The 267,879-nt window shown below is 39.8% G+C and overlaps 1 protein-coding gene across 5 annotated transcripts; it reads left to right on the forward strand.

The window, feature by feature from the left end:
* Positions 1-12,966: 12,966 nt before the first annotated feature.
* On the forward strand, positions 12,967-197,951 carry LOC128666052 (tumor necrosis factor receptor superfamily member 26-like). 5 transcript variants are annotated; one of them, XM_053720425.1, is made up of 13 exons: positions 12,967-13,075; positions 64,298-64,559; positions 69,164-69,308; positions 76,608-76,739; positions 130,219-130,330; positions 136,853-136,953; positions 137,040-137,072; positions 150,966-151,058; positions 153,412-153,446; positions 157,570-157,686; positions 179,795-179,935; positions 184,489-184,534; positions 192,890-197,951. In XM_053720425.1, exons 3-13 carry the CDS (start codon positions 69,215-69,217, stop codon positions 193,153-193,155), a joined length of 1,170 nt encoding a protein of 389 aa, XP_053576400.1. In that variant the 5' UTR covers positions 12,967-13,075; positions 64,298-64,559; positions 69,164-69,214; the 3' UTR covers positions 193,156-197,951. The 5 variants fall into 5 exon arrangements, with proteins under 5 accessions (XP_053576400.1, XP_053576403.1, XP_053576404.1 ...); XM_053720428.1 differs by having other exon boundaries at positions 136,859-136,953; XM_053720427.1 differs by lacking the exon at positions 12,967-13,075 and adding an exon at positions 13,136-13,634.
* Positions 197,952-267,879: the final 69,928 nt, after the last annotated feature.

Below are 267,879 nucleotides of genomic sequence, written 5' to 3' on the forward strand. Positions count from 1 at the left end.
AGTCTTCTGCATAAAATGAGTTTTACTTTTTTTTTTTTTAAATAAAATTGTGATCTGTTTAAAACTAAATGCTACAAACATATTGTAATGGAAACAAGCTTAAGATTTATGTAGCATACTGAAAGGGTCAGTGTACTCTACTTTTTCTCCCAATATTTCATTTTACCTTTTGGGGTGTATAAAAGTGCTTACATGATGCTAATTTAACTTTATTTTGTTTTTTGAAAATATGATGACTTCATAGAAATATATGAAAATGAGGTTATTTATTTTGCTGCAACATAAAGTGGAGTGTAGGACAGTGAGATATTTGTATCTGAAATAGCTGGTTTTCTTCATTGAAAACCCCATCCATAATTATCATATTATTTCAATACCTAAACGTTGTCCTTTGTGCATGGAGAAATAGATATGAGCAGGTCTGTTCTTTCTGCAGTCTCAGTCAATTTAAATGGGTATGTCCTGGAGGACTATTAAGCTTCAATTAGCAAAACTAGATATTACAAATACAAAAATAAATCTAAAGGTGCAGTGTCCCATACAATACCCTACAGCTCTAATAATAAGCCAATAGACATGGGCAGATACAAACAAGTCATTTCAGATTTATTGTTCATCATGAAAAAAAAAATGTTTTATCTGTGATAAGTTTCTGGGGTTATTTGGCTCTGCTGCAGCTTGACACCTTATTTTTGTTAATGGAAATAAGTTATCTTCTTATTTCATATGGAAAGCATCTTTAGGGCAGCAGAGGATCAGCTAGACAGCAGCTTAAAGTTAAAGTAGCAGCTCGTGCCACTGCTACAGGCCTGCAGAAGCACAAACATTTTATATATATATATATATATATATATATATATATATATACAGGTGGCCCTCGGTTTACAACGGTTCAATTTGCACCGTTTCAGAATAACAACCTTTTTCCCAGTCATGTGACTGCTATTGAAAAGCATTGAGAAGCAGTGCATTGATTAAAATAGCCAGTAGGTGGAGCTGTCCGCTTGTGTTGCAGCAAAGCCAAGCAAGCTGAAATTAATCAGTTTAACCAGACCTGAGCTATCGAGCAGATTTCAAAGGAACAAGATCTTCCTGTCTATAAATCAGTCCAGATTGGAAACATAGAAAGAATTGTTTGCAGAAAAATGCAAGTGAAGTCTGTGTTGTGTGATTATTTTATTAGGTTTATAATGCTGTTTAGCAAATGTTTTTGTTCATTTAACTTAGTTTAATTATATATTCTGTGTTGTGTGATTATTTTATTAGGTTTATAATGCTGTTTAGCATTTAAAGTCTTCATTTCAAAGCTTTAAAAATAATGTATTAGGTGTTACTTATGACAATTTTGAGAGGGGCCTGGAACCTAACTCCCTCCCTTCCCATTGACTTATATTATAAACTGGGTTTCAATTTACAACGGTTTCGATTTACAACCATTCCTTCTGGAACCTAACCCTGGCGTAAACTGAGGGCTACCTGTATATGTATTTACAGTGTTCTGTTACTGTTATAGAACATGTATATGTATTTACAGTGTTCTGTTACAGTTATAGAACATGAATATGTATTTACAGTGTTCTGTTACTGTTATAGAGCATGTATATGTATTTACAGTGTTCTGTTACTGTTATAGAACATGTATATGTATTTAGTGTTCTGTTACTGTTATAGAACATGTATATGTATTTACAGTGTTCTGTTACTGTTATAGAACATGTATATGTATTTACAGTGTTCTGTTACTGTTATAGAACATGTATATGTATTTAGTGTTCTGTTACTGTTATAGAACATGTATAGGTATTTATAGTGTTCTGATACTGTTATAGAACATCTATATGTATTTACAGTGTTCTGTTACTGTTATAGAACGTGTATATGTATTTACAGTGTTCTGTTACTGTTATAGAACATGTATATGTATTTACAGTGTTCTGTTACTGTTATAGAACATGTATATGTATTTAGTGTTCTGTTACTGTTATAGAACATAAAAAAGAGGAAAAAATTAACTGATTCTCACACTAATATTAAACGAAATAAGCTTTAATCCATGTTGATTAAAAATAGGAGACAAAAAGCACAGGACAAACAGAACGCAGCCAAGCAGAAACGTCTGACCGGTTTCGGTCACACAGGACCGTAATCATAGACATAATTGTACACACATGTTGCTACCCCTAATAAGGGTTAAAAAACACACTGATTGGTTAATAACAAATGCTGCGTAATAAACACCTACAAAACATATAGATGTAATGCTTGTGATAAGATAAGAACCTATAGACAATATATAAAGACCTGAAATTTGTCAAAAACAGATATTAGATAACAAAGATAACATAAAAACAGTTATATAACAGTTGGGTATGTCAAGGAAAGGGAATAGACACAAAGGATTATGATCACATTGATATCATGGACACAGTCAAATAGCAGCAAAAAATGAAATAGATTTTACATTAAATAGTCAGTATATCCTAAATAAGAAACTACAAAAATAAATCATAAAGTACCTTATTCTATATTGCCTCTAACAGCAATGATGAGTAAAGTCAAAAAATGTGAATAAACTACATATGGTAATAGAAGTTACAAGGTAACCTGCAATTTCTAGAGGTATATAATTAGGTCTAAAAAAAAACCACACCAATTCATGGAAAAAATTCCAAATAATACTATTATACACTGTAATATTACACTTCACATCAAATACCATATAACTCATAATGCTGAAAATGGTACCAATATAAAGAACAAGTGTATAGTCACTAACTTATCTGTGCCTACAGTACACAGTAGTGTGGATATAAAGACTATTGATAATTCAGCTTAAATCTTAAACTCGGATGGTGACTGACTTATCTGTGCCAAAAGTTTAGAATGTCATGTTCAGAATTGAAACCCACTGGCACCAAGCAATTTAACTTAAATATCCAGTAGGTTTCCTGTCTGCACAAAGATGTTAGTCTGTCACCTCCCCTGGGTGATTTAGGAATTTGCTCTATCGCTTGCCACTTGAGAGTTGTCACATCACCATGGTGCATATCCAAAAAATGCCTGGAAAGAGCCGAGCACGGCTTCTCACCAGAGATATAGGATAAATGCTCCCTGATCCTAGTGCCAACATCCCTAGTGGTTCTACCTACATAGGATTTCAAACAGCATGTACACTGTATGAGATAAACTATGTAAGTACTCTTACAATTGATACATCCCTTTGTATTAAATGTCTCACCAGACTGGCTTGATACAAATGATCTGCCCACACTGATGTGATCACAGGAGGTGCAAGTGCGTCTGCCACATCTATACGTACCCTCATGCGTTAACCATGAATTGTTGACAATTGGCTCTTTGAGCAAACTTGGAGACAGTATGTTTCCCAAAGTGGCAGCTCGTCTCGCTACAAACATACAGCCATCTTCAACCTTGCCCCTCAATTTTTTGTCACCCATCAGTATCGGAAGATTTTTTGCAATAATATTACAAACATCTCCGTACTGATTTGAAAACTGTGTGACAAATTTAGGTTTGGTGTCAGTAGATAGATGCTTCCTATTTTTTGGAGGACCTCTGAGCAAAGATGCCCTGTCCATTTTGTTTACCTCGGACTGGGCTTTATACACAACATCTCGCGGATAGCCTCTTTGTCTGAGTCTCTTGCTCAAGTCCTTACTCTCCTTCTGGAAATCACATTGCTGGGTACAATTGCGTCGCACCCTCATAAATTGGCCCTTGGCTATACCGTCAAAGACATGCTTCGGGTGACTACTTTTAGCGTGTAGCATGGTGTTACCAGCAATGGGTTTCCTATAGAGAGAAGAAACAACCTTATTCGCATCTGGAATACCCTTGAGGGTAATATCCAAAAAGCAGATATCCGTTCTATTCCACTCAAAGGTGAACTGGATACCTACTTCATTGGTATTTAAATATTCCACATATCTCATGGCAGAAACATAGTCACCCGACCAGATCAAAAGCAGGTCGTCAATATAACGTACATACTTAATAACCTGATCAGAGGGATTCATACCACTACCTCCATAGATGTAGGACCTCTCCCACCACCCCATAAAGAGGTTGGCGTAAGAGGGGGCAAATTTAGCCCCCATAGCGGTCCCACACCTCTGGAGGTAGTAACGACCCTGAAACATGAAAAAATTGTGTTCAAGCAAAAATTTGACTGACCCCACAATAAACTCCTTTGTTCTATCAGAAAGATCTGTATATAGATCTAGATAGAATTCAATAGCCTTTAAGCCATATGTATGAGGGATGGATGAGTACAGGGAAACAACGTCAATCGTCAACCAACTATATTCCTTTCTCCAGGCTACATCCTCCATCACACACATGGCCTGAGTGGTATCCCTGATATAGCTTGGCAGCCTTTTCACCATGGGTTGAAGAAAATGATCTACCCACTTAGAAAGTGGCTCAAGTAGGGAGCCAATACCGGCCACAATTGGCCTACCTTTCACATTTACTATACTCTTATGCACCTTGGGTAAGTGGTGGAAGATGGGAACAACTGGATTAGTAACCATCATAGTGTCTGCAGTTGTATGATCAATAATCCCATCTTCCACCGCTTCATCCACCCAATGTCGTAGTTCATTTGAGTATTTCAAAGTTGGATTACCTGGTAATTCAAAGTATGTGTCACTGTCATTTAGCTGGCGGAGGGCCTCTGTCACATAATAGTCTTTGTCCATGACAACCACATTGCCACCCTTGTCGGATTGCTTGATCACAATCTGATCATTGTTTTTTAAATCAGTTAAAGCTGATTTCTCCTTTAAGGAAAGATTGTGGGGTCCCCCTGTGGCCGTCATGGACAATTTGGTGAGATCCTCCACTACTCTCTTGTGAAACACCTCAAGTGCTTTGCCCCTCACTTGCATGGGATAGAAGGTAGATGGTGACCTGAATTTGGGAACACTGGTTACAGAACCGATTGCTCCCATATCACTCTCATTGGACAAACTTTCGAGGGACATGAGTGTACAAGTATCAATAAAATCCAAATTGCCTGTTTCTTCAGTATCTGGCAAAATAGTTCCCATGTCCAGAGCTTCAGCGTTGTGCTCTGAACCTGAAAAATATTTATGAACTGTAAGGTCCCTAATCAATTTGTTAACATCAACAATTGTTTGAAAAAGATCAAACTTCTTGGCTGGCACAAAACCAAGACCATAATTGAGAACCTTACGTTCAAAGCCAGTCAGACAATATTTGGAGATATTTATAACAGCATCTAAACATACTTGTTTTGTTTCCTGGTTCTGGTGGTTCTCACAGGATATCTCTGTTGATCCTGATCTCGTATTTGGGGGTTTGAGTTTCTCACAATTTGTTTCCCCCTTCCCCCCCCTTCCGGTGGGTCCTGAGCCCCCTGAAAAACCTGTGGTTTAGAGAGCTGTAACTGATTAAGCCCTGATTTCGATTTTGATTTTGCTCCTTGCTGAACAGAGCTCTTTAATATACCTTTTGAGGGAACATTAGTGGAAACTGAGGCACATGCTATTTCTATTTGATTTTCAATTTCAGATGTCTGATCCTCACTAGAACCCCCCTCATAGCTTGAGGCAAATCTGTCCTCTTCAGAGGTATCACCCCCTGAATCTAGAAATGACACTCTCTTAGCACCATCCTGTCCTTTTTCCAACTCTGTTGATTTACTCTGTTTATTATACCTCTGACCCTTTCTTTTATTCCTATTCCTATTCCTTCTCTTATAAGGGATGGTATTCTCAGTGGTGCAATCAAGATCACCCACATTTGACCACTGTCTATTTCTTTGGCGTCGCCGCCAAATATAGACAGTACCCGATGTATAGTCTTTCTGGTCTCTCAAGAACTTGGTATGTTTAGTTTGAATCACCAATTTCTTGGATTCCTCTAGTGTCTGTTTGTAAATGGTTTCAAATCTTAAATAAACCTCATATTCCTTGAATCTTTCCATATCAGAATACACCTTATCTAACTTAGATTTTACCTCTAACAACAACACATCCTTATATTCTATAAGCAGTGAAATCAAAGTTAGAGAACAATTAGTAAGTGCAAGATTCCAACGATCAATAAAATCCTGATCTTTCACATCATAAGTTGGAAACTTGTTGATTCTAAGCCCTCTGGGCACCATTTTCAAATGTAGATATTTATTGAGAATCCATTTGTCCCATTTAAGCTTCTGTTCTTTGAGCTTTAGATATTCATAATCTTGAAAAAGGTCCCCCAATTTGATGTTTGGGGAGTCAAATTTAAAAACGTCATCCAGGTCTAAAGAGTCTAAATTGTCCTCATCAATATCAGCAAATAGTGTAATAGCCTGTTCTCCTTGGTCATCCATAGCTACCACCCACAGATTGTAGGGAGCTACTTATTATAATCCGATATAAGTGAAATTATAATGAAAAGTATATAATGTATACAGATAGCGTCTCTAGTTATTGCACTATACCCTTTTGCAAAAAGCCATAATTGAATATACTGCTGCAATCAGCCAAGACACCTCATTATCAGGGAAATGTATTATAAGGTAAGAAGATGAACAAATGGTGTCCATAAATGATATTGCTTTGTAAACTCAACCACTTCTCTGTGAAAAATAGCATAACATGGCCTAGGTAGGTGAGACTTACTCCAATACATGCATACTGCTCCCAGGTAAACCACACTGAGACCTGATCACCCTCCGTATATATCACAGACCGGGGAACTGGATTGTACTCAGCGGGTCATCCGGTATAAGCCACTTCCAGACCAACCGGGGTAAGGCCACAGTAAAAAGCACACTTCGTTAGTAACTTCACTCACCCCTAGTGCCGTTTCGCTATTTGCGCTGCTCCTAATAATCTCGTGGAGACGAGTTTATTCCAATGCCACTTTCATCCGAAAAACGCTTCCGGCAAAGTTGTGGTCACTCCAAACTCCAAGGCCCCCATGCAGACAAACAGGGACCACGTGGTACAGCTGCTCCAATTAGATTCAGTGGAAAGAGTTGTCAATCACTCGTAGGCAGAAAAAAAACAGCATTTACTTGGGCTATAGTGAAATACTATGTATACAAAAAAGGAGTGAAAGAATCAGGAAGCGGGTCCCTGTACCCACTACGAATATAGGCATAAAAAAGAGGAAAAAATTAACTGATTCTCACACTAATATTAAACGAAATAAGCTTTAATCCATGTTGATTAACAATAGGAGACAAAAAGCACAGGACAAACAGAACGCAGCCAAGCAGAAACGTCTGACCGGTTTCGGTCACACAGGACCGTAATCATAGACATAATTGTACACACATGTTGCTACCCCTAATAAGGGTTAAAAAACACACTGATTGGTTAATAACAAATGCTGCGTAATAAACACCTACAAAACATATAGATGTAATGCTTGTGATAAGATAAGAACCTATAGACAATATATAAAGACCTGAAATTTGTCAAAAACAGATATTAGATAACAAAGATAACATAAAAACAGTTATATAACAGTTGGGTATGTCAAGGAAAGGGAATAGACACAAAGGATTATGATCACATTGATATCATGGACACAGTCAAATAGCAGCAAAAAATGAAATAGATTTAACATTAAATAGTCAGTATATCCTAAATAAGAAACTACAAAAATAAATCATAAAGTACCTTATTCTATATTGCCTCTAACAGCAATGATGAGTAAAGTCAAAAAATGTGAATAAACTACATATGGTAATAGAAGTTACAAGGTAACCTGCAATTTCTAGAGGTATATAATTAGGTCTAAAAAAAAACCACACCAATTCATGGAAAAAATTCCAAATAATACTATTATACACTGTAATATTACACTTCACATCAAATACCATATAACTCATAATGCTGAAAATGGTACCAATATAAAGAACAAGTGTATAGTCACTAATCTATTTCATTTTTTGCTGCTATTTGACTGTGTCCATGATATCAATGTGATCATAATCCTTTGTGTCTATTCCCTTTCCTTGACATACCCAACTGTTATATAACTGTTTTTATGTTATCTTTGTTATCTAATATCTGTTTTTGACAAATTTCAGGTCTTTATATATTGTCTATAGGTTCTTATCTTATCACAAGCATTACATCTATATGTTTTGTAGGTGTTTATTACGCAGCATTTGTTATTAACCAATCAGTGTGTTTTTTAACCCTTATTAGGGGTAGCAACATGTGTGTACAATTATGTCTATGATTACGGTCCTGTGTGACCGAAACCGGTCAGACGTTTCTGCTTGGCTGCGTTCTGTTTGTCCTGTGCTTTTTGTCTCCTATTTTTAATCAACATGGATTAAAGCTTATTTCGTTTAATATTAGTGTGAGAATCAGTTAATTTTTTCCTCTTTTTTATGCCTATATTCGTAGTGGGTACAGGGACCCGCTTCCTGATTCTTTCACTCCTTTTTTGTATACATAGTATTGCACTATAGCCCAAGTAAATGCTGTTTTTTTTCTGCCTACGAGTGATTGACAACTCTTTCCACTGAATCTAATTGGAGCAGCTGTACCACGTGGTCCCTGTTTGTCTGCATGGGGGCCTTGGAGTTTGGAGTGACCACAACTTTGCCGGAAGCGTTTTTCGGATGAAAGTGGCATTGGAATAAACTCGTCTCCACGAGATTATTAGGAGCAGCGCAAATAGCGAAACGGCACTAGGGGTGAGTGAAGTTACTAACGAAGTGTGCTTTTTACTGTGGCCTTACCCCGGTTGGTCTGGAAGTGGCTTATACCGGATGACCCGCTGAGTACAATCCAGTTCCCCGGTCTGTGATATATACGGAGGGTGATCAGGTCTCAGTGTGGTTTACCTGGGAGCAGTATGCATGTATTGGAGTAAGTCTCACCTACCTAGGCCATGTTATGCTATTTTTCACAGAGAAGTGGTTGAGTTTACAAAGCAATATCATTTATGGACACTGTTATAGAACATGTATAGGTATTTATAGTGTTCTGATACTGTTATAGAACATCTATATGTATTTACAGTGTTCTGTTACTGTTATAGAACATGTATATGTATTTACAGTGTTCTGTTACTGTTATAGAACATGTATATGTATTTACAGTGTTCTGTTACTGTTATAGAACATGTATATGTATTTACAGTGTTCTGTTACTGTTATAGAACATCTATATGTATTTACAGTGTTCTGTTACTGTTATAGAACATGTATATGTATTTAGGTTTCTGTTAATGTTATAGAACATGTATATGTATTTAGTGTTCTGTTACTGTTATAGAACATGTATATGTATTTAGAGTGTTCTGTTACTGTTATAGAACATGTATATGTATTTACAGTGTTCTGTTACAGTTATAGAACATGTATATGTATTTACAGTGTTCTGTTACTGTTATAGAACATGTATATGTATTTACAGTGTTCTGTTACTGTTATAGAACATGTATATGTATTTACAGTGTTCTGTTACTGTTCTAGAGCATGTATATGTATTTACAGTGTTCTGATACTGTTATAGAACATGTATATGTATTTAGTGTTCTGTTACTGTTATAGAGCATGTATATGTATTTACAGTGTTCTGTTACTGTTATAGAACATGTATATGTATTTACAGTGTTCTGTTACTGTTATAGAACATGTATATGTATTTAGTGTTCTGTTACTGTTATAGAACATGTATATGTATTTACAGTGTTCTGTTACTGTTATAGAACATGTATATGTATTTACAGTGTTGTGTTCTGTTACTGTTATAGAACATGTATATGTATTTACAGTGTTCTGTTACTGTTATACAACATGAATATGTATTTAGTGTTCTGTTACTGTTATAGAGCATGTATATGTATTACAGTGTTCTGATACTGTTATAGAACATGTATATACATTTAGTGTTCTGTTACTGTTATAGAACATGTATATGTATTTTCAGTGTAATGTTACTGTTATAGAACATGTATATGTATTTACAGTGTTCTGTTACTGTTATAGAACATGTATATGTATTTACAGTGTTCTGTTACTGTTATAGAACATGTATATGTATTTACAGTGTTCTGTTACAGTTATAGAACATGTATATGTATTTACAGTGTTCTGTTACTGTTATAGAACATGTATATGTATTTACAGTGTTCTGTTACTGTTATAGAACATGTATATGTATTTACAGTGTTCTGTTACAGTTATAGAACATGTACAGGTGGCCCTCGGTTTACAACGGTTCAATTTGCACCGTTTCAGAATAACAACCTTTTTTCCCAGTCATGTGACTGCTATTGAAAAGCATTGAGAAGCAGTGCATTGATTAAAATAGCCAGTAGGTGGAGCTGTCCGCTTGTGTTGCAGCAAAGCCAAGCAAGCTGAAATTAATCAGTTTAACCAGACCTGAGCTATCGAGCAGATTTCAAAGGAACAAGATCTTCCTGTCTATAAATCAGTCCAGATTGGAAACATAGAAAGAATTGTTTGCAAAAAAATGCAAGTGAAGTCTGTGTTGTGTGATTATTTTATTAGGTTTATAATGTTGTTTAGCAAATGTTTTTGTTCATTTAACTTAGTTTAATTATATATTCTGTGTTGTGTGATTATTTTATTAGGTTTATAATGCTGTTTAGCATTTAAAGTCTTCATTTCAAAGCTTTAAAAATAATGTATTAGGTGTTACTTATGACAATTTTGAGAGGGGCCTGGAACCTAACTCCCTCCCTTCCCATTGACTTATATTATAAACTGGGTTTCAATTTACAACGGTTTCGATTTACAACCATTCCTTCTGGAACCTAACCCCGGCGTAAACTGAGGGCTACCTGTATATGTATTTACAGTGTTCTGTTACTGTTATAGAACATGTATATGTATTTACAGTGTTCTGTTACTGTTATAGAGCATGTATATGTATTTACAGTGTTCTGTTACTGTTATAGAACATGTATATGTATTTACAGTGTTCTGTTACTGTTATAGAACATGTATATGTATTTACAGTGTTCTGTTACAGTTATAGAACATGAATATGTATTTACAGTGTTCTGTTACTGTTATAGAGCATGTATATGTATTTACAGTGTTCTGTTACTGTTATAGAACATGTATATGTATTTACAGTGTTCTGTTACTGTTATAGAACATGTATATGTATTTACAGTGTTCTGTTACTGTTATAGAACATGTATATGTATTTACAGTGTTCTGTTACAGTTATAGAACATGTATATGTATTTACAGTGTTCTGTTACTGTTATAGAACATGTATATGTATTTACAGTGTTCTGTTACTGTTATAGAACATGTATATGTATTTACAGTGTTCTGTTACTGTTATAGAGCATGCATATGTATTTACAGTGTTCTGATACTGTTATAGAACATGTATATGTATTTAGTGTTCTGTTACTGTTATAGAGCATGTATATGTATTTACAGTGTTCTGTTACTGTTATAGAACATGTATATGTATTTACAGTGTTCTGTTACTGTTATAGAACATGTATATGTATTTAGTGTTCTGTTACTGTTATAGAACATGTATATGTATTTACAGTGTTCTGTTACTGTTATAGAACATGTATATGTATTTACAGTGTTGTGTTCTGTTACTGTTATAGAACATGTATATGTATTTACAGTGTTCTGTTACTGTTATACAACATGAATATGTATTTACAGTGTTCTGATACTGTTATAGAACATGTATATGTATTTAGTGTTCTGTTACTGTTATAGAACATGTATATGTATTTAAAGTGTAATGTTACTGTTATAGAACATGTATATGTATTTACAGTGTTCTGATACTGTTATAGAACATGTATATGTATTTAGTGTTCTGTTACTGTTATAGAGCATGTATATGTATTTACAGTGTTCTGTTACTGTTATAGAACATGTATATGTATTTACAGTGTTCTGTTACTGTTATAGAACATGTATATGTATTTACAGTGTTCTGTTACTGTTATAGAACATGTATATGTATTTAGTGTTCTGTTACTGTTATAGAACATGTATATGTATTTAGTGTTCTGTTACTGTTATAGAACATGTATATGTATTTAGTGTTCTGTTACTGTTATAGAACATGTATATGTATTTACAGTGTTCTGTTACTGTTATAGAACATGTATATGTATTTACAATGTTCTGTTACTGTTATAGAACATGTATATGTATTTAGTATTCTGTTACTGTTATAGAACATGTATAGGTATTTATAGTGTTCTGATACTGTTATAGAACATCTAAATGTATTTACAGTGTTCTGTTACTGTTATAGAACATGTATATGTATTTACAGTGTTCTGTTACTGTTATAGAACATGTATATGTATTTACAGTGTTCTGTTACTGTTATAGAACATGTATATGTATTTACAGTGTTCTGTTACTGTTCTAGAGCATGTATATGTATTTACAGTGTTCTGATACTGTTATAGAACATGTATATGTATTTAGTGTTCTGTTACTGTTATAGAGCATGTATATGTATTTACAGTGTTCTGTTACTGTTATAGAACATCTATATGTATTTACAGTGTTCTGTTACTGTTATAGAACATGTATATGTATTTAGGTTTCTGTTAATGTTATAGAACATGTATATGAAGTGGTTGAGTTTACAAAGCAATATCATTTATGGACACTGTTATAGAACATGTATAGGTATTTATAGTGTTCTGTTACTGTTATAGAACATGTATATGTATTTACAGTGTTCTGTTACTGTTATAGAACATGTGTATGTATTTAAAGTGTTCTGTTACTGTTATAGAACATGTATATGTATTTACAGTGTTCTGTTACTGTTATAGAACATGTATATGTATTTACAGTGTTCTGATACTGTTGAACATTTGGATAACAGCATTTTATTGAACTGAGTTACTAAGTAGTAACTGTGCAGTTCCACCTTAAGCTCCACAGTAGGAAAGGTCACAACAGGAATGGGCGAGGTTTTAACTATATGAGCTGAAGAGAACGCAAGTGGATTAGAAAAGGAATCTAACCCTACATAGATATATTTATCACAAAATGCGTTGGATTATGGGACTCACACTTCCATCGCTGCTCCTGGAGGTAGGTCACACCAATAGATCCCGGGATGCCTTTATCTATAAGTGCTAATACCTAATTTTTCTGGGTAATCAAGATTTCTATTTGGGGAAAAAAGTTATTTTAAGCTGGAAAAAGTACTCTGAGACAGTATTTTTTATATGTTTGATATTTCTATAAAAGCATAGACAACTGAGCCTTCCTTGGAATAGTTCTATTTTAAATAATTTGCCATTCTCACTGTTTGTATCCAGACAGAACTGGCCACTCCCTCCCCTTGCAATGTACCTGTCTCATTGATGTAGCTCAGTCAAAACTTTTATTTCAGGATTCAGATTGAGCATGCGGTTTTACACAACTTTGTTATTTACTTCTATTATCATTTTTTCCTTATGCTCTTATCTTTTGTTGAAAGGCAGGGACGTATGCTTAGAAGCCGACTCATTTTTGGAGCACTATATGGCAGCAGTTTTGCAAGAATGTTATCCATTTGCACTATTTCCTGCATTGTAGTGCTCTAGATGCCTAAATAGGTATCTCAAACACAGAATATCATGGGAACAAAGGACATTTGAAAATAGAGGTAAACTGAAAACTTTCTTAAAAGGGTTTGCTCTGTCTGAATCCCAAAATACTTTTATGGGGCATTTCATATCCTCTTAATTACTTAGAAAAATATTTCATAGAGCGCACCAATTTTCTATGATGACCTCAGATAAATTAACTACATAGATGTCCACTATAATTTATAAATTGTGTTTTCATTTATATTAGAGTCGTGGTGGAAGATATTATTGTAAATATATTATTCTGTTTTGTGAATACAATAGGAACTTTAAAAACTGTATCTGAATATACTTTATTAGTCAGCACCGCTTTGGGGTAAATATTGTAAAATGTTATCGATTCTGTCTCTTAACACTTTACAAACTAATAAAAAGTAACCAAATCTTATTGTGTAAATAGAATTCTATTGCTTTTGAGAGTCATTAGACCGACTATTTGTACTATTTGTAGATATATTCTGTTTTGAACTTTCTGGATATTCTTATGTTACAGAATGTGACAATTATAGAAATGAAACGGTACATTATCACCTACAGTATATGTTAGTTAGCAAATAAACTGATTGTAAAGTTCACTGATCATTTGTGCCATTTACAGAGTGGATGATATTGAACTATAGCTTGTAATTTAAATTGCTTAGATTTATTTTCTAGTACCATTTGGTTTTCATGATTGCTCTTGTTGTGTTTGGATTTTCTTAGGAAACTTTTCATGCCTATATGTATTGCATTTGTATGATTGGGTGCATTTTTTCCTTTTCTTTGTTGATCAGTAGCAATAATTTTTTTAGTGGCTTGTGACCAGATAGGGATATACATTATTAAACGTACATTAAATAGTAAACCAATGCCAGATACAATTATGTATTCAAAGCAGAGATTATCTTCAGAATAATATTAAGAAGTATTTTAGTTGTTTAAATATTGGATACCTGTAAATGTTTAGTCTTTACAAAGTACTCTGAGTCAGCAAGTACATTTCCTTAAACTGGTTATATCCTCTGCCGAGGTTTGTTTGAGTCTATTGTAAGTGACTTGTTAAAGTAACAATCTAATAGCGTAATAATCCTTTATTGAGGCATTGCATCACTTTTAGTTATATTTAAAGTGAAGGTTAAGTTACCTGTTTTACAAACTCAAATTCAATTCTATTTGCCAAATAAATATGAGTCTCATTCATCATTTTCTTCAATTTTAATATAAACAAAATCAACCAGTTTTTTTTTTTTATTATTTAATCACGTTCTCAAAAGTACCAATTGAAAATCTGGCCGTTAGGCGGCCGTCAATCTACGTCACCCGCCTCATATTTTAAATGTGCATGCGTTGCTGTCTTATCCTCCATTTAGGTATCTAAGATCGCTCACATTTCGCTATGTTGCATGCAAACTGAGCATTGGTGATTTAGATTGACGAGTATCGCATGCGCAGGAGTTGTTCACATCGGCGTTCCGCGCATGCGCAGTAGTTTGTATCTTTGTGCACGCACTTGGGAGATGCGTATAAAGCGAGTGGGATCGCTCTATACGTAACATCAGAGATAACCGGAAGTAGAGGTGGGGAGGAGTATGGACAGAAACGGTAGGGAGAATAATATATATTATAAATATTAAAATTCATAAATGAGATAAAAATAAACTTAGCGACCATCTTAATGTGCAATTAATGAATGCATTTAGCTATTCAAAGCATGAAAACTTTACCTTCACTTTTGCACCTCTATGTTGAAGCCATTTTTATACTTTTTAGCTCATTGATTATTTTTTTAAAGAGTGTGTTTTAGTAAACTGCAGAACATATATTGCTGTTTGTTATTTTCAGTAAATCGTGCACCTTAAAAACTAACCTGTTGAGAGAGAGGAGAGAGAAATACCAGATAGATAGATAGATAGATAGATAGATAGATAATAGATATATAGATGATAGATAGATAGAATACCTGTATCCGGGCAAAACAACACAGTTCTCGAGAGTATCAACAATCACAGACCTGACTGCAGAAAACAGCAGTTTTTATTTCATAAACAAATGAACGCCACACTCTGCTTTAAAGGGACAGTCTTGTCCAAAAAAAACTTTCATGATTCAGATAGGGCATGTAATTTTAAACAATTTTCCAATTTACTTTTATCACCAATTTTTCTTTGTTCTCTTGGTATTCTTAGTTGAAAGCTTAACCTAGGAGGTTCATATGCTAATTTCTTAGACCTTGAAGGCCGCCTCTTAAGAATGCATTTTAACAGGTTTTTCACCACCAGAGGGTGTTAGTTCAAGTTTTTCATATAGATAACAATGTGCTCATGCACGTGAAGTTACCTGGGAGCCATCACTGATTGGCTAAACTGCAAGTCTGTCAAAAGAACTGAAATAAAGGGGCAGTTTGCAGAGGCTTAGATACAAGATAATCACAGAGGTAAAAAATATATAAATATAACTGTGTTGGTTATGCAAAACTGGGGAATGGGTAAAAGAGGGATTATCTTTTTAAACAATAACAATTCTGGTGTAGACTGTTCCTTTAAATTACATTCACAGGTGATTTCAAAATAAACTTTACTACAAAAAGAAATCCTCTCTCTTTTCGAGCACTAAACTAAACATAATGAATGATACTAAATGAATTATACAAAACTAAATAAAAAAAGTTTTCATGAACCATTTTCTCAGCTAACGTTTCACTGCTCTCCTGTCCTCAGCAGGTTAAACAAAACATTCTCTGCCTAGGGTTCAGTAGCCTGGGATTTAAGCTGACGCTGATTAATTAATTAGGGAGAGGAGAATGGGAATATGAAGGATTCTGGGTCTTAAATAGACATAAAAACAAAATGTATGCTTACCTGATAAATTTCTTTCTCTTGCGATGTATCGAGTCCACGGATTCATCAAATACTTGTGGGATATTCTCCTTCCCAACAGGAAGTGGCAAAGAGAGCACCCACAGCAGAGCTGTCTATATAGCTCCTCCCCTAACTCCACCCCCCAGTCATTCGACCGAAGGCTAGGAAGAAAAAGGAGAAACTATAGGGTGCAGAGGTGACTGAAGTTTTATAATAAAAAATACTACCTGTCTTAAATAGACAGGGCAGGCTGTGGACTCGATACATCGCAAGAGAAAGAAATTTATCAGGTAAGCATAAATTTTGTTTTCTCTTGCAAGATGTATCGAGTCCACGGATTCATCCAATACTTGTGGGATACCAATACCAAAGCTTTAGGACACGGATGAAGGGAGGGAAAAGACAGGTACCTAAACGGAAGGCACCACTGCTTGTAGAACCTTTCTCCCAAAAATAGCCTCCGAAGAAGCAAAAGTATCAAATTTGTAAAATTTGGAAAAAGTATGAAGCGAAGACCAAGTCGCCGCCTTACAAATCTGTTCAACACTTTTAAAAGCCCATGTGGAATCCACTGCTCTAGTAGAGTGAGCTGTAATCCTTTCAGGAGGCTGCTGGCCAGCAGTCTCATAAGCCAAACGGATGATGCTTTTCAGGGAGAGGTTGCCGTAGCCTTTTGACTTCTCCGCTGTCCAGAATAGACAACAAACAATGAAGATGTTTGATGGAAATCTTTAGTTGCTTGTAAGTAGAACTTTAAAGCACGAACCACATCTAGGTTGTGCAACAGACGTTCCTTCTTGGAAGGAGGATTAGGACACAGAGAAGGAACAACAATTTCCTGATTGATATTCCTATTAGAAACAACCTTAGGAAGAAATCCAGGTTTGGTATGCAAAACCACCTTATCCGCATGGAAAACAAGATAAGGTGAGTCACACTGTAAAGCAGATAACTCAGAAACTCTTCGAGCCGAAGAGATAGCTACTAAAAACAGAACTTTCCAAGATAAGAGCTTAATATCTATGGAATGCATAGGTTCAAACGGAACCCCTTAAAGAACTTTAAGAACCAAATTTAAACTCCAGGGGCGCGATCCGATATACGGCGTAGTTTGCGGCGCAAGCGAGGGAACCCGCGTCGCCTGCAGTTTCAGCTCGCAACTCGAGGTATCCAATATGCGGCGCCGTCAGTTGCTAAAGTGGCGTAAGTCTGACAAAGTAGCGATGTCCAGAAATCTGCGTAAGTACAGATTTTTGGAGTCGCCAGTGACTTGCGCCACGTTAGAAACTGCCGGCGCCTACAAAACCTGACTAAAGTATGAAATCACCCGCACTGTCTAACACGCCTCCTAAACATAGCCCGACACGTCTAACCCTCTATCCGCTATCCCCCCTCACTAGCCTAACAATAAAAAAAGATATTAACCCCTAAACCGCCGCTCCCGTACCCCGCCGCAACCTAATAAAGTTATTAATCCCTAAACCGCCGCTCCCGTACCCCGCCGCCAGCTATATTAAATCTATAACCCCCTAAAGTGAGCCCCTAACACCGCCGCCATCTACCTTACCTACCCCCTAAAGTGAGCCCCTACCCCGCCGCCATCTATTTTAAAATTATTAACCCCTAATTTAATCCCCCTACCACGCCGCCATCTATATTAAATTATTTAACCCCTAAAATACTAAACTATCCCTACCACTAAACCTAAGTCTAACCCTACAAATAGCCCTGAAAAGGGCTTTTTGCGTGGCATTACCCCAAAGTAAACTGCTCTTTTGCCAGCCCTTAAAATGGCTTTTTGCGGGGCATGCCCCAAAGAAAACTGCTCTTTTACCAGCCCTTAAAAGGGCTTTTAGCGGGGCTTTGTCACAAAGTAAACAGCTCTTTTGCATCGAATCTAAATCCCCCTACACCGCCGCCAGCTATAATAAATGTATTAACCCCTAATCTAATCCCCCTATACCGCCGCCAGCTATATTAATATTATTAACCCCTAATCTAATCCCCCTAAAGTAATAAACTCTATTACCAGCCCTTAAAAGGGCCTTTTGCAGCGCTTTGCCCAAAAGTAAAAAGCTCTTTTGCCCTATAACCTGCCCTCCCTACACCGCCGCCACCTATATTAATAGTATTAACCCCTAATGTAAGCCCCTTACACCGCCGCCATCTCTATTAAAATTATTAACCCCTAATTTAATCTACCTACCCCGCCGCCAGCTATATTATCACATTATATATATTAACTATATTAACCCTAATTATATTAGGGTTAATATAGTTAATATAGTTACTATAGTATTTATATTAACTATATTAAATCTATCTAACCCTAACTAAATTCTTATTAAATAAATCTAATTCATATTATAAACTAAAATATTCCTATTTAAATCTAAATACTTACCTATAAAATAAACCCTAAGATAGCTACAATATAATTAATAATTACATTGTAGCTATGTTAGGGTTTATATTTATTTTACAGGTAAATTGTTAATTATTTTAACTAGGTATAATAGCTATTAAATAGTTATTAACTATTTAATAGCTACCTAGTTAAAATAATTACCCAATTACCTGTAAAATAAATCCTAACCTAAGTTACAAATACACCTACACTATCAATAAATTAACTAAACTACAAATATCTATCTAAAAATACAATTTTAAACTAAACTAAATTACAAAAAAAAAAAAACACTAAATTACAAAAAATAAAAAAGATTACAGCAATTTTAAGCTAATTACACCCATTCTAAGCCCCCGAATAAAATAATAAAGCCCCCCAAAATAAAAAAAATTCCCTGCCCTATTCTAAATTAAAAAAAGTTCAAAGCTCTTTACCTTACCAGCCCTTAAAAGGGCCTTTTGCGGGGCATGCCCCAAAGAATTCAGCTCTTTTGCATTTAAATAAATAAATATGATTGGTTCAGCCAATCGGATTGAACTTGAATCTGATTGGCTGATTGAATCAGCCAATCAGATTTTTCTACCTTAATTCCGATTGGCTGATAGAATCCTATCAGCCAATCGGAATTCGACGGACGCCATCTTGGATGACGTCATTTAAAGGTACCTCATTCGTCGTTCAGTCGTCGGCCGGGATGGATGCTCCGCGTTGGCGGAGCGAAGAAAGAAGATTGAAGATGCCGCTTGATGGAAGATGCTGCCGGATGGAAGAAGACTTTGCTGCCGCTTGGAGAAAGACATCGCCGGGATGAAGAATTCTTCTTTGCCGCTTGGAGAAAGACATCGCCGGGATGAAGAATTCTTCTTTGCCGCTTGGAGAAAGACATCGCCGGGATGAAGAATTCTTCTTTGCCGCTTGGATAGACATCGCCCGGATCGGATGAGGAGTTCGGCCCGGCGTGGTGAAGACAAGGTATGGAGATCTTCAGGGGGGTAGTGTTAGGTTTTTTTAAGGGGGGTTTGGGTGGGTTTAGAATAGGGGTATGTGGGTGGTGGGTTGTAATGTTGGGGGGGGGGTATTGTATATTTATTTAAATGCAAAAGAGCTGAATTCTTTGGGGCATGCCCCGCAAAAGGCCCTTTTAAGGGCTGGTAAGGTAAAGAGCTTTGAACTTTTTTAAATTTAGAATAGGGCAGGGAATTTTTTTTATTTTGGGGGGCTTTATTATTTTATTAGGGGGCTTAGAATAGGTGTAATTAGCTTAAAATTGCTGTAATCTTTTTTATTTTTTGTAATTTAGTGTTTTTTTTTTTTTGTAATTTAGTTTAGTTTATTTAATTGTATTTTTAGATAGATATTTGTAGTTTATTTAATTTATTGATAGTGTAGGTGTATTTGTAACTTAGGTTAGGATTTATTTTACAGGTAATTGGGTAATTATTTTAACTAGGTAGCTATTAAATAGTTAATAACTATTTAATAGCTATTATACCTAGTTAAAATAATTAACAATTTACCTGTAAAATAAATATAAACCCTAACATAGCTACAATGTAATTATTAATTATATTGTAGCTATCTTAGGGTTTATTTTATAGGTAAGTATTTAGATTTATATAGGAATATTTTAGTTTATAATATGAATTAGATTTATTTAATAAGAATTAAGTTAGGGTTAGATAGAGTTAATATAGTTAATATAAATACTATAGTAACTATATTAACTATATTAACCCTAATATAATTAGGGTTAATATAGTTAATATATATAATGTAATAACTATATTAACTATAATATACTTAGGGTTAATATAGATAATATAGCTGGCGGCGGGGTAGGTAGATTAAATTAGGGGTTAATAATTTTAATAGAGATGGCGGCGGTGTAAGGGGCTTACATTAGGGGTTAATACTATTAATATAGGTGGCGGCGGTGTAGGGAGGGCAGGTTATAGGGCAAAAGAGCTGTTTACTTTGGGGCAAAGCCCCGCAAAAGGCCCTTTTAAGGGCTGGTAATAGAGTTTATTACTTTAGGGGGATTAGATTAGGGGTTAATAATATTAATATAGCTGGCGGCGGTATAGGGGGATTAGATTAGGGGTTAATAATTTTTATATAGGTGGCGGCGGTGTAAGGGGTCAGATTAGGGGATAGATAAGGTAGATGGCAGCGGTGTAAGGGGTTCACATTAGGGGATAGATAAGGTAGATGGCGGCGGTTTTAGGGGTTCACATTAGGCGATAGATAAGGTAGATGGCGGCGGTTTTAGGGGCTCACAGTAGGGGGTTAGTTTATGTAGATGGCGGCGGGGTACGGGAGCGGCGGTTTAGAGGTTAATAACTTTATTAGGGATTGCGGCGGGGGATCACGGTTGACAGGTAGATAGACATTGCGCATGCGTTAGGTGTTAGGTTTTATTTAACAGATCGCGGGTGACAGCTAGATAGACATTGCGCATGCGTTAGGTGTTAGGTTTATTTTCTAGCTAGTTTAGGGAGTTACGGGGCTCCAATAGTCAGAGTAAGGCTTCTTACGGCTGCTTTTTGTTGCGAGGTGAAAATGGAGTAAGATTTCTCCATTTTCGCCGCGTAAGTCCTTACGCTGTATATTGGATACCAAACTGCGCTGGTTTGGTATACCTGCCTATGGCCCAAAAAACTACGGGCGACGGCAGAAATATACGCGCATAACTTCTAAGTTACGCCGTATATAGGATACCAAACCAGCGCAAATATTGGCGTCGCCGGCTTTTGCGGGCGACGATTTTTATCGGATCGACCCCCATGGCGGAGCAACAGGTTTAAACACAGGCTTGATTCTAACTAAAGCCTGACAAAACGCCTGAACATCTGGAACATCCGCCAGACGCTTGTGTAAAAGGATAGACAAAGCAGATATTTGTCCCTTTAAGGAACTAGCTGATAATCCCTTCTCCAATCCTTCTTGGAGAAAAAATAATAGCCTAGGAATCCTGATATTACTCCATGAGCAACCCTTGGAATCACACCAGTAAAGATATTTACGCCATATCTTATAATAGATTTTTCTGGTGACAGGCTTTCGAGCCTGAATCAAGGTATCAATGACCGATTCAGAGAAACCACGCTTTGCTAAAATCAAGCGTTCAATCTCCAAGCAGTCAGACGCAGAGAAAGTAGGTTTGGATGCTTGAATGGACCTTGAATCAGAAGGTTTGCCTCAGCGGCAGAGTCCATGGTGGGACGGATGACATGTCCACCAGGTCTGCATACCAAGTTCTGCGTGGCCACGCAGGTGCTATCAAAATCACTGTAGCTCTCTCCTGCTTGATTCTGGCAATCAGACGAGGAAGGAGAGGGAATAGTGGAAACACATAGGCCAGGTTGAAGGACCAGGGTACTGCTAGAGCATCTATCAGCACTGCCAGGGGATCCCTTGACCTGGACCCGTAACAAGGAAGCTTGGCGTTCTGACGAGACGCCATCAGATCCAATTCTGGTGTGCCCCATAGCCGAATCAGATGGGCAAACACCTCCGGATGGAGCTCCCACTCCCCCATTTTGGAAACCTCTATCATCGCTAGAGAACTCCTTGTTCCCCCTTGATGATTGATATAAGCTACAGTCGTGATGTTGTCCGACTGAAATCTGATGAATTTGGCCGCAGCCAGTTGAGGTCACGCCTGAAGCGCATTGAATATCGCTCTCAGTTCCAGAATGTTTATCGGGAGGAGAGTCTCCTCCTGAGACCATAACCCCTGAGCTTTCAGGGAGTTCCAGACTGCACACCAGCCCAGCAGGCTGGCATCTGTCGTAACTATGACCCACTCTGGTCTGCGGAAACACATTCCCAGAGACAGGTGAACTTGTGATAACCACCAGAGAAGAGAATCTCTGGTCTCCTGATCCAGATCTATCTGAGGAGATAAATCTGCATAATCCCCATTCCACTGTTCGAGCATGCGTAGTTGCAGTGGTCTGAGGTGTAAGCGAGCAAACGGAACTATGTCCATTGCCGCTACCATTAGTCCGATTACCTCCATACACTGAGCCACTGACGGCCGAGGAATGGAATGAAGAGCTCGGCAGGTGTTTACAAGTTTTAATTTCCTGACCTCCGTCAGAAATATTTTCATTTCTACCGAGTCTATCAGAGTTCCTAGGAAGGAAACTCTTGTGAGAGGGAAGAGAGAACTCTTTTTTATGTTCACCTTCCACCCATGAGATCTCAGAAAAGCCAACATGATGTCCGTGTGAGACTTGGCTAGTTGGAAAGTTGACGCTTGAATTAAGATGTCGTCTAGATAAGGCGCCACTGCTATGCCCCGCGGTCTTAAAACCGCTAGAAGGGACCCTAGCACTTTTGTGAAAATTCTTGGAGCCGTGGCCAACCCGAAGGGAAGGGCCACGAACTGGTAATGTCTGTCCAGAAAGGCGAACCTGAGAAATTGGTGATGATCTCTGTGGATAGGGATGTGCAGATACGCATCCTTTAAGTCCACAGTGGTCATATATTGACCCTCCTGGATCAGTGGCCAAATAGTCTTGAGATCCAAGATTGGTCTGAAAGTTCCTTCTTTTTTGGGAACCACAAACAGATTGGAGTAAAACCCTTGCCCCTGTTCCGCTCTTGGAACTGGGTGAATCACTCCCATGGTATCTAGGTCTTCTACACAACGTAAGAACGCCTCTCTTTTTGTCTGGTTTGCAGACAATTGAGAAATGTGAAATCTCCCCCTTGGGGGGGGGGAATCTTTGAAGTCCAGAAGATATCCCTGGGAAACAATTTCTAAAGCCCAGGAATCGTGAACATCTCTTGCCCAAGCCTGAGCGAAGAGAGAGAGTCTGCCCCCTACTAGATCCGGTCCCGGATCGGGGGCTACCCCTTCATGCTGTCTTGGAGGCAGCTGCAGGCTTCTTGGCCTGTTTACCCTTGTTCCAGGCCTGGTTAGGTCTCCAGGCTGACTTGGATTGAGCAAAATTCCCCTCTTGCTTTGCAGCAGGGGAAGCTGAAGCGGGACCACTCTTGACAATTCGAAAGGAACAAAAATTATTTTGTTCGGTCTTGATTTTATTTGCTTTATCCTGAGGGAGGGTATGGCCCTTCCCTCCAGTGATGTCTGAAATAATTTCCTTCAGTTCAGGCCCGAATAGGGTCTTACCTTTGAAAGGGATGGTCAAAAGCTTTGATTTTGATGACACATCAGCTGACCAGGACTTAAGCCATAACGCTCTACGCACTAAAATGGCAAAACCTGAATTTTTTGCCGCTAATTTAGCCAATTGAAAAGCGGCATCTGTAATGAAAGAATTAGCCAGCTTAAGAGCCTTAATTCTATCCAAAATATCATCTAATGGGGTCTCCCCCTGGAGAGCCTCCTCTAGAGCCTCGAACCAAAAAGCAGCTGCAGTAGTTACAGGAACAATGCATGCAATAGGTTAGAGAAGAAAACCTCGATGAACAAACATTTTCTTTAGGAGACCCTCTAATTTTTTATCCATAGGACCTTTGAAAGCACAACTGTCTTCAATAGGTATAGTGGTACGCTTAGCTAGTGTAGAAACAGCTCCCTCTACCTTAGGGATCGTCTGCCATGAGTCCAGCATGGTGTCAGATATGGGAAACATTTTCTTAAAAGTAGGAGGGGGATCGAATGGTATACCTGGTCTATCCCACTCCTTAGAAACAATATCCGCAATCCTCTTAGGGACCGGAAAAACATCAGTGTAAACAGGAACCTCTAAGTATTTGTCCATTTTACACAACTTCTCTGGAACCACAATAGGGTCACAATCATCCAGAGTTGCCAATACCTCCCTGAGCAACAAGCGGAGGTGTTCTAGCTTGAATTTAAAGGCCGTCATATCAGAGTCTGTCTGAGGGAGCGTCTTTCCTGAATCAGAAATCTCTCCCTCAGATAGCAAATCTCGTACCCCTACTTCAGAACATTGTGAGGGTATATCGGATACGGCTACTAAAGCGTCAGAAAGCTCATCATTTGTTCTTAACCCAGAGCTATCACGCTTCCCTTGCAACCCAGGCAGTTTAGATAAAACCTCTGTAAGGGTAGAATTCATAAATGCTGCCATGTCTTGTAAGGTAAATGAATTAGACGCACTAGAAGTACTTGGCGTCGCTTGTGCGGGCGTAACTGGTTGTGACACTTGGGGAGAACTAGATGGCATAATCTCATTTCTTTCTGTCTGAGAATCCTCTAGTGCTACATTTTTAAGTGCTACAATATGCTCTTTAACATTTATAGACATATCAGTACAAGTGGGACACATTCTAAGAGGGGGTTCCACAATGGCTTCTAAACATATTGAACAAGGAGTTTCCTTGATGTCAGACATGTTTAACAGGCTAGTAATGAGACAAGCAAGCTTGGAAAACACTTTATTCAATGTAAAACAACAAGTTAAAAAAAACAGTACTGTGCCTTTAAGAGAAAAAAACATGTACACGTTCTGCAAAACTGCTTAAAAATGCACCAAATCCTTCAAATTTTTTACAGTATATGTATTAAGCCTTAGTAAGGTTGCACCACCAGTAAAAAATGAAATTAACCCCTTAATAACAAAACCGGATTGACAAGAGTAAAAAAAAATGGTATATATACAGTCAGCACCTTGCCACAGCTCTGCTGTGGCGCCTACCTGCCCTTAGGGGTTGAATTTGAGGGAATAAAGCTTCGTTTTGGCCCCAAAACCGCTTCAGCACCCTCCTGTGTTGCAGCTTGCTGTCCAAAATGAATAAAAACTGTGCATCTAAGGCGCAAAATTAGGCCCCACCCACCTCTTACACGATGTCTGTTGGGCCTTAAAGTGACACCTCAAGTGTTAAAAACAGCCATGTGGGATGTAAATCCCAAAAATAAGCCAAATGAACCCTCTCAATAAAACGTCCCAAAACGTTTTTCCCAATTTTTAAAAAAAAACGTTTGCTCTATTATATGTGTCAACCAGCAGAGTAACTTAGCCCTTATGTAAGCTTGAAATACTACCAAAGTGTTTGATTACAGCTTCCCCTTCCCCTCATGGGGATAATGTCAGCCCTTTTCTGGAAATATCACAGTCTTTCTAGAAAAAAATGACTGAACATACCTCAGTGCAGCATAGCCTGCAAAACCGTTCCTCAACTGAAGTTTCCTGTACTCCTCAGCCTCTGTGGGAACAGCAATGGATCTTAGTTACAAATGCTAAGATCATCATCCTCTAGGCAGAAATATTCATCTTTTTTCTGCTTGAGAGTAAATAGTACACACCGGTACCATTAAAAATAACAAACTCTTGCTTGAAGAAAATAAAACTAATATTTTGTCACCACAATCACTTTACCCTTCCTTATTGCTTAGAGCCGGCAAAGAGAATGACTGGGGGTGGAGTTAGGGGAGGAGCTATATAGACAGCTCTGCTGTGGGTGCTCTCTTTGCCACTTCCTGTTGGGAAGGAGAATATCCCACAAGTATTGGATGAATCCGTGGACTCGATACATCTTGCAAGAGAAACCTTTTTTCTTTCTTTCCTGATTTAGACATTTGATCACCAGATGTGTTCAGCTAGCTCCAAGTAGAGCAAAACCGCTCCTTTAACAAAGGATACCAAGAGAATGGAGCAAATTTGACAATAGAACTAAATTGTAAAGTTGTTTAAAATGATATGTTTTATCTGAATCATGCCCTCTAGTACCCTTCCAGACACTCTGTGACCACATATACAGTATTTTAAATATATTTTATGTTCCCTTTGAAAGCATGCAGGGCAAACAGCACGTGGTATTATTTTTTTTTATTTCAGAAATAAATTCTGCAATCAAACACTTCATCATTTTTTTATTTGGCACCAATGCAGCTCCCCTAAATGCCATGACCTGGGAGTCTACACCAATGTTTTCCTACACGTTTGTAATGAAGTATAATTTTTGCAGAAAACAGCAGCAATAATCGCACTGTACAATAAAGAATACATTCTGATTTTGTAGAGGGTGGACATAACTCATTGAGTATCTAAAATAACACAATCTAATCTACTAGACATAAAATATGATTCTGTATAGACCTTTTGTAATACTCACCCACTGCTCCTGCCTGTTGCCCTAAACTGTGTATCTGCTCAGAGAAACAAGCAACCATGAAACGAACAACAAAACAACATGAGGCTGCCTGGTGATAGTAATTATATGCTAATAACATAACACCTACTGGGAAATAGAAAATATACTGTGAGGTCCTATTGTTGTAACCATCCCCTGGCAGCTGAACAAAGCCAGGAACATTCATATTTAAAATCTTCCTTTTTTCGTGATTTCACATCCTATATGTACTTTGGTGGGTTTAGGGCAGTGATGGCTAACCTTGACACCCCTGATGTTTCGGAGTTACATTTCTCATGATGCTCAACTAGATGGCAGAGTGCCTAAGCATCATGGGAAATGTAGTTCAAAAAAAATCTGGGGTGCCAAGGTTAGCCATCACTGGTTTAGGGTGTAATTATGTGTGCTTGTGTAGTGTGTAGTGTGTAAAGTAAAGTATGAAGTGTTAATATGTGAGAGTGTATCATGAGTGTTGTGTGTAGGGTATAAGTGTGACTGTAGGATGTTAGTGTTTGTAGGGTGAAAGTGTGTATATGCACATGTATAGAGTATGTGTAGGATGTTAGTGTTTGTAGGGTGAAAGTGTGTGTGTGCACATGTATAGAGTATGTGTAGGGTGTGCATTTATTTTAAGGTAATAGTGTGTGTGTGTGCATAGGTGTGTTTGTATGGTTTGAGTGTGTATGTGCATGTGTAGGGTGTGTTGGTAGGGGAGAGTGTGTATGTGCATGTGCAGGGTGTGTTTGTAGGGGGTAAGTGTGTATGTGCATGTGCAGGGTGTGTTTGTAGGGGTGAGTGCGTATGTGCATGTGCAGGGTGTGTTTGTAGGGGTGAGTGCGTATGTGCATGTGCATGTGTAGGGTGTGTTTGTAGGGGTGAGTGTGTATGTGCATGTGTAGGGTGTGTTTGTAGGGGTGAGTGTGTATGTGCATGTGCAGGGTGTGTTTTTAGGGGGTGAATGTGTATGTGCATGTGTAGGGTGCAATTGTAGGGGGTGAGTGTGTATGTGCATGTGCAGGGTGCAATTGTAGGGGGTGAGTGCATATGTGCATGTGCAGGGTGTGTTTGTAGGGGTGAGTGTGTATGTGCATGTGCAGGGGGTGTTTGTAGGGGGTGAGTGTGTATGTGAATGGTGTGTTTGTAGGGGCTGAGTGGGTGTGTTTGTAGGGGGTGAGTGTTTATGTGCCTGTGAAGGGTGCAATTGTAGGCGGTGAGTGTGAATGCGCAGGGTGTGTTTGTAGGGGTGAGTGTGTATGTGCATGTTTAGGATGTGTTTATAGGGTGTCAGTTTTTGTATAGTGTTTATGTGCATGAGTAGGGTGTGAGTGTTTGTATGAAAGAAAAAAATTTGGGTTTCACTTCCCTTTAATTTTTTTTAGCTCAGTGATTACTAAAATCGGCTGGGTGGTGCACCTGGGGAGAACACTGGGAATTGTTTTAGCGGTTAGTATTGCAAGTGATCTCCATTATTTGGATAATCACCTGCACCTCAGAGGAAATGGTAACACTGAACTATTGTTATCTTCTCGTTATGGCCATTTGGCAATGATCAGTCGGATATTAAAAGGATACAAAAAGAATGTCCTCAGCACTTAGGAAATAAATGCAAAAATATAGCCTCTGTGTTTTTTGCTTCAAAGTGGTTAAAAACAACTTACATATGCCTACTTAATACTAATGCTCGCTGGCAACCCCCCATACTCCTGCTGGTCAAGATAGACACACCTCTACAAAGCTAACAATAGAAAAACTGTAATCTATTGTAAAATGCCCCTTTTTAAATGAAACAAAGCACAGAGATTATACAAGTCTCACCTGGGCTGTAACAGGTACCTGAGGGTAGGAATGGAAAGACACTGAAAAATATCACCAATGATAGAAACATTCAGATATATGACTTTATAAAGTGGAAGCTTTAAGCATTTTCCACAAAAAAAAAAAGAAATAGTAAAACAACGAGTCACAATCTTAAATTAGAGGGTAGAAGATTCAGGAGAAATGTGAGGAAGCAATTTTTTACAGACAGGGTGGTGGATTCATGGAATAAACTTCCCATAGAGGTGGTAAACATAAAGACCGTAAAATAATTAAACCTGCCTGTGACATGCATAAGGCTATCCTTAGAAAACAGTAACATGTAATATGTGTAGACTTGATGGGACATGCATAAGGCTATCCTAAGAAAATAGTAACATGTAATATGGGTAGACTTGATGGGACATACATAAGGCTATCCTAAGGAAACAGTAACATGTAATATGGGTAGACTTGATGAGACATACATAAGGCAATCCGAAGAAAACAGTAACATGTAATATGTGTAGACTTGATGGGACATACATAAGGCTATCCTAAGAAAACAGTAACATGTAATATGTATAGACTTGATGGGACATATATAAGGCTATCCTAAGGAAACAGTAACATGTAATATGTATAAACTTGATGGGACATACATAAGGCTATCCTAAGGAAACAGTAACATGTAATATGTATAGACTTGATGGGACATACATAGGGCTAGCCTAAGGAAAAAGTAACATGTAATTTGTGTAGACTTGATGGGACATATATAAGGCTATCCTAAGGAAACAGTAACATGTAATATGTATAAACTTGATGGGACATGCATAAGGCTATCCTAAGAAAACAGTAACATGTAATATGTGTAGACTTGATGTGACATACATAAGGCTATCCTAAGAAAATAGTAACATGTAATATGGGTAGACATGATGAGACATGCATAAGGCTATCCTAAGAAAACAGTAACATGTAATATGGGTAGACTTGATGGGACATGCATAAGGCTATCCGAAGAAAACAGTAACATGTAATATGGGTAGACTTGATGGGACATGCATAAGGCTATCCGAAGAAAACAGTAACATGTAATATGTATAGACTTGATGGGACATACATAGGGCTATCCTAAGGAAACAGTAACATGTAATTTGTGTAGACTTGATGGGACATATTTAAGGCTATCCTAAGGAAACAGTAACATGTAATATGTATAAACTTGATGGGACATGCATAAGGCTTTCCTAAGGAAACAATAACATGTAATATGGGTAGACATGATGAGACATGCATAAGGCTATCCTAAGAAAACAGTAACATGTAATATGGGTAGACTTGATGGGACATGCATAAGGCTATCCGAAGAAAACAGTAACATGTAATATGGGTAGACTTGATGGGACATGCATAAGGCTATCCGAAAAAAAAGGAACATGTAATATGGGTAGACTTGATGGGACATGCATAAGGCTATCCGAAGAAAACAGTAACATGTAATATGTGTAGACTTGATGGGACATACATAGGGCTATCCTAAGGAAACAGTAACATGTAATATGGGTAGACTTGACGGGACATACATAGGGCTATCCTAAGGAAACAGTTACATGTAATATTGGTAGACTTGATGGGACATACATAGGGCTATCCTAAGGAAACAGTAACATGTAATATGTGTAGACTTGATGGGACATACATAAGGCTATGCTAAGGAAACAGTAACATGTAATATGGGTAGACTTGATGGGACATACATAAGGCTTTCCTAAGGAAACAGTAACATGTAATATGGGTAGACTTGATGGGACATACATAAGGCTAACCTAAGGAAACAGTAACATGTAATATGTGTAGACTTGATGGGACATACATAGGGCTATCCTAAGGAAACAATAACAGGTAATATGTATAGACTTGATGGGACATACATAAGGCTATCCTAAGAAAACAGTAACATGTAATATGTATAGACTTGATGGGACATACATAAGGCTTTCCTAAGGAAACAGTAACATGTAATATGGGTAGACTTGATGGGACATACATAAGGCTATCCTAAGGAAACAGTAACATGTAATATGTGTAGACTTGATGGGACATACATAAGGCTATCCTAAGGAAACAGTAACATGTAATATGGATAGACATGATGAGACATACATAAGGCTATCCGAAGAAAACAGTAACATGTAATATGTGTAGACTTGATGGGACATGCATAAGGCTATCCTAAGGAAACAGTAACATGTAATATGTGTAGACTTGATGGGACATACATAAGGCTATCCTAATGAAACAGTACCATGTAATATGTGTAGACTTGATGGGACATACATAAGGCTATCTTAAGAAAACAGTAACATGTAATATGTATAGACTTGATGGGACATGCATAAGGCTATCCTAAGAAAACAGTAACATGTAATATGGGTAGACTTGATGGGACATACATAAGGCTATCCTAAGAAAACACTAACATGTAATATGGGTAGACTTGATGGGACATACATAAGGCTTTCCTAAGGAAACAGTAACATGTAATATGGGTAGACTTGATGGGACATACATAAGGCTATCCTAAGGAAACAGTAACATGTAATATGGGTAGACTTGATGGGACATACATAAGGCTATCCTAAGGAAACAGTAATATGTAATATGGGTAGACTTGATGGGACATACATAAGGCTATCCTAAGAAAACAGTAACATGTAATATGTATAGACTTGATGGGACATACATAAGGCTTTCCTAAGGAAACAATAACATGTAATATGGGTAGACTTGATGGGACATGCATAAGGCTATCATAAGAAAACAGTAACATGTAATATGTATAGACTTGATGGGACATACATAAGGCTTTCCTAAAGAAACAGTAACATGTAATATGTATAGACTTGATAGGACATACATAGGGCTATCCTAAGAAAACAGTAACATGTAATATGTATAGACTTGATGGGACATGCATAAGGCTATCCTAAGGAAACAGTAACATGTAATATGTGTAGACTTGATGGGACATACATAAGGCTATCCTAAGGAAACAGTAACATGTAATATGTGTAGACTTGATGGGACATACATAAGGCTATCCTAAGAAAACAGTAACATGTAATATGTATAGACTTGATGGGACATGCATAAGGCTATCCTAAGGAAACAGTAACATGTAATATGGGTAGACTTGATGGGACATACATAAGGCTATCCTAAGGGAACAGTAACATGTAATATGTGTAGGTTTGATGGGACATACATAAGGCTATCCTAAGGAAACAGTAACATGTAATATGGGTAGACTTGATGGGACATACATAAGGCTATCCTAAGAAAACAGTAACATGTAATATGTATAGACTTGATGGGACATACATAAGGCTTTCCTAAGGCAACAGTAACATGTAATATGTATAGACTTGATGGGACATACATAGGTCTATCCTAAGAAAACAGTAACATGTAATATGGGTAGACATGATGGGACATACATAAGGCTTTCCTAAGGAAACAGTAACATGTAATATGTGTAGACTTGATGGGACATACATAGGGCTATCCTAAGGAAACAGTAACATGTAATATGTATAGACTTGATGGGACATACATAGGTCTATCCTAAGAAAACAGTAACATGTAATATGGGTAGACATGATGGGACATACATAAGGCTATCCTAAGGAAACAGTAACATGTAATATGTGTAGACTTGATGGGACATACATAGGGCTATCCTAAGGAAACAGTAACATGTAATATGTATAGACTTGATGGGACATACATAAGGGTATCCTAAGGAAACAGTAACATGTAATATGTATAGACTTGATGGGACATACATAAGGCTATCCTAATGAAACAGTAACATGTAATATGTGTAGACTTGATGGGACATACATAAGGCTATCCTAATGAAACAGTAACATGTAATATGTATAGACTTGATGGGACATACATAAGGTTATCGTAAGGAAACAGTAACATGTAATATGTGTAGACTTGATGGGACATACATAAGGTTATCGTAAGGAAACAGTAACATGTAATATGTGTAGACTTGATGGGACATACATAGGGCTATCCTAAGGAAACAGTAACATGTAATATGTATAGACTTGATGGGACATACATAAGGCTATCCTAAGGAAATAACATGTAACATGTATAGACCTGTTATCTACCTTCAAATTCTGTTTCAATGCAGACATTGAAATAATTAACCAAAATATGCTAGTGATTATCCCCCACCATAATTACCTATAACTAACTGTACTTGTAGATCTAATAAGTTTCCTTCTATTATAGTATCGGTTTCTGTTTCTTTACGCACCTTCTTCAAGAATGAAAGGGAATCTGCAAACTCATTGTTTACCTATTCAGTGAAGGAAACAGTAACATGTAATATGTATAGACTTGATGGGACATACATAAGGCTATCCTAATGAAACAGTAACATGTAATATGTGTAGACTTGATGGGACATGCATAAGGCTATCCGAAGAAAACAGTAACATGTAATATGTGTAGACTTGATGGGACATACATAGGGCTATCCTAAGGAAACAGTAACATGTAATATGGGTAGACTTGACGGGACATACATAGGGCTATCCTAAGGAAACAGTTACATGTAATATTGGTAGACTTGATGGGACATACATAGGGCTATCCTAAGGAAACAGTAACATGTAATATGTGTAGACTTGATGGGACATACATAAGGCTATGCTAAGGAAACAGTAACATGTAATATGGGTAGACTTGATGGGACATACATAAGGCTTTCCTAAGGAAACAGTAACATGTAATATGGGTAGACTTGATGGGACATACATAAGGCTAACCTAAGGAAACAGTAACATGTAATATGTGTAGACTTGATGGGACATACATAGGGCTATCCTAAGGAAACAATAACAGGTAATATGTATAGACTTGATGGGACATACATAAGGCTATCCTAAGAAAACAGTAACATGTAATATGTATAGACTTGATGGGACATACATAAGGCTTTCCTAAGGAAACAGTAACATGTAATATGGGTAGACTTGATGGGACATACATAAGGCTATCCTAAGGAAACAGTAACATGTAATATGTGTAGACTTGATGGGACATACATAAGGCTATCCTAAGGAAACAGTAACATGTAATATGGATAGACATGATGAGACATACATAAGGCTATCCGAAGAAAACAGTAACATGTAATATGTGTAGACTTGATGGGACATGCATAAGGCTATCCTAAGGAAACAGTAACATGTAATATGTGTAGACTTGATGGGACATACATAAGGCTATCCTAATGAAACAGTACCATGTAATATGTGTAGACTTGATGGGACATACATAAGGCTATCTTAAGAAAACAGTAACATGTAATATGTATAGACTTGATGGGACATGCATAAGGCTATCCTAAGAAAACAGTAACATGTAATATGGGTAGACTTGATGGGACATACATAAGGCTATCCTAAGAAAACACTAACATGTAATATGGGTAGACTTGATGGGACATACATAAGGCTTTCCTAAGGAAACAGTAACATGTAATATGGGTAGACTTGATGGGACATACATAAGGCTATCCTAAGGAAACAGTAACATGTAATATGGGTAGACTTGATGGGACATACATAAGGCTATCCTAAGGAAACAGTAATATGTAATATGGGTAGACTTGATGGGACATACATAAGGCTATCCTAAGAAAACAGTAACATGTAATATGTATAGACTTGATGGGACATACATAAGGCTTTCCTAAGGAAACAATAACATGTAATATGGGTAGACTTGATGGGACATGCATAAGGCTATCATAAGAAAACAGTAACATGTAATATGTATAGACTTGATGGGACATACATAAGGCTTTCCTAAAGAAACAGTAACATGTAATATGTATAGACTTGATAGGACATACATAGGGCTATCCTAAGAAAACAGTAACATGTAATATGTATAGACTTGATGGGACATGCATAAGGCTATCCTAAGGAAACAGTAACATGTAATATGTGTAGACTTGATGGGACATACATAAGGCTATCCTAAGGAAACAGTAACATGTAATATGTGTAGACTTGATGGGACATACATAAGGCTATCCTAAGAAAACAGTAACATGTAATATGTATAGACTTGATGGGACATGCATAAGGCTATCCTAAGGAAACAGTAACATGTAATATGGGTAGACTTGATGGGACATACATAAGGCTATCCTAAGGGAACAGTAACATGTAATATGTGTAGGTTTGATGGGACATACATAAGGCTATCCTAAGGAAACAGTAACATGTAATATGGGTAGACTTGATGGGACATACATAAGGCTATCCTAAGAAAACAGTAACATGTAATATGTATAGACTTGATGGGACATACATAGGTCTATCCTAAGAAAACAGTAACATGTAATATGGGTAGACATGATGGGACATACATAAGGCTATCCTAAGGAAACAGTAACATGTAATATGTGTAGACTTGATGGGACATACATAGGGCTATCCTAAGGAAACAGTAACATGTAATATGTATAGACTTGATGGGACATACATAAGGGTATCCTAAGGAAACAGTAACATGTAATATGTATAGACTTGATGGGACATACATAAGGCTATCCTAATGAAACAGTAACATGTAATATGTGTAGACTTGATGGGACATACATAAGGCTATCCTAATGAAACAGTAACATGTAATATGTATAGACTTGATGGGACATACATAAGGTTATCGTAAGGAAACAGTAACATGTAATATGTGTAGACTTGATGGGACATACATAAGGTTATCGTAAGGAAACAGTAACATGTAATATGTGTAGACTTGATGGGACATACATAGGGCTATCCTAAGGAAACAGTAACATGTAATATGTATAGACTTGATGGGACATACATAAGGCTATCCTAAGGAAATAACATGTAACATGTATAGACCTGTTATCTACCTTCAAATTCTGTTTCAATGCAGACATTTAAATAATTAACCAAAATATGCTAGTGATTATCCCCCACCATAATTACCTATAACTAACTGTACTTGTAGATCTAATAAGTTTACTTCTATTATAGTATCGGTTTCTGTTTCTTTACGCACCTTCTTCAAGAATGAAAGGGAATCTGCAAACTCATTGTTTACCTATTCAGTGAAGGACAAAGGGCAGGGAAGAAATATATTGCTTTTTAAAGGGATATGAAACCCACAACATTTCTATTGTGATTCAGCCAGAGCATACAATAAAAAATTTTTTTATTTCTATTATCAAATTTGCTTTGTTCCCATGATATTCTGTGTTGAAGAGATACCTAGGTAGGCAACTGCAGCGCTACATGGCAGGAAATAGTGCTCCAGATGTGTGCACGCTCCTAAACTTTTGTCTCTGCTCTTCAACAAAAGATACCAAGAAAACAAAGATAAATGCTATTAGAAGTACATTGGAAAATTGTTTAAAATTGCATGCTCTATCTGAATCATGAAAGAAGAATTTTGTGTTTCATGTCGCGGGATTATGGTAAACAGACATGGAACCTTTCATGCTTCGGACAGTGATTATAATTTTATCAGATGTTTCATTATTCTTCTAATATCAAATTTACTTTACTCTTCTCTGTATTCTTTGTTGAAAAGCATACCTAGGTAGGCCCAGAAGCAGCAATGCACTAGTGTGAGCTAGTTACTGATTGGTGACTGCACAATATATGCTTCTTGTGATTGGCTCGCCTTTGTTCAGCTGTGTACCCATTATGTGCCTTTAAACATTATTCTGACCCCTCTGCACCAGAATAGATTCCAATACATTGTAGAAATCTAAAAGTTGAAAGAGTAAAGGTTGTCTATAAATTGTAAAGAGAAAAAGTAAGAGGTTTGCAGAAGGAATTGATTGATAGCAGATGTGTATACAGTAAATACACTAAAAGATGGTCGGTTTATACAGTATACCCACTGTACATTAAAGTATTTGCTATAGATAGATAGATAGATAGATAGATAGATAGATAGATACAGATGTAGATACAGATAGATAGAGTTAGATATAGATAGATAGATGATAGATAGATACAGATGTAGATAGATAGATAGATAGATAGATAGATAGATAGATAGATAGGGGGATATTTATCAAAGATCTGGCGGACCTGAACCGACAATGCGGATCAGGTCCGACAGACCTCGCTTAATGCGGAGAGCAATACGCTCTCCGTATTCAGCATTGCACCAGCAGCTCTTGTGAGCTACTGGTGCAACGCCGCCCCCTGCAGATTCACGGCCAATCAGCCGCCAGCAGGGGGTTGTCAATTAACCCGAACATACTCGATCGGGTTGAATTGCAGCGATGTCTGTCCGTCTGCTCAGAGCAGGCAGACAAGTTATTGAGCAGCAGTCATTAGACCGCTGCTTCATAACTGCTGTTTCTGGCGAGCCTGCAGGCTTGCCAAAAACACGGGCCCTCAAGCTCAATCTGGAGCTTGATAAATGGGCCCCATAGAGTTAGATAGATAGATACAGATGAAGATATAGATAGTTAGTTAGATAGATATAGATAGATGGACAGAGATGGATAGATGGACAGGTATATTTGCATGCAGATGTTTTGTAATGCAGTAAATATTTTCTATTACATGTATAAAATATGACATGAATGTCTCTTTTAACATCAATGAATCAACAGTTTGATTGTCAGAGACTGTTGCAGTGAGTTGTGCATTTGATGATGTGTTTCAGCTCTTTCTGTTATTCAGGGCCTGATATTTAAAACCTCTCTGCTCAGGTGAGAGGATCTAAAATGACCCTCAAGCACTGTGAGATCCCTAGTGAAATCTTCAAAAGGCAGATTTTGCTTTACTTCTCCAAGGGGCGTTCCATGTATTTCTGTAAGTGAAAGCGAGACAAGCCCAGAGGAATATAGCAATGCATGATATGAGAGTTTTGTTGCATTTACACTTTGTGCTTTGTATTTCTTATCACTTTATACTTCAGATTAACTTTTATTAGGTTTAAACTTTGTTCTTTCTACTTTGTATTTTATTTTGTATACAGTAGTGTATTTTAGGATTGTGATTTTACTAATTCTGATTATGCTTTCACAGTTTTTGTGTAACTTTAACAAATTAGTCTCATACTTTGTATATTTATGTGTATCTTTTAAAAATTTACATTGCACTTTGAATTTCTTTTAGTTAAATTGTAATTGAAAAACCATCAGTTTCCCAGAGAGTGTGATTATTTTATATGGGCCAGATAATCCAACATTCTCTAGTTTGGAGAGATATTATAGTGCTGATTTCACAGGGGCTGAACTAACTGAATATTCTAAGAAAAGGGTGTAACCAGGAAATCCCAGAGAGATGAGAGATGCTTTCCATAGAAAGTAATGAAGCTCTATGGGATACAAAATGTCACATGGGAGAGAGAAGGTAACTGGAGAATGCATGGGGCTGATATAAAGGCTCAGTTTTCATTAAACTGAAATGCATTTACTACAATTTAACTTGCTTTTGTCTATATTTTAGTATATATTACTTATCTGTTAGTTAAAATAAGTGTATTGTGAATTTTGAGCAAACTTCACCTGCATACTGCTGGTCAGATAAATTAATAAGATCAGCTTGTTTAAACTGCTTACAAAATTTCACAAGACTTGGGAGAGAGCTTCAGACTTACACTGGGAACTCCCCTGTTCAGCCCAGGGAATTGCCCTGTCCCTCCCATTTTCTGAATGCTGTCATTTTTAGTTTGCAATGCAGCAAATACAAGGTGCAATGTAATTTGTAAAAGCTATATAGAAATATAAAGTATGATCCTAAGATGTAAACGTAACACAGAAACTTTCTAAACATAATCAGAATTTATAAAATCACTGATATAGCTAAATTTAAATGTATCAAAATATAAATGAGAAAATGCAAAGCTTAAAGGGACAGGAAACACCAACATTTTCTTTCTTGATTAGGATAGAATATACAATTTTAAACAACTTTCCAATTTACTTCTATTATCAAATTTGCTTCATTATCTTGTTATCCTTTAACATCATTACACTACTGGCAGCTAGTTGAACACATCTAGTTAGCCAATCACAAGAGATAAATGTGTGCAGACACTATTCAGAAACTAGCTCCCACTAGTGTAGTATATATGTGTATTCTTTTTCAAAAATGGATACCAAGAGAACAAAGCACATTTGAAAATAGAAGTTAACTTAAAAGTGTCTTAAAATGACATGCTCTATCAGAAACATGCAAGTTTAATTTTGACTTTCCTATCCCTTTAAATGCAATAATACTAAAAGGACCCAATCTGAAATGTAAAGTAATATAAAATACAAAAGCATGAAGTGTACGTGTAAGTTACAAAACTCTCATATCACACAGTACTGCATTGTACTGGGCTTGTCTCTACTTCACATACAGAAATGAGAGAGATTTTGCAGTGCTGAAGAGTTCTGCCATTTTTCTTTTTAATATTCAGTGAGTTCAGCCCCTGTGAATTCTGAACTAAAATCTCTCTCCAAGCTGGAGAATACTTTGAATATCAGGGCTCAGTGAGTACTTAGAACTTGTATCATTTTTGCCTAGTTCATTATAGGCTTCTCTAATCTGTTTATAAACATTTATGGTACTTGATTTTAACTTGAAATACAGTATTGTGAAAAAATATTTGCTCCCTTCCTAATCTTTTCACACTGAATGATTATAGATCTACTTACAAAAAATAGCACAAGTCAAAGAGAACACAAAACTCAGTTTTTAAATAATAATTTTAATTAATAAAAAAAAATATTCTTGACCAACTGCCCTGTGTGAAAAAAGATTTACCCTCTGAATTTAAATGGACAGTAAAGTCAAAATGAAACTTTTGTGACTCCGAGCATCACATTTTAAACAACCTTCCAATTTACATGTCTTTAGTACTCTATGGCAGCAGTGTATGTAACAATGTATAACACTGAAACAAACATTGTTGCAAAACACTGCAGGCATAGAGTATAAAGATACATGCACACCCCTGAAGCCCTAACTAGATTTGCTCTTCAACAAATGATATCAAAAAAATGAAGCACATTTGATAACAGAAATAAATTGGAATGTTTTTTAGCCCCTTCATGCAGGGGGTTGAAACACTTGCTGGAAAATTGAATTTCTTAAATACCTAAAAGGGAAGACTGCAGGAAGCTATACAAGGTAGAACGATCCATGCCATCCTAGCGGCGTTAAAGCCCAGAGCTGTTAGCACAGCACAGAACGTCCTAACGGCATGAAGAGTTAAAATTACATGCTGTAGCTGAATCATGAAAGTTTATTTTTTTCTCTACTGTCACTTTAATAACTGCTTGCACCTCCTTTATCAGCAACAAATGCAACAAAATCCTTTCTGCTAATTAAGATCCATTTTACGCATTACTATGGGGGAATTTTGGCCTACTGTTATTTGCAAAGTCCCTATAACTCAATATCGGACGGAGTTTAAGCATACATTTTTTTTAAGGTACTTCTCAGTAGGGTTCAAGTAAGGTCTAGGTCACTCCAAATCCTTAATGTTGTTTTGTTTAAACCATTCTGAAGTGGACATGCTCTTGTTTTTGGATCATTGTCCTGCTGCATAACCCAATTATACTTCAGCCTTAGATCATTGACTGCTAACCGGACATTCTCCTTCAAAATGTTCTGGTAGAGAACATAATTCATGGTTCTTTTTAATGATTGCAAGTCCTCCAGGTGCTTGAGGTAGCAAAGCATCATAACACCATTGCACTACCACTACCCCAAGCCATCACACTACCACCACCCACATCATCAAATTACCATCAACGTAAATACTTACACTACCACTGCCCCACACCATTGCACAACCATCACACCACACCAACACACTAGCACCACTACCACTGCTGACACCATTACACTATCACTGCTCACACCATTAAAATACCACAACACCACATCACTGCACAAACACCCCACCAACACCCTAGCACTGCCTAAGACCATTACACTACTACTTCCCCATACCATCACCCTACCACTGCTCACACTATTACACTACCACTGCCCACACCATTACACTACCACTGCCTAACACCATCACATTACCACTGCCCACACCATCACATTACCACTGCCCACACCATCACACTACCACTGCCCACACCATTACACTACCACTGCCTCATACCATTACATTACCACTTCCCACACCATTACACTACCACTGCCTCACACCATTACACTACCACTGCCTCATACCATTACACTACCGTTGCCTCATACCAATACACTTCCACTGCCCCATACCATCACACTAACACTGCCCACACCATTAAAGTACCACAGCCCCACACGATTACACTACCACTGTCCCATACCATCACACTAACACTGCCCACACCATTACACTACCACTGCCTCACACCATTACACTACCCCTGTCCTATACCATCACACTAACACTGCCCACACTATTACACTACCACTGCGTCACACCATTACACTACCCCCACCCTGCATGATTACACTACCACTGACCCACACTGTCACAGTACCACCATCATGTTTTATTGCTAGTTTGATGTTCTTATTGTGAAAAGATGCATTTGCTTTATTCTACACAAAATGGGATTTGTTTCTCATCTGCCAACAGAACAATATAACAAAAGGATTTAGGATCAATGTGCTTTTTTGCATGTTGTTTTTTTTTTTTTTTTGCAAATGTGAGACTACACTAGATTACGAGTTTGGCGTTATGAGTGAAAAAGCATTGTTATGGCCCATAACAATGCTTTTTCCCTAACGCCGCTATTAAAAGTCTTGTCAGAATAGCTGTACCGCACACTTTTTTGGCCGTCACGCAACATCAGTACCGCACTTAAAGAAAAGTCCTTTTTCAATGGGACTTCCATAGCGCCGGTATTACAAGTTTTGCTGTGAGGCCAAAAAGTGAGCGGTACTGCCTAAAATGACAACATCCGTACCGCCACCTAAAGTCAGTAGTTATGAGTTTTACGTTACAAAGCTGTAGCATAAAACTCATAACTAAACTGTCACAAAGGACACTAACACTCATAAACTTCCTATTAACCCCTAAACCGATGCCCTCCAGCATCGCAAACACTAAAATAAAATTATTTACCCCTAATCTGCCGCTCCGGACATCGCCGCCACTGAAAAAATGTATTAACCTCTATTCCGCCGCTTCCCGACATCGTTGCCACTATAATAAACCTATTAACCCCTAAACCCCTGCCCTCCCGCATCGTAAACACTAATCTGGCGTCCGCCCCACACCGCCGCTATAATAAACCTATTAACCCCTGAAACCGCAGCCCTCCCACATCGCAAACACTATTTAAAGATTATTAACCCTTTATCTGCCGTCCAACCACAACGCAGCTATAATAAACCTATTAACCCCTAAACCTAACCCTAACGTAACCCTAACCCCCCCTAACCTAAATATAATTAAAATAAATCTAAATAAAACTTACAATTATTACCTAAATAATTCCTATTTAAAACTAAATACCTGTAAAATAAAACCTAAGCTAGCTACAATATAACTAATAGTTATATTGTAGCTAGCTTAGGTTTTATTTTTATTTTACAGGTAAGTTTGTATTTATTTTAACTAGGTAGACTAGTTAGTAAATAGTTATTAACTATTTACTAACTACCTAGTTAAAATAAATACAAACTTACGCCGCTGCTGGCTGCCACACTTTCCTCAGGCTCCTGACCTCTTCTGGATTTATCTTAATTTTAAACTTCTTACATTCAAAATTCATCATAATTATTTCAAGGACCAATACCGACTCCACATAACGCACAACTAGACTCATAAAAATTGAACGGATGACATTACTAAAGTGAGATACTCAACGGATGGAAATATACTCCCACCGGACCATCTTACTACCAGAAAGAGATACCTTCAGCTAAACACCACAAACAAGGTACACTTAAACTAAAAAAACAAAAAAAAAACCAGACTGAACCCATGCACAAATTGGGTTTTGGATTTCATCATCCATTTAGCAATGCTCAGATTTCATTTCTAAACACAAGAAAAACTAATTGATTAAAGGGACAGTAAACACCAGAATTTTTGTTGTTTAAAAAGATAGATAATCCCTTTATTACCCATTCCCCAGTTTTGCAAAACCAACACAGTTATATTAATACACTTTTTACTTATGTGACTAACTTGTATCTAAGCATCTTCTGACCGCCCCTAATCACATGACTTTTAGTTATTATCTATTGACTTGCATTTTAGCCAATTAGTGAAGTGTCTGCCACTAGCCACGGGCGTGATCACAATGCTATCCATATGGCCTACATGAGCTTGTTCTCCCCTGCTGTGAAAAGTAAATAAAATAGAGGCGGCCTTCAAGGGCTTAGAAATTATCATATGTGCCTTCCTAGATTTGCTTTCAACTAGATTACCAAGAGAACAAAGCAAAATTGTTGATAAAAGTAAATTGGAAAGTTGTTTAAAATTACATGCCCTATTTGAAAAATGAAAGTTTTTTTGGACTTGACTGTCCCTTTAAGTCTATTTTACTAAAATACATTGGTTTTAAAATCCCTGCATGCTTTCTTATCTGTTATCTACAATGCAGCCTGAAGAGCAAAATCTCACACCTCACTCTGGCCTGAATCCTATAGAGCAGGGCAATGTAACCAGCCCCCACTGCTAACATTCCTACAAATACTAGAAGCTATTTTAACCCCTTCACTGCAGAGGGAATGACCACCTATACACCCTCACATCTGCACTCCTTAAGACCCCAAAAAGCGGTCGCAGCACTCAGTCCCTCACTAGTGGCTACCCTAAAATCACTCAGCATTTTCAAAGGGACCAACAGGGGCTGTCATGGAGGAAAATCAAAATTTAAAGTTCTATATCCTGACACTATCACAGCTGCCCCACCACCCTGTCCACCCGCAAGCCCAATTGAAGTGATCCAACCTAAAAGCCACAAAAAACGCACTATCAAATCAAGAAAATCTGTTTGTGTGATCCCTATTAGAAGACACGTTGTCTTCAAAGTACAGAGCAAAAACTCAGAATCCCAAGACTGTCCTATGCAATGCCAGATCAATAATGAACAAAGCAGCTATTATTTCCGACCTTATTGAAACATGCGAATTAGCATGCATCACAGAATCATGGTTAGATGAAAATGCAGGGCCTATTCTAGAGGCAGCCATTCCAGACAATTACACAGTGTCCCAAGACAAGATTGCAAGGGAGGCGGAGTTATGATCTGTGCAAAATCATCCTTAAATCCCAGACCAATATCAGTCCACAAAACCCAATCTTTTGAATGTGTAGCTGCCAGCCTCTCAATAGAGAGAGGATTCAGAATACTGCTAATATACAGACCCCCAGGAGATGGGAAGAGATTTCTTCAGGAACTCCCAGACCTTTTGGCTGGCTTAATCCTTGAACACCCCAGATGGCTTATATTTGGAGACTTCAACACTTGGATTGACAACACCCTATCCCTGCTTGGGCAGGATCTCCTCAGCTTGATGAGTACACTCGGCTTTACACAAATAGTCACCACTCCCACCCACAGAAAAGGTCATACACTTGATCTAGTGTTTCAGTCTGGACTAGAAGTGTCACCAGTAACTGTAAACCCAGTTACCTGGTCAGACCACCACTCCATTCACTTCTCCATTGTATCACAATCAACCAGACACCAGCCTCAGAACCTGGTCAAACACCGCTTATTAAAAGGGGTGACACCACTGGATGTAGCATCACATATGGATCTAAGTGAACTAATGGGCACCTGCGAAGACCCCAGCTCCTTAGTCCGACTCTACAACAAAACCATGAGAGACACCCTAGAAAGCATTGCACCATCTCGCATGCACACTGTCCAAACCCACAACAATGTACCGTGGTTTGATAGGTCCATCAGAGAAATGAAAAGAACAGGACGTAAGCTCGAGAGAAAGTGGCGCAGAACACATGATCCAGAGGATAAAGCCGCTCTTACCAAACATCTAAATAAATATCAATCCAAGATAACTCAGAAAAAATCTTCATTTTTATCACGCAAAATTGCACTCTCCCACAATAGACCCAGGCAACTGTTTCGCACAGTAGAAAGGCTCTGCAAACCAGCATGCATGCTTAGCCCCACCAACTTTTCTCAGGATAAATGTGAAGCATTTGCAAACTTCTTCAGAGACAAGATTTCCTCAATCCAAATCACTATCACAGCAGGCCAAACAGTTACACACCAGAACCACTACAATGGAATGCCAGATTGCCCCAGTTTATGGTCCACTTTTACAAATGTGGATATAAAAGAAGTTAAAAACACCATACAAAAGTTGCACCCTACTACATGTGACTTAGACCCTGCTCCAACTCAGCTCATATCTGGATGCATTGAAACACTTGCCCCAGTCCTCACAAAAATAGTGCAGTGTTCACTAAAAACAGGAGACTTTCCAGATCCTCTAAAAGAAGCTGTGGTAAAACCACTCCTAAAGAAACCTTTATTAGACCAAGACTGCATGACTAATTACAGACCAGTATCCAACCTCCCATTTCTGGGGAAAATAATTGAAAAAGTAGTGGCAACTCAACTGGAAGCCCATCTATCACGCCTAAACATATTCGATCCTTTCCAGTCAGGCTTTAGATGCCGCCACAGCACTGAAACAGCGCTAGTGCGAGTGCTAAATGATCTCCTCATGGCAAGAGACAAAGGTGATTACTCCATTCTAATCCTCCTGGATCTCTCAGCTGCATTTGACACCATTGACCATAGGATTCTAATAGAGTGCTTGCAGTACATCTGTGGTCTAGGAGGCACAGTCCTTAACTGGTTTAAATCTTTCCTCGCTGGTAGATCACAGAGAGTAATATCAGGATCAAGCTCATCAGCACCAACAGAACTGGCCTGCGGAGTTCCACAAGGATCTATCCTGTCTCCCATACTATTCGCAATTTATTTACTACCACTGAGGGACATCATTAACCGACATGGCCTAAGGTATCATTGTTACACTGATGACACACAACTCTACTTCTCCTTTGCTCCAGATACTACAGACCCAGCATGCCGCATAAACAGTTGCTTAACAGACCTCATAGAATGGATGAATGCTAGCTGTCTCAAAGTAAACCCGGACAAAACAGAGTTACTCTTGGTGAGGGGACCCCGGGCATCAAAAATATCCCACGATCACCCAACTGGCCTGGAGCTTGGAGGCTCTAAACTCGTTAGTTCAGCAAAGGTACGAAACCTCGGAGTGCTGATTGACGCTGGACTATCTTTTAAACAACAGATTTCCTCCGTAATAAAATCTGCCTACTTTCATCTGAAAAACATAGCCAGGATACAACACTTAATTCCACCGGATGATATGTCAACATTAATCCATGCATTTGTATCCTCTAGGCTAGATTACTGCAATGCACTTTACTTGGGCCTCCCAAAAAAAGAACTCCATCGCCTTCAGACAGTACAAAACGCAGCAGCCAGACTATTGACCAATCAAACTCGCTCCTGCCACATAACACCTGTTCTCCATTCCCTGCATTGGCTTCCGATTAAATGGCGAACATATTTTAAAATTGTCCTGCTGACCTTCAAAGCCTTAAACAACCAAGGCCCACAGTACCTGAAAGAGCTCCTGACACTCTACATCCCATCCCGTTCACTTAGGTCAGCCAACACATCCCTCCTCTCAGTGCCAAGAATAAGGACAAACTCAGGCTCCAGAGCATTCTGCCACGCTGCCCCTACTTTCTGGAACTCTTTACCGTGCGCAATCAGAGAGGCACCGTCCTTACAGACTTTTAAAAAAAAGCTAAAGACCCACCTCTTCCATCAGGCATTCAGTCCGCTTATCTGACCTTCAGAAACTCCTAACTTTTATGTCTTATGTTGTTATATTTGTAAAGTGCTTTGAGTCTCACAGGGAGAAAAGCGCTATATAAATCGCAAATTATTATTATTATTATTACCTGTAAAATAAAACCTAACCTGCCTTACAATAAAACCTAACCTGCCTTACACTAAAAACTAACATTACAATAAAATAAAATAAATTAAATTAATACAATACATTTATCTAAATTTATATATATTGTAGCTATCTTAGGTTTTATTTTATAGGTAAGTATTTAGTTGGTAAATAGGAATTATTTAGGTAATAATTGTAAGTTTTATTTAGATTTATTTTAATTATATTTAAGTTAGGGGGGTTAGGGTTAAGGTTACGTTAGGGTTAGGTTTAGGGGTTAATAGGTTTATTATAGCGGCGGTGTGGGCGGACAGCAGATTAGGTTAATAATTTTTAAATAGTGTTTGTGATGCGAGAGGGCGGAGGTTTAGGGGTTAATAACTGTAATGTAAGTGGCGGCAATGTTAGGGGCAGCAGATTAGGGGTTAATAGTTTTATTTATGTGGCAGCGATGTTAAGGGCGGCAGATCAGTGGTTAATAGTTTTATGTAGGTGGCGGCGATGTCGGGGGGGCAGATTAGGGGTGTTTAGACGTGGGGTTTATGTTAGGGTGTTAGGTTTAAAGCTAACTTTTTCTTTCCCCATAGATATCAATGGGGCTGCGTTACGGAGCTTTTGTTTCCGCGATGGCAGGTGTTAGGCTTTTTTTTTTGCCCATGCTCCCCATTGATGTCTATGGGGAAATTGTGCATGAACACGTCAAAGCAGAGCTTGTATTTGGGTGAGGTATGGAGCTCAGCGCAACCATATCGCCCGCACAAGCCTGCTTTTTGCAAACCTGAAATAGCAGCGCTATGAAAGGTGAGTGGTGAAAATAACGTACAAGTAATTAGCGAGCAGCCATAACGCAAAACTCGTAATCTGACTGAATGTTTCTATTAGTGTGCAGTGGTTTGCGCCTTGCAATTCTCCCATCAATTTAATTTGCCCTCGGTCCCTTTGTATTTTTGTAGCTTCCTGGATGAGTGGTTGCACCCTCGATGGAGTTTTGGTAGATCAGCCACCCCTTGTAAGATTCACTACTCTTCTAAGTTTTCTTTATTTGGAGAAATCAGCTCTCACTGTGGCTCATTAGAGTCCCAGCCCCTTACAAACAAATCCCAGACTAATATTTCATAACAGCTCGTTTCTCATCACCTCCTAAATATCTTTAAATGTTTAGATTCAACCGGTCTGGCAGTAGTCAAGCCTGGTCATTACTATTCTAATTGAATTCAATGATAAATTACATTTGGTTCATGGGCTGATTTAGTACCTAAGAAGTCAATTACTTTTTCACACAGGACCAGAGGTTTAACACACAGCAGTGTAGGGTCAATATTTGTAAATGGCATGCTCTAATTAATTAGCCTTGGCCTTTTAATTGCTTTGTCCCAAAGTAGCCCTAGGAAATTTTTCATGGTTGACAACTACACATTTTATTTTTCTGTGTGCACTAAAGCTAATGCATGTTTCAAAATAATTAAAAAACGACCTTTTGTTACACACTGACCCTCTTAAATATGTGCATCTGGTGTCATTTGCTGTAACCAATTAGTATCTACATGCATATAGCCTTGTGCACTGTTTTTAAGAAGTGAGCATCCCTGTGTAACCTTGTTGTATTGCAGAGATGCAGTACAGACAATCTGGAGGTGTAAATGCCAGGCCTTGCTTAAAGTGATTGCAAAGTTTTATAATGTACTACAGGGTATATCAAATCATTCATAAAAACAGGGGTACTTTAAGTCATGACATTTTTTAAGCACGCTTCCTTAGTAAAATATTTACCATTTAGAGATGGTAAACATTGCGCTGTTCCTCCGCCCACATCTAATACTTTATTTAGCCGATCAATGACAAATCCGGCTTCATCCAATTGTTGCGTGCTGGGCGCCATATGGGCCACGCAATAACAGAGCTTAGAATCAGGAACTGTCCCTATTTAAGAGGGACAGTTCCTGATTCTAAGCTCTGTTATTGCGTGGCCCATATAGTCGTTGGAAGGTTTGCAAGTTCCTGCTTATTTTTTTAATAAGCTTCTCCCTTCGTTACCTCTTACCCTGTTCTGTGTAGAGAACAAGACACCATGTTGCACACTGATAGCAGCTGGTACCCCCCAAGTATGGGGTTGCTACAGTAAAGAATGGGGGTGCATTTGTCCCCTAGAGCTGCTACTGATTGGGTGGCTGCAGTGTGATTCCCAGAACATAGGTTGTACAACTCTCCTTCACGTTTAACCCTTTGGGATCTATTACACTCACTTATACCGGAGTTTGTGCAGGAGAGATAAATAACAACAGGCACATTAAACTTGTGTTATCAGATGAATAAGTCAAAAGTGCCCAACCCAATATGTTATTGTAACAGTTTGTAGCCATCACTTAGCTGCCAATGGTATCACTTTCACTAAACCTGCCCGTACACATTCCTGTCCCTGCAAATCAAAGAGACAAAATAGAGCAAAAAGAAAACACTCTAATATGTTACAGCATTGTGTAGTAGCAGCCCACTGAGAAATATAGCAGCTTCTGCCACAAGAGCGGTCTCGCCACCAGCGGATAGACCACACTATTTCAGGAGGCCAGCAGGGTGGAGCACGGTGGGGTGCATTTTAAGTGATCAGCCATAAGATTGAAAGTTTCTACAGCTGAGACTCCGGGAGCAAAGAAGATTCACTACCAAACGAGCATCTGAGAAAAAAGAGCTACTGTAAGGAGGATTCCGTGATATGTTATACTTACCTCATTCTGATTGGGGTAAAATAAAGTAAGTGGACACCCAAAAATGGGATTAATGAAGAGGATTCGCATATAAGAATACATCTATACATGTGTATCTGAAAAATATATATAGCTGCTTTTAATATTTACACAGAACTATTGTGGGACTTTGACCTATTATATATTTGTAGACTTCATTTTTAGACTTGGGGGGATATTTATCAAAGCGTCAATTATGTTGCATTCGCCGGCATCAATACACTCGCCTAACATCGCCAAACATTGCGGCCGCGGATCTGAATACGATCTCCATATTTATTAAAAAAGCTGTCAAAAACACACGCACCAAGTACGGGGCGATGAGCATCGGACTGTTGTTAACTAACAGTCATCGATGACGCTGCTATCAGTGTTTTTCCCAACTTAATTTATACCATTTCACTAAACGCCGCAACTATACTAAAATGTTTAACCCCTATCCCGCCACCTCCGCAACCTAAATAAAGTTATTATCCCCTATCCCGCCGCTCCCCGACACCTCCGCCACTAAATAAACTTATTAACCCCTAAACCTCTGGCCTCCCACATCACCACTACTAACTAAACCTATTAACCCCTAAACCTTCAGCCCCCCACATCGCCAAAAACTAAATTAAGCTATTAACCCCTAAACCTAAAAAACCCTTAACTTTAAATTAAAATTACAACATCCCTATCTTAATATAAATTAAAACTTACCTGTAGAATTAAAATAAACTAATTTTAAACTAGTAATTAACCTACCCTAACTATTATACTACAATTAAATTAAACTACCAATTAAATAAACTAAATTACATATTAAAAAAACCTAACCCTACTAAAATTATTTAAACATACAAATAAACCTTATTAAAAGTACTAAATTACAAAAAAAACAAACACTAAGGGGCCTATTTAGCAAAGGTCTGTCAGACCTGATACGACAGTGCGGATCATGTCCGACAGACCTCGCTGAATGCGGATAGCAATACGCTCTCCGTATTCAGCATTGCACCAGCAGCTCTTGTGAACAGCCAATAGTGAAATCCTATTGGCTGTTCTAATCAGCCAATAGGATGAGAGCTACTGAAATTTTATTGGCTGTTCAATGCGGAATTCCTGCGAATTTTCAGTTGATAAATAGGCCCCTTGTTCTAAATTGTATATACACATGCAAAGGCGACCAGCACTTTCTATGTTCTTTTTTGTTATATATGTATATACATACTTTTGAGTCCTTCCCATTGAAACCTTGACATGTTTCATTTCCCTTTTAAAACCTTTTAATTAATTATTTCCAAAATATAAACTTATTTATATTAAATATGTATATATGTGAGTGTAATTTATTTTAACATGTTTAACATATGCTCTGGGAAACTTTTTTTTTTAGCCCTTACACTTAAATAATAACTTTCAACTTATGAGCAGTGTTTAGCGTGGTCGGGATATCCATTGAAAGTATAGTACGTGCTAGAAGGAGTGTTAGATAACCTAAACATTCGCTGGTTATTTCGTTACTAAATAATGATTAGAAACTATCGGCTAGATTACGAGTTTTGCGTTAGAGGCTATGCAGTGCTAGCAAGCAGTTTTCTCTCACCGCTCACTTACATACAGTGCTGGTATTACGAGTTTTTACAAACCCGGCGTTAAAAGGCAAGAAGTGAGCGAAGAGCAAAATTTTGCTCCAAATCTCACTTCAATACCAGCGCTGCTTAAGTCAGCGATGAGCTGGTCGTACGTGCTTGTGCACGATTTCCCCATAGGAATCAATGGGGAGAGCCTGCTGAAAAAAAGTCTAACACCTGCAAAAAAGCAGCGTAAAACTCAGTAACGCAGCCCCATTGATTCCTATGGGGAAATAAAATTTATGTCTACACCTAACACCCTAACATGAACCCAGAGTCTAAACACCCCTAATCTTACACTTATTAGCCCCTAATCTGCCGCCCCCGACATCGCCGACACCTACATTATACTTATTAACCCCTAATCTGCCACTCCGGACACCGCCGTCACCTACATTATACTTATTAACCCCATATCTGCTGCCCCCAACATTGCCAACACCTACATTATATTTATTAACCCCTAATCTGCTGCCCCAATGTCGCCGCCACCTACCTACACTTATTAACCCCTAATCTGCTGCCCCAACGTCGTCGCCACTGTAATAAACATATTAACCCCTAAACCGCCGCACTCCCGCCTCGCAAACATTAGTTAAATATTATTAACCCCTAATCTGCCGTCCCTAACATCGCCGCCACCTACCTACATTTATTAACCCCTAATCTGCAGTCTCCAATGTCGCCACCACTATACCGAATTTATTAACCCCTAAACCTAAGTCTAACCCTAACCCTAACACCCCCTAACTTAAATATAATTTAAATAAATCTAAATAAAATTACTATAATTAACTACATTATTCCTATTTAAAACTAAATACTTACCTATAAAATAAACCCTAAGCTAGCTACAATATAACTAATAGTTACATTGTATCTAGCTTAGGGTTTATTTTTAATTTACAGGCAAGTTTGTATTTATTTTAACTAGGTAGAATAGTTACTAAATAATTATTAACTATTTAATAACTACCTAGCTAAAATAAATACAAAAGTACCTATAAAATAAAACCTAACCTAAGTTACACCTAACACTACACTATAATTAAATAAATTAACTAAATTAAATACAATTACCTAAATTAAATTAGCTACAGTACAAACCCCCCCCAATAAATTACAGAAAATAATAAACAAATTACAAGATATTGAAACTAATTACATCTAATCTAAGAGCCCTATCAAAATAAAAAAAAGCCCCACCAAAATAAAAAAAAAACCCTAGCCTAAACCAAACTACCAATAGCCCTTAAAAGGGCCTTTTGCGTGGCATTGCCCCAATAGGATTGAGCTTGCATTCTATTGGCTGATTGGAACAGCCAATAGAATGCAAGCTCAATCCTATTGGTTGATTGGATCAGCCAATAGGATTGAACTTCAATCCTATTGGCTGATTGCATCAGCCAATAGGATTTTTTCTACCTTAATTCCGATTCTATCAGCCAATCGGAATCTAAGGGACGCCATCTTGGATGACGTCCCTTAAAGGAATTCATCCGTCGGATGAAGAGGATGCTCTGCGTCGGATGTCTTGAAGATGGTTCCGCTCCGCGTTGGATGGATGAAGATAGAAGATGCCGTCTGGATGAAGACTTCTGCCTGTCTGGAGGACCACTTTGCCCAGCTTGGATGAACACTTCTCCCGGCTTCGTTGAGGACTTTGGTCCGGTTGGATGAAGACTTCTGCCGCTTCCTTGAGGATGGATGTCGGATCTTCAGAACAGTAAGTCGATCTTCAGGGGGTTAGTGTTAGGTTTTTTTTAAGGGTGTATTGGGTGGGTTTTATTTTTTAGATTAGGGTTTGGGCCGCAAAAGAGCTAACCGCCCTTTTAAGGGCAATGCCCATTCAAATACCCTTTTCAGGGCAATGGGCAGCTTAGGTTTTTTAGATAGTATTTTATTTGGGGGGTTGGTTGTGTGGGTGGTGGGTTTTACTGTTGGGGGGGTTGTTTGTATTTTTTTTTACAGGTAGAAGAGCTGATTACTTTGGGGCAATGCCCCGCAAAAGGCCCTTTTAAGGGCTATTGGTAGTTTAGTTTAGGCTAGGGTTTTTTTTTTATTTGGGGGGGCTTTTTTATTTTGATAGGGCTATTAGATTAGGTGTAATTAGTTTAAATATCTTGTAATTTGTTTATTATTTTATGTAATTTAGTGGGGGGGGTTTGTACTTTAGCTAATTTATTTTAATTTAGGTAATTGTATTTAATTTAGTTAATTTATTTAATTATAGTGTAGTGTTAGGTGTTATTGTAACTTAGGTAAGGTTTTATTTTACAGGTACTTTTGTATTTATTTTAGCAAGGTAGTTATTAAATAGTTAATAACTATTTAGTAATTATTCTACCTAGTTAAAATAAATACAAACTTGCCTGTAAAATAAAAATAAACCCTAAGCTAGCTACAATGTAATTATTAGTTATATTGTAGCTAGCTTATGGTTTATTTTACAGGTAAGTATTTAGTTTTAAATAGGAATAATGTAGTTAATTATAGTAATTTGTATTTAGATTTATTTAAATTATATTTAAGTTAGGGGGTGTTAGGGTTAGGGTTAGACTTAGGTTTAGGGGTTAATAAATTTAGTATAGTGGCGGTGACGTTGGGGGCGGCAGATTAGGGGTTAATAAATGTAGGTAGGTGGCGGCGATGTTAGGGACAGCAGATTAGGGGTTAATAATATTTAACTAGTGTTTGCAAGGCGGGAGTACAGCGGTTTAGGGGTCAATATGTTTATTATAGTGGCAGCGACGTTGGGGGCGGCAGATTAGGGGTTAATAAGTGTAGGTAGGTGGCGGCGACGTTAGGGATGGCAGATTAGGGGTTAATAAAAATAATGTAGATGTTGGGGGCAGCAGATTAGGGGTTCATAAGTATAATGTAGGTGGCAGCGGTGTCCGGAGCGACAGATTAGGGGTTTAAAAAACATAATTTATGCTTACCTGATAAATTCCTTTCTCCTGTAGTGTGATCAGTCCACGGGTCATCATTACTTCTGGGATATTAACTCCTCCCCAACAGGAAGTGCAAGAGGATTCACCCAGCAGAGCTGCCATATAGCTCCTCCCCTCTACGTCACCTCCAGTCATTCGACCAAGGACCAACGAGAAAGGAGAAGCCAAAGGGTGTAGTGGTGACTGGAGTATAATTTAAAAAATATTTACCTGCCGTAAAAAACAGGGCGGGCCGTGGACTGATCACACTACAGGAGAAAGGAATTTATCAGGTAAGCATAAATTATGTTTTCTCCTGTTAAGTGTGATCAGTCCACGGGTCATCATTACTTCTGGGATACCAATACCAAAGCAAAAGTACACGGATGACGGGAGGGACAGGCAGGATCTTTATACAGAAGGAACCACTGCCTGAAGAACCTTTCTCCCAAAAATAGCCTCCGAAGAAGCAAAAGTGTCAAATTTGTCAAATTTGGAAAAAGTATGAAGCGAAGACCAAGTTGCAGCCTTGCAAATCTGTTCAACAGAGGCCTCATTCTTAAAGGCCCAAGTGGAAGCCACAGCTCTAGTGGAATGAGCTGTAATTCTTTCAGGAGGCTGCTGTCCAGCAGTCTCATAAGCTAAACGTATCATGCTACGAAGCCAAAAAGAGAGAGAGGTAGCAGAAGCTTTTTGACCTCTCCTCTGACCAGAGTAAACGACAAACAGGGAAGACGTTTGTCGAAAATCTTTAGTTGCCTGTAAATAAAATTTTAGGGCACGAACTACATCCAGATTGTGCAGAAGTCGTTCCTTCCTTGAAGAAGGATTTGGACACAAGGATGGAACAACAATCTCTTGATTGATATTCCTGTTAGTGACTACCTTAGGTAAGAACCCAGGTTTAGTACGCAGAACTACCTTATCCGAGTGAAAAATCAAATAAGGAGAATCACAATGTAAGGCTGATAACTCAGAGACTCTTTGAGCCGAGGAAATAGCCATTAAAAATAGAACTTTCCAAGATAACAACTTTATATCAATGGAATGAAGGGGTTCAAACGGAACGCCCTGTAAAACGTTAAGAACAAGGTTTAAACTCCATGGCGGAGCAACAGTTTTAAACACAGGCTTAATCCTGGCCAAAGCCTGACAAAAAGCCTGAACGTCTGGAACTTCTGACAGAATGGACAGAGCTGAGATCTGTCCCTTTAAGGAACTAGCGGATAAACCCTTTTCTAAACCTTCTTGTAGAAAAGACAATATCCTAGGAATCCTAACCTTACTCCAAGAGTAACCTTTGGATTCGCACCAATATAGGTATTTACGCCATATTTTATGGTAAATCTTTCTGGTAACAGGCTTCCTAGCCTGTATTAAGGTATCAATAACTGACTCAGAAAAACCACGTTTTGATTAAATCAAGCGTTCAATTTCCAAGCAGTCAGCTTCAGAGAAGTTAGATTTTGATGTTTGAAAGGACCCTGTATCAGAAGGTCCTGTTTCAGAGGTAGAGACCAAGGTGGACAGGATGACATGTCCACCAGATCTGCATACCAAGTCCTGCGTGGCCATGCAGGCGCTATTAGAATCACTGATGCTCTCTCCTGTTTGATTCTGGCAATCAATCGAGGAAGCATCGGGAAGGGTGGAAACACATAAGCCATCCTGAAGGTCCAAGGTGCTGTCAAGGCATCTATCAGGACCGCTCCCGGATCCCTGGATCTGGACCCGTAACGAGGAAGCTTGGCGTTCTGTCGAGACGCCATGAGATCTATCTCTGGTTTGCCCCAATGTCGAAGTATTTGGGCAAAGACCTCCGGATGAAGTTCCCACTCCCCCGGATGAAAAGTCTGACGACTTAAAAAATCCGCCTCCCAGTTCTCCACTCCCGGGATGTGGATTGCTGACAGGTGGCAAGAGTGAGACTCTGCCCAGCGAATTATCTTTGATACTTCCATCATTGCTAGGGAGCTTCTTGTCCCTCCCTGATGGTTGATGTAGGCTACAGTCGTGATGTTGTCCGACTGAAACCTGATGAACCCCCGAGTTGTCAACTGGGGCCAAGCCAGAAGGGCATTGAGAACTGCTCTCAATTCCAGAATGTTTATCGGTAGGAGACTCTCCTCCTGATTCCATTGTCCCTGAGCCTTCAGAGAATTCCAGACGGCGCCCCAACCTAGTAGGCTGGCGTCTGTTGTTACAATTGTCCAGTCTGGCCTGCTGAATGGCATCCCCCTGGACAGATGTGGCCGAGAAAGCCACCATAGAAGAGAATTTCTGGTCTCTTGATCCAGATTCAGAGAAGGGGACAAGTCTGAGTAATCCCCATTCCACTGACTTAGCATGCACAATTGCAGCGGTCTGAGGTGTAGGCGTGCAAAGGGTACTATGTCCATTGCCGCTACCATTAAGCCGATTACCTCCATGCATTGAGCCACTGACGGGTGTTGAATGGAATGAAGGACACGGCATGCACTTTGAAGTTTTGTTAACCTGTCTTCTGTCAGGTAAATTTTCATTTCTACAGAATCTATAAGAGTCCCCAGGAAGGGAACTCTCGTGAGTGGAAAGAGAGAACTCTTCCTTTCGTTCACCTTCCATCCATGCGACCTTAGAAATGCCAGTACTAACTCTGTATGAGACTTGGCAGTTTGAAAGCTTGAAGCTTGTATCAGAATGTCGTCTAGGTACGGAGCTACCAAAATTCCTCGCGGTCTTAGTACCGCCAGAAGAGCACCCAGAACCTTTGTGAAGATTCTTGGAGCCGTAGCCAATCCGAATGGAAGAGCTACAAACTGGTAATGCCTGTCTAGAAAGGCAAACCTTAGATACCGGTAATGATCTTTGTGGATCGGTATGTGAAGGTAAGCATCTTTTAAATCCACTGTGGTCATGTACTGACCCTTTTGGATCATGGGTAAAATTGTCCGAATAGTCTCCATTTTGAACGATGGAACTCTTAGGAATTTGTTTAGGATCTTTAAATCCAGGATTGGCCTGAAAGTTCCCTCTTTTTTGGGAACCACAAACAGATTTGAGTAAAACCCTTGTCCCTGTTCCGACCGTGGAACTGGATGGATTACTCCCATTAATAAAAGCTCTTGTACGCAGCGTAGAAACGCCTCTTTCTTTATTTGGTTTGTTGACAACCTTGACAGATGAAATCTCTCTCTTGGGGGAGAGTATTTGAAGTCCAGAAGGTATCCCTGAGATATTATCTTTAGCGCCCAGGGATCCTGGACATCTCTTGCCCAAGCCTGGGCGAAGAGAGAAAGTCTGCCCCCCACTAGATCCGTTCCCGGATCGGGGGCCCTCAATTCATGCTGTTTTAGGGGCAGCAGCAGGTTTCCTGGCCTGCTTGCCCTTGTTCCAGGACTGGTTAGGTCTCCAGCCTTGTCTGTAGCGAGCAACAGCTCCTTCCTGTTTTGGAGCAGAGGAAGTTGATGCTGCTCCTGCTTTGAAATTCCGAAAGGAACGAAAATTAGACTGTCTAGCCTTAGGTTTGGCTCTGTCTTGAGGCAGGGCATGGCCTTTACCTCCTGTAATGTCAGCGATAATTTCTTTCAATCCGGGCCCGAATAAGGTCTGCCCTTTGAAAGGTATATTAAGTAATTTAGACTTAGAAGTAACGTCAGCTGACCAGGATTTTAGCCACAGTGCTCTGCGCGCCTGAATGGCGAATCCGGAATTCTTAGCCGTAAGCTTAGTTAAATGTACTACGGCATCTGAAATAAATGAGTTAGCTAACTTAAGAGCTTTAAGCTTGTGTGTAATCTCATCTAATGGAGCTGATTCAAGTGTCTCTTCCAGAGACTCAAACCAAAATGCTGCTGCAGCCGTGACAGGCGCAATGCATGCAAGGGGTTGCAATATAAAACCTTGTTGAACAAACATTTTCTTAAGGTAACCCTCTAACTTTTTATCCATTGGATCTGAAAAGGCACAGCTATCCTCTACCGGGATAGTGGTACGCTTAGCTAAAGTAGAAAATGCTCCCTCCACCTTAGGGACCGTTTGCCATAAGTCCCGTGTGGTGGTGTCTATTGGAAACATCTTTCTAAATATCGGAGGGGGTGAGAACGGCACACCGGGTCTATCCCACTCCTTAGTAACAATTTCAGTAAGTCTCTTAGGTATAGGAAAAACGTCAGTACTCGACGGTACCGCAAAATATTTATCCAACCTACACATTTTCTCTGGTATTGCAACTGTGTTACAATCATTCAGAGCCGCTAACACCTCCCCTAGTAATACACAGAGGTTTTCCAGCTTAAATTTAAAATTTGAAATATCTGAATCCAATCTGTTTGGATCAGAACCGTCAGCCGCAGAATGAAGCTCTCCGTCCTCATGTTCTGCAAGTTGTGACGCAGTATCTGACATGGCCCTAACATTATCAGCGCACTCTGTTCTCACCCCAGAGTGATCACGCTTACCTCTTAGTTCTGGTAATTTAGCCAAAACTTCAGTCATAACAGTAGCCATATCCTGTAATGTGATTTGTAATGGCCGCCCAGATGTACTCGGCATCACAATATCACGCACCTCCCGAGCGGGAGATGCAGGTACTGACACGTGAGGCGAGTTAGTCGGCATAACTCTCCCCTCGTTGTTTGGTGAAATGTGTTCAATTTGTACAGATTGACTTTTATTTAAAGTAGCATCAATGCAGTTAGTACATAAATTTCTATTGGGCTCCACTTTGGCATTAGCACATATAGCACAGATGTCTTCCTCTGAATCAGACATGTTTAACACACTAGCAAATAAACTAGCAACTTGGAAATACTTTTCAAGTAATTTACTATAATATGAAAACGTACTGTGCCTATAAGAAGCACAGAAAGAGTTATGACAGTTGAAAGTTAATAAACTGAGAGGTTATAGCATCAAATCTTTGTAAAAAACACAATTTTAGCAAAGGCTTGTTCCCATTAGCAAAGGATAACTAACCCTGATAGCAGAAAAAAAGTTACAGAAATAAACGTTTTTTATCACAGTCAACTACAATCTCACAGCTCTGCTGTGAGTGATTACCTCACTCAAAACAAGTTTTGAAGACCCCTGAGTTCTGTAGAGATGAACCGGATCATGCAGGAAATACAATGAGCTTCTGACTGAATTTTTTGATGCGTAGCAAAAGCGCCAAAAAAGGCCCCTCCCCCTCACACACAACAGTGAGAGAGATCAGTAAACTGTCATAAATTAAATAAAACAACTGCCAAGTGGAAAAAAATAGTGCCCAAAATATTTTATTCACCCAGTACCTCAGAAAATGAAACGATTTTACATGCCAGCAAAAAACGTTTAACATAAATTAAATGTTATTAAAAAGCCTGTTGCTAGTCCCTGCAAATTAGGCTAAAGTCTTATGCACACAGTATAATTCCAGTGAAGTGCCATTCCCCAGAATACTGAAGTGTAAAATATACATACATGACAGCCTGATACAAGTTGCTGCTACTGCATTTAAGGCTGAGTTTACATTATATCGGTATGGCAGAATTTTCTCATCAATTCCATTGTCAGAAAATAATAAGCTGCTACATACCTCTTTGCAGATTAATCTGCCCGCTGTCCCCTGATCTGAAGTTTACCTCTCCTCAGATGGCCGAGAAACAGCAATATGATCTTAACTACGCCGGCTAAAATCATAGTAAAAACTCAGGTAGATTCTTCTTCAAATTCTACCAGAGAAGGAATAACACACTCCGGTGCTATTATAAAATAACAAACTTTTGATTGAAGGTATAAAACTAAGTATAATCACCATAGTCCTCTCACACATCCTATCTAGTTGGGTGCAAGAGAATGACTGGGGGTGACGTAGAGGGGAGGAGCTATATGGCAGCTCTGCTGGGTGAATCCTCTTGCACTTCCTGTTGGGGAGGAGTTAATATCCCAGAAGTAATGATGACCCGTGGACTGATCACACTTAACAGGAGAAATTTATTTTAGTGTTTGCGATGCGGGAGGGCCTCGGTTTAGGGGTTAATAGGTAGTTTATGGGTGTTAGTGTACTTTTTAGCACTTTAGTTATGAGATTTATGTTACGGCTTTGTACCATAAAACTCTTAACTATTGACTTTTAAATGCGTTAGGACTCTTGACGGGGTAGGGTGTACCGCTCACATTTTGGCTTCTCAGGACAGACTCGTAATACCGGCGCTATGGAAGTCCCATAGAAAAAAGACTTTACGAAGTTTACGTAAGTCGTTTTGCGGTAAGGCCAAAAAAGTGTGCGGTGACCCTAAACCTTCAACACTCGTAATACCAGCGGGTGTAAAAAAGCAGCGTTAGGACCTCTTAACGCTGCTTTTTTACACTAATGCAAAACTCGTAATCTAGCCGATTGTGTTTCTACCACATTTCTGCATATACCCAGCACATACTGACATACATGCAACATGGATATGGAACCCAAAAAATGTATTTTGTGAATCAGACAGAACAAATTTGAAAAGTTTCCAATTTACTTCTGTTAAGAAATTTGCTCCATTCATACGATATTCTGTGTTGAAGAGATACCTAGGTAGCATCTGGAGCACTACCTGGCAGGAAATAGTGCTGCCATCTAGTGCTCTTCAAATGGATAACATTCTTGCAAAACTGCGGCCATATAGTGAGCCAAAAATGGTCTGCCTCTTAAACATACGTTCCTGCTTTTCAAAAAAAGGTACCAAGAGAACAAACAAATTGGTAAATTAGAAAGTTGTTTAAAATTACATGCGCCATATGAATCATTAAAGACAAATGTTGGGTTTCATATCCCTTTAAGGTACAGGCAATAATTACATGTATGTGACGTAATGCCCACAGGCATACCTATGAGTAAACGGAGATGCATGAGTATAATAAGTTGACCATGTAAAGATTAAGTGATGTAAAAGCAATAAAAAGGTATCTAATACACAGTATAATAGATACATGGGCATCTATTTATCAAGCCGTCAACCGCAAATACGCTGGAATTCCACAGCGTATTTGTGGCGAGCCTGATTCCCCTTAGTTATCAAACCCTACAGACCGGCAAAAGTAGAATGTTGTGATGTAACATACGATCCGCCGGACTCAGTCCGACACAGATCGATGCTTACGTCATTACAGATGTTCCAAATGTAAATTCGGCACAATCTGACAATTTTTTCTTAGTTATCAAATGTCTACCAGGTACGCTCGGCACTATTCCGGCCCAGCGTACCTGGTTTTCAATCCGCCACCCTGGAGGCGGCGGATGTCATAGGAATCAATGGGAGTCTGAAAGCAGCGAAAGCTTATGTTCGCTGCTGCCCGATATCCCATTGATTCCTATGGTAATGTTTACACCTAACACCCTAACATGTACCCCGAGTCTAAACACCCCTAATCTGCCCCCCCTACACCGCCGCCACCTATATTATACTTATTAACCCCTAAACCGCCGCTCCCGGAGCCCACCGTCACTCTAATAAACATATTAACCCCTAAACCGCCGCTCACGGACCCCACCGCAACTAAATAAAGTGTTTAACCCCTAAACCCCGTTCCCGGAACCCACCGCCACCTACATTATATTTATTAACCCCTAATCTGCCCCCCCCTACACCACCGCCACTATATTAAATTTATTAACCCTTAATCTGCCCCCCCTACACCGCCGCCACTATATTAAATTTATTAACCCCTAAACCTAAGTCTAACCCTAACCCTAACACCCCCTAACTTAAATATAATTTAAATAAATCTAAATAAATATTCCTAGCATTAAATAAATTATTCCTATTTAAAACTAAATACGTACCTATAAAATAAACCCTAAGCTAGCTACAATATAATTAATAGATACATTGTAGCTATCTTAGGATTTATTTTTATTTTACAGGCAAGTTTGTATTTATTTTAACTAGGTAGAATAGTTATTAAATAGTTATTAACTATTTAATAACTACCTAGCTAAAATAAATACAAATATACCTGTAAAATAAAACCTAACATAAGTTACAATTACACCTAACACTACACTATAATTAAATTAATTACATAAATTAACTACAATTAAATAAAATTAAATAAAATTATCTAAAGTACAAAAAACAAACACTAAATTACAGAAAATAATAAAAAATTACAAGATTTTTAAACTAATTACACCTAATCTAATCCCCCTAACAAAATAAGCCCTACCCTACACTAAATTACAAATAGCCCTTAAAAGGGCCTTTTGCGGGGCATTGCCCCAAAGTAATCAGCTCTTTTACCTGTAAAAAAAAGTACAAATCCCCAACATTAAAACCCACCACCCAGGAATCGGAATTAAGGTAGGAAAAATCCTATTGGTTGATGCAATCAGCCTCCCCAGTGTGTCACTTAGTCACGCAGACTGCTGTAATTGCTGTTTTCTCGATATATACAACTGCTCTACAAAGGAATTGTATCCACAAATAAAAACATTTGCACATGTAAATTGTATCCAATAGTATCCATGTCTATGCGTTTCACTCCGCTATGGTCAAGTGTACAAATTTATATATTATATAAATACACACACCTACGCACATTATCTTTCTACTTTGTCGAAACCTAGCTTCTTTCTATGAGAACATACTGAAGTCCAAGAACATGCATGTTTCTTGAGAAACATATGCATAAAATTCTTACAAACATTCTTGCATGCACTGCTGCCATATAGTGCTTAAGATATGTGCACGCTCCTGAGCTTACCTCAGTAGGCTGTCATAGAAGGAAGCAAACTTTCAGCAGAAGATAGGTTTTTTATTAAAAAAAATTGTTTAAAAAAAAATCACAAATTTTTAATTTTGACTAACATGTCACTTTAAATATCAGGAGAATGAATGAGAACATCTTTGGGACATTACTAGCAATGAAGAGGTTGACATTCTGACAAATGTGGTGCAGATACATGAAATGCAAACAAACAATATAAAAAACTTAAAGGGACATGAAACCCACATTTTTTCAATTTTTAACAACTTTCTAATTTACTTCTATTATCTAATTTGTTTAATTCTCTTGGTATCATTTGTTGAAGAAGCAACAATGCACTAATGGTTTCTAACTGAACTTATGGTTGAGCTAATCACAATCGATATATATATGCACCTACCAATCAACAGCTAGAACCTAGGATCTCTGCTGCTCCTGAGCTTGCCTAGATAAACCTTTCAGCAAAGGATAACAAGAGAAGGAAGCAAATTAAATAATAGAAGTAAAAGAAGTGGAAAGTTGTTTAAAATTGTATTCACTATCTGAATCATGAAAGAAATATTTTGGGTTTCATATCCCTTTAAAGGGACAGTCAACCCAAAAAAAATGTTATTGTTTAAAAAGATAGATAATGCCTTTATTACCCGTTCCTCAGCTTTGGTTATATTAATAAAATTTTTATCTCTGTAATTACCTTGTATCTAAGCATCTTCTGAGTGCCCCCTGATCACATGGCTTTATCTACTGACTTGCATTTAAGCCAATTAGTGCTGTGTTGTTAGAATCCACAGGCGTGAGTTCAATGTTATCTATATGGCTCACATGAACTAGCTTCCCCTGATGTGAAAAGCAAATACAAAAGCATCTGATCATGGGGCTGTCTTTAGGGACTTAGAAACAGACAGAAATTTAGAGGCTTAGAAAAGGTTATAAAGTATGTTAACATAACTATGTTTTTTGTGCAAAGCTGGGGAATGGGTAGTAAAGACAGTATCTATCTTTTTAAACAATAAAAACAGTTTGTGCTGACCGTCCCTTTAATATCAAAGAGGAGGAAGTGTTTTAAAAAAAACAATTGTCAGTAAATTGAAACAATGTATTTATGTTAGTCCCCAACGTTATTAAAATGTTTTACCTGTGAGTCATTGCAAAGCTAGGCTAAATATTGGGTGTGGTACATGGTTCCTGTACTGTACTCTGCACCTTGAGTCTATAATGAAACACTGATCACCTCTGCTTACAAGCTTATATAACAATATGAATAAATTGAGAAACTGAGTCCATATTTTTGCAGCTGAAATCTACTCTTCCCCTCACCCCTCTAACCCAGGGGTTCTTACCCAGGGTATACTTGGCACTATTGAGGTATGGAAACCAAATGATTGGGAAATAAAACTTTTGTTATAGTAAAATTAACTAGCACTGTTATGAATAACTCAATTCTATGTTCTGATTGCACAAAATCACCAGAAAAACTCTCTAGCTGCAGTTAGCTTGTGCATTTGTGATTAGCCAAATACAATAAAATCCTTATGATTTTCTTTCAGCTGTTACTGATGGTTTGAGAAAGGCTGTATTGTATCAGCTGAAACGCGTTGTGAAAACATCACAGGTGTGTCCAGGGGGGGGGTCCCCTTACTACACCGATTCTTAAATTACACAGAGACACGTGAGAAGAACCGGCAAGTGTGGAGTGCAAAGGCTGCTATACAAAACCAAGAAGGAACAGATTCAATTCCGAGGAGGTCACAGAACAGCTGGTGACTCCTATTGCACAACTGATCTTGTTGATACCAGAGGACATCTAAGGTACATCTCCTATTCTGTAGCCTATTCCATTCTAGGACCAGAATCTACTTATGCTGCTTACACAGGGATTGCTTTTGCCTCCCTCTATGCAGATTTGAACATTTTAACACACAGGGAAGGCTGTACCTACAATTTTTTTATTAATCTGCTGCTTACAACTTGGTTTCCTTCTACTATATGTAAAGATGGGCTTTTAAAAGCTGACTATCATGTGTCCTCTTACTGATTTATAGTTATCTGTATCTTTGATTTTTTTGTATGGTGATTTTACAGCATGCACGCTCACCTGAGAGCATTTTTTTCAACTGTCAATTAACTTGAACTGTGAATGTGGTTACATTGCGATTTCGATTTTTATAATATTTTTATAATATTATTAAATACTATATACTGTATATATATATATATATATATATATATATATATATATATATATATATATATATATATATATATAGCATTTGTGTCAAGCTATACTCCATGACTATAGCTCTATTTTAGAGCGCACTAATAGCTTTATATTCTTTTACTCTTCTGTACCTAGTTCTCCCTGTATAAAAAAAAACATGGTATAGACTTCTTTTGAAGTGATACTGGTGCCTAATAGGAAATACAAGGCCGGATTTAAAGCCCAGGTGCCTGTAAGCACCAAAATATTAAGCGTTCCCGGTGCCCCCTGCTCTCCACGCTCACTGTTCACCACTGCAGCAGAAATCTTAACTAAGATGGCCGCGGGAAGTTGAATTAACAGCACCACGCATGCGTGGGGTAAACCAGATGCCATGCTATCCTAACAAAGATGGCTGTCACGCATGTGCAGTGCTGTTTTTTCCCTGCCAGGGCCATCTTAGTTAAGATCACCCGCCGACCAGTATTTATAGTAGACAGAGACTGCCTCTCTATGGAGGGCACTTGTAGGCACATGCCTAATCTGCCTTATGATTAAATCTGGCCCTCAGTAACTAATAAGAGTTGTGTTCAGCAATAGGATAGTCGTGTTGCTGTCGGCAAGAGCCATGCTGTTTAACCCCTTAGAGTGAAAACAACAGCCAACATACAGATTAGTGCTGGTGATGTCTCCACAAAAGTGTAGTGATGTCACAAAGTGATGGAGTCACAGCAGCTGGAAAGGAGTTGGATGGGGGGTAATTCAACCCTCTTAACCCCTTGAGTGCTAACGACGGCTCTGAGCCGTCGCAGAGTTCCCCACTCAGGTGCTAACGACGGCTCAGAGCCGTCGCTAGCACTCTGCCACCTTGAGGGAGATCTGGGGGCTTCTACTCACTTCTACCCTGGCGATCGGACCTGTATAGTGACAGGCATCGCCGGGGCTTCACGTTTTGCGTGGTGACGTCATGCGTAATGACGTGATGACATCACCGCGCAACTATATTAACAAAATACGACCCCTCCAAGCTACAGACCCCCAAGACCTACCATTGGATCTAGGCCCATATTGATCTAGGCCCAAATTGGTATATTTCATGCCACCATTTCACCGCCAAATGCAATCAAATAAAAAAAATTGGTACTTTTTTCACAAACTTTAGGTTTCTCACGGAAATTATTTACATACTGCTTGTGCAATCACGGCACAAATGTTTGTAAAAGTTTCTCAGGGATCCCCTTTCTTCAGAAATAGCAAACATATTTGGCTTTGCCATTGCTTTTTGGTAATTAGAAGGCCGCTAATTGCAGCTGCGCACCCCACTTCTATTATTCCCAGCAGTGAAGGGGTTAATTAGGTAGCTTAAAATGTTAATTTTAGCTTTAGGGGCCCACTGCTCCATAACCCTGTCCGCCTGCTCTGAGCAGGCGGACAGGAATCGCTGGAAATCAACCCGATCGAGTACAATCGGGTTGATTGACACCCCCCTGCTGGCGGCCCATTGGCCGCGAGTCTGCAGGGGGCGGCGTTGAACCAGCAGCTCTTGTGAGCTGCTGGTGCAATGCTGAATACGGAGAGCGTATTGCTCTCCGCATTCAGCAATGTCTTGCGGACCTGATCCGCACTGTCGGATCAGGTCCGCAAGACATTTAATAAATAGGCCCCATAGTGTAAAGATCAGCCTCCCACCTGAGACTTCCCACCACCTGGTCCTTACCTGATCCCTCCCAAATAGCTCTCTTCCCTCCCCCATCCCTCACTGGTAACCCCCATCTTAGGTACCGGCAGACAGTCTGCCAGTATGAAAATAAAAGGCTTTTTATTTTTAAATAAATATTTTTTATTAAATTTTAATTTTTCTGCAGTGTAGGATCCCCCCTTACCCCCCAATCTCGCTGACCCCCCCCCCCCCCCAAACAGCTCTCTAAACCTCCCCCCTCTAACTAGTACTCGTCATCTAAAGTACTGGGTTAAAGTATTTAACAGCTATTTACAGGTTTAAGTTCCTGCTCTGTGCATATTAAAGGGATATGAAACCCAATTTTTCTTTTCTTTCACGATTCGTATAGAGCAGCAATTTTAAGCAACTTTCTAATTTACTCCTATTATCAATTTTTCTTTGGTCTCTTGGTGTTTTTGTTTGAAAAAGCAGGAATGTAAGCTTATTTGCCGGTGTTCTGTCAGATTAGCAAACCTGTCAGATCGGCTAACGGAAGTGACGTTCCTTCAGCTGTCTGACCTCAAATACTCACTGCGCAATGTGATTTTATATATAATACGTGTTATGCACAACACAATGATTTATACAAATTTCTATACAGAACATTGCATTGTATAGAAGACTGCAATTCAAATGAGATGCCCTTAATGCTTACTGTACACACTGTAACACAGTGTCTTCTATACAATGCAATGCTCTGTATAGAAATTTGTATAAATCATTGTGTTGTGCATAACACGTATTATATATAAAATCACATTGTGTTATGTAGAGAGCAATGTTATATATAGCACAGTTTGTTATCCACAGCACTATACATAACACATGCGCTTTAAAAAGTGTCCATCAATCTGATGGATATCTTATTAGTGCGTGCGTCCGTGTGCGCATGCACTTTAGAAAGTGTCCAACAATCTGAGGGTGTCTAATGTTATAAGTGTGCGCATGCGCTTTAAAAGTGTCCAACAAACTGACGGGTAGATTGTAATTTTTTATATGCTGGGATTGGATTGCGATGATGCGGTGGAGTGCATGCAGATATGGCCATGGAATGTCTTTGTGCAGCTCACACACCGAGGGCTCATACAGCTGTAGAACAAAAAGGCTGGGGGACATGTTACTTTATTTATAACTGGTTATGTATTAAAGAATATTTGTTTTTTGTTCATTCAGCTTGGGGATTGCAAACTCAGCTAACAGGTTTTTAAAAGGCACATGGGGATGAGTCAGTATTCTGAGTATTTTCCCATCAACGTGCTGTGATTATGAAATCAGATGTACTACACAATGAGACCTCATTTTGCTATTTTCCTTTTTCTATTGCACTGTTTGATTAAATTCAGAGAGGATTTTTAAGACCAAATGCCCTTATGGGGGCCGATTTATCAAAGTCTGGCGGACATAATACGCTGTAGTGTATCATGTCCGCCAGACAAGGCTGAATGACAACTGCATACGCTGTCGGCATTTAACATTGCACAAGTAGTTCTAGTTAACTGCTTGTGCAATGCCGCCTCCTGCAGATTTGCAGCCAATCTGTCGCTAGCAGGGGGTGTCAATCAACCCGATCGTATAGGATTGGGCGGATTGATGTTCGCAGCCTCAGAGGTGGCGAACCAGTTAAGGAGCAGCAGTCTTATGACCGCTGCTTCATAACTGCTGTTTTCGGACAAGCCTGAAAGCTCGCGCGGAAACAGGGGCATCAGGGGCCATTCGGCCCTTGATAAATCGGCTCCATGTGGTTAGACTGAGCATCATTTGAGACTTTACATCACTGTATAGAGACACTTCATAATTATAGTTTCTATTAGAGACTGAGGACTGAGTGTCGCCATAACCATTTCCTGGCAGTAGCAGAAAGTACCTATTAGCCAAAGAGCATAAGAAGCAAGTATGCAACTGATATATCTGTATTAGTTACAATTTAAATTGAAACAGCTTTTCTTCAAGGGACATGAAATCCATTTTTTCTCTTTCATAATTCAGACAGAGAATACATTTTTAAACAACTTTCCAATTTACTTCTATTATCAAATTTGCTTCATTCTTTTGGTGTTCTTTCTTGAAGAGGCAGCAATGCACTACTGTGAGCTAGCTGAACACATCTGGTGAGCCAAATCAAAGAGACATACATGTGCAGCCACCAATTAACAACTAGCTCCCAGTAGTGCATTGCTGGTCTTGAGCCTACCTAGGTATGCTTTTTAACACAATATAACACAAGAACAAACCAAATTTGATCATAGAAGTAAATAAGAAAGTTCTTTATAATAGTATATTTTATCTGAATCATGAAAGTTTAATTAAGACTTGTGTCCCTTCTACTTTTTTCAGGCCAAAAAAATTGACATGTTTAGATTCTTCTCTTTCATATTTACAGTAAAAAAACCTTTTGTATATAGTATTATTCTATACTTCTATGTAACCATCACACGCATGTGCACATATATATCTCTGTACTATGCAATTCATTCTCAGTGTTTTAATTCTCTTAAGGTCATCCCAAGCACTTCTGTCCGACCAAAAAGCACAGGCGTAATAATAAAAATGATGAGTCCCTTTAACCGTACTGCGCAGCAGATATCATGCAACGACAATGAATATCCTCACAACGGGAAGTGTTGTAAAAAGTGTCCAGAAGGTGAGAATTATTATCTGATAAATGTTTAAAAATGAAAAAAAAAAAAAAATCCTGTAAAGTGTTTATAGACCTCTTATCTTTTGTAATTATCGGTCATACAAACATTTTGTTAACAACCCTTGAAACAGTATAAATGATATGATGGGATTCAGCACCAAACTCAAGAACATCAGCTATCCTAATAATAGACCTCCTAACCAGGTCTATAGAGGTTATTAGAAACATATATAATTAGTAGGAAGAGCCAAGAAAGATCTGAATATATTTGCATAATTAACTTATTAATAAAGACACCTCATGGTGTATATAGAGAGACAAATTAAAATACAGAAATAAAAATATAGAAATCAGTGAAACCTACTCCAAAATATTAACAATCCAAAGACAATAGTCATAAGTGATCCAAATCCCAGCAAGATTTCTAAGTGCAAAAATATATAGTCCAAAAAAGTATATATTTTGATCCCCATATTTGAAAAATCCCCAGTGTTCAAAAACTTTCTATCCAATGTTATTATACAATGAAACAACTCCAAAAGTATTAGCAATTACAATATCTTGTAGAAATAAATGATAAACAGTGATCCCAGTGTACCTAAAACACAAATAAAACTAGCATAGTGCACACTGTTAACAATATAAACTCCAGATGCTAATATATAGGGGCATATTTATCAAGCTCCATATGGAAAAAAAATGTGAATCAGATTTCATGTCTGCAAAAGGAGGTACCCTGTGCCCACAGTCTGTGAGATGGTCTGACCCCCTATTACTGTATATAGTGACACTGTTTAACCCACCAGTACTGTATATAGTGAGTTAGTGACACAGTCTGTAATCTGCCGGTGAGATGGTTGGCCTGACCCTACCCGCCCCAGTACTTTATAAAGTGACCACAGTAGTCTGTGACATGTTCCAGCCCCCCCCCCCCCCCATGCTGTATACAGTGGGGCAAAAAAGTATTTAATCAGCCACCAATTGTGCAAGTTGTCCCACTTAAGAAGATGAAAGAGGCCTGTAATTTTCCTCATAGGTATACCTCAACTATGAGAGAGAGACAAAATGTGGAAACAAATCCAGACAATCACATTTTCTGATTTGGAAAGAATTTATTTTCAAATTATGGTGGAAAATAAGTATTTGGTCAATATCAAAAGTTCATCTCAATACTTTGTTATATATTCTTTGTTGGCAATGAAAGAGATCAAATGTTTTCTGTAAGTCTTCACAAGGTTGTCACACACTGTTGCTGGTATGTTGGTACATTCCTGCATGCAGATCTCCTCTAGAGCAGTGATGTTTTGGGGCTGTCGCTGGACAACATGGACTTTCAACTCCCTCCAAAGGTTTTCTATGGGGTTGAGATCTGGAGACTGGCTAGGCCACTCCAGGACCTTGAAATGCTTCTTACAAAGCCACTCCTTCGTTGCCTAGGCGGTGTGTTTGGGATCATTGTCATGCTGAAAGACCCAGCCACGTTTCATCTTCAATGCCCTTGCTGATGGAAGGAGGTTTGCACTCAAAATCTCACAATACATGGCCCCATTCATTCTTTCATGTACACGGATCAGTCATCCTGTTCCCTTTGCAGAGAAACAGCCCCAAAGCATGATGTTGCCACCCTCATGCTTCACAGTAGGTATGGTGTTCTTTGGTTGCAACTCAGCATTTTCTCTCCTCCAAACACGACGAGTTGTGTTTCTACCAAACAGTTCTACTTTGGTTTCATCTGACCATATGACATTCTCCCAATCCGCTTCTGGATCATCCAAATGCTCTCTAGCATACTTCAGATGGGACCGGACATGTACTGGCTTAAGCAGGGGGACATGTATGGCACTGCAGGATCTGAGTCCCTGGCGGCGTAGTGTGTTACTGATTGTAGCCTTTGTTACGTTGGTCCCAGCTCTCTGCAGGTCATTCACTAGGTCCCCCCATGTGGTTCTAGGATGTTTGCTCACCGTTCTTGTGATCATTTTGACCCCACGGGGTGAGATCTTGCGTGGAACCCCAGATAGATGGAGATTATCAGTGGTCTTGTATGTCTTCCATTTTCTAATTATTGCTCCCACAGTTGATTTCTTCACACCAAGCTGCTTGCCTATTGCAGATTCAGTCTTCCCAGCCTGGTGCAGGTCTACAATTTTGTTTCTGGTGTCCTTCGACAGCTCTTTGGTCTTCACCATAGTGGAGTTTGGAGTGTGACTGTTTGAGGTTGTGGACAGGTGTCTTTTATACTGATAACAAGTTCAAACAGGTGCCATTAATACAGGTAATGAGTGGAGGACAGAGGAGCATCTTAAAGAAGAAGATACAGGTCTGTGAGAGCCAGAAATCTTGCTTGTTTGTAGGTGACCAAATACTTATTTTCCACCATAATATGTAAATAAATTCTTTCCAAATCATACAATGTTATTGTCTGGATTTGTTTCCACGTTTTGTCTCTCATAGTTGAGGTATACCTATGATGAAAATTACAGGCCTCTCTCATCTTCTTAAGTGGGAGAACTTGCACAATTGGTGGCTGACTAAATACTTTTTTGTCCCACTGTATAGTGGTACTGTATAGTGACACTGTTTATCCCCCGCCCCCACATGCTGTAGTAACAAGGTCTGTAATTTGCTGGTTCCACACACATACACACATGCATGCATAAATACACACACAGTCACATACATACACACACACATACACACATACATGCATAAATACACACACAGTCACATACATACATACATACACACACACACATGCATAAATACACACACAGTCACATACATACACACACATACACACATACATGCATAAATACACACACAGTCACATATATATACACACACACATACACACATACATGCATAAATACACACACAGTCACATACATACACACACACATACACACATACATGCATAAATACACACACAGTCACATACATACATACACACACACACACACACATAAACACCAATGGGTAAAAACAGAAACACTAACCCCAGTAGTCAGAGACAGAGACACTAGTGAAGCATCACGTCACACTCACATGATATCAGTACAGACAGCGGCAGGTCAACGTTTTTTACTGAAAAAAAAAAGAAAAACATTTTTTTTAAGCTGTGCCCCCACCCTCGAGGGCCAGGTCGCAGTTGCTACCTCTGCACCCACTGTAGTTCCGCCCCTGCCTATACGATCGGGCTGACTGACACCCCTGCTAGCGGCAGATTGGCTGCAAATCTGCAGTGGACGGCATTGCACAAGCAGTCCACAAGAACTGCTTATGCAATGATAAATGCAGACAGCGTATTATCCTCAATTAGTCAATGCATTGCAGAATATTTATATAAACAAATGTATTCCAATCATTTGACAAAATCATTTTGTTAACACATTCTACAAGGATTTTGCAAATCAAGACCAGTTCAGGAATTTACTCTTTAAGAATCCAGAAAGACTCAAATTCCTGTTTTATCTTAGCAATCACTGTGTAGCATGTTGCCACACAGATAAGTGTCCCCATATTTAATGGGAAGGTGTACTGTAAAACTGTGTTTCCAATTACTTGTTATACCAAACACAGGATTTAAAATGTATGGGAAATAGTTAGTTTAGGTTTATTTTTGTATATAAAATATTTGTTTCTGCTGATTCAAACAACATCCCAATCAATTAAATGGGCTGAGCTTGCAGGCACAGCAGACCTCAGTCATCTTTATCTGATCTCTCACTGTATACACATAGGCAAATACTGAGGGCCTGAGAATCTAACACTCTCAGCTCTGGCAAGATTATCCTTAGCTACAAGCTATAGACAAGTTGTGTAAACACAGCCAGCAGAAGAAATTACACTCCCACTGGGTATGGAAGAGAAAGGTAATAAAATGTTAATTTTCCATTGTTCTCTCCAAGTATTGGTGATTGGTTTCTGGTCAGATATAAGATAAAGAAGCAGGTATATGTACACAGTGTGATAAAGTTATGAGATCTGATTATACCTACAGATATAAGATAAAGACACATGTATGTGTACGCAATGTGATACAGTAATGAGATCTGATTATACCTACAGATATAAGATAAAGAAGCATGTACATGTACACAGTGTGATCAAGTAATGAGATCTGATTATACCTACAGATATAAGATAAAGACACATGTATGTGTACGCGATGTGATACAGTAATGAGATCTGATTATACCTACAGATATAAGATAAAGACATGTATATGTACACAGTGTGATAAAGTAATGAGATCTGATTATACCATCAGATATAAGATAAAGACAGATGTATATGTACACAATGTGATATAGTAATGAGATCTAATTATACCTACAGATATAAGATAAAGAAGCACGTATATGTACACAATGTGATACAGTAATGAGAGCTGATTATACCTACAGATATAAGATAAAGACACATGTATATGTACACAATGTGATAAAGTAATGAGATCTGATTATACCTACAGATATAAGATAAAGACACATGTATATGTACACAATGTGATATAGTAATGAGATCTGATTATACCTACAGATATAAGATAAAGAAGCATGTATATGTACACAATGTGATATAGTAATGAGATCTGATTATACCTACAGATATAAGATAAAGAAGCATGTATATGTACACAATGTGATACAGTAATGAGATCTGATTATACCTTCAGATATAAGAAAAAGACAAATGTATATGTACACAGTGTGATACAGTAATGAGATCTGATTATACCTACAGATATAAGATAAAGACACATGTATATGTACACAGTGTGATACAGTAATGAGATCTGATTATACCTACAGATATAAGATAAATACACATGTATATGTACACAGTGTGATAAAGTAATGAGATCTGATTACACCTACAGATATAAGATAAAAACACATGTATATGTACACAATGTGATACAGTAATGAGATCTGATTATACCTACAGATATAAGATAAATACACATGTATATGTACACAGTGTGATAAAGTAATGAGATCTGATTATACCTACAGATATAAGATAAAGACACATGTATATGTACACAATGTGATAGAGTAATGAGATCTGATTATACCTACAGATATAAGATAAAGAAGCATGTATATGTACACAATGTGATACAGTAATGAGATCTGATTATACCTTCAGATATAAGATAAAGACACATGTATATGTACACAGTGTGATACAGTAATGAGATCTGATTATACCTACAGATATAAGATAAAGACACATGTATATGTACACAGTGTGATACAGTAATAAGATCTGATTATACCTACAGATATAAGATAAAGACACATGTATATGTACACAGTGTGATACAGTAATGAGATCTGATTATACCTACAGATATAAGATAAAGACACATGTATATGTACACAATGTGATAAAGTAATGAGATCTGATTATACCTACAGATATAAGATAAAGACACATGTATATGTACACAATGTGATAAAGTAATGAGATCTGATTATACCTACAGATATAAGATAAAGACAGATGTATATGTACACAATGTGATACAGTAATGAGATCTGATTATACCTACAGATATAAGATAAAGAAGCATGTATAAGTACACAATGTTATAAAGTAGTGAGATCTGATTATACCTACAGATATAAGATAAAGACGCTTGTATATGTACACAATGTGATAAAGTAATGATTATACCAACAGATATAAGATAAAGACACATGTATATGTACACAATGTGATAAAGTAATGAGAGCTGATTATACCTACAGATATAAGATAAAAACACATGTATATGTACACAATGTGATAAAGTAATGCGATCTGATTATACCTTCAGATATAAGATAAAGACACATGTATATGTACACAATGTGATAAAGTAATGAGATCTGATTATACCTAGAGATATAAGATAAAGACCCATGTATATGTACACAGTGTGATAAAGTAATGAGATCTGATTATACCTACAGATATAAGATAAATACATGTATATGTACACAGTGTGATAAGGTAATGAGATCTGATTATAACTACAGATATAAGATAAAGACACATGTATATGTACACAATGTAATACAGTAATGAGATCGGATTATACCTACAGATATAAGATAAAGACAGATGTATATGTACACAATGTGATACAGTAATGAGATCTGATTATACCTACAGATATAAGATAAAGACACATGTATATGTACACAATGTGATAAAGTAATGAGATCTGATTATACCTACAGATATAAGATAAAGACACATGTATATGTACACAGTGTGATACAGTAATGAGATCTGATTATACCATCAGATATAAGATAAAGACACATGTATATGTACACAATGTGATAAAGTAATGAGATCTGATTATACCTACAGGTATAAGATAAAGACACATGTATATGTACACAATGTGATAAAGTAATGAGATCTGATTATACCTACAGATATAAGATAAAGACACATGTATATGTACACAGTGTGATACAGTAATGAGATCTGATTATACCATCAGATATAAGATAAAGACACATGTATATGTACACAGTGTGATAAAGTAATGAGATCTGATAATACCTACAGATATAAGATAAAGAAGCATGTATATGTACACAATGTGATATAGTAATGAGATCTGATTATACCTACAGATATAAGATAAAGACACATGTATATGTACAAAATGTGATAAAGTAATGCGATCAGATTATACCTACAAGCTCAACCCATTTTATTAGGTTTGGCCTCAAAAGACAAAACCAGCTAAGTCTTAAAAAGCAAATTCCCATACACTTTATTCTCTAAAGTTGGTAAAAAAGTAATTGGAAACACATTAAGGGAAAAACAATTTTACGGTATACTGTCCCTTTAAAAAACACATACAGTGCAATAAAATGCTCAGAAAAAGCCCACACAAATGTATCTACATATTGTGAGATGTTGATCATCCCCTTAGAAAGAACAATGGAAACTTAGCATTTTAGTACCTCTCTGTGCCACCATCCCCTCACTGAAATGTTCAGTATAGGTGAGGGCACAACAGGTATAATCAGCTACTTCAAATGACAAAATAAAGGTAAAGAGACTATTTTAAAACACTTTTATACACTTTAGCAGATAAAATGGATCATTGGGAACACATTAACAAATTACAGTACACTGTCCCTTTAAGATGCATTTAATAGCAGGGAAAATAAATAATAACTAAAGATTGTAATGTTGTTTTGCTTTTCTTTTATTAAACATTTCAAAGTGTATTACATTGTGTGCGTACTGTCACTTTAAATAAATGTATTTTTTTTCCCATTACAGGAACGCATGTAGCTGAGCACTGTACGTCAGACCATGGTCAGGGGGAATGTGAAAGGTGTTTACATGGTGACAATTACACTGAATATCCAAATGGGCTGGATGCCTGCCTTCCTTGTAGATACTGCAGAGATGGTAACGTATATTACAGCATTATCTGAGTTTCTTTATGTTTAGCTTGTTTGTTTTATCATCTGTTTCATGATTCAGATAGAGTATACAATCTTACACAACTTTCTAATTTACTTGTATTATCACATTGTCTTTGTTCTCTTATTATCTTTGGTTGAAAAGCAGAACTGTAAGCCTAGGAGAGTGCACATCTCTGGAGCACTATATGGCAGCAGTTTTGCAATAATGCTATCCATTTGTAAGACCACTAGATGGCAGCACTATTTCCTGCCATGTTGTTGTTACTAGGGATGGACGAATGTGCTGAAAGTGTAATTTGTTTGGTAGAACGAATAATCCTGTGGGCATTTGTTTTGGGCAATCAAATGTTGATAAGAATGAAAATCCATTAAAATTCGATAATTTCATGGTATTTACGTTTTTCGAATGTCACTTTAATTTTGGAATGTTCATAATTAAATCGAATATCCGCACTCAAAATTTCAAATGTAGCATTCAATTTATTTAAATACTATTCAGAAGTTCAATAGTTCATGTGGTAGGGAATTTATTCAATTGATACATAGGGGCCAACTTATCAAGCCCTGAATGGAGCTTGATGCCCCTGTTTCTGTGCAAGCCTTCAGGCTCGCCGGAAACAGTAGTTAGGAACCAGCGGTCTAAAGACCGCTGCTCCATAACTTGTCCACATGCTCTGAGACTGCGGACATCAATGAGCCCAGTCCTATACGATCGGGTTGATTGACACCCCCTGCTAGTGGCCAATTGGCCGCGATTCTGCAGGGGGCGGCATTGCACAAGCAGTTCGCAAGAACTGCTTGTGCAATGATAAATGCCAACACTTATGCTGCCTGCATTTAACGATGTGCGGAGGACATGATACGCTACATTGTATCATGTCAGCTCGCACTTTAATAAATCGGCCCCTTTATAGATACAAATATATAAATTTGAATGTTTCTATTTCGAATATTGCATAATTCAAATATTACATTTAAAGAGAGCATTAGAAATACTATTACATTAAAAGAATGTTGTACAAACATTTTGAAATTTGAAACAAACTAACTAATGCGTTAAAAATTGGTTTCATTTTTTGAAGGTTGCAAAACATTCGCCCATCCCTAGCTGTTACCTTAATTGTGGGAAAACTATACACATCTATATATGATATGACTTATTTATAAGGAAATAAATTTGCTCAAATTGTAAACATTTTACTTCAGAAAATCTCTCTTTTACTTATACCCCAAAGATTGGTACATTACTGACTGTCACTAAAGAAGAAAGGGACTTGGGAATTATTATTTCAGATGATTTAAAATTTAGTACACAATGCAGCAGTGCAGTCAGTAAGGCCAGTCGAATACTTGGTTGCACTGGAAGAGGTATTAGTAGCAGAAATAGCAAGGTTCGTATGCCACTTTACAGATCATTAGTTAGACCAAATCTGGAATACTGTGTACATTTCTGGAGACCATGGGGTATATTTATTAATGTGCGAGCGGACATCGATAAATGCCGACAGCATGCGCTGTCGGCATTTATCATTGCACCAACAGTTCTTGTGAACTGCTGGTGCAATGCCGCCCCCTGCAGATTTGCGGGCAATCAGCCATTAGCAGGGGTTGATTTCTGTCCACGGCTTCAGAGCAGGTGGACAAGTTTAGACCTCCGCTTCATAACTTCTGTTTACGGCAAGCCTGAAGGTTCGCCGGAAACAAGGGGTATCAAGCTCCATACAGAGCTTGATAAATCGGCCCCCCACATCTTCAGAAATATCTAATAAATTAGAAGCTGTCCAGAAGAGGACTACTAAAATGGTACATGGTCTGAAATATAAAACTTACAAAGAAAGACTCTATGACCTAAATATGTATGGTTTAGAGGATAGAAGGGAAAGAGATGGCATGATAGAAACCTTCAAATATATGAAGCTGAAAGCATTTTTCACAAAAAAATAAATGCCAAAACAAGCGGTCACAATCTAACGTTAGAGGGTAGCAGATTCAGGAGAAATTTGAGGAAGTATTTTTTTAAAGAAAAGATGGTGGATTCATGGAATAAACTTCCACTTGAGGTGGTAAACACAAAGACTGTAAAGGGATTCAAAAATGCCTGGGACATGCATAAGGCTATCCTAAGGAAAAAGTAACATATAATATGGGTAGACTTGATGGGCCTTTTTGGTTCTTATCTACCGTCAAATTCTATGTTTCTATTGAAATCTACTAATGAAATTACCTTCAAAGGTTTCCTGTATAGGGAGCAAAAAGTTTAAAAAACTAAATGGTACGAAAACAAAATTAAACCATTAAACGAAATTGTAAACCTTTTAGGTCCCAATTTCCAAAACTGGTACGCATACCAACAAATTTCCCATTATTTATTGTCCCACCTAGGTAAAGCCCAAATTAGACATCACTTAACCGCCTTTGAGAATATCTGCTACCTTTCACACCCTCGTAAGGGAATCCTATCACTAATCGATAGGTTGTTATCCTCAACCCTCTATTCTCCCCTCCCTGCATATGTAGCAAAATGGGAAACTGAAATAGATCAACATTTGCCACCTAAAGATTGGGATTTTGTTTTTATGCAAATGACTAAAGCCTCTTCTTCCATTTCAATAACGGAAATGAATATTAAACTCCTCAGTCGATGGTACTAATCTATACGCCATCTAGACTACATCAACTGTTTCCCAATACGACCAATGATTGCTGGAGAGGCTGCTCTGAAACTGCTACTTTTTTCCATATCTGGTGGCAATGCCCTATAGCTAAATCGTACTGGCTCTCAAACCCGAAATTGAAGCAGCTCTTCCTTTAAATTTTCCATTTAATCCCTGGGTTTTCCTTTTTAATAAGTTCCCCGAGATAAAATGTAAACTGATATTGACACTCTTAACTATCATGTTAAACTCCGCAAAAAAACAGATACCACTACACTGGAAAACAAATAGTCTTCCAACCATAAACACATGGAGATCTGTGGTAACACATATGCTTCAGCTAGAAAAATACCATTATGTCCATACCAAATGCATAAACGAATATCACAACCTAATATTTCTGTGGGAGGAATACTTAAATAAATAATCAGTTTTTGTCACATATCTACAAATAGCGCTGCTAGTTATAGCTAACTACCACCCAATGCATTGGATATTATATGTGTGATAATTACAACATTATGCAGGACTGTGTATCTTGAGATTCAATTATATATGTATATTAGTATCATTTAATTGTACATTTCCTTCACATTGTCTATTTTTTGTTTTGGTGATCTCATGTTGTCAACTTTAAAGTTATTTAAATAAAGCTTTAAAAATGAACAAAAAAACAACAACAAAAAAAACACTAAATGGTATTTACTAAAAAAACACATCCTGGTGTATTATCTAAATTATGCACAATTAGCTGCTAAGGAGCATATCCCAGCAAACCCGCTATAGGTCTAGCATATGAACACAGGAACACTGGTGACAGGAATGAGCTCATTTTCACACTTGTGTAATATAAACAAGAAAGGGGCTATATAATTCTGCCTATTCTTGAATACACAACCCTGTCTGGGTAGGAATGTTACAAAAGGCATAGCAGTATAATTTAAAATAAGAGAATAAGGAATTATGTGAAATTGTATGAAACAAGGACTGATTTGAAATGTATAGTTTAATATGAAAATATATTACATAAATTGTGAGCATATTATTATAAATGCTATCTGATGTACAAATGTATGACATGATACTAACTAGGGGAAAGAGATTCTAAAATTACTAATACATACCCTTGGAAAATTAATTATACTCTGACTAACATAAGAAATACATTTTAATATACTCGAATATCATTAAGAAATGAGCACCACAAATAACACAATATATCTATATCAGTAACTAAACTATATACAGTATATATATATATATATATATATATATATATATATATATATATATATATATATAGTGTGAAAAGCATTACTGGGCTAAAAAGTTGCACCCAGGTGGTAAATCGCCATAGAACAGGCTAACAATGGTATTGAGCCAGTTGTTCGTTCCTGTGAGTGCACTTCTCTCTGTATGTATTTAGTCTCCCTATGGGAAAAAGGGGCAACCAGACGTGGACTCCTTGCTCAGTGTGCTTAGAGGAATATGGATACACCTCACTGACGAGGCCCAATGAAGGCCGAAACGATCGTCTGGGGTTGCTGTGTTCCTTGTTCAGAGAGAAATTGCCTGGTATTTCGGCGCTGGACTGACCGTAATAGGCGGGATCAGACTGATATACTACAGGAAAGTTCCACTCTGTGAAAAGCATTACTAGGCTAAAAAGCTGCACCCAGGTGGTAAATCGCCATAGAACAGGCTAACAATGGTATTGAGCCAGTTGTTCGTTCCTGTGAGTGCACTTCTCTCTGTATGTATTTAGTCTCCCTATGGGAAAAAGGGGCAACCAGACGTGGACTCCTTGCTCAGTGTGCTTAGAGGAATATGGATACACCTCACTGAAGAGGCCCAATGAAGGCCGAAACGATCATCTGGGGTTGCTGTGTTGTTCAGAGAGTAATTGCCTGGTATTTCGGCGCTGGACTGACCGTAATAGGCGGGATCAGACTGATATACTACAGGAAAGTTCCACTCTGTGAAAAGCATTACTGGGCTAAAAAGTTGCACCCAGGTGGTAAATCGCCATAGAACAGGCTAACAATGGTATTGAGCCAGTTGTTCGTTCCTGTGAGTGCACTTCTCCCTGTATGTATTTAGTCTCCGTATGGGAAAAAGGGGCAACCAGATGTGGACTCCTTGCTCAGTGTGCTTAGAGGAATATGGATACACCTCACTGACGAGGCCCAATGAAGGCCGAAACGATCGTCTGGGGTTGCTGTGTTCCTTGTTCAGAGAGTAATTGCCTGGTATTTCGGGGCTGGACTGACCTTAATAGGCGGGATCAGACTGATATACTACAGGAAAGTTCCACTCTGTGAAAAGCATTACTGGGCTAAAAAGTTGCACCCAGATGGTAAATCGCCATAGAACAGGCTAACAATGGTATTGAGCCAGTTGTTCGTTCCTGTGAGTGCACTTCTCTCTGTGTATATATATATATATATATATATATATATATATATATATATATATATATACAGTGTATATACTGTATGTGTGCGTATATATATATATATATATATATATATATGTGTGTGTATATAATGATATATATGTGTGTATCTAGTATATATATATATATATATATATATATATATATCCTATATAATAAAAGGCCAAGTGTGTTTGTCCGAAGCTGTCATGCGCAGTAGAGACTGCATACAAGGACAAACACACCTGGCCTTCCAACTGACCTGGCGTTGTGTGGTGGAGTGGCAGGGTGTGGAGTGGGCATGGCTGGACGGGTGTGATGTGGGCGTGGCCGATTGGTGTGAACTGGGCGTAGTCGGTCGTGGCGTGGGAGTGGGCGGGCGGGGCCAGGCGGGCCAGATGCCGAGAGACAGAGAGCTCTAAAGAGGGCGGATAGAAAGAGCAGAAGAGAGGGGATAGAGAGAGGGAGAGAGAGACAGCAAAAGAGAGAGGGGGAGAGAGACAGCAAAAGAGAGGGGGGGAGAGAGACAGCAAAAGAGAGGAGGGAGAGAGACAGCAAAAGAGAGGAGGGAGAGAGACAGCAAAAGAGAGGGGGAGAGAGACAGCAAAAGAGAGGGGGGGGGAGAGAGAGACAGCAAAAGAGAGGAGGGAGAGAGACAGCAAAAGAGAGGGGGGAGAGAGACAGCAAAAGAGAGGGGGGAGAGAGACAGCAAAAGAGAGGGGGAGAGAGCGCAAAAGAGAGGGGGGAGAGTGCGTAAAAGAGAGGGGGAGAGTGCGCAAAAGAGAGGGGGGAGAGTGCGCAAAAAAGAAGGGGAGAGTGCGCAAAAGAGAGGGGGGAGAGTGCGCAAAAGAGAGGGGGGAGAGGGTGCAAAAGAGAGGGGGGAAAGAGCGCAAAAGAGAGGGGGGAAAGAGCGCAAAAGAGAGGGGGAGAGAGCGCAAAAGAGAGGGGGAGAGAGTGCAAAAGAGAGGGGGGAGAGAGCACAAAAGAGAGGGAGAGAGAGCACAAAAGAGAGGGGGGAGAGAGCACAAAAGAGAGGGGGGAGCACAAAAGAGAGGGGGGAGCACAAAAGAGAGGGGGGAGAGAGCACAAAAGAGAGGGGGAAGAGAGAGAGCAAAAGAGATGGGAGAGAGAGAGCAAAAGAGAGGGGGAGAGATAGAGCAAAAGAGAGGGGGGAGAGTGCACAAAAAATAAGGGGAGAGTGTGCAAAAGAGAGGGGGGAGGTGCACAAAAGAGAGGGTGCAAAAGAGGGGGAAAGAGCGCAAAAGAGAGGGGGGAGAGAGAGCAAAAGAGAGGGGGAGAGAGCGCAAAAGAGAGGGGGAGAGAGCGCAAAAGAGAGGGGGACAGAGCACAAAAGAGCGGGGGAACAGAGCACAAAAGAGAGTGGGAGAGAGCACAAAAGAGAGGGGGAGCACAAAAGAGAGGGGGGAGCACAAAAGAGAGGGGGAGAGAGCGCAAAAGAGAGGGGGAGAGAGCGCAAAAGAGAGGGAGAGAGAGCACAAAAGAGAGGGGGAGAGAGAGCAAACGAGAGGAGAGAGAGCAAACGAGAGGAGACAGCAAACGAGAGGGGGGAAGAGGGAGAGAGACAGCAAAAGAGGGGGAGAGAGCAAAAGAGATGGAGAGAGACAGCAAAAGAGGGGGAGAGAGAGCCAAAGAGAGGGGGGAGAGAGAGAGCAAAAGAGAGGGGGAAGAGAGAGAGCAAAAGAGAGGGGGGAGAGAGAGAGCAAAAGAGAGGGGGAAGAGAGAGAGCAAAAGAGAGGGGGGAGAGAGAGAGCAAAAGAGAGGGGGAGAGAGAGAGCAAAAGAGAGGGGGAGAGAGAGAGCAAAAGAGAGCGGGGAGCGAGAGAGCAAAAGAGAGGGGGAGAGAGAGAGTAAAAGAGAGGGGGAGAGAGAGTAAAAGAGAGGGGAGAGAGAGCAAAAGAGAGGGGAGAAAGAGAGAGCAAAAGAGAGGGGGGATAGAGAGAGAGCAAGGGGTGGGACCGCTGTACTGCAAAAAATGGCTCGTGTACTCGGGCTTTAGGACTATTATATATATAATTAGTTACCACTTATACTTACATAGATATGTATGTATATGGAATAAATATAACTATAAAGTATGGTAAAATATATAAATAAGGATATAAACTCCTTACAAAATAAAGGATATCATATTTTACAAATGTACTGTAGCTTAGTGATTTACAGCTATTAATGAAATATGGTGTTGCTAATGTAAATAACAAGATAATAATTAAAGTACTTCAATATATTGAATACACTCACCAGAGTATAACAAGGAAAACTATATATATAAGTGCATGTATATCCTAAAGAATAAATCCAGGCCCCATTTTAACCTTAAAAAGATACTAAACCCATTTTTTCTCTTTTATGATTCAGATATAACATGCAACTTTAAGCAACTTTCTAATTTACCCCATTATCATTTTTCTTTATTTTCTTGGTATCTTTATTTGAAAAAGCAGGAATGAAAGCTTACGAGCCGACCCATTTTTGTTTCAGCATCCTGGATAGCGCTTGCTGATTGGTGGCTACATTTAGCCACCAATCATCAAGCGGTACCCGGGTGCTGAACTTAAAATGGGCCAGCTCCTATGCTTAAAGTCCTGCTTTTTCAAATAAAGGCACCAAGAGTATTAAGAAAAATTTGGGGTTTCATGTCCCTTTAAGGGCATTCACTTACAACAGGGGGCAAGAGGCTGACCAATGAGAAATATCACTCACACCCTCAATGACTTCACTGGATGATTAGCAAAAAGGGAGGAGAAATGCTAGAGAGAAAAGATCTCTCACAGAGTTGATAGAGGCTAAATCCATGCGCCCTAGTGGGTAAAAATTCCCTGCTCTGACAGTGAAACCTCTGGGCTAAGACAAATCTCAGATTCCAGCTGACTTACTAACTCAGAAGAATACTTAGGCTATCTTGCTGCCTACCTATCTTGCTAACTTAAAAGGACAGTATACTGTAAAATTGTTCCCTTAATGTGCTGCCAATTACTTTTTTTACCAGCTGCAGAGTATAAAATGCATGAGAATTTTAAGATTTATTTATGTATATTAAATAGATGATTTTGTGTTTTGAAGCCACAACCTAATAAAATGGGTTGAGCTTGTAGGTATAATCAGATATCATTACCCCCAACAGTAAAACCCACCACCCATACAACCAACCCCCCAAATAAAAACCTAATCTAAAAAAAACTAATCTCCCCATTGCCCTGAAAAGGGCATTTGTATGGGCATTGCCCTTAAAAGGGCATTTAGCTCTAATGCAACCCAAACCCTAATCTAAAACTAAAACCCACCCAATAAATCCTTAAAAAATCCTAACACTAACCGCTGAAGATTCACTTACAGTTTTGAAGATCCGACATCCATCCTCCAAGAAGCCGGCAGAAGTCTTAATCCAAGCGGCCGAAGTCCTCCTCCAAGCCCGCATTAGTCTTCACCCAGACGGCATCTTCTATCTTCATCCATCCGGCGCAGAGTGGCTCCATCTTCAAGACATCCTCTTCAATCGACGGCTTCTTTGGAATGAAGGTTCCTTTAAATGATGTCATCCAAGATGGCGTCCCTTAGATTCCGATTGGCTGATAGAATTCTATCAGCAAATTGGAATTAAGGTTGAAAAAATCCTATTGGCTGTTGCAATCAGCCAATAGGATTGAACTTCAATCCTATTGGCTGATCCAATCAGCCAATAGGATTGAGCTCACATTCTATTGGCTGTTCCATCAGCCAATAGAATGCAAGCTCAATCCTATTGGCTGATTGCAACAGCCAATAGGATTTTTTCTACCTTAATTCCGATTGGCTGATAGAATTCTATAAGCCAATCGGAATCTAAGGGACGCCATCTTGGATGACGTCATTTAAAGGAACCTTCATTCCGAAGAAGCTGTTGATTGAAGAGGATGCTCCGCATCAGATGTCTTGAAGATGGAGCTGCTCCGCGTCGGATGGATGAAGATAGAAGATGCCGTCTGGGTGAAGACTTAGGCCGCTTGGATGAAGACTTCTGCCGGCTTTTTGGAGGATGGATGTCGGATCTTCAAAACTGTAAGTGAATTTTCAGGGGTTAGTTTTAGGATTTTTTAAGGGTTTATTGGGTGGGTTTTAGTTTTAGATTAGGTTTTGGGCTGCAATAGAGCTAAATGCCCTTTTAAGGGCAATGCCATACAAATGCCCTTTTCAGGGCAATAGGGAGCTTAGGTTTTTTTTTAGATTAGGTTTTTATTTGGGGGGTTGGTTGTGTGGGTGGTGGGTTTTACTGTTGGGGGGTATTTGTATTATTTATTTACAGGTAAAAGAGCTGATTTCTTTGGAGCAATGCCCCACAAAAGGCCCTTTTAAGGGCTATTTGTAGTTTATTGTAGGTTAGGGTTTTTTTTATTTTGGGGGGGCTTTTTTATTTTCATAGGGCTCTTAGATTAGGTGTAATTAGTTTAAATCTTTGATAATTTCTTTTTAATTTTTTGTAACTTAGTGTTTATTTTTTTGCGTAACTTAGTGTTTGTTATTTTTTTGTAACTTTGTAATTTTTTAGTGTAGATTTTAATATTATAATATTAATTTTAATCCAGGGCGGCGGATTGAAAAGCAGGTACGATAACTAGCAAAAGTAGTCAGATAGTGCCGAATTTGCATTCGAAACATCTGTAATAACGTAAGCATCGATCTGTGTTGGACTGAAACCGGTGGATCGTATTTTACATCACATATTTCTACTTTTGCCGGTCTGTAGGCTTTGATAAATGAGGCGAATCAAACTCGTCACAATTACGCTGCGGAATTCCAGCGTATTTGCGGTTGACGGCTTGATAAATAGGCCCCATTGTGTACATATACATGTGTCTTTATTGTATATCTGTAGGTATAATCAGATCTCATTACTTTATCACATTGTGTACACATACATGTGTCTTTATCTTATATCTGTAGCTATAATCAGATCTCATTACTATCTCACATTGTGTACATATACATGTGCCTTTATCTTATATCTGTAGGTATAATCAGATCCTATTACTTTTTCACATTGAGTACATATACATGTGTCTTTATCTTATATCTGTAGGTATAATCAGATCGCATTACTGTATCACATTGTGTACATATACATGTGTCTTTTTTCCTATATCTGTAGGTATAATCAGATCTCATTACATTATCACATGAGTACATATACATGTGTCTTTATCTTATATCTGTAGGTATAATCAGATCTCATTACTGTATCACATTGTGTACATATGTATCACATTGTGTACATATACATGTGTCTGAATCGTATATCTGTAGGTATAATCAGATCTCATTACATTATCAATAAGATAATCATGTATGTGCATGTATGTATTTAGTGAGTATGCATGTATGCATTTAATGAGTGTGCATGTATGCATTTAGTGAGTATGCATGTATGCATTTAGTGAGTGTGCATCTATGTATTTAGTGAGTATGCATGTATGCATTTAATGAGTGTGCATGTATGTATTTAGTGAGTATGCATGTATGCATTTTGTGAGTGTGCATGTATGTATTTAGTGAGCATGCATTTAGTGAGTGTGCATGTATGCATTTAGTGAGTGTGCATGTATGTATTTAGTGAGTATGCATTTAGTGAGTGTGCATGTATGCATTTAGTGAGTGTGCATGTATGCATTTTGTGAGTGTGCATGTATGTATTTAGTGAGTATGCATGTATGCATCTAATGAGTGTGCATGTATGTATTTAGTGAGTATGCATTTAGTGAGTGTGCATGTATGCATTTTGTGAGTGTGCATGTATGTATTTAGTGAGTATGCATGTATGCATTTAATTAGTGTGCATGTATGTATTTAGTGAGTATGCATTTAGTGAGTGTGCATGTATGTATTTAGTGAGTATGCATGTGTGCATTTAATTAATGTGTGCATGTATGTATTTAGTGAGTATGCATTTAGTGAGTGTGCATGTATGTATTTAGTGAGTGTGCATGTATGTATTTAGTGAGTATGCATTTAGTGAGTGTGCATGTATGTATTTAGTGAATATGCATTTAGTGAGTGTGCATGTATGTATTTAGTGAGTATGCATGTGTGCATTTAATGAGTGTGCATGTATGTATTTAGTGAGTATGCATTTAGTGAGTGTGCATGTATGCATTTAGTGAGTGTGCATGTATGTATTTAGTGAGTATGCATTTAGTGAGTGTGCATGTATGTATTTAGTGAGTATGCATTTAGTGAGTGTGCATGTATGTATTTAGTGAGTATGTATTTAGTTTGTGTGCGTGTATGTATTTAGTGAGTGTGCATTTAGTGAGTGTGCATGTATGCATCTAGTGAGTGTGCATGTATGTATTTAGTGAGTATGCATTTAGTGAGTGTGCATGTATGTATTTAGTGAGTGTGCATGTATGTATTTAGTGAGTGTGCATGTATGTATTTAGTATGTGTGTTTATTTTGTGAGTGTGCATTTAGTGAATGTGCATGTATGCATTTAGTGAGTATGCAGGTATGCATTTAGTGAGTGTGCATTTATGCATTAAGTGAGTGTGCATGTATGCATTTAGTGAATGTGCATGTATGCATTTAGTGAGTGTGCATGTATGTATTTAGTGAGTGTGCATGTATGCATTTAGTGAGTGTGCATGTATGTATTTAGTAAGTGTGCATGTATGTATTTAGTGAGTGTGCATGTATGCATTTAGTGAGTGTGCATGTATGTATTTAGTGAGTGTGCATGTATGCATTTAGTGAGTGTGCATGTATGTATTTAGTAAGTATGCATTTAGTGAGTGTACATGTATGTATTTAGTAAGTATGCATTTAGTGAGTGTGCATGTATGCATTTAGTGAATGTGCATGTATGCATTTAGTGAATGTGCATGTATGCATTTAGTGAGTGTGCATGTATGTATTTAGTAAGTATGCATTTAGTGAGTGTGCATGTATGCATTTAGTAAATGTACATTTATGCATTTAGTGAGTGTGCATGTATGTATTTAGTGAGTATGCATTTAGTGAGTGTGCATGTATGCATTTAGTGAGTATGCATGTATGCATTTAGTGAGTGTGCATTTATGCATTAAGGGAGTGTGCATGTATGCATTTAGTGAATGTGCATGTATGCATTTAGTGAGTGTGCATGTATGTATTTAGTGAGTGTGCATGTATGCATTTAGTGAGTGTGCATGTATGCATTTAGTGAGTGTGCATGTATGTATTTAGTAAGTATGCATTTAGTGAGTGTGCATGTATGCATTTCGTGAGTGTGCATGTATGTATTTAGTAAGTATGCATTTAGTGAGTGTGCATGTATGCATTTAGTAAATGTACATGTATGCATTTAGTGAGTGTGCATGTATGTATTAAGTGAGTGTGCATGTATGCATTTAGTGAGTGTGCATGTATGTATTTAGTGAGTATGCATTTAGTGAGAGTGCATGTATGTATTTAGTGGCTGTGCATGTATGCATTTAGTGAGTGTGCTTGTATGTATTTAGAAAGTATGCATTTAGTGAGTGTGCATGTATGCATTTAGTAAATGTACATGTATGCATTTAGTGAGTGTGCATGTATGTATTAAGTGAGTGTGCATGTATGCATTTAGTGAGTGTGCATGTATGCATTTAGTGAGTGTGCATGTATGCATTTAGTGAGTGTGCATGTATGCATTAAGTGAGTGTGCATGTATGCATTTAGTGAGTGTGCATGTATGCATTTAGTAAATGTACATGTATGCATTTAGTGAGTGTACATGTATGTATTAAGTGAGTGTGCATGTATGCATTTAGTGAGTGTGCATGTATGTATTTAACATACTTCTCATTTGAAACAATATAAAATATGTCACAGCTAAAGTGCTGTAGTATAATAAATGATTACCACATCCTGTTCCCTCACAGGTTGTTATCAGAAATATAAAGAAAGTTGTGCAAGCCCGGGCATGTCTTTACTGTGCTTTGAATGGATCTTATGGTTATTTGTTGTTTGGGAAAAAAAGTTAAAGGGGAAATAATCAGTGACACTCCTTGAAGTCTGCACTAGTGATGTCCATTTTGTGAACAATTTGTTAATTTGAACTGGTTCTTTTCAATGAACTGCATGAATCAGTTTACCAGACTGAACAGATTTGTTTAGAACAGAACACTTCTTGTGTCAACAACAGCGCTTGATATAAGCTCCTAGAGTGAGTGATCTCTGCTTCTGCTGACTTTTCTTTGTACTGAATCAGTTAAAGGACCATTTAACTTCTAATAGTTTGGTAAGTTAGCAGCAGCAACACATATTACAAATTTAATTACAGTAATACAACTACAAAGTGCATTTTTAAAAGATAACTTTTTTAACTTTTAGAAGTATTTCACTGACGCTGTCCTCAACGATCCTGTAATGTCTGGATAAAAGGGCTGGGCTAAAGCGCTATGTTAGCACGCTCCCTGACCGGGGATTTACACAATTAATTATCACCTAGATTACGAGTTTTGCGTTTGGGTTTTAACGCTGAAAAAATGGTAATTTCAGCGTTAAAACAGCAATGCAGCCATTACGAGTCTTGTCAGTATAGCTGTAACGCAAGCCTTTTAGCCTGTAAAGCAACGTCAGTCCCACACTCAAAAAAATGACGTTTTTTCATGGGATTCCCATAGTGCTGCCATTACGAGTTTTGCGGTGAGGCTAAAAAACTTGCGTTACACCCTATACCGACACGATCCGTACCGCCATCTGAGACCAGTAGTTATGAGTTTTGCGCAACAAAACTGTTACATAAAACTCATAACTAAAATGTTACAAAGTACACTAACACCCATAAACTACCTATTAACCCCTAAACCGAGGCCCGCCCGCATTGCAAATACTATATTAAACTTATTAACCCCTAATCTGCCGCTCCCGACATCGCCACCACTAATAAAATGTATTAACCCCTATTCCGCCGCTCCCCGACATCGGCGCTATTATACTAAAGTTATTTGTAAATAACTGTGAAAAGCACAACTGGGCTAAAAGAGGCTGTTCCTGCTGGTAACTCGCTAAAGAACAAGCTACTTCTCTTTCTGTATGTGTACCTAAATATTAATTGTCTTAACTTTAGGGGAAAAACAAATTATTATATTAAAGGGACACTCAAGTCAAAATTAAACTTTCATGATTCAGATAGAGCTGGAATTTTAAACAACTTTCCAATCTAATTCCATTAAAATGTGTACAGTCTTTTTCTATTTACACTTTTTGAGTCATCAGCTTCTACTGAGCATGTGCAAGAATTCACACAATGTGGCCTATGTATCAAGCTATTATGAACAGCTGACACTTTTTTATTTCAATAAGTGTTTTTGTAGCTATTACTTTAGTTCAGCTTATATGGGGTTAAACAAGCTAAAAAATCAACCAGGAATAGCAGTTCATATAAATTGAGCAGAATGATAGTGAATCTCTTATGAGAGTTAGATATAATATCAAAGAGAGAATTTATATGTTCAAACTCTTCTGAGATATTAATGGATTAGAATTTTAGCATCCAAAAGAATATACAGTTCGTTAGATAATGACTCTTGATAGAATATTGTGATAGAAAACAGTTTTAGTCAGGGTTATTCATATATCAAGAAAAACAGGAAAGGAGTTGCACACTAATAAATTAAATCATTTAAGAACAGGTGCTTCCTAGAAAAAGTACATATGAAACAACATGAAAAAGGGAGTAGGAGCTCCACAATAAGGAATTCCCAAAAGTCTAGGTAAATCCAGCACAACTGTATCGATAAAAATGCACAAGAGATTTTATATGTCAAAAGAATATAAATACTTTAATAAATATACTAAACATACAATCACATGCATACAGGGGATCCCGCAATATAAAGAGTAAGTAATGCTGGCCAAAGTCATCTGGTGCACCAGGGGAAAATAGATAGTATTCAGTCCATTTAAAAAAATGCTGATATTTGTAATCCGACAGGTACAAAGTTAGTACGGTTAAATGACCCCCAGTGTTACAAGACCAGACAGTCCAGACTTTATCCCCAAGTGTCACTGAATCAGATAATTACGTTAGAGCATAGCATAGGAGGAGCTAAGAAAACACGCGTCTTTATTCACAGGTATATTTTGCCAGGAGGTAATACTTCATACAAAGGTGCGGTTCACATATTGTACCTGTATTTGTTCATGCGGTTGCTCCTCCTAGCTGCATCGCTCCCATAACGTCAGACCTTCAGGGGTAAGTCGGAGTAGGCAGGGGATCCCCTGTAAAAAGGCTGCCAAGCACGACGAGTCCAAACGCTCGTTTCGCTTTTTCCAGGTGCTGACGTCACCTTGATTACCGTCCTCTTTTATTGGATACCGGCTCCATACATTCTTTTCCCATTTGTTAAAGTCTGTGTCAATAACAGCTAGCCACAGCGTCGCTGTTACATTGTTTTCAAATGGGTACTTTTAGTTACAATTATATTCATATGCAGGGCTCTTCATGTAACCAGGGTGAAACATTTAATAGCAGGCATTAGTTGTATAAATAAAATTATAGAGAACACACACTCATACACACATTCACAACAATTTACATATACATCGAAAAAAGTTAAAATACAATTTTATTTTTATTTTTATTTTAATTCACATAATTGTGCAGTATTTTCCAAAAAAAGTAATACTAAATATATACAAGTATGTGTGTTTAATTTATTTAACAACTAATATGTGCAATTAGCTCATCATAGAGATTTATGTTTCATTTTATGGCACATAATAATTATTTGGAGATCCCATTTTTTTATATATATAAGGGGAGATGTGCAGACAGGGTTGGGTACGGGGAATTAGCCTAAAAAGGAAGCAAATTCCAATTTTTCATTCAAACCATTGGGAGATAATGTGTTCAGTTAATACATCCATCTTGTTTCTTTTTGCAATAGAATTCTATCAATATCACCTCCACGCATACTTAATTTGACAGATTCTATTCCAATAAAATGAAGGTCATCTGTTTTAGATCTGTGAAAGTGAGCGAAATGTCTCGCTACTGGGCTATCAATATTGAAGTCCTTTATATCGTCCCTATGTTCTGTAATACGGGAACGTAGTTCTCTAAAAGTTTTTCCCACGTAAAAATATTTACAAGAACAATAGAGAAGATATATGACTCCTTTGGTGGAGCAATTAATGAACGAATTGATTTTATATGTGATCCCTGTATTTGTGCTAAAGGTCTTAGTATTCTGCATGAATTGATAGCAGACACAATAATTACAAGGGGAGCTACCAACTATCTTTTGAGCGTTACGTTCTAACCAATTACATGTAGGAACCTTATTGAATTTGCTCTTAACAAGAAGATCTTTCAGATTGCTAGTACTCCTTGCAGTCATTAAAGGATAGTCTCCCACATATTGGTGCAATGTAGAGTCATTGGTCAGTAAGTGCCAGTTATTATTTAGAATATTTATAACCTTACTCCAGTGGGCATTATACTTAGTAATGAATCTGATTTTAGTGTCTTCCACATTCTCACTTTTGTTTTTCCTCTGATACAGAAGGTCCTTTCTTTGATACTGAGATGCTCTATAGAGTGCTCTTTTTACGCATCTTTTAGAGTAGCCTCTCTCATAGAAACGAGTCGCCATTTCTTTTGCCTGTTGTTTAAAAGTTTGATCTTTGAAACAAATTCTGCGTAACCGCAGAAATTGCCCGTAAGGAATACCCTTCTTAAGATTTTCAGGGTGGTAACTCGTTCCTAAGAGCAGGCTGTTAGTTGCGGTCGATTTTCGAAACACTTCTGTTTCAATTTTCCCTTCATTTTTGCTAATTTTTAAATCCAAAAAATTAATTGAACTAAAGTCATAACTACATGTCAAAAAAATATTTAAATTATTGCAATTCAGAAGGGAAACAAATTTAAGCAAATCCTCCTCAGTGCCATCCCATAACAGGAGGATATCATCCACATCCAACCGAAAGGAAAAATGATATAAAGGATACCAAGATTCCAAAAGTATGCACTTGTAGCACTCTGGGCCCTAAACTCTAGGGCGGGTGGTCCCACCAGGATTTTAAAATATAACTTTTATTATTACAATTAAAAAACCAAATTGTTGGTTAAAGTACACACACTATTAAAATACACTCCAGTACCAAATTCTAGTGGTATTTACGTTTATTTGATCACAAATTATTGAGATGAGGCCTGTATATGTTCACAATCATAAGTGATCTAAAAAGTAACAAATAAAGTCAGCTAAACACTGTTGCAATATAAATAGAACAAACAGTAATTAAGAGTGTGAGTTGGGTACATATAATCAGAGATTGAGTGAAATGTGCCCCCTCTATTTAATATCCATTATCACTGGATTATATTACTGGATTATAATTTTTCCATGTCAAATATGGGGACAAGGAAAATAGTCCTCAGTGTCAGAGTAATTATGATTATATCGGGTAATCGTCTACTGCTCCCTCTCCTCCAGTATTCTATTCACGGTATCACTGGATCAAACACACCAGGCTGCTATTCTGTCAATATTATAGCTTGGGTGCACTGCAGTAATTGCCCGCAGCTAATACCAGGTCATATGAATACTTATTCAGCCTAGCTATGTGTGTTAGGTATCAGAGTCAGTAATCCTTTATGGATAATCACGACGGGCTTAAGTGCTATTTTTCAGGCATCCACTGTGTGTGAAAGGCTATATATATCTGATATAACTAAGTCTGGCACAACCCAGGCTGAGTAAATTAGGTATTGTAAGTTAAAGAGCCTTTTTAGTGGATCATCCTGGATAATAATTACCCGATCAGCAAATATAAGTTTACCATCATTCATTAATCATAGTATTTCTTCAGGCACACACCACTGCATATCTTCTCACAAAGTTCAGTATATAAATATGGCTAAGTCTGGCACAACCCAGGCTGAGAGTTTTTTACTGTTATAATTATTGGAGCTGCAGTCTCTCCCCACGGTTAATGCTCATTCACACCAGCTGTGCAACACTCTTACAGCCAAGATTTAATTATTCACAGTCTGAGCAAGAAATCGTCTGTGAGTTGGTATTATCTACTATCCACTATATTAACAGGCTATATATAAAGTTAGAATTATGTCTGGCACAACCCAGATTCTATATTGTATATTTTATGTTAAAGAGCCTTGTAGTGGATAAGCACGGTGCTTACTGCCCGGTGCACTTAATACAAACTATCAGTTACTATTGTTTTCCTGTATTAGTCACTGCTCCCATATTGCAAACATAACTCTTCACTCGGACATTCATTCAGTTCATATCTCTTAGTTAATTATCAAGAGGGCAAGTAGTATTATTATCATACTGGGGTACTAGTCAGTACCATATCCCCATATGAACCCAAGTCACTCACCAAAAAATATTGCTATTTGAAAAGTACAATTTTAGCGGTACATAGATAAATGGTACTGGGCAGTTAAAAAGACACAAAAATCGAGTGTGAAGGAGTCCCCTGTATTTGGATATCATCCACATATCTGATCCAGAGGGCTACATGTGCCTCAACTATATCCGAATGTTCGCCAAAAACAATTTGGTCTTCCCATCCACCAAGGTGTAAACAGGCATAGGTTGGGGCACATGTACCCCCCATTGCTGTTCCTTGTTTCTGTTTGTAGTATTTACCATCAAAGATGAAGATATTATTTTCCAAAACAAATTTCAATAATTCACTTACAAATTTAGTATGTCTTCCATAACCCACTCCTCTTGTATTAAGAAATTTTTCACAAGTTGCAATTCCAATAGAATGGGGGATGGAAGAATACAAGGATTCAACATCCAAAGAGACCAAAATGGTCTTTTCAGTGACATTGATTCCATCAAGTTTTTTAATCACATATGTTGAGTCTTGAACAAAAGTGCGTAAATCATTAACGAATGGTTGCAGAAACCTGTCAATGTAGTTACTTATTCCTTCAGTGGGGCCCCCTATCCCAGAGATAATGGGGCGTCACGGTGGATTTTTGATGGATTTATGTAACTTCGGTATCCAGTAGAAAACTGGTGTTTTTGGTTTATGGTTATATAAAAAACCAAATTCTTGACTTGTAATCAGATTATTTCTACGTGCTTCATTCAACAGGAAAAGCAATTCATTTGTGAAATTCATCAAAGGAAGATTTGGCATATTGAGTTACATCAAGTAGTTGCCGCATTGCTTCTTTAATATAATATTCTTGGGTAAGAATAACAACATTTCCCCCTTTGTCGGCCGGTTTTATGACCAATTCCTGATGGTTAATCAGTTCTTTAAGGGCTCTACGTTCAGATTTAGTAAGGTTATCATTGACAATCCTTGTAGTTTGAACTTGTGCCAATTCATGAGAGACATTTTGTACAAAAACCGAAATGTTAGGAATGGAGGAAAAAGAGGGCATGTAAGTGGATTTTTTCTTCAAATCCGTTTTTGGGAGGATATCTGTAATTTCATTACTCTGCTCATAAAGAAGAGTTTCTAAACAATCCAAAGTATCCCTCTCTTTTCTACTAGCCAGATCAATTTGGGTTTTTGGTGTCATAATCTTTTTTAAAGCGAGTTTCCTCGCAAAAAGATGTAAATCTTTTGTCACTTCAAATAGATCTAGGTTGTTAGAGGGGCAAAAACTTAATCCCTTTTCTAATACCTTTACATGTTCACGATTTAATGGAAATGAGGAAAGGTTGACAATACTCATTTTTTGAGAGAGGGGATGAGGACCCAAAAGTGAGTCATTTCCCTCCTCTAATTGTATCTCATGCGGTTTCTGGTCATCATATACTGACCCTTATGTCGTCTGTTCTCCCTCCCTCTTCCTTCTCTCTTCTCTTGGGATTGCCCTCCCGTGCCTCCTCCTCCCACCTCGTCTAGTCCTACCCCTAAAGGGTGCATACGTTGATTATTTGTACCACTATTTTTATTTTCACCATCAGAGTCCATATCAGAATTGTCTGTACCTGAATCGTAGTAATTTCTTGTGTTGATTCTATTCCTATATATATAAATTTTGTTTCTCCTATAGTCTTTTTGATCCCTTATTAATTTCCTCCTCTTACGTATTTTTAAGCCCCCTTGTAACTTTTCTATCAATTTTTGTGTCTCTTTATTAAGTTTCTCAAAAGATGTGTTCCTACATGTAATTGGTTAGAACGTAACGCTCAAAAGATAGTTGGTAGCTCCCCTTGTAATCATTGTGTCTGCTGTCAATTCATGCAGAAAACTAAGACCTTTAGCACAAATACAGGGATCACATATAAAATCAATTCGTTCATTAATTGCTCCACCAAAGGAGTCATATATCTTCTCTATTGTTCTTGTAAATATTTTTACGTGGGAAAAACTTTTAGAGAACTACGTTCCCGTATTACAGAACATAGGACGATATAAAGGACTTCAATATTGATAGCCCAGTAGCGAGACATTTCGCTCAATTTCACAGATCTAAAACAGATGACCTTCATTTTATTGGAATAGAATCTGTCAAATTAAGTATGCGTGGAGGTTATATTGATAGAATTCTATTGCAAAAAGAAACAAGATGGATGTATAAACTGAACACATTATCTCCCAATGGTTTGAATGAAAAATTGGAATTTGCTTCCTTTTTAGGCTAATTCCCCGTACCCAACCCTGTCTGCACATCTCCCCTTATATATATAAAAAAATGGGATCTCCAAATAATTATTATGTGCCATAAAATGAAACATAAATCTCTATGATGAGCTAATTGCACATATTAGTTGTTAAATGAATTAAACACACATACTTGTATATATTTAGTATTAGTTTTTTCGGAAAATACTGCACAATTGTGTGAATTAAAATAAAAATAAAATTGTATTTTAACTTTTTTCGATGTATATGTAAATTGTTGTGAATGTGTGTATGAGTGTGTGTTCTCTATAATTGTATTTATACAACTAATGCCTGCTATTAAATGTTTCACCCTGGTTACATGAAGAGCCCTGCATATGAATACAATTGTAACTAAAAGTACCCATTTGAAAACAATGTAACAGCGACGCTGTGGCTAGCTGTGATTGACACAGACTTTAACAAATGGGAAAAGAATGTATGGAGCCGGTATCCAATAAAAGAGGATGGTAATCAAGGTGACGTCAGCACCTGGAAGAAGCTCCACGCTGCACTGACTGAAGGAGCAAAACGAGCATTTGGACTCGTTGTGCTTGGCAGCCTTTTTACAGCGGATCCCCTTCCTACTCCAACTTACCCCTGAAGGTCTGACGTTATGGGAGCGATGCAGCTAGGAGGAGTAACCACGTGAACAAATACAGGTACAATATGTGAACCGCACCTTTGTATGAAGTATTACCTCCTGGCAAAATATACCTGTGAATAAAGACGCGTGTTTTCTTAGCTCCTCCTATGCTATGCTCTAACGTAATTATCTGATTCAGTGACACTTGGGGATAAAGTCTGGACTGTCTGGTCTTGTAACACTGGGGGTCATTTAACCGTACTAACTTTGTACCTGTCGGATTACAAATATCAGCATTTTTTTAAATGGACTGAATACTATCTATTTTCCCCTGGTGCACCAGATGACTTTGGCCAGCATTACTTACTCTTTATATTGCGGGATCCCCTGTATGCATGTGATTGTATGTTTAGTATATTTATTAAAGTATTTCTATTCTTTTGACATATAAAATCTCTTGTGCATTTTTATCGATACAGTTGTGCTGGATTTACCTAGACTTTTGGGAATTCCTTATTGTGGAGCTCCTACTCCCTTTTTCATGTTGTTTCATTATTCATTTATCAACTGTTACTAATACAAAAGATAGGATTGAGGCTGAATTCGATAAATATTGCAGAGCAGAAAAACTGACAAGTAATAAAGTTGTTCTTTTACTTTTCACTGAAGCGGATTATGTTGAAAGAAGAAATGACAAGTAACAAAGTTGCGGTTTACTTCTTACTGGAGCGGATTACGCTGAGGGTAAGTCCGTGCTTAACACATTATTTGCAGATAGTTCAAAATATAAGAACTTACTTGGAAAATATGGTCAGTCTTCCAAACACAGCTCTGGAGTAATTGTGAGTCACAGGACTTGCTTGGTGCGTAGAGGATGTCGGCAGCTCGAGTTGCGAGCGGCGGTAAAGCAAAGTCACAGCTGAGTCGGCTTTCAGATGACGTCAGAGAACCAGACTATGGGAGTGTAGATAGGCTTTACAGGTAACTTGATCCGCAACTGAGGCTAAGTAATAAACTCCAGGTACTCGTAGAAGCTGAAATATGCTGCTGGAGGTTTTAGGGAAAAGGCTTGACAGACTTCTTCAGATGATGCGTGAGCTTGTTGCATCAGCTAAGACAATTTCAATAATCAAGTTGTTAGTACCTTCTTATAGGGATGGAAAAGGAGGTGGATACTATGATCTTAAAGGGGAAGCATGACACAAGCCATCTACTTTCCTGCATTCGCCGGCCCAATACACTCACCTAAGCTCGCCTACCATCGCTGCCGCGGACCTGAATACATTCTCCAAAGTTATCAAAAAAGCTGTCAAGAAGCCGCGCACCAAGTATGGTGCGATGAGCAGCGGACTGTTGTTAACTGACAGTCATCGATCTCGCTGCTCATCGGCTTCTTCGCAGCTTTTTTGATAACCTGTCACTAAGCACCCACACTAAACTACACTGTTTTACCCCCTAAACCTCTGCTCCCGGAGCCCCCCGCACCTAAATAAAGTTATTACCCCCTAAACCGCCCCTCCTGGACCCTACCGCAACCATAATAAATGTATTAACTCCTAAACCGCCGCTCCCGGACCCCACGGCCACCCACATCATACCTATTAACCCCTATCCTGCCCCCCACTACACCGCCGCCACCTATATTCCAGTTATTAACCCCTATCCTGCGGATCCCGGACCCCGTCGCAAATAAATAAATGTTTAACCCCTAAACCGACGCACCCTGAGCCCACCGCCACCTATATTAAAGTTATTAACCCCTATCCTGCCCCCCCACTACACCACCGCAATCTACATTAAACTCATTAACCCCTAAACCGCCGCTCCCGGACCCCGCTGCCACCTATATTAAACTTATTAACCCCTAAACCTAAGTCTAACACTAACACCCCCCTAACTTTAATATTATTGTAATAAATCTAAATAAAACTTACTATTATTAACTAAATTATTCCTATTTAAAACTAAATACTTACCTGTAAAATAAACCCTAAGATAGCTACAATATAACTAATAATTACATTGTAGCTATTTTAGGATTTATATTTATTTTACAGGCAACTTTGTATTTATTTTAACTAGGTACAATAGCTATTAAATAGTTATTAACTATTTAATAGCTACCTAGTTAAAATACTTACAAAATTACCTGTAAAATAAATCCTAACCTAAGTTACAATTAAACCTAACACTACACTATCATTAAATAAATTAAATAAATTACCTACAATTACCTAAAATTACATTAAATTAAATAAACTAAACTATAGTACAAAAACCCCCCACTAAATTACAGAAAATAAAAAAATATTACAAGAAGTTTAAACTAATTACACCTAATCTAAGCCCCCTAATAAAATAATAAAGCCCCCAAAATAAAAAAAATGCCCTACCCTATTCTAAATTACCAAGTAACCAGCTCTTTTACCAGCCCTTAAAAGGGCTTTTTGCGGGGCATTGCCCCAAAGTAATCAGCTCTTTTACCTGTAAAAAAAAAATACAACCCCCCCCAACATTAAAACCCACCACCCACATACCCCTACTCTAACCCACCCAAACCCCCCTTAAATAAACCTAGCACTAACCCCCTGAAGATCTCCCTACCTTGAGTCGTCTTCACCCAGCCGGGCTGAAGTCTTCATCCGATGGGGCAGAAGAAGACATCCAGACCGGCAGAAGTCTTCATCCTATCCGGGCAGAAGAGGACATCCGGACCGGCAGACATCTTCAGCCAAGCGGCATCTTCTATGTTCATCCATCCGACGAGGAGCGGCTCCATCTTCAAGACCTCCGACTTCGGAGCATCCTTCCTGGACGACGGACTAACGACGAATGACGGTTCCTTTAAATGGCGTCATCCAAGATTGCGTCCCTCGAATTCCGATTGGCTTATAGGACTCTATCAGCCAATCGGAATTAAGGTAGGAAAAATCTGATTGGCTGATTGGCGTATTTCAGGTACGCTGGCCCGGAATAGCGGCGAGCGTACCTGGTAGTAGTTTAATAACTACCAAAAGTAGTCAGATAGTGCCGAACTTGCGTTCGGAACATCTGTAGTGATGTAACCATCGATCTGTGTCGGACTGAGTCCGGCGGATCAAAGCTTACGTCACTAGATTCTACTTTTGCCGGGCAGTAGGGGTTGATAACTAAGGCGAATCAGCCTCGCCACAAATACGCTGCGGAATTCCAGCGTATTTGCGGTTGACGGCTTGATAACTAGAGGCCAATATATGTATATGCATTTGTGATTGGCTGATAATTGTCACATGATGCAGGGGGAGTGGAAATAGATAAAACTGAAATCTGTCAGAAAAAAATCTACCTATCTACTGTATTTACTGGTCCTTTAAATACAGGGACTACATTTCATTTTACTTATTTAGTTTACTTAAGGGACAATAAAGTCAAAATAAACTTATGATTCAGAAAGAGCAGCAGTTTTAAGACACTTTCCAATTTAGTTTCATTATCCCATTTTCACAGTCTTTTTATATTCACACTTTCTGAGGCACAAGATCCTACTGAGCATGTGCACAAGCTCACAGGGTATACATATACTAGTCTGTGATTGGCTGATGTCTGTCACATGATACAGGGGGCTGGAAAATGTGAGAAAAAATACATTTGTCAGAAAAAATCTGCTGCTTATTTTAAATTCAGAGTAGATGTTAAACCAATGGGGTCAATTTATCAAAATCTGTACGGAGCTTGATGCCCCGTGTTTCCGGCGAGCCTTCGGAAACAGAAGTTATGAAGCAGCGGTCTAAAGACCGCTGCTCCATAGCCTGTCCGCCTGCTCTGAGGTGGCGGACAGAAATCAACCCGATCGAATACGCTCGGGTTGATTGACACCCCCTGCTAGCGGCCAATTGGCCTCGAATCTGCAGGGGGCAGCATTGCACCCGCAGTTCACAAGAACTGCTGGTGCAATGATAAATGCAGACAGCGATTGCTGTCGGTATTTATCGATGTGCAGCGGACACGATACGCTACATCATATCATGTCCACTCACACATTAATAAATTGACCCCATTGTCTTTTTATTCTGCACTTGTTTAAGGCACAGTACACTGTAAAATTGTTTTTATATTAACGTATTTTCAGTGACTTGTTATACCAGCTGCAGAGTATAAAATGTATGAGAAATTGCATTTGCAGGTTTATTTGTGTATATGAAGTACCTGGTGTTGTCCTTTTAAACCACAGCCTATGGGTTGATTTACAGGTAATATCAGATCTCATTATGTTATCACTTTGTGTACACACACTTTCTTCCTTATCTTATATTTGTCTGGAAAACCAAGGCTCAATAAATATAATTTTATTACTTAACTATCCTGCACTCCACTGAGAGTGTAATTTATTTTGCTGGCTGTGTTTACTTAGGCTATTCAATAGTCTGGACTCCAGTATAGAAACTTTTAGTATAGGTGGCTATACCACAGGCTAAATCAGCTATTTCAAATGCCAAAAATAGGGGTAAAGGAGCTACTTGATAACAATTTAATACACTCCAGGAGGTAAAATTGATCATTGGGTGATATGTCCCTTTAATTATGCAATTCTACTGCATCGAGTGGTCCTCTAGTGGACAAACCAAGTATATACAGCTGAAGAAAATGTAATCACACAAGTAGTATAATAAAAATACACAACACCTCCTCTTCTTGCTGTATTGTCATATCCTGATTATGTTGAAATAGAAATGTTCCATATGACAGGAACTTTACAGTAATGTGCTTATCCCTTCACAATGCAAGGAAGCCCAGCAAGATGCAACGGGAAACCAACTGCTCAACAGCTGTCGTCTTTATCAGGAATTTGAAAAGAAAAAATGGGAACTTTCTTTAAACCTTTGAGTGCTAAGCACTTTCCCACCTGGGTGCTAAGCAGTTTTAAGTTTTTTTTTTTATTTTATTTTTTTGAAATATTTTATTTTTAACTTTTTTTTCCCAGATCCCCAAGACTTACACTGTTTAAAAGGTTAGGCTATTACCTTTCCAACGGTGGGTCTTGGGGGTCTGTAGCTGCTTATATGCCTGAGATACAGACTTCTAAGAAGCATGCCCCCTTTTCCTATACTTAACATTGTTTTTTTGTTAATAAAGTTGCGCGGTGACGTCCTCACGTCATTGCGCAAGACGTCACCACGCAAAACGGGAAGCCCCGGCGATGCCTATCCTTATACAGGCACGATCGCTGGGGTAGGAGCGAGTGGGAGCCCCCATGTCTCCCTCAAGATGGGAGAGTGCTAGCGACGGCTCTGAGCCGTCGTTAGAACCAGAGTGGGAAACTCTGCGACGGCTCAGAGCTGTCGTTAGCACTCAAAGGGTTAAAGAAACATATAAATTGGAATTTAAAAAGTTTTTATCATGTGTAGTAACTAAAAAAGTTTTAATATTTATTTTGGTTATATTTATTTTGTTCCCTTTTCCTGAAATTTAACTTGGCATTCCTATTGATATAAAGTAAGTTAAGTGGGCCTCTATGTTAAAACCTAGGTTTCCCTAATCTATTCTTCTGAAGACAAATAGGGGTAGATAACATGCACAACCAATGTAGGTTTGTAGAATATAGCAACATTAAAGGGACACTGAACCCACATTTTTTCTTTCATGATTCAGATAGAGCATGCAATTTTAAGCAACTTTCTAATTTTTCTTCTTTCTCTTGCTATCTTTATTTAAAAAGCAGGAATGTGATGCATAGGAGCCAGCCCATTTTTGGTTGAGAACCTGGGTTATGCTTGCTTATTGGTGGGTAAATGTAAGCCTCCAATAAGCAAGCGCTATCCATGGTGCTGAACCTAAAATGGGCTGGCTGCTAAGATTTACATTCCTGCTTTTAAAATAAAGCGCAAAAAAATTGATAATAGGAGTAAATTAGAAAGTTGCTTAACATTTAATGTTCTATCTGAATCATAAAAGAAAACATTTGGGTTCAGTGCCCCTTTAAAGAGATTTTAATCCCTGTTGCTATATTCCACACAAATTTTCCTCAGCAGAAGAGAAAGGTAAGGAAAATCTAGGTTTTAACATGGTGGCACCAGGGACTAAAGTACTTATATACTTATAGGGATTAAAGTACTTTATAGAAACTACGCTTATTTATTAAATATTTAAACAACTAATACAATTTAAAAAATACACATACATTGTTTTCTCAGGCTAAACTTTGCTTTAAATACTTCATATCTGCAATTTATTAACTGTTTATCTTAAAAGAGAAAGAAAACTGTCTGTCATATGAAAAATAAATATTTAAGTCTGTTAAAAAAAAACATTAGGTTAAATATGTTTTTGTTTTGTTTTTTCCTTTGGTATCCACATAACAACAAATAAATTGTGTTACAAAAATCACAGTAATAAAAGCAAGAACGGCAAATAAACATTGGTTTTTGCGCGGGTTTGGTATCCTATATACAGCGCCGCATATAAATGTGGCACGTGTATTTCACCTGTCGCCTGCAATTTTTACTCCCATAAGCTAACATGGGACTGCGTCGTAAATCGGTATCCAATATCCAGCGCAAGGACTTACATGGCAAAAATGGAGAAAGCTTACTCCATTTTTACCTCGCCATAAAAGGCAGCCGTAGCAAGCCTTGCGCTGAGTATAGGAGCACCGTAACTCCCGAAAATGCCTGCAAAAAATCGACTAACACCTAACGCATGCGCAATGTCTATCTACCTGTCAACCGCAATCCCCCAACGCAATAACTAATAAAGTCTATTGACCTCTATATCCACCATAAAACCCACACCGCAAGTAATAACTAAATTATTAACCCCTAAACCGCCATAGCCCACAACGCCATTAACCTATTCAAGTATTAACCCCTAAACTGCCATAGCCCACATAGCCTATTAAATGTATTAACCCCTAATCTGCCGCCGCCAACGTCGCCTCCACTATAATAAAGTTATTAACCCCTAAACCTAAGTCTAACCCTAACCCTAACACCCCTCTAACTTAAATATTATTTAAATAAATCTAAATAAAAGTTAATGTATGCTTACCTGATAAATTGATTTCTTCTATGATACGACGAGTCCACGGATTCATCCTTTTCTTGTGGAATATTATCCTCCTGCTAACAGGAAGTGGCAAAGAGCACCACAGCAGAGCTGTCTATATAGCTCCTCCCTTGACTCCACCCCCCAGTCATTCGACCGAAGGTATAGGAAGAAAACTAAAAGGTGCAGAGGTGACTGAAGTTTTAAATAAAAAAATATAATTTGTCTTAAAATGACAGGGCGGGCTGTGGACTTATCGTATCATAGAAGAAATCAATTTATCAGGGAAGCATAAATGTACTTTTCTTCTATAAGATACGACGAGTCCACGGATTCATCCTTTACTTGTGGGATACAATACCAAAGTTACAGGACACGGATGAACGGGAGGGACAAGACAGATGCCTAAACAAAAGGCACCACTGCTTGAAGAACTTTTCTCCCAAAAATAGCCTCCGAAGAAGCAAAAGTATCAAATTTCTAAAATTTGGAAAAGGTATGAAGGGAAGACCAAGTCGCAGCCTTACAAATCTGTTCAACAGAAGCATAATTTTTAAAAGCCCATGTGGAAGCTACCGCTCTAGTAGAGTGAGCTGTGATCCTTTCAGGAGGCTGCTGTCCAGCAGTCTCGTATGCCAACCGGATGATGCTTTTCAGCCAAAAAGAAAGAGAGGTAGCCGTAGCTTCTTGACCTCTACATTTTCCAGAATAGACAACAAACAGAGAAGATGTTTGACGGAAATCTTTGGTCACTTGTAAGTAAAATTTCAAAGCACGAACCACGTCCAAGTTGTGTAACAGACGCTCCTTCTTAGAAGAAGGGTTAGGACACAGAGAAGGAACAACAATTTCCTGACTAATATTCTTGTTAGTAACAACCTTAGGAAGGAATCCAGGTTTGGTACACAAAACCACCTTATCAGAATGGAAAACAAGATAAGGTGAGTCACATTGCAATGCAGATAGTTCAGAAACTCTTCGAGCCAAAGAGATAGCAATTAAAAACAGAACTTTCCAAGATAGAAGCTTAATATCTATGGAATGCATGGGTTCAAACGGAACCCCTTGAAGAACTTTAAGAACTAAATTCAAACTCCATGGCGGAGAAACAGGTTTAAACACAGGCTTGATTCTAACCAAAGCCTGACAAACGACTGAACGTCTGGAACATCTGCCAGACGCTTGTGCAGTAAAATTGATAAAGCAGATATCTGTCCCTTTAGGGAACTAGCTGATAACCCCTTTTCCAATCCTATTTGGAGAAAGGACAAAATCCTAGGAGTCCTGATCTTACTCCATGAGTAGCCTTTGGATTCGCACCAATAAAGATATTTACGCCAAATCTTATGGTAAATTTTCCTAGTGACAGGCTTTCGAGCCTGAATCAAAGTATCTATGACCGACTCAGAGAATCCCCGCTTAGATAAAAAAAAAATTTTATGCTTACCTGATAAATTTATTTCTCTTGTGGTGTATTTAGTCCACGGGTTTATCCATTACTTGTGGGATATTCTCCTTCCCAACAGGAAGTTGCAAGAGGACACCCACAGCAGAGCTGTCTATATAGCTCCTCCCCTAACTGCCACCCCCAGTCATTCGACCGAAGACAAGCAAGAAAAAAGGAGAAACTATAGGGTGCAGTGGTGACTGTAGTTTAAAAATAAAAAACACCTGCCTTAAATTGACAGAGCGGCCCGTGGACTGGATACACCACAAGAGAAATAAATTTATCAGGTAAGCATAAATTTTGTTTTCTCTTGTAAAGTTTTATTTACAAGCTACGACGAGTCCACGGATTCATCCTTTACTTGTGGAATATTATCCTCCTGCTAACAGGAAGTGGCAAAGAGCACCACAGCAGAGCTGTCTATATAGCTCCTCCCTTGACTCCGCCCCCCAGTCATTCGACCGAAGGTATAGGAAGAAAAAGGAGAAACTAAAAGGTGCAGAGGTGACTGAAGTTTTAAATAAAAATATATAATTTGTCTTAAAATGACAGGGCGGGCTGTGGACTCGTCGTATCATAGAAGAAATCAATTTATCAGGTAAGCATAAATTTACTTTTCTTCTATAAGATACGACGAGTCCACGGATTCATCCTTTACTTGTGGGATACAATACCAAAGTTACAGGACACGGATGAACGGGAGGGACAAGACAGATGCCCAAACAAAAGGCACCACTGCTTGAAGAACTTTTCTCCCAAAAATAGCCTCCGAAGAAGCAAAAGTATCAAATTTCTAAAATTTGGAAAAGGTATGAAGGGAAGACCAAGTCACAGCCTTACAAATCTGTTCAACAGAAGCATAATTTTTAAAAGCCCATGTGGAAGCCAACGCTCTAGTAGAGTGAGCTGTGATCCTTTCAGGAGGCTGCTGTCCAGCAGTCTTGCATGCCAACCGGATGATGCTTTTCAGCCAAAAAGAAAGAGAGGTAGCCGTAGCTTCTTGACCTCTACATTTTCCAGAATAGACAACAAACAGAGAAGATGTTTGACGGAAATCTTTGGTCACTTGCAAGTAAAATTTCAAAGCACGAACCACGTCCAAGTTGTGTAACAGACGCTCCTTCTTAGAAGAAGGGTTAGGACACAGAGAAGGAACAACAATTTCCTGACTAATATTCTTGTTAGTAACAACCTTAGGAAGGAATCCAGGTTTGGTACACAAAACCACCTTATCAGAATGGAAAACAAGATAAGGTGAGTCGCATTGCAATGCAGATAGTTCAGAAACTCTTCGAGCCGAAGAGATAGCAACTAAAAACAGAACTTTCCAAGATAGAAGCTTAATATCTATGGAATGCATGGGTTCAAACGGAACCCCTTGAAGAACTTTAAGAACTAAATTCAAACTCCATGGCGGAGCAACAGGTTTAAACACAGGCTTGATTCTAACCAAAGCCTGACAAACGACTGAACGTCTGGAACATCTGCCAGACGCTTGTGCAGTAAAATTGATAAAGCAGATATCTGTCCCTTTAGGGAACTAGCTGATAACCCCTTTTCCAATCCTTCTTGGAGAAAGGACAAAATCCTAGGAGTCCTGATATTACTCCATGAGTAGCCCTTGGATTCACACCAATAAAGATATTTACGCCATATCTTATGGTAAATTTTCCTAGTGACAGGCTTTCGAGCCTGAATCAAAGTATCTATGACCGACTCAGAGAATCCCCGCTTAGATAAAAACAAAATTTATGCTTACCTGATAAATTTATTTCTCTTGTGGTGTATTTAGTCCACGGGTTTATCCATTACTTGTGGGATATTCTCCTTCCCAACAGGAAGTTGCAAGAGGACACCCACAGCAGAGCTGTCTATATAGCTCCTCCCCTAACTGCCACCCCCAGTCATTCGACCGAAGACAAGCAAGAAAAAAGGAGAAACTATAGGGTGCAGTGGTGACTGTAGTTTAAAAATAAAAAACACCTGCCTTAAATTGACAGAGCGGCCCGTGGACTGGATACACCACAAGAGAAATAAATTTATCAGGTAAGCATAAATTTTGTTTTCTCTTGTAAAGGTGTATCCAGTCCACGGGTTCATCCATTACTTGTGGGATACCAATACCAAAGCTTTAGGACACGGATGAAGGGAGGGACAAGGCAGGAACTTAAACGGAAGGCACCACTGCCTGTAAGACCTTTCTCCCAAAAATAGCCTCCGAAGAAGCAAAAGTATCGAATTTGTAGAATTTAGAAAAAGTATGAAGCGAAGACCAAGTTGCCGCCTTCCAAATCTGTTCAACAGAGGCCTCATTTTTAAAAGCCCATGTGGAAGCCACCGCTCTAGGGGAATGAGCTGTAATTCTTTCAGGAGGCTGCTGGCCAGCAGTCTCATAAGCTAAGCGGATTATGCTTCTCAGCCAAAAAGAAAGAGAAGTTGCCGAAGCCTTTTGGCTTCTCCTCTGTCCAGAGTAGACAACAAACAAAGCAGATGTTTGACGAAAATCCTTTGTAGCTTGTAAATAAAACTTTAAAGCACGAACCACATCAAGATTGTGTAAATGACGTTCCTTCTTTGAGGAAGGATTAGGACATAATGAAGGAACAACAATCTCCTGATTGATATTCTTATTAGATACTACCTTAGGAAGAAACCCAGGTTTGGAACGCAAAACTACCTTATCTGCATGGAAAATCAGATAAGGAGAATCACACTGTAAAGCAGATAACTCCGAAACTCTTCGAGCCGAGGAGATAGCTACTAAAAACAGAACTTTCCAAGATAAAAGTTTAATATCTATGGAATGCAAAGGTTCAAACGGAACCCCTTGAAGAACTTTAAGAGCTAAATTTAAAATCCATGACCGAGCAACAGATTTAAACACAGGCTTGATTCTAACTAAAGCCTGACAAAACGCCTGAACGTCTGGAACCTCAGCCAGACGTTTGTGCAAAAGAATAGACAGAGCAGAAATCTGTTCCTTTAAGGAACTAGCTGACAATCCCTTTTCCAATCCTTCTTGGAGAAAGGATAAAATTCTAGGAATCCTGACTTTACTCCATGAGTAACCCTTGGATTCACACCAATGAAGATATTTACACCATATCTTATGATAGATTTTCCTGGTGACAGGCTTTCGAGCCTGAATTAAGGTATTAATGACCGACTCGGAAAAACCACGCTTTGATAGAATCAAGCGTTCAATCTCCAAGCAGTCAGATGCAGAGAAATTAGATTTGGATGTTTGAAAGGACCTTGAAGTAGAAGGTCCTGCCTTAGCGGCAGAGTCCATGGTGGAAAGGATGACATGTCCACCAGATCTGCATACCAAGTCCTGCGTGGCCACGCAGGAGCTATCAAAATCACCGAAGCTCTCTCCTGCTTGATCTTGGCAATCAGACGAGGGAGCAGAGGAAACGGTGGAAACACATAAGCCAGGCTGAAGGACCAGGGCGCTGCTAGAGCATCTATCAGTGCTGCCTTGGGATCCCTGGACCCGTAACGAGGAACCTTGGAGTTCTGACGAGACGCCATGAGATCCAGTTCCGGTTTGCCCCATAGTTGAATCAACTGGGCAAATACCTCCGGATGGAGCTCCCACTCCCCCGGATGAAAAGTCTGCCAACTTAAGAAAGCCGCCTCCCAGTTCTCTACTCCTGGGATATGGATAGCTGAGAGATGGCAAGAGTGAACCTCTGCCCATAGAATTATCTTTGAAACCTCCAACATTGCCAGGGGGCTCCTTGTTCCCCCCTGATGGTTGATATAGGCTACAGTCGTGATGTTGTCCGACTGAAATCTGATGAACCTGACCGCAGCTAGCTGAGGCCAAGCCTGAAGAGCATTGAATATCGCTCTTAGTTCCAGAATGTTTATCGGAAGGAGGGCTTCCTCCTGAGTCCACGAACCCTGAGCCTTCAGGGAGTTCCAGACTGGGCCCCAGCCCAGAAGGCTGGGATCTGTCATCACTATAGTCCATTCTGGCCTGTGGAAACTCATTCCCCTGGACAGATGGACCCGAGATAGCCACCAGAGAAGAGAATCCCTGGTCTCTTGATCCAGATTTAGCAGAGGGGACAAATCTGTGTAATCCCCATTCCACTGATTGAGCATGCAAAGTTGCAGTGGTCTGAGATGTAGGTGGGCAAATGGAACTATGTCCATTGCTGCTACCATTAAGCCGATTACTTCCATACACTGAGCCACTGACGGCTGACAAGTGGAATAAAGAGCACGGCAGGAAGTTAGAAGCTTTGACAACCTGACCTCTGTCAGAAAAATCTTCATTTCTACTGAATCTATCAGAGTTCCTAGGAAGGAAACTCTTGTGAGAGGGGAGAGAGAACTCTTTTCTTCGTTCACCTTCCACCCGTGAGACCTCAGGAATGCCAGAACAATGTCCGTATGGGACTTGGCAATTTGAAAAGTCGACGCCTGTATCAGAATGTCGTCTAGGTAAGGAGCCACCGATATGCCTTGTGGCCTTAGAACCGCCAGTAGGGACCCTAGAACCTTCGTAAAGATTCCTGGTGCCGTGCCTTCCCGAAGGGAAGAGCCACAAACTGGTAATGCCTGTCTAGAAAGGCAAACCTGAGAAACGGATGATGATCTCTGTGTATCGGAATGTGGAGATAAGCATCCTTTAAGTCCACGGTAGTCATATATTGACCCTCCTGGATCATAGGTAGGATGGTTCGAATAGTCTCCATCTTGAAGGATGGGACCCTGAGAAATTTGTTTAGGATCTTGAGATCCAAGATTGGTCTGAAAGTTCCCTCTTTTTTGGGAACTATAAACAGATTTGAATAGAATCCCTGCCCCTGTTCCTCCCTTGGAACTGGGTGGATCACTCCCATAACCAGAAGGTCATGAACCAGAATGCCTCTCTCTTTATCTGGTTTGCAGATAATTGTGAGAGATGAAATCTCCCCTTTGGAGATGAGGCTTAGAAATCCAGAAGATATCCCTGGGAAACAATCTCCAGAGCCCAGGGATCCTGGACGTCTCTTGCCCAAGCCTGGGCGAAGAGAGAAAGTCTGCCCCCAACTAGATCCGGTCCCGGATCGGGGGCTACTCCTTCATGCTGTCTTAGAGGCAGCAGTAGGTTTTTTGGCCTGCTTTCCCTTGTTCCAAGCCAGGTTAGGTCTCCAGACTGGCTTGGACTGGGCAAAATTTCCCTCTTGTTTTGCAGTAGAGGAAGTTGAAGCTGCGCCACTCTTGAAGTTTCGAAAGGAACAAAAATTAGTCTGTTTGGTCCTTAATTTGTTGGACCTATCCTGGGGAAGGGCGTGGCCTTTTCCTCCAGTAATATCAGAAATGATCTCCTTCAGTCCAGGCCCGAATAGGGTCTGCCCTTTGAAGGGGATGTTGAGAAGCTTAGACTTTGAAGTAACGTCAGCTGACCAGGACTTAAGCCATAGCGCTCTACGCGCCTGAATGGCAAAACCTGAATTCTTAGCCGTTAGCTTTGTTAAATGAAAAACGGTGTCAGAAATAAATGAATTGGCTAACTTAAGAGCTTTAAGCCTGTCTAGGATATCATCCAACGGGGTCTCCACCTGTAGAGCCTCCTCAAGAGACTCGAACCAGTAAGCTGCTGCAGCAGTGACTGGGGAAATGTATGCAAGAGGCTGGAGAATAAAACCTTGTTGTATAAAGATTTTCTTAAGGAAACCCTCTAATTTTTTATCCATTGGATCTAGGAAAGCACAACTGTCCTCGACGGGGATAGTTGTACGCTTAGCTAGGGTAGAGACTGCTCCCTCCACCTTAGGGACCGTCTGCCACGAGTCCCGTGTAGCGGCATCTATGGGAAACATCTTTTTAAAAGTAGGAGGGGGAGAGAACGGTACACCTGGTCTATCCCATTCCTTCGTAATAATTTATGAAAACCTCTTAGGGATTGGAAAAACATCAGTGTAAACAGGCACTGCAAAGTATTTGTCCATTTTACACAATTTCTCTGGGACTACAATGGTGTCACAGTCATCCAGAGTCGCTAAAACCTCCCTGAGCAACAAGCGGAGGTGTTCAAGCTTAAATTTAAATGCTGTCATTTCAGAGTCAGACTGAAGTAACGCCTTCCCTGAATCAGAAATGTCACCCACAGATAGAAGCTCTCCTGCTTCGGCTTCTGTACATTGTGAGGGTATATCAGACATAGCTACTAAAGTTTCAGAAAGCTCTGTATTTGTTCTAGCCCCAGAGCTGTCTCGGTTTCCTTGTAACCCTGGCAGTTTGGACAATACCTCTGTGAGGGTATGATTCATAACTGCCGCCATGTCTTGTAAGGTAAACGCATTGGACGCGCCAGATGTACTTGGCGTCACTTGCGCGGGAGATATAGGTTCTGACACATTGGGAGAGCTAGGTGGTTTACCCTCCCTTTTGTCAGTCTGAGAAACCTCTGGTGATAAATCTTTAAAAGCCATAATATGGTCTTTATAACTTATAGAAAGGTCAGTGCATTTGGTACACATTCTAAGAGGGGGTTCCACAATGGCTTCTAAACATAATGAAAAAGGAGTTTCCTCTATGTCAGACATGTTTAACAGACTAGTAATGAGACCAGCAAGCTTGGAAAACACTTTAATAAATGTGAAAAAGCAATTAAACAAAAACAGTACTGTTCCTTTAAGAGAAAAAAACTACCACATAAACTGCAAAACAGTGTTAAAAAGTAGTAAACCCTACGAAATTTTTACAGTGTGTATAAGAGACTAAAGCAGCATTGCACCCACTTGCAAATGGATGATTAACCCCTTAGGCCCCAAACCGGATTAGAAAAACGGTAAAACCGTTAAAAAACAGTCAAACACACTGCCACAGCTCTGCTGTGGCTCCTACCTGCCCTTAAACATGACTTTTGCAGGAAAAAACCCTCTATAGTGGTCCTAGATGCCAGAGGACTCCTTTAGGGAAGCTGGATGTCTCAGTCTGAATATCAACTGCACATAAAGTGGGCGAAAATAGGCCCCTCCCACCATGCACTCAATGTCAGAGGGTCTTAAAAAAGTACTCCTAGGAGTAATCTAACAAGCCATGTGGAAAACTAGGCCCCAAATAAAGATTTATCACCCTCAGAGAAAAAACGTTTTTTCTGTAAGTTATGCAAACGTTTTTACACTAAGTAATATGAGAATTAACATGAATATTACCCTTATCTTGTAAGTATGATCCCAGTCGTTGTTAAATCACTGTATCAGGCTTACCTCAAATATACCAGGCACTGTCAGCATTTTCTAGACCTTTTTCTTTTTCTTTCCATACTCTTCAGTTATGTGTGAGAACAGCAATGTACCTTAGTTACAAACCGCTAAGATCATCAACCTCCAGGCAGATTCTTCTTCCAATTTCTGCCTGAGAATAAAATAACAAACTCTTGATTGAAGGTAAAAACTACACTAAGAATGACTGGGCGTGGCAGTTAGGGGAGGAGCTATATAGACAGCTCTGTTGTGGGTGTCCTCTTGCAACTTATCCCTCAAGTAATGGATGAACCCGTGGACTGGATACACCTTTACAAGAGAAATCAAGCGTTCAATCTCCAGGCAGTCAGCCGCAGAGAAACTAGATTTGGATGCTGAAACGGACCTTGAATGAGAAGGTCCTGTCTCAGTGGCAGTTTCCACGGTGGCAGAGATGACATTTCCACCAGGTCTGCATACCAAGTCCTGCGTGGCCACGCAGGTGCTATCAAAATTACCGAAGCCCTCACTTGTTTGATTCTGGCAATCAGGAAGGAGAGGAAAAGGAGGAAACACATAAGCCAGGTTGAACGACCAAGGTACTGCTAGAGCATCTAGCAGTACTGCTCGGGGATCCCTCGATCTGGACCCGTGACAAGGAAGTTTGGCATTCTGACGAGATGCCATCAGATCAAATTCTGGTGTGCCCCATTGATGAATCAATTGTGCAAACACCTCCGGATGTAGCTCCCACTTCCCCGGATGAAAAGTCTGTCGACTTAGAAAATCCGCTTCCCAGTTCTCCACTCCTGGGATATAGATTGCTGATAGATAGCAAGAGTAAGTCTCTGCCCATCGAATTATTTTGGAAACCTCTATCATTGCTAGAGAACTCTTTGTTTCCCCTTGATGATTGACTGGAATCTTATGAATTTGGCCGAAGCCAGCTGAGGCCACGCCTGAAGAGCGTTGAATATCGCTCTCAGTTCTAGAATATTTATTGGAAGGAGAGCCTCCTCCTGAGTCCACACACCCTGTGCCTTCAGGGAATTCCAGACTGCACCCCAGCCCAATAGGCTGGCGTCCGTCGTCACTATGACCCATGCTGGCCTGTGGAAACACATTCCCTGGGACAGATGATCCTGTGACAACCACCAAAGAAGAGAGTCTCTGGTCTCTTGATCCAGATTTATCTGAGGAGATAAATTTGCATAGTCCCCATTCCACTGTCTGAGCATGCATAGTTGCAGTGGTCTGAGATGCAAGCGAGCAAACGGAACTATGTCCAATGCCGCTACCATTAGTCCAATTACCTCCATACACTGAGCCACTGACGGCCGAGGAATGGAATGAATGAAGTGCTCGGCAGGTGGTTAAGATCTTTGATTTTCTGACCTCCGTCAGAAAAAATTTCATGGCTACCGAGTCTATCAGAGTTCCCAGAAATGGAACTCTTGTGAGAGGGACAAGTGAACTCTTCTTTATGTTCACCTTCCACCCGTGAGATCTTAGAAAAGCCTACACGATGTCCGTGTGAGATTTGGCTAGTTGGTAAGTTGACGCCTGAATCAGGATATCGTCCAGATAGGGTGCCACTGCTATGCCCCGCGGCCTTAGAACCGCCAGAAGGGACCCTAGCACCTTTGTGAAAATTCTGGGAGCTGTGGCCAACCCGAAAGGAAGAGCCACAAACTGGTAATACTTGTCCAGGAAGGCGAACCTGAGGAACTGGTGATGATCTTTGTGGATAGGAATGTGAAGATACGCATCCTTCAAATCCAAGGTGGTCATATATTGACCCTCCTGGATCAATGGTAAAATTGTCAGAATGGTCTCCATCTTGAAAGATGGGACTCTGAGAAATTTGTTTAGGATCTTGAGATCTATAATCGGTCTGAAGGTTCCCTCTTTTTTGGGAACCACGAACAGATTGGAGTAAAACCCCTGCCCCTGTTCTGCTTTTGGAACTGGGCAGATTACCCCCATAGTATATAGGTCTTCTACACAGCATAAGAACGCCTCTCTTTTTGTCTGATTTACAGACAACCGTGAAAGATGAAATCTCCCCCTTGGAGGAGAATCTTTGAATTCTAGAAGATACCCCTGGTTCACAATTTCTAATGCCCAGGAATCCTGAACATCTCTTGCCCAAGCCTGAGCGAAGAGAGAAAGTTTGCCCCCCACTAGATCCGGTCCTGGATCGGGGGCTGCCCCTTCATGCTGTCTTGGTAGCAGCAGCGGGCTTCATGGCCTGTTTACCTTTATTCCAAGTCTGGTTAGGTCTCCAGACGGACTTGGATTGAGCAAAATTCCCCTCCTGCTTTGTGGCAGGGGAGGAGGAAGTGGGACTACCTTTGAAGTTTCGAAAGGAACGAAAATTATTTTGTTTGGCCCTCATTCTATTTGTCTTATCCTGAGGAAGGGCATGGCCTTTTCCTCCAGTGATGTCGGAAATGATCTCCTTCAGTTCAGGCCCGAATAGGGTCTTACCCTTTAAAGGAATAGCTAATAGCTTAGATTTTGATAACACATCAGCAGACCAGGACTTAAAGGGACACTCAATAAAAATTAAACTTTTATTATTCAGATAGAGCATGCCATTTTAAACAACTTTCCAATTTACTTCCATTAACTAAATGTGCAGTCTTTTTATATTTAAACTTTTTGAGTAACCAACTCCTACTGAGCATGTGCAAGAATAAGTGTGTATGCATTTGTGAATGGCTGATGGCTGTCACATGGTACGTGTATGCATTTGTGAATGGCTGATGGCTGTCACATGGTACAGGGGGAGTGGAAAAAGACATAACTTTTAAAATTGTCATAAAAAAAATCTACTATTCATTTGAAGTTCAGACTAAGTGCTATTGCATTGTCTTGTTATCTTGCATTTGTTGATGCAAATCTGCTGTGTTGACTGGTCCTTTAAGCCATAACGCTCTAAGCGCTAAAATGGCTAAACCTGAATTATTTGCCGCTAATTTAGCCAGTTGAAAAGCGGCATCTGTAAAAAAAGAATTAGCTAGCTTGAGAGCCTTAATTCTATCTAAAATATCATCCAAAGGGGTCTCAACCTTAAGAGCCTCCTCAAGAACCTTGAACCAAAAAGCAGCTGCAGTAGTTACAGGAACAATGCACGCTATAGATTGCAGAAGAAAACCCTGATGAATAAATATTTTCTTTAGAAGACCATCTAATTTTTTATCCATAGGGTCTTTGAAAGCACAACTGTCCTCAATAGGTATAGTTGTACCCTTAGCTAGTGTAGAAATAGCTCCCTTCACCTTAGGGACCATCTGCCACGAATCCCGAATGGTGTCAGATATGGGAAACATTTTCTTAAAAGTAGGAGGGGGAGAGAACGGAATGCCTGGTCTATCCCATTCCTTAGTAACAATGTCCGAAATCCTCCTAGGGACCGGAAAAACATTAGTGTAAGTAGGAACCTCTAGATATCTATCCATTTTACACAATTTCTCTGGTGGAATTACAATAGGGTCACAATCATCCAGAGTCGCTAAAACCTTGAACACCTCACCTGAGTAACAAGCAGAGGTGTTCAAGCTTAAACTTAAAAGCCGTCATATCTGAGTCTGTTTGAGGGAACATCTTTCCTGAATCAGAAAGCTCTCCCTCAGACAGCAATTCCCCCACCCCCAATTCAGAACATTGTGAGGGTACATCGGAGATGGCTAATAAAGCGTCAGAGGGCTCAGCATTTACTCTCATACCGGACCTACTGCGCTTCCCCTGCAAACCAGGCAATTTAGATAATACCTCTAGGGTATTAGAGGGTAGTAGACATAATTGCAGCCATATCTTGTAGGGTGAAAGAATTAGACGCACTAGAAGTACTTGCCGTCGCTTGTGCGGGTGTTAAAGGTTGTGACACTTGGGGAGAAGTAGATGGCATAACCTGATTCTCTTCTGACTGAGTATCATCCTGAGACATACTTTTATCAGCTAAAATATGTTCTTTGCAATGTAAGGCCCTTTCAGTACATGAGGGACACATTTTAAATGGGGGTTCCACAATGGCTTCTAAACACATGGAACATTGGCTTTCCTCAATGTCAGACATGTTAAACAGGCTAGTAATGACCACAAACAGGCTTGAAAACACTTTATTTAGTGAAAAAATAACAATCTGAAAAAACGGTACTACGCCTTTAAGAGAAAAAAAGCATACAATTTTTCCAAAACTGCTTGAAAACAATAAAATTATCCCAATTTTATGATAGAAGCATCCCAACTTTGCAGCTAAGTTTGCCCCACAAGGAAAGGAATACTTAACCCTTACCAGAAAAAACGGAACATTATAAAAACGTTTATTTCAATAAAAAGCACCCCCTGCACCTCCCCACAGCCCTGCTGTGGTGCCTACCTGCCCTCAGGGGTCTGTAAAACCGGGTTAAACCTTCAATTTGGCCCAATACTGCTCACAAAGGCCCACCGGAGTTGGAGCTTGCTGCTTGCCTGAGAAAAACAACTGCGCAACTGAGGTGCGAAAATAGGCCCCGCCCATCTCACGCGATGTCTCACAGCCTAAATTAACTGCACCAGAGTGGTCTAAAACCTAGCCATGTGGGTTCTTATACCCATAAATGAAGCCATGTGTACCCCTCTCAATAAAGCATAAAAACGTCTCTCATAAAAAACGTTATCTGCACTCCCAGCCATGTAAACGTTTGCCCACAAACATTCTAACATCAGTGTCAACAATTTTTTTTATAGCCCCTATATGCAAGCTCAGTAATACCCCTCTTTATACTTTAGGATTACTGCTTACCCTCTCCCTCATGGGGATACTGTCAGCTAATTCTGAAATAACACAGTCTCTCCAGAAAAAAATGACTGAACATACCTCACTGCTTATAGCATGAAAAACGTTCCTCACACTGAAGTTTCTTAAGTACTCCTCAGCCATTCTGTGGGAACTGCTCTGGATCTCAGTAACAACTGCTAAGATCATCAGCCTCCAGGCAGAAGTCTTCATCCATCTGCTGCCTGAGGGAAAATAGTACACACCGGTACCATTTCAAATAAAAAACTCTTGCTTGAAGAAAATAAAAACTAACATTTTATCACCTCTTTCACTTTACCCTTCCTATTACTTAGAGTAGGCAAAGAGAATGACTGGGGGGTGGGGTCAAGGGAGGAGCTATATAGACAGCTCTGCTGTGGTGCTCTTTGCCACTTCCTGTTAGCAGGAGGATAATATCCCACAAGTAAAGGATGAATCAGTGGACTCGTTGTATCTTATAGAAGAAATTTACTATTATTAACTCAATTATTCCTATTTAAAACTAAATACTTACCTATAAAATAAATCCTAAGGCCTAGATTTAGAGTTTTGTCGGTAAAGACCCGCGGTGCTAACGCTGCTTTTTTTCCCAGCGCACCATTAAGACAACGCTGGTATTTAGAGTTGTCTGAATGGCTGCTTTAGCCTCAGAAAAGGGAGCGTAGAGCATAATTTAGCTCCACTTCAACCCTCAATACCAGAGTTGCCTACGGTAGCGGTAAGCTGGAAAAACGTGCTTGTGCACAATATCCCCATAGGAAACAATGGGGCTGAGCTGGGTGAAAAAAAACCTAACACCTGCAAAAAAGCAGCGTTCAGCTCCTAACGCAGCCCCATTGTTTCCTATGGGGAAACACTCTCTAAGTCTACACCTAACACCCTAACATGAACCCCGAGTCTAAACCCCCCTAACCTTACACTTATTAACCCCTAATATGCCGCCCCCGCTATCGCTGACACCTGCATTTTATTAAATAATATAGGTGTCGGCGATGTTAGGGGCAGCAGATTAGGGGTTCATAGCGATAATGTAGGTTGCGGCAGTGTCCGGAGCGGCAGATTAGGGTTAACCCTAATCTGCCACTCCGGACACCGCCGCAACCTACATTATCGCTATGAACCCCTAATCTGCTGCCCCTAACATCGCCGACACCTATATTATATTTATTACCCCCTAATCTGCCCCCCCCCCCAACGTCGCCGCCACCTACCTACACTTATTAACCCCTAATCTGCCGACCGGACCTCGCCGCCACTATAATAAATGTATTAACCCCTAAACCACCGCACTCCCACCTCGCAAACACTATAATAAATTGTATTAACCCCTAATCTGCCTCCCTAACATCGCCGCCACCTACCTACAATTATTAACTCCTAATCTCCCGCCCGCAACGTCGCCGCTACTATAATAAACACCCCCCTAACTTAAATATAATTTTAATTAAACAAAATAAATTTACTATCATTAAATAAATTATTCCTATTTAAAACTAAATACTTACCTATAAAATAAACCCTAATATAGCTACGATATAACTAATAGTTACATTGTAGCTATTTTAGGATTTATATTTATTTTACAGGCAACGTATTTATTTTAACTAGGTACAATAGCTATTAAATAGTTAATAACTATTTAATAGCTACCTAGTTAAAATAAGTACAAAATTACCTGTAAAATAAATCCTAACCTAAGTTAAAAATACACCTAACACTACACTATCAATAAATTAATTAAATAAATTAACTACAATTAGCTAAACTAAAATACAATTAAATAAACTAATCTATAATACAAAAAAATACAGAAAATAAAAAAAATTACAAGAAGTTTAAACTAATTACACCTAATCTAAACCCCCTAATAAAATATTGTAACAGCCAATAGAATGCATGATCAATCTTAATTTAGTTAATTTATTTAATTGTAGTGTAGTGTTAGGCGTTAGTGTAACTTAGGTTAGGTTTTATTTTACAGGTAAATTTGTGTTTATTTTAGCTAGGTAGTTATTAAATATTTATTAACTATTTATTAACTATTCTACCTATCCTAAACTAGCTACAATGTGACTATAAGTTATATTGTAGCTATCTTAGGGTTTATTTTACAGGTAAGTATTTAGTTTAAAATAGGAATAATTTAGTTAATGATAGTAATTTTATTTAGACTTATTTAAATTATATTTAAGTTAGTGGGTGTTAGGTTTAGGGTTAGATTTAGGTTTAGGGGTTAATAATTTTAATATAGTGGCGGCAACGTTGGGGGTAGCAGATTAGGGGTTAATAAATGTAGGTAGGTGGCGGCGATGTTAGGGACGGCAGATTAGGGGTTAATAATATTTAACTAATGTTTGCGAGGCGGTAGTGCGGCGGTTTAGGGGTTAATATGTTTATTATAGTGGCGTCGACGTTGGGACGGCAGATTAGGGGTTAATAAGTGTAGGTAGGTGGCGGCGACATTGGGGGCAGCAGATTAGGGGTTAATAAATATAATGTAGGTGGCGGCGGTGTCTGGAGCGGCAGATTAGGGGTTAATAAGTATAATATAGGTGTCGGTGATGTTGGGGGCGGCAGATTAGGGGTTAATACAGTAAGATTAGGGGTGTTTAGACTCGGGGTTCATGGTGTTACATTTTATTTCCCCATAGGAATCAATGGGGCTGTGTTAGTGAGTTTTACGCTGCTTTTTTGCAGGTGTTAGACTTTTTTCAGCCGACTCTCCCTGTTGATCCCTATGGGGAAATTATGCACGAGCACATTACACCAGCTCACTGCTGACTTAAGCAGCGCTGGTATTGGAGTGCGGTAATGAGCAAAATGTTGCTCAACGCTCACTTCTCATGGGTTTCTGAAAACTTGTAATACCAGCGCTGCAGGTAAGTGAGCGGTGAGAGAAAACTGCTCGTTAGCACCACATAGCCTCTAATGCAAAACTCGTAATCTAGGTGTGTTTTCGGTTATGGGCTCTTTTATAGCCTACTAGCACTTTGTCACCTATTAAAGGTGATAATATAGGGTCTGTCTTCAATATGTGCCAGTTGTCTTGTAAGATCTTCACAACATTTTTAGTCTGTGGATTGTATGTTGTTATAAATCTCACTTGTTCTGAGACTTATGTACCTTTTTGTTTGTTGAGTAGTTCATGTCTGGGGGTTTGTCTTGCTCTGAAAAGACTACTTGTTGCTCCCACCAACCTAAAAATAGCTTGGCGTATGTTGGAGCACAGGCAGTGCCCATTGCCGTACCTCTAGTTTGTAGGTAAAACCCATGATCAAAAGTGAAAAAGTTATGATGTAACACAAAACTTAGTAGTTTAAGGATGAAATCATTGTGGGTGGTATCTTCATTTGATCCCATTTTTAGAAAGCTGCTTACTGCTTTGAGTCGTAGATCATGATTTATACTTGTGTATAAGGACTCAACATCTGCAGTTACTAGCCAAGTCATGGTATTTACATGTATATTTTCCAAATGTTTCAATACATCCAACATATCTTTTACATACAAGGATAATTGTGACAGATATTCTCTTAGTCTGTAATCCACGTATTGGCTGGCTTTCTTTGTTAGGCAGTTTATGCCGGAGACGATTGGAAGTCCAGGCGGATGATATTGGTCCTTATGAACTTTAGGGATCAGGTAAAAATTTGCCGTAGTTGGATTCGATAGCTTCAGAAATTGATACTCTGGGAGTTATTATCTAGTGTTTTTTTGGCTAATTTAATCATATACATATATTTCTGTAAATATTACTGTGAAGGATTGTAGCATAATTTCTTAAAGCATGTCACGTCCTTTAGTTGTTTTTCAGCTTATTTTAAATACATGTTTACTGGCTAAATGACCTTGTTTCCTCCCTTGTCAGAGTTTCTTATTATGACATGCTTCCCATTCTTTAAATCAGATAAGGCTCTATGTTCTTTGTAAGATAAATTGTGTTTAATATGAGTTTCGTTTAGGTTAGTTATTTTACTGCATACCATATTATTAAATATGGTGGTTTTGACTTATTTTTGGCATGTACTGAGATTTATTTGTTATTTTATCTCTCCAGTTAGATTTTTGGAGGTTCATTTTCATTTAGGAGATTTTCTATTATCTCCAGTGTAATTCTTGCATCTTCAGGCAATGTTTGAGTTTCTGTTTCATCACCACTAGGATTAGATTTGTCTTTGTAAAATCTTTTGAGTGCTATTTTTCTCAAAAATAGTTGTATGCCTTTTACAAACTCAAATTTGTCCCCTTTAGGAGTGGGACAAAAGGATAATCCTTTAGAAAGTACTTTTCTATGGTCTTCTGAAATTATTTTTTGTGAGAGATTGATGATTCTCATTGTTTCATCCTTATCTGTGAAAATGTGCTTGTATTCCGTTTGTATGGGTTCCAATTCTTCTGTCTGATTTGTTTTGAGAGTTGTTTTTGTTTTTCATTTGCCTTTTGGGTTTCCCCCTACCGCTTCTTGTATGCTTGGTTGAGAAGAGGAACTTTCTTCTAAAAAATCCTTCCTTTTCCTGCATGTTATTCTGTTGTTACTTTCTGAGTTTGACGTTTGAGGTTCTGTTTTTAGATTCTGAATGATCTGGTTCTTCTAGATCAGTATCTGATACGTCACTCTCTCTATGATATTAACGTTTGAAGGCTTTTCTTTGTTAATGGTGCTCTTTCTTTTCCATTTGTATACTTTTTTACTCTCATAGTAGACATGTGCACAGCGGAAAAAATTGTTTCAGTTAGTTTCAGACTGATTCGGATTTTTTCAAATTTAGTTTCGGATTGATTCGAATTCGGATACATTTGAATGTATTCGTTTTGGATTCATTCGGATTTGAATAAATTCGGATGTATTCGGATGTATTCGTTTCAGATTTGATGTGTTATGTTGATTCAGATGGTTCCAAGTTACACAAACGGAATTATTTCACTGTTCTATCTCACTAAATCTCACTAAATTAAATTTTTATACTGAATTGTGATTAGTCCATGGCCATTCGAATGTAACAAATAAATCAGAACTAATTCAGATTTATTTGTTACAAATGCCTTCAGATGAGTTTAGTTTCATTGCTAGGGTAATTCAGAAATTCAAATCGATTAGAATCATCCAAATTTGGCCGAATTTAGATTTGGAACGAAACGCACATGTCTATCTCATAGACTGATTTGTCTCTACTCAATTTCCCTTTTTTCATTTCTTTGATTTCTTATTTATCAAGTTCCTGTTGGTATCTTTTATAGGAATTATCAAAGTCATTTAGAGATTTAAACTCTTTGAGTTTTGTGTTTAATTCTTGTATTTGAGTTTTTAATAAATCATATTCTGACTTATCGTATTTAATAAGTATTTTCAATAATTTTTCAGAACATTCAGAGAGTGCCTCTTCCCATTCTATATTAAGTTAGGGTTACGGAAATCAAATGCCGGGAATAATTGTATCCTAAATCCTCGAGGGATCATATGTAATTCAATATATTTATCAAAGAAGTGGTGATTCCACCAGAGATTATCCTGTTTATGCATCAGATTATGAATATCTTTCAATGTCTGGTTCATTCTATCATTGATTTTAGTGTTAGGTAAAATAGATCATTGGAAACAAATTAAAGGAAAGTTTTTGGGTAAACTGTCCCTTTAAACACTATAGAAACTCATAATTTAGGTTGAATCAACCTGTGTATACAAATTATTGTAAAAATGCCTAGCCTAAAACCAGAACTGATCTTTTTGAAACTAGCTAAAACCAAATTATATGGCACCTTGCATAGATAAAATTCAGGCGTAAACAATTTACAATAATGGAAGGAGTGTGGCTATGTTAAACGTAGAACTCTAACAGTTTAAGCAACAGGGTTATGTAATTTTAGGCTAGAACTATATAATGTTTCACATGGGAAAAATGAAGGTACCAATTTTTTCATCTAGTAGAGGGACAGGCAACACCTCACCAAGTACAGGTGGCCCTCGGTTTAAGCCGGTTCAATTTGCACCGTTTCAGAATAACAACCTTTTTTTCAGTCATGTGACTGCTATTGAAAAGCAGTGCACTCATTAAAATAACCAGTAGGTGGAGCTGTCCGCTTGTGTTGCAGCAAAGTTATGCAAGCTTAGCAGACTGAAATTAATCTGTGTACACAGAACAGACCGTAGCTATCGAGCAGCTTTCAAAGCAACAAGATCTAGCAGCCACTTCCCTATTATCTTCCTGTCCAGCTGCATGAGGTGAGGGTGCCTAACTGCTTAATCAGTCCAGATTGAAATGCATAGAATAGGTGCACTGCAGACCCAATATTATCTAACATGCTAACAATGCAGATAACTGTTTGCAGAAAAATGCAAGTAAAAAAAGGTTTTTGTTCATTAAACTTAGTTTGATGATACAGTCTGTGTGATTATTTAATTAGGTTTATAATGCTGTTTAGCATTTAAAGTCTTCATTTCAAAGCTTTAAAAATAATGTATTAGGTGTTACTTATGTCAATTTTGAGAGGGGCCTGGAACCTAACTCCCTCACTTCCTATTGACTTACATTATAAACTGGGTTTCAATTTACAACGGCTTCAATTTACAACCATTCCTTCTGGAACCTAACCCCGGCGTAAACTGAGGGTTACCTGTAGTAGCGTTATTGAATCTCCCGCAACTCTGACCGTAAGCCACAAGGAAAAGGTGAGCAACACTCAGAAAAGGTATATATGTTGAAAATAATATAATATCTCCCTTATAACATGAGTTGCTTAGTGTTGGGGACCACTGGTGACATTTAATACCAATTAGGAACATCATGAATAAATTAACTTATAAAAGTCAGAGCTTGCCCTGATAAGGCGTTAACGGCTGCAGTGCAGAAAAAAGCACATGGCAAATATGTATTAGCAGAACATATTGTAAATATCAGCTTATGAGAAAAAAAAATTATTTTAACTGAGTGTCGGCAGCTGCAATACATATACAGTAAATACACATGGTGGAACAGACAAACACTTCTAGAGTGTATTGTATGGTTAACCTATGACTGATAGGGGCCTATTCATCAAGCTCTCTAAAGATCGCTGCTCCATAACCTGTCCGCCTGTTCTGAGGCCATGGACAGCAATCAACCTGATCAGCCGATTGGCTGCGAATCTGCAGGGGCGGCATTGCACCAGCAGTTCACCAGAACTGTTGGTGCAGTGCTGAATGCGGAGAGCGTAAGCTGTCTGTGATGATCGGATCATGTTGGGCAGACATTTGATAAATAGGCCCCATAGTGTCGAGCTCCATACTGTGTCAGCGGCTACATTGTAAGACATATTATATAACTAACTTATAGGAAACAAAGTTTAAATTTGCAGGACATGGATGAGTGACTTAACAAAAGCAACTTCTAGGAAACAAGTGGCAATAAGAGCAGGTGACTTATATGTTATCATCCCATGTTTTTGTTTGCAAGCAGGGCAGCGTCTTACTGTGAGTGTGTGAGATTCGTTGTGAGAGGTGAACGGGTAAGTTCATGCTTTGTGATGGTCAAAGAGGGCACCCCCCCCCCCCCGGTCCAGCACATGGCTGCAACCAGGGTAAAAAGTTTCTTTGTCCATTGAGTCTTACTCTGTATACCGGAGATATGGAGTGTTGATCCCGTTGAGTCCCCCTTCTTAGTGTTTTTTGCTTGTGAACTGCCCAACATCTTCAAGGGAACTAGTTCGTGGCTAAATAGGTGATGGAAGCAGCTGAACATTGGGTTGCACGGCTTCCCCGGGCTCTAGGGATAGGCCCGCCCCCAAATTCTCAGTTTGCTGTAATCCCAGTGTCCTCGATTGTATCGGCAGTATTTTATTAATGAGGGTTTGAAGGTCCTGCTCAGAGGGTGCTTTATCTATCAGTGGTTGGAACACTGCCTCCAGCATAAGGAGCAAGTCATGTTCTAGTGGAATTTTCAGCCCATATGTTTATTTTGCTTTTCCGCAGCGTATCCACACTAATTAATAAATCAGGCTTATCAAAGATCAGGCTTAACTGAGACTGCAGAGATCAGGCTTAACTGAGACTGCAGCTTCTTCCAGCCTGCTCTCCTTCCTGCTTGTCTCTCCCATGCCACAGCCACTGCCCTGCCCCCCGCCTCCCAGCACAGCACAGGTAACTCTCTTTGTTAACTTTCTTTCTACAGCCACAGCGGGAGGCAGATCCTTTTCTCACCTGTCAGCCAAGACTTGGAACACCCTCCCGCTGCACCTCAGACAAGTTACCGCCCTAACTAAGTTCAGAATGGACCTCAAGACCTGGCTCTTCGACTGAACTGCAACCCTTAGCGCCTTGAGACCCTTACGGGTGAATAGCCGCGCTTTACAAGAACCCAATAGATAGATAGATATGGTGCTAGGTATTGTAGTTTACTTGATATAATAGGATGTGGTAGATATGCATTCAGTTCTGGTAGGATATGCCGGAGATCCGGGGGGGGCGCTGCCTGTGAGATCACCGCTGTTACAGGCCTCAGATGTCCTTTTCGGTCCCTGGGGTCATAAATAGAGCAGTATTGTTTTAAAGTTAAAGGGACAGTCAACCAATTGTTATTGTTTTAAAAGATAGATAATCCCTTTATTACTCATTCCCCAGTTTTGCATAACCAACACAGTTATATTAATATACTTTTTACCTCTGTGATTACCTTGTATCTAGGAACCTTCTTCCAGCCCCCTGATCACATGACTGTGACTGTTTATTATCTATTGTCTTAAATTTAGCATTGTATTGTGCTAGATCTTAAATAACTTTCTGTGCCTGAACACAGTGTTATCTATATGGCCCACGTGTACTTTCTGTGTCTTTGTGTGGAAAAGAGATTTAAAAAGCCTGTGATAAGAGGCAGCCCTCAAAGGCTTAGAAATTAGCATATGAGCCTACCTATGTTTAGTTTAAACTAAGAATACCAAGAGAAAAAAGCAAATTTGATGATAAAAGTAAATTGGAAAGTCGATTAAAATTAAAAGTCCTATCTGAATAATGAAAGTTTAATTTATACTTGACTGTCCCTTTAAAATGTAGATCACTCAGGTACATGAAACCAGTCGTGTTGTTGCTGGATACTGTGATTTTGAAATCATAATTGGCAGATTATGATCCCCTCTCCCAGGGCTTCAGAAAGATGCGACCGTGCAGAGCCGCTGCTAAGACTCGCCCCCCCCCACATCATTTGAGTTTTAAAGAAAGAAAGGCACATGAATTAGTTTAAATTAAAATGTTTTAAAAGTAGAAAAAGCTGTAGATAAGGCAAAAGCAGTGAGAATATCCTGTAAAGAGTTTCCCATAAAGTTACAAATAAATAAACCATTAAAAAGACACAAATCAGCAATAACCATGAAATATAAAAGCTGTATGATAGATAGCTTTATATTACTTAGCTATAATCCCATCTTGCAGGTTTAGTGTAATTTATAGACCACACAATCTTCAGTGACCAAGTATGTACCAGGTGTGCTGAAAAGATAGATTGGGGTCTAGCAGTAGATCTCTACGTGCTGAGCAGTGGATCACAAGAAAGTTGTGTGAATCCCCATCTCCCTCTGAATAAGGTAGTGACCGTATGGGCTCAAGTTAACAGAAATATAAATATACGCATTGTACAATCAGGGGTGTGTTTTGGCCTAGGTACACAAGGCCCTTGTCCAGGGCAACAGATTGGAGTGGGGCAGCACATTTTTGTGGCTATATTTATAAGAAGCTTGTAGTTATTTTAGATATATTATACAGGTATATAATGGGAGATTTTGCCCAAGGAGCTTACATTATAGGGGGTATAATAATGTGACTATGTGTGTGTATATGTGCCTGCATTTGCATGTATGGTGAACATTTACTTTGGAAATGCCATGAAAAAAAAAATTCTAGGTTACTCTCTGTGCAAAAAATATTATGGCCCAAAAAGGCCAAAATATTGGTTGTGGGGTGCGGGCAGCAGAATTTTGAGTGGCCAGGGCAGCATAAAACCTAAATACGCCACAAGTGTTTTCTGCAGAGGCAGCAAATTAAAAAGTCTGTGTTAAACAAAAAAATAATTTCCTGTGTTAGCTCAGATTTTTTAAAGGGACATGAAACCTATTTTTTTTTTTCAAGTTTCAGACAGAGCATATAGTTTCAAATAACTTTCCAATTTACTTTTAGTATCAAATTTGCTTAATTCTTTTAATATCCTTTGTTGAAGGAGTAGCTATGAACTACTGTGAGTAAGCTGAACAAATCAGGTGGGTTCTCGGACATAATACCGATGGAGAGAATGCCGACAGACAGAATGCCAAAGGACATTTGTCCGTCAGACATACGTATGTCCGAGAGAGTATGTTCCCAGTTCAGCTGAGGGCAGATACAGTCCAGAGTGCTCTATACTATTTAGAGCCTCGGGCGCCGCAACCGCCTCTGGGAACCTAACCTTGGGTCCCACCCTGCATGTCTTTTGGTTCCCTGTCTGTGCATCTATCTAATCTATCTGTCTAATATATCTATCTGTCTAATATATCTATCTGTCTAATCTATCTAATATATCTATCTAATCTATCTATCATGTGACCGGACTGTTATCCTACGGCTATTTGTCTTTCGGAATATTATCTGTCACACAAATGTCAGTCGGACAAAAATCCGTCGGATAACAGTCCAGCCACAAATCAGGTGAACCAATGACTAGTCATATATGGGAAATCACCAATCAGCAGCTAGCTCCCACTAGTGCTTTGCTGCTCCTGACCCTACCTAGGTATGCTTTTAAACAAAGGATACCAAGAGAACAAAGCAAATCTGACTGTAGAAGTACATTGAAAAGTTGTTTAAAATTACTTGCTCTATCTAAATTATAAAATTTTGATTTTACTGTCCCTTTAAGCTTAGTATATCACTCTGACAAACTTCACAAAAAACAGCCCCTGACCAACTACAGGGACAGGAAACCCCAACATTTTCTTTCATGATTTGAATAGAACATACAATTTTAAACAACTTTCTGATTAACTTCCATTATCCAATTTGCTTCGTTCTCTTGTTATCCTTTGCTTAAGGAACAGCATTGCACTACTGGCAGCAAGATGAACACATCTAGTCAGCCAATCACAAAAGACAATTACATCAATTAGCAGCAGCTCCCACAAGTATAGGATATGTGCGTATTCTTTTCCAACAAGGGATACCAAGAGAACAAAGCACATTTGAAAATAGAAGTGAATTTAAAGGAACACTAAACCCAAAAAAATTCTTTCATGATTCAAGTAGAGAATGCAATTTTAAACATAATTCCAATTTACTTCTATTATATAATTTGCTTCATGTTTTAGATATCTTTTGTTTAAGAATGCACATGGGAGAGCCAATCACACAAGGCATCTATGTGCAGCTACCAATCAGCAGCTTCTGAGCCTATCTAGATATGCTTTTCAGCAAAGGATACCAAGAGAATGAAGCAAAATAGATAATTGAAGTAAATTAGAAAGTTGTTTAAAATTGCATGCTCTTTCTAAATCATGAGAGAAAAATTGGTTTCATGTCCCTTTAAAAGTGTCTAAAAATGGCATGCTCTATCTGAATCATGCACGTTTAATTTTACTTTCCTATCCTTTTAAGGGCGCCGAGTCTGGTATATTCTATCAGTAGCACCACAGCCAACCAAATGTCAGAGCCTCATTAGCCTGTTCTTTATGCTCTATATAATTTGTATAACATTACTCATTCACTTTATTTTGCAGATGAAGTTCCGGTACATGACTGTACGCAGACAGCTAACACATTATGTCAGTGCAAGCCTGGGACATATTGCATTCCTGGTCAGACCTGTGAAATATGCTTGTCGTGTAGAAGGTAACTTCATTTTCATTAGGGAATCATTTTTAGTGAGAGAGACTTAGATTTATAAGATTAGAGGGGATGTATGTGATATTGTATGAAGCAACAAAAAGTAATGGTGCACATCCAACCACTTAAGTCCACTCTTTCATGGCATATTTGTATATGCTTCTGTCTGCCAAATATACTTACATAGCTTCTAATAAGATTGGGATCAACATCTCATAATAATATTGGCTTATATTTGAGCTGCAAAAACAAATATACTTCTATGTGCTAAATATACTTACATAGTTCAAATAAAATTGGGATTAACATCTCGCAACAATATTGACTTATATTTATGCTGCAAAAACATTTTTGCTGTAAAAAATGCCTTTAAATGAAATGGGATCTTAGTGATCTGATATGATCATATTCTGCTAAGCCAGTCACCACTTACAAGGTGTCCCATATTAGACTGGTCCTACACTAACCAGCTTCCACACTGCAGCAAGTCATGTCTACACAGTGTGTATGAAGCCTCTCGTATTGGGACCTTATTCACTAAAGCTCTCTGGTTTACTGAGATTGTCTTATAGGTCTCGTTAGTACTGGAAGGACAAATTTTAGTTCAAACTTTTTATTGTATGCAGGTTATGAATGTGATGATGAGACACCTACATTATAATATAAGGGTTTTTAAAAAAAAAAAAAAAAAAAGATTTTTTGTAAATTCTCTACATGCCAGAGAGTTTTTGATAAGCAATCCTATTGTCAGTCTCTCCTATCTATGCTGACCCTCATTTTTGTCAGTGTATTTAAAAGGGACATTATCCACAATACAATTGTAAAGAAATATTTAATTATGTGTAGAATTTTTTTTTCAATATAAATGATTTATTTTACCCCCTTTTCCAGTTCTGAGAATGGAAAGTACACACTAAAGACATCACAATCTTAACCCTGCTTCATGTCTTTCCTAAATTTGGTCTCAGCAGGTATATTAGCTATTTGTAGGTTTCGCTCGAATGTAGAAGAAGGCGGCCGCTCGCGAATTTCATCTCTTTTCGGAGCTGGATTTATTTTTATAAAAGTGCAAAACACTAAGATCTGGATATGCACAGATCTTAGTATGTTGCACTTTCACAAGAATAAATCCGTATCCGAATGTACCTATCTAACAGATATTAGATAAGACATTGCAATACAATGCCAGCTGTAACATAATGACAGCGGCTAGCTGTATCTATTCAAGCAACAAGTCCAGATTGGCCCTTTTAAATAAGGCAAGTGGTTAGTCGTGATTGGCCTTTAACAAAAACATTGCAGCAAATCAGGTGTCAATTTATTTGGAAAGCTTTCATACACTGTCTGTATGTTAATGTATTGCAAGACTACACAAAAGTCTTGTAATTACAAGATGTTTAATGCCTCTTTAAGTCTGAGTTAACCTTTAATTATTAACGTTTGGTTTGTATTTGCTTCCAAACTCTATTCATTTAAGATGTTACTATTGCAATACTTGATATGATGAGATATGCCCAGGGCTTCTAAGTGCAACAAGCAAGAATGAAAAGATTAGTTTATGAGAACACCTAATTATCTCTCTGGGCTTGTCAGATTCTGTAAGAAATCTCACCAGAACTATGAAGCTCCTGTTAGAATTTTCTAAAGACTGTTTTTACCTAGAGAAAAAGAGATTACAGTCTATGGGGCCAATTTATGAAAGTGCAAGCAGACATGATACGATGTAGCATGTCATGTCTGCCGCACATCGATAAATGCCGACAGCATACGCTGTCGGCATTTATCATTGCACAAGCAGTTCTTGTGAACTGCTTGTGCAATGCGGTCCCTTGCAGATTCACGGCCAATCGGCCCCTAGCAGGGGGTGTCAATCAGCCCGATCGTATAGGATTGTGCGGATTGATGGCCGCAGTCTCAGAGCAGACGGACAAGTTATGGAGCAGCGGTCTTTAGACCGCTGCTTCATAACTGCGGTTTCCGGCAAGCCTGAAGGCTCTTCAGGGGACTGCTTGTGCAATGTTAAATGCCCACAGTGTATGCTGTCGGCATTCAGCGATGTCTGTAGGACATGATACGCTAGAGTGTATCATGTCGGACAGACAATGATAAATCGGCCCCCATAGGCTGTAATCACTTTGCTTTTAGCATGTTTTGGAAGTGACTGATCTAAGATTCCATGGGGCATATGTATCAAGCTCCGAATGGAGCTTGATGCCCCGTGTTTTTGGCGAGTCATCAGACTCGCCAGAAACAGCAGTTATGAAGCAGCGGTCACAAAGACCGCTGCTCCATAATGCTGTCCGCCTGCTCTGAGCAGGCGGACAGACATCGCCAGAAATCAACCCGATTGAGTACGATCGGGTTGATTGACACCCCCCTGCTGGCGGCCTATTGGCCGCGAGTCTGCAGGGGAGCGGCGTTGCACCAGCAGCTCTTCTGAGCTGCTGGTGCAATGATGAATACGGCGAGCAATACGCTCATCAGCGAGGTCTGGCGGACCTGATCCGCACTGGCGGATCAGGTCCGCCAGACTTTCATAACTAGAGGCCCATGTCTTTCCTGTGAGTGCTGGTTCCTATAATTGCTTTATAAAGTATTTACCATGAAAACACTGTGTGTCACAAATTGGTGTACGAGTAGGAGATACTGTACAAACTGTAATTTAGCAAATCACATGAAATTAATAAATGAGATACTGAAGAAAAAGGTGCATTAAAACAATTGTATTGCTAAATCGCAAAAATCTTATTTTATAGACATAAAACCAAAACATTTTCTTTCACGATTCAGGCAGGACATCGAATTTCCAACTTACTTACATTATCAAATTTTCTTTGTTTTCTTGTTATCCTTTCTTTGAAAAACAGGAAGGTAAGCTTAGGAGAGTGCACGTGTCTACAGCACTATATGGCAGCAGTTTTGCAACAAAGTTATACATTAGCAAGAGCCAGTGACGTGCACTCATTGGAGGCAGGTGAGGCAGTGCCGCACCTGCCATTTGGGCCAAAATAAAAACAAATAGAGATTTTTATTTTAAAAAAAAAAAAAAGTGAAATTTTTTTTTTTTTTGACTTGTCAAAGTAATATTGCGCAATAGAGAGGCACTGGGTTCTGGTGTTTCTCTATTGCGCAATATTTCTAGTGTGTTTGATATCTAGCTGCTCTGCAGCATCACCCGGTGGTGATTTGCAGGAGCAGCGCGGCAGAGAAAATAACTATATGAGGCATCTCTCATGAGGCCTCGACTGTTTCCTGGGAGACCGGCTCACGCTCATCCAATCAACACTGGTTTTACTGTTGATTGACTCCCTGGCCCTGCTGCACTAGTACTGAGACGGAGGTTTTCTGCGCATGCGCAAGGGAAGAGCAGCGCGGCGGCGGCGGGAACAACAGCCAGTCACAGAGTGCCACTCATTCCTGCTTGACACCTCTGAGCCAACAGCCAAGTAGCGAATAGTGGAGGACTCGGAGTAGGCTGCCCGATCTCTATAGACTCTCTGCTCTCTCACACTGCAGACACCGCATATCGCAGCTGCTGCCCCTGCCTGACCGCGAGGACCTGTCGCTCAGCTCAGCCTGAGTGTCACCGCAGTACCGCACTCATCTGCTGAAGGAAGGAGCCAAAGTGGGGTCACACTGAGTCTGTCACACTCACACAAGTAAGTCATAAAGAATGACAGCCGTGTGTGATAGTGTGATGATCTCAGTAGCTAGTGTACTAGTACAGCCTGCTGCCTGTAATAATATTATATCATATAATATTATGTATATATATTTTTTATTGTGAGGCTTGGGGTTAACGTTGTATAACTTGTAAGTTGGAAACTTGTACTACAAGTGTACAACTTACAAGTTATACAACGTTAACCCCAAGCGTCTTGTACAGAGAGACAGAGAGTATACTGTAAGTTAAAAAAATACTGGGTCTGGACCGGGTAGTGGTGGGTGCCTGCCTGGCCTGCCCCCCCTCTGCTTAAATTTGAAGTGCCTGTGTGTTACTGTGTTTTCAACTAGGAACACTCAACACTTGTGTTGTGAGTGACGCAGTCTGATCCTCTTATTTGCTTAGTTAGTAAATGTATTTTGTGTATGACCCGGTCAGTGTTGTAAGTAGTTACAACACTTACCAGGTCATACACAAAATACATTTATTAAACTTTCAAGTTGCTGGCTATGCTTATGCTATCTATATCTAAGTAGTATGTTGTTGTTTCACTTCCCAACTTTGGCTGCTTAATAAATATATTTTAATGAGCAGCCATCTTGTGATTTAGTGCTGTGCTTATTTGCTTAATAAATGTATTTTGTGTATGACATGGTGGTCAGTGTTGTAACTTAAGTTACATTTATTAAGCAAATAAGCACAAAATCACAAAATGGCTGCTCATTAAAATATATTTCTTATTTTAATATATTTATTAATAGTAAAAGTTACACTACTGACTCAGTAGTGTAACTTTTACTATTATAAATATATTAAAATAAGAAATATATTTTAATGAGCAGCCATTTTGTGATTTTGTGCTTATTTGCTTAATAAATGTAACTTAAGTTACAACACTGACCACCATGTCATACACAAAATACATTTATTAATCAAAACTTGCAAGTTGCTATCCTAATACTAAGCTGTAACAGCACCAGGATATGCGGGCGCGCTATTATTGTGTATATGGTGGCGCCTGGTGGACTTCACTGGACTCTGATGACGACGGTGACATAACATAATTTATACTGAGACTGACTGACTCTGAGACTAACTGTTGACCTGTATTAATGTATTTATATTTATTATGGTACTACTGGCCCTGCCGCCCTGGCCGGTTGTTGTTGTGTTAGTCTCTTTCCTATATTCACTTATTGTAGCTACTAATTCAGATTAAAGTTATCCATATCGTGCTTGGGAATGCATTGACATTTATGCAACAGTCCCCTGTGTCTCTTTCCCCCTCCCCTGTGTCTCTCCCCCCTCCCCTGTGTCTCTCCCCCCTCCCCTGTGTCTCTCCCCCTCCCCTGTCTCTCTCCCCCTCCCCTGCATCTCTCCCCTCTGTCTCTCTCTCTCTCCTCTCTGTATGCCTCTCTCTCTCTCCCCTCTGTCTGTCTCTCTCTCTCTCCCCTCTGTATCTCTCTCCCCTCTGTCTCTCCCATCTGTCTCTCTCTCCCATCTGTCTCTCTCTCTCCCCTCTGTCTCTCTCTCTCCCCTCTGTCTCTCTCTCCCCCCTCTGTCTCTCTCTCTCCCCTCTCTCTCTCTCCCCCTCTGTCTCTCTCTCCCCTCTGTCTCTCTCTCTCTCTCTCTCTCTCTCCCCTCTGTCTCTCTCTCCCCTCTGTCTCTCTCTCCCCCCTCTCTCTCTCTCTCTCCCCTCTGTCTCTCTCTCTCCCCTCTGTCTCTCTCTCTCCCCTCTGTCTCTCTCTCTCTCCCCCTCTGTCTCTCCCCCTCTGTCTCTCTCTCTCCCCTCTGTCTCTCTCTCCCCTCTGTCTCTCTCTCCCCCCTCTCTCTCTCTCTCTCTCTCCCCTCTGTCTCTCTCCCTCTCTCTCTCCCCTCTGTTTCTTTGTCTCTCTCTCCCCCTCTGTCTCTCTGTCTATCTCTCTCTCTCCCTGTCTCTCCCACCCCCTCTGTCCAATTTTCATCTAATATCTAATTTCCTTCATTCTCTTGATATCCTTTGTTGAAAATCATATATAAATATGCTCAGTAGCTGCTGATTGGTGGCTGCACAATAGATACCTCATGTGATTGGCTCACCCATGTACATTGCTATTTCTTCAACAAAGGATATCTAAAGAATGAAGGCATATCCTAGCCAGTGCCTCACCTGCCTCTGACCTCACTGCACGTCACTGGCAAGAGCACTAGATGGCAGCACTATTTCCTGTCATGTAATGCTACCTATCTAGATATCTCTTCAACAGAGAATAACAAGAGAATGAAGCAACTTTAAAAATAAAAGTAAATTAGATACTTTTTTTTAAATTATATTCTTTATCTGAAACATGAAAAAAATGTTTTGGGTTTCATGTCCCTTTAAAAAAAAATTGAGCTTTAAAGGGATAGTCTAGTCAAAAATAAACTTTCATGATTCAGATAGAGCAGCAAATTTAAGCAACTTTCTAAGTTACTCCTATTATCAATTTTTCTTTGTTCTCTTTATTTGAATGTAAACTTATGAGCCCGCCCATTTTTGGTTCAGCACCTGGGTAGTGCTTGCTGATTTGTGGCTACATTTAGACACCAATCAGAAAGTGCTACCCAGGTGCTGAACCAAAAATGGGCCGGCTCCTTTGCTTACATCCTTGATTTTTCAAATAAAGATACAAAAAGAATGAAGACAAATTGACAATAGGACTAAATTAGAAAGTTGCTTAAAATTGCCTACGCTATCTGAATCATGAAAGTTTAATTTTGACTAGACTATCCCTTTAAATGTTTATTTTAATGTCCCTTTAATAAACTTTGATAGCTATGTTTTAATACATCTTACAATACATCTCAGATTGTAGCTTGTTGTAATTCTGCTCTTCTATTACAAGTTGCAGTGCGGGTATTAAGCTGCCGTGCAAGCCGACCAGAAACACTGTATGTGAGGACGCACTCCCACCTGAGACGAACACGCTAAAGATGGATCAGAATTGTAATGTACCTTGTTTTATATATTTACTAGATGTTACAAATATATTTGTAGTGTGAATTCTGTTCATTGTAGTTTTTTCTTTACAGACACACAAAATGCAATGGAAGAAACAGAGACAGGTAATGCCTTTTGCCAGCCACTTAGAGTGTTTAAAGTTTTATGATACAGATAGAACCCGCAATTAAAAAAAATGTTCCCATACACTCCCATTATCACAACATGCACATTCTTTTTATATGCACAATGTCTGTGGCTCCCACTCCCACTGAGCATGTGCACAGTATATACGTATATGCATTCTGTGATTGGCTGATGGTGGTCACATGATACAGGGGGAGGGAAAATTGGATTAACTTTGGAATTTGGCAGAAAATATTCTAATGCTCATTTTTAAAATTCAAAGTAACTGCTATTGTATTGTCTTTTTATTGTGTATTTATCGTTATTCAGTTCTATTGTATTCAGTGCTCCTTTAAATACTTTATAGTTGCCATATGTTATGTGATGTCACCATCATTATATAAAATTACTTTTGCCAGACTACTTTGGCATGTGTCTAGAGTCTCTTCCTTTAACTCTTTTGTAGTAATTAAAGGGACTTTCTCATTTAAAAGCGACATGCTATAATTTGTAAGAGCAGGTCATTTTTGCATTACTGATCGTAACTAAGTATGGAGTTGATCACAATCTATTTTTGAAAATGAACTGCAGGGTAACAGCTGTAGATGAGCCTTTTCCCGTTTCAACACAACTACCGTCAGCTATTTTTCTGCTAGATTACGAGTTTTGCGGTATGAGTGAAAAAGCAGCTGGTATTACGAGTTTTGCAGGTTTAGCTGCACCGCACACTTTTTTGGGCCGTAACGCAACGTAACAGCCGCAGTTTTCAAAAAGTCTTTTTTCAATAGGACTTCCTTTGCGCCAGTATTACGAGTCTGCCTGGGAGGCCAAAAAATGAGCGGTACAGCCAATACCGTCAAGATCCATGCCGTAAACTGAAAGTCAATAGTTATGAGTTTTACGCTACAAAGCTGTAACATAAAACTCATAACTAAAGTGCTAAAAAGTACACTAACACCCATAAACTACCTATTAGCCAATAGAATGCAAAATCAATCCTATTGGCTGATTGCATCAGCCAAAGGGATTTTTCCTACCTTAATTCCGATTGGCTGATAGGATTCTATCAGCCAATCGGAATTGAAGGGACGCCATCTCGGATGACGTCACTTAAAGGAACCTTCATTCTTCAGTCACCGTCGAACGGAAGAGGATGCTCCGCGTCAGATGTCTTCAAGATGGACCCACTCTGCTCCGGATGAAAGAAGATAGAAGATGCCGCCTGGATGAAGCCTTCTGCCCATCTGGAGGTCCTCTTCTGGCCGGATCAGATGAGGACTTCTGCCCCTCTGGACGTCCACTTGTGCCCGGCTGGGTGAAGACGGCTCAAGGTAGGGTGATCTTCAAGGGGGTAGTGTTAGGTTTTTTAAGGTGGGATTGGGTGGGTTTTTGAGTAGGGTTGGTTGTGTGGGTGGTGGGTTTTAATGTTGGGAGGTTATTATATTTTTTTTTACAGGTAAAAGAGCTGATTACTTTGGGGCAATGCCCCGCAAAAGGCCCTTTTAAGGGCTATTTGTAATTTAGTATAGGGTAGGGAATTTTATTATTTTGGGGGGCTTTTTTATTTTATTAGGGGGATTAGATTAGGTGTAATTAGTTTAAAAAATTGTAATTCTTTTTTTATTTTCTGTAATTTAGTGTTTGTTTTTTTGTACTTTAGTTTATTTAATTTAATTGTAGTTAATTGTAGGTAGTTTATGTAATTAATTTAACGATAGTGTAGTGTTAGGTATAATTGTAATTTAGGTTAGGATTTATTTTACAGGTAAATTTGTACTTATTTTAACTAGGAAGTTATTAAATAGTTAATAACTATTTAATAACTATTCTACCTAGTTAAAATAAATACAAAGTTGCCTGTAAAATAAATATAAATCCTAAGCTAGCTACAATGTAACTATTAGTTATATTGTAGCTAGCTTAGGGTTTATTTTATCGGTAAGTATTTAGTTTTTAATAGGAATAATTTATTTAATTGTAGTAAATTTATTTAGATGTATTTAAATTATATTTAAGTTAGGGGGGTGTTAGGGTTAGACTTAGGTTTAGGGGTTAATAAATTTATTATAGTGGTGGCGACGTTGGTGGCGGCAGATTAGGGGTTAATAAATTTAATATAGTTGCAGCGACATTGGGGGGCAGATTAGGGTTTAATAAATATAATGTAGGGTTCAGCGATGTTGGGGGCAGTAGATTAGGGGTTCATAGTATAATGTAGGTGGCGGCGGTTTCCGGAGCGGCAGATTAGGGGTTAATAATATAATGTAGGTGGCGACGATGTCGGGGGCGGCAGATTAGGGGTTAATAAGTGTAATATTAGGGGTGTTTAGACTCGGGGTTCATGTTAGGGTGTTAGGTGCAGACATAAAATTAATTTCCCCATAGAAAACAATGGGGCTGCGTTAGGAGCTGAACGCTGCTTTTTGCAGGTGTTAGGTTTTTTTTCAGCCAGCTCAGCGCCATTGTTTCCTATGGGGAAATCGTGCACGAGCACGTTTTGTCAGCTTACCGCTACCGTAAGCAGCGCTGGTATTGCAATGAGATGTGGAGCTAAATTTTGCTCAACGCTCACTTTTCTGAGGCTAACGCCGGCTTGAAGAAAACTTGTAATACCAGCGTTGGCTTAAGTGAGCGGTAAGAAAAAAAGACTTGTTAGCACCGCACAGCCTTACCAACAAAAACTCGTAATCTAGCCGAAAGTAATTCCAATTTAAAATTAAATACTTACCTGTAAAATAAACCCTAAGCTAGCTACAATATAACTAATAGTTACATTGTATCCATCTTAGGTTTTATTTTTATTTCACAGCTAAGTTTGTATTTATTTTAACTAGGTAGACTAGTTAGTAAATAGTTATTAACTATTTACTAACTACATAGCTAAAATAAATACCTTAATTCCGATTGGCTGATAGGATTCTATCAGCCAAATGGAATTGAAGGGACGCCATCTCGGATGACGTCACTTAAAGGAACCTTCATTCTTCAGTCACCGTCGAACGGAAGAGGATGCTCCGCGTCAGATGTCTTCAAGATGGACCCGCTCTGCTCCGGATGAAAGAAGATAGAAGATGCCGCCTGGATGAAGCCTTCTGCCCATCTGGAGGTCCTCTTCTGGCCGGATCAGATGAGGACTTCTGCCCCTCTGGACGTCCACTTGTGCCCGGCTGGGTGAAGACGGCTCAAGGTAGGGTGATCTTCAAGGGGGTAGTGTTAGGTTTTTTAAGGTGGGATTGGGTGGGTTTTTGAGTAGGGTTGGTTGTGTGGGTGGTGGGTTTTAATGTTGGGGGGGTATTATATTTTTTTTTACAGGTAAAAGAGCTGATTACTTTGGGGCAATGCCCCGCAAAAGGCCCTTTTAAGGGCTATTTGTAATTTAGTATAGGGTAGGGAATTTTATTATTTTGGGGGGCTTTTTTATTTTATTAGGGGGATTAGATTAGGTGTAATTAGTTTAAAAAAATTTAATTCTTTTTTTATTTTCTGTAATTTAGTGTTTGTTTTTTTTGTACTTTAGTTTATTTAATTTAATTGTAGTTAATTGTAGGTAGTTTATGTAATTAATTTAACGATAGTGTAGTGTTAGGTGTAATTGTAATTTAGGTTAGTATTTATTTTACAGGTAAATTTGTACTTATTTTAACTAGGAAGTTATTAAATAGTTAATAACTATTTAATAACTATTCTACCTAGTTAAAATAAATACAAAGTTGCCTGTAAAATAAATATAAATCCTAAACTAGCTACAATGTAACTATTAGTTATATTGTAGCTAGCTTAGGGTTTATTTTATCGGTAAGTATTTAGTTTTTAATAGGAATAATTTATTTAATTGTAGTAAATTTATTTAGATGTATTTAAATTATATTTAAGTTAGGGGGGTGTTAGGGTTAGACTTAGGTTTAGGGGTTAATAAATTTATTATAGTGGTGGCGACGTTGGTGGCGGCAGATTAGGGGTTAATAAATTTAATATAATTGCAGCGACATTGGGGGGCAGATTAGGGGTTAATAAATATAATGTAGGGTTCGGCGATGTTGGGGGCAGTAGATTAGGGGTTCATAAGTATAATGTAGGTGGCGGCGGTTTCCGGAGCGGCAGATTAGGGGTTAATAATATAATGTAGGTGGCGACGATGTCGGGGGCGGCAGATTAGGGGTTAATAAGTGTAATATTAGGGGTGTTTAGACTCGGGGTTCATGTTAGGGTGTTAGGTGCAGACATAAAATTAATTTCCACATAGAAAACAATGGGGCTGCGTTAGGAGCTGAACGCTGCTTTTTGCAGGTGTTAGGTTTTTTTTCAGCCAGCTCAGTGTCATTGTTTCCTATGGGGAAATCGTGCACGAGCACGTTTTGTCAGCTTACCGCTACCGTAAGCAGCGCTGGTATTACAATGAGATGTGGAGCTAAAGTTTGCTAAACGCTCACTTTTCTGAGGCTAACGCCGGCTTGAAGAAAACTTGTAATACCAGCGTTGGCTTAAGTGAGCGGTAAGAAAAAAAGACTTGTTAGCACCGCACAGCCTTACCAACAAAAACTCGTAATCTAGCCGTAAGTAATTCCAATTTAAAATTAAATACTTACCTGTAAAATAAACCCTAAGCTAGCTACAATATAACTAATAGTTACATTGTATCCATCTTAGGTTTTATTTTTATTTCACAGCTAAGTTTGTATTTATTTTAACTAGGTAGACTAGTTAGTAAATAGTTATTAACTATTTACTAACTACATAGCTAAAATAAATACAAATTTACCTGTAAAATAAAACCTAACCTGTCTTACACTAACACCTAACCTTACACTACTATTAAATAAATTACATTTATGAAATACAAGTAGCTAAATTACAAAAAAACCCCACTAAATTACACAAAATAAAAAAAAAAATGATCAAATATTTAAACTAATTACACCTAATCTAATAGCCCTATCAAAATAAAAAAGCCCCCCCAAAATAAAAAAAACCTAGCCTAAACTAAACTGCCAATAACCCTTAAAAGGGCCTTTTGCGGGGCATTGCCCCAAATAAATCAGCTCTTTTACCTGTAAAATAAAAATAAAAACAACCCCCCAACAGTAAAACCCACCACCCACACAACCAAACCCCCCCAAATAAAATTCTAACTAAAAAAACCTAAGCTCTCCATTGCCCTGAAAAGGCCATTTGTATGGGCATTGCCCTTAAAAGGGCATTTAGCTCTTTTTCCGCCCAAACCATAAGCTAAAAATAAAACTCACCCAATAAACCCTTAAAAAAATATAAACAACCCCCCAACAGTAAAACCCACCACCCACACAACCAAACCCCCCAAATAAAATCCTAACTAAAAAAAACTAAGCTCCCCATTACCCTAAAAAGGGCATTTGTATGGGCATTGCCCTTTAAAGGGCATTTAGCTCTTTTTCCGCCCAAACCCTAAGCTAAAAATAAAACCCACCCAATAAACCCTTAAAAAAACATAACACTAACCCCCGAAGATCCACTCACATTTTTTGAAGACCCGTCATCCATCCTCAACGAAGCAGCAGAAGTCCTCAACGAAGCTGGGCTAAGTCTTCATCCAAGCGGCAAGAAGTGGTCCTTCAGACGGGCAGAAGTCTTCATCCAGATGGCATCTTCTATCTTCATCCATCTGGCGCAAAGCGGCTCCATCTTCAAGACATCCGGCGTGGAACATCCTCTTCTTTCCACGGCTCTTCTCGAATGAAGGTTCCTTTAAGTGACGTCATCCAAGATAGCGTCCCTTGAATTCCAATTGGCTGATAGAATTCTATCAGCCAATTGGAATTAAAGGTGAAAAAACCTATTGGCTGATGCAATCAGCCAATAGAATTGAGCTTCAATCCTATTGGCTGATCCAATCAGCCAATGGGATTGAGCTTGCATTCGATTGGCTGATTGGAACAGCCAATAGAATGCAAGCTCAATCCTATTGGCTGATTGGATCAGCCAATAGGATTGAAGCTCAATCCTATTGGCTGATTGCATCAGCCAATAGGATTTTTTCACCTTTAATTCCGAGCTTCAATCAGCCAATAAGATTGAGCTTGCATTCTATTGGCTGTTCCAATCAGCCAATAGAATGCGAGCTCAATCCTATTGGCTGATTGGATCAGCCAATAGGATTGAAGCTCAATCCTATTGGCTGATTGCATCAGCCAATAGGATTTTTTCACCTTTAATTCCGATTGGCTGATGTCACTTAAAGGAACCTTCATTCAAGAAGAGCCATGGAAAGAACAGGATGCTCCGCGCCGGATGTCTTGAAGATGAAGCCGCTCCGCGCTGGATGGATGGACTTCTGCCCGTCTGGAGGACCACTTCTTGCCGCTTGGATGAAGACTTCTCCCGGCTTCGTTGAGGACTTCTGTCGCTTCGTTGAGGATGGATGTCGGGTCTTCAAAAACTGTAAGTGGATCTTCGGGAGTTAGTGTTAGGTTTTTTTAAGGGTTTATTGGGTGGGTTTTATTTTTAGCTTAGGGTTTGGGCGGAAAAAGAGCTAAATGCCCTTTAAAGGGCAATGCCCATACAAATGCCCATTTCAGGGCAATGGGAGCTTAGGTTTTTTTAGTTAGGATTTTATTTTGGGGGTTTGGTTGTGTGGGTGGTGGGTTTTACTGTTGGGGGGTTGTTTATATTTTTTTTACAGGTAAAAGAGCTGATTTCTTTGGGGCAATGCCCCGCAAAAGGCCCTTTTAAGGGCTATTGGCAGTTTAGTTTAGGCTAGGGGGGTTTTTATCTTTGGGGGGCTTTTTTATTTTGATAGGGCTATTAGATTAGGAGTAATTAGTTTAAATATTTGATCATTTCTTTTTTATTTTGTGTAATTTAGTGTTTGTTTGTTTTTGTAATTTAATTAATTGTATTTAATAAATGTAATTTATTTATTTGTAGTGTAAGGTTAGGTGTTAGTGTAAGACAGGTTAGGTTTTATTTTACAGGTAAATTTGTATTTATTTTAGCTAGGTAGTTAGTAAATAGTTAATAACTATTTACTAACTAGTTAAAATAAATACAAACTATTAGTAATATTGTAGCTATGTTAGGGTTTTTATTTTACAGGTAAGTGTTTAGTTTTAAATAGGAATTACTTAGTTATTAATAGTAGGTTTTATTTAGATTCATTTTAATTACATTAAAGTTAGTGGGTGTTAGGGTTAGGGTTACACTTAGGTTTAGGGATTAATAACTTTAGATTATTGGCAACGACGTTGAGGATAGAAGATTAGGGGTTAATAAGTGTAATGTAGGTGTCGGCGGTGTCGGGGGCGGCAGATTAGGGCTTTAATAAGTGTAATGTAGGTGGCGGCGACGTTGGGGGTGGCAGATTAGGGGTTAATAAGCGTAGGTAGGTGGTGGCGATGTCGGGGGCGGCAGATTAGGGGTGTTTAGAGTCGGGGCTCATGTTAGGGTGTTAGGTGTAAACATAAATTTAGTTTCCCTATAGGAATCAATGTGGCTGCATTATGGAGATTTACGCTCCTTTATTACAGGTGTTAGGCTTTTTTTCAGCAGGCTCTCCCTATTGATGGCTATGGGGATATTGTGCACGAGCACGTAAAACCAACTCACCGTAGCTCACTGCAGCGCTGGTATTGGAGTGCGGTATGGAGCTCAATTTTACTTTACGCTGCAATATTGCCTGCTAACGCCGGTTTTTGCAAACCTGTAATACCAGCGCAGTAGGGAGGTGAGCGGTTACAATAACTTGCAAGTTAGTACCGAGCAGCTCTTACCACAAAACTCGTAATCTAGCTGAATATTTTTTATCAGTAGCATTTTTTTTATTATCAGGCCCTATACGTAACATTTGCCAGTCCTGTTTTACTGATCACAATATTCATTTCAGTTATGGTGGAGATAAAATTTGCATATCTTACCCAGAATCCTCTGGTGCATTCACTGTGTTTTACTTTTTTATTGACCTCTTATATTTTGGTTCCATGTTGGTGCAAAAAAGCCAGAGAAAAACATAAATTATGCTTACCAGATTATTTCCTTTCCTTCTGTATGAGGAGAGTCCACGGCTTCATTCCTTCATTACTTGTGGGAAATACAGATCCTGGCCACCAGGAGGAGGAAAAGACACTCCAGCCAAAGGCTTAAATATCTCCCCCACTTCCCTCATATCCCAGTCATTCTGCCAAGGGAACAAGGAACAGTAGGAAAAATATCAGGGTATAAAAGGTGCCAGAAGAATAAACAAAAATGTTGGTTCGCCCAACGGAGAACACGGACGGGGCCGTGGACTCTCCTCATACAGAAGGAAAAGAAATGATCTGGTAAGCATAATTTATGTTTTTCTTCTTAATATGAGGAGAGTCCACGGCTTCATTCCTTACTTGTGGGAAACATATATCCAAGCTCTAGAGGACACTGAATGAAAATGGGAGGGTAAAAAGAGAGGCAGACCCTATTCTGAGGGCGCCACAGCCTGCGAAACCTTTCTACAAAAAGTTGCTTAAGCCAAAGCAAACACGTCAAACTTGTAAAATTTTGAAAAAGTATGTAAGGAGGACCAGGTAGCCGCTCTACAAATATGCTTCATACAGGCCTCATTATTTTTCTCTAGTTGAATGAGCCTTAATCCTCTGAGGAGGCTTATGTCCCGCTGTCTCATATGCTAAGTGAATAAGACTCCTCAACCAAAAAGATAAGAAAGTGGAAGAGGCCTTCTGCCCTCTACGCTTCCCAGAATAGACAACAAACAAAGAAGTCTGTCTAAATTCCTTTGTAGCTTGAAGGCCTTATCAGCATGAAAAACTAGGTAAGAATGCTCACATTGCAGGGCAGCCATCTCAGAGACTCTGCGCGCTGAAGCAATAGCTAGTAGAAAAAGAACCTTCCAAGACAGTAATTTTATGTCAACCACATGCATAGGCTCAAACAGAGCCCTCTGCAAAACTTTAAGAACTAGATTTAAACTTCAAGGAGGAGCAGTGGATCTAAACACATGCCTGATTCTAGCTAGAGCCTGAGCAAAAGACTGAACATCAGGAAGCTGAGCGAGTCTCTTGTGCAATAAAACAGATAGAGCCGAAATCTATCCCTTTAGGGAACTAGCAGAAAAACCCTTCTCCAAACCATCCTGGAGAAAGGAAAGAATCCTGGAAACCTTGACCTTATGCCAGGGGAATCCACGCTCTTCACACCAGAATAAGTAGGTCCTCCACACCTTATGATAGATGCGACGAGTAACCTTTCGAGCTTGAATGAGAGTATCATTCACTCTCTCAGAAAAACCTCTCTTGGCTAAGACTAAGCGTTCAATCTTTACGCAGTCAGCCTCAGAGAATCTAGATTTTGATGAACAAAAGGACCCTGTTCCAGCAGATCACTGCGACAAGGTAACATCCATGGAGGAGATGAAGACATCCCCACCTGGTCCGCGAACCACGTCCTTCGCGGTCACGATGGAGCAATTAGTATGCCGAAGCTAGCTCCTGCTTGATGCGTGCCATTACCCGAGGAAGAATTGGTAACGGTGGAAAAATGTAAACTAGATTGAACCTCCAAGGCACTGCCAATGCATCTATTAGCTCTGCCTGAGGATCCCTGGACCACAACCTGTGTCTGGGTAGCTTGGTTTTGAGCCAGGACGCCATGAGATCTATCTCCGGCGTCCCCCATCTGATGCAGATCTCCGCAAACACCTCGGGATGGAGAGACCATTCCCCCAGATGAAAGGATTGTCTACTGAGGAAATCCGCTTCCCAGTCGTCCACACTCGGAATGTGGATCGCTGACACCGAGGTTATGTTGTCCGATCTGATCTGATAAACTGGGATGAACCCAGAAGAGGCCAAGCCTTCAGAGCATTGAAGATTGCTCGAAGTTCCAAAATATTGATCAGGAGGAGAGATTCCTCTCGAATCCACAGGCCCTGGTACCCCAAACAGCTCCCCATCTTGATAGACTTGCATACGTAGTCACAATCTCCCAGGATGGTCTCAAAAAGGATGTCTCTTGGGACAGGTGATCTGGACAGAGCCACCAAGAGAGAGATTCTCTCGACCAGTTGTCCAGAGAAATCTGTTGCGACAGATCCAAGTAATCGCCGTTCCACTGACTCAGCATGCACAGCTGAAGAGGTCTGAGATGGAATCTGGCGAATGGAATTATGTCTATGCTGGACACCATGAGCCCAATTACCTCCATACACCGGCCACAGAGGGCCTTAAGGAGGTCTTTAGGGCAAGACAATTGGAAGTTATTTTGTAACGTCTCTGGTCTGTAAGAAATATCCTTATGGATATGGAGTCTACTATCGCACCCAGGAATTCTACCCTGGTACTGGGAACAAGAGAACTCTTTTCTAAGTTATCTTCCATCCATGAGATCAAAGAAGAAGTAGAAGAGCTTTTGAATGGTCCAGAATCAGGCAAAAAGTTCCCTCCTTCTTTGGGACCACAAAAGGTTTGAGTAGTATCCTAGACCTCTGTCTGCTAGAGGTACTGGTACAATTACTCCCAGGGAGGAGAGATCCCTCACACACCCTAGAAAGGCCTCTCACTTTTCTGGCCTTGAAGACAGGTTTGACAAGAGGAATCTGCCTCTGGGTGGATGAGATTTTAAACCTATTCTGTATCCCTGAGTGATGACCTCCAGGACCCAAGGGTCTTGCACGTACCCAAGCCAAGCCTCCAAAAAGATTGATAGTCTGTCCCCTACATGATCCAGAGATGGATTGGGGGCCGCCCCTTCATGCCGACTTTTACTCGGCAGGCTTCTTGTTCTGCTTTTCAGCTTCCAAGTTCCCTTGAACTGTTCAGTCTTCACGGAGGGCTGCTGGCATTTGGATTTATCCAAACGAAAGGAACAAAAATTAGGACCTTGTCCCTTAGATTTGTTCTTCTTATCCTGCGGTAAAAAGGCACCTTTGACTCCAGTGACCATGGATATGATTGAGTTCAGGCCTGGACCAAAAAGAATCTTCCCCTTAAATGGAAGGGAAAGAAGTGTAGATTTTGAAGTCATGTACCCTCAAGGCCTTAATTCTTTCCTGGATAACCTCAAGGGGACCTTCCCTCTCGATCAATTCAGATAGAGTTGCACAAATAGGTAGCGCATCCAGCCACCCCAGCAACCACTGCTGATTGAAACAAATATTCTACGTGCTGAAACATCTTTCTCAACAGAGTTTCTAACTTCTTATCCATGTGCTCCTTAAACGACGAACTACCCTCAAGCGGACTAGTAGTGCATTTAGCAAGTGTGGAGATAGCGCCATCCACCTTAGGGATGGAACACCAGAACTCCAATTGAGAGTCCAGGACCGGGAACAATTTCTTAAAGGAAGAAGAAGGGGAAAAAGAAGAAGCAAGTCTCTCCCATTCGTTCTTAATAATATTCACCATCTTTACGGGAACCGGGAAGGTCTGTGACACCACCCTGTCCTCGTAGACCTTATCTAGTTTAGGAATACAAGGATTCTCAGGTAATTTAGGTTCTGGAACCTCTAAAGTAGCCAAAACTTTCTTTAACAGGAAGCGTAAGTGTTCGATCCTAAATCTAAAGTCTGGTTCCTCCGCAGCCGGAGGCCTAGAGGCAGCCGATTCCATCCCAGAAAGAGCATCCTCTGAAGTATCAGAGGCGTCCTCATCAGCGGATAATCTTGAATCAGATAAATCCAACAAGTTAGTTGATGATCCCTGGGGAGGATAGCAATATTTGACCTTTCGCTTGCACTAAGCAGGGCGAGGTAAAGCACTGAAAGCCGCAGATACTGCCATTTGTAGCTGTTCAGTAAAGTCTGGCGGTAAGAGGGCCCCTCCAGAAGGAGGATTAGCAGTGCAATGTGTAATATGAGATGAATGCAGGGAACGCCCCTCATGGGACGGAGATTCCTCAGAGGTGGATGGCTTAGTGGTACTAAACATCTTGGTTTTCTTAGATATAATTACTTTATCAAGGCATGTGGAACATATTTGAGCAGGCGGATATACTGCAGCCTTTTCACAATATAGACAGGTATTAGACTTAGGTATCAGAGTCCTCCATAGCTTGCGCTTTTAAGATAAATGGCACCTTTATACCCCCAATGGTTGGGGCACTCACCACCTCCTATGACCCAGGCCCCACAGAGAAACTGACACGCCGTGCACCATGCAGGGCCGCCCCTGATACAGGAAAAAGCGCGCCAAACCTAACAGGCCGCGCAGCTTTCCAAAACGAAAGTAAAAGCTGAATGTTCCAACATCTGTCTGACACATGTGGCAGCATAAAACATAATAAAGCAAATTATGCAATAAATCCCCTCTGTTCAATAATCCCCTTCTGGAGATATTAACCTTTGATTCCATACAGATAAAAGGAGTCACACTGTGACCCTATATTCTTCCGTTATCATATGAGTATAAAAATTAAATGATCTTACCGAAATCTCTGCCGTGGAACAGACACACAGCCTCTCAAGTTTGACAGTCTTGTAGCACCGCTCCTGACATGGACTTGAGTGATAGAAGCAGGCAGTGAAACTCGTCCACACTGATTGCTTAGGAGCTGTTAATACGAGTCTGGATAGGTTCGCAGAAAGACTCTCCCTGCATCTCCAGACCCTAAAATTCGTCAATGCTCTCACTGAGAGGCTGACAAGACTACTTAAAACTCCAGTCCCATTCCGAAGGGTACTACCCTCCATAAGAAACCACTCTGTATCTTCTGACACTTCTCTGCCAACCTCCAAAGAATGACTGGGATATGAGGGAAGTAGGGGAGGTATTTAAGCCTTTGGGGTGTCTTTGCCCCCTTATTGGTGGCCAGGTTCTGTATTTCCCACAAGTAAAGAATGAAGTTGTGGACTCTCCTCATATTAAGAAGGAAAGTCTGTTATTTATAGGTTGTTACACAGTTACCTAATCTAAATGTAAGAACATCAGAGGTTCTGAATTTTATTGCAAATAAAACTTAAGCAGCTTAAAAGGGACATGAAACCACACCGTTTTCTTTCATGACACAAATAGAAAATACAATTTTGATCAACTTTCCAATTTACTTCTATTATCAAATGTGCTTCATTTTATTGCTGGCCTTCGCTAAAGAAGCAGCAATGCACTACTGGGAGCTAGCTTTGTAAAGTAATGGATACTGGAATTTATACAGAATTCTATATACTAATTACATTTCTAAGAAGTGTTCAGCCTTTTTAAACAAGAGGTATTACTAGAAATATATTTCACTCACAGAACTGGAAAACAAACTGAAAGGGATATGAAACCCAAAACTTTTCTTTCATGATTCAGATAGAGCATTCAATTTTAAACCACTTTTAAATTTACTTCTATGATCAAATTTGCTTAATTTGTATCTTTGTATCCTTTGTTGAAGGACAACATTGCAGGACTGGGAGCTAGCTGAACACATTTGGTGGGCCAAAAGAGGCGTTTATGTACAGTCATTAATCAGCAGTTAGCAGCCAGTAGTGCATTGCTGCTCTGAGCCTTCCTAAGTATATGGTTCAATAAAGGATACCTAGAGAATAAAGCAAATTTGATAGCCAAAGAAAATTGCAAAGCTGTTTAAAATTGTATGTTTTATCTGAATCATGAACAAAATATTTTGGGTTTTATGTCCCTTTAATAAAGTTGGTTAATCTGAAGAAAAATCTTTCCTAATATATAAACTGATTAAGACGCCAACTTGTTTATTCTGGTTCCTCTATCAGTAAGGATTATATATGGGTCTAGGGGTGATTGATGAGTAGCAGGGAACCAAAACCATAATATCAATTTTTTTTGTCTGCAGCCGCAGATCAAGTGCTGCAAAATGTGTAAATGGTGGGAATATTAAACAGGGAAAGTAATGATGACTCTCAGGTTGGACAACCTTTTTTACCTGTTTAGGAGGGATGGAGAACATAAAACTGTAACGTTTATTTGTATTTGCAGGTGGGATGGTGCCTGTGGTGTTGGTGTCTGTCTGTATAATCACTGGCATACTGCTCGTCATCTTTGTTGTTGTTTATAAACTAAAGTGTAAAGGTGAGACATTTTCTGTGCATTACTGTGAGTCTTCTGTTAAAGTGCTCAGAATTGTACGTTTAGTTCCATAGGTACAAGCAGTTACTATTTGTAGAAACACAAATATTCACATATGTGCACTTTATTATAGTAAAAATTATAGAATGGTTAACCATCGATAGCCCACCCAATTCACTATGATTGTTAAAGGGACATTAAACCCATGGTTCTTCCTAAGATATGGTGAGTCCACAGGTTCATCTTAATTACTGTTGGGAACACCACTGCTGGCCAGCAGGAGGAGGCAAAGAGCACCACAGCAAAAACTGTCAAGCATCACTCCCCCACCCACAACCCCCAGTCATTCTCGTTGCCTTAATGCATGGAGGAAGTAAAGTTTTAGTGTCTGAAAAAAATTGTATTTATTTCACTACAATCAAGAGTTTATTATTTTGAAAGCCAGAGTAGTTCTCTGATCTTTCCCCTTTTTCAAGGGCTGGGTCTAGCTGTACTTCACATCAGTCTCTTTAGTAAGGGTTTACTTTGCAATGTACTTCTATTATCTAATCTGCATCCCCCTCTTGATATCCTTTGTTGAAAAGCATACCTAGGTAGGCTCAGGAGTAGCAATGCATTACTGGGAGCTAGCTGTTATTTGTGGCCACACATATATGCTAGTTAGTAGTAGTGCATTGCTGCTCATTCAACAAAGGATACCATGAGAATGAAGCAAATTAGATAATAGAAGTAAATTGGAAAACTGTATTCTCTATCCAAATCATGAAAGAAAAGATTGAGTTTTATGTCCCTTTAAGATCAGAAAATATTTTTTCCTCTTAATGGATATTCAAGTAATTTTTATACACGCTAAAAAGTCACAGCAAAACCCCCCAAAAATTATTCATGGTTTGGATAGAACATAGCACCACAAATATGACACAAATATTTAAAATCTTAACAACATTACCATTGGTTAAAAATACTAGGAGACATCACCTATACTTCTTGACTTGTTTAGTTTTTAAAGGGGAACGGACCTTTCACTCTGAAAACTCATATTCTTGAGGGCTTTTGTAGCATGGTCACGGGGGAATCTTTCTCATACAAAAAGTGCTATAATTGCCATACTACTTATGTGGTCTATTTGTTGATATGTGTCGATATTATTTGCAATACGTAGGAATGACAATTCGAGGGATAAGAACTAGAATTTGAGAACATTTATCTAATATCAAATCAGGAACACTCTCCACCCCATTAATGTAACATTTTAAAATGTGACATCAAAAACAGGCAGATAGCTTAACATGGTCAATAGTAGAACAAGTGTCCACTAGGAATAGAGGTGGGGACAGGGATTTGATGTTAGCTAAAAGAGATGTCTTTTGGATTTTCAAATTGAAGACGAGAATTCCTCAAGGTTTAAATTCTGAGTATGATTTGATAAACTTTTGGCAATATGAATGGGGACTGTAATTATTATTATTAATATTATTGTAACTACTGTAACTTTAATAACTATGAGAATACACAACTGGGGGTCCCCATATTTATTACATCATCTGCTACATCATTTATATATGTAGTTATTTTGATATGTATATATATCTTCTACTACCTCACACATACAATGTGTATACTTTACCAATTTATTATTTTTATTATTTATATCTCTTTAAGGGAAATTTCTCCGTTTCCCCCTCCTTGGGCATTTAGGAACACTTAATAACAAAGTATCATTATATTGTATACATAACACTAGCAGCATGTTAAGAATGTATGGGTGTAACTGAAGTTTGCTATAGAGTAATATTGGGTAACATAATGAAATAGAATGATTTAAAACTGCAATAAATCAAGTACAAGAATATGAGTTTTCAGAGTAAAAGATCCGTTCCTCTTTAAAAACTAAACAAGTCAAGAAGTAAAGGTGATGTCACCTTGTGTTTTTAACCAACGTGGCTACATCGTTACAGTGACACTCAAGTCAAAATAAACTTTTATAAATCAGATAGAGCAGCAGTTTTAAGACACTTTCCAAATAACTTCCATTATCAAATTTTGCACAGTCTTTTTATATTCACACTTTCTGGGGAACAAGATCCTACTGAGCATGTGCACAAGCTCACAGGGTATACGTATACTAGTCTGTGATTGGCTGAATGTCTGTCATATGATACAAGGGACCGGAAAATGGGAGAAAAAATAAATTTATCTGTACTGTAAATTACTTTAAGTACAGATGTCCCTTTAAAACTGTCAAAAATGATGTATGCTGGCGCCTGGTTTGTGTATTCTCTCACATACAGAAAATAAATGGTTCATATAAATAAATGTAGTTCTCATTTGTTCTATTTAATTTTAATCTTTGTAGGAAAGGGCAAACAGCCAGCAAATGCCAACACTGGGGTAAGATTCCTCTACATTTCTTTGATCAGTCTGCAGTACAGTGACAATGTCTAATAGATATGTAAAGCCTTTCTTTATGCAACAATTTAATAGCTTTGGTTTTCCTTTTATCTACATCTATAATTGTATAATTGTCTGTCTATCTATCTATCTATCTATCTATCTATCTATCTATCTATCTATCTGTATCTATCTATATGTCTATCTGTGTCTATCTATCTGTATCTATCTATATGTCTATCTATCTGTGTATATCTATCTGTCTATCATTTATTTGTCATCTATCATGTATGTGTCATGTTTATATATATATATTTATATATACATGGATAGATACAAATGTTATATAAATATATGCTATATAAAACTATATGCCATATAAAAATTATAATTATTATCCTATAATATAAAAGGCCAGGTATGTTTGTCCAAAGCTGTCATGCGCAGTAGAGACTGCTTGAGGACAAACATACCTGGCAGAGAGGGTAGGCGGAAGTGGCCATGGCGGGGGGGCATGGCCGAGCGGGAGCTTTGTGATGGGAGCATGGCCATGTGGGAGCACCGTGATGGGGGAATGGCCGGGGGCGGGAGCGTCGTGATGAGGGCCTGGCTGGGGAGCAGCCGTGGTGGGGGGCATGGGCAGACGGGAGCAGGATGGTTGGGCGTGGCCGGGTGGGAGTGGGCGTGGTCATGAGAGAGAGAGCGCAAAAGATGGGGGAGAGAGCAAAAGAGGGGGGAGAGGAAATGAGGGGGAGAGAGAGCAAAATAGGGGAGAGAGAGAGCAAAAGAGAGGGGAGAGAGAGAAAAAGAGAGGTGAGAGAGAGAGAGAGAGAGAGAGAGAGAGAGTAAAATAGAGGGGGAGAGAAAGTTAAAAAGAAGGGTGAGAGAGAGTAAAAGAGAGGGGGAGAGAGAGCAAAAGAGACAAAAGAGAGGGGGGGAGAGAGAGCAAAAGAGAGGGGGAAGAGAGAGAGAGAGAGCAAAAGAGAGGGGCGGAGAGAGAGAACAAAAGAGAGGGGGAGAGAGAAAGCAAAAGAGAGGGGGGAGAAAGAGCAAGAGAGAGAGGGGAGACAGAGAGAGAGAGAGAGAGAGAGAGCAAAAGAGAGGGGGAGAGATAGAGCAAAAGAGAGGGGTGAGAGACAGAGCAAAAGAGAGGGGGGAGAGAGAAAAAGAGAGAAAGAGAAAAAGAGAGGGGGGAGAGAGAGCAAAAGAGAGGGGGGGAGAGAGAGCAAAAGAGAGGGGGAGAGAGAGCAAAAGAGAGGGGGGAGAGAGAGGCAAAAGAGAGGGGGAAGAAAGAGAGAGCAAAAGAGAGGGAGAGAGAGAGAGCGAGAGCAAAAGAGAGGGGGGAAAGAGAAAGCAAAAGAGAGGGGGGAGAAAGGGCAAAAGAAAGGGGGGAGAGAGAAGGGGAGACAGAGAGAGAGAGAGCAAAAGAGAGGGGGGAGAGAGAGAGCAAAATAGATGGGGGGAGAGAGAGCAAGAGAGAGGGAGAGAGAGAGAGAGAGAGAGAGAGAGAGAGAGAAAGCAAAAGAGAGGGGGAGAAAGAGCAAGAGAGAGAGGGGGAGACAGAGAGAGAGAGAGAGAGCAAAAGAGAGGGGAGAGATAGAACAAAAGATAGGGGGTGAGAGACAGAGCAAAAGAGAGGGGGAGAGAGAGAAAGAGAGAGAGAGAGAAAAAGAGAGGGGGAGAGAGAGCAAAAGAGAGGGAGGAGAGAGAGGCAAAAGAGAGGGGGAAGAAAGAGAGAGCAAAAGAGAGGGGGAGAGAGAGAGTGAGAGAGAGCAAAAGAGAGGGGGGGGAAGAGAAAGCAAAAGAGAGGGGGGGAGAAAGAGCAAGAGAGAGGGAGAGAGAGAGCAAAAGAGAGGCGGAGAGAGAGCAAAAGAGAGGGGGAAGAGAGAGAGAGCAAAAGAGAGGGGGGGGGAGAAAGCAAAAGAGAGGGGGAGAAAGAGCAAAAGAGAGGGGGAGAGAGGGGGAGACAGAGAAAGAGAAAGAAAGAGAGAGCAAAAAAGAGGGGGGAGAGAGAGAGCAAAAGAGAGGGGGGAGAGAGAGCAAAAGAAAGGGGGGATAGAGAGAGCAAAAGAGAGGGACAGAGAGCAAAAGAGAGGGGAGAGAGAGAGAGAGAGCAAAAGGGAGGGTGGGAGAGAGAGAGAGCAAAAGGGAGGGTGGGAGAGAGAGAGAGCAAAAGAGAGGGGGAGAGAGAGAGGGGGGAGACAGAGAGAGAGACAGGGGGAAAGAGAGAGCAAAAGACAGGGGGAGAGAGAAAGAGTGCAAAAGAGAGGGGGAGAGAGCGCAAAAGAGAGGGGGAGAGAAAGTGCAAAAGAGAGGGGAAGAGAGAGTGCAAAAGAGAGGGGGGAGAGAGAGAGCAAAAGAGAGGGGTAGAGAGAGCAAAATAGAGGGGGAGAGAGAGCAAAAGAGAGGGGGAGAGAGCAAAAGAGAGGGGGAAGAGAGAGAGAGCGAGAGCAAAAGAGAGGGGGACAGAGAAAGCAAACGAGAAGGGGGAGAAAGAGCAAAAGAGAGGGGGAGAGAGAGAGGGGGAGAGAGAGAGGGGGAAGACAGAAAGAGAGAGAGAACAAAAGAGAGGGGGAGAGAGCAAAAGAGAGGGGTGGGAGACAGAGCAAAAGCGAGGGGGGAGAGAGAGAGCAAAAGAGTGAGGGAGAGAGAAAGCAAAAGAGAGGGGGGAGAAAGAGCAAAAGAGAGGGGGGGGAGAGGGGGAGACAGAGAGAGAGAGCAAAAGAGAGGGGGGAGAGACAGAGCAAAAGTGAGGGGGGAAAGAAAGAGAGAGAAAGAGAGGGGGGAGAGAGAGAGAGAAAGAGAGGGGAGAGAGAGAAAGCAAAAGAGAGGGGGAGAGAGAGAAAGCAAAAGAGAGGGGGGAGAGAGAGCAAAAGAGAGGGCAAAGAGAGCAAAATAGAGGTGGGAGAGAGAGAGAGCGAAAGAGAGGGGGAGAGAGGAAGAGCAAAAGTGAGGGGGAGAGAGCAAAAGATAGGGGGAGAGAGAGCAAAAGATAGGAGGAGAGAGAGCAAAAGAGAAGGGGAGAGAGAGCAAAAGAGAGGTGGGGAGAGAGAGCAAAAGAGAAGGGGGAGAAAGAGCAAAAGAGAGGGGGGGGAGAAAGAGGGGGAGAGAGAGGGGAAGACAGAGAGAGAGAGAGCAAAAGAGAGGGGGAGAGAGAGCAAAAGAGAGGGGGTGAGAGACAGAGCAAAAGAGAGGAGGGAGAGAGAGAGAGAGGGGAGAGAGAGTAAAAGAGAGGAAGGGAGAGAGAAAACAAAATAGTGGGAGAGAGAGCAAAAGAGAAGGGAAAGAGAGAGAACGAAAGAGAGAGGGGATAGAGAGCTCTCTCTCCCCCCTCTCTTTTGCTCTCCCCCTCTCTTTTGCGCTCTCCCCCTCTCTTTTGTGCTCTCTCTCCCCCTCTCTTTTGTGCTCTCTCTCCCCCCTCTCTTTTGTTCTCTCTCCTCCCTCTCTTTTGCTCTCTCTCCCCCTTTCTTTTGAGAGAGAGCAAAAGAGAGGGGGACAGAGAGAGAGCAAAAGAGAGGGGGATAGAGAGAGCAAAAGAGAGGGGGAGGAGAGAGCAAAAGAGAGGGGGAAGAGAGAGAGCAAAAGAGAGGGGGAGAGAGAGCAAAAGAGAGGGGGATGGAGAGAGAGCGCAAAAGAGAGGGGGATAGAGAGAGAGCAAAAGAGAGAGGGGAGAGAAAGAGCGCAAAAGAGAGGGGGAGAGAGCGCAAAAGAGAGAGGGAGAGAGAGCGCAAAAGAGAGAGGGAGAGAGAGCGCAAAAGAGAGGGGGGAGAGAGAGCAAAAGAGAGGGGCAGAGACAGAGCAAAAGAGAGGGGGGACAGAGAGCAAAAGAGAGGGGGGGAGAGAGAGCAAAAGAGAGGGGGGGAGAGAGAGCAAAAGAGAGGAGAGAGAGCAAAAGAGAGGGGGTAGAGAGAGCGCAAAAGAAACGGGGGAGAGAGAGCAAGGGGTGGGACCACTGTACTGCAAACTAGTTAAATATAATACGCTATTGCAATTAACACAAATATTTGCTACATATAATGCATAATCCCAGAAATAATTAAATTAGATCAATAAATATAATGATATAGCTATGCTATATGATGTGTGTCTAAATCAAGTAAATGACAATTGTTGCTTATTTTAGATGGAACAACTTCTGCAAACAGAAAATAACCATTGTGCACCCTCTAACGCTTCTGAGGAACATGAGCTTCGCATTTCTAATTCCACACTGCACGAATCGGCATATGATCCATGTGTGGTATGTGTTTATGACTGACATTCAAATTGTGAATTAAAGGGATAAAAGCACATAATGGGGACGAATTATTAAAGTCTGGCAGACATGATACGCTGTAGCGTATTATCTCCACCAGACATCACTAAATGCCGACAGCATACGCCATCTGCATTTAGGATTGCACAAGCAGTTCTAGTCAACTGCTTGTGCAATGCTGCCCCCTGCAGATTCGCGGCCAATCTAGCAGGAGGTGTCAATCAACCCAATCGTATTCGATCGGGTTGATTGCTGTCCTCCTCTCAGAGTTGGTGGACCAGTTAAGGAGCAGCGGTCTTAAGACCGCTGCTTCTTAAATGCTATTTTCGGCGAGCCTGAAGGCTCGCGCAGAAACAGGGGCATCAGGGGCCATCCCGCCCTTGATAATTCGGGCCCATGGGCTCAATTGTCTATAGCTCTCTGATCAGTTAAGATGATATAAAATGATCCTCCAGTTATGTGAGATCATTCCTGAGATTCTAAAAAGGCAGATTTTGCTATACGTCTCTAAGGGGTGTTCCCTGCATTTCTCTATGTGATCCTCAACACACACACAAACATGCTATATAAATATATAATGTTAATGCAATAAACACAAATATTTAAATATTTATGGTAGTCAATTAATGAATTACTGAAGTGCTATGTCTTTAATCACACGTTTGTTTTTACCTTTTTCTAAGCTGAAACGAATAAAAATTCAATCTAAAATATCACTAACATTCCGGTTCTGGTTTTATAAAGGGGAGAGTTTTCCATCACTTTAAAGGGACAGTCAACACCAGCATTTTTGTTGTTTTAAAAGATAGATAATCCCTTAATTACCCATTCCACAGTTTTGCATAACGAACACAGTTATAATAATACATGTTTTACCTCTGTAATTACCTTGTATCTAAGCATCTGGAGACTGCCCCTTTATTTCAGTTCTTTTGACAGACTTGCATTTTAGCTCAATGTTTTCTATATGACACACATGAACTAATGCCCTCTAGTGGTGAAAAACTGAGAGAGAGAGAGAGAGAGAGAGAGAGAGAGAGAGAGAAAAAGAGAGGGGGGGGAGAGCAAAAGAGAGGGGGGTGAGAGACAGAGCAAAAGCGAGGGGGGAGAGAAAGAGAGAGAGAGCAAAAGAGAGGGGGAGAGAGAGCAAAAGAGAGGGGAGAGAGCAAAAGAGAGGGGGGAGAGAGAGAGAGAGAGAGAGAGAGAGAGAAAGAGAGGGGGAAGAGAGAGAGAGCAAAAGAGAGTGGGGGAGAGAGAGAGAGCAAAAGAGAGGGGGGAGAGAGAAAGCAAAAGAGAGGGGGGAGAAATAGCAAAAGAGGGGGGAGAGAGAGAGGGGGAGAGAGAAAGCAAAAGAGAGGGGGGAGAGAGAGCAAAATAGAGGGGGGAGAGAGAGCAAAAGAGAGGAGGGAGAGAGAACAAAAGAGAGGAGGGAGAGAGAACAAAAGAGAGGGGGAGAGAGAGAGCAAAAGAGAGGGGGGGAGAGAGCAAAAGAGAGGGGGAGAGAAAAAGCAAAAGAGAGGGGGGAGAAAGAGCAAAAGAGAGGGGGAGAGATAGAGGGGGAGACAGAAAGAGAGAGAGAGCAAAAGAGAGGGGGGGAGAGAGAGCAAAAGAGAGGGGGTGAGAGACAGAGCAAAAGCAAGGGGGGAGAGAGAGAGAGAGAGAGAGCAAAAGAGAGGGGGGAGAGAGTAAGCAAAAGAGAGGGGGGAGAAAGAGCAAAAGAGAGGGGGAGAGAGAGAAGGGGAGACAGAGAGAAAGAGAGAGAGAGAGAGAGAGAGAGAGAGAGAGAGAGAGAGAGAGAGAGAGAGAGAGAGAGGGAGGGGGAGAGAGAGCAAAAAAGAGGGCAAAGAGAGCAAACGAGAGGGGGGAGACAGAGAGCAAAAGAGAGGGGGCGAGAGAAAGAGCAAAAGAGAGGGGGAGAGAAAGAGGGGAGAGAGAGAGGGGGAGACAGAGAGAGCAAAAGAAATGAGGGAGAGAGAGCAAAAGAGAGGGGGGAGAGACAGAGCAAAAGAGAGGAGAGAGAGGGGGGGGGGGAGAGCAAAAGAGAGGGGGGAGAGAGTGCAAAAGAGAGGGGGGAGAGAGTGCAAAAGAGAGGGGGGAGAGACAGAGCAAAAGTGAGGAGAGAGAGAGATTGGGGGGAGAGAGCAAAAGAGAGGGGGGAAGAGAGAAAGCAAAATAGAGGGAGAGAGCACAAAAACATAATTTATGCTTACCTGATAAATTTATTTCTCTTGTGGTGTATCCAGTCCACAGATCATCCATTACTTGTGGGATATTCTCCTTCCCAACAGGAAGTTGCAAGAGGATCACCCACAGCAGAGCTGCTATATAGCTCCTCCCCTAACTGCCATATCCAGTCATTCGACCGAAACTAGCCGAGAAAGGAGAAACCATAGGGTGCAGTGGTGACTGTAGTTTAAAATTTAGACCTGCCTTAAAAGGACAGGACGGGCCGTGGACTGGATACACCACAAGAGAAATAAATTTATCAGGTAAGCATAAATTATGTTTTCTCTTGTTAGGTGTATCCAGTCCACGGATCATCCATTACTTGTGGGATACCAATACCAAAGCTAAAGTACACGGATGAAGGGAGGGACAAGGCAGGTACTTAAACGGAAGGGATCACTGCCTGTAGAACCTTTCTCCCAAAAATAGCCTCCGAAGAAGCAAAAGTATCAAATTTGTAAAATTTTGAAAAGTTATGAAGCGAAGACCAAGTCGCCGCTTTGCAAATCTGTTCAACAGAAGCCTCATTTTTAAAGGCCCAGGTGGAAGCCACAGCTCTAGTAGAATGAGCTGTAATCCTTTCAGGGGGCTGCTGTCCAGCAGTCTCATAGGCTAAGCGTATTATGCTCTGAAGCCAAAAAGAAAGAGAGGTTGCCGAAGCCTTTTTGACCTCTCCTCTGTCCAGAGTAAACAACAAACAGGGAAGATGTTTGACGAAAATCTTTAGTCGCTTGTAAGTAAAACTTTAAAGCACGGACTACGTCCAAATTATGTAAAAGACGTTCCTTCTTTGAAGATGGATTAGGACACAATGATGGAACAACAATCTCTTGATTGATATTCTTGTTGGAAACTACTTTAGGTAAAAACCCAGGTTTTGTACGCAGAACTACTTTATCTGTATGGAAAATCAGATAAGGAGAATTACATTGTAAAGCTGATAACTCAAAGACTCTACGAGCCGAGGAAATATTGATATCAATGGAATGAAGGGGTTCAAACGGAACTCCTTGAAGAACCTTAAGAACCAAGTTTAAGCTCCATGGAGGAGCAACAGGTTTAAACACAGGCTTAATTCTAACCAAAGCCTGACAAAATGCCTGGACGTCTGGAACCTCTGCCAGACGCTTGTGCAAAAGGATAGACAGAGCAGAAATCTGTCCCTTTAAAGAACTAGCTGATAATCCTTTATCCAAACCCTCTTGGAGAAAGGACAATATCCTAGGAATCCTAACCTTACTCCATGAGTAATTCTTGGATTCACACCAATGAAGATATTTGCGCCATATCTTATGGTAGATTTTCCTGGTTACAGGCTTTCGTGCCTGTATTAAGGTATCAATGACTGACTCGGAGAAGCCACGCCTTGATAAAATCAAGCGTTCAATCTCCAGGCAGTCAGTCTCAGAGAAATTAGATTTGGATGATTGAAAGGACCTTGTAGTAGAAGGTCTTGTCTCAGAGGCAGAGGCCAAGGTGGAAAGGATGACATGTCCACCAGGTCTGCATACCTGGCCACGCAGGCACGATCAAGATCACCGATGCTCTCTCCTGTTTGATTTTGGCAATCAGTCGAGGGAGCAGAGCAAACGGTGGAAACACATAAGCCAGGTTGAAGAACCACAGTGCTGCTAGAGCATCTATCAGCGTCGCTTCTGGGTCCCTGGACCTGGATCCGTAACAAGGAAGCTTGGCGTTCTGGCGAGACGCCATGAGATCCAATTCTGGTGTGCCCCAACGATGAACCAATTGAGCAAACACCTCGGGATGGAGTTCCCACTCCCCCGGATGAAAAGTCTGACGACTTAGAAAATCCGCCTCCCAGTTCTCTACACCTGGGATATGGATTGCTGATAGATGGCAAGAGTGAGTCTCTGCCCAGCGAATTATCTTGGAGACTTCTAACATCGCTAGGGAGCTCCTGGTCCCCCCTTGATGGTTGATGTAAGCCACAGTCGTGATGTTGTCCGACTGAAATCTGATGAACCTCAGGGTTGCTAACTGAGGCCAAGCTAGAAGAGCATTGAATATTGCTCTTAACACCAGAATATTTATTGGGAGGAGTTTCTCCTCCTGAGTCCACGATCCCTGAGCCTTCAGGGAATTCCAGACTGCACCCCAACCTAGAAGGCTGGCATCTGTTGTTACAATTGTCCAATCTGGCCTGCGAAAGGTCATACCTTTAGGACAGATGGACCCGAGATAGCCACCAGAGAAGAGAATCTCTGGTCTCTTGATCCAGATTTAGCAGAGGGGACAAATCTGTGTAATCCCCATTCCACTGACTGAGCATGCATAATTGCAGCGGTCTGAGATGTAGGCGCGCAAAAGGCACTATGTCCATCGCCGCTACCATTAAGCCTATCACTTCCATGCACTGAGCCACCGAAGGGCGCGGAATGTAGTGAAGAACACGGCAGGAATTTAGAAGCTTTGATAACCTGGACTCCGTCAGGTAAATTTTAATTTCTACAGAATCTATCAGAGTTCCTAGGAAGGAAACCCTTGTGAGGGGTGATAGAGAACTCTTTCCCTCATTCACTTTCCACCCATGCGACCTCAGAAATGCCAACACTATGTCCGTATGAGATTTGGCAATTTGGACGTTTGACGCCTGTATCAGGATGTCGTCTAGATAAGGGGCCACTGCTATGCCCCGTGGTCTTAGGACCACCAGAAGAGACCCCAGAACCTTTGTAAAAATTCTTGGGGCTGTAGCTAACCCGAAGGGAAGAGCCACAAACTGGTAATGCCTGTCTAGAAAGGCAAACCTTAGGAACCGATGATGATCTTTGTGAATCGGTATGTGAAGGTAAGCATCCTTCAAATCCACTGTGGTCATGTACTGACCCTCCTGGATCATAGGTAGGATTGTCCGAATAGTTTCCATTTTGAACGATGGAACTCTGAGGAATTTGTTTAAGATCTTTAGATCCAAAATTGGTCTGAAGGTTCCCTCTTTTTTTGGAACCACAAACAGATTTGAATAAAATCCCTGTCCTTGTTCCATCTGTGGAACTGGATGGATCACTCCCATTATTAGGAGGTCTTGCACACAGCGTAAGAATGCCTCTTTCTTTATCTGGTTTACAGATAATCTCGAAAGGTGAAATCTCCCTTGTGGGGGGGAAGCTTTGAAGTCCAGAAGATATCCCTGAGATATGATCTCCAACGCCCAGGGATCCTGAACATCTCTTGCCCACGCCTGGGCGAAGAGAGAAAGTCTGCCCCCTACTAGATCCGTTGCCGGATAGGGGGCCGTTCCCTCATGCTGTCTTAGAGGCAGCAGCAGGCTTTCTGGCCTGCTTGCCTTTGCTCCAGGCCTGGTTAGATTTCCAGGCCGGCTTGGATTGCGCAAAAGTTCCCTCTTGTTTTGTAGTTTTGGCCCTGTCCTGAGGAAGGGTATGACCCTTACCTCCAGTAATGTCAGCAATAATTTCCTTCAAACCAGGCCCGAATAGGGTCTGCCCCTTGAAGGGAATGTTAAGTAATTTAGACTTTGAAGTCACGTCAGCTGACCAAGATTTAAGCCATAGCGCCCTACGTGCCTGGATGGCGAATCCAGAATGCTTAGCCGTTAGTTTAGTCAAATGAACAATGGCATCAGAAAAAAAAGAATTAGCTAGCTTAAGTGTTCTAAGCTTGTCAAGTATTTCAGTCAATGGAGTAGCTGTCTGAAAGGCCTCTTCCAGAGACTCAAACCAGAACGCAGCAGCAGCAGTGACAGGAGCAATGCATGCAAGGGGCTGCAGGATAAAACCTTGTTGAATAAACATTTTCTTAAGGTAACCTTCTAATTTTTTATCCATTGGATCTGAAAAAGCACAACTGTCCTCGACAGGGATAGTGGTACGCTTTGCTAAAGTAGAAACTGCTCCCTCCACCTTAGGGACCGTCTGCCATAAGTCCCGTGTGGTGGCGTCTATTGGAAACATTTTTCTAAAAATAGGAGGGGGGGAAAACGGCACACCGGGTCTGTCCCACTCCTTAGTAATAATTTCTGTAAACCTTTTAGGTATTGGAAAAACGTCAGTACACACCGGCACCGCATAGTATTTATCCAGTCTACACAATTTCTCTGGCACTGCAATTGTGTCACAGTCATTCAGAGCAGCTAAAACCTCTCCAAGCAACACCCGGAGGTTCTCAAGCTTAAATTTAAAAGTAGACATATCTGAATCAGGTTTCCCCGAGTCAGAGACGTCACCCACAGACTGAAGCTCTTCCTCAGCTTCTGCATATTGTGACGCAGTATCAGACATGGGCCTTAAAACATCTGCGCGCTCTGTATTACGTCCAACCCCAGAGCTATTGCGCTTTCCTCTGAATTCAGGCAGTCTGGCTAATACCGCTGACAGGGTATTATCCATGATTGCCGCCATGTCCTGCAAAGTAATCGCTATAGGCGTATTTGATGTACTTGGCGCCATTTTAGCGTGAGTCCCTTGAGCGGGAGTCAAAGGGTCCGACACTTGGGGAGAGTTAGTCGGCATAACTTCCCCTTCGTCAGAATCCTCTGGTGATAATTCTTTTAAAGATAACAGCTGATCTTTATTGTTTAAAGTGAAATCAATACATTTAGTACACATTCTCCTATGGGGTTCCACCATGGCTTTTAAACATAATGAACAAGGAGTTTCCTCTATGTCAGACATGTTTATACAGACTAGCAAGGAGACTAACAAGCTTGGAAAACACTTTAAATCAAGTTAACAAGCAATATAAAAAAACGTTACTGTGCCTTTAAGAGAAACAAATTTTGCCAAAATTTGAAATAACAGTGAAAAAAGGAAGTTAAACTAACGAAATTTTTACAGTGTATGTAACAAGTTAGCAGAGCATTGCACCCACTTGCAAATGGATGATTAACCCCTTAATACTAAAAACAGATTAACAAAACGAAAAATATGTTTTTTAAACAGTCATAACAACTGCCACAGCTCCTACTTTTGAAGCCTTTTGAGCCCTTCAGAGATGTCCTATAGCATGCAGGGGACTGCTGAGGGAAGCTGAATGTCACAGTTTGTAATTTTAACTGCACCAACTGTAACTTTTATACTATAACAGTGGAAAGCCTCAGGAAACTGTTTCTAGGCAAAAATAAAGCCAGCCATGTGGAAAAAACTAGGCCCCAATAAGTTTTATCACCAAAGCATATATAAAAACGATTAAACATGCCAGTAAACGTTTTATATTGCACATTAATCAGAGTATATACCTCTGATAGCAAGCCTGATACTAGTCGCTATTAAATCCCTGTATTTAGGCTTTAACTTACATTAATCTGGTATCAGCAGCATTTTCTAGCAAATTCCATCCCTAGAAAAACTTAACTGCACATACCTTATTGCAGGATACCCTGCACGCCATTCTCCCTCTGAAGTTACCTCACTCCTCAGACATATGTGAGAATAGCAGTGGATCTTAGTTACTTCTGCTAAGATCATAGAAAAACGCAGGCAGATTCTTCTTCTAAATGCTGCCTGAGATAAAATAGTACACTCCGGTACCATTTAAAAACAATAAACTTTTGATTGAAGAAAAAACTAACTATATTTTACCACTTTCCTATTACTACCTCCAGCTATGTTGAGAGCTTGCAAGAGAATGACTGGATATGGCAGTTAGGGGAGGAGCTATATAGCAGCTCTGCTGTGGGTGATCCTCTTGCAACTTCCTGTTGGGAAGGAAAATATCTCACAAGTAATGGATGATCCGTGGACTGGATACACCTAACAAGAGAAAGAGAAGGGGGAGAGAGCAAAAGAGAGAGTGGATAGAGAGCAAAAGAGAGGAGGAGAGAGCAAAAGAGAGGGGAGAGAGAGAAAAAAAAGAGGGGGGATAGAGAGATCAAAAGAGAGGGGGGATAGAGAGAGCAAAAGAGAGGGGGAGAGAGAGAGAGCAAAAGAGAGGGGGGAGAGAGAGAGCAAAAGAGAGGGGGAGAGAGATCAAAAGAGAGGGGGAGAGAGAGAGCAAAAGAGAGGAGGAGAGAGAAAGAGCACAAAAGAGAGGGAGGAGAGAGAGAGAGAGAGAGAGGAGGAGAGAGAGAGAGCAAAAAAGAGGGGGAGAGATAGAGCAAAAGAGAGCGGGAGAGAGCAAAAGAGAGAGGGGGAGTGTTAGGTGTCCCCTTCAGGGGGTAAGTGTCAGTGCAGGCCAAAGCCTGGGGCCTAGTGTACCACCTGAGGCATATGTAGATTACCTGATAAGGGCCCCTTAGAATGACTCAGACCACGCAGCATTATGATCGAAAGCCAATTCTGTTTATTGCACAGTGCAAGCCTTTCTTATAGTGACATACAGGGTTAAGGGGATGACACGTTAGGACCGCGTCATCTTACACAGTTATACAGAGCAATTTACAAGGAAAAACTGGAACATGAGTTTCTCATAACAATATTTACAGAGTCATAACAAACTACCATCTGCAGAGACAACCGAGTGTCTAAAGCCTCTTGTTTACATTATCTTATTCTATCTTACTTCTAGGCATTAGGCCAGGGTACATTGGCAAGGCCGAATAGCTAAAGAAACTCATAACATGCATATAATTCTCACTGCATAATACCCCAGTATAATAAAGTCTATTCATTACAAAATGGCTGCGAGGAACAAGATGGCTGCGAAGAACAAGATGGCTGCCATCAGGTTCATATTACCCCTAACATACCATCCTTTTATTCTAACAGAATAACATAAAAATAGACAGGCATAGAAAATTAGTAAAGCCTTATATTATGGTAACAGAACTCTATAAGAATACTAAAGAGAAAAATATTTGCATGTCGTGATATACTTTTATAGGCTAATTGTCACTGCATATAGGTACAGTCCCTCCAATACCTTCCATCTATCCTCCAGCCTTCCCAAAACTACCGGTCTACCAGTACAGAAACCCAACCAGCCCCCCATCTACCCCCAAACAACGCTGCATCTTCTATCTCTCCACCTGCATTGCTAGAACCCCCCAATATGTCCAACAGTTCCTTTTCCACAGTAAAGCATGACATAGCAACAGCACAACTGTCTCTAGGTGGCCTCTGAATACTTTAAGAACAGTCTTTGTCCATTTGAGAGCGCTGCACCTTGACACTTTGCTATAATACAGTTCTCCAACAGTTCATTTGCAGTAGGGGTGCTTATCCACGGTTCTTCCGCAGGGAGATACTGGAAATCTGATGGTTTGTTCATGGGGTAGACAAGGCAACCAGTGGATACCCATGGCAAGCAGACACTCGAGTCACAGGGAGTCTAGGAAGCAAACAGAAACAGTACAGGATGAGTACACACCGCAATACAATCACAATTATGTCCAAATAAAACGTCACTTTCATCCTATGTCATTTAAAATCAAACAAAACATTGTTGATATATAATACAAACTAAATACATTGACATTTCTCAGAGAATAATTTACAACTTCTCTATACACTTTTAAATGATACTTCATGAATACTACGCAAGTGAAAACCTGTCAGACTTCCTCAAGGGCCTGAATGTTTATGCTAAAACTTATGCTAAGGCCTGCCCTGTTGTAAGAATGGAAAAAAGAAAACAGTCAATGAAAATAAATGAATTTCTTTACAATATCACTTTGAACTTCTAAAAAATAAAAGAACCTTGTGTTGCTTTATTCTGGATGGCTGCTATCTATAATGCTTATAATTCTCCAACCTAAATTCTCTCACACTCCTATATGAGGAAAGCATACAAACAGAACATCATTTAAAACTACAAGCTCTTTTAAAGGTAAACACATCTTTATGGTAAGAATTACTCTCTTTGACAAACATCAGGAATGACCAAATTCACTTTGCAGATACCATACTAATTAATAAAAGGGAAAAATACATTTGCTTTCATAAACTATAATTATGCTATTCCCTGAACAAACATTTCTCTGTATATTTACTATAAACTTCTAGCTTAGACGTGTCCTCCTTATGTTCTAAAGGGTGAAGGGTCTAAAATATTATGCTATGTTGCAGCATTTTCCTTAAACCTATTTTCTATACTCAGTGGGCCATTCAATAGAGTACAATACTGCGAAGTTCACAGTTACACTTATCTAAAGGGTTACTTTGTTACGCACATAAACTACCATGTGCACTAATACCAATGAAGCATATGATTTCTTAGACCAAATATGATCAATAAAAATAAAATACAAGAGAATACAAAACAAGCAATATAAGGAATAGGGTTAAAACAATACTCCCCTAATTTAATTGGTTGATCCTGTAACAGCATAACAGGACTTCCATATCGAGCGGTAAGGCACAGTCCAGAGAAGGATAGTCTTTATGTCCTGAAGACACACATCAGAGAAAACAGTCATGGATTACCCAGAGTCCAGTTCTGGGGCTGGTACCAGCATGCAAAGCAAAGAATGGATCCAAAGATAGTTCAGTAACTTTTTTTACTGCAGTATGATGGTTAAAACAAGCTTGACAAAAGGTCTTTCATCTTTATCTTTTCTTTCTTTAAAGGTTTACTTGCTTTCAATCTTTAATCTTTTGAAGAGTGCACTTATGGAATTTTGCCTGTACAGATTTTACCTAAATATGGAAACTCAAAAATAATTCAGTTAGTGTGTTTCAATCTCTGAAGACAGCATACTCTCATCCTGCAAATACAAATATAGTGTTAAGAACCACATAGAAAAATAAAACATTTTAGGCATCTGAAATTAACACAATAACATTGTACGAGGAGATTCAAAACGTTGTAGGTTCACCTCCTAAAAATAATCTCCTCCATTACATAAAGATATTCATCAATACTCATCAATACTTCCCCCATGTTTGCGTGAAACATCTCATGTGACACGCAAACACAAGATAACAAGAAACTAAACGATAAATCATGCACTCCACTCATGCAGAGACAATTCTCAATAGCAAGCAAAATGAAATACACTTCACAATTCAATATGCTGTCCACAAAAGAGAAAAACATAACAAACAATGAAAACCAATCGTTCTTGCCTTACACAAAACGAAACATTAGCTGCTGACACAAATTTCAAACAACCACAATTAACTTAGAATGCAACACATATTCTGACATTCGCTGAAATGCAACACACTCAGAACATGACAAACAATTAAAAACATCCACTATGTACAAAACTTTAATATCACACAAAGAAAGCAATCACAGCAGATGCCCAAGAAACTTAAGTTGCAGATTGCACAAATAAAATTGCGCTTATTTGGGAAAGATCAGATAACCACAGTAGCCACTGTTAAAGGGACATTCTAGGATAAATGAAAATTCATTATTCAGATAGGACTTTTAATTTTAACCAACCTTCCTAGATTAAACCAAACATAGGTAGGCTTATATGCTAATTTTTTTTAAACCTTTGAGGACTGCCTCTTATCACAGGCTGTATAAATCTCATTACAACACCAAGAGACAGAATACACGTAAGCCATATAAATAAAACCAAAACTGTGAACAGATAAATTAGCTAGTTATATAAATGCAGTAGAATCAGATAAACTGTGCATCATTTGTTTTAGGGGTGTTTATTTCTAGACACCTTATAGACCACGGCTTAACTGTTAAGCAGCAATCAAAGTCATTGCAATAATAGTGGTAGACTAGTTAATAACCAAATAACTATATATATTTTAAAGTGTCACTGGAATCACTTCATTAAATAATATCTCCTTTATTTATTGAACGCAGTGGGGGTTATTTTAAATAACAAAGAGTTATATCTGTGAGATACAGTTTGACAGCCACAGAAATAAAATTATCATTTTTTAAGCTATATTCTATGACAGAATATAATATAAATACTTGTTTCTTTGTAGTGAGCAATTTATAGTTATCATTTTTTATAACATAGAACACCAGTACTGCCGCTTTAAATGTACAGTGCAAATTGTTCTCTCTGTAACAAAGCCAAAAAAAAACAAAACATGCACAGTGTTATCATTCTTCTCAAGGATAGTGAGGCAAGCTCAAAGTTTCATTTCTACTTAAAGGAGAAACACTGTTTACTGCTTAAAAATATAAAATTCACACTAAAACTTGATAAATGCTAATTAGTTTAACCACAACAAAATTATTGGATTTAACGTTGTATATAATTTGATATTCCCCATTCTGCAGTTGTCCAGCCAAATATAACAACCGTATATAACACAAAAAAAAATAAGCTTTCTGAAAAAGAAATACTAATACAATTTCTCCTTTAAATTAATCCCAATGATCCTTATAATAAAGAAAATGTATACTGACGTTCATTAAATAGCCTAAACAAGCATAAGCAGCATAAGAACGCACTCACAGTGGGATGCAGGCTAATTAAAGGGACATTTTAACCAAATTAAAAATAATCTTTAATTGAAACTGCTAACACAGTGAAATATACTAGTGTTAGGCTTACAGTAAACCTCATCGTCTTTTATGTAAATATTCCCTTAAATTCTCAGATGTTATACCAGTTTTCCTGTATCCCTTTAAATATTTTCACTCCTCTGTTTTTTCTTGTTTTTTTTTTGTTTTTTTTTCTGTCCGCTAGTCTCACGGATCCCTACACTAAAATTGTAGACAACTTATCACTTCAGTTTGCATTACAGAGAGAATTAAGTTATGCTGCAAAAAAAATATCTGCTATCTGAACAGCAAATTTAAAATAAATATATACAAAGAAAGGTCTCTAAAAATATATTTAGCAAACTACTAATACAGGGTTATTGCACTGGTTCTTTAAATAAGAAAATGACAATTTTCTATTGCTCCGTCTACGCACTGAGCTCTGATTTTCCAGACAAATATAAGATAATATGCCGCTTGTGTAACAAGTCATGGGCAATACATTAATAGCAACACCTTGTTACAGTGAACTGTCCCTTTAAGGACTAACCATTCATCACGCAAATTACATATGTATATCCTAACCACAATCTAGGCTGCTTGTATGATTTACCACACCAATTTCACCTCTGTACTGTAGCATGACCTGCAGATTAATTTACTTGCAACAAAAACGGACGCCCTTTTAGAAAAACTTTCAATTACAGCCTATAAATATATTTCATTGTGTGCACCCACGCCGTGCACAGACCTTACAAATACAACATACGTTAACCCATTAATCATACCAGAAACAATTTCATATTTACCAGAGCGTGACAAAAATCCCATACCATCGCACTTTCAAAGCCGTTACTTCACTTGCAAAAACAATATCATATCTTTACATGCCGCCACACAATTATCACTTAAAACTAAAACTGCATATGAATACCACATACTTAAAACATGCTGGTGACTTTGAAATACAGTTACATAAAATAACATTACAAAATATCTTCTTAAAACGTCTGATTTCCCAACAGAGAAACATAAGGAAACATTCTTACGATACAGACACTCAAGTTCATTCCATCTCGCATACCAGAGATTCACTCCCTTTTTTCCTTTCTCATAAAAACATCTCATTTCTAGCGTACGACATACATATATATATATAAAAAACACTAGATTAACTTTTCACCATTTCCACAATGCATTTTTTCTTTTTTTTCGAAACCCCACAAAATGGCCACTTTTGCAGGGTTTGAGACAATCATTTTCAAATAATACATTCTGTTCCTGGTCCAAAGTAAATCTGTTACACGCATACCATAGTGAGAACCTACAGACCATCACACATTATGCATCTCAATATACAAAATTTCAGTTTTGTTACTGCAAGCAAACAAAAAAAAATCTTACAAACGGAGACAGGATTTCTTTTCTCTCTTTTTTTTTTCTTTTCTGAGCTATGTGCGCGCTCAGTGGTGGCCCCCCTTCTTTGCCTGCTACATTCTTTAACACAGAGATTTCTCTATTTATCAAACAGCAGTACTTACTGACCGTGTTTTTTAAAAAAATATTTCTGTCTTTTGCAGAAACTATTAACTCTTCTTTTCTTTTACCTTATACATGTAATTTTCTCTGTGCATTCTTATCTATGAGCAGTTCCCCTTTCTCAATACAATAATAGCCACAATTAACATGCACAGCCACTTAATATTTTCTACGCACAGCATAATTTTATATAGCAGCAAAAGCAAGCATCAGATATCAACATGAGCTTCAGGTGGGTAGCAAAACTCTATTATGGGAATGAATATGGGAAACTTCAACACACGTGAGACTTACTCACTTCACTGCCACGTTCGCCCGGGGGAGTTTATCTTAAAAAATCCTCCCGTCAACTGGCATTCATATATTTCTTGCGCGCTTATCACCGACAGGACTCACAATACCTGTCGTGTCCCAGCACAGGACTGATTACCTGTCTGGAGGGGTATCACAACTGCCGGCAGGACTTTAACCTCCGCAAACCTGTGCTTCAACCACAGGAACCCCTTTAACCTTATATCATTATCATCAACACCTATTACCAGACTAAATTTAGGTTCAAATTCACAGAAAGAAAGCATGGTAAAAGCACTCATAGTTACTCCCTGCGAATCCCACTGTCCTGACGCCAAAACTGTTAGGTGTCCCCTTCAGGGGGTAAGTGTCAGTGCAGGCCAAAGCCTGGGGCCTAGTGTACCACCTGAGGCATATGTAGATTACCTGATAAGGGCCCCTTAGAATGACTCAGACCACGCAGCATTATGATCGAAAGCCAATTCTGTTTATTGCACAGTGCAAGCCTTTCTTATAGTGACATACAGGGTTAAGGGGATGACACGTTAGGACCGCGTCATCTTACACAGTTATACAGAGCAATTTACAAGGAAAAACTGGAACATGAGTTTCTCATAACAATATTTACAGAGTCATAACAAACTACCATCTGCAGAGACAACCGAGTGTCTAAAGCCTCTTGTTTACATTATCTTATTCTATCTTACTTCTAGGCATTAGGCCAGGGTACATTGGCAATGCCGAATAGCTAAAGAAACTCATAACATGCATATAATTCTCACTGCATAATACCCCAGTATAATAAAGTCTATTCATTACAAAATGGCTGCGAGGAACAAGATGGCTGCGAAGAACAAGATGGCTGCCATCAGGTTCATATTACCCCTAACAGGGAGAGAGAGAGAGAGCAAAAGAGAGGGGGGGAGAGAGAGCAAAGAGATGGGGGGAGAGACAGACAAAAGAGTGGGGAGAGAGAGAGAGCAAAAGAGAAGGGGAGAGAGAGAAAGCAAAAGAGAGGAGGGAGAGAGCAAAAGAGAGGGGGAGAGAGAGAGCAAAAGAGAAGGGGAGAGAACAAAAGAGAGGGGGAGAGAGCAAAAGAGAGAGGGAGAGAGAGCAAAAGATAGGATGGGAGAGAGAGAAAGCAAAAGAGAGGGGGAGAGAGAAAAAAGAGAGGGGGAGAGAGAGAGCAAAAACATAATTTATGCTTACTTGATAAATTTATTTCTCTTGTAGTGTAGTCAGTCCACGGGTCATCCATTACTTATGGAATATATCTCTTCCTAACAGGAAGCTGCAAGAGGATCACCCAGCAGAGCTGCTATATAGCTCCTCCCCTCACATGTCATATTCAGTCATTCGACCAAAGCAGACGAGAAAGGAGAAACCATAGGGTGCAGTGGTGACTGGAGTTTAATTAAAATTTAGGTCTGCCTTAAAGACAGGGCGGGCCGTGGACTGACTACACTAAAAGAGAAATAAATTTATCAGGTAAGCATAAATTATGTTTTCTCTTGTTAAGTGTAGTCAGTCCATGGGTCATCCATTAATTATGGAATACCAATACCAAAGCTAAAGTACACGGATGAAGGGAGGGACAAGGCAGGGACATTAAACAGAAGGAACCACTGCCTGAAGTACCTTTCTCCCAAAAATAGCCTCCGAAGAAGCAAAAGTGTCAAATTTGTAAAATTTTGAAAAGGTGTGAAGCGAAGACCAAGTCGCAGCCTTGCAAATCTGTTCAACAGAGGCCTCATTTTTAAAGGCCCAGGTGGAAGCCACAGCTCTAGTAGAATGAGCTGTAATCCTTTCAGGAGGCTGCTGTCCAGCAGTCTCATAGGCTAAACGTATTATGCTACGAAGCCAAAAAGAGAGAGAGGTAGCCGAAGCCTTTTGACCTCTTCTCTGTCCAGAGTAAACGACAAACAGGGAAGAAGTTTGACGAAAATCTTTAGTTGCCTGCAAATAGAACTTCAGGGCATGGACTACGTCCAAATTATGCAAAAGTCGTTCCTTCTTTGAAGAAGGGTTAGGACACAGTGATGGAACAACAATCTCTTGATTGATATTCCTGTTAGTAACTACCTTAGGTAAGAACCCAGGTTTAGTACGCAGAACTACCTTGTCTGAATGAAAAATCAGATAAGGAGAATCACAATGTAAGGCAGATAACTCAGAGACTCTTCGAGCCGAGGAAATAGCCATCAAAAACAAAACCTTCCAGGATAACAGCTTGATATCAATGGAATGAAGGGGTTCAAATGGAACGCCTTGAAGAACATTAAGAACTAAGTTTAAGCTCCACGGCGGAGCAACAGTCTTAAACACAGGCTTAATCCTAGTTAAAGCCTGACAAAAAGCCTGAACGTCTGGAACTTCAGCCAGACGTTTGTGTAGAAGAATAGACAGAGCAGAAATCTGTCCCTTTAACGAACTAGCAGATAAGCCCTTTTCTAAACCCTCTTGTAGAAATATCTTAGGAATCCTAACCTTACTCCATGAGTAACTCTTGGATTCGCACCAATATAAATATTTACGCCATATCTTATGGTACATTTTTCTGGTAACAGGCTTCCTAGCCTGTATTAAGGTATCAATAACCGACTCCGAGAAGCCACGCTTTGATAGAATCAAGCGTTCAATCTCCATGCAGTCAGCCTCAGAGAAATTAGATTTGGATGTTTGAAAGGACCCTGAATTAGAAGGTCCTGTCTCAGAGGTAGAGACCACGGTGGACAGGACGACATGTTCACTAGGTCTGCATACCAGGTCCTGCGTGGCCACGCAGGCGCTATCAGAATCACCGAAGCTCTCTCCTGTTTGATCTTGGCAATCAAACGAGGAAGCATCGGGAATGGTGGAAACACATAAGCCATGTTGAAGACCCAAGGGGCTATCAGAGCATCTATCAGCACCGCTCCCGGGTCCCTGGACCTGGATCCGTAACAAGGAAGCTTGGCGTTCTGGTGAGACGCCATGAGATCCAGATCTGGTTTGCCCCAACGAAGAATCAGTTGAGCAAAGACCTCCGGATGAAGTTCCCACTCCCCCGGGTGAAAAGTCTGGCGACTTAGAAAATCCGCCTCCCAGTTCTTCACGCCTGGGATGTAAATCGCTGACAGGTGGCAAGAGTGAGACTCTGCCCAGCGAATTATCTTTGAGACTTCCAACATCGCTAGGGAACTTCTGGTTCCCCCTTGATGGTTGATGTAAGCCACAGTCGTGATGTTGTCCGACTGAAATCTGATGAACCTCAGAGTTGCTAACTGAGGCCAAGCTAGGAGAGCATTGAATATTGCTCTTAATTCCAGAATATTTATTGGGAGGAGTTTCTCCTCCTGAGTCCATAATCCCTGAGCTTTCAGGGAGTTCCAGACTGCGCCCCAGCCTAGAAGGCTGGCGTCTGTTGTTACAATCGTCCAATCTGGCCTGCGAAAGGTCATCCCCTTGGACAGATGTGGCCGAGAGAGCCACCATAGAAGAGAATCTCTGGTCTCTTGATCCAGATTTAGTAGGGGGGACAAATCTGAGTAATCCCCGTTCCACTGACTTAGCATGCACAATTGCAGCGGTCTGAGATGCAGGCGCGCAAATGGTACTATGTCCATTGCCGCTACCATTAAGCCGATTACTTCCATGCACTGAGCTACTGACGGGTGTGGAATGGAATGAAGGACACGGCAAGCATTTAGAAGTTTTGATAACCTGGCCTCTGTCAGGTAAATTTTCATCTCTACAGAATCTATAAGAGTCCCTAGAAAGGCAACTCTTGTAAGTGGTAATAGAGAACTCTTTTCCACGTTCACCTTCCACCCATGCGACCTCAAATGCCAGAACTATCTCTGTATGAGACTTGGCAGTTTGAAAACTTGACGCTTGTATCAGAATGTCGTCTAGGTACGGAGTCACCGCTATGCCTCGCGGTCTTAGTACCGCCAGAAGTGAGCCCAGAACTTTTGTAAAGATTCTTGGAGCCGTAGCTAATCCGAAGGGAAGAGCTACAAACTGGTAATGCCTGTCTAGGAAAGCAAATCTTAGGTACCGATAATGATCCTTGTGAATCGGTATGTGAAGGTAGGCATCCTTTAAGTCCACTGTGGTCATGTACTGACCCTCTTGGATCATGGGAAGGATGGTTTCAATAGTTTCCATTTTGAATGATGGAACTCTTAGAAATTTGTTTAGGATTTTTAAGTCCAAGATTGGTCTGAAGGTTCCCTCTTTCTTGGGAACCACAAATAGATTTGAATAGAATCCCTGCCCGTGTTCCGTCCGCAGAACTGGGTGGATCACCCCCATTAGTAAGAGGTCTTGTACACAGCGTAGAAACGCCTCTTTCTTTATTTGGTTATTATCGTGGAGGAGAAATTTTGAAGTCCAGGAGATATCCCTGAGATATGATCTCCAACGCCCAGGGATCCTGGACATCTCTTGCCCAAGCCTGGGCGAAGAGAGAAAGTCTGCCCCCCACTAGATCCATTTCCGGATAGGGGGCCCTCTCTTCATGCTGTCTTGGGGGCAGCAGCAGGTTTCTTGGCCTGCTTGCCCTTGTTCCAGGACTGGTTAACTTTCCAGCCCTGCCTGTAACGAGCAACAGCTCCTTCCTGTTTTGGAGCGGAGGAAGTTGATGCTGCTCCAGCCTTGAAGTTACGAAAGGCACGAAAATTAGACTGTTTGGCCTTTGATTTGGCCCTGTCCTGAGGTAGAGCATGGCCCTTACCTCCCGTAATGTCAGCTATAATTTCTTTCAAGCCGGGCCCGAATAAGGTCTGCCCTTTGAAAGGAATATTAAGCAATTTAGATTTAGAAGTCACGTCAGCTGACCAGGATTTAAGCCATAGCGCTCTGCGCGCTTGGATGGCGAATCCGGAGTTCTTAGCCGTAAGTTTGGTTAAATGTACGACGGCATCAGAAACAAATGCGTTAGCTAGCTTAAGTGCTTTAAGCTTGTTCATAATTTCATGCAATGGAGCTGTGCGAATGGCCTCTTCCAGAGACTCAAACCAGAATGCTGCCGCAGCAGTGACAGGCGCAATGCATGCAAGGGGCTGTAAGATAAAACCTTGTTGAACAAACATTTTCTTAAGGTAACCCTCTAATTTCTTATCCATTGGATCTGAAAAGGCACAACTATCCTCCACCGGGATAGTGGTACGATTAGCTAAAGTAGAAACTGCTCCCTCCACCTTAGGGACCGTCTGCCATAAGTCTCGTGTGGTGGCGTCTATAGGAAACATTTTCCTAAATATGGGAGGAGGGGAAAAGGGCACACCAGGTCTATCCCACTCCTTGCTAATAATCTCTGTAAGCCTTTTAGGTATAGGAAACACGTCAGTACACAACGGTACCGCATAGTATCTATCCAACCTACATAATTTTTCTGGAATTGCAACCGTGTTACAATCATTCAGAGCCGCTAATACCTCCCCTAGCAATATGCGGAGGTTCTCAAGCTTAAATTTAAAATTAGAAATCTCTGAATCCAGTCTCCCTGGATCAGATCCGTCACCCACAGAATGAAGCTCTCCGTCTTCACGTTCTGCAAACTGTGACGCAGTATCTGACATGGTTCTCACCTCATCCGCGCGCTCTGTCCTTAACCCAGAGCTATCGCGCTTGCCTCTTAATTCTGGCAATTTAGATAATACTTCTGTCATAACAGTAGCCATGTCTTGCAAAGTGATTTGTAAGGGCCTCCCTGATGTACTTGGCGCCACAAAATCACGCACCTCCTGAGCGGGAGGCGAAGGTACTGACACGTGAGGAGAGTTAGTCGGCATAACTTCCCCCTCGTTGTCTGGTGATAATTTCTTTACATGTAAAGATTGACTTTTATTTAAAGTAGCATCAATGCAATTAGTACATAAATTTCTATTGGGCTCCACATTGGCCTTTAAACATAGTGAACAAAGAGATTCATCTGTGTCAGACATGTTTAAACAGACTAGCAATGAGACTAGTAAGCTTGGAAATACTTTTCTAAATAAATTTACAAGCAATATAAAAAACGCTACTGTGCCTTTAAGAAGCACAAAAAGCTGTCACAGTTGAAATAACAATGAACCAAAATAGTTATAGCAACCAATTTTTCACAGTAAATGTATTAAGTTAGCAAAGGATTGCACCCACCAGCAAATGGATGATTAACCCCTTAATACCCAAAAACGGATTAACAATTTAATAATTAACGTTTTTCTCACAGTCAAAACACACTGTCACAGGTCTGCTGTGACTGATTACCTCCCTCAAAATGAATTTTGAAGACCCCTGAGCTCTCTAGAGACGATCTGGATCATGGAGGATGAAGTAGACAGATTGTGACTGAATTTTTACTGCGCAAAAAAGCGCTAAAATAGGCCCCTCCCACTCATATTACAACAGTGGGGAAGCTCAGAAAACTGTTTCTATGCAGAAAACAAAGATGGCCATGTGGTAAAAATCATGCCCCAATAAGTTTTATCACCAAGTACCTCACAAAAAACGATTAACATGCCAGTAAACGTTTTAAACATACATTTGAAAAGTTATGAATTGTTATTAATAAGCCTGCTACCAGTCGCTTTTACTGCAGTTAAGGCTCATACATTATTTCAGTATTAACAGTATTTTCAGAGTCAATTCCATTCCTTAGAAAAATACTTCAGTGTACACACACTCATCAGCCTAATACCAGTCGCTATCACTGCATTTAAGGCTGAACTTACTTTACATTGGTATCAGCAGTATTTTCTCAGTCAATTCCATTCCTCAGAAAAATAATTACTGCACATACCTCATTTGCAGGGGGGCCCTGCGTGCTATTCCCCTTCTCTGAAGTTACCTCACTCCTCAGATGAGAACAGCCAGTGGATCTTAGTTACGTCTGCTAAGATCATAGAAAACGCAGGCAGATTCTTCTTCTAATGCTGCCTGAGAATAAACAGCACACTCCGGTGCCATTTAAAATAACAAACTTTTGATTGTAGAAATAAACTAAGTTAAAAAACACCACAGACCTCTCACAGCGACCTATCTAGTTAGGCTGCAAGAGAATGACTGAATATGACATGTGAGGGGAGGAGCTATATAGCAGCTCTGCTGGGTGATCCTCTTGCAGCTTCCTGTTAGGAAGAGATATATTCCATAAGTAATGGATGACCCGTGGACTGACTACACTTAACAAGAGAAAGAGAGGGGGAAGAGAGAGAGCAAAAGAGAGGGGGATAGAGAGAGAGCAAAAGAGAGGGGGGAGAGAGAGCAAAAGACAGGGGGAGTGAGAAAGAGCGCAAAAGAGAGGGGGAGAGAGAGCGTAAAAGAGAGGGGGAGAGAGAGCGCAAAAGAGAGAGGGAGAGAGAGCGCAAAAGAGAGGGGGAGAGAGAGAGCAAAAGAGAGGGGGAGAGAGAGCATAAGAGAGGGGGAGAGAGATAGCAAAAGAGAGGGGAGGAGAGAGAGCACAAAAGAGAGGGGGAGAGAGAGAGTGCAAAAGAGAGGGGGGAAAAGAGTGCAAAAGAGAGGGGGGAGAGAGAGCAAGGGGTGTGACCTCTGTACTGCAAGAGATAGCCCGTGTACACGGGCTTTAGGATATAATACGCTATTGCAATTAACACAATTATTTGCTACAAATAATGCATAATCCCAGAAATAATTCAATTAGATCAATAAATATAATGATATAGCTATGCTATATGATGTGTGTCCAAATCAAGTAAATGACAATTGTTGCTTTTTTTAGATGGAACAACTTCTGCAAACAGAAAATAACCATCGTGCACCCTCTAACGCTTCTGAGGAAAATGAGCTTCGCATTTCTAATTCCACACCGCACGAATCAGCATATGTAGATATCCCACAGGCACACTGTGCACCTCAACAGGTAAGTTGTCATCTGTATTTTGTTATTGATTTTAGTTAATGAATTGCAGAGATGCATGTGTGGTATGTGTTTATGACTGACATTCAAATTTTGAATTAAAGGGAAAAAAGCACATAATGGGGAAGAATTATTAAAGTCTGGCGGACATGATACGCTGTAGCGTATTACCTCCGCCAGACATCACTGAATGCCGACAGCATACGCCATCTGCATTTAGGATTGCACAAGCAGTTCTAGTGAACTGCTTGTGCAATGCTGCCCCCTGCAGATTTGTGGCCAATCTAGCAGGAGGTGTCAATCAACCCAATCGTATTCGATCGGGTTTAATGCTGTCCTCCTCTCAGAGGCGGTGCACCAGTTAAGGAGCAGCGGTCTTAAGACCGCTGCTTCTCAACTGCTGTTTCCGGCGAGCCTGAAGGCTCGCGCAGAAACAGGGGCATCAGGGGCCATTCGGCCCTTGATAATTCGGCCCCAGGGGCTCAATTGTCTAGAGCTCTCTGATCAGTTAAGATGATATAAAATGATCCTCCAGTTATGTGAGATCATTCCTGAGATTCTAAAAAGGCAGATTTTGCTATACTTCTCTAAGGGGTGTTCCCTGCATTTCTCTATGTGATCCTCAGCACACACAAACATGCTATATAAATATACACTATATAAATAAATATATCATGTTAATGCAATAAACACAAATATTTAAATATTAATGGTAGTCAATTAATGAATTACTTTTTCTAAGCTGAAATGAATAAAAATTACATCTAAAATATCACTAACATTCCGGATCTGGTTTTATAAAGGGGAGAGTTTTCCATCACTTTAAAGGGACAGTCAACACCAGCATTTTTGTTGTTTTAAAAGATAGATAATCCCTTAATTACCCATTCCCCAGTTTTGCATAACAAACACAGTTATAATAATACACGTTTTACCTCTGTAATTACCTTGTATCTAAGCCTCTGGAGACTGCCCCTTTATTTCAGTTCTTTTGACAGACTTGCATTTAAGCCAATCAGTGGTCACTCCTCTGTAAATTCACGTGCATGAGCTCAATGTTTTCTATATGACACACATGAACTAATGCCCTCTAGTGGTAAAAAAACTGTCAAAATGCATTTAGATTAGAGGCGGCCTTCAAGGTCTAAGAAATTAGCATATGAACCTCCTAGGTTTAGCTTTCAACTAAGAATACCAAGAGAACAATGCAAAATTGGTGATAAAAGTAAATTGGAAAGTTGTTTAAAATGACTCGCCCTATTTGAATCATGAAAGTGTTTTTGGAGTTGACTGTCCCTTTAAGGGAAAACAAGTTTTATAGTACAATGTCCCTTTAAGTGAGTTCTGTCCATGTGAAGTCTGCACAATGATTTCACTCCAGGGGCAAGATTACATATGCGGCATCACCCGCAAAAGCAGGCACCAACGTTTTTTACAAGATTTTGGTATCACATATACAGCGCCACATATAAATGCGGCACGTATATTTCACCCGTCTGCCACAATTTTTACTCCTATAAGCTAACATAGAACCATGTCGCAAATCGTTATCACATATTCAGCGTAAGGACTTACGCGGTGAAAATGGAGATATTTTACTCCATTTTCACCTCACCATACATAGGCAGGAGCAGCAAGCCTTGCGCTGAGAATGTGAGCACCGTAACTCCCGTAACTGCCTGAAAATATTAACTAACACCTAACGCATGCGCAATATCTATCTACATGTCAACCGCCATCCCCCACCGCAATAACTAATAAAGTATATTAACCCCCTAATCCGCCATTAACTCACATCGGAACTAATAATAAAAGTATTAACCCCTAAACCGACAACCTCCCACAACTCAATAAGCCTAATTAAACTATTAACCCCTAATCCGCCATTCACACACATCGCAAACTACCTAATAAAAGTATTAACTCCTAAATCAGCCAACCTCAACATCGCAAACTACCTATTAAAACTATTAACCCCTAATCCGCCATTAACCCACAACGCAATAAACCTATTAAAACTATTAACCCCTAATCCGCCAAACCCACACAATGCAATAATGCTAATAAATCTATTAAACCTATTAACCCCTAAACCGCCAAACACTCCCTAAATTAACCCCATTACATAAATTAAAATAATACTAAATTACAATTAAAATAAAAAAACCTAACATTACTTTAAAAAAACAACAACTAAGTTTAATTTAAGCTAAAAGTACAGAAAATAAAAAAGTCTAATATTACATAAAATAATAAACAAAATTATCAAAAATTAAACCTAATCCCTATGAAAATAAAAAGCGCCCCTAAAATAAAAACACCCTCTAATCTAATGCTAAACTACTTATAGCCCTTAAAAGGGCCTTTTGTACGGCATTGCCCTAAGTTTTCCTTAAAAAAATACTAAGTCAACCCTCTAACAGTAAAACCTCCACCCACCAAACCCCCCCCCCCAAAAAAAAAAAAAACCTAACACTAAAAAATCCTAAACTACCCATTGCCCCTAAAGGGGAATTTGTATGGGCATTGCCCTTAAAAGGGAATTCAGCTCTTTTACTGCCCTTAAAAGGGCATTCAGCTCTTTTAAGATTGCCCCAAATCCATAATCTAAAAAAAAGGCCTAACTCTAACCCCCAGAGAGTAACACACGGTTTCTGAAGTCCGACATAGAAGGTCCTGTTCTAGGCGGTGAAGTCTTCTTCCAAGTGGCCAACATCTGCTTCCAAGCAAACCTCTTCTTTCGTCATCCAGGACCGGCGACCATGGAGCTATAAAGCATGGGGGATCCTCTTCGTACGATCACCACCGTACACTGACTATTGAATGCAGCCAATAGGATTTCAGTAGCTCTCATCCTATTGGCTGATTTGAATTTGAAGAATCAAATCAGCCACTAGGAATGCAAGGGACGCCATTTTTATTCGCGTACCTTGCATTCAATAGTCAGTGTACAGCAGCGATCGTACGAAGAGGATCCTCCACGCTCCATTCCTCCAGGGTCGCTGGTCCTGGTCCGCAGTCATCTCCGCTCCACGTCGGCTTGGTCCTGGATGAAGAAAGAAGAGGTCCTCACTTGGAAGAAGATGTCGGCCACTTGGAAGAAGACTTCACCGCCTGGAACAGGACCTTCTCCGCCGGACTTCAGGAACCGTGAGTACCTAACTGGGGGTTAGAGTTAGTTTTTTTTAAATTTTTTAATTTTTTTAGATTAGGGATTTTGGGCAATCTTAAAAGAGCTGAATGCCCTTTTAAGGGCAGTGAAAGAGCTGAATGCCCTTTTAAGGGCAATGCCCATACAAATGCCCCTTTAGGGGCAATGGGTAGTTTAGGATTTTCTTCTGTTAGTTTTTTTTATTTTGGGGGTTTGTTGGATTGTTTGTTTTTTACTGTTAGAGGGGGGACTTAGTATTTGTTTAAGGAAAAGAGCTGTTTAACTTAGGGCAACGCCCTACAAAAGGCCCTTTTAAGGGCTATTGGTAGTTTAGCATTAGATTAGGGGGTGTTTTTATTTTGGGGGCTTTTTTATTTTCATAGGGATTAGGTATAATTTTTTTTATTTTTGATCATTTTGTTTATTATTTTATGTAATGTTAGATTTTTTATTTTCTGTAATTTTAGCTTAATTTAAACTTAGTTTTTTTATTTTTAAAGTAATGTTAGGTTTTTCTATTTTAATTTTAATTTAGTATTATTTTAATTTATCTAATGGGGTTAATTTAAGGGGTGTTAGGTTAGGGGGCTTAGTGATTAGTTATTTGCGTTGAGGGGTTTGGCGGTTTAGGGGATAATAAATTTATTAGCATTATTGCATTGTGTGGGTTTGGCGGATTAGGGGTTAATAGTTTTAATAGGTTTATTACGTTGTGGGTTAATGGCAGATAAGGGGTTAATAGTTTTAATAGGTAGTTTGCGATGTTGGGGGTTTGCGGATTTAGGGGTTACTACTTTTATTAGGTAGATCACGATGTATGCGAATGGTGGATTAGGGGTTAATAGTTTAATTAGGCTTATTGCGTTGTGGGGACTTGTCGGTTTCTGGGTTAATACTTTTATTATTAGTTCAGATGTGGGTTTGATGGCGGATATAGGGGTTTTACGTGTCGGGTTTATTTTTGGGAGCGGGTTAGACTTTTTTACGGGAGATTTGACATATTTTTTTATTTTCTTAGGTGCCGGCAGTTTATAAATTGCCGTAAATCACTGGCGACTCCAGAAATGTATTTACAGTCATTTCAGGACATCACTAGTTTATTTGACTTACAGCACTTTATGAACTGCCAGCGGGGTTTATTGGATACCCCAATGTGCTAAGTGAAATTACAGGCGGCGCGGGTTTCAACGCTTGCACTGAAGCGTGCGCCGTATATGTAATCTCGCCCCATGTTGGTGAGTTTCTGAGAATCAGGCCCTAAATTAGACATTTGGAATGTGAATTTTATCTGTTAGGATTTTGTTTCCGGACTACTAGGCATATGTTTTTTAGTCTAAATTACAATGATTTATACTACCTGCACATCTACAAAAAATAGGTGAATGTTCTCTTTCTCTTTACCCAGATTAGCCTCAATGACTGGATGAATGCTTCCTTCACTGATGAAATGCGTAAGTATCAGATTAAAGGGTCATTAAATAATAATACCTTACACTTTGGTGTAAAAATTGTGTTAAAGTTCAGAAACATAGAGCTCTATCACAATCTATTGGATGTGGCGTTTTCAGGTTGCACATTTGAGATTGTCACTAACAGTAAGGCAACTTTCATAGTTAACTATTGCAATCTGTTTCCATCCGCACCACTGCTAACCGATCTTTAGGATGATATGATGTGCAGACTGTACACTGTTTTCAGGGCTGGCTCAAGACATTGTGCTGCCTGGGTCCGAGAATACAATGACGCCCTCCAATAGTAACATTATTGATCAACATATCAACCTACTAACCTGGCCACTGACCTTATTAAGCCTGCCTACCTGCATGCAACCAATGCTTTTGCACAATTGCAGCATAAGTGGGAAGGAAGTTAGGGGCCAATTCAGTGTCTTTGTGCATGATAAGGTTATGCTGCTGGGAGCCTGTGAATCCCGCTGCACCGAGAGAGAAGACAGGATAGGTCTGGGTCTGACAGTGGCTAACAGTAAATAAAGTTCTACCCCTTGTCAAGTGCTGCATGGGTCCCTTGGACCCACTTGGTCCCATGGTTGAGCCTGCCCTGACTGTTTTTCTATTGCTATATGGTCACTCTGCAACTTTCACAAGGATTGTTTTAAACAATATTTATTTCTATTGTTGCTTAAAGGACTGCTCCCATTTTGACATAAACTTAAAACAAAATGGTCACAGTTTCTATGCAAAACACTTATAATATCTTTTTCTTTACTTGGTGTTAACATTCTTTAAACTGTAAATAGTGACCCTGCTGCTACTTTGTATCTTCCTAAGATACCCTTAAACCAGATTGTGCCTTTGTGAACAGGTTTTTTTTAGGGGACACATTTCCATGCACACAAATCTAGATTCATGAGAGTTCCTTTCAAAGTGCCTGCGCCTACATTAGTAAACTTGTACTCTTGATCGAGCATTCGTGACTGAGTTCAGTAGTGTAGGCACAGGCACTCTCATGAACAAGTTTGGACTTAGCGAGCATGGAGGCATATCCCTTTAAGGTTTTAAATATAATAGCTGTGGGGGATCTCTATCAAGCCGTCAACCACAAATACGCTGGAATTCCGCAGCGTAATTGTGGCGAGCTTGATTCAACCTAGTTATCAAAGCCTACAGACCGTCAAAAGTGGAAATCTGTGACGTAACATACGATCTGCCGGTCTCAATCTGACACAGATCGATGCTTACGTCATTACAGATGTTCCGAATATACATTCAGCACTTTTTGACACTTTTTAAAAGTTATCAAATAGTTAACCGGTACCCTCGTGGCTATTCCGGCCCAGCGTACCTGGTTTTCAATCCGACACCCTGGAGGCCGCGGATGCCATAGGAATCAATGGGAGTCTGAAAGCAGTGAAAGCTCATGTTCGATGCTGCTAGATATCCCATTGATTTCTATGGTATAAAACAAGTAACGTTTACACCTAACACCCTAACATAAACCCAGAGTCTAATAACCCCTAATCTGCCGCCCGATATTGCTGCCACCTACATAATGTTATTAACCCTTATCCCGCCGCTCCTGAAACCCCACAGCAACTAAATAAATGTATTAACCCCTATTCCGCCTCTCCCGGACCCCAGCACAACTAAATAAACGTATTAACCCTTAAACCCCTGGCCTCCCACATTACTACCACTAACTAAACCTATTAAGCCCTAAACCACCAGCCCCCCACATCACCATAAACTAAATTAAGCTATTAACCCCTAAACCTGACAACCCGTTAACTTTACATTAAAATTACAACATCCCTATCTTATAATAAATTAAAACTTACCTGTAGAATTAAATTAAACTATATTAAACTATTAATTAACCTACCCTAACTATTATACTAAAATTACATTAAACTACCAATTAAATTAACTATATTGCATACTAAAAAACCCTCACCTTACTCAAATTATTTAAATATACTATTAAAAATTACTAAATTACAAAAAAAAACACTAAGTTACAAAAACAAACAAACCACAATATCAAAAATAAAAATGAATTACACCTAATCTAATAGCCCTATCAAAATAAAAAAAGTTCCCCCAAAATAAAAAACCTCCTAGCCTACAATAAACTACCAATGGCCCTTAAAAGGGCCTTTTGTGGGGCATTGCCCCAAATAAATCAGCTCTTTTACCTGTAAAAAAAATACAAACACCCCCCAACAGTAAAACCCACCACCCAACCAACCAACCCCCCAAATAAAAACCCTATCTAAAAAAACCTAATCTCCCCATTGCCCTGAAAAGGGCATTTTTATGGGCATTGTCCTTTAAAGGGCATTTAGCTCTTTTACAAAGCCCACCCAAAAAAGCCTTAAATAAACACTAACCCCCGACGATCCACTTACAGTTTTTGAAGTTCCGCTTGAAGGATTCATCCAGCCGGCAAGAAGTCTATATCCGGATGGCAAGAAGTCTTCATCCAGACGGCCTCTTCCATCTTCATCCAGGCGGCCTCTTCCATCTTCATCCAGCCGGCGAAGCCTTCATCCTTGCGGCCTCTTCTATCTTCATCCATCCGGTGCAGAGCGGGTTCATCCTGAAGACACCCGGTGAGGAGCTCCTCTTCAATACGGTCTCTTCTGTAAACTGGATCTTGAATGCAAGTGACGTCATCCAAGATCACGTCCCTTGCATTCCTATTGGCTGAAAGGTTCAAATCAGCCAATAGGATTAGAGCCGCTAAAATCCTATTGGCTGTTCCAATCAGCCAATAGGATTTGAGCAGCTCTCATCCTATTGGCTGTTCCGATCAGCCAATAGGATGAGAGCTCAATCCTATTGGCTGATTGGAACAGCCAATAGGATGAGAGCTGCTCAAATCCTATTGGCTGATTGGAACAGCCAATAGGATTTTAGCGGCTCTAATCCTATTGGCTGATTGGAACCTTTCAGCCAATAGGAATGCAAGGGACGCCATCTTGGATGAAGTCACTTGCATTCAAGATCCAGTTTATAGCAGAGACCGTATTGAAGAGGAGCTCCTCGCCGGATGTCTTCAGGATGGACCCGCTCCGCACCGGATGGATGAAGATAGAAGAGGCCGCCCGGATAAAGACTTCTTGCCGTCCGGATGAAGACTTCTTGCCGGCTGGATGGATTCTTCAAGCAGAACTTCAAAAACTGTAAGTGGATCGTCGAGGGTTAGTGTTAGGTTTAATTAAGGTTTTTTTTTGTGGGTTTTATTTTTAGAGTAGGGTTGGACATGTAAAAGAGCTAAATGCCTTTTTAAGGGCAATGCCCATACAAATGCCCTTTTCAGGGCAATGGGGAGATTAGGTTTTTTGGATAGAGTTTTTATTTGGGGGGGTTGGCTGGTTGGGTGTTGGGTTTTACTGTTGGGGTTTGTTTGTATTTTTTTACAGGTAAAAGAGCTGATTTATTTGGGGCAATGCCCTGCAAAAGGCCCTTTTAAGGGCCATTGGTAGTTTATTGTAGGGTAGGGGTTTTTTTATTTTGGGGGGCTTTTTTATTTTGATAGGGCTATTAGATTAGGTGTAATTCGTTTTTATTTTTGATACTGTGTTTTGTTTTGTTTTGTAACTTAGTGTTTGTTTTTTGTAATTTAGTAATTTTTAATAGTATATTTAAATAATTTGAGTGGGGTTAGGTTTTTTTAGTATGTAATATAGTTAATTTAATTGGTAGTTTAATGTAATTTTAGTATAATAGTTAGGGTAGGTTAATTAATAGTTTAATATAGTTTAATTTAATTCTACAGGTAAGTTTTAATTTATTATAAGATTGGGATGTTGTAATTTTAATGTAAAGTTAGCGGGTTGTCAGGTTTAGTGGTTAATAGCTTAATTTAGTTTATGGTGATGTGGGAGGCTGGTGGTTTAGGGCTTAATAGGTTTAGTTAGTGGTAGTGATGTGGGAGGTCACATCAGGCCACCCTGGAGGCCGCAGATGCCATAGGAATCAATGGGAATCTGAAAGCAGTGAAAGCTTATGCTCGATGCTGCTAGATATCCCATTGATTTCTATGGTATAAAACAAGTAACGTTTACACCCTTACATAAGCCTTGAGTCTAAACACCCCTAATCTGCTGCCCCGACATCGCCGCCACCTACATAATGTTATTAACCCCTATCCCGCCGCTTCTGGACCCCACCGCAACTAAATAAATGTATTAACCCCTATTCCGCCTCTACCGGACCCCGCCGCAACTAAATAAACGTATTAACCCCTAAACCCCTGGCCTCCCACATCACTACCACTAACTAAACCTATTAACCCCTAAACCACCAGCCCCCCACATCGCCATAAACTAAATTAAGCTATTAACCCCTAAACCTAACAACCCGCTAACTTTACATTAAAATTACAACATCCCTATCTTATAATAAATTAAAACTTACCTGTAGAATTAAATTAAACTATATTAAACTATTAATTAACCTACCCTAACTATTATACTAGAATTACATTAAACTACAAATTAAATTAACTATATTACATACTAAAAACCCTAAGCCTACTCAAATTATTTAAAAATTACTAAATTACAAAAAACAAACACTAAGTTACAAAAACAAACAACCCACAGTATGAACAATAAAAACAAATTACACCTAATCTAATAGCCCTATCAAAATAAAAAAAGCCTCCCCAAAATAAAAAAACCCTAGCCTACAATAAACTACCAATGGCCCTTAAAAGGGCATTTTGCGGGGCATTGCCCCAAAGAAATCAGCTCTTTTACCTGTAAAAAAAAATACAAACACCCCCTAACAGTAAAACCCACCACCCAACCAACCAATTCCCCCAAATAAAAACCCTATCTAAAAAAAACCTAATCTTCCCATTGCCATGAAAAGGGCATTTGTATAAGAATTGCCTTTAAAAGGGCATTTAGCTCTTTTACATGCCCAGACCCTACTCTAAAAATAAAACCCACACAAAAAAGCCTTAAATAAACACTAACCCCCGACGATCCACTTACAGTTTTTGAAGTTCCGCTTGAAGGATCCATCCAGCCAGCAAGAAGTCTTCATCTGGACGGCAAGAAGTCTTCATCCAGGCGGCCTCTTCCATCTTCATCCAGCAGGCGAAGTCTTCATCCATGCGGCCTCTTCTATCTTCATCCATCCGGTGCAGAGTGGGCCCATCCTGAAGACATCCGGTGCGGAGTGGGTCCATCCTGAAGACATCCGGTGAGGAGCTCCTCTTCAAAACGGTCTCCGCCGTAAACTGGATCTTGAATGCAAGTGACGTCATCCAAGATGGCGTCCCTTGCATTCCTATTGGCTGAAAGGTTCCAATCAGCCAATAGGATTAGAGCCGCTAAAATCCTATTGGCTGTTCCAATCAGCCAATAGGATTTGAGCAGCTCTATCCTATTTGCATACAAAGAGAGAAGCGCTCTACCAGGAACGAACAACAGCTCAGTGGCTTGTTCTATGGCGATTCACCACCCTGAAGCAGCCTCTTTTAGACCAGTGTGCTTTTCACAGAAGAAAACTTTCCTGAAGTATATCAGTCTGACCCTGCCAATTAAGGTCAGTCCAGCCCCGAAATACCAGGCAATTCTCCTCTGAACAAGGAACATGACAACCCCAGACGATCGTTTCGGCCTCCTATGGGCCTCGTCAGTGAGGTGCAGCCACATTCCTCTAAGCACACTGGGCAAGGAGTCCACGTCTGGTTTCCCCCATCACCCATAGGGAGACTTCCCCAGGGTCATAATAATTTGCATACAAAGAGAGAAGCGCTCTACCAGGAACGAACAACAGCTCAGTGGCTTGTTCTATGGCGATTCACCACCCTGAATCAGCCTCTTTTAGACCAGTGTGCTTTTCACAGAAGAAAACTTTCCTGAAGTATATCAGTCTGATCCTGCCAATTAAGGTCAGTCCAGCCCCGAAATACCAGGCAATTCTCCTCTGAACAAGGAACATGACAACCCCAGACGATCGTTTCGGCCTCCTATGGGCCTCGTCAGTGAGGTGCAGCCACATTCCTCTAAGCACACTGGGCAAGGAGTCCACATCTGGTTTCCCCCATCACCCATAGGGAGACTTCCCCAGGGTCATAATAATTTGCATACAAAGAGAGAAGCGCTCTACCAGGAACGAACAACAGCTCAGTGGCTTGTTCTATGGCGATTCACCACCCTGAAGCAGCCTCTTTTAGACCAGTGTGCTTTTCACAGAAGAAAACTTTCCTGAAGTATATCAGTCTGATCCTGCCAATTAAGGTCAGTCCAGCCCCGAAATACCAGGCAATTCTCCTCTGAACAAGGAACATGACAACCCCAGACGATCGTTTCGGCCTCCTATGGGCCTCGTCAGTGAGGTGCAGCCACATTCCTCTAAGCACACTGGGCAAGGAGTCCACGTCTGGTTTCCCCCATCACCCATAGGGAGACTTCCCCAGGGTCATAATAATTTGCATACAAAGAGAGAAGCGCTCTACCAGGAACGAACAACAGCTCAGTGGCTTGTTCTATGGCGATTCACCACCCTGAAGCAGCCTCTTTTAGACCAGTGTGCTTTTCACAGAAGAAAACTTTCCTGAAGTATATCAGTCTGATCCTGCCAATTAAGGTCAGTCCAGCCCCGAAATACCAGGCAATTCTCCTCTGAACAAGGAGCATGACAACCCCAGACGATCGTTTCGGCCTCCTATGGGCCTCGTCAGTGAGGTGCAGCCACATTCCTCTATTGGAACAGCCTATAGGATGAAAGCTGCTCAAATCCTATTGGCTGATTGGAACAGCCAATAGGATTTTAGCCACTCTAATCCTATTGGCTGATTGGAACCTTTCAGCCAATAGGAATGCAAGGGACGCCATCTTGGATGATGTCACTTGCATTCAAGATCCAGTTTATGGCAGAGACCGTATTGAAGAGGAGCTCCACGCCAGATGTCTTCAGGATGGACCTGCTCCGCGCCGGATGGATGAAGATAGAAGAGGCCACATGGATGTAGACTTTCGCCGGCTGGATGAAGATGGAAGACGCCGCCCGGATGTAGACTTCTTGCCGCCCGGATGAAGACTTCTTGCCGGCTGGATGGATCCTTCAAGCGGAACTTCAAAAACTGTAAGTGGATCGTCGGGGGTTAGTGTTTATTTAAGAGTTTTTTGGGTGGGTTTTATTTTTAGAGTAGGGTCTGGGCATGTAAAAGAGCTAAATGCCCATACAAATGCCCTTTTCAGGGCAATGGGGAGATTAGTTTTTTTTTAGATAGGGTTTTTATTTGAGGGGGGGTTGGCTGGTTGGGTGGTGGGTTTTACTGTTGGGGGGTGTTTGTATTTTTTTTACAGGTAAAAGAGCTGATTTCTTTGGGGAAATGCCACGCAAAAGGCCCTTTTAAGGGCCATTGGTAGTTTATTGTAGGCTAGGGGTTTTTTATTTTGGGGGGGACTTTTTTATTTTGATAGGGCTATTAGATTAGGTGTAATTCATTTTTATTTTTGATACTGTGTTTTGTTTTGTTTTATAACTTAGTGTTTTGTTTTTTTGTAATTTAGTAATTTTTAATAGTATATTTAAATAATTTGAGTAGGGTTAGGGTTTTTTAGTATGTAATATAGTTAATTTAATTGGTAGTTTAATGTAATTTTAGTATAACAGTTAGGGTAGGTTAATTCATAGTTTAATATGGTTTAATTTAATTCTACAGGTAAGTTTTAATTTATTATAAGATAGGGATGTTGTAATTTTAATGTAAAGTTAGCGGGTTGTTAGGTTTAGGGGTTAATAGCTTAATTTAGTTTATGGCGATGTGGGGGGCTGGCAGTTTAGGGGTTAATAAGTTTAGTTAGTGGTAGTGATGTGGGAAGCCAGGGGTTTGGGGTTAATACTTTTATTTAGTTGCGGCGGGGTCCGGGAGCAGCAGAATAGGGGTTATTACTTTTATTTAGTTGCGGCGGGGTCCGGGAGCAGCGGAATAGGGGCTAATACTTTTATTTAGTTTCGGTGGGGTCCGGGAGCAGCGGGATAGGGGTTAAACATTTTAGTATAGTGGCAGCGTTTAGTGATAGGGTATAAATAAAGTTGGTAAAAAGCCGAATAGCAGCGAGATCGATGACTGTTAGTTAACAACAGTCCGATGCTCATCGCCCCGTACTTGGTGCTCGGCTTTTTGCCGGCTTTTTTTATAAATATGGAAAAGGGTATTCAGATCCGCGGCCACAATGTTAGGCAAGCGTATTGGTACCATTGAATGCAACAAAGTTGATGGCTTGATAGATATCCCCCTGTATGTTTTTGTCAACGTGTTAATGTTTACTGGTTTCAAAAGTAATGGTCTAAAAAAATAATTCCTTTTTCTTGTTTTAGATTTTAATTATTGCTGCTACAATTTAATTGACAACGTACCAGATAAACACTGGAAGGAATTTATGAGACGTATCAATCTTACAGATATTGAGATTGGCGAATGTAGTCACTACCAAGGTCTAAGAGAACAAAAGTATCAGATGCTAAATACCTGGAGAAACAAATACGGCACAGAGGCAACAATACAAAAGTTACTCCAACCTCTTCATGACATGCAACAAAGAAGATGTGTGGAAACTATTGAAAACACCTTAAAGGGACACTAAACCTAAACTTTTTCTTTCATGATTCAGGTAGAGAATATCATTTTGAACAACATTCCAATGTACTTATATTATCTAACTTCCTTCATTCTTTAGCTATACTTTGTTGAAGAAATAGCAATGCACATGGGTGAGCCAATCAAATGAAGCATCTATGTGCAGCCACCAATCAGCAGCTACTAAGCCTATCTGGGTATGCTTTTCAGCAAAGGATATCAAGAGAATGAAGCAAATTAGATAATAGAAGTAAATTAGAAAGTTGTTTACAATTGCATGTTCTTTCTAAATCATGAAAGAAAGAATTTGGGTTTCATGTCCCTTTAAGGGATTTTAAGCAATCAGAATAGTAAAAGGCAGGCTCACTCTCAAAAACTGTGCCTACACATTTTTCTGATTTATTAACCTGATAAACCAATCAAGATTGTCAGCATTTATCTCCAAGAAGAATAAAGATAACAACAACACGTTGCTTGATGTCCAGTACAGATTGAAAAAGAGATTATTTGCCTGGACTGAAGTCATATGACATTTAGTTTCATTTAAAACGGTGTTTTGCTTTTATTACTTTATTATTGGGGTGATAAGGTTTATTATGGGCAGAAGTGGGACGTCATGCTGGAGGAGGGGTTAGTTGTTTTTTGAGGTCAGGTGACATGTATGATTGATTGTGGAGGGAGAAGTTTGAGTTTACAGACTATAATGCTTTAATAAAAGTACCAGTGTTACTGGGTCATGGTTGTTCATTTTTACCAGCCATAAGGTTGTGGTACTATTTATTATTTAGTGACCCACATAAAGTGCACTGTCAATATATATATATATCTCAAATAAAGAAGAGTGCACTCGCCAGGACTTTTCCCTGATCTTTTTGGCTCCTCATTTCGCCATTGAGCTCATTTGGCGCTAGCCTGTTGTTTTGCAAGCCTTATGCTCCTTTACTTAATCCTCTAGTTCCTATTTGCTCTTTATTTTTATTTTTTGTTTAATCACTTACTTATGTTATACGGCCACTTAACATTATACTTGCATGGCTACACTCTGCTATAGTGTGTCTACGGTCTCTATTATGTTTAGACCGGGTTGCCTTGTTAACTGACAGTTACACTCAAGTTTGAATTTGCCTTGTGTTTTGATATTTATCCCCAAGCTCCTGTCTGCCCTTATTTATTATATATGTCGCTTATGTTTTTGTACTACTTCACAGTTATACTGTGACAGCGCACTTTGTTATGTTTAGACCGGGTTGCCATGGCAACCGGTCAGTTGCGCTTAGGTTTGAATATGCCTGCATTCCCAGTCTTTCTGTAAGCGGGTAGAGCCCCCCATAAGCCTTGACCTTGCAGGTTTGTTGTATATTCCCTTTTTGATATGTTTTCTATGCTTAGTATGCTTATTACGTTTATGCCTTTAGACTAGCTAGTTTTTTTCATATTATATAGGCACTGGGCTTATCGATCTTTACTCCAGAGGTTTTATTATTATATGCTGATTTGTTTGCTTATTTACTACTTGCCACATTGATGCTGCCATTATATTTGTGCAAACAGATTCCACAGCACTTATATACACATTATATACACATTTGATGCTATTTGTCTAAATACATATGGACTTTTAATAGGATTTGGTTCTGTATTATCCTGGTGCACTATTTATATTTATATATTTACCTCTATGATGTACTGTAACTATGTGCTTAACATTTTTACATTTTTTACATGTTTTACCTATGTGTTTAACTTGTACATATATATGCTTGGAGCTTGCATTCAACCTTATACCACCTTATACCACCTATCTGTCAGGGCCATGGGCCTACTATAGTTACTCATTTGTTTACTGTATATGATTGGCATTGGTATCCTGCTGTTCACTTTGTTTTTATGTTTGGGCCAACCTCATTTGTTGCCAGAGGGGTGACCTCACTTGTGGGTGGTACCTTACTCTGGAGAGCAGTGATTGGTTGGCCGCCCTACTTAAGGGTGTCCGGTGTGGGTTTATTCACACATTGTAGTTTTGTATGTCTGAGGAAGGGGCTAACCCCCCGAAAACGTTCACATATTTGGAATACATTTCTGAAAGATCCTGGCGAGTGCACTCTTCTTTATTTGCTATTTGCCTATCTGTTGCACCCTGGGCACTGGATATTGGATTTCTGGAGTGCTTGTCTACTTTGAACTTATATATATATCCATTATAGGGACTTGAAAATGATCTAGCCCAAAGTGTGTTCTAATGTGTAGAGTACTTAAAGGGACATGAAACCCACAGTTGATCTGTCATGATTCAGATAGAGTATTTCATTTTAAATAACTTTCCAATTTACTTTTATTATCAAATTTGCTTTGCTGTCTTGGTATTAATTGTTGAAAAGTACTTCAATGTAGGTTTAGGAGTATCAATGCACTACTAAGAGGAAGCTGCTGATTGGTAGCTGCACATACATGACTATAGTCATTGGCTCCACCAGTGTGCTCTGCTAGCTCCTACTAGTGCATTGCTTCTCCTTCAATAAAGGTTATCAACAGAATGAAGCAGATTTGATAAGGAAGTACATTTTAAAGCTATTTTAATGTGTATGTTCTGAATTATGAAAGAAACATTTTGGGGTTTCATGTCCCTTTAATTTATATAGGTAGATACAGTAGATTGATACATATTTGTATTTATAGTTCTAAGTATAGATATTTCCATAGATAGATAATATATACAGCTATAGATATGTGTGTATATGTATATATTCATATGTTAATATATCTCTTTTGATTATATTTTTTACAAAGAGAGATGATGTGATCTAATGGGAAGTGTGTTATGTACAGCAGAGCTAACTTTCCAACTACTGAAGTTCACACTCTCAGGAAAGTTAAAGGGACAGCAGACACCTTGAGATGTGTAGATAATGGGCTCCATATAACCACGGCCGGACGGACAAATGTGGATATTTTCTCCCCTTTCCACCTGGCAGCTCAGCCAGAGGGCCGGATACACTGTGTACGTATTTATCATTGCACAAGCTGCTATTTGTGCAATGCCACCCCATGCTCGTGTGCGGCCTGTAAAACCCCCCGTTGAAGAAGACTGGGGGGGGGGGATTGAGAAATGCCACTTAGAAGTTGGCGTAGTAGGTTAAGAAGCCGCGGTCTGATGAAGGTGTTCCAAAGTTGCATTCACAGCTTCTTAAATGGAGCCCTAACTGTTTAGTTATGTGTAATGAAACTGTTTATACAATATATTTTCATTACTTATTTGCACCCTTGTCATGTAATTTAACTCTGAAAAACTGAGCAATTTCTAATTCTTAGAACATGGAACCCACCCTGCTGACGTCTCAAGGAGAACCCTGCTACATATATGCCCCTGATTGTTTTTTTTTTTATCAGATAACAACTGAAAACCAATGCATTTTATATTCATTTTATGACTAAATCCCAGATTGGCTCCTCCAAATAAGGCAAATGATGGGTGGAGTTTAGCTGTTGAAAAATAATTACAGTAAAAAGGATGTTAATTTCTTTTAAAAATGTTTAGATTTGGCTGATATGTTATTCTATAGCAACACAACAGAAACGTCTTGTAGTTACAGGGTGTTTTCTGTCCCTTTAATGTGTATGTAATTTATTGCAGTTTACAGTTATGTCTATTTCCTCTACTCATGTATCATGTGACAGCCATCAGCCAATCACAAATGCATATATGTATATTCTGTGAATTCTTGTGCATGCTCAGCAGGAGCTGGTGACTCAAAAAGTGTAAATATAAAAAGACTTTGCACAATTTGTTAATGGAAATTTGTTTAAAGAAATTTGTTAAAAATTGCTGCTCTATCTTAACCCTTTGAGTGCTAAGCACTTTGCCACCTGGGTGCTAAGCTGATTTAAGTTTTTGTTTATTTTTTTAAATATATTTTTTGTAACTTTTTTTTCAGATCCCCAACACTTACACCATTGGAAAGGCTAGGCGATTACCTTTCCAACGGTGGATCTTGGGGGCTGTAGCTGCTTAGATGCCTGAGATACGCAGGCCCATTTATCAAGCTCCATACGGAGCTTGAAGGGCCATGTTTCTGGCGAGTCTTCAGACTCGCCAGAAACAGCAGTTATGAAGCAGCGGTCTAAAGACCGCTGCTCCATAACCCTGTCCGTCTGCTCTGAGCAGGCGGACAGGAATCGCCGGAAATCAACCCGATCGAATACGATCGGGTTGATTGACACCTCCCTGCTGGCGGCCGATTGGCCGCGAGTCAGCAGGGGGCGGCGTTGCACCAGCAGCTCTTGTGAGCTGCTGGTGCAATGTTAAATGCGGAGAGCGTATTGCTCTCCGCATTTAGCGAGGTATTGCGGACCTGATCCGCAGTGTCGGATCAGGTCCGCAAGACCTTTGATAAATTGGGGCCACAGGCTTCTAAGCAGCATGCCCCCTTTCCCTATACTTGTCATTGTCATTTTTAAATAAAGTTGCGCAGTGACGTCATCACGTCATTGCGTGTGACATCACTGCGCAAAACGTGAAGCCCCGGCGATGCCTGTCACTATACAGGCCTGATCGCCGGGGTAGGAGCAGGTGGGAGCCCCCAGGTTCTCTGAGCCATCGTTAGCACCTGAGTGGGAAACTCTGCGATTGCTCAGAGCGGTCGTTAGCACTGAAAGGGTTAATCATGAAAGTTTAATTTTGACTTGCGTGTCCCTTTAAGGTATATTACCTCAGCTGTCTGATACAGCAAAATATTACATTGTTACATTTAATAAATGTTGAATGTTCAAATTCCAATGGAAACTATAATAAAAATATTATACGAATGTTGTCACTTTGTGTCTGTTTTGTGCCATAAAAAATGCTACATTGTAAAGATGGTGAGTGATTGCAAATGCACAAATCGGGCGAGATTACATATGCGGCGCAAACTTCAGCGTAACTGCTGAAACCTGCATCGCCGTAATTTCACCCTGCACTTCAGGGAATCACATAAACTCCGTAAGTCGGATAAACTAGCGATGTCCAGAAATGTACGGAAATACACCTTTCTGGAGTCGCCAGTGACTTACGGCAGTTTAGAAACTGACGGTGCCTAAGAAAATTTTAAAAAAAGTTCAAATCTCCCTTAAAAGTCTAACCCTTAAAGGGACAGTCTACACCAAAACTTTTCTTATTTAAAAAGATAGATAATCCCTTTATTACCCATTCCTCGTTTTTGCATAACCAACAGAGTTATATTAATACACTTTTTACCTCTGTGATTACCTTGTATCTAACCCTCTGCAGACTGCCCCTTATCTAAGTGCTTTTGACAGACATGCAGTGTAGTCAATCAGTGAAGACTCCTAAATAACTTCACGGTAGTGAGCACAGTGTTATCTATATGACACACATGAACTAACACTGTCTAACTATGAAAAACTTTCAAAATGCTCTGAGCTAGGAGGCGGTTTTCAACGGTTTAGAAATCAGTTTGAGCCTAGCTAGGTTTAACTTTTCAAAAATACCACCAAGGGAACAAAGCAAATTTGATGATAAAAGTAAATTGGAAAGTTGTTTAAAATTGCATGCCCTATCTGAATCATGAAAGTTTAGTTTTTACTTTACTGTCCCTTTAAAAAATAAACCCAACACGTCAAAACCCCTGTATCCGCAATCCCGCCACATCGCAACTAATAATAAAAGTATTAACCCCTAAACTGCCAACCCCCCACAACGCAATATACCTAATTAAACTATTAACCCCTAATCCGCCATTCACCCTCATCGCAATCTACCTAATAAAAGTATTAACCACTAATCCGCCATCCCCCCACATTGCAAAATAACTAATTATGCTATTAACCCCTGAACCGCCAACCCCCCACATCGCAATAAACCTAATTAATCTATTAACTCCTAAACGCCAACACCCCACAACGCAAATAACTAATTTAATTACTAAGCCCGCTAACCTAACACCCCCTAAATTAACCTCAATTACCTAAAATTTAAAAAATACTAAATTACAATTAAAATAAAAATCCTAACATTACTTTAACAATAAAAAAACTAAGTTTAAATTAATCTAAAATTAGCGAAAATAAAAAAGTCTAACATTACATTAAAAAAAAATAAACCAAATTATCAAAAATAAAAAAATTAAACCTAATCCCTATGAAAATAAAAAAAAAACCTCAAAGTAAAAACTCCCCCTAATCTAAACTAAACTACCAATAGCCCTTAAAAGGGCCTTTTGTAGGGCATTACCCTAAGTTAAACAGCTCTTTTACATTTAAAAAATACTAAACCCCCCCCTAACAATAAAACCCAGCACCAACCAAACCCCCCAAAATAAAAAAAAACTAACACTAAAAAAAACTAAACTACCCATTGCCCTTAAAGGGACATTTGTATGGGCATTGCCCTTAAAATGGCATTTAGCTCTTTTACTAGCTCTTTTTTAGCCCATTTAATCCCTAATCTAAAAAAAAAAAAAGAAAAAGCAAAAGAAAAAAGAAAAAAGTCTATCCCCCAAATAGGTACTCACCGTTCCTGAAGTCCGGCGGAGGTCTTTTTCCAGGATCAAGCAGACGCAGAGCGAAGGTGAACGCGGAACAAGACCGGTGACCGTGGAGCCATCCAGCGTGGAGATCCTCTTCGTACAGTCACCGTCACACATTGAGGATTGAATGCAAGGTACCCATTTAAAAATTATTTGAACAGCCAATAGGATTTCAGTAGCTCTCATCCTATTGGGTGATTTGAAGATTTCAGCCAATAGGAATGCAAAATACCACAAATATAAAATGGGTACCTTGCATTCAATCCTCAGTGTGCGTTGGCAATCGTATGAAGAGGATCCTACAATCTAGATGGATACACGGCTGGCGTTCTTGCTCCGCGGTCACCTCCGCTTCCCGCCGCCTTCGCCCTGGATGAAGATAGAAGAGGTCCCCAAGAAGGAAGAAGATGTCACCGCCTGGAAGAAGAACTTTACCGCCTGGAAGAAGACTTTCTCCACCGGACTTCAGGAACGGTGAGTACCTATTTGGGGGTTAGACTTATGCTTTATTTTTATTTTTTTGGGGGTGTCTTTATTTTTTAGATTAGGGATTTTTTTTTATTTTCATGGGCTGCAAAAGAGCTGATTGTCCTTTTAAGGGTAATGTCCATACAAATGCCCCTTTAGAGGCAATGGGTATCAGGTTTTTTTAGTTGTATTTTTTTTTTCTATTTTGGGGGGTTTGGTGGGTGGGGCATTTTACTGTTGGGGGGACTTAGTATTTTTTATGTAAAAGAGCTGATTAATTTAGGGTTATGCCCTACAAAAGGCCCTTTTAAGGGCTATTGGTATTTCAGTTTAGTTAATTTTATTTTGGGGGGCTTTTTGTTTTCATAGGGGTATTAGATTAGGTTTAATTGTTTTATTTTTAATAATTTGGTTTATTTTTTTTCTGTAATTTTAGACTTTTTATTTTTTGTAATTTTAGATTTATTTATTTTAATTTAATTATTTTAATAAAGTACTGTTAAGATTTTTTATTTTCATTTTAACTTTGTATTTTATTATTTTATGTGATTGGGGTTAATTTAGGGGGTGTTAGGTTAGGGGGCTTAGTGATTAATCAGTTTATTGCATTGTGTGGAGTTGGTGGTTTAGGGGATAATAGGTTAATTAGGTTTGTTGCATTGTGGAGAGTTGGCAGTTTAGGGGTAAATAGGTTAATAAGGTTTAGTGTGTTGTGGGGGGGTGGCGGATTAAAGGGTTAATACATTTATTAGGCAGTTTGCGATGTGGGGGGATGGATGACTGATTAGGGGTTAATACATTTATTAGGCCATTTGCAATTTGGGGGGATGGTGGATTAGGGGTTAATACATTTATTAGGTAGATTGTGATGTGGTGGTTGGCAAATTAGGGGTTAATAGATTTTATTTAGTTATTGTGGTGGGGGGATGACAGTTGACAGGTAGATATTGCACATGCGTTAGGTGTTAGTTAGAACTTTCAGGACGTTACAGTACTTATATATTCAGCGCAAGGCTTGCTGAGACTGCCTATGTGTAGAAATGTGAAAATTAAGTAAAGTTTCTCCATTTTCGCCGCGTAAGTCCTTGCGCTGAATATATGATACCGATTTGCGACGCGGTTCTATGTTAGTTTATGGGGGTAAAATAGCGGACGACGGGTGAAATATACGCGCCGCATTTATATTTGCGGTGCCGTATATGTGATAGCAATACCCGACTAAAAACTGGCGACGCCGCATATGTAATCTGGCCCCAGATCAGAAAAGCTCAGAGCTCTCTACTGGTACTTTGCTGCCCTCTGCTGGATCTATTAAATACTGTTTCTACTAGTTTGCTTTTTTTTGTGAGTCACAGACAGTAGCAATTAAAACAGATTTTACAGATACTTTATTTATGCCCCAGCTGTCTAGTGGTTTGTTATTTAAATCAAGCATTATGATCTAAGTAACAAGATCATTATTGCAGGTTAATTATATTAGTGAAAATCTGGGCGCTTAGTTGCAGGGATGGCCAAATGGCAGCCCGTGGGACACATGCAATCCTATGATATATATTTTTTGCAACCCCTGTAAAACAGCAGAACTAAGAGTGTGTGCCTTAATGTGTAGCCCCAGGACAAATGGAACTAACAATGTGTGTTTTGGGGACTTCTGGTAGGTAGGTAACCAAGGCCATCTGTTATAATTTGTGGGTTTAATACCCAGATATGTAAATACATTTAAAAAAATAAGTCTTCTAAAATAGTAATCTGCACATCCTATATTAGGAGGTTGGCCATTACACTTTTATTAAATCAGAGAAGGGCTGCTCCTGACTTACAAACTTATCTAAGTACATGGGCTTTACTTTCTTTCATGAGTAAGATATAGCAGTCGTTTTAACCCCTTAGTGACCACAGCACTTTTTAATTTTCTTACTGTTAGGGACCAGGGCTATTTCTACATTTCTGCGGTGTTTGTGTTTAGCTGTAATTACTCATTGACTTTACCCACACATTTTTCTCGCCATTAAATGGACTTTCTAAAGATACCATTATTCTCATCATAACTTATGATTTACTATAAAACATAAATAAAATATGATAAAAAAATGAAAAAAACACAATTTTTTCTAACTTTAACTCCCAAAATCTGTTACACATCTACAACCACCAAAAAACACCCATGCTAAATAGTTTCTAAATTTTGTCCTGAGTTTAGAAATGCCAAATGTTTACATGTCTTTGCAAGTTATAGGGCAATAAATACAAGTAGCAGTTTGCTATTTCCAAACTTTTTTTTTTTTTCAAAATTAGTGATAGTTACATTGTAACCCTGATATCTGTTAGGAATCCCTGAATAACCCTTGACATGTATATATTTTTTTTTAGTAGACAATCTAAAGTATTGATTTAGGTCCATTTTGGTATATTTCATGCCACCATTTCACCGCCAAATGCGATCAAGTAAAAAAAATTGTTAACTTTTTCACAAACATTAGGTTTCTCACTTAAATTATTTACAAACAGCTTGTGCAATCATGGCACAAACGGTTGTAAATGCTTCTCTGGGATCCATTTTGTTCAGAAATAGCAGACATATATGGCTTTGGCATTGCTTTTTGGTAATTAGAAGGCCAATAAATGCTGCAGCGCACCACACTTGTATTATGCCCAGCAGTGAAGGGGTTAATTAGGTAGCTTGTAAGGTTAATTTTAGCTTTAGTGTAGATATCAGCCTCCCACCTGACACATCCCACCCCCTGATCCCTCCCTGACCCCTCTCAAACAGCTCCCTTCCCTCCCCCACCCCACATTCCCACAATTGTCACCATCATCTTAAGTACTGGCAGAAAGTCTGCCAGTACTAAAATAAAAGGCTTTTTTTTAACCATATATATCCTGCATTGTAGGATCCCCCCCTAATCCCCCAACCTCCCTGATCCCCCCCAAACAGTTCTCTAACCCTCCCACCTCTACATATTTGTCGCTATCTTAAGGTACTGACAGTTGTCTAAAAAAAGAAATTATGAGGAGCGCTCACACAGGCTAAAGACAAATTACTTTATTATTACCACACATAAAAATCATAAACTTTAAAAATAGAGTGCGCACTCTTAAACACAAATTATATTAAAAGTGGATTGCATAAATTATTCTGATTAAAATATTCTATTAAACGACCTTAAAAATGACTTAGACCTAGATTTGGAGTTTGGCGTTAGCCGTGAAAACCAGCGTTAGAGGCTCCTAACGCTGGTTTTAGGCTACCGCCGGTATTTGGAGTCACTCAAAATAGGGTCTAACGCTCACTTTTCATCCGCGACTTTTCCATACCGCAGATCCCCTTACGTAAATTGCGTATCCTATCTTTTCAATGGGATCTTTCTAACTCCGGTATTTAGAGTCGTTTCTGAAGTGAGCGTTAGACATCTAACGACAAAACTCCAGCCGCAGGAAAAAAGTCAGTCGTTAAGAGCTTTCTGGGCTAACGCCGGTTTATAAAGCTCTTAACTACTGTGCTCTAAAGTACACTAACACCCATAAACTACCTATGCACCCCTAAACCGAGGTCCCCCCACATCGCCAACACTCGAATAATTTTTTTAACCCCTAATCTGCCGACCGCCACCTACGTTATCCTTATGTACCCCTAATCTGCTGCCCCTAACACCGCTGACCCCTATATTATATTTATTAACCCCTAATCTGCCCCCCTCAACGTCGCCTCCACCTGCCTACACTTATTAACCCCTAATCTGCCGACCGGACCTGAGTGCTACTATAATAAAGTTATTAACCCCTAATCCGCCTCACTAACCCTATAATAAATAGTATTAACCCCTAATCTGCCCTCCCTAACATCGCCGACACCTAACTTCAATTATTAACCCCTAATCTGCCGACCGGAGCTCACCGCTATTCTAATAAATGTATTAACCCCTAAAGCTAAGTCTAACCCTAACACTAACACCCCCCTAAGTTAAATATAATTTAAATCTAACGAAATAAATTAACTCTTATTAAATAAATTATTCCTATTTAAAGATAAATACTTACCTGTAAAATAAACCGTAATATAGCTACAATATAAATTATAATTATATTATAGCTATTTTAGGATTAATATTTATTTTACAGGTAACTTTGTATTTATTTTAACCAGGTACAATAGCTATTAAATAGTTAAGAACTATTTAATAGCTAAAATAGTTAAAATAATTACAAATTTACCTGTAAAAGAAATCCTAACCTAAGTTACAATTAAACCTAACACTATACTATCAATAAATTAATTAAATAAACTACCTACAATTACCTACAATTAACCTAACACTACACTATCAATAAATTAATTAAATACAATTCCTACAAATAAATACAATTAAATAAACTTGCTAAAGTACAAAAAATAAAAAAGAACTAAGTTACAAAAAATAAAAAAATATTTACAAACATAAGAAAAATATTACAACAATTTTAAACTAATTACACCTACTCTAAGCCCCCTAATAAAATAACAAAGCCCCCCAAAATAAAAAAATGCCCTACCCTATTCTAAATAACTAAAGTTCAAAGCTCTTTTACCTTACCAGCCCTGAACAGGGCCCTTTGCGGGGCATGCCCCAAAGAATTCAGCTCTTTTGCCTGTAAAAAAAAATACAATACCCCCCCAACATTACAACCCACCACCCACATACCCCTAATCTAACCCAAACCCCCCTTAAATAAACCTAACACTAAGCCCCTGAAGATCTTCCTACCTTGTCTTCACCTCACCGGGTTCACCGATCTGTCCAGAAGAGCTCCTCCGATGTCCTGATCCAAGCCCAAGCGGGGGGCTGAAGAGGTCCATGATCCGGATGAAGTCTTCATCCAAGCGGGAGCTGAAGAGGTCCATGATCCGGATGAAGTCTTCTATCAACGGCATCTTCAATCTTCTTTCTTCCGGATCCATCTTGCAGACCTCCGACGCGGAACATCCTGCTGGCCCGACGGACTAACGATGAATGACGGTTCCTTTAAGGGACGTCATCCAAGATGGCGTCCCTCGAATTCCGATTGGCTGATAGGATTCTATCAGCCAATCAGAATTAAGGTAGGAATATTCTGATTGGCTGATGGAATCAGCCAATCAGAATCAAGTTCAATCCGATTGGCTGATCCAATCAGCCAATCAGATTGAGCTCGCATTCTATTGGCTGTTCCGATCAGCCAATAGAATGCGAGCTCAATCTGATTGGCTGATCGGATCAGCCAATCGGATTGAACTTGATTCTGATTGGCTGATTCCATCAGCCAATCAGAATTTTCCTACCTTAATTCCGATTGGCTGATAGAATCCTATCAGCCAATCGGAATTCGAGGGACGCCATCTTGGATGACGTCCCTTAAAGGAACCGTCATTCGTCGTTAGTCCGTCAGGCCAGCAGGATGTTCAGCGTCGGAGGTCTGCAAGATGGATCCGGAAGAAAGAAGATTGAAGATGCCGTTGATAGAAGACTTCATCCGGATCATGGACCTCTTCAGCTCCCGCTTGGATGAAGACTTCAGCCGGATCATGGACCTCTTCAGCCCCCCGCTTGGGCTTGGATCAGGACATCGGAGGAGCTCTTCTGGACAGATCGGTGAACCCGGTGAGGTGAAGACAAGGTAGGAAGATCTTCAGGGGCTTAGTGTTAGGTTTATTTAAGGGGGGTTTGGGTTAGATTAGGGGTATGTGGGTGGTGGGTTGTAATGTTGGGGGGGGGTATTGTATTTTTTTTTACAGGCAAAAGAGCTGAATTCTTTGGGGCATGCCCCGCAAAGGGCCCTGTTCAGGGCTGGTAAGGTAAAAGAGCTTTGAACTTTAGTTATTTAGAATAGGGTAGGGCATTTTTTTTATTTTGGGGGTCTTTGTTATTTTATTAGGGGGTTTAGAGTAGGTGTAATTAGTTTAAAATTGTTGTAATATTTTTCTTATGTTTGTAAATATTTTTTTATTTTTTGTAACTTAGTTCTTTTTTATTTTTTGTACTTTAGCAAGTTTATTTAATTGTATTTATTTGTAGGAATTGTATTTAATTAATTTATTTATAGTGTAGTGTTAGGTTAATTGTAGGTAATTGTAGGTAGTTTATTTAATTAATTTATTGATAGTATATTGTTAGGTTTAATTGTAACTTAGGTTAGGATTTATTTTACAGGTAAATTTGTAATTATTTTAACTATTTTAGCTATTAAATAGTTCTTAACTATTTAATAGCTATTGTACCTGGTTAAAATAATTACAAAGTTGCCTGTAAAATAAATATTAATCCTAAAATAGCTATAATATAATTATAATTTATATTGTAGCTATATTAGGATTTATTTTACAGGTAAGTAATTTAGCTTTAAATAGGAATAATTTATTTAATAAGAGTTAATTAATTTCGTTAGATTAAAATTATATTTAATTTAGGGGGGTGTTAGTGTTAGGGTTAGACTTAGCTTTAGGGGTTAATACATTTATTAGAATAGCGGTGAGCTCCGGTCGGCAGATTAGGGGTTAATAATTGAAGTTAGGTGTCGGCGATGTTAGGGAGGGCAGATTAGGGGTTAATACTATTTATTATAGGGTTAGTGAGGCGGATTAGGGGTTAATAACTTTATTATAGTAGCGCTCAGGTCCGCTCGGCAGATTAGGGGTTAATAAGTGAAGGCAGGTGGAGGCGACGTTGTGGGGGGCAGATTAGGGGTTAATAAATATAATATAGGGGTCGGCGATGTTAGGGAAGCAGATTAGGGGTACATAGGGATAATGTAAGTAGCAGCGGTTTACGGAGCGGCAGATTAGGGGTTAATAATAATATGCAGGGGTCAGCGATAGCGGGGGCGGCAGATTAGGGGTTAATAAGTGTAAGGTTAGGGGTGTTTAGACTCGGGGTACATGTTAGAGTGTTAAGTGCAGACGTAGGAAGGGTTACCGCATAGCAAACAATGGGGCTGCGTTAGGAGCTGAACGCGGCTTTTTTGCAGGTGTTTGGTTTTTTTTCAGCTCAAACAGCTCCATTGTTTCCTATGGGGGAATCGTGCACGAGCACGTTTTTGAGGCTGGCCGCGTCCGTAAGCAACTCTGGTATCGAGAGTTGAAGCTGCGTTAAAAATGCTCTACGCTCCTTTTTTGGAGCCTAACGCAGCCATTCTGTGGACTCTCAATACCAGAGTTATTTTTATGGTGCGGCCAGAAAAAAAGCCGGCGTTAGTTTTTCGGGTTGTTACCGACAAAACTCCAAATCTAGCCGTTAGTCTCTTAGACCTAGATTTGGAGTTTGGCGTTAGCCGTGAAAACCAGCGCTAGAGGCTCCTAACGCTGGTTTTAGGCTACCGCCGGTATTTGGAGTCACTCAAAATAGGGTCTAACGCTCACTTTTCAGCCGCGACTTTTCCATACCGCAGATCCCCTTACGTAAATTGCGTATCCTATCTTTTCAATGGGATCTTTCTAACTCCGGTATTTAGAGTCGTTTCTGAAGTGAGAGTTAGACATCTAACGACAAAACTCCAGCCGCAGGAAAAAAGTCAGTAGTTAAGAGCTTTCTGGGCTAACGCCGGTTTATAAAGCTCTTAACTACTGTGCTCTAAAGTACACTAACACCCATAAACTACCTATGCACCCCTAAACCGAGGTCCCCCCACATCGCCAACACTCGAATAATTTTTTTTAACCCCTAATCTGCCGACCGCCACCTACGTTATCCTTATGTACCCCTAATCTGCTGCCCCTAACACCGCCGACCCCTGTATTATATTTATTAACCCCTAATCTGCCCCCCACAATGTCGTCTCCACCTACCTACACTTATTAACCCCTAATCTGCCGACCGCAAAGCGCCGCCACCTACGTTATCCTTATGTACCCCTAATCTGCTGCCCCTAACACCGCCGACCCCTATATTATATTTATTAACCCCTAATCTGCCCCCCTCAACGTCGCCTCCACCTGCCTACACTTATTAACCCCTAATCTGCCGACCGCAAAGCGCCGCCACCTACGTTATCCTTATGTACCCCTAATCTGCTGCCCCTAACACCGCCGACCCCTATATTATATTTATTAACCCCTAATCTGCCCCCCTCAACGTCGCCTCCACCTGCCTACACTTATTAACCCCTAATCTGCCGACCGGACCTGAGCGCTACTATAATAAAGTTATTAACCCCTAATCCGCCTCACTAACCCTATAATAATTAGTATTAACCCCTAATCTGCCCTCCCTAACATCGCCGACACCTAACTTAAATTATTAACCCCTAATCTGCCGACCGGAGCTCACCGCTATTCTAATAAATGTATTAACCCCTAAAGCTAAGTCTAACCCTAACACTAACACCCCCCTAAGTTAAATATAATTTAAATCTAACGAAATTAATTAACTCTTATTAAATAAATTATTCCTATTTAAAGCTAAATACTTACCTGTAAAATAAATCCTAATATAGCTACAATATAAATTATAATTATATTATAGCTATTTTAGGATTAATATTTATTTTACAGGTAACTTTGTATTTATTTTAACCAGGTACAATAGCTATTAAATAGTTAAGAACTATTTAATAGCTAAAATAGTTAAAATAATTACAAATTTACCTGTAAAAGAAATCCTAACCTAAGTTACAATTAAACCTAACACTATACTATCAATAAATTAATTAAATAAACTACCTACAATTACCTACAATTAACCTAACACTACACTATCAATAAATTAATTAAATACAATTCCTACAAATAAATACAATTAAATAAACTTGCTAAAGTACAAAAAATAAAAAAGAACTAAGTTACAAAAAATAAAAAAATATTTACAAACATAAGAAAAATATTACAACAATTTTAAACTAATTACACCTACTCTAAGCCCCCTAATAAAATAACAAAGACCCCCAAAATAAAAAAATGCCCTACCCTATTCTAAATAACTAAAGTTCAAAGCTCTTTTACCTTACCAGCCCTGAACAGGGCCCTTTGCGGGGCATGCCCCAAAGAATTCAGCTCTTTTGCCTGTAAAAAAAAATACAATACCCCCCCCAACATTACAACCCACCACCCACATACCCCTAATCTAACCCAAACCCCCCTTAAATAAACCTAACACTAAGCCCCTGAAGATCTTCCTACCTTGTCTTCACCTCACCGGGTTCACCGATCTGTCCAGAAGAGCTCCTCCGATGTCCTGATCCAAGCCCAAGCGGGGGGCTGAAGAGGTCCATGATCCGGATGAAGTCTTCATCCAAGCGGGAGCTGAAGAGGTCCATGATCCGGATGAAGTCTTCTATCAACGGCATCTTCAATCTTCTTTCTTCCGGATCCATCTTGCAGACCTCCGACGCGGAACATCCTGCTGGCCCGACGGACTAACGATGAATGACGGTTCCTTTAAGGGACGTCATCCAAGATGGCGTCCCTCGAATTCCGATTGGCTGATAGGATTCTATCAGCCAATCAGAATTAAGGTAGGAATATTCTGATTGGCTGATGGAATCAGCCAATCAGAATCAAGTTCAATCCGATTGGCTGATCCAATCAGCCAATCAGATTGAGCTCGCATTCTATTGGCTGTTCCGATCAGCCAATAGAATGCGAGCTCAATCTGATTGGCTGATCGGATCAGCCAATCGGATTGAACTTGATTCTGATTGGCTGATTCCATCAGCCAATCAGAATTTTCCTACCTTAATTCCGATTGGCTGATAGAATCCTATCAGCCAATCGGAATTCGAGGGACGCCATCTTGGATGACGTCCCTTAAAGGAACCGTCATTCGTCGTTAGTCCGTCAGGCCAGCAGGATGTTCAGCGTCGGAGGTCTGCAAGATGGATCCGGAAGAAAGAAGATTGAAGATGCCGTTGATAGAAGACTTCATCCGGATCATGGACCTCTTCAGCTCCCGCTTGGATGAAGACTTCAGCCGGATCATGGACCTCTTCAGCCCCCCGCTTGGGCTTGGATCAGGACATCGGAGGAGCTCTTCTGGACAGATCGGTGAACCCGGTGAGGTGAAGACAAGGTAGGAAGATCTTCAGGGGCTTAGTGTTAGGTTTATTTAAGGGGGGTTTGGGTTAGATTAGGGGTATGTGGGTGGTGGGTTGTAATGTTGGGGGGGGGTATTGTATTTTTTTTTACAGGCAAAAGAGCTGAATTCTTTGGGGCATGCCCCGCAAAGGGCCCTGTTCAGGGCTGGTAAGGTAAAAGAGCTTTGAACTTTAGTTATTTAGAATAGGGTAGGGCATTTTTTTTATTTTGGGGGTCTTTGTTATTTTATTAGGGGGTTTAGAGTAGGTGTAATTAGTTTAAAATTGTTGTAATATTTTTCTTATGTTTGTAAATATTTTTTTATTTTTTGTAACTTAGTTCTTTTTTATTTTTTGTACTTTAGCAAGTTTATTTAATTGTATTTATTTGTAGGAATTATATTTAATTAATTTATTTATAGTGTAGTGTTAGGTTAATTGTAGGTAATTGTAGGTAGTTTATTTAATTAATTTATTGATAGTATATTGTTAGGTTTAATTGTAACTTAGGTTAGGATTTCTTTTACAGGTAAATTTGTAATTATTTTAACTATTTTAGCTATTAAATAGTTCTTAACTATTTAATAGCTATTGTACCTGGTTAAAATAATTACAAAGTTGCCTGTAAAATAAATATTAATCCTAAAATAGCTATAATATAATTATAATTTATATTGTAGCTATATTAGGATTTATTTTACAGGTAAGTAATTTAGCTTTAAATAGGAATAATTTATTTAATAAGAGTTAATTAATTTCGTTAGATTAAAATTATATTTAATTTAGGGGGGTGTTAGGGTTAGACTTAGCTTTAGGGGTTAATACATTTATTAGAATAGCGGTGAGCTCCGGTCGGCAGATTAGGGGTTAATAATTGAAGTTAGGTGTCGGCGATGTTAGGGAGGGCAGATTAGGGGTTAATACTATTTATTATAGGGTTAGTGAGGCGGATTAGGGGTTAATAACTTTATTATAGTAGCGCTCAGGTCCGCTCGGCAGATTAGGGGTTAATAAGTGAAGGCAGGTGGAGGCGACGTTGTGGGGGGCAGATTAGGGGTTAATAAATATAATATAGGGGTCGGCGATGTTAGGGAAGCAGATTAGGGGTACATAGGGATAATGTAAGTAGCAGCGGTTTACGGAGCGGCAGATTAGGGGTTAATAATAATATGCAGGGGTCAGCGATAGCGGGGGCGGCAGATTAGGGGTTAATAAGTGTAAGGTTAGGGGTGTTTAGACTCGGGGTACATGTTAGAGTGTTAAGTGCAGACGTAGGAAGGGTTACCGCATAGCAAACAATGGGGCTGCGTTAGGAGCTGAACGCGGCTTTTTTGCAGGTGTTTGGTTTTTTTTCAGCTCAAACAGCTCCATTGTTTCCTATGGGGGAATCGTGCACGAGCACGTTTTTGAGGCTGGCCGCGTCCGTAAGCAACTCTGGTATCGAGAGTTGAAGCTGCGTTAAAAATGCTCTACGCTCCTTTTTTGGAGCCTAACGCAGCCATTCTGTGGACTCTCAATACCAGAGTTATTTTTATGGTGCGGCCAGAAAAAAAGCCGGCGTTAGTTTTTCGGGTTGTTACCGACAAAACTCCAAATCTAGCCGTTAGTCTCTTAGACCTAGATTTGGAGTTTGGCGTTAGCCGTGAAAACCAGCGCTAGAGGCTCCTAACGCTGGTTTTAGGCTACCGCCGGTATTTGGAGTCACTCAAAATAGGGTCTAACGCTCACTTTTCAGCCGCGACTTTTCCATACCGCAGATCCCCTTACGTAAATTGCGTATCCTATCTTTTCAATGGGATCTTTCTAACTCCGGTATTTAGAGTCGTTTCTGAAGTGAGAGTTAGACATCTAACGACAAAACTCCAGCCGCAGGAAAAAAGTCAGTAGTTAAGAGCTTTCTGGGCTAACGCCGGTTTATAAAGCTCTTAACTACTGTGCTCTAAAGTACACTAACACCCATAAACTACCTATGCACCCCTAAACCGAGGTCCCCCCACATCGCCAACACTCGAATAATTTTTTTTAACCCCTAATCTGCCGACCGCCACCTACGTTATCCTTATGTACCCCTAATCTGCTGCCCCTAACACCGCCGACCCCTGTATTATATTTATTAACCCCTAATCTGCCCCCCACAATGTCGTCTCCACCTACCTACACTTATTAACCCCTAATCTGCCGACCGCAAAGCGCCGCCACCTACGTTATCCTTATGTACCCCTAATCTGCTGCCCCTAACACCGCCGACCCCTATATTATATTTATTAACCCCTAATCTGCCCCCCTCAACGTCGCCTCCACCTGCCTACACTTATTAACCCCTAATCTGCCGACCGCAAAGCGCCGCCACCTACGTTATCCTTATGTACCCCTAATCTGCTGCCCCTAACACCGCCGACCCCTATATTATATTTATTAACCCCTAATCTGCCCCCCTCAACGTCGCCTCCACCTGCCTACACTTATTAACCCCTAATCTGCCGACCGGACCTGAGCGCTACTATAATAAAGTTATTAACCCCTAATCCGCCTCACTAACCCTATAATAAATAGTATTAACCCCTAATCTGCCCTCCCTAACATCGCCGACACCTAACTTAAATTATTAACCCCTAATCTGCCGACCGGAGCTCACCGCTATTCTAATAAATGTATTAACCCCTAAAGCTAAGTCTAACCCTAACACTAACACCCCCCTAAGTTAAATATAATTTAAATCTAACGAAATTAATTAACTCTTATTAAATAAATTATTCCTATTTAAAGCTAAATACTTACCTGTAAAATAAATCCTAATATAGCTACAATATAAATTATAATTATATTATAGCTATTTTAGGATTAATATTTATTTTACAGGTAACTTTGTATTTATTTTAACCAGGTACAATAGCTATTAAATAGTTAAGAACTATTTAATAGCTAAAATAGTTAAAATAATTACAAATTTACCTGTAAAAGAAATCCTAACCTAAGTTACAATTAAACCTAACACTATACTATCAATAAATTAATTAAATAAACTACCTACAATTACCTACAATTAACCTAACACTACACTATCAATAAATTAATTAAATACAATTCCTACAAATAAATACAATTAAATAAACTTGCTAAAGTACAAAAAATAAAAAAGAACTAAGTTACAAAAAATAAAAAAATATTTACAAACATAAGAAAAATATTACAACAATTTTAAACTAATTACACCTACTCTAAGCCCCCTAATAAAATAACAAAGACCCCCAAAATAAAAAAATGCCCTACCCTATTCTAAATAACTAAAGTTCAAATCTCTTTTACCTTACCAGCCCTGAACAGGGCCCTTTGCGGGGCATGCCCCAAGAAGTTCAGCTCTTTTGCCTGTAAAAAAAAACTTACAATACCCAAGCCCACCAACATTACAACCCACCACCCACATACCCCTAATCTAACCCAAACCCCCCTTAAATAAACCTAACACTAAGCCCCTGAAGATCTTCCTACCTTGTCTTCACCTCACCGGGTTCAACGATCTGTCCAGAAGAGCTCCTCCGATGTCCTGATCCAAGCCCAAGCGGGGGGCTGAAGAGGTCCATGATCCGGCTGAAGTCTTCATCCAAGCGGGAGCTGAAGAGGTCCATGATCCGGATGAAGTCTTCATCCAAGCGGGAGCTGAAGAGGTCCATGATCCGGATGAAGTCTTCTATCAACGGCATCTTCAATCTTCTTTCTTCCGGATCCATCTTGCAGACCTCCGACGCGGAACATCCTGCTGGCCTGACGGACTAACGACGAATGACGGTTCCTTTAAGGGACGTCATCCAAGATGGCGTTCCTCGAATTCCGATTGGCTGATAGGATTCTATCAGCCAATCGAAATTAAGGTAGGAATATTCTGATTGGCTGATGGAATCAGCCAATCAGAATCAAGTTCAATCCGATTGGCTGATCCAATCAGCTAATCAGATTGAGCTCGCATTCTATTGGCTGATCGGAACAGCCAATAGAATGCGAGCTCAATCTGATTGGCTGATTGGATCAGCCAATCGGATTGAACTTGATTCTGATTGGCTGATTCCATCAGCCAATCAGAATATTCCTACCTTAATTCCGATTGGCTGATAGAATCCTATCAGCCAATCGGAATTCGAGGGACGCCATCTTTGATGACGTCCCTTAAAGGAACCGTCATTCGTTGTTAGTCCGTCGGGCCAGCAGGATGTTCCGCGTCGGAGGTCTGCAAGATGGATCCGGAAGAAAGAAGATTGAAGATGCCGTTGATAGAAGACTTCATCCGTATCATGGACCTCTTCAGCTCCCGCTTGGATGAAGACTTCATCTGGATCTTGGACCTCTTCAGCTCCCGCTTGGATGAAGACTTCAGCCGGATCATGGACCTCTTCAGCCCCCCGCTTGGGCTTGGATCAGGACATCGGAGGAGCTCTTCTGGACAGATCGTTGAACCCGGTGAGGTGAAGACAAGGTAGGAAGATCTTCAGGGGCTTAGTGTTAGGTTTATTTAAGGGGGGTTTGGGTTAGATTAGGGGTATGTGGGTGGTGGGTTGTAATGTTGGGGGGCTTGGGTATTGTATGTTTTTTTTTACAGGCAAAAGAGCTGAACTTCTTGGGGCATGCCCCGCAAAGGGCCCTGTTCAGGGCTGGTAAGGTAAAAGAGCTTTGAACTTTAGTTATTTAGAATAGGGTAGGGCATTTTTTTATTTTGGGGGTCTTTGTTATTTTATTAGGGGGCTTAGAGTAGGTGTAATTAGTTTAAAATTGTTGTAATATTTTTCTTATGTTTGTAAATATTTTTTTATTTTTTGTAACTTAGTTCTTTTTTATTTTTTGTACTTTAGCAAGTTTATTTAATTGTATTTATTTGTAGGAATTGTATTTAATTAATTTATTGATAGTGTAGTGTTAGGTTAATTGTAGGTAATTGTAGGTAGTTTATTTAATTAATTTATTGATAGTATAGTGTTAGGTTTAATTGTAACTTAGGTTAGGATTTATTTTACAGGTAATTTTGTAATTATTTTAACTAGGTAACTATTAAATAGTTCTTAACTATTTAATAGCTATTGTACATGGTTAAAATAATTACAAAGTTGCCTGTAAAATAAATATTAATCCTAAAATAGCTATAATATAATTATAATTTATATTGTAGCTATATTAGGATTTATTTTACAGGTAAGTATTTAGCTTTAAATAGGAATAATTTATTTAATATGAGTTAATTAATTTCGTTAGATTTAAATTATATTTATCTTAGGGGGGTGTTAGTGTTAGGGTTAGACTTAGCTTTAGGGGTTAATACATTTATTAGAATAGCGGTGAGCTCCGGTCGGCAGATTAGGGGTTAATAATTGAAGTTAGGTGTCGGCGATGCTAGGGAGGGCAGATTAGGGGTTAATACTATTTATTATAGGGTTAGTGAGGCGGATTAGGGGTTAATAACTTTATTATAGTAGCGCTCAGGTCCGGTCGGCAGATTAGGGGTTAATAAGTGTAGGCAGGTGGAGGCGACGTTGAGGGGGGCAGATTAGGGGTTAATAAATATAATATAGGGGTCGGCGATGTTAGGGCAGCAGATTAGGGGTACATAAGAATAATGTAAGTAGCGGCGATTTACGGAGCGGCAGATTAGGGGTTAATAATAATATGCAGGGGTCAGCGATAGCGGGGGCGGCAGATTAGGGGTTAATAAGTGTAAGGTTAGGGGTGTTTAGACTCGGGGTACATGTTAGAGTGTTAGGTGCAGACGTAGGAAGTGTTTCCGCATAGCAAACAATGGGGCTGCGTTAGGAGCTGAACGCGGCTTTTTTGCAGGTGTTAGGTTTTTTTTCAGCTCAAACAGCCCCATTGTTTCCTATGGGAGAATCGTGCACGAGCACGTTTTTGAGGCTGGCCGCTTGCGTAAGCAACTCTGGTATCGAGAGTTGAAGCTGCGTTAAAAATGCTCTACGCTCCTTTTTTGGAGCCTAACGCAGCCTTTATGTGGACTCTCAATACCAGAGTTATTTTTATGCTGCGGCCAGAAAAAAGCCGGCGTTAGTTTTTCGGGTCGTTACCGACAAAACTCCAAATCTAGCCGTTAACTTCCTTTATGTAAACAGCATGAAACTTTATAGGGAGGTTGAGCTTTATATCAATCAGTCCCTTGGACACAATTATGTCCTCTATTGGCCAATAGGATTTCTCTATTATTGTTATTAGTTATATTCAAATTGTAACGTTTTTTTACAAATTGAAACAATGTATTCCAAAAAACAGTGTTCGTTTTAAAGTTGTCTGCCAGTACCTAGTTTGTTACAAAATGTGCTTTTTTATGAAAAAAAAAATAAACCTCCAATTTTTCTGTAGTGTAGCTGCCCCCCTCAATACACTCCCCACCTCCCCCTCCCAGATGCCTTTCCCCAACACTTATTTCCCCCCTCCCTCACCCTCCATGAGGCTCCATCACAGTAGCATTTGCGCGCCCCCGCACATTCGCGTGTGTGCTCCCGCACCTTGTGCACGCACGCCCACTCCCTCTGATGGCGCTCCCGGATCCGGAACTCCTCTGCAGTGATGGGCCGCCCACCTGCCTCCCTCGTATCCCTCCGACGCCACAAATGATCGGCATCATCGCTGGCCGATGCCTAAAAAAGGGTATTGCACATTGCTGCAATACCCTGAAAGCATCTGGAGGTGATCACGATCACTTCCAGTGCTTGAAACCCGAAGACGTATCAGGCACATCCTTGGTCCTTAATTGTATTTTTTTGTAGGATGTTCCTGACAAGTCCTTAGTCGCCAAGGGGTTAAGCATCTTTCCCATTTACGTCTATTATCAATTTTTCAAACTATCTTTAGTTGAAAAGCAGGGACGTACATTTTGGAGGCGGCCTATTTCTAAAACACTATATAGCAACAGGTTTGCAAGAATGTTATACATTTACAAGAGCACTAGATGGCAGCACTATTTCCTGCCTTGTAGTGCTCCAGATACCTACCTAGGTATCTCTTCAATACAGAATACCATGGGAACAAAGCAAATTTTATAATAGAAGTCAATTAGAAACTTTTTTTTTTAAATGGAATGCCTAAATCACAAAAGAGAATATTTGGGTTTCATATCCCTTTAAGATTAAACCCCTTGTCCTCTTCAACATAACTATATTCTGGATTGCCCATATGATACTTACAGACAGAGATTCCACTTCTTTTAGACCAACTGACCTTGGCTTCAGCAACGTGTATTGAAATACACGCATACCTCAGAGATATTGCGGGTTTGGTTCTAGACCACCACAATAAAGCAGATATAGCAATAAAGTGAGTCACACTATTTGTATTATTTCCCAGTGCATATAAAAGTTATATTAATACTATACTGTAGTCTATTAAAGGGACATTCCAGAAAAAATGGGAATCTAGATTGATGCATTTTAGTTTTGACTAGAATCATTTGTGTAATATACAGTACATGTATTAGCAAAAATGCTAAGTATGCTCCGTGCACCAGCATTTTAAACACAGCACTTGATCACAGAGCCTAAGGTGCTTGTACCATCTGGTAATAACTCAATTTGTTAATTGCTGACATGATACTACAAGCCCCATTGGTGCTCTGAGCAGCTGCAGTATTTAAATCCTGGTGAACTGAGAATATCTAGCTATGCTTCACATGCACGTGCAGAGAAAAATGTTAACACTAAAACAGTGATCACTTTTACTGGAAGCATTTTTGCTAATACATGTATATTGTAAATACGCTTCTATTCAAATATGTAATTCATCTATGTGCGTTTAAATTAGCATTATGTCTAAAAAAAACCAATGTACATACTTTAATAAAAAAAACTTTATTGCTAAAAAATGCTAACCATCAGCGAGTCATAATCTTTTTGCTGGTGGTGTGTATATATAGGTGTGTATATATGTGTATTTGTGTGTATTTATGTGCTTATATGTTGGAAAAATGGCGCCGATAGACTTGTTCGACACAGAGTTTCCACAAACTTTCAATTTGCAAAAAGAGCAATATCTGCGAAGCGCAAAAAAAGGAGGTATGCCTGTAATCACATTTTACCTGTGTAGGATATGCTTAGGGCTCGATGACTGAAAGCTCTCTGGGCTGGGGAGATTATTAAAGAATGCTGTCAGTCCTTGTATTTCCCTGGTGGAATGATCTAAAGCCAATTTTTACCCTGAAAACAGGGTGTCTCGCTAATTTGTTTCTCGCTAATTTGAAACATCATACAAAACAAATATTTGAACCATTCACATAAAAATAAGCAGGGAAAAATTATATTAATAAAGGGACAGTATACACTCATTTTCATATAACTGCATGTAATAGACACTACTATAATTAAAGAATAAGATGCACAGATACTGATATAAAAATCCATGATAAAACGGTTTTAAAACTTACTTAGAAGCTCTCAGTTGAAAAGGTAGCTGGAAAGCCCACTGCAAGTGGGGAATAAGACACTCCCCCTCCCCCTTCTTTTGCATATGAAAAGACCCTTTACACAAACAGGAGCAAGCTGGAGTAGGTATCTGACAGTATTCTCATAAAACTTTGGGGCTTGGTTAGGAGTCTGAAAATCAGAGCAATATTATTTAAAAATAAGCAAAACTATACATTTAAAAAAACAAAAAACTTTATGGGCTATATGAATAGATCATCTACAAAACATTTATGCAAAGAAAAAAATAGTGTATAATGTCCCTTTAAGGTGCATCAAAAATTGTAACAAAATTCTTCACCAAAACTCGTATGTTAACAAAAAAGTAAAATTTGTGTGTAATTTACACAAGACTACAGAAATTTGAATTTATAAATACAAAATGCAAAGCGTAATTGTTGTTTTTTCGTAAAATGGGCTGAACATGGGCGTGTCATGGGCATATATGAAAATGTCTCTTTAATCCCATTGTAATTCTATAAAGATTTTTGCACTGCAGACCTCACAGTTTTTTCTCTTTAACTTAATGGTAGTGAGCTTTTCTCAAAAAAATACGAACACTTATAACCCCAATAGAAAAACAAATGCATACTAAAATATAGGCTGCTAAAAAATATAAAAATATAACCCCTAAACTTAACAACCCGCTAACTTTAAATTAAAATTACAACATCCCTATCTTAATATAAATTAAAACTTACCTCTAGAATTAAATTAAACTAATTTTAAACTATTAATTAACCTACCCTAACTATTATACTACAATTAAAGGGCCATAATACCCAAATGTTTAAACATTTGAAAGTGATGCAGTATAACTGTAAAAAACTGACTGTAACATATCACCTGAACATCTCTATGTAAAGAAGAAAGATATTTTACCTCAAAAGTTTCTCAGTAGCCACATCCCATTGTAAAGCACTTCAAAGCAGCAAATCAATATGTCTGTCCAGGGACAGCGGAAGGAGCGAGCTTACGTGCACTCTCACCTTATTTCCCTATTCAGCTTAAGGAAGTTTACAATGAAATCACAGTAAAAGAGTTCATGACCTCAGCACTGTTGTTGCTGATTGGCTGCTGTTCATTTCTTCATATTTTTTTTCTTTTTTACCTGCAGCTGAGTATAACTTTTTACACAGAACTTACTCTGCTGAGCTGAGGAAATTGTGAGGTAAAATATCTTCCTTTTTTACATAGAGATGCTCAGGTGATATTTTCCTGTCAGCTTTTTACAGTTATACTGCATCAGTTTCAAGTGATTTAGCATATGAGTATTATGTCCCTTTAATTTAAACTAGCAATTAAATAAACTAAATTACATATTATAAAAACCTAACTCTACTAAAATTATTTAAATATACTATTAAACCTTATTACAATTACCAAATTACAAAAACAAACAAACACTAAGTTACAAAAAACAAACAAACACTAAATTACGAAAAATAAAAAACCACATTATCAAAAATAAAAAAGAATTACACCTAATCTAATAGCCCTATCAAAATAAAAAAGCCACCCAAAATAAAAAAGCCCTAGTCTACAATAAAAGGGCCTTTTGTGGGGCATTGCCCCAAAGAAATCAGCTCTTTTACCTGTAAAAAAAAATACAAACACCCCCCAACAGTAAAACCCACCACCCAACCAACCAACCCCCCCAAATAAAAAACCTATCTAAAATAACCTAAGCTCCCCAATGCCCTGAAAAGAGCATTTGTATGGGCATTGCCCTTAAAAGGACATTAAGCTCTTTTACATGCAAAGACCCTAATCTAAAAATAAAACCCACCCAAAAAACCCTTAAAAAAACCTAACACTGGGGGGCGGAGTCTGGCCACGCTAGGAGATGGCAGCTTGCTAGAAGGGCTCCTGTCTTCTAGACCGAAGAAAAGCTAATTTTGATGGCATAAATCCCTAATCTTCTACCCTTTTGATACCTAACGATCCCTCCTCAAGATAGACACAGCCCATGTGGATCCTGATCTAACTATCCGGGAGGAGAGGTACTCTGTTCATGGCCTAAGTGCACAGGGCCTGAGACGCACCGGAGGGAGCTGATATTACCGCAGTGATTGTAAGACAGAGGAGAGATGGGATCCGGCTGGGGGCAGGCACGCTGACCGCATTGCCCAGTAACAAATATCGGGAGACACGGAGGAGAACAATAATTGCCGCGAGGACTCTGGTTGCAGTGGGTGAGGCTGACATATTTACACGTGAGCTCCCGGGGCGCCCCCCTTTTACCGCAGGTCGGAGGGAGGGAGGGAGGGAGGGCATTATTACAACTTCTCCCGACAGCTGCAAATAAAATAAACTGCCTTTATAAACCTAGGGCTGTACACCTTCAGATGGAAATATAATTAATAATCCTAAGGTGTCATTTAACTTCAATAGCTGCGCCACAAGTTATAGAAAGGGAGAGGAGACTACAACATATCAGCTTCACTGTGAACAAGACTCCCTCTCACCTCCCCAATCACACTTATAACAAGGGCGCAATAGGCAGTATAAAACCAGTTTCTGCTTTGGTTTGCCTTGTTCACCTCTTTCACCCTCAGTTAGCACAATAACTTATGTATTATATCTATGAGTTTTATAGAGATGCGTGCCTGAGACAGCTTTCTCCCCAACCACATGGCCTGTGAATAGGTTGGCTTGCCTGCTTCAGCAAAGATAGTCAGAGGACATTCTCCCTAACCTCATCAAGTCGCCTTGAGCAGAAGCTTATTTCTACCTCCCTTACTACACACAGGGGGATACACACATCTGTTTCAGGGTCACATCACGAGAGACCAGGGGATGCCTTACAAGAGGCAGACTAAAGGAGACAAAACACCTTCCTCTAAAACTCTTAATCAGTACCTAGTGCCCAAGGATTCACTTACTCCAAACAGAGAAGAATCTACAGATTCAATAGCCTCTAAGGCAGTAACAAGTGACATGGAAGCACCAGACTTAAGCTCCTTTATAACAAAAAAAGACATAACTCATTTGTCCTCCAAAGATGACATTAAAGTTGTACTTCATGAAATGAGGACTCTTTTTGGAGATCTGCGAAAAGATCTGGGGGCTATGGAGAAGAGAGTTGGGACATTGGAAACAAATCATACTGCTTTAACTACTGAAGTTCAATCTAACACAGCTGGAATCCAGGAATTAGATAATAGGGTATATCTGCTCTCTGAAAAGCTGGAGGACCTAGAAAATAGGACTCGCCGAAATAACCTTAGAATAAGGGGAGTTGCAGAGACCATTTTCCCCCCGGCAATAGAAGGTTATCTTCAGGCCCTATTTAGAGTAATTAAAGATAACCCCTCTGGCGAAGACATCCAAATAGAGAGGGCTCATAGAGCCCTGAGACCTAAACCTCCTCCTAAAGCCCTGCCACGAGATATAATTGCTAAATTCCTTAAATACAAATATCTGTGATGTGCAAGAGCAAAACACCCAATTATGCACGCAGGAGAGGAGATACAGTTATACACGGATCTCTCTCCCACCACTCTTCAGAAGAGAAGGGAACTGTCCACCGTCACCAACATCTTGAAATTGCACAAAATACAATACAGATGGGGATTCCCGGTTTCGTTAATAGCCTCAGCCAACAATATAACGGCTATTTACCGCCCTGGGTCGGATCTCAACCTATGCTACAGGGAACTCTCAATACCAGCTTCTCCCGACAGATGTGTTTCTCTGATTGGTGACAACAACATCCAGGCCTCTTCATCATCCTCAAGAGACTCCTCAACCCCAAGCTGACTCTCTTCTAACGCCTCAATGAGGCTATCTAAGTTTCGATCTTAACCTGAGGGCTTGCTCCTTCTACACTGTATCGGCAATAGGCGACCTGGTCTGTTGTTATTCTGGCCTCAACTTGTTTCAACACCTGACTCTTGGACACAGTGGGGCGGAGGGAGTTGAAACATACTCACTTGCCCCTCCAACCTATGTAGTATCCTTTTTTGGTGCTCTCTTCTTTGGGCCTATAGCAGCAAATAGACCTGACCTGTTCTCAGATTTTTTTTAATTGTGTCACACTGTTCTTGAAAAATGTTTTGATCTTTGCTTTAAGTGCCTTTTTCTCCCCTATTCAGGTTCTCGGCTACAAAGAAGGGGTAAGAAGAGTTTATATACAGCAGAATAGTTGAACAGTTACTTGTTGTTTACCATTGTTAGTGATGTTATTTGCATTGCTTTGATTGTTTACTGTTTATACATATGTCAAAATAGGTCTACCTACTAATACTCCCCTAACAGTTGGCGCACAGCAAATGCTTTCACTTCCTCCCTGTTTGTAATACCCATAAATTGGTAGAGCAACCTCTTCACATATATACTAACCCTAACTTCTTATCATCAGTGTCCCACCCCCTCTCCTAAAATATCAAAATATCAGATACAAGTGTACCCTAACACAGGAGCCTCTTGTGAGGATCCCTCAGTCTGAACCGAGATGTTTCCGAGACACATGTGCTCTACACCAGGGATGCCTTGAGGAACGTGGAATTCCACATTGCGCAAGCTGGGTATCCCCTGAGTTTCTTCTCCCTCCTCTTTTTACCCCCCCGCCTTCCCCCCCATATTGCCTTCCCTCCCCTCCCATTTGTGCCATCAATAAAAACGCCCTCTTTTTTACACTCTCCACATATTCGGTTATGAAGACACTACCCCATTTTTGCTACCCTTTCACAAGACAAGGGTGCACGCTCCTCTCTTGGAGCTCTACCTTTCTGTTCCCTCTATTCCCCTTTGTTGGTCCCCTTTACTCGTATACTAACTCTTATCAGCTGTTAACTGTCTCAGTGCTTCCCTTTATTACCTGCTATTTTATTCTTCTGATTCTGCTTATTCTTCCTCCTATTCTTTTTGCTCCCCCCCCCCCCTTTTTTTTTTTTTTCTCTTCTCCTCTCCCCCCCCCCCCCCCCCCCACTATGCAGCGCAGCAGATTTGGTGAACACTGTCTTAGGCTAACTTCTATAAATGCAAAGGGCCTTAACAGCCCGGGCAAACGCTCGATTGCTCTCCGAGAACTAAACAAATTAAAAACCCAAATTATTCTATTACAGGAAACCCATTTTCAGAGGGGTAAAGAACCGAATTGGGTCCCTAAGCATTTTCCCATATCCATCTTTGCCTCCGGTCCTGATAAAAAAAGTGGAGTGGGAATTCTTATTCATAAAACACTCCCCACCTAACCAAAGACCCAAAGGGACGTTTCATCCTCTTAGTGGGCACACTACACGGCTAACCCCTCACTATTCTAAACGTATACGCACCAAACACTGCCCAGGATAAATTCCTTAAACATGTACTGAACCTCTTATTAGACAACGCTAAGGGAGTGGTTTTTCTGGCCGGTGATTTCAATCTTGGCATTAATCCACTTGTGGACACCTCAAAGGGAACCACTAGTGTACCTAGCTCAGTTCTTAAGAAAGTGAGATCTGCCCTAACCACACACGCCCTACATGACATTTGGAGAATCCTGCACCCTAATGACAGGGACTATACCTTTTTTTCTGCACCCCACAACTGCTATTCACGAATTGATTATGTCATGACTGACTCTCTTGGCCTTTCCCTCATCTCGCATTGTGAAATTGGTAACATCACGTGGTCCGACCATGCTCCTGTTACCTGCTCCATTCTTTGGCCTGACTTCCCAGTTTTAAGTAAAAGCTGGAGACTTGACGATTCCCTTTTAGACGAACCGCTCATTCTAATAGAGGCAGAGAGGGCCCTCTCTGAATACTTCTCACTCATTGCAAACAAAACATCATCCTCTACATTAGAATGGGAGGCGCACAAATCGGTGATCCGCAGAATATTCATCAAACATAGTATTAGACTGTCAAACCAAGCCAAAATCTATCACACAAAATTACTAGAAAAGATTAGCACCCTTGAGGAAACACATAAACAAGAACCTTCTAACGACACCTGTAGGCAAGAGCTGATGTCCACATGAGCAGAACTCAAACAATATCTTATAAAACAGCATCAGCGAACGGCCTTACGCCTTAAGCAATATTTCTATGAGGGTGGGAATAAACCGGGTAGAGTGCTAGCGAGAACCCTGCGGAGGAGACAATTGGCCTCATATATCCAATTCCTACACACCACAGAGGGTAAAATAGTTCACAGTAGTAAATTAATAGCTTCTACTTTTAGGGACTATTACATGACATTGTACAATATAGACAACATCACCCCTCCATCTCAGCCTCATTTAGTTGAGAATACCCTCAGGGAACACATGGATACATTTTTCTCTAATCTTAACCTCCCCACTCTGACTGATAGTGAGAGTGAAGATCTTGCATCTACTATCACCCTAGAGGAACTTCAGCAGGCTTTAAAAGACACCCCAGCGGGCAAATGTCCAGGGCCAGATGGATTTACCCCAAAATACTATAAGACATTTAGCACTCAGTTATCCCCTCATATGCTACAGTTATTTAACAATTTACAAAATACCCCTTTTCTATCTAAATCTCTCCTAGAGGCCCACATAACTGTTATCCCTAAGCCTGGCAAGACAGCCACCCACCCCGAAAACTTTAGGCCCATATCCCTTATAAACTTGCATATAAAATTGTTAGCTAAAGTTCTTGCTAATAGACTAAACAAATATCTGCCTAAATTGATAGCTACAGATCAGGTTGGCTTTGTCCCGGGAAGAGAAGCCCGGGATAACACCATAAAAATTATACATCTTATAAACCACGCAAAAACGACAAATACACCCCTGATCCTTTTGGCGACCGATGCGGAGAAGGCCTTCGACCGGGTTCGGTGGTCTTTTCTGCAAAGGTCTATGCAAGAAATGGGCTTCCCTGAGCCCTTTCTAAATATGGCAATGGCTTTGTACTCCCACCCCAATGCTAGAATTAGAACTAACGGGGTCCTCTCGGATTCATTTGACATACGAAACGGCACTAGGCAGGGGTGTCCCCTTTCCCCCCTCCTCTTTGCCATATCCATGGAGGTACTGGCTCAGAGGATTAGAAATAACACTGAGATTAAGGGCATGTTGATAGGGGAGCAAGAGCATAAACAAGCTCTCTATGCAGATGATGCGTTGTTCACATTAACAGAGGCCGACACATCTATCCCCGCTTTACTCACGGAATTGAGCAATTACAGTAGGATCTCCAATTTCCAGTGAAACCTTTCCAAATCTGAACTCCTCAACATAAATACTAACCCAAGCTCCATAAACCATCTGAGTAGTGCTTATAGCATTCCCATCGCGCGACACAAATTAAAATACTTAGGTATATTTCTCTCCACCAACACATCTGACTTAATTAAACTCAATTATAACGCCTTAAAAAATGACATTGTCCGAGACCTGTCGTCCTGGAAAAGCAAAAAGTTATCATGGCTAGGGAGAATTGGGGTGCTTAAAATGAACATCCTGCCCTGTATCTTATATCTTCTCCAGGCTCTCCCCATTTCACTCCCTGAGGGTTACATCCCGCAATTACAAAAAACATTTGAACAGTATATATGGGATGGGGCTAGACCTAGAATCCCTAAGAAAACTATGTATCTATCGAGAGACGAGGGGGGTTTGGGGGTGCCTTGTTTGGAAAGATATAAACAAGCAATTTCGCTACAACATATGGTGGAATGGGCCCACAACCCTAGGGACAAAACATGGATAAATATTGATAGACAAATACTCAAATTAAACAATATTGCTAGACTGGGTTGGACGACACATCACCTCAGACCAAAGCTAATTAATAATTATCTCATCACAGCTAATGTACTGACAGACTGGGACAGGACACTGGCCACGACTACACACATATCCTCTAGGAATGCCCCACTCACACCCATCATAGAGCACGCTGCCCTCCCATTTCGTAGACTAGGATTTACTAAACTACAACCATATAGCCTCCGCACAGGTACGATATCATATGTCACAGTAGAGGGGAAGTTAAAAACACACTCCGAAATGAAGGAGGCACATGGGGAGATTTTCTCCTCATGGCTTCACTATCACCAACTGATACATTTTATAACCCATCACAAACATAAAGGTGATTTTGGCAGAAAATTGACACCCTTTGAGGAGCTTTGCGTTTCGCAAACGAGTCCGACTCATCTGATTTCTAAAATTTGCAAAATCCTAAGCAACCCTGACTGATTAAATCTCCCCTCATACACGTACTCATGGAAGAAGGAGTTAAATTGTAACCTAGAGGTGGAGTCCTGGCGCCATGCTTTCCGACTGACCAAAAAATCATCTGTCTCGGCAGTGATACAAGAAATCCACATAAAACTCCTGTGCAGATGGTATCTAACCCCGTCCCGATTGCACAGGATATACCCCTCACTTAATAACACCTGCTGGAGGGGTTGTGGAGAGGAGGGCACGCTCCTCCATATCTGGTGGGCTTGTCCCAGGCTTGGGGAATTCTGGCGAGAGATTTTGTCAGAAATGTCGGAGATATTGGGAGCACAGGTTCCTCATGACCCAACCACATTGCTGTTCCTATCACTTCCAAAGTTGTCTGGCGAGGGTAAACACCCTCTCTTACTACTTATGCTCACTGCAGCTAAGAAGCTCATCCCAAAGTTATGGAAGACCCAGATTATCCCTACATCGGAAGACTGGAGAGTGGCCGTTGCGGATCTCCTTTCCCTGGAGAGATACCACTATCTAAAAACACATCACCTAGAGGTTCACGAAATGATGCTGGCCCTGTGGAGTAGACAGATTTAATTTGAACTCTGAGATAGTGTGCTTTCCGCGAGGTACTGCCAATATGCTCCCTCTACCTCCCTTCCCTTCCCCCCCCCCCCCCCCTTTTTTTTTTTTTTTTTTTCTTCCCTCTTCTTCTTCTTGTTCTTTACCCTTTTCTCCAATTTCTTCCTCCGGCTGAGAGATGTTTCCCTCAGTCTTAGCTGATGTATTAATGGTTTGTTTATAAACAGGTTTAAACTTTATTGGAAAATTTGTGCAATATGAGAGAGATCGATATAATTAGTTATCCCATGACTGGATTGTACTCCTTTCTTTCATATAGATCTCTCATAGAATAGACAACTGTGATTGTATATGTAAACACAGGGTGATATTATGCCCAACGGGCTTGTATAACTTCCATTTTGTCTTAGTCCCTGTATTCTATAATTTGATTTGTATATTCTTTGTTGTCTCTTTTGAACATCTCAATAAAAAATGTAATAAAAAAAAAAACAAAAAAAAAAAAAACCTAACACTAACCCCCGATGATCCACTTACATATATTAAGTCCCGCTTGAAGGATCCATCCAGCCGGCGAAGTCATCATCCAGGCGGCAAGAAGTCTTCATCCGGGCGGCCTCTTCCATCTTCATCCAGCCGGCATCTTCTATCTTCATACATCCGGCGCAGAGTGGGTCCATCCTGAAGACATCAAGCGTGGAGCATCCTCTTGGCTGATTGGAATAGGATGAGAGCTGCTCAAATCCAATTGGAACAGCCAAAAGGATGAGAGCTGCTCAAATCCTATATTAATGCAAGGGACGCCATCTTGGATGACATCACTTGCATTGAAGTTCCAGTTTATGGCGTCGACCGTATGAAGAGGATGCTCCGCGCCGGATGTTTTCAAGATGGACCCGTTCCGCGCCGGATGGATGAAGATAGAAGAGGCCGCCCAGATGAAGACTTTTTGCCGCCTGGATGATGACTTTGCCGGCTGGATGGATCCTTCAAGCAGGACTTCAAGAAGTGTAAGTGGATTGTCGGGGGTTAGTGTTAGGTTTATTTAAGAGTTTTTTGGGTGGGTTTTATTTTTAGATTAGGGTCTGGGCATGTAAAAGAGCTAAATACTCTTTTAAGGGCAATGCCCATACAAATGCCCTTTTCAGGGCAATGGGGAGCTTAGTTTATTTTAGATACTTTTTCTATTTGGGGGGTTGGTTGGTTGGGTGGTGGGTTTTACTGTTGGGGGGTGTTTGTATTTTTTTTTTTACAGGTAAAAGAGCTGATTTCTTTGGGGCAATGCCCCACAAAAGGCCCTTTTAAGGGCCATTGGTAGTTTATTGTAGGCTAGGTTATTTTTTATTTTGGGGGGCTTTTTTATTTTGATAGGGCTATTAGATTAGGTGCATTTCTTTTTTAATTTTGATAATGTGGTTTGTTTTTTTCCCCGTAATTTAGTGCATTTTCTTTTAGGATAATAGTTAGGGTAGGATAATTAATAGTTTTAAAATAGTTTATTTTAATTCTACAGGTAAGTTTAACTATATTTTAAGATAGGGATGTGGTAATTTTAATTTAAAGTTAGCGGGTTGTTAGGTTTAGGGGTTAATAGCTTAATTTATTTTATGGCGATGTGGGGGGCTGGCGGTTTAGGGGTTAATAGGTTTAGTTAGTGGTAGTGATGTGGGAGGCCAGAGGTTTAGTGGTGAATATGTTTATTAAGTGGCGGCGGGGTCAGGGAGCGGCGGGATAGGGGTTAATAACTTTATGTTGCGGCAGGGTCTGGGAGCGGTGGTATAGGGGTTAAACATTTTAGTATAGTGGCAGCGTTTAGTGACAGGGTATAAATAAAGTTGGTAAAAAGCCGTATAGACGCGAGATCGATGACTGATAGTTAACAACAGTCCCGATGCTCATCGCCCCTTACTTGGTGCACGTCTTTTTGACGGCTTTTTTTTATAAATATGAAGAGCGTATTGAGATACATGGCCGCAATGTTAGGCAAGCATATTGGTGCCGGTGAATGCAACAAAGTCGACTGCTTGATAGATATCCCCCTGAATAAGAAACCAACTTCCTTATCATACACTGTAGGCCATTTTTAAGTGTGAAACCCAAACATATTATATATTGTTTTTTTAGCAGACGCAACAGATTCAAGCTATTGGGTTATTTTTTAAATATATCATGACGTGAGAACTGTGCAACAAAATGTGTGAAAAAATGAATATTTTTATTAAAATTTTAATAAACAATGTTTTTCAAACAATAGTGTGTGTATTTTTTTTCTTTTCTCCAGTCAAAAGGAAGAAGGGGTTATTCTTATATAAATATGGGTCTTTTAATATAGTTATGCAACTTTGATCTGCACATAGGGGCTCCCATGAGCTTTTTATGCAAATAAATGGGCATTTATTCACACTAGGGGGCATATGTATTAATGTGCGAGCGGACATGATACGAATTAGCGTATCATGTCCGCTGCACATCGATAAATGCCGACAGCATACGCTGTCGGCATTTATCATTGCGCCAGCAGTTCTTGTGAACTGCTGGTGCAATGCCGCACCCTGCAGATTCGCGGCCAATCGGCCGCTAGCAGGGGTGTCAATCAACCCGATCGTATTTAGACCGCTGCTGCATAACTTCTGTTTCCGGTGTGCCTTCATAAATATGCCCCTAGGTGATTACTATTAGCACAGTGATCATCTGCTATTAAAACTTATATAGGGGCTTTATTATAAAGAGGGGATTCTGGGTTTTAAAACAAGGGTCCATAGGGGTTCTATGCCTTTTTATGGCCTGTTATAAGTACCTAGAGACCCCCTCATTAAAGTTATTATTAAAAATTATTACACTTTAATAAACAAGGTTGTAAACAAAAGTGTGTTTTTCCCTAAACTCTATGAGATATATGTATGTATATATATATATATATATATATATATATATATACAGTATATATATATATATATATATATATATACACAGTATATATATCAGACATCCCAACTCTCCCTGAAGTTCAGGGAGTCTCCCTGATTGTAATAGCGGCTCCCTGATGCCAGAAAATTGAATGCAATCTCCCTGAAACTCCAAGTACCATGATCCAATGTGGCCCAAATCCGGAAAAGTGTTTCTTTAAGGAATGCCTTTAGTTGCTGGGACGTTATAGAACCCTTAAAGCATGCATCAGTAACCAAAAAGCCCCCACTTATTCTAATAAAATAAAAACACAAATACTACCTTATTTACTGCACGTAATTAAACTTTGTATTCTAAAATATTTAAACATTCAACAAGCGTACAATCACTGGAAAATAGGTTTGTTGTATGTGGTTGTGCAATAAAGCTACTTTTTTAATGTGACTTTAGTGGGAAGCTACTTTAATGATAAGTCTCTATCTTATTTAGGGTTTCAAGGTGTCCAATATATAACTGTGGGGGGGGGGGGTGTTTGCGGCGAAGTAGTGGGTAAACCCACCTCCCTGAAATGAGTTTTTGCAGGTTGGGATGTCTGATATATATATATATTATAAATAACTTTGATTTGCACGTAGGGGCTCCCAGAAGTTTCTGCACAAATAAATGCACATTTATTCATGTCATAATGATCACCTAATAAAACTGATATAGAGGCCTTATTTTAAAGAGAGGCTTGTGGCTTTAAAATAAGGGGGCATGCGGCTCTCTAGATCTTTTTAATGGCCTGTTATAATGTGATACATAGTGTTTGAACATTTTTATTTTTTAATTGTACTTTATAGTCTCAAGACCCACATTGTTAAAGAGAGCAGGAATATACCCTTCAAACTGTGGGTCTTGAGGGTCTCTAGGACTTACAAGGACATGAAATCCATTTTTTTTCTTTCAGGATTCAGATAGAACATATAATTTTAAATAACTTTCCAATTTACTTCTTTCATCAAATCTGCGTCATTTGCTTGATATTCATTGCTGAAGGAGCAGCGAGGCACTATGAGAGCCAGCTGAACACATCTAGTCAGCCAATCACAAGAGAAAAATCACCAGCAAGCTCCCACTAGTGTTGGATATGTCTTTAGACCGCTGCTTCATAACTTGTGTTTCTGGCGAGCTTGAAGGCTCGCCAGAAACATGGTGCATCAAGATCCAAACGGAGCTTGATAAATAGGCCCCTAGGAGTAAATTAGAAAGAAATTGTATGCTCTAATTGAATTATGAAAGAAAAAAATGTGGGTTTAGTATCCCTTTAAGTCCTGTGCAGATACTGTGCACTTCCTGGTTTCCTGAGTTTGGTGACATCCCCACACCCATACGTGCCATGCGGTGATGTCCCCAGCATCGGCAGATTCCCCTGGTGATGCATGGCCACTTGGTAACATCACAGACCCTGGTAAGCATTTAACCCTGAAACAGCACCCCCCACCCGAATGACAACACATGGTCATCATGCGTGCTGCAACCACATGTTGTCACTTGCGGTTAAAGGTATAGAAAGGTCAAAACTGAAATGTCCATGTATGCCATTTATTTTTAAATAGACAGATTTTTGCAATATACTTCCATTAACAAAAATGTTTCTAGAAAAAGTTATTAATAATGTTTAAGCAGCATACACACATGCTACATGTGACTAGAGTAGGGTTGCCACCTTCAATACAGAAAAATAAGGGACTCCTGCCGCAGCGGGGGCCACGATTACCACAGGCCCAATGACGTGCCAGTGGTGGTAAATCACAGCTTAGAACATGTTTTCATAAAAATATTAAGATTGATACATGGACATTTTAAAAAGATATCTGCTATTGAAATCAGTGTGAACAGATGCATTCTCTCTCTATCACAACTCAAGTGGTCATATTAATTGTAGTTACAAGTGAATAAAAATATATTCAAATAAACAAACCAAATTGAGTTAAAAATAATATATAGTTCAAAATAATAGTTTACTATTCAAAATCAAGAGATTTAAGTAGTCCTATCAATCTCAGACTACTCCGTCCAGATAATGGAATACTGATCTTTAAATTTAAACAAATCAAAGGGGTGCCACATAGCATTCCTCTATATGTACTGATGTAAAGAGAGAAAAGTAAAGAACTCACAAATTGATGGTGCACTATGAGGAAAGTGTTAAATGTGCAAGAGCTCCCAGATCTTCAACGTGAGTGCACACCAGCCGAACCAGGATGACCATCCAGCTAAAAATTTAAAACTAAATCATTTAAAATTGTAAATAAATACAATTTAGGCATATCTCCAGGATAAAGAGGTAGGAGGACTCTGAATCTAATGTGATATATAGTTTGAGTACAGAGATAGCCACATGTATTATTACTATTACTTTTACCATTATTACAATTAAATTATACACATGATATTTCAATGTATAATATCAGTGACCCTCAAAAATCAGTTTATCATGATGATAGGATATGGTGTGTGTGTGTGTGTGTGTGTGGGGGCAAAATATGTATTTTCTGTGGTTAGAAAATATGCTACTCTGGCCAGTACCTATATTAGCATAGATTTTTTTGGGTGTTTGTTTTGCTACCCGCCTACCCTCCACATTTGGAAGGGGATATTTCATTCCATATTATCAAGAAGCTGAGAAACTAAAACAGACATCTATGCATTTTTAACCCCTTCGATAATTGTAAGCAATGCAATCAAATAAGCCATCCATGGAAGCCAAATGAGTTAAATATTTCTATATCCTATAGAAATATATATATATATATATATATATATCTATACCTCTTTATCTCCCGCTCCCTCAACCTTCTGGCCCTAACAGAAACCTGGCTCTCTCCCCTAGACACAGCATCCACTGCTGCTCTGTCACATGGAGGTCTCCACTTCAGCCACACTCCTAGGTCTGGTAATAGACAAGGAGGTGGTGTTGGTATTTTACTTTCCTCTCATTGCACCTTTCAACAAATACACCCCATCTCTTCCCTCACATTTTCTTCATTCGAAACCCACATGATTCGCTTATTCTCTCCTCTTTCTATACGTGTCGCAGTCATATACCGTCCTCCTGGCTCCTCAACTCAATTTCTAGATCACTTGGCTGCATGGCTACCTTATTTCCTTTCCTCAGACACCCCTTCCCTCATTCTTGGTGACTTCAACATCCCTCTTGACAATCCCACTGCCTCCTCTGCAAAACAACTTCTGCAACTCACTTCCTCTTTTGGTTTGTCACACTGGACTGATTCTCCCACTCACAAAGATGGTCACTCCCTTGACCTGATCTTTAGCTATCGATGCACCCTCTCAAACTTCACAAACTCCCCCTTTCCTCTTTCTGACCACCATCTCCTTACTTGCAACATATCATCCCTCCCTACAACTCTCCCTCCTTCTGCTCCTCACACCAAACTTCACAGAACCATTACATCATTAGATCAACAACAGCTTTCTAATTCCATCAAACCTCTCCTCTCATCCTTCTCCTCCTTTTCATGCCCTGACCAATCTATCTGCCACTATAATTCCACCCTTACATCCGTCCTTGACAATCTCGCCCCTCTTACCATAGCTCGGAAATCAAACACTCATCCTCAGCCCTGGCATACTCCACTGACACAATACCTACGCAGATGTTCCCGTACTGCTGAGCGGCACTGGAGAAAATCTAGGAGTTCAGCTGATTTTCAACACTAAAAATTTATCTTGAACTCCTACTACTCTGCCCTTAATTTCCATAAGCAACACTACTTCTCTACTCTTATCTCTAATCTTTCTTCAAACCCAAAACGTTTGTTCTCTACTTTCAATACTCTTCTCCGCCCTCCCCCACCTCCTAATACAACCTCTCTGTCAGCTCAAGACTTTGCCAACCACTTCAATAACAAAATCAACTCCATCAGAAATGAAATCATCTCTCAACATAATTCCATTCCCTCACCCCCTCAAATGCTCTCAATCAACCACAACCCACATAACCTTAAACTTAGCTCATTCTCCCCTGTTACTGAGGAAGAAGTGTCGGCACTTATACTGCGCTCTCACCTCACTACCTGTCCCCTTGACCCTATCCCCTCACAGCTACTCCCCTCCCTCTCTGCCACCCTTACCCCTATACTCACACACACTTTCAACCTCTCCTTCAGCACCGGTATATTTCCCTCATCGCTGAAACATGCACTGGTCACACCTATCCTCAAAAAACCTTCCCTTGATCCTACCTCCCCATCCAACTACCGCCCTATTTCCCTCCTCCCTCTTGTATCAAAGCTTCTCGAAAAACTAGCTTATGCACGCCTTTCCCATTTCCTTACAATAAACTCCCTCCTTGACCCATTGCAATCTGGATTTCGTCCCCATCACTCCACAGAAACAGCAATTGTTAAGGTTACCAACGACCTACTTACAGCAAAATCAAAAGGCCACTTCTCTCTGTTTATTCTCCTTGATCTGTCCGCAGCCTTTGACAATGTTGACCACCCTCTCTTGCTCCAAACCCTCCAATCCTTCGGCATATGTGACACAGCCCTCTCGTGGCTCTCTTCCTACCTGTCAAACCGTACCTTTAGTGTAGCCTTCTCTGGGGCCTCCTCTGCCCCGTCACCACTTTCTGTCGGAGTACCGCAAGGCACTGTCCTCGGTCCCCTTCTCTTCTCAATCTACACGTCATCACTAGGTTCCCTAATAAAGTCCCATGGTTTACAATATCATTTGTATGCCGACGACACCCAAATCTACTTCTCTGCACCAGACCTTTCTCCTTCATTGCTAACCCATGTCACTAACTGTCTTTCTCACATCTCCAACTGGATGTCCTCTCACTACCTCAAGCTAAATCTCTCCAAAACTGAGCTCCTTATTTCCCCCCCTTCTTCAAAACTCTCCACCCCCAATCTCTCTATAACTGTCGACAACTCCATCATTACCCCTACCCCGCATGCCCGATGACTCGGGGTCACATTTGACTCAGATCTTTCTTTCACTCCTCACATTCAGTCTTTGGCTAAAGCCTGCCGCTTCCACCTTAAAAACATCTCTAAAATTAGACACTTCCTTACACAAGACACAACTAAGATTTTAATCCACTCTCTCGTCCTCTCCCGCCTCGATTACTGCAACTCTGTCCTCTCTGGTCTCCCCACCTACCGCCTAGCTCCTTTACAATCCTTAATGAATGCCTCTGCCAGACTCATCTTCCTTACAAGTCGCTCTTCATCTGCTGCACCTCTCTGCCAATCTCTTCACTGGCTTCCTCTTGCCTCTAGGATCAAACATAAAATTCTCACTCTGACATACAAAGCCCTCAACTGCACTGCTCCCTCCTATATCTCAGATCTTGTCTACTCTCCTTCTCGTCCCCTTCGCTCTGCTCAAGACCTCCTACTCTCCTCCTCTCTTGTCACCTCATCACACTCCCTTTTACAGGACTTCTCCAGACTGGCTCCCATCTTGTGGAACTCTCTGCCTCGCTCCACTAGACTCTCTTCTAGTTTTAAAAGCTTCAAGTGCTCCCTAAAGCCTCTACTGTTTAGGGATGCATACAACCTACGCTAACCTTACTTTATACCAGTTCCTCTCCTCCATTGCTATCCCCTGAACCCCCCTAGCATGTAAGCTTAAGAGTCCAGCTGTTTGCTGATCACCTTCTCAAGAGCTGACTACAACAGTGCAACTCTTGGCAGGGCCCTCTACCCATTTGATCCCTATAACTGTTTTTTGTTTTTTTTTGTACTCCGCCTTTGTTAATAGCGCTGCGGAATCTGTTGGCGCTCTACAAATAACCGATAATAATAATAATAATAATAATATATGGAAGTGGCACATCCTCCTCCTCTCTCCGGCAAGCTATACATAAACACAGAAAAACACACTGGCATTTTGCATGGGCTTTGCAGGTTACAGAACAGACATTTAAAAAAGTTTTACTGAAAGACAACACTAAGCACGTTGTCTTCCAAGCTATCAAGCAAACAGAGTCTGAAACAAGCCAAATCAAGGAGGATAGGATCCTTGTTCCCTGCTTCAAGCAGCTGCTGTGAGCTCTTGAACTTTGCGACAGTCCTCTCTGATAATTGAAGCTGATATTATAGCAAGGACAATCCAGCTCTGAATAAAGCTAATGTTCTGTAATTTCAAGACATTGGCGTCAATTTATCAAGCTCCGTACAGAGCTTGATGCCCCGTGTTTCCGGCGAGCCTTGACACCCCCTGCTAGCGGCTAATTGGCCGCGAATCTGCATGGGGCAGTATTGCACCAGCAGTTCACAAGAACTGCTGGTGCAATGATAAATGCCGACAGCGTATTCTGTTAGCATTTATCGATGTGCAGCGGACATGATACGCTACAGTGGGGTCAATTAATAAATTCACCCCACTGACCGGGTGCAAATCCTCTCTCTTGTCGTCTCCCTTCTACTCTCTCTGCTTCCCACACCGACACTACCAAGCCCCGCCCACCACTCACTCCACGCCCACCGCCTCTGCACCGCTTGTCACCGGGTCCTCCGGACCCTACGAACATGGCCATGGTGGCTGGCTGCTAACCAGTAGAAAATACGGGACAAACCCGGTCCCGTATTGATTCAAAACGGGACGCGCTATTTTATTCTGAAATACAGGACGATTCCGTATTTTAAGGGACGGTGGCAACCCTAGACTAGAGCATCAGGATGCAAAGACATCTGCTCAGAGAGCTGGCAGTGGTGTGTACTGCATCAGTGAAGACTTAATTAGTGTCAAACAAGTCACCCCAGTCTATCTGAGCAGTTGTGGTGTTTTAATGTTGGTGCGCATCCTGCTGAAAAACAGTAAAACGTTTTATTAGAAACATTTTGCTATTGTAAGTTTATTGCAAAATTGCTTCTATTTAAAAATGACATGCACCCATGAACATTCCATTTGTGACTTTAAAAGACTGCACTGTACACAGGGGCGGAACTACCATTGGTGCAGTTGCACCTGGGCCTAAGTGCTGGTGGGTGCCCATAGCAGCCAGTCTATACATAGGCATGTGCAGAATGTGTACCATATTAATGCAGGGGAACCTTTAATTAGTGCAGGTTACATGTCTGTCTCACTATCCTAAAAATGAATTATATAGAGCAGCATGTATATTACTATTGCTATCTACTGGGCAACCTATGAGGGGCCTAAAATAACTTTTGTACCAGGGTCCTCTGTTGCATAGGTCCACTACTGGCTGTACACTGACTGTATTTGCTGGGTTTAAGCCCCAGGCTGCGATGTACACTAACTGTACTCATCGGGCTCACGCCCCAGGCTATGCTGTACATTGAATGTACTTTTCGGACTAATGCCCCAGGCTGTGCTGTACATTGAATGTACTCGCCAGACTTACGCCCCAGGCTGTGCTGTACATTGAATGTACTCGCCGGACTTACGCCCCAGGCTGTGTTGTTCATTGAATGTACTTTTAGGACTAACGCCCCAGGCTGTGCTGTAAATTAAATGTACTCGCTGGACTTACGCCCCAGGATGTGCTATATATTGAATGTACTCACCGTGCTCACGCCCCAGGAAGATCTGTACATTGAATGTACTCGCCGGACTCATGCCTCAGGCTGCGCTGTGCACTGCCTGTACTCACCAGGCTTATGTCCCAGGCTGTGCTGTACACTGACTGTACACGCTGGGTACACGCCCCAGGCTGTGCTATATGCTGATTGTATACGCCGGGCACAGGGCTCTAACTAAGCTGTTCATTGACTGTTCACAACGGTACACTGACTGTACTCGCTGAGGGGTGAGCCCGAGTACAGTTAGTGTACAGCAAAGCCTGGGGCATGAGTCTGGTGAGTACAGTCAGTGTACAATATAGTCTGAGCCCTGTGCCCTGCGTATACAATCAGTGTATAGCGCAGACTGGGACGTGTACAGTCAGTTTACAGTGCAGTCTGGGGCAAGAGTCTGGCAAGTACTGTCAGTGTTTACATCTATGCCCTGCAGTATATGCTTGGAAATACAGTGAGGCTGACTGCATACTTTACCTTTTCTTTCATATAGGTTGTAAGAGTCCACAAGCTGTTACGTATGGGATATATATTCCTACCAGGAGGAGGCAAAGTTTCCCAAACCTCAAAAGCCTATACATACTCCTCCCGCATACATCAGGTTTTAAACTTTGCCTCCTTAGGAGGTGGTGAAGCATGATGTGCTTGATTCTTCAGTGATAGGTGCTTCAGAGCATATTGAAGCCCGGTTCCTCTCAGAGTTCAGTGCTTGTCTTAGGGAAGTGAAGGGAGTTCTGCATTATGACACCATGTTCTCCCCTCTGGGAAATCTTTTCATAGGCTCTCTGTAACTTTGGTTGCAGGGATTCATCTTCTTCCTCCCTTTACAGATCAACATACTCCTATTCCATTACCTCTGTTGATATGTTTCAGTACTGGTTTGGCTTTCTGCTTTCAGTGGATGAATGTCTAACAGGTAAGTATTAATTTTATTACTAAGAACACTCAGAGCTATGGACTGGGCATTTATCACAAGTTTTTCAAGTTTTTACTATTTTATATATAGAGCCCAGGGATTGGTTTTATTCCCCGTTATGTTTGCTTGTTTCTGTGTACAAATATACAGCACAAGAATATTAGAGCTTATATATACGGTTGTTATGGGGGATTTGTTTTGAGGATTATATTATAGTTTTGGCACCTTGCCTGATTCTATAGTTTTTTCACACATGCGCACTTGCCACATCGCACAATATATCAGTCTTTATGTGACGTCATTATTATGCACACTAATTTACAGCCAAAATGTACCTTAAAAGACCCGCCCCTTTTGCCGTGTACTCTCAAACACATCAAGGGCTTCATATTAGCTAGATGGTTTTTATTTGATACTCCTTACTTCACATAGCAATTTTTTAAATTACATGTATTTTAAGGTAGTATTAGCAAATGTTTTTTTTAAAGCAATCTTTTCCATACCTTAAAGTTTGTTTATTTAAAAAAGGGGATCATATTAATACTTTATTGCATTTTTTTTTGCCATTATGTTGCAGCCCTTTCCTGTCCCTGAAGGTACGATAGAATCTGAGTTGACTGAACTCCTTTCTTCCAAAGCTAAGTGTGCTTATTGTAAAACATCATTGATGTGACTTATGTTTCGAATTTTTATTGTATACCGATCAATCTTATGATGTTTCTATGTGTACACATGCACCAACTGTTTCTTCGATGCAGATTGTGAACCCCCAGCAATGAAAAAGTTTATTGCTGCTGCCATTGAGAAGGCCCTGACTGCACTTCTGTCTTCAATGTAAGAGGTCAGTTCTGGTATTACCTTCTACTAGTAATATTAGTACTGATCAACAAAATACTGAAGTATATTTGAATGATGAGGATTCCTCTAACAGTGAGGCTCCCTCATCGGATGTAGAACCTGATAATCCCTCCTTTTTATTTAAAATTGAACATACTTGTTCTCTTTTGAAGGAAATCTTAGTCACTTAAGGGATTGAAGAAGCTAAACCTTCTGATGATAAACCCTGTAATCGTTGAACTCAGTAAATAAAACTGTTCCTGAGATTTTCCCTATGCCTTATGCTGTCTCTGATATGATTGCTAAGGAATGGTCTAAACCAGGTGTCTCTTTTAACCCTTCTTCAAGGTTTTAAAAGCTATATCCTTTACATGCTGCTAACTTGAGTTATGGGAATTTGTTCCTAAGGTTGATGGGGCCATTTCCACTCTGGCTAAACGCACTACAATTCCTCTAGAAGATAGTACTTCTTTTATATACCCTTTAGATAGAAAACTTGAATCTTATCTAAGAAGGGCATATTTACATACTGGCTATATACTTAGACCAGCTATATCTATTGCTGACATGGCTGCTGCTTCTACTATCTTGTTAACCAGTCTTGCACAGCCGTTTTCCACTGACTCTGAATATTCTAATCTATTGAATTTACTTAAAAATGCAAATAACTGTATTTGTGATGCAGTATTTTATATTATGAAAATAAACATCAAAAGCATGTATCTAGCTATTGATACCAGAAGAGAAGTATGGCTTAAATCCTTGAATGCCGACATGGTGGACTACTGTCCCTATCTTTACAAGGAAATAAATAATTTGGGTTTCAACTGAATTCTATTATTTCTTAACCCTCTGGTTCAGTTTGGAGACCATCTTCAAATTGGAATAAATCCAAACAGAATAAGAAACCTAATTCAGCCTCTAAGTCCTCATGAAGGTACAACCCCTAACCCAGTACTACTGGTAGGTGGTATATTTAAAACAATCTTGGTTAGTATCTGTCCATAATCCCTGGATTCAAAACATTTTTTCCCAGGGATATTGAATTGGATTAAGAATACGACCTTCTATAGGGAGTTTTTTTTCTCACCCATATTCCAAAACATCCAATAAAGCTAAGGTTTTTCTAAAATCTGTCTCAGATCGGGAATATATGGGAATAATTCTTCTAGTTCTTTTACAGGAACAAGGGATGGGGTTTCTATTAAAATCTCTTCATTGTGCCAAAGAAGGCAAATTCTTTCAGACCAATTCTGGATCTGAAAACTCTTAACAAATTTGTCATAATACAAGCTTTCAAAAAGGAAACTATAAGGACTATTCTGCCTTTTGTTCAACAAGGTCATTTTATGTCCACAATAGATTTAAAGGATGCTTACCCTTCTCATCCCTTTACACCCAGAACACTACCAGTTCCTGAGGTTCTCTTCTCTGGAAAAGTCTTACCAGTCTGTTGCTCTCCAGTTTGGCACAGCAACAGCTCAAATAATATTTACTAAGATTCTGAGTAGCATTTTATCTGTAATCAAAGTGCAGGGTATTGCGTTATTTCCTTACTTGGACAATATCTCTCACAAACTGTTGTTGTTTCTTCAAAGACATGGTTGGAGGATCAATGTACCAGAGTGTTCCTTGATTCCTCAGACTAAGGTCACCTTTTTTAGGTTTCCAGATAGATTGTGTCCATGACTCTTTCCGTAACAGAAAAGAGATGAATTATATTGGTTTCAGCTTGGCTAAACCTTCAGTTTCTCTCATTATCTTCAGTGGCAATGTGTATGGAAGTACTAGGCCTCAAGTTTGCAGCATCAGACGTGACCCATTTTGCTTGTTTTCATATGAGACCTTTGTATGCTGCACCAAATATCACAACAGATATTCTTAGATCCCTATACGCACCTATCTCTGACATGGTGGCTAAATCACCAGTTTATTCATCAGGGGGCTTCCTTTGCTCGTTTTACCTGGTCTGTGATCTCTACAGATGCAAATCTTACAGGTTTTGGAGCTGAAAGGGGGTCTCTGACAGAACAAGGAGTTTGGAATCCTCAGAAGGCAAGGTTACCAATCAATATTTTGGAACTCTGTGCTCTCTTCAGAGCCCTTCAGGCTTGGCTTCTATTGAAGAAGGAATCTAATCTCCGTTTTCAGACAGACAATTTTACAACAGTGGACTATGTCAATCATCAAGGGGGAATTTGAAGTTCCCTAGCCATAATAGAGGTACCTTGAATCCTTTCTTGGGCAGAAACCAATTCCTTCCTCATATCTGCGATTCACATCTCAGGTGTAAACAACTTGAAGGCAGATTACCTCAGTCATCAGTCCCTACATCCAGAAGAGTGGTCTCTCCACCAAGATGTGTTCTGATTGTACAACTATGGGGCCTACCAGAAATAGTTCTGATGGCTTCTTGTTTAAACAGCAAACTTTCCAGGTACCTTGCGAGGTCAAGGGATCCTCAGGCAGAGGTGTTGGATGCTCTAGCAGTTCCCTGCTTTTACCAGTCTGCTTATATATTCACCTCTCTGGTCCTGCTTCCCAGAGTTATTTCCAAAATAAAAATAGAACTATCACTTGTAATCCTGATAGCCCAGCGTGGCCTCACAGGATTTGGTATGCGGATCTAGTCTGAATGTCTAGTTGCCTGCCGTGGCCTCTTCCTCTAAGGCCAGAGCTTCTGTCTCAAGATCCCTTTGTATTCATCCGTATCTGAAGTCTCTTAACTTAATGGCATGGAAATTGAACACTTAGTTCTCAGTCATAGAGGATTCTCTGACTCTGTGATTACAACTATGATTGAGGCCTGCAAGCTAGTTTCTAGAAAGATCTACTGTATCACAAGGTTTGGAAAACTTATATTTCATGGTGTTCTTCCTATGATTATTCCTGGCATTCTTTAAGAATTCCTAGGTTTCTTCAGGATGGTTTAAATAAGGGTCAGTACTTCGAAAGGACAAATCTCTGTCCTTTTTGTATTGTTTCAAAGGAAAATTGCTAATCTTTCTGATATTTTTGAGCCTATGCATAAATTGGACATTAAACTACTTTCTTGGAAAGTGTTGTTTATTTTGGCTATCCCTTCTGCTACAATAGTTTCTGAATTGTCTGCTCTTTCCTGTGTCTCCTTATCTGATTTGACATAAGGATTAAGTTGTTTTGCAAACTACTTTTCAAGTTTTCCCTAAAGTTGTTAAACTCACACAACATTAATAGGGAAATTATTGTTCCCTCCTTGTGTCCTAATCCTAAAAATGCTCTTTAAAATTTTTTGCATTCTTTGGAAATTGTTAGAACATTGAAATATTATTATGTTGATGCTTCTAATGTTTTCAGACAGACTTCTAGTCTGTTTGTTCTTTTCTGGTCCTAAGAAAGGCCAGAAGGCCTTGGCTATTTCCTTAGCCTCTTGGTTGAAACTTTTGATTCACAAAGCTTATTTGGAGACAGGTCAGCCTCTGCCTCAGAGAATTACGGCTTACTCTAGATTGGTTGCAACATCTTGGGTTTTCAAGAATGAGGCTTCAGTTGATCAAGTTTGCAAAGCGGTCACTTGGTCTTCTCTGCATATCTTTTCTAAAGTTTACCATTTTGATGTTTTTGCCTCGAACGAAGTAGCTTTTGGTACAAAGGTCCTTCAGACAGTTGTCTCAGTTTAATAACTGTGCCTATATTTTGAATTTTGTCATAACATTATTTTGGGTTTTGGATTTAATTTCTCAGTGAAAAAAGCTGTTATTATTTTATCCCTCCCTTTCTTGTTACTCGTGGACTTCCACATCTTGGGTATTAAATATCATACGTAACAGCTCATGGACTCTCACCACCTATATGAAAGAAAACATAATTTTTAAGAACTTACCTGATAAATTAATTTATTTCATGGTTTACAGCACAGCTTTTTTCCTGCTCCTCCTTATTGGCTTTTACACCTTAAACACCTCACCACTTGGCTATAGTATTCGTAAAACTGCGGTATGTATGAGGCGGGAGGGCTATTTATAGGCTTTTGGAGGTTTGGGAAACTTTGCCTCCTCCTGGTAGGAATGTGTATCTCATAAGTAACAGCTCGCGGACTCTCGCCACCATGAAATAAATTAATTTATCAGGTAAGTTCTTACATAAATTATGCTTTTCTTTTCCTGCAAAATAAAAATACATGAGCTTAAAGGTTTGCGTCAGCGGTTCAGTGGGAGAAGTTTTTAAAGCTCAGAGCAGATGGAAGATAAAAAGTATTCACTCTATTTCCATAACAAGTATATAGACAGTGCAGGGAATATGAAAAACCTAACTAGGCACTGGCAGCTAAAGCCCTTTGTAGTTTAGTCTTGTGCGGCTGAGGCGCTTCTGTAAAGGCAGCAAAACTGACAGACGTAGCAGTGTGTTCCGTCAGATTCACCAGGCTGCGCTGTACAGTGAGACTAAGCAGGCCGCGGCCTCTTGTTGCCTAGTAACCACCAGCACCGGAAGTTAGTCAGGGAAGCGCTTCCGGACACGTTTTGTTGATGGTTGCATCAGAATCTTACAGGGAGGATCATTATGGCAGCTGACGGTGAGCCCAGTGAGTATACAGAAAGGACTGGCACCTTGTGCTCAGCGGGCAACTAGAGCTGTGGTACCGTCTGCCGGTGTCCCTCTGTCACCCTGAGCATGTGACAGCCTGAGTGACAGGGCGTACTAGAGGGGCACACTGTCACCATCTGCCCGTATATAAGCGTCACCTACACATGTAAATGTGCTCATTGCAGATTGTTTTATTATAAACACAACATGGTCCCTGATTGAACTGTGTCCATGGACAATAGGAAGATCCTCAGCAGGAAGATGCTTTGTACTGAATCCCCTGACACTGGGTAGCTCATTTACTGCTAGTGCTACCTGTTCTATTGCTACATCACGATATTATGTATATCAGCAACATATCAAACAGCTGCAGAAAAACATTCCTCTCTTGTAGTGTATGTAATGTCCCTCACAACTACACACCTCTGTATTAGTTGTGAGGGTAACAGCTGTATATAACCCCCCCCCCCCTTTGTATAGAGCTTTGTAAAGTATTGGTGCTTTATATATAAAAATCATTTGTATTGTTTGCTTATAACATGGTCATTATACATTCTAATAAGTATTAGAATATCTCATTAATTTTCAGAAATGTGTCTTTACAGAAAAGGTGGTTGATTAATGGAATAAACTGTAAAATAATTTAAGAACAGGATATGCATAAGACTATGGTTGCTTTTGATATTTAAAGGGACACAGAACCCATATTTTTTCTTTCATGATTCAGATAGAGCATGAAATTTTAAGCAACTTTCTTATTTACGCCTATTATCAATTTTTCTTCGTTCTCTTGCTATCTTTATTTTCAAAGCAGGAATGTAAATCATAGCAGCAAGCCCATTTAGGTTCAGCACTATGGATAGGGCTTGCTTATTGGAGGCTTACATTTACCCACCAATAAGCAAGCATAACCCAGGTTCTCAACCAAAAATGGGTCGGCTCCTATGCATCACATTCATGATTTTTAAATAAAGATAGCGAGAGAACAAAGACAAATTGATAATAGGAGTAAATTAGAAAGTTGCTTAAAATTGCATGCTCTATCTGAGTCATGAAAATAAAAATTTGGGTTTAGTGTCCCTTTTAAATTAGCAGAATAAACATTACAGTATGGAATACTTTTACATTTTTAGTTTAGTTTTCATTTTATTATAGAAGTGGGCAGAACACATAGTTATTATTATCATTTATTTGTATAGCGCCGCCAAATTCCGTAGCGCTGGGTACAATGATAGGGGTATACAATGACAAAGGTTTGTGATACAATACAAAACATAACAAGACTAAACAAATCTAGCACAGGAGGAAGAGGGCCCTGCTCCGGAGAGCTCACAGTCTATAGGTTTAGGGTGCAGAGATATAAGGTTGGGGTAGCTTGTTACATCGGTTGTATTTGCAGCAGTGAGTCAGGCAGTTCATGTACATGTATTAGCTTTGTTCGGATGCAGGATGGAGGAGAGATGGTAAGCCTCTCTGAATAGGTGGGTTTTCAAGGATCGTCTGAAGCTATACAAGGTTGAAGACAGTCTGATGGAGCGGGGTAGAGAGTTCCAGAGGACAGGAGCAGCGCGTGCGAAGTCTTGGAGGCGGGAGTGCGATGTAGAGATAACAGGAGTGTAGAGACGTAGGTCAGAGGTTGATCGAAGAGGACGGGATGGGGAGTATTTCACGATGAGAGAGGAAATATAGTTGGGAGTTAGACTGTTGAGTGCTTTGTAGGTTAGGGCTAATACTTTAAATTGTATTCTGGAGTGTATGGGGAGCCAGTGTAGAGACTGGCAGAGCGGAGCAGCTGATGTAGATCGTCGACTTAGGTGGATGAGTCTAGCAGAAGCATTCATAATAGATTGGAGGGAGGAGAGGCAGTGTTTTGGAAGGCCAATTAAGAGTAGATTGCAATAATCAATGCGTGACAGGATGAGGGAATGAATAAGTATTTTTGTAGTTTTTTGAGTAAGGAAGGGACGAATTCTGGAAATGTTGCGTAGGTGTGAACGGCAGGATTTGGTAAATGTTTGTATATGTGGGTTGAATGCGAGTTCTGAGTCTAGTGTGACCCCAAGGCAACGGACCTGGGGTAAGGTGTTGAGAACAGAGTCTCAAACCATCAGAGAAATGTCAGGTGTCGGATGTCTCGAAGAGGGGGGGGGATAAGAAGCAGCTCAGTTTTGGACAGATTGAGTTGGAGGTAGTGTGAAGACATCCAAGAGAAAATTGCAGAGAGGCAGTCAGAAATCTGGTTGAGTAAAGAGGGAGAGATATCAGGAGAGGAAAGATAGATTTGGGTATCATCAGCATATAGGTGGTACTGGAATCCAAAGGAGGCTATAAGTTTTCCAAGGCAGGATGTATAAAGAGAGAAAAGCAAGGGACTTAAGACAGAGCCTTGCGGTACTCCAACTGAGAGAGGCATAGGATCACAAGATATGTTGTTAAAGGAAACTGAAAACGAGCGGTTTGAAAGATATGATGCAAACCAGGAGAGGGCTGTGTCTCGGATGCCAAATGAATGTAGTATTTTTAGGAGGAGAGGATGGTCAACTGTTTCAAAACCTGCGGACAGGTCAAGAAGAATTAGTAAGGAGTAATGGCCTTTTGCTTTAGCTGATAACAGGTCATTTGTTACTTTAGCAAGAGCAGTTTCTGTTGAGTGTTTAGAGCGGAAACCAGATTGTAGTGGATCAAGTAAGGAGTTGTGAGAAATTGAGTTAGCCGATTATAGACTAGTCGTTCCAATAATTTTGAAGCAAAGGGAAGTAAGGAGACCGGTCGATAGTTAGAAGGCGTGGAGGGGTCAAGCGAGGGCTTTTTTTTAGGATTGGTATGATTGATGCATGCTTGAAAGTGTCAGGAAATGTGCCAGCAGTGAGATATTGGTTAAAGAGACGAGTTAGGGTAGGGGTTAGTGAAGCAGAGAGAGAGGGAATAAGTCGTGAAGGAATAGGGTCAAGTGGGCAGGTTGTGAGATGAGCCGAGGATAGGAGTGCAGAGACTTCTTCCTCTGTTACAGGAGGGAAATAGCATAGATTTTTGTTAATAGAAGGGGTGGGTAGGATCGCTGGGTTTGTGGGGTGCGAGGTGCAGATCTTTTCTAATGGTGTCAATTTTATTTTTGAAGTGATCAGCAATAATTTGAGCAGTGAGGTTGGTAGTGGGCGGGGGGGGGGCAGGCGGACGTAGAAGGGAGTTAAAGGTTGAGAACAGTTTTCTGGGGTTGGGTGCGTGAGATGACACAGGGGAGGAGAGATAGACTTGTTTTGCCAGGCTGAGCGCAGATTTGTAGGACTTAAGGGTGAATTTATAATGTTGGAAATTAGCAAAGGTGCGTGATTTCCTCCACTGCCGTTCAGCCGTTCCAATTGTGTTGTTACATATATGATCTCCATAATTTCCACCATTCTTTCCCAATGATATTATACATTGTGTGCTTAAACTTTATAACCACGTTTTGCATTTCTTCTAATATAATATATAGTTATTTTCCCAGTCATAAAACAAAGTTCGTCTTCAGATGTTTCTCTGCTGTTTATAATAATTTTACATTTAACATTACAAAATAAAATGTTGCCATTCTGGATACTAAAAAAAAAAAAAAGAACTAAAAAAGTGTTGCTCTTCAATTCCACTATCTGAATAGTTAGCATTTAGATAACAACCTGTAAATCCCAGGATAATTTAAGTATTGGTTCCTGGGGGTTTTCTAATAGTGCCAGAGTAGCTCTCTTCAAGCTGCAGAGGTGCTAGAGACATAGAGGACAAACACAAAGAAGCTCAGCCCCCTTGTTTGAATCTATACACCCCTGCCTCTTCTCCCTACGGCCTAGATGGCAAATGGATCGTATAGTTGCTTAGACACAAGCACCCTGGGAGCTATTACACTTGCTTCTTGTGAAAATATACCTTATGACATGTGAATTATGCCTTTTAAAAAGTACATGGAACTGAAAGTTAAACTTTAATGATTTAGATTAACCAATAGACTACTACTTGCTTATTTATATACATTACCATATTTACCTCTTTCTCACAGTATACCTTGTTAAAACATAGCTCCTTTCCATAAAACAATACTGAGATAGGCTCAGGAATGTACAAATGTTGTGAGCACTATATGGCTGCAATGTTTACAACATGAAAGTTTAAATGGACAGAAAACCCAATCTTTTTTCTTCATGATTCAGATAGAGCATACAATTGTAAACAACTTTCCAGGTCACAGTTGTTATCAGTTTTGCTTAATTATCTTGGTATCCTTTAACGAAGGAGAAGCAATGCTCTACTGGAAGCTAGCTGAACACATTAGGTGAGCCAATTACATGAGGCTTATATGGGCAGCCACAAATCAGCAGCTAAATCCAAGCAGTGCATTTCTGCTCCAGAACCTACCTACGTATGCTTTTCAACGTAGGATACAAAAAGAACTAAGCAAATTAAATGATAGAATTTTAAATTAGAATGTTTAACTTTGCATGCTTTATCTGTGCCATTAAAGAAAAAAAAATGGGTTTCATGTCCCTTTAATTGTTTCTTACATGTCTCCTTAATTTTAGCCACCAATCAGTAAGCTCTACCCAGGCGCTGAACCAAAAATGGGCTGGCTCCTAAGCTTACATTTCTGCTTCTGAATTAACGTTACCAGGAGAACAAAGAAAAATTGATAATAGGAGTAAATTAGAAAGTTGCTTAAAGTTGCATTCGGTTTCAAATACATTTAACCCCTTAATGACCAGCGATGTACCCTGTACATCGCTAGTCTTTCTATGGGGGTGCTACTTTCAATAGCATGGTCTCGCTGCTGGCTATTTTAACAAGCTTTCTGGAGGGAGGGTGGCGAGACCGTGCTATGGAAAGCGGCACCCCCATAGAAAGACCAGCGACGTACAGAGTACATCGCTGGTCATTAAGGGGTTAAAGGGATCTACACTAAAATTGTTATTGTTTAAAAAGATAGACAACACCTTTACTACCCATTCCCCAGCTTTGCACAACCAACATTGTTATGTTAATTTACTTAATAACATTTAAACCTCTAAATTTCTGCCTGTTTCTAAGCCACTATAGACAGCCTTTTATCACATGCTTTTGTATTTGCTTTTCACAACAGAGGACTGCTAGTTCATGTGGGCCATATACATAACATTGTGTTCCCACCCGTGGAGTTATTTAAGAGTTAGGACAACACAGCACTAATTGGCTAAAATGTAAGTCACTAGATAATAAATAAAAAGTAATGTGATCAGGGGGCTGTCAGAAGAGGCTTAGAAAAAAGGTAATCACAGAGGTAAAAAAGTGTATTGATATAACAGTGTTGGTTATGCAAAACTGGGGAATGGGTAATTATCTATCTTTTTAAACAATACCAATTCTATTGTAGACTGTCCCTTTAAGGAGCACAAAAATATGCATCACTTTTCATCTACAGCAACCTTTATAAACACCTTTTAGAATTGTAACATTTTATTGTTGATAATCTAACTTGATAACATATAGAAACATTCTAGTGTGGTTAGAAAACATTGAGCATCTAAAAATATCTTTTGTTGTTTTATTATCTCTTTCCTTTTCTGCCTAAACACATGAACCCAGCATAAGTTCACTTCCTACATGTTCCTTCCAAAATGTTATTGTTTAAAAAGTTACGTAACACCTTTACTGCCCATTCCCTAGCTTTGCACACCCAAAATTATTTTATTAATATACTTTTTAACATTTTAAACCTCTAAATTTCTTCCTATTTCTAAGCCCCTGAAGGCCACCTCTTAGCTATCTTATTATACATTTTACTATTATTATTCCCATAGAGCACGTGATTTGTCAGAACTTTCCAATTTACTTCTAGTATCTAGTTTGTTTTGTTCTCTTGCTATTCTTCATTGAAAATAATCCCTCGGTATGCTCAGGCTGCACATATATGCCTCTTGTCATTGGCTTACCTTATGTGTTCAATCAGCTCCAATTAGTGCACTGCTGGTCCTTCAACAAAGGATACCACAGGAACAAAGTAAAATTGATTAAAATTTTATGTAAAATTATTTCGGAATCATGAAAGAAAAAATTGGGATTTCATGTCACCTTTAACATAAAAGGTGGAAATGTTTACTGTCTTTTTAAGATTCAGAAATTATGGCTAAAATATCAGTCTAATCTATATTTAGTAATTCCAAGCAGCACGGTTGTTAGGCAATAACTTCTTACAAATTGACCTTTAAAGCACTCGAGCATACTAAATCATTCATTGTATTTATCACAGCTGGTTTACTACTGATAAGATGGGTATAGTGCCCTACAAATAACATAATAGTATGGGAATTTCTTCTACAGCTTTTATAGCCCTCAGATCACAAAACGCACGTTGGGCTCAGTAATGAACTTTACCATTGTGGGTACTTTATACTCTGTTGATTACTGCTTTTCCAAGGTATGCAATTGATTTTGTGCACATGCTACTGCACTCACCTGTGACTTCTAAAGAAAACATTATTAATTCAATATTTGCTTTCCCATTTCCAGTTAACCATGTACTGTAACTAGAGAACAGTTTTAACAAGCTATTGAGATAAGTCACATGCATGGAAAGAACATATGTATAGGTAAACATATAAAACTCAGTAATTTGCTCATGTCCAAACTGTTTTTATGAATGAAAAAATGCTAAAGGAAAAGATATTTAGATTCTGTGATCTTTCTCTTCATTCCATTTTAAATAATTTTATTAAAGTGAAATAAGTCAAGATTAACATTTCATGGTACAGATAAAACATGTAGTTTTATGAGTCTCTTATTATTTACTTATTAGACTTTCTTTACTTCTGTTCTAAAATTTACATTATTCTCTTGGTATCCTTTGTTGAAAAGCTTACCTAGGTAGGGTCAGAAGCAGCAGTGCGATACTGGGAGCTAGCTGTTAATTGGTGGTTACACACGTATGACTTTTTGTTGGCTCACTAGATGTTCTCAGCTAACTCCGAGTAAAGCATTACTGTTACCTTTTTGCAGGGATCATTAAACACATACTTATATGTAAGTAACAGAGCAATAGTTCTCTGATACATTCCATCATTTCCTTTTTGCATGGTTTAACCACAGTTTTGGAGCATTTCCGTTTTGTACATTTCTGTTCCTTTAAATTAGGGACAGTCTAGTCAAAATTAAACTTTCATTATTCAGATAGGGCAGGCTATTTTAAACAACTTTCAAATGTACTATTATCCTCAAATTTGCTTTGTTCTTTTGGTATTCCTTGTTGAAAGCTACACCGAGGTAGGCTCATATGCTAATTTCTAAGCCCTTGAAGGCCACCTCTTATCTTGGTGCATTTTGACAGTGTTCTACAGCTATAGGGTGTTAGTTCTTGTGTGCTATATAGATAACGTTGTGCTCACTCCCATGGAGATATTTATTAGTCTGCACTGATTTGCTAAAATGCAAGTCTGTCAAAAGAGCTGAGATAAGGGGGCAGTCTTCAGAAGCTTTAGATACAAGGTAATCACAGAGGTAAAAAGTATATTAATATAACCATGTTACTGGGGAATGGGTAATAAAGGGATTATCTATCTTTTTTTAAACAATGACAATTTTGGCGTAGACTGTCCCTTTAACTCCTGAACTGATTAAGCAATCACACTGCAGTTTGTTCCAGGATCAGGCTTCTGAAGTCTGCAGATGCCACTCATTCTTTCTGTGGCAGTGGAAAAACAGTTTTCAGAAGTTAAGTACAGGAAAACTGGGCAAATTAATTATGAAGATATCTTAAACAGAACATAAGTAAACATTTTGTGTGGGGGTTTAATGGAACTGTGAGGGAAGAGTCTAGGTGACTTGTTACAGTGGCCGTGAAGAACACATGTAATTATCATGACCATAGCCAGGCGTGTGCATGCGTGTTTGTGTCAGTTGTAATTTACACACATTACTGCACACTAGATTCTCTATTGAATATTTCCTACCTCTCTCTTCCAGCTCTGAGCTACCGTTCCATTCTGTGCATTAGTGAGGAGCAGGCCAGAGTCAGCACCCTACACGAGTTCCTCAGTACTCGTAGTTACATCGAGGGCTACACATTTTCTCAGGCGGATTTAGACGTTTTCAGACATTTGGCGGGACCTCCTGCTGACCATTACTTCCATGTTGTTCGGTGGTACAAGCACATAAAGGCACTAATTGATGACGCCACTGTAGAAAATGGCTCAAGTAAATTACATACATGTGAGTAACACCTGTCTTAGCATGCTGAAAAGGATTCACACCATGCAGGGGATGGATTCATGTTTAATTCTGGGTGTCGGGTTCTTTGTTTTTAAAAGATCTCAGCATTTTATGATGCAGATTACATTGTGTCTCTAAACGTTATTGTGAAAGGACATTAAAGTATAGTTTTATACATGTATAGTATCTATACATCAGTTTATTACACTTGTATACAAAATACATCAGTGTTCTCCCTAGGACCATTTAATTGGGGGCACCACCCGGCTAAAATGTTAGTCAATATTAAACTAAAATGAGCTAATATTAAAAAATTTAAATTTTTATTGCGCTAATTATCATTAAATGGACACTGAACCCAAATTTTTTCTTTCATGATTCAGATAGAGCATGGAATTTAAATCAACTTTCTAATTTACTCCTATTATCAATTTTTCTTCGTTCTCTTGCTATCTTTATTTTAAAAGCAGTAATGTTAATGTTAGCAGCCAGCCCATTTTAGGTTCAGCACTATGGATAGCGCTTGCTTATTGGAGGCTTACATATACCCACCAATAAGCAAGCATAACCCAGGTTCTCAACCAAAAATGGGCCGGCTCCTATGCATCACATTCCTGCTTTTTAAATAAAGATAGCAGAAAAATTTAAAATAGGTGTAAATTAGAAAGTTGCTTAAAATGTCATGCTCTATCTGAATCATGAAAGAAAATGTTTGAGTGTAGTCTCCCTTTAAATACATTTATGTTAAATTATGCAATTAATTTGTGCTTTGGATAGTAGGAAATTATATAATATTAGAAAATATTACACTGCCCCCAAGCCCCAACTTTATAATGCCACTCGGCTACTTCATAATACCACCCGGCTACATAGTAATACCAAACGACTACTTCATAATACCACCCGACTACTTCATAATGCTACCCGACTACTTCATAATACCAACCAACTACTTCATAATACCACCGACTACTTCATAATGCCACCCGACTACTTCATAATGCCACCCGACTACTTCATAATACCAACCGACTACTTCACAATGCCACCCAACTACTAACCCGGCTACTTCATAATGCCACCAGGCTACTTTATAATGCCACCTAACTACTACATAATTCCACCTGGCTACTTCATAATTCCACCAGGCTACTTCATAATTCCACCAGGCTACTTCATAATTCCACCAGGCTACTTCATAATGCCACCCGGCTACTTCATAATGCCACCAACTACTACATAATACCACCCGACTACTTCATAATGCAACCAACTACTTAATAATGCCACCTGGCTACTTCATAATGCCACCAGGCTACTACATAATACCACCCAATTACTACATAATGCCACCCGACTACTTCATAATGCCACATGACTACTTGATAATGCCACCAGGCTACTTCATAATGCCACCTGGCTACTTCATAATGCCACCAGGCTACTTCATAATGCCACCCAACTACTACATAATACCACCCGGCTATTTCATAATGCCAATAGGCTATTTCATAATGCCACCTGGCTACTTCATAATGCCACCCGGCTACTTCATAATGCCACCAGCCTACTACATAATACCACCCGGCTATTTCATAATGCCACCAGGCTATTTCATAATGCCACCAGGCTATTTCATAATGCCACCCGGCTACTTCATAATGCCACCAGGCTACTTCATAATGCCACCCAACTACTTCATAATGCCACCCGGCTACTTCATAATGCCACCCGGCTACTTCATAATGCCACCTGGCTACTTCATAATGCCACCCGGCTACTTCATAATGCCACCAGCCTACTACATAATACCACCCGGCTATTTCATAATGCCACCAGGCTATTTCATAATGCCACCAGGCTATTTCATAATGCCACCCGGCTACTACATAATGCCACCCGTCTACTACATAATGCCACCCGGCTACTTCATAATGCCACCCGGCTACTTCATAATGCCACCAGGCTACTTCATAATGCCACCCAACTACTACATAATACCAACCGACTACTTCTTAATGCCACCCGACTACTTCATAATACCAACCGACTACTTCACAATGCCACCCAACTACTAACCCGGCTACTTCATAATGCCACCAGGCTACTTTATAATGCCACCTAACTACTACATAATTCCACCTGGCTACTTCATAATTCCACCAGGCTACTTCATAATTCCACCAGGCTACTTCATAATTCCACCAGGCTACTTCATAATGCCACCCGGCTACTTCATAATGCCACCAACTACTACATAATACCACCCGACTACTTCATAATGCAACCAACTACTTAATAATGCCACCTGGCTACTTCATAATGCCACCAGGCTACTACATAATACCACCCAATTACTACATAATGCCACCTGACTACTTCATAATGCCACATGACTACTTGATAATGCCACCAGGCTACTTCATAATGCCACCTGGCTACTTCATAATGCCACCAGGCTACTTCATAATGCCACCCAACTACTACATAATACCACCCGGCTATTTCATAATGCCACCAGGCTATTTCATAATGCCACCAGGCTATTTCATAATGCCACCCGGCTACTTCATAATGCCACCAGGCTACTTCATAATGCCACCCAACTACTTCATAATGCCACCCGGCTACTTCATAATGCCACCCGGCTACTTCATAATGCCACCAGGCTACTTCATAATGCCACCCAACTACTACATAATACCACCAGGCTACTTCATAATGCCACCCGGCTACTTCATAATGCCACCCGGCTACTTCATAATGCCACCCAACTACTACATAATACCACCCGGCTATTTCATAATGCCACCCGGCTACTACATAATGCCACCCGGCTACTTCATAATGCCACCCGGCTACTTCATAATGCCACCCGGCTACTTCATAATGCCACCCAACTACTACATAATACCACCAGACTACTTCATAATGCCACCCAACTACTACATAATGCAACCGACTACTTAATAATGCCGCACGGCTACTTCATAATTCCACCCAACTACTACATAATGCAACCGACTATTTAATAATGCTGCCAGGCTACTTCATAATGCCACCTGGGTTGCAACATTTTAGTGGAGAACGCTATACATGTTTATAAACTTTTGCTATTAACATATAGATTGTTTCACAGATCAGGGACATAAACCTTAAACATTTTCTTGAGTATTTTTACTTTATCTGCTTTGCTGTAATCAGTTTGCATGGAGCATCATCACTGAAGTCACATCACCACTGAAGTCTGCAGTGTGCGCTCCACTCTCCCTGGGCAATTGAAAAAACATATTTTTCATAGATAAAATACAAGGAAAGCAGGCAAAATGCATAATTCAACAGTTTTTTTGTACTTCTTACAATTGAGCATTTTAAGTTTAATGTTCCTTAAAGGGACATAATACTCATATGCTAAATCACTTGAAACTGATGCAGTATAACTGTAAAATGCTGACAGGAAAATATCACCTGAGCATCTCTATGTAAAAAAAGAAGATATTTTACCTCACAATTTCCTCAGCTCAGCAGAGTAAGTTCTGTGTAAAAAGTTATACTTCACCTGCTCCCAGCTGCAGGTAAAAAAAAAAAAAAAAAATGAAGAAATGAACAGCAGCCAATCAGCATCAGCAGTGCTGAGGTCATGAACTCTTACTGTGATCTCATGAGATTTGACTTAACTCTCATGAGATTTCATAGTAAGCTTCCTTTACCTGATTGGTGAAATAATATGAGAGTTCACGATGCTCATCCTTTCAGCTGTCCCAGGACAGACACACTAAAATGCTGCTTAGAAATCCTTTACAATGGGAGGTGGCTACTGAGGAACTTTTGAGGTAAAATATCTTTCTTTTTTACATAGAGATGTTTAGGAGATATTTTCTAGTCAGCTTTTTACAGCTATGCTGCATCACTTTCAAGTGTTTAAACATTTGGGTATTATGGCCCTTTAAGTAAATTAAAACTCAAGCCAAAATAAAACTTTCATTATTCAGATAAAGCACTCAATTTTAAACAACTTTCCAATTCACTTGCATTGTCTAAATGTGCACAATCTTTTTATATGCACACTTTCTGAGGCACCAGCTCCTACTGAGCATGTGCAAGATTCACAGAATATATGTATATTCATTTTGTGATTGGATGATGGCTGTCACATGATGCTGTGGGAGGGAAATAGAACTAACTTTAAAATGTGTCAGAAAGAAATCTGCTACTCATTTGAAATCCAAACTAAGTGTTTTTGCATTGTCTTTTTATTGCACAAGCAATTCTACTGTGTTTGGTGGTCCTTTAAATGTAGAGAGGGTATTTTTGAGGGTTTGTTTCAGCATTTGAACCAAGGACCCTTTCTCATTAAGCCTCATATTTTAATTTAGTTTGCAAAACTGATTTGTATTTTATTTATTTATCTACTGTGCATGACTGCATCGGACAAACATACCTGGCCTTTGATAATATAGGATTAATAATCCAGGCAAAACTATACGTCTCCTCCTCTCCTCTGCTCAATATCACAACTTTATTCTAATCTTTTAGACTTCTATCTCTACAGGAGTGTAGCTTAACAAAATCCAGGCACCATTGAGCCACGGTGCCTAGCTTTTGGCATATAAAATAATTTTAAAGCTCTTAATTAAGTGTATGGCTAGCTCCAATATTCAACAACAACAAAAAAAAACATTGAGGGTAGTTATAAACATACACACATTAAGGATAGGTATAAATATTAAGGTACTTTAACACAGGGCTTGACAAATCTAGGTGCCATGGAGACATTTGCACTTTAAAATTAGGCTCTGATGCCCTGGTATAGATCATCCCCAGATTCCCACTGGTGCCCTTACTTCCTCCCACGCTAGCTGCTACGAGCCCCTCCTAAAATTTAGCCTAGTGTGTCTGGATTCTTCTAGGATTTGCAGCTGTGAAATACAAATCCAACTTTGGCCACGCTGTCCTTCTAATACCTCCTGTGAAGCCTCTTTACCAATGACATGGGTCACTTGATTTCACATAAAATGCCAGCCAGAGCTGTCAGTAACATGGTGGACAGATTGAGAGACCAAGCAGCCGGGAGAGTATGAGCATATATGTAGCCCTGCTCTGCAAAGCAGCAGGTCTCCCAGCAAACAACACTAAAGGATGTGCAAAAGCATCTGGCTCTTAAATTTATTGGCTGTGAACAAATTTGTTGAGTCCTCCTTTTAAAAGCTGAAAACTTAAAATATGGAAAACGGAGAAAGTCTCAGCTAAACATGGAAGTGGATATAATTAAACTGCCACTAAATGTATTGTGTGAGACAAATACAATTAAAAACATAGGGTCAGTACCACAGCTAACGGTGTGTAGTGCACACATTGACAATTAGAATATATGCTTATTCCAAAAGATAATGATTGATTCATTGTTTGTAGAAGGTAGTTGTAATATTGGTGATTCAAACAGCTCACTTAAAATGATACGTGTATTCACAACAATGTACAGTATTGTGCTAAAAAGTACTCAGTGGCCTGCAAGGCTTCAGGGTTGGATTTCCACACCAAATTTACATTGATTTTAAGCTTATTTTCTTTATAAATTAGTGTTAGCTTATTGATATTTGAAAGTGATTATTTAGAGATCAAAGAATCAATGTATCAAGTATGAAGAAGACATTGAGAGCTGAAGTCATGTCCACCTAAATTTAAAACAAATTTATCAACCCATAAAGGGACAGACTACTTGAAAATGTTTATTGTTTAAAAATAAATAGATAATCACTTTATTATCCATTCCCAAGTTTTGCATAACTAACACTGGTATAATAATATACTTTTTACCTCTGTAATTACCTTGTATCTAAGCCTCTGCAGACTGCCTCCTTATTTCAGTTCTTTTGACAGAATTGCATTTTAGCTAATCAGTGCTGACTCCTAGGTAACTCAACAGGAGAAAGTACAATATTATCTATATGACACCCATGAACTAGCGCTGTATAGCTGTGAACAACTGTCAAAACGCAGTGAGAAAAGAGGCGGCCTTTAAGGGCTTAGAAATTATCATATGAGCCTACCTAGATTGAGCTTTCAACAAAGAATACCAAGAGAACATAGCATAGCAAATTTGATGATAAAAGTAAATTGGAAATGTGTTTAACATTGCATGGCCCTATCTGAATCATGAAAGTTTTATTTTGACTAGACTGTCCCCTTAACGACCAAGGACGTACGCCATACGTCCTAAAAAAAAATACAGTTAATGACCGAGGACGTATGGCGTACGTCCTTGGTCTGGAAAGCAGCTGGAAGCGATCCTGATAGCTTCCAACCGCTTTCCGGTTATTGCAGTGATGCCTCGATATTGAGGCATCCTGCAATAACCCCCCTTGGCCATCCGATGCAGAGAGAGCCACTCTGTGGCCCTCTCTGCACCGGACATCGATGGCCGGTATCGTTGGTGGGTGGGAGCTTACGTGGGAGGCAGGTGGGCGGCCATCGATGGGCCAAATGACGTCGAGGGGGCGGGATCGTGGGCGGGATCGCCGGGGGCACGTGCACGGGGGGCGCGGGGCGCGCACGTGCACGGGGTGGATGCGGATGGGAACGGCTACACTACAGAAAACTATGGAAAATAAAAGTTGGGTAAGAGTAAAAAAATTTACAAATCGAAGTGATCTGGGAGGTGGAGGGGGGTTATTCTTTGGGGGGGAAGCTACACTACAGAAAAAAAAAGTAAAAATAATAAAAAAAAATTTGCAGTAACTGGATACTGGCAGACAGCTGCCAGTACCCAAGATGGCTCCCAGTAAGGTAGAGGGGGAGGGTTAAAGAGCTGTTTGGGGGGGGATCAGGGAGGTTGGGGGCTAAGGGGGGAATCCTACACATCAGCATATGTAAATATGCTAAAAAAATATACATTTTTTTAAAAAAATACCTTTTATTTTAGTACTGGCAGACTTTCTGCCAGTACTTAAGATGGCGGGGACAATTGTGAGGTAGGGGAGGGAAGAGCACTGTTTGGGAGGGATCAGGGGGTCTGATGTGTCAGGTAAGAGGCTGATCTCTACACTAAAGCTAAAATTAACCCTGCAAGCTCCCTACAAGCTACCTAATTAACCCCTTCACTGCTGACATAATACACATGTGATGTGCAGCGGCATTTCGTGGCCTTCTAATTACCAAAAAGCAATGCCAAAGCCATATATGTCTGCTATTTCTGAACAAAGGGGATCCCAGAGAAGCATTTACAACAATTTGTGCCATAATTGCACAAGCTGTTTGTAAATAATTTCAGTGAGAAAACTAAAGTTTGTGAAAAAGTGAACAACTTTTATTTTATTTGATCGCATTTGGCGGGGAAATGGTGGCATGAAATATACCAAGATGGGCCTAGATCAATTCTTGGGGTTGTCTATTACACTACACTAAAGTTAAACTTAACCCTACAAGCTCCCTAATTAACCCCTTCACTGCTGGGCATAATACATGTGTTGTATGCAGTGGCATTTAGCGGCCTTCTAATTACCAAAAAGCAATGCCAAAGCCATATATGTCTGCTATTTATGAACAAAGGGGATCCCAGAGAAGCTTTTACAACCATTTGTGCCATAATTGCACAAGCTGTTTGTAAATAATTTCAGTGAGAAACCTAAAATTGTGAAAAAGTGAACGATTTTTTTTTATTTGATCATATTTGGAGGTGAAATGGTAGCATGAAATATACCAAGATGGGCCTAGATCAATTCTTGGGGTTGTCTACTACACTAAACTAAAGCTAAAATTAACCCTAGAAGCTCCCTACATGCTCCCTAATTAACCCCTCCACTGCTGGGCATAATACACATGTGGTGCGCAGTGGCATTTAGCGGCCTTCTAATTACCCCAAAAAAATGCCAAAGCCATATATGTCTGCTATTTATGAACAAAGGGGATCCCAGAGAAGCATTTACAACCATTTGTGCCACAATTGCACAAGTTGTTTGCAAATAATTTCAGTGAGAAACCTAAAGTTTGTGAAAAAAATTGTGAAAAAGTGAACATTTTTTTTTATTTGATCTCATTTGGCGGTGAAATGGTGGCATGAAATATACCAAAATGGGCCTAGATCAATACTTTGGGATGTCTTCTAAAAAAAATATATACATGTCAATGGATATTCAGGGATTCCTGACAGATATCAGTGTCCCAATGTAACTAGCGCTAATTTTGAAAAAAAGTGGTTTGGAAATAGCAAAGTGCTACTTGTACTTATTGCCCTATAACTTGCAAAAAAAAGCAAAGAACATGTAAACATTGAGTATTTCTAAACTCAGGACAAAATTTAGAAACTATTTAGCATGGGTGTTTTTTGGTGATTGTAGATGTGTAACAGATTTTGGGGGTCAAAGTTAGAAAAAGTGTGTTTTTTCCATTTTTTCCTCATATTTTATATTTATTTTTATAGTAAATTATAAGATATGATGAAAATAATGATATCTTGAGAAAGTCCATTTAATGGCGAGAAAAACAGTATATAATATGTGTGGGTACAGTAAATGAGTAAGAGGAAAATTACAGCTAAACACAAACACCGCAAAAATGTAAAAATAGCCTTGGTCCCAAACGGACAGAAAATGGAAAAGTGCTGTGGTCATTAAGGGGTTAAGTAATATATAGTCTACTGTGTGCACTTTGAATAACACTTTAGATACTACTATTAATAAGACACAGAAACATTAGAAGACAATTCAAGTAAAACAGTTATGTATTCATATTATTACATTGTATCTCAAGAAGAGATCTTGTGTTACTTTAGTTTCCTCTATTTGCAAACATTATTGATAATACATTCTTGTGATTATGTTTCCAAAACAAACAAAAATTATTACAATCTCCACTAAAATCTCTGCACCTTTTTGTGTGCTTGTTCTGGATTACCTAATCATGATAACTGAGCTAAAAGCTAACATGCCAATAAATGCATGTCCATGAACAATTGTGGAAAGAAAAGCAGAAAATAACAGGGATGGCCAACTGGAGGCCCCAGGGCCACATGCGGCCCTCTCCACTCGTTTTTAAGGCTCCTGGGGAAAAGACAAAACTAAGAATTTGTGCTATCGTTTTTGTGACCCCCAAGAAAAAAGGGATTTTAAAATTTGTGCACTAAGGAATTCTGGTAGTGAACAAACAAGATGGCCACAACTCAATAGAGCCATCTGGATGGTAGAATAGCACATGATACCCTGCAACTTTTTCTAAATCTGGCCCTGTGCCACTGGTCATTTTTAGGAAATAATTTGTCATTTGTGTATAGTCATACATTTTATATGTGGCCCTTAAGGCTTCTAAAATCTTTATCTGTGGCTCTTAAAGCTTCGAAAATATTTATCTGGGGCCCTTAAAGCTTTGAAAATACTGTCTTGCAGCCTCCATCTCTTAGGAAGTTGTTTATCACTGCTATAAAACATACATATCTATAGTGAATATAATAGATATATAATATTTGCAGTGGTCAATATTATATAAGTCAGTGTTTGTAAGTTCTTTTTTTTATGCACTTCTGATTCTAAAAGAACCATAAGAAATCCAACCCATACGAAGTCCAATCCGTCTTATCCTCAGAAAAGCAAATATAAGTTAAAGAATTGCGCTGTAATAGACAGGGTCCTTTCTCATTGGAATCTACTCATGAGACAAAATCTCAGCTATTCACAGAATACAATTTATTTGTACAAATTGCTTATCTGTGTGCTGTCGTCTTCAGAAGAAACTGAATGTATCCTGCAACCACTTGAGATTTAATATCTTGTGAGTAGAATCCAGTTAGAGGGTCCCCTCTTCTTTGCAGAGCTATGTATCTTTTTATCTTGTACATGTTTTCATCAGCATTAATTGGACTGGACCTAATTTTAGATCTCTGGTTTGTTATTGATGAGTCCTTGTACTTTAGAACTAGGTAAGTGCATAGTAAAGAAATTTCCAATAATAATATTTATTTATTGTGTGTGACTGGTCGAACTAGTTGTTTTCTTCTTAAACGGGTCCACAGCTGCATTCATTACTTTTGGGAAATACAGAACCTGGCCACCAGGAGGAGGCAAAGACACCCCAGCCAAAGGCTTAAATACCTCCCCCACTTCCCTCATCCCCCAGTCATTCTTTGCCTTTTGTGGCACTTCCGCATGAAGTTAAATAAATAGTGTTAGGACATTGTTATGTCTACCGTTTATTTTGTCTTTCCCTACTAGGGCTTCAACTTTTCTGTAGCCTTGGACAAGTTCTAGGGTGCCCTATGTATCAGGCGAGTCCTGGTTGGGCACTAGTTTTTCTCTTCCTTGAGGTCTGTATCAACCACGCGGTGCCCGTTGTAACCGGCTGGCCCGGTTGGGGTGCTCAGTTGCTTACTCGCTTTCTTGGTTTTGTATGTTTTAGGAGCCCTTTCGTTCCTAGATGTCAGGCTGGTCCTCGTTTATTCCTTTGGGTTGGGTATCAGAGGGGATTGTGCTCAGTCCTCAATGTCCTATTCCTGATGGCTGGTGGGGCTATCGAGCTCGGATCCTGCTAAGGCTTACTTTGGGGGTTCCTGAGGTCCTTTGGCTCGGGAGCTAGAATTTTCTCCTTCCCAATAGGGTTGGAAGTTCAGATGTCTCCTTGGAAATCTCTGGTACCAGGTTTAGGTGGTTGTTACGAACTGCTATTTGTAACTGGCCCTTTAAATGGAAAATTGCCCTGCCCTGGAGAAGATTATTTGGCAGCCTCCTTCCTCATGACTATGGCCCCTGGAAGATTGTGCCCCTGAAAACGTATTAACTTTTATTGGGTGTGTATGGCCCTTTAAGAACCGTCTGGGGACATATTGTGACTTTGGTGAACAATGCCCCTTTAAGACTATGTCCCCAGACCTGTAAAATAACTTGTCCCTGGCTTTCTCCCACTTGGTTCAGTAAATAGGGCTTACTGAACCAAGTACCACACAGGCAGAGTGTTCCACAGAAAGGGAACACTTTTACAAAAGCATTAGTTTTCATTGTGTGCCATTAAGTGCTATGTGACAGAAAGAGTTAACCTTGTTCAGCTTCAAGAAGCTATTTTCTAAATGCAGGTTTGCTGGCATCAGCTCTAATTAAGTTTAGTGATAAACATTCCCATTGTCTAATCACCTCCAGAGTTAGCCTGCTAGTTGATAAGATGGACTGCATTGTTTTCTTGTGTGTAACTTGTTATCTGCTGAAGTAATGTATTCTAGTGTGGCCTGTCAAAGGGCGTTGTCTCTCTATCTAAATGTACCAAATGTGTGATTGGGGATTTTATGCCTCCCCCTGAGAGTGTCCTTTTTGCATGTAACCTCAATAAAAAGCAGGCTGGTTGTTCCAGCATCTCAGTCCTTTTCTAACCCTCTAACTTGCAGCCTTGACTCATGTTTGTAGGGGACAGCTATAATCATTACAGGGATTGCTATGCTTTTCATACTCCCTTAGCTACTGAGCTCTTGTAAGAGCTCTTGTTCCTGATCCTGCTTCGCTCTACAGAAGGAAGAGGTTCACCTACTGGAGCTTGGTCGTAGGTCCAGGGCGCAGAGCAGACGGCGAGATACCAGCCCAGCAGCGGTGGTTCGTAGAGTCTGCATTACTTATGGTGGCTACGCAGTAGTTATGGTGTCTACGGTGCTGATGATCCTTTGGTGAGCTCTAGGAGCATCCTTTTCTACGGTCCAACCTCCAGCCAGCCTGGAGGCAACCGTAACAGTGGTGATTACTTGTCTATTGGTATTTTTTCTTGGATTGTCCTTTTTGAATCCTTGGCGACGGTACCTCTTCCTTAAAGGGTCGAGGTTGTTTGTGCCTCTTTTTTTCCCCTTTCTTGGGGCTGGTTTTCTGGTCATCTTTTTCTGGAAGCTCGGGTTATTTGGCTTTTTTCTTTCCCACTACGGTATCTCGTCTGCTCCCATAATTTTGGAGCTCTGGAGATTGTGTTGTCTCTTTTTTTCCTGCGGTTGCCCCTGCTTAGGCGTTTCGGCTTGATCTGTCGCTCGTCAGGAGTTTGGGATGCTTGTTCATGGTACATTCCTCGAGCTGTAGTGGTTTCTGGGAGGTTGATCCCGAGTGGATCTTTGGAGACTATTTATCTTCTCAAACTAGATTTTCTAGGATTTGAGCTCTGTTCTCTTGTAAGTTTATCTTAGTCTTTAGACTTAGTGGGTGTTGTCCCTTGAGCCTTTAGGGGTTAAGCTCTCTGTCTCTGGGATACGTACGCGAGCGTTCAGTGTCCAAGAACCCTTGGATGTGGCTGTGATTGCATCAACCGTGGTGCAAGGTCTTCTCCGGATGGGGTAACTCGTTGGTTCTTCAGGGGTTATTAGTTTTGAAGCCGGCTCCAGGTTCCGGGCTGTCCGGTTTTCTTGACCTGTTCTTATCTTTGACTGGACATTTTGGGTTTTCTGTGTCCTGATCCCTTAGGTTGGATCTGGACAGCCCAGTTTTTCCGGTTCTGGAACGTCTTCATGTCCCTTCTGGCGGATTTTTCTCTCTCTTAACGGGGAATTGGAAATTGCTACTGGGCCAGCTGTAGTAGCCGGATGGCAATCGGTATTGGCCTTTTGCCGTCCCTCTACAGCTTTACACTCTATGCCTGTGGGCGGGTGAGCTGTTATGTTTGTGTTTCCCCTCCCTTTGGAGAGGATTGGGCATACCACAGTATCCACCTGGTACCCTGGAGGTCTTTTCTTCCTCTGTTCTGTGGGGTCCTCCCTGCCTCATGTGCAGAATGTCATGTGAAGAGCTGGATTTCTGGTGTCATGCCATTTCTGTTTTCAGTATAGGGTCTCCTTTTTGAGAGTGTCCCTTCTCTTCGGGAAGTTTGCTGGGTCCGGGGTCTGGACCCGAACTCGTCCATGGGGGGTCTGGGTCCCATCCTTTTCCTTCCTGAGGGTCTTGGTGGTTCCTTTCGGACATTGCCAATCGCTTTGGTACTGGGCCCGTTGCCTCTGAGTAGTTCTGACTGCTCTGTTGAGCCTTCATCGCGTATCAACAATAGGTTTTGGGGGCCTTCCTTGAGTGGGAGGCTTTGCGGTGTTTCCTTCCCTCAGCAGGTAGATTTCCTCTGCTGGCTTTTGGGTACTATCCTTTCTTCCCTGTTTTTTGGGAAGGAATTGCTCTGCACTTCTTTGGATGTTTCTCTCTGTAACAGTCCTGGTGCACTTTCCTAGCCTTTGATTAGCTAGTGTTGGCGGCTTGCGTCCGCTTAGTCCTCTTTTGCAGAGGGAAGCCCGTGGCTTCATCTGGAGCATAATAAGATGTTATGGTGCTGTTTTTTTAGCGGCTCCTGGGGGTGTTTTTTCCCCCTCGGTCATGCCATCCTGAGTGCTGGTTTGCACTCTGTGTAAGGGAGGGGGTCTACCTTTGTCCCTCTAGGTTTCCAGGGTTGGGGCGTTTTCATTGGTCCCTTGGACTCCATGCAGTTAGAGATCTGGGATTTTTCCTCCCTTCACTCTGCTCTGTTCGTTCTCTACAGCCAGTGCTTGACAAATCTGTTTAAAAATTAGGAGCCAGAAAGAATATTTAGGAGCCAGACATATTTTTAGGAGCCAGAGAGTGGGATTTGTATATGGATATATGGAGAGTAACCAAAAAAGTTAGGAGCCAGGGTTAAAATTCTAGGAGCCAGTGGCTCCCAGGCTCCTGGGTTTGTCGAGCCCTGCTCTACGCGACTTTCTCCTGTTGCTACCTTGGTTTGCGCTCTTGGAGCTTTACTTGGGGTTCTTTTTCGCTCTAGTTGTTTGTCTGGTGGTCCTTTCGGACTCTCTTATAAGAGTTTAAGTGTGGGCTTGGAGCCTGCGGGACTTTGTCTCCTCGGAGGCCTTTGTGCTCGGTTGAGTCTAGTGATCTGAGCGGTCGTTAGCCAAGGCCTTGCTGGTTTTAACTGATAGGCAGCTACTTGGTCCTTTCCATTTTTGTTCCTTCTGCTTCTGGTGTAGCAGTTTTTTTGTCGGGTGTTTGGGTAATTTCAGGCTGTGGTGACCTCAGAATGGTCCGCCTCTTGTACCTGCCCATTTTGCATTCAGTGTCCTCTATAGCTTGGGTATTGTTTTCCCAAAAGTAATGAATGCAGCTGTGGACTCTCCCCGTTTAAGAAGAAAAACTTAAAGTATGCTTACCTGATAATTTTGTTTTCTTCTGATGAGAGAGTCCACAGCTCCCCGCCCGCATTTTTGTTCTTTGGGGCGGCCCTAAATTTGTTTTTTTTTATTCTTCTGGCACCCTTTTCACCCTGATATTTCTCCTACTGTTCCTTGTTACCTCGGCAGAATGACTGGGGGGTGAGGGAAGTGGGGGAGGTATTTAAGCCTTTGGCTGGGGTGTCTTTGCCTCCTCCTGGTGGCCAGGTTCTGTATTTCCCAAAAATAATGAATGCAGCTATGGACTCTCCCCTTCAGAAGAAAAGAAAATGATCAGGTAAGCATAATTTAAGTTTTAACTTTATTATTATTATTATTTTGTCATTTTAAATTAATTTACACAATTCTGTAACTTCCTGGTGATTATTTTTTCCTTTTTTAATCAGTTAAAAGGATACTGAACCCATTTTTTTTTCTTTAATGATTCAGATAGAGCAGCAATTTTAAGCAACTTTCTAATTTACTCCTATTATCAATTTTTCTTCGTTCTCTTGGTATCTTTATTTGTAAAAGCAATAATGGAAAGCTTAGGAGCTGGCCCATTTTTGGTTTAGCACCTGGGTAGCGCTTGCTTATTGGTGGCTACATTTAGTAAATGTAAAGAAGAAAACAGACTCTCTGGTTCTCCAGAGAAGTAGCACATGCTATAGATAAAAAAAAAAACAACAACTTAGAAATATGGAAAATCCTGAAAAACCTAAGTAAAAATAAACAGCAGTAAGTTATGACTGCCAAGACTTGGAATGGAAGAGAAGGTAGCATAATCATCTTAGTTGTATAGCAGTGAAACAGAATAAAGAATAGGATAGTAAGAATCAAGTCACATGATGGTGATAAGGAATTGAAGACTTAAAGGGACATGAAAGTCAAAATTAAACATTCCCGATTTAGGTAGAGTATGTCATTTTAAATTCACTTTTGTTATCAAATGTACTTTGTTTTCTTGGTATCCTTTGTTGAAAAGCTTACATATGAATCCCCAGCAGCAGCAAAGCACTAATGGGAGCTGGTGATTGGTGGCTACACATTTGTCTCATCATTGGCTCACCATATGTGCTCAGCTAGCTCCCAGTAGTGCATTGTTGCTCTAAAGCTGACTTTATCTATGTGCTTAACCCCATTTGCATGTTTATTTTTGCATTTTCATGTCCCTTTAATAGTTACTAAGTTGAAGTGTAATCACCACCTTCTGCCCCTAAGTCCCCTGTCTGTATTCAAATTCATGATTGTCATTTTGTGAAAGGAGATAAGTCTATCTTCATAGTTTACTTTGATTTTGTACAGTTCATTTCAAATGGCAAATACATAAATGCAAGCATGCTTTCAGCCAGAACAGGAGCTTCTCTCCTTTTCTGAAGTAGTAATCTTCTACAGATTGAGAGAAGAGCCTGGCTGAGGAAATGAGGACAGATTATCGTCAGAGGGCCACTTTGTA

Source organism: Bombina bombina, chromosome 7, assembly GCF_027579735.1.
Source record: "Bombina bombina isolate aBomBom1 chromosome 7, aBomBom1.pri, whole genome shotgun sequence".
Lineage (NCBI taxonomy): Eukaryota > Metazoa > Chordata > Amphibia > Anura > Bombinatoridae > Bombina > Bombina bombina.

Coding starts and splice junctions, on each gene's coding strand:
- LOC128666052 (XM_053720425.1), top strand. CDS start 69,215: ATGATGAGTCCCTTTAACCGTACTGCGCAGCAGATATCATGCAACGAC. Junction 130,331..136,852: donor ATATGCTTGTCGTGTAGAAG/GTAACTTCATTT, acceptor TTCTATTACAAG/TTGCAGTGCGGGTATTAAGC. Junction 184,535..192,889: donor TTCCTTCACTGATGAAATGC/GTAAGTATCAGA, acceptor TTCTTGTTTTAG/ATTTTAATTATTGCTGCTAC.